The following is a 288,358-nucleotide window of genomic DNA, read 5'->3' on the forward strand; positions in this document are numbered from 1 at the left end:
TAAGATATCACATCACGGCTGTCAAAATGGCTGTCATCAATAAGTCAACAAACAAGTATTAGCAAGGATGTGTAGAAAAGGGAATACTTGTGTATTGTTGGTGGGATTGCAAATTGATGCAGCCACTATCAAAAACAGTATGGAGAGAGTGATGTCAGAAACATAGCAGAGCGAGAGATGTCCCTAGGTCTCTCCCCTTGAAACAACAATAAGCTGAATATCTAAAACTCAACAAAAAACACCCAACTGGCACACAAGCATGTCTGAGTGAGGGATCTGTGAATAAGAGTTTCCACAGGTCAGAGCCCCAGGAGTCAGGCAGTAGACTGGGAGAAATGAAGAAGCTGCCTCTCATAGCCAGTGCTCACTGCAGGAGGAGGGGAAGGGAAGATGGTGCAGCTGGTTCCCTGACCAACCCTGCCTGAGAGAGCTGTGAGCTTCATTCAACGGCAGTAGGGATCAGGGTAGAAAGCAGAAAAGTGGGGACAGCAGAGAAGCAACAGTTGGTGAATAGCAGCCATGGTTACAAAATGCCAGGCTGAGCTGCAACCCCCATTCCCTAACCCAAAGGACACCATTCCCCCACATCCTCCAATTAAACACCCTGGAGCCACAGGAAAATCTGAGCAAATACTACCGAAACTGTCCCTAAAATTGACAGGGTCTGAGACTGGTAGCAAGCATGATTGAATATTTATAAGAAAAAAAAAGGCATTTTTAAGGCTTTATAAAAAGCAGGGATCCATGAGGTTTAGACGACACCTACTGGAAACCAAAAGAAAAACGCCTTATTAGCAACAGGCTAAAGAGAGAACTTTATATAATAAATCTTCTTCCGGGAAAAAGGCAGAATAAATTTCCATTAATGCCCAGGCAGAGAAATAGTCCATTAAACACCATACACAACCAAGGCGACAAGACATGTCAGAGAAAGAAGAGAAAAATCTCCAGAAAATAAGCTTAAAGAAATGGAAATTTGCTACTTTAATGACAGAAAATTCAGGATGGTACTTCTGAAAAAACTCAATGAAATCCAAAATAATTCATACGAACAATTCCTGAAATTGAAAAAACAACTAGATCAGAAGAATGAGTTTTTTTAAAATTAAGTTTATTGGGGTAACATTGGTTAATACAATTATATAATTTTCAGGTGTACATTGTCATTCGACATCTGTATATTTTAGTGTGTGGTTACCACCGAAAGTCCAGTTTCCTTCAGCTACTATATATTTGATCCCCTTTACCCACTTGACCCTTCCCCTATTCCTCTATATTTGACTCCCTTTACCCAATCTAACTCCTCCCTCTTCCCCCACCCCACTAGTAACCACTAGTCTATAGTCCTCCGGTAACCACTAGCCTATAATCCATGTCCATGAGTCTCAGTTTGATTGTCGTGCTCATTTGTTGCTTTTAGATTTATATCCCATATATAAGTGATATCATGTGATTTTCAACTTTTTCTGTCTGGCTTATTTCACTTAGCATGATTATCTCAAGGTCCATATTGTTGCATATGATTCTATTGTATATGTGTACTACAGCTTCTGTAGCCAATCATCTATCGGTTGCTTCCATGTCCTGGCCACTGTGAATAACGCTGCTGTAAACATTGGTGTGCAAACATCTTTTTGAATATGTGTTTTCAAGTCTTTGGGGTAAATACCCAGTAGAGGGATTGCTGAATCATACAGTAGATCAATTCTTAGTTTTTTGAGGAACTTCCATACTGTTTTCCATAGCGGCTATACCAATTTGCGGTCCCACCAGCAATGAATGAGGGTTCCTTTTTCTCTGCATTCTCTCCAACATTTGTTATCACTTGTCCTGTTGATTATAGCTATTTTAACAGGTGTGAGATGGTATCTCATTGTGTTTTTTATTTGCATTTCCTTAATAGCTGGCGATGTTGAGCATCTTTTCATATATTTGTTGGCTATTTGTATGTCCTCTAAGGAGAATTGTCTGTTCAGGTCCTCTGCGCATTTTTTGACCAGATCATTTGTTTTTTGTTGTTATTGAGTTGTATGAGTTCTTTCATATTTTGGATATAAGGCCCTTAACACAGGTGTTGCTTGCAAATATATTTTTCCATTTAGATGATTCTCTTTTTACCTTGTTGCTGTTTCTTTTCCTGAGTGGAAGCGTTTTAGTTTGATGTAGTCTCATTCATTTATTTTACTTTTTATTTGCCTTGCTTTTAAGATCAAATTCATAAAATCATCTTTAAGTCCTAGGTCCTTGAGTTTAGTTCCTATGTTTTCTTCTATGCATTTTATTATTTCAGGTATTATATTTAGGTCCTTAATCAATTTTAGAGTTATTTTTGGTGTGTGGTGATAGACAACAGTCTAGTTTCATTCCCTTGCAGGTGGCTTTCCAGTTGTCACAAAACCATTTATTGAAGAGGCTTTCCTTTCTCCACTGTATGTTTTTGGCTTATTGGTCAAAAATTATTTGTCCATATAAATATGGGTTTACTTCTGGACTCTCGATTCTGTTCCACTGGTTCATGTGTCTGGTTTTTTTGCCAATATCATGCCATTTTGATTACTGTCACTTGGTAGTATAATTTGAAGTTGGGCAGAGTGATGCCTCCAGCCTTGTTCTTTTTTCTCAGGATGGCTTTGGCAATTTGAGGTCTTTTGTGCTTCCATACAAAGCTGATGACTTTTTTTTTGTTATATTTCTCTAAAAAATGCCAATGGGATTTGATGGAGATTGAGTTAAATGTGTATAATGCCTTAGACAATAGGGTCATTTTAACTATGTTGATTCTTCCAATCCAAGAACACGAAATATCTTTCCATTTCTTTGTATCTTCGTTGATTTCTTTTAATAAGGTATTGTAGTTTTCTTTATATAGGTCCTTTATACGCTTCGTTAAATTTATTCCTAGGTATTTTATTCTTTTTGTTGCAATGGCAAAAGGAATCATTTTTTCCACTTCTTTTTCTGACACTTCATTATTAGAGTATAGAACACTATGGATTTTTGAACATTGATTTTGTATCCAGAGACTTTACTGTATTTGTGTATTGTTTCTGGCAGTGTTCTTGTGATGTTTTTAGGGTTTTTTTTTCTGTATAAAGAATCATGTCATCCACAAATAGTGATAGTTTGACTTTTTAATTTCCTATTCCTTTTATATCTTTCTCTTGCCAGATTGCACTCGCTAGAACCTCCAATGTTATATTGAATAACAGTGGTGATAGTAGACAACCTTGCCTCGTTCCTGATCTTAGAGGGAAGATTTTTAGTTTTTCACTATTAAGTATAATGTTGGTTTAGGGTTTGTCATAGATGGCCTTAATCATATTAAGGTATTTTCCTTCTATACCAATTTTGTTAAGTGTTTTGATCATAAATGGATGCTGTATCTTGTCAAAGGCTTTTTCTACATCTATTGATATAATCACATGATTCTTATTTTTTAATTTGTTTATGTAGTGTATTATTACATTAATCAATTTCTATATGTCAAACCATCTTGTGCCTCTGGGATGAAGCCCACTCGATCATGGTGTATAATCTTTTTAATATGTTTCTGTATTCGGTTTGCTAGTATCTTCTTTAGGATTTTTGCATTTGTGTTCCTGAGAGAGATATTGGTCTGTTATCCTTACCAGGTTTTGGTATCAGGGTAATATTGGCCTTATAAAATGAGTTGGGAAGTATTGTCTCTTCTTTGATTTCTTGGAACAGTTTGAGCAGAATAGGTATTAAATCTTCTTTGACTGTTTGGTAGAGTCCACTAGTGAAGCCATCTGGTCCTGGACTTTTACTTTTTGGTAGGTTTTCTATGACTGTTTCAATTTCCATACTGCTGATTGGTCTATTTAGATTTTCCAGATCTTCTTGATTCAGTCTAGGAAGGTTGTATTTTTTTTTTAAAATACTGGTCCATTTCTTCTAGGTTATTCAATTTGGTGATATATACTTTTTCATAATATTCTTGTGTGATCCTTTGTATTTCTGTGGTGTCTATCATCATTTTCCTTCCTTCGTCCCTAATATTTGTGTCTTTTCTCTTTTTCCTTTAGTGAGTCTAGCCAGAGGTTTGTCAATTTTTCTTAAACTTCTCAAAGAACTGGCTCTTTGTTGCATTTACTTTTTCTATTTTTTTTCAGTTTCACTTAATTCTGCTCTAATTTTGATTATTCCTTTCCTTCTGCTGATTTTAGGCTTCATTTGTTCTTCCTTACTAGTTATTTAAGATGAAGCTTTAGGTTTTTATTTGGATTTGTTCTCGCTTTTTGAGATAGGCCTGTAATGATATGAATCTTCCTCTTATGACTGCCTTTCCCATGTCTCAAAAGTTTTGATATGTTGTATGATCATTAACATTTGTTTCTATGTATCTCTTAATCTTTCCTTTTATTTATTTTCTGACCCAATCGTTCTTCAGTAGCATGTTGTTTAATCCTCATGTATTTGTGATTCTTCCCTCTTTCTTTTTACAGTTGATTTCTAGCTTCAAAGCATTTTTATCAGCAATAGCAAATCTCTTCTTATTGTTTAAACTTATAATGTCCTGTTCGTAATAAGGGTTGCACTGCTCTGCTTCTATCTGCCTGCTGGTCACCTTACTTGTAGTTATGTATATTTTTTGTCATTTTGTTTTAGGTGAACTGACCCCTTTCAGTATTTTCTGTAATGCAGGCCTTATAGTGGAGAATTCTGTCAATTTTTGTATGTCTGGAAAGGTCTCTATTTCTCCTCCATATATAATGGAGACCTTTGCTGGATACATTATTCTAGGCTGGTAGTTCCTTTCATTTAATAGTTCAAATATCTATCTGATTCCACTCCTTTCTTGCTTGTAGAGTTGGTGCTGAGAAGTCCGATGATAATCTAATGGGTTTTTCTTTATAGGTTACTGTATTCTTTTCCCTGGCTGTCCTGAGTATTCTGTCTTCTTTCTCATTGATTTTTGATCATTTTAATACAATGTGTCTTGGTGGAGGCCTCTTTGGGTTGAAATAATTGGGTGTTCTGTTGACTTCTTGAATTCCAAGCTCCAGCTCGCTCCTTAGATTTGGGAAATTCCCGTCAGCTATTTGTCCGAAAATGCTTTCTAATCCCTGTTCCTTTTCCTCACCTTCAATAATGTCCATCATTCTTATGTTTCCTCTCCTGGTGGTATCAGCTAGTTCTTGTATTTCTCTTTCATTACGTTTCATTTTTCAGTTTCTCTCTTCTTCCTTCTGATTTATTTTTAGATTTCTGTCTTTGATATCACTATTCCTTTTCCTTATTTGGTCGACTCTATTTCCCAAGATCGCTATTTCATTTTTCAACTCTTGCAGTGTGTTCTTTATTTCCAGAAGTTCTTTTTTGGTACTTTTTGAGGGTTTCCATCTCCTTGCTAAAAAACTCATTCTGGAGATTGGCGAAAAACATGGCAGAGTGAGAGACATCCCCAGATCTCGCCCCTTGAAACAACAATAAGCTGAACATCTAAAACTCAACAAAAAACACCCCAACTGTACACCAGCACGTCTGAGCATGGGATCTGTGCATAAGGGCTACTGCAGGTCAGAACCCTGAATGTCAGGTGGTGGGCTGGGAGATAAAGAAGCTGCCTCTCGCAGCCGCTGGAGCTCCTTGCAGGAGAAGGGGAGGAGTAAAGGTGCGGTGCCTTCCCTAATCAGCCTTGCCTGGAAGTGCTGAGACTTAAATGCAGCCGGCAGCAGGGGCCAGCCATCAGGGCAGAAAGCAGAGAAGCAGGGCGGGACCACAGAGAAACAACCGTTGATTTTTACTGACTGAGGTTGCAAAACCAAAGCTGAGCCTCAGCCCCCTGCTCCCAGCCCAGAGGGCCCTTCCCTCCATACCCTTCGAGATGAAACACCACAGAGCCCCAGGAGAATCTGAGCAAATGCTACCACCAAAACTGTTGCTAATACTGTCAGGAACTGAAACTGAGGGTAGTGAGCATTATTAAATATCTATCAGAAAATAAAAACGCATTTTCAAAGCTTTATGTAAAGCAGGGATCCAAGAGGCTGAGACACCACCTTCTGGAAACCAAAAGAAAAGTGCCTTCTTTGCAACAGGCTAAAGAGAAACCTTTATATAATAAATCTTCTTTCCGATAAAAAAGCAGAATACATTTCCATTAATACCCAGGCAGAGAAATAGCCCATTAAACACCATGAACAACCAAGGTGACAAGGCATCTCAGAAAGAAAAAAAAAACTTCCAGAAAATAAGCTTACAGACATAGAAATATGCGACTTAAATAACAGAGAATTCAAGATGGTACTTCTGAAAAAACTCAATGAGATCCAAAACAACTCAAATCAATAATTTGAAGAACTGAAAAAACAACTAGATGAGCAGAGCAAAGAAATTGCAGCCTTTAAAAAGAACCAAATAGAAATTCTGGAAATAAAGAACACCCTGCAAGAGTTGAAAAATGAAATAGCAATCTTGGGAAATAGAGTCGACCAAATAAAGGAAAGGAATAGTGATATCAAAGACAGAAACCTAAAAATAAATCAGAAAGAAGAGAGAAACTAAAAAATGAAAAATAATGAAAGAGAAATACAAGAACTAGCTGATGCCACCAGGAGAGGAAACATAAGAACAATGGGCATTATCAAAGGCGAGGAAAAGGAACAGGGATTAGACAGGATTTTCAAACAAATAGCTGACAGGAATTTCCCAAATCTAAGGAATAAGCTGGAGCTCATTCCTCATTTTCAAGCAAAAGTCATTCAGAGAAAAGCGGGAGTTGCAGTACTAATATCAGATGAAATTGACTTCAAAATAAAATAGGTAAAGAAAAATACTGAGGGACCCTTCATAATCATAAAGGGAATCATGCACCAAGAAGACATAACACTTATTAATATCTGTGCTCCCAATCAGGAACCCCATAATATGTAAAGCAATTACTAACAGAACTAAAGGGAGAAACAGACCCAAACACTGTCGTGGTAGGGGACCTAAATCTCACATTGTCAGATATGGACAGATCATCCAAACAGAAAATCAATAAGGAAATAACATCCTTAAATGACACATTAGACCAACTGGACATAATTGACATATACAGAGCCTTCCATCTCTAAAGAGTTGCTTACACATTCTTCTCTAGTGCACTTGGAACATTCTCAAGAATCGGCCACATACTGGGACATAGAGATAGACTCAACAAATATAAGAGGGTTGAAATTATACCAACCATGTTCTCTGATCATAATGCTTTGAAACTAGAGATCAACTGCAGAAAAAAATAAGAAAGAACCACAAATACATGGAGATTAAACAACATGCTATTGAAGAATAACTGGGTCAGAGAAGAAATAAAAAGAGAGATCATGAAACACATAGAAATGAATGATAACGATAGTACAACATATCAAAACTTTTGAGACATGGCAAAAGCGGTCATAAGAGGAAAGTTCATATCATTACAAGCCTATCTCCAAAAACAAGAATGAACCCAAATAAACAACCTAATGCTTCATCTTAAAAAAACTAGAAAAGAAAGAACAAATGAAGTCTAAAGTCAGCAGAAGGAAAGAAACAATCAAAATTAGACCAGAAATAAATGAAATTGAAGACGAAAAACAGAAAAAAAGAGAAAAAATAGATGCAACAAAGAGCTAGTTCTTTGGGTAGGTTAATAAAATTGATAAACCTCTGGCTAGACTCACTAAAGAAAAAAGAGAAAGGACAGAAATGAACAAAATCGGGGATGAAAAAGGGGAAATTACGACTGATATGGCAGAAATACAAAGGATCATACAAGAATACTGTGAAAAAGTATATAACACCAAATTTAATAACCTAGAAGAAATGGACCAGTATTTTAAAAAAATACAATCTTCCTAGACTGAATCAAGAAGATCTGGAAAATCTAAATAGATTGATCAGCAGCATGGAAATTGAAAAAATCATCAAAAACCCACCAACAGGTAAAAGTCCGGGACCAGATGGCTTCACCAGTGAACTCTGCTAAACATTTAAAGATTTAATGCCTATTCTCCTCAAACTCTTTAAAAAAAATCAAAGAGGAGACAACACATTTTATGAGGCAAATATTACCCTGATACCAAAACCTGGTAAAGATAACACGTGCACTTGCACGCGCGTGCGCACACACACACACACACACAATTACAGATCAATATCTCTCGTGAACAGAGATGCAAAAGTTGTAAATAAGATACTAGTGAACCAAATACAGCAACATATTAAAAATATTATACACCATGACCAAGTGGGCTTTATCCCAGGGGCACAGGGATGGTTCAATATATGCAAATCGATTAATGTGATATACCACATAAATTAAAAAATAAGAATCATATGATCATATTAATAGGTGCAGGAAAAGCCTTTGACAAGATACAGCACCCATTTATGAAAAAGTTGAAAACCACATGACATCACTTATAGGTGGAATATAAACCTAAAAGCAACAAACAAACAGGAGAAACAAACAGAAACTTATGGACACGGACAATAGATAGTGGTTACCAGTGGGTAGGGGATGAGGGGGATGGAGGAGGGTAGACTGGGTAAAAGAAGTCTAATATGTGGTGACAGAAAGAAATCTAACTATGGGAGATGAACACACAATGCAATATATATATGCCTTACTGTTGAATTGTACACCTGATGCTTACTGGGTTTCATTATGTCACCATAATATAAACAAACAAACAAATAAGCAAATAAGAAAACAGTATGGAGGTTCCTCAAAAATTTAAAAATAGAACTGCCTATGATCCAGCAATTCTTCTTCTGGATATTTATCTGTAGAAATCCAGAATACTAATTCAAAAAATATATGCATGTCTATGTTCATTAGAGCATTATTTACAATAACCAAGATCTGGAAGCAACCTGACTGCCCATCAATAGATGATTGGATAAAGTAGTGGTATATATATATATATATATATATATATATATATATATATATATATATAAAATGGAATATTGTCAGTCATTAAAAAGAATGAAATCTTACCATATGTGACAATATGGATGGACCTAGAGGGTATTATGCTAAGTGAAATACGTAAGACAGAGAAAGACAAATACCATATGATCTCACTTATATGAGGAATCTAAAAAACAAAATAAATAATCAAATAAAACAGAAACAGACTCATACAGAGAAAAAACTAATGGCTCTGAATGGGAGGGAGTTAGGGGACTGGGTAAAAAAGGTGAAGGGATTATGAAGTACAAACTGGTAGTTACAAATAGTCTCAGGATATAAAGTACAGCCTGGGGAATATAATCAATAATATTGTAATAACCATGTATAATGCTAGGTGGGTACTAGACTAATGGGGGGGTTACTTTGCAAATTATATAAATGTCTAACCATTATGCCATACACCTGAAACTAATATAAAAATAATATTGAATGTCAAGTCTAATTTAAAAAATTAAAATTAAAAAAAAATACCATGTTGAAAAAAATTAACTAGAAGTGATAGGATTCAGTAGTAAATACAGTTCCCTAGTAATTTTTGCATGCAATTCCCCCTTGCATATTTTCTTGCATTTTTCTTCTGGTGTCCATTTTCCTTGACAAAGCAGAAGCAATGTATGAGTTGGTAAATGGGTTGACTGTCCTATGTATAATTTAACATCCTGCTAGCTTTCTGGTCTAGGGCCGCAAGGTGAGAGTTTTGCTACTAAGAACTTCAGTTTTTGTTTTCAAAGAAACACCTGAGTGTTGTCCCTTTCAATGCAGAGTTTTTACATGGGTTGCTTTTACACAAAATATGTAGGCATGCTTTGAGGACTACCTTAAGAGCCAATATAAGAACCTTAGTATTGTTAGATCTCTCACTTTTACAGTTTAGACTACAGTCGGCTTGGCTCCTAGTCTTTACTAACCCCTGTAAGTGGTTTATTTCATAATTTGGGCTATTCTGCATGACTTACTGTGTCGTACGATACAGTAATGGTTAACTGTGTGTTATAGTAGTTTCCTTAGCGCCTACGATTCCCAGTTTCCTCTGAAATGACAATAACCAAGATATGGAAGCAAACTGAGTGCCCATCAATAGATGATTGGCTAAAGAAGTGATACATATATAAAATGGAATATTGCTGGCCATGAAAAAGAATGAAATCTTACCATTTGTGACAATATGGAGGGACCTAGAAGTTATTATGCTAAGTGAAATAAGTAAGACTACTTAGAGTCGCCATCTGCTGATGGGACTAATTGAGGCTATGACTTTGAGCCGGAAGGTTCCGGTATTCTCCCTTGTCGGTGCTTATGCTTGTGCACTTCCGGGTGCACCTGTAGTGCCAGCTCTTCGGGAGGCTGAGGCAGGAGGATTGCTTGAGCCCAGGAGTTCTGGGCTGTAGTGCGCTATGCCAATTAGGTGTCAGCATTAAGTTCAGCATCAATATGGTGACCTCCCAGGGCGGGGACCACCAGGTTGCCTAAGGAGGGGTGAACTGGCCCGTTTCTGGAGGAAGCAGGTCAAAACTCCCGTGCGGATCAGTAGTGGGATCGCCCTGTGAATAGCCACTGCACTCCAGCCTGGGCAACATAGGGAGACCCTACCTCTTTTTAGTTTTATAGGAAGTGCTATATTTGCATTCTTGCACGACCGTTTTCCCCACTACACTGTGACGCCTCCATTTGGGGGCAATTTTATTTTTATTGTTATCCTACCTCACCATTATTTAGCGAAATACTTGAATATTTAGATTGCAAAGCTTTTTTCGGATCCTCTATTGCATACCAGGTACTACGGGGAGCCAAGGGAATATACCAAGATGCAGGTTGGATGAGAATCCCACAATACTCCACAGTATGCACCTCCGAGAGCCGGACCCATCAAAATAGGAACTCCTTTTTGAAGGATGATTGGGTTGTTGATGATAGTAATAGGGCAAATGAAATAGTTTCACTTCTTACATTTTAAAATCTACACTTGTAAGTAATCGAATGAAAAAAAGATAATTGTTCTTATACACCGAACATTAAGGCCCTTCTGGAAAATCTTCGTTTGTTCCTTGTAAATTGTTAGGACCAGCAGGGGGTCACTGTGGAGGCTGGCTTAAGTCCCGAAATATAGGGGAGCAAGGAACCAGACTAATCCATAAACTATCCAGTAAGGAATGCAATTTCAAGAGAATAATTTGTATCTATTTCGAATATATATATAATATATATATATATATATTTTGGTACAACGAAAAGCGAGTTGACAGCGACATGACAACCAAATTCTTTAGTAAAGTGACGGAAACACGTTCGCATCAAGGAATATTGGGTCCTCTGCGGGGCCGTAGATCTCCACCAAATGCGCCTGCGCGAAAGAGAGCACCGAGTCCGGCGGTCAGTGGTGAAAACCGTGGTAGCGACCCTCAAAGCTCGCCATGAAGACCCGCTTTAGCACCATTGACCTCCGCGCCGTACTCGCGGAGCTGAATGCCAGGTACTGTACGGCAGGTGACCAGGCTCACGCGGAGAGTGCAGGAGACAGAGGCTGGGGCCCCACGTTTCAAAGCAGTGGCAGCCCGATGTTTTCCCTATGCTCTGCCCTGTGCCGTTCTTCTGTGGACTCGGTTAGGCCTGGGTGGGCGAGCACATCACATCTTTCTGTGGCCTTCAGGCTACCTGGGGAAATCCCAGCAGCCGCGTGCCTCACCCTATGCTCTTGCAGGCTGCTGGTCTCGCCAGGTCATTTGTCCTGTTATGGCGGGGCTCTCGCTTTGTCCGCGTGGGTCACCTGGGTCACAGCAAACGTTTAGTAAAACACGAGACGCCGGGTGGAAGCCAGGACGCCACTCTAGACATTTGCTCTAGAGGTTTTCGGACCGGAGGCCTGGTTTCTTTGACGCTCCTCCTCGCCCCAAAGAGGGAGCATTGCCGTTTTAGCTGGAGGTAACAGATTTGGCCTAAGATCTGGATTCTAGTTTGTGGTTTGTTTGTTTGTTTGTTTACTCAGCTGTGTGAGCTTTGTCTTGTTTCCCAGGGCCTTGTTTACCTTTTTTCCCCCCTTTTGTAGTAAATGAAGTGGATTAGGCATTTCCTAAAAACTGGATCATTTCAATGACGCGAGGCATTGTATAGTGTTCCCAGGGCCGATAGACCACTTTTTTTTTCCTTAAACAACTACACTTAAGTTTTGGGTAGAATGCCTGATGGCCTTCAGACTGCTCCCTGGTTGATTCCATATCTTTAGTTTTGAAGATCCCTTTTCGCAGGCTCTGCTTCCGCCTGCAGCTTTAAATCGTGTGAAATTTTATGTTTCAAACGGTGGCATGATTTTGTTACATGTTTCCTTTCTCTTTGCAGCTTGCTAGGAATGAGAGTAAACAATGTTTATGATGTGGATAATAAGACATATCTTATTCGTCTTCAAAAGTAAGCATTTCATAAGCTTGTTTTATCTTTACTAACTAAATATGAAATTATCGATTTTTTTTTTTTTACCTACACTTTTAGTCTGTTTTAATGAATTAGCTTGGCAAATGGCCTAAAGAAAAAATTGACTTTTTTCTTCTACAGACCAGACTTTAAAGCTACACTTTTACTCGAATCTGGTATACGGATTCACACAACAGAATTTGAGTGGCCTAAGAATATGATGCCGTCTAGTTTTGCCATGAAGGTAAATTTTAAGTTATACTTGAAAGTAAATTTTAAGGCCCTGAGATTGGTCACTGACAATTGAAGTTTTTAACTGTTTGGTTTTCCTTCACTGTAACAAATAGAGTAGAGATAAAATATAGAGTCATTGGTAGATACTGGCATGAATAAAGTAGATGTTTATTGACTTCTTATTACCCTTCACACCCCATTGTGCTCCAAATCTTTCTGTACCTACAGTCAGTATTCTAGTTCAAGCTTTTCTAATGTTCAACCTTACAGTCCCTTAACTATATAGTCCACTTTTCGCTATCAGAATAATTCTGTATGAGACCAACATTAGTTTTTCTAAAGCAATATTTTCATTAGTTATCTCACATTTTATGATTCCCTAATATCGGAATATCCTATATCCTAGTATCCTCAGCTTTCTATGATCTCTCCACCCTGCCTACCCCAATCCTTTTTCCTAGTCTTACCTGCCACAGCTCACTTTTGAGCTACCACTCTTTATTTTGTTGGAATACTCAATGACATTAGTATGTTACCAATTATATCTTTTTATTTTTCCTTCTTTCTTTGCTTTTACTACTAAAACCGAGATTCTGCATTTGTGGACATGTTACCTGTTTGCTTATTGACATAACAGATACACTCAAAGTTTCATGTGGTACAGAGGAGAGACATATTAGAGTCATACACCTAACTTTGAATTAACGGTTTTGCAACCGAATAATTTTATAACTTGGAAAAATTATTTAACCTCTTGTAACTTAGTTTCTTTAAATGTAAAATGTGGATAATATCTCCCTGATGATGTTATTGGTGAGGATTAATTGAAGTAACATGTAAAGCACCTAACACAATGCCTGACACATATTAGGAATCCACATGTATTAATTTCCTTCTTCCTCTCCTCCTCACTTTCCTTCAGAAATATATTTGTTTTAGCATTGTGTTATTTCATTAGAGGCTTTACAGAGAAGAGCCTTATCCCCAGCAACTTAGAATCTGTTTTGGATTACAAGTTAGGTAAGTGCTTCCCAAATCACAAAGGCTGTCAAAAAATTATCAAATTCTTTAAAAGTTTAATTTAGTTAATAGTAAGCTTAGATGGTTCTTTTGGGGATTGTCCTTAATAGTAATGACACTTTTATATTTGTATAGCACTTTTCAAAGTGGGTAATACATATTAGATTTCAGTTGTTTAAAAACTCATTGGATATGAAGAACAAATATTATCATTTCAGTTTTACAGATTATGTAACAGGCAATAAGATATATGATACTGGGATTACGTAAACATCCCTAAATTAGGCTATACTAATAGGAGGTCAAACACTGAAAAAAGAAAAATTATGAATTAGATGTACATGTCAATCTAAATGCATAGAAAGATTCCCTCCAATGGAGCAGACAATGTTAAGTACTTTATATATAACTCTCTAAGTTATTATACATAACAGCTGTTACTGTTATATGTCATAGGCCATGTCCAGTACGTGGTAAAATAAATCACAGTATTTGTTTCTAGTTCTCATATTTGAGGATTCTAACTGTAGTTTTGTGGCACTGAAAAAAGTTGTTTTCCCCAAGCTATTAATAGGGAAATATTACATTATGTACTATGTGTCCATCCATACTCATGATAAATAATTCCTTTTTCACCAGTCCATGGTGCAGATATCTGTTCCTTTCAATGATGCCTTTTATCTTCATTTTAACTTTACCCTTTTGAATGAAAAGAATACTGGGGGACCCTGGAAGGCTTGATTATGATTTACCCTTGGGGATTTAAAGATAGCCCTATATATAGGTCACTGTTTAAATCAAAATCCATATAGGTTACTCTTAAATCAGAACTTTTGAATTTAGGAGGTGGAGGTTATTCTATGAAGTTTGAAAAGTCTTTTTATATTTGCCTGAATATATAAGTACATAAAATGAGAATTTTAGTCAATATGAACTATATGGTCTAGACAACATTTTTTGATAATGAAAGAGTTGGCATTATAAGCATGACTATATTTCTTTTTTTAAAGGTGGTTTTAGATTAACTTCTGTGAAATTTGTGTTGAATTTGAGTCTTGAAGAAAAGAGAGCATTCTTACTGGTCTTAACTATGGTCTTTCAAATTTAAAAATTATAAACAGTTGTAAGATTTTTTTTTTTTAGGGCCTGCAGAGTTGTCTTATTTCTGTTCCAGGCCATACTTAAATATTTGTACTAAAGGATGGTACACCTAATCTCAAACGGAAAGTATTTGCTATGTAATTTGTATTTGAGTTTAATATGCTAATTTTATCTTAATTGCTAATAAGAACAAGAACCTTATGACTAGGGATGTGAGAGATAGGGTTATATTTGGGTTCAAGGTAGGTTGATCAAAAGCTTCAAGACAGCAGCAAAAAAATTCTTTTTGGGTATTAATAAAGTTTGTGAAAATAGAGGGTAATTGGATGTAAGTTAGAAGGCTAACTTATAGAATACCAATAAGCTCATGCTTTGTATTTGAAATAAAAGAGTAGTAGAAACCATCAATTAGTGGTAACCACAAGCACATGAAAAGAAATTTGGAATACTTAAAAGACTGGAATAGAAAGAGACTTTAAAAAACAGATGACAGCTCTGAGTGAGGTCATCAGGGCAAGAACAAGAGATTTAGCAGTGGTATAGAGCAGCACAGTAATTTTGCTATAGGTTTATCATCGTTTACTTAAAAATTGAATTAGCAGAATTAGCAGTCAGTTGTCTGAAAGTGTTTTTCTTCTCTGCAAGCTTTTATTTTATGACTATACTGTTTTATTTACTACTTTTAAAATATTATTCCTGATGATAATAAAAAGAAGAAACTTATTTGTAGACTAGTACCAAATGATTAGGAATTCACTTGTGCTATATGAATAACCTTTTTCTTCTGTTTCTTGATAGTGCCGAAAACATTTGAAGAGTCGGAGATTAGTCAGTGCAAAACAACTTGGTGTGGATAGAATTGTAGATTTTCAATTTGGAAGTGATGAAGCTGCTTATCACTTAATCATTGAGCTCTATGATAGGGTAAGTTAAATTGGGATGTGGTAAAGGAGCATTCATTATATTGTTGATTATTCATGTAATAGTGCTGTAAAACATGGGTAGGAGACTTTTTTGTGTGTCAAAGGATTTTGGTACAGTAGGGTAATAATCAAGTGCCAAATACGTAAAATATAATTTTACAATGATGACTTTCATTTATTCTGGATATTAGAATTTAGGCAGACCTTAGCCATTTAAAATAGCATTATGAATGTAGGCAGTGAAGATCTGAGAATTGAAGAAATTATCTGGTACTTTACATTTCAATACTAGTGTGGTACAACTAGAAAACAAACAGTCAAGTATGTAGTTGTGTCATAAATAAGACAGAAGCTAACACTCATGGACAATCTATGTTTTCATAGTATGAATCATAAGAGGAAGACTACTGATGTCCTCACCCTTCTTGCCTCCTACTCCTCCCATTGGTCACCAAATTCTATACTGGAAACATTTCATGAGTTACAGCAGAATAAGTTCTATATGCATCAAAATTTAAATATACATGAGTGGAGATTTAAAATGTAGAAAGAGAAAAACAGAAGTAGCCAATGGTTAGTCATCGAAATCAATCAAGGTCTTTAAAACAAAGGCTCCTTAATGGGAAGAGATGGCCTGGCTCTTTTTCTAGTCCTATATCTGGCAATGTTTTTATTCCAGATAGCCATCTTTGAAGTGGATGTCTGCAATCAAAGCTTAATTTAAGTTAGACACTTGCATTGCAAAAAAGAGAAGGCACAACTCTCAGCTTACTCTATACCTGACCACTCTTATATTCTCTTTGTATGATGATATGAATGTTTTCAACCCCTTAGGTTGTCAGCTGAAAGACATATACTTGACATAATTTCAGAGTATTGTTTTAATTTTTGTTAATAGCTTCAGGAAAATGAGTTTTCATTTAAAGAAGATCTACTTTGTCATCCTCATATGAGATGGCAAGCAAAAATGCAAATAAGAGCTATCTATAGAAAGACTAGACCCAGTTTAGTGAAACTAGACAACACTAACGACAGAAAACAACCAGAAAAGAAGACCAGTTGCTCACGAAAGAAAGGTAGTCAACAGATTCTTTGTTAGCACATAAAGTCTGAGAGGATACTATTTAATTAAGACTGAAATTACTAAGAAGTGGATTAGTAGCATTATGGTACAAGAAAAATGTCAATTTTATATTGAGGTTTTTTTTTTTAATTTTTATGATTCGGAAAATTGGAAATGACAGATGATCAAGTACCTATGTTATAGGGCTTTCCACTGAGCCAGAGAATCGTAACGTAACCACTCTGTTTCCTGTCGCTCCAAAATTAATATTTCTTGGGGCTAGCCAACCACGCATCTTGTGAGAATAATCATATATAAAGCTTTTCATAGAAATATACATGTTCTATGGCAAGGTAGAGTTGCATTATTAATAGAGACTGTTACTAATTCAGAGTTCTAAACTCCAGCAAGCTTTTTCTGTATGTCAATGCCTAGAGGAACAACATGAATTATTCCACACCTTTGCACAACTTTGAATGAATTCGTGTTCTTAAATGCCATACGTCTGTTAACAAGGAACCATGGAACCAAGTTCTCATGCTCTTTAGCAGATGCTTTGTGTAGAATATCTCAGAAAAGTATTCAAGAAAGTTCTAATGCCTGAAGGGGTGCAGACATCAATACAGCCAAATTACCATGATTTAAAAAAAAAAAAATTTTTTTTTTTAAGGTGAAACCATAGAAGTATTAAGTGAAAATATGGATTAAGATTCATGAATTTGGGATGAAAAGGACTTGTAAGCCTAACAGCGAAAACAACTATTGATAGGCTCAAATAATACTGTTGAAATAAATTTTAAAGCCGTGTAGGGCAGAAAACACCACGAACTGTATTGGAAGATGAAAAACTACAGAAAAATATTTTAACTTGTATGGTATATAAGATGTGCATAATCCTAATGTGCAGCTTTCACAAGCTTTTATTTTCCACTTCAGTGGAAAATGGGCAAAGTGCTTGTTTAGAGAATTCAAAAAAGACTAATACATATGGTTTATATAAGCATGGATACATATCCAAATTCATGAATTACTACAAAATAAAAACAATGGTTTTCTCCTTTCTTCCTCCTTTTCTTTCTCAATCTGTACACAGTTAGAAGGTTTGACAATAACCAGTATTAGCAAGAATCTAGTGGAACAAGGGTGAACTAGAACATTATTTTGGAAGATTATTTGACATATAACATGAATTTTAAAGTTTATGTGCAGTCTACAGCCATGCCACCCTGAGTGTGCCTGATCTCATCTGATCTTGGAAGCTAAGCAAGGTCAGGCCTGGTTAGGGCTTGGATGGGAGATCACCTAGGAATACCACGTGCTATAGGCATTTAAAAAAATAAAAAAATAATAAAGTTTATGCGCATAACTTTTGACCCAGTAATTCCATTTCTAGTACTTTATCATAAGCAAATGAGACAAGTGCCCAGGAAGGGCCATAACAAAGATATTCATCACAATGTTTATAATTAAACTAGAAAAGAACCTAAATCTCTTTGAACAAGAGATTAGTTAAATAATTAAGGGAGACGCAAATAATAGAATGCAATGCAATTTTTAAAAATAATATTGTTGAGGTAAGTTTGTTTTTATTTCTTATGCATGTTTTTATAATGTGTTTGTAATTTAAGCTTTTTATTAGAGGTATGACATATACATAAGTGTACAATTCAGTGAACTATCAAAAGTAAACATACCTATATTAATTATTGACCAGGATCTGGGACAGGGGCAATGAGACCAGCTGTTGTTCCTTGCACTTGCCTGTCTTTGCCACCGAATCCTTTAACCATCTTTCTGTGCCCCCTCCCCTGCAGGCAACAGCAGCTGCTATCCACTTGGAATTGTTTTTTGTATATGGTCTCAGGTGGCAGTCAATTTTTAAAATTTGTGATACTCTTTAAAAAATTTTTAAAGCCTTTTTATTTTTGAAATGATTATAGATTCACAGGTAGTTGCAAAGATGGAACAGAGAAGTCTGGTATAACCCGCATCCAGTTTCCCTCATTTGTTACATCTTACATAATTATAGTACAATATCAAAATCAGGAAACTGATATTAGCACAATATATACTTATAGTTCTGTGCATTTTACTACATTTGTACATTCATGTAACTAGCACTGAAGTCAAGATACAGAATTCTTCCAGTTAGTGATGACTTTGGAATAGATATTAAGGATTTATATATGAGGATATGTGCTTGGGTGTTTTCAGTAGTCACTGTGATACCGAGAAATGTAGGTTGATTGATGCTTAGATATATCTTGAAGAGTGTTCTTTCCTCTCTCTCTACCACAGTTTGATCTTACGGCCTTCATATCCGGGATTATCATGTATGGTTTATCTAGAGTTCATCAGCTCTTGGGTAAAGGGGTTATTGTTACTCAAATGCATTTAAGAAAGTCAGTTTAGTAATTTGTAATAAGAATGTTCCAGTAGGAAAGACTCTGGAAAAAGTAAGATCAGAAAGTGTTTTGCTGTGTACATCAGAGTCAAGTGCAATATTTCCTAAAATATGTTACTCAGACACAACTTCCATAAGATAATAGGTATGCCTAGAAATAAGGGTCCTATAATCATAAAAGTTTAGGAACTTTGAGAATATAGTTAAAAAAAAAAAAACATTTAACTCTAGGACTTATCGATGTCTTTAATACGATGTGATATGTACATTTCCTGGAGAAGGATATGTTATATAGAATTTCCAAAACTTATTTGATCGCAGAATTTTTTTTTAATGGGAAACCTTGGTTTAAGGAAACCTTTTTAGGGAAGTAACTGCCTTACTGGAATCTTCCAAGTATTCTTGCTAACTGCATAATTTGATTCAACAAACACTCACTGAGCAACATCTGTCTGGCAAGCTCTATGGCCAGGTCTATTTTTCAAGTCACATCTTCCTGAACTAGATACTGTGGACTTCTGTTCCCAGCTCTCTACCTTCCTTCTCTGTTTAACTTTCTGTTCTTTAAGTTAAAGTGTTTAAAATTTTAAATTCATGGTTACTTTGAAATCTGAACCTTTAGCAATAGGTATGTATTATTTCAGTATCTGGTAACTTCTGGTTGTCTATATCTCTGATCAAGGTGAATGGTTGCCCCATCTACTGAAGCCATTTATCTTGCTACCAGTCATTCCTCATGAGATTGGGGCTACTCTCACCATCTGTGACCAACTTCTAAGTAGTTGCTAAGGCATTCATGACTATTTTCATGGATGCTTTTCATATTTTAATTGAACAATAACCCCCGTCTTCATTATAATAAATTTGGAAGGTTGTATTCTTTGGACAGTTTTATTTTCATTAGGTTTCCCCGTCCCCTTCTTTTTTATTGAAAAGATTATGTAACGCTATTAAATTTTTAAAAGTCTTTTTAATCCTAACTCTTTACATGTTTTCATTTTCCCGTATATTTGCCTGTCACTTTCTAGGGCAGAACTTTTTTGTCTTGTTATTTTTTACTTGACATTATAAACAGTTTCCTTTTTTTTTTTTTGCATAGTCTTCATAAGTTAACAGCTTTATTTTTTTATGGAGACATTAACAAAATCCAATAAGCTTCAACCAAGTTAACAGCTTTTAAATACATTGTTATATAATTATTTAACAGTTTCCCCAGTTTTTACATGTAGTCTATTTTCATTATTTTTCTATTGTAAATAAACTGCAGTGAATATCTTTAAGCATGCAGCTTTTGGTGTTATTGAGTTATTAGACTACATGGCCAGGTGCGGAATTACTTGGGCAAAAGGTATCACTATCTATAGTGATTTTGCCACATAATTGCTACTAAAAGACACAATGCAGGTGAAAGTATACAGGCATACCTCATTTTATGACACCAGCTTTATTGCAATTGGCTTTATTATGCTTCACAGATACTGCTTTTGCTTTACAACTTGAAGGCGGGACCTTCCACCAGCGAAAAGATTATAATTCTATTGCAGTGGTCTGGAACTGAACCTGCAATATCTCTGAAGTATGCCTGTAAATAGCTCTTTGCTTGGCTTCTGAAATATATATCTGTTCTGTTTTTCATAATAAGCCACAGTGTTTATAGATCTGCCTTATGAAAGTGCAACAGTGAGTTCAATTGGTGGTCCTCTAGGTGATATGCTTCCTATAGCTTCATTTCTGTAGCCTTGGTTAGGTTTTTAGAGACTTTGTTTTCTTAATTTTCAAGAAGTTTCAAGAATGATTTAGGAAAAGCTTTAAATTATATTTTATTCTATTACAGGGGAACATTGTTCTTACAGATTATGAGTACCTAATTTTAAATATCCTAAGGTTTCGAACTGATGAGGCAGATGATGTTAAATTTGCTGTTCGTGAACGCTATCCAGTTGATCATGCTAGAGCTGTTGAACCTTTGCTTACCTTGGAAAGGTAACGTGTTTTGTTTATAAACTCATTTCATGTGTATTAAAAAGTAAAAGATGTTATATGTCAGAATGTGAAAGAATTGTCATAAGAAAGTATTTTGTTGCATAAAATAAATTTGGACTGCTTGAACTACATAAATTTGCATGTAAGCAAGTCAGCCTTATTTGACAGTAGCAAATATATATCTTTTTCATCTAAATTTGGAGTTATTTCAGATGTTTATGATTTCTTGGTAAATTGAGGGGACTTAGCTTTTCTATGAGAATACAGGTGGATATCTTGAGCAGAGTGCAAAAGGAGGAATTCTGGTTTAACTAAGGAAGGGGAGCAGAATTGAATATGGTGCTAATTTTAGCTGTACTTTTGGCTGGTAGCCTTTACTGACTAAGACTACAGCAGTGGTTATCAAAGTTTAGCATGCATTAAAATCACCTGGAGGGCTTGATAAACAATTTCTGAATTAGATCTGTTGTAAATCCCAGAAATTTACATTTAGAAATTTACATTTCTAACATGCTGTTGATGCTGCTGATCTGGGGACTACAGTGGCCCATAGCATTGTGAGTTCTCCTTGAGTGCTTAATTAGGCAATGCCATTTCAGGTGTTAAGATAGTATAACCAGGCTCTACAAACAACATCTAACTTATTTAAAAATGTCTCTTTCACATCATGTATGGACACATTAACAACAAGCAATATGACTTAGTCGAAAAAGTATTGATTTTTCTTAGAAAACCTGTTTTCAAGTCCCAGTCTGCTGTTTAAAGAACCCAGTAACCTTGGAAAAATTTTCTTACCTACAAAATGAACTAATTCCTCATATATTTTAGACTATTGTGAAAATAAAGTGAATTGATGTTTATGAAAGTATCGTGACTATAAATATTGCTCTAAGCTTTATTAAATATGAGATAGTAAGAGGTGTGTCAATTTTGTTTCACAGATTGACTGAAGTAATAGCCAGTGCACCTAAGGGTGAACTACTGAAGAGAGTTCTTAACCCATTACTTCGTGAGTAATCCTACAAAAAGCAATGAGATGTTTGGAAGATAGTGTAGTTTTCAGGAACATATTTATATTTTTTATAGTTCTAGTAGAAAATTAGAACAACTTATCTGTGGAAAGGAATTTAAAATGATCTTTTCAGTAAGAGTATTTTTAAGAGAAATTTGTTATGCCACATTAGTTTGACCTTTATCTGTTAGATTTTATTTAAAAACAATAATTATTTAGCATTCTAGTGCTACCTGTAGTAGTCTAAGAAATATTTTTATTTCCCAACATGAATCTTCAGTTTAATAACCACTTAGCTTGTTCTTGTTTTCTTTTTATTAGTGGGTCTCAGGGCATCCCAGGATGCCAGGTACAGAAAACCAGGGTAAAGATAATCAAATAAACCTTTATGCTTGAGAAATTCATCACTTATCCTTATACTAAGTGATGAATCTGAAAAGAGTATATGGAAAGTCACATACCCTTAATTACTAAGCATTAGTGGTTACTCTTCCTCTCCTATGAAATTAGACTGCATTAAAGGGAACTTTCCAACTGTTTATATAGCATGAATATAATTTGTAAGTTTAGATTTTTTTATTTTTTCTTCTATTATTATGGTGTATTACATTAACCAGTTTTTGTATGCTAAACCAACCTTACATTCTTGGTTTATAATCTTTTTTATATGTGGCTAAATTTCATTAAATTCCTATAACTTTTGCACTGACTTCTACAATTTTATTGTAGTCCCAAATTTCTGTAAGTACTGGAATTATCATTTCTAATAACATTTCAAAAATAAATAAAATAATTGTTATTTTCACTGTCTACTGTTATCGAGTAGTAGGTCATTTATATTGGATATAAATTTGAATTTTTAAGTTAAATTTCATAGGAAAATACTAAAAATAATACCTCCTTTTCTTTATAGCCTACGGACCAGCTCTCATTGAACACTGTCTTATAGAAAATGGATTCTCTGGCAATGTCAAAGTAGATGAAAAATATGAAAGTAAAGGTATTTATGCGTGGTACAAATTTTGTCCATTTTCATTTATTCACTTTTTTAAAAACTATGAAAATTATTTCTGGGAAAGTAATAAGTGAGTAGGTAGTTCTAGACTTAAAAACATTTGACCATGTGGTACTCCTGGCTTCCTGTTTAAAGTGGTGCTTTATCCCTAGTAACATGTAGTTCAGTCTTTTATTTATTTGTTTGTTTATTTGTTTGTTTTTAGGTGAGGCAACCCTTGGTTGACCTCACAGATTGCAAGGACCTTGTCAATTTACAATCCCTTATTTTTTTATTCTTTATGCCCGTAGCACCTGGTCTTCCTAGATAGTCTCCTATCTAAGTACTAAACAGGCCTGACCCTCCTTAGCTTCTGAGATCAGATGGAATTGGGCTTGTTCAGGGTAGCCTGGCTGTAGACCAGTTCAATCTTTTGACCTACCTTACTACCTTTCGATTTTAGACTATTCTCTCTCCTTCCCCCTAAATTCTGAAGTGTGGTTACTGACCTTGAGACAGTCTTGGGTACAGACTTGTTGAATTATTCACCTTCTGACTTTGGGAGTGCTTCTAGAAATAGCATTCATGCATTTTAATTCTATGGTATGACTATATGATAAATTAGACTTTTGTAACTACTTAAGGGAGCCTAACTTAACTGCCGGATTAGGATGATTAAAAAAAAGGAGTATGAGGAAAATAGAAGATTTGGTCATTGACAAGTTTTTACCTGTAGATTCTCATGTACAATTAAAAAAATTATTCTTAATTATATTTTGGGGTTATGGATTATTTCGTAAAGTTAAGGGATAATTTTATGCTGTAAACTTTTTTGTGTTTAAAAGTACAAATTGAATGTTTTTAGTGAATGATTTCTTTCCTAAAATATACTAATTCAGTGCAATCCTAATCAAACTGCCAATAGGTAGTATTGTTTTTGCTATTGCAGTGGGTTTTTTTTTTTTTAATAAAAAGAATTTTATATTTATGTGGAATAAAAACATGCAAAAATGTTTGGGGAAACTGGTAAATAGTAGTTATGATGAAGAATAACCTTTTCACAGATTAAAATATATTATTAAGACATAGTAATTAAAATAGCAAGTGTTTGTAGAAGAAATAGATGGAATAAAAAATTTAGAAACAGGCCCAAATATATATATGGAAATTTGGAACAACAGGTTAGCGAAAACACATCCTTCTTCTTATAAACTGATAACAAACATAAAATAACTATATTTGATTTTCTTGAACACTTTCATTATTTCATAAGCACTTTTCTGTTTTCTACGTAGTTGTTTATAGTAGGGCATTAACACTTGATTAGCACTTCTTTTTTCCTTTTTTATTCTATTAGATATTGAAAAAATACTTGTTTGTCTGCAGAAAGCAGAAGACTATATAAAAACAACATCCAACTTCAGTGGAAAGGTAGTACCACATATACTTAACTGTATGTTTTTGTGGTTTTATTTATGTAGATTTTCAGAATTTAAATGTCCATTAAAAGGTTACTATATTTAAATTTTTTGTTATGGTTTGGAAATGTATCTATAATATGGTTATTCTACGGCAATTTATTTTAATTGTGGTTGGTTTGTAATTTTCTGCTTTTTGCCTTTTATAGGAAATACTAGGTTAGGTCAATATTAGAATTCCAGAAAAGTTGAAGAATTTGAAGATAGTTTTTCTTAAGTTGTTTTTAGAGAAGCACATTTTAATTTGCCAGCACTTTTCAAAAATTTGGTGATTTATATCCTAATAGTCAAACCTCCTCTGAATTACCTCATATCTTATGAGCATTTTTCTTTCTTTTTCAGAGTATACCTTTACTTACAAAAAGAGTTCATAGAAAGTTCTGATTGATTATAGCTAAATTCAGCCTAGTTCTTTAAATGAATTAAAATCTCCTATCAACAAAGTGAACCTAAGAGTTTTTCTGTTGGAAGTGCTTTTGGCTTTATTAAATTGCATAGCATCTAAAAATGGAAAGAAAAAAAGCAAAATGCATATGTATGATTCTATCAGTACTTTATGTTTTCTTTATTCCCTGTTTTATCTTGTCCATGTGAATAAACTATATTTTCTGATAATACTTTGAGTCTAAAAAACATTTTGAGATGTAATATAATCAATAAAATAAATGCAATTGGTAATGTATAACTGGAATAATTTTATAAATTAAATTACTATCAGTCATGGAAAGTAAATCTTTGTTAATTATGAATAGAAATGAGTTTAATATTGGATTTTTATAGGGGTATATCATTCAGAAAAGAGAAATAAAACCAAGCCTGGAAGTAGATAAACCAACTGAAGACATACTCACGTAAGCATGTAGGCATGGGTCAGTTTGCTTTGGATGTCTATTAATGTTCTCAAATATGATAAAAATATATATGTTTTATAGGTATGAGGAATTTCACCCTTTCTTGTTTTCTCAACATTCACAATGTCCATATATAGAATTTGAATCATTTGACAAGGTGAGTTTTCACATTGTTTTTTTACTAGTAGTATGGCATGAGTTATTAAATTAATATCAACTTGCTTTGATGAAAAATTGAAAATAATTTTGCTTTACAATGACTATGAATCTGGGGATCACAGAACAATGCAGTCATAGATACAAACTGTTGGAAGTATTTGTTGCTACAGTATTTCAAGATTAAGGATCAAAGATTTGAACTTAATTGAACTCTTGATTGTTCAGCTGCACATTTACTGAAAATCTGTTCAGGTTCTTTGAGTGGCGTTATAAACAAAATGGAGTCTAAATTCTGTATATGCAAGTTGAAGTAGAGACCATGTTTTTTTTTTTTATTAACTTAAATTTTTGTTTGTTTTAATAAGGCTGTGGATGAATTTTATTCCAAAATAGAAGGTCAGAAAATAGATTTAAAAGCCTTACAACAGGTACGATGTTATTAAAAACATTTATATTAAACCAAATAGCCTTAGTGTGGTTTGCTGGGTGGATGATGCTTTCAGATGGAAATGGGCAGCCTTTCAGAAATGTATGGGAACAGCGTTGTCTCTGTGTTTATTGTCCAGGGGAGGTATACCCTCATTTGTTCTATCAGTGTATCAGGTAGTCTCTAAAACAACAAATAGAGTGGGAATATGAGGCCTGTTTATAACCTAATATAATTTGCTTTATTACAGCAACCCAAAGCTCCTTAAACTTTGCTGTTAAGGAATACTATTCTGAGGAGATTTTAAATATTAGACCAAAAGAGAGAAAAATGTTTTCTCTCTACAAATATGTATATTTGTTTATCGTTAAACTGTTCTTTAAAAGTGGACTTTTAAACTAGGCTTTTAATATGCTTTATGTGTATCATGATTCCATAAGAAAGTTTTAATATGCTGTGTTTTCACAGCACATTTGACAATGTTTTTGGAACATTTAGCTGCAGAACAGTTTCACAAATTGGCCATGGTTACTAATCTTGATTTGAAGGGGATGTGACTTTTCAAAAATATTAATAAAGTCTAAGTAAATGTGTGCAAAATTTGAAATTATGTAAGTCTCTATATCCTCCCCCACCTCAAAAAATTGACAAAAAGCAATTTCAAAGCAGGTAGGTCAGAGAATTAAATAGTGTGATTGCCACATGGTGGCAGCACTTTAGCTAGTAAACATGTAGCAGCGACATTGAACCCGTTTTTTATGTGCATAGAGTACCCATTAATTATTTAAGTAATTTTTTTTGTTCTTTTAATAATCACTGTTCTTATAATTAAATCTTTCAATACTATATCCAGAATTCTTATAATTTAAATCTTTTAATACTACATATTGTATTCAAACATTCCTTAATTGGTAATGCTGTTACTAGTGTTAGAAAATTTGCCCCCAAATCAACAACTTTGAAAACTACATTATATGTATATGATAAAATGATATATTGAAGGTCAAATAGCTGCCACGATCCTTTGTGCTGTTAATTTAGGGGAAAGAGTAATCTAAACTACTAGAAATAATTCTAAGAAAATTAAAGGCAGCAATAAAATAGAAACTATTTCTGTAGTTTATGCTAAGAATGCATTCCCCCAAACTTTACTTTTATGCCATAGGAAAATTCTGCCAGCTTAAATAACAAAAGGGCTTTAGTAGCATATCTTACATACAAGATAGCCTGTAATCAAAATACCTTCCTATATAGAGAATGGGAGATAGTTAGATAGGAGAAGTAATTTTGGAGCATGAAACACTTTGGGGTAGGATAGACCTGGGGAAGTGGACTCAGGGGAACTTTAGCTAGCTAGGTAACGACATTGAAGGGGCAAAAAGTTGGGGAGCGGGATAGTGAGTTTCAGGAAGTAAGAGAGGGAACGTGCCAGAAGTAGGAGAAATCTAATTTTTAAAAATCTGTTTTGTCAACAAAAGGAAAAACAAGCTTTGAAGAAATTAGATAATGTCCGAAAGGATCACGAAAACAGATTAGAAGCTCTTCAACAGGCTCAGGTAATATGTTTAGTTTTTTCAGATGCTTTTTCAAAAATGGTAACTTTAACTTATATTATCGTAAATATTTTTGGTTTGTTTTTTAAGGAAATAGATAAACTTAAAGGAGAGCTCATAGAAATGAACCTACAAATAGTTGACAGAGCCATTCAGGTTGTTCGAAGTGCGTTAGCCAACCAGATAGATTGGACAGAAATTGGGTTAATTGTGAAAGAAGCCCAAGCTCAAGGAGATCCTGTTGCAAATGCAATCAAAGAATTAAAACTACAAACAAATCATGTTACAATGCTCCTAAGGTAGGTTTGATTCTTAAGCAGTTAGTGTTTGTTTTTACTTTGCTATTTAATTGTTTGCTGTATTCATTTAAACATTTTCTTTCTTGTTTGGAAATTTATCCTCAGTACAGAAAAAATTACAGTAAAACAATACAACTAAGTACTGTAAACCATTTATGATTTCACTGAGGAAAAAACTGAAAATTAAAAAATGATGTCATTGACATTAGTGAAATACTATTGAATATTTTTAATAGAAATCCATACTTGTTATCAGAGGAGGAAGATGATGATGTTGATGGTGACATCAATGTTGAGAAAATTGAAACTGAAGCACCAAAAGGAAAAAAGAAAAAGCAAAAGAATAAACAACTGCAGAAGCCTCAGAAAAATAGGCCATTACTTGTTGATGTTGATCTCAGCTTATCAGCATATGCCAATGCCAAAAAGTAAGTCTTAAACTTAAGTATAAATTTTAGGTAAAATATTATCTGCAATAAGTCAGGGCAATTAGGATAAGGTGAATTATTATTGGCCTGTATATACTTTGGGGTGAAAATTATTTTTTTAGTGTTTTTTAAAATTATCGCTTAAAATAATAATTTTAATGGAAACTTCAAATAGCAAATTCTTTTTTAAATTTTGCTTTGTGCATTCTACAACTTCATCATGCGATGTAGAAAACAAAGTTGCATAATGTGTATAATTTGTTCTGTCTGATTTGAGAGGCTATAAAATTAGAAATAAATAGAAAACTAAAAAATAAAAATTTTACTTAAAATTTAAGAGAATTATGTTTTTCTAGATATTATGATCACAAGAGATATGCTGCTAAGAAAACACAGAAGACAGTTGAAGCTGCTGAGAAGGTACACAGTATTTCTGAGAGTGACTTAACTGTTTTTCTCTTAATTTAATGGCATTAATTATTTCTTTTGTTTAAATGAGCTTTTCTAATTCAGAAATCTCTTTCAAACTTAATTTTGCTTTAAATGTATTTCCAGTATTTATTTTTTCCCCTAAACTCCTTCTTGGTCTTCCCAAATACCTCAGTAAATAGCGCCTCCATTTTTCACTTTGCTTAGATTAAAAATATTAGAGTCATCCTGGACTCTTCTGTCAAAAACATATCCAATCCATCAGCAAATCCTTTTGGCTCTTTCTTTAAAATAGAACCAGAATCTGGCCACTTCTCATTAGTCCAGGTCTCCATCATCTGTGTCCTCATGGACTGACTATAACAGTAGCTTCTTACTGGGTCTCCCTCCTACCTATTCCCTGCTATAGTCTCTTCTTTACACAACAGTCATAGAGATCCATTTAAATTAAAAGTGAAGTCATTTCTCTATGTTCAAAATCTTCTAGTAGCTTCCCATGTTACTCAAGACATTTCAAAGCCCTTCTGGTCTGGAAGGTCCTATGTAATCTGCTCCCCTCTGATCTCATCACCTTTGCTCCTCCTGTTACATACACTTTCCAGCTACACTAGGATATTAGCTGTTCTTGCAGTAGTGGTCTATGCTGCCTTCTCATGTACTTGCTACTCTTTATTTACCAAGCATGCTCTACTTCAGAATTTCCATGGTTTGATCCCTCCTTTCTTGACTACTTACTAAAAATAGTAGTACCCGCAATCACTCCCTCTTTGATATGCTTTGTTTTTCTTCTTAAAAAACACCCCTCCCAACATGTTTATAAGCCTTTTCTCTAGAATGTAGATTGCATGAAAATAAGATGTTTGTCTTGTTTTGTTCGTTGCTATGTCACAGCTCCTAGAATATTGTCTAGAACGTAGTCACATTAATATCTGTTAAATGAGTGGCCCTCATGACTTAGCCCTCTGTCTACCCCTCTACCTTCATTTCTTGACATTTTACCCTGTGGTAAAGCTGGTCAAGCTGGCCTTTTCTTTTTGCTTATAGGTGCTCTCCTTTTTATTCTTCACCTTGATAATTCCATTAATCCTTCAGGCTTCGACCTATGTGCCAATAATTGATTATGATCAAAAATGTTGTCTTTGATCATAATCAATTATAAATTAGGCTCCCTTTTTATACTCTCATAGCATCCTTAGAAACATCATATGTTTATTTGAATAATCATGCTTTACATTTGTCCCTTCTAGACCCCAGTGGGGTGGAAACTTTTTCTGTCTTATTCACTGTTGCATCCCCAGCATGTAGCCCAGAAACTGTTATATGGTAGGCATTTAGTATCTGGTAACCGAATGATAACTTTTTGTAATTCATAGGCTTAAGCAGATATTTGTATACAGTAAATCTTTGACTTAAGTTATTTTAATATTTAAGGCAAAAATCATTTCATGATTATTTTCATGTGTATATAGTATGTGTATGAATGTAGATAATGTCATTTTGTGATATTTAAAAAATTATTTCTTACCCTATCATTTACTTGATGTTATTTAAATAAATTCTCAACAAGTTGTTTAAAACTCTTTTCTTATAAATAGGCATTCAAATCAGCAGAAAAGAAAACAAAGCAAACCTTAAAAGAAGTCCAAACGGTTACCTCTATTCAAAAAGCAAGAAAAGTATATTGGTAAGCATTCTACCTTTTTATTTGTAAGTATTTATTTATTTTTAATAATTTTTATATTTTTCAACTATAGTTGACAAAATTATATGAGTTTCAAGGGCACAAACCGAGTGATTAGACATTTATACAACTTATGAAGTAATCACCCCAATAAATCTAGTTCCCATCTAACACCGACATAATTATTACAATATTATTGACTGTATTCCTTATGCTATACTTTATACCCCCATGACTATTTTGTAACTACCAATTTATACTTCTTCATCCCTTCCTCTTTTTCAACCATTCCCCCAACCCTGCTCCTGTCTGGCAACTGTCGAAATGTTCTCTGTATCTGTGAGTTTGTTTTTATTTTGTTTGTTTATTTTGTTCTTTATATTCCACATGTAAGTGAAATCATATGGCATTTGTCCTCTGTCTGACTTACTCTACTCAGCACAATATCCTCTAGTACCATCCATGTTTTTTTAGATGGAAAGAGTTCATTTTTTTTATGGCCAAGTAATATTCCATTGTATATATGTGCTGCCTCTTCTTTCTTCTTTGATCCATTGATGGTATGCCCAGGTTGCTTCCACATCTTGGCCATTGTAAATAATACAGCACTGAATATATGGATGCACGTGTCCCTTCATAGTAGTATTTTGTATTTCTTTGGATAACTACCCAGAAGTGGTATAACTGTGCCCTTTGTCTCTTTTTTATAGCCTTTGATTTAAAGTCTGCTTAGTCTGGTATAAATATTGCGACCTCAGCTTTGTTTGCATTTTCATGAAATACCTTCTTTTCACCTCTTCACTTTCAGTCTGTGTATGTCTTTTGATGGGAAGGGAGTGTCTAGGCAGCATATGTAAGGGTCTCGTTTCTTATCCGTTCAGCCACCCTATGTCTTTTGATTGGAGCATTTAATCCACTTAAGTTTAAAGTTGATAGATAAGTAGTTATTTCCATTTTATTATTTACATCTTTGATCTTTGATCTTAAAAAAGTCTCTTTAATATATAGTAATACTGGTTTGGTGATGATGAACTCCATTAGCATTTTCTTATCTGGGAAGCTCTTTATCTCTCTTTTAATTCTGAATGATAGCTTTGCTGGGTAGCATAATCTTGGTTGTAGGTCCTTGTTTTTCATCACTGAGAATATTTTGTGCCAGTCCCTTCTGGCTTGCAAAATTTTTATTGAGAAATCAGCTGACAGTCTTATGTAAGCTCCCTTGTAAGTAACTAATTACTTTCCTCTTGTTGCTTTCAAGATTCTCCTTTGTTTTTAAACTTCGCTATTTTAATTATGATGTGTCTTGGTGTGGGCCTCTTTGGATTCATCTTGTTTAGGACCCTCTATGCTTCCAGGCTTATATTGTTGTCTTTTCTTCTCCAGATCAGGGGAGTTTTCTGTCATTTCTTCAAAAAGATTTTCAATCCCTTGTTCTCTCTCTTCTCCTTCTGGTACCTTTATGATGCGAATGTTGATAGGCTTGATATTGTCCCAGAGGCCTCTTAAGCTATCCTCATTTTTTTAGATTCTTTTTCCTACTTGATGTTATACTTGACTGTTTTCCTGCTACCTTATCTTCTAAATCACTGATTCAATTCTCTGCTTCATCTAACCTACCATTGATTCCCTCTACTGTATTCTTTCATTTCTATCTCTGTTGAAGTTCTCACTGAGATCATTGAGCATCCTTATAAACGTTATTTTGAATTCTGCATCTGGTAGATTGCTTGCCTCCATTTTGTTTATCTCTTTTTCTGAAACTTTGTTCTATTCTTTCATTTGAGACATGTTTCTCTGTCTCCCCATTTTGGCTGCCTCTCTGTGATTGTTTCTGTGTATTAGGAAGAGCTGTTTTTCTCCCAGTCTTAGTAGAGAGGACTTATTAAGTAGGTGTTTGTGGAGCCCAGTGGCACAGTCTCCCTGGTTCCTGAGCTGGGTGCTCCATGAGTGTCCTTTGTTTGAGTCGTGTGTACCCTCCTGTTGTAGTTAAGCCTTGATTTCCTTGGGCACATCAGGGGATAGGGTTGACCCCTCTGGCTGATTGGTGGTGAGGACTGGCTGTGACTACAGTAGGGGAACTGTCGTGCAGGGGCTGACCCTATGGAGCAGGATTTGCTTTAGGAGAGCTCTGGTGCCTCCCCAGTCTGCCCTTTGGGTATATCATCCTTAGAGGTGGCCGGGTGGTACTCTGGCTCAGTCTGAAGCGGGCCACCAGGCACCTCCTGGTTGGGGCCCTGCTGCAGGCCAAGTTTAGCTACAGCCTATGCCCTGCTTAGGGCCACTGGGCGTAAGCCAGAAAGCAGTCCACAAATAGGTCCTACCCATGCTGGACTTGGAGTTGACTTGAGGGGCCAAACAGCGAACTGAGGCCAGTTACTATTAGTTCCAGGCTTGGGGCTGCTCAGCAGGAGGTACGGGGCATGCTGAGGCTAGATGCTGCTTGTTTAGGTTTTGTAAACCTTTGAGAGGTTTTAGGAAAGTCCAAAGCATGAGCCAGTACAACTCATTTTTATGGAAAAGCCACCTGAAATGCGTTAGTTAGGTCCACAAGTTGTTGGGTAGGGTCCTAGGAATCACCAGGGTGGGGGGACAGTGTTAGCCAGGTTGATGGAGACTCAGATAGGGCAGCTTGCTGTGTCTGCACACTGGTAGTGAGGAGTAAACTGGGTTCCAACAAAGAAACTGGATTCCGCCAGCAATTTTGTTTCAGAGAAAGCTACCTCTCCACCCTGAAGCCAGACAGTTTAGTTCTTCTCCACATGTTCCCAGTGCTCTTTGTGCTGCTGCCCAGTGTGGAGCTCAGAGTGAGTCCTGAGTCCATCAGCAAGTAAGTCTGTATGTGGGCCTTTTAAGAGCAATGCCTGGGACTCCAGCCACCCTCTGTCTCACTCAGCCACAATCTCCACTGGTTTTCATAGCCAGAAATTGTGGAAATTTCTCTTCCTAGCGCTGGAACCCTAGGCTGGGGGGGTGGGGCAGGGACCCCTCTCTCCTCAGGGGTGACCACCACAGCCGAGATATCCCCACTGATTTTATCTTCCATACATGGGTATGGGACCAACCCTTTCCATGTTTCCACTCCTCCTACAAGTCTTGATGTGTTTTTTCTGTATATCCTTAGTTGACTTTAGGACTTCTGTTCAGCTAGACTTAAGGCGGTTCTCGATAGTTGTTCTGAAGTATGGTTGTAATTTTGATGTGGTCATGAGAGGAAACAAGCATAGCATTTACCTGTTCCTGTATTTTTGCTGGAAATCAGTGTTCTACCTTTTTATAATTTAGTTTTTGTTTTTATCAAAATTACACATGCATATTGTTTAGAAAAATCAAGCAGTTCTACAAAACTAGTTACAAAAATCATAGTCCTGCAGTTTTTTACCCCTGCTTTTATTGCCTCCTCTTCCAAAGAGACTACTTTTATACTTTTAGCTCTTAGCTGGTTCTTTTGGTATGTACTTCCTTTTCTTATATTACTGCTTCTTAATTTTTCTTTTCTACACTTTTTTAATGGCATCCCACTATGGAAAATGAATATTTTATTCTTTTCACTTGTGCTCCTTACATACACACGCACTACCCAGCCTTCCAGTATAGTAATAATAATGATAAATGACATTTATTATTAACATTTTTATGAATATTTAAATTGTAGTCACAGCTGAGTCATGTATTAGTATTAATGTTTTTCTTCCCTGGTCTACTTTTTGTCTTATCTGAAGTAATTCTTGTTTCATTTGTTGTCTTTTTCTTTTTGTTTTTATGATTAATTCACCTCCATTCTTTCAAGTGTGCTCAAACACATTGGAATTCTATTAGTATCATCTTCTTGCAGAAGTTTTTCCTGGAGCTTTTTGACTTTTATTCTAGATTGGTTACTCTAAGCATCGTAAGATCTTCACTTGTTGTTATCCTGAAAGTTCTCTTTATCTCTCTCTCTGTTAGATTCTCTGTTCTGTTTTTCATACTTCCTTTGTCTTTATTAGAGTTATGTTGCACTAGAAGCTTAATGTGAAGTGTGTATAGTAGGTAAAGTTTTTGAGATATCTAAACTGTAAAAACATGAGTTTACTCTTGTACTTAATAGCTTGGCCGGGTATAGAATTCTAGTTTGAAAATGTTTTCCTCAGATTTCTAAAGGTATTGTCCATGTTATCAACTTCCACATTTAATCTTAAGAAGTTTGGTGTCATTTTGATAGTTGATATATAGGAAACTTGTTTTTGCCTTTGTGTGCTTGTGGATATTTTTCCTCCCTCTAAGTTGTCCAGAATTTAGCAATGATGTAGATCGGTAGGGATATTTTTATCCATTATGCTGGATACTTTGGATACTTTGGGGGCTTTTTCATTTGTAAACTTTTAGTACTGAGAAATTTTCTTAAAACATTTCTTTGGAAACTGCTCTCTGTTTTTTGTTTTCTTTTTCTTTCTTTTTTGTGCTTTCTCTCTGAAAGTCTTATTTTTTAAATAAGGAGTCCCTGGACAGTCCTACAGTTTTATTGCATTTTCTGTTTTTTAACTCTTTATCTTTTTGTTTTATATTCTGAAGGGTTTCCTCAACTTTATCTTTCCACCGATTTTTTTAAATTTTTTAATTTTTATATCACGTTTTTAATTTTCGGCTGTTTTTGGTTCTTCGAATGTTCCTGCTCTAGTTTTTTTATACTAATTATATAAGAATAATTTGGGTATATTAAATTTTATTTAGTATCCCTTTCCTGCCTGTCTCTGTCTTTTCCTAGCTTTTTTGGTTTTGTCTCCAGTTTTCATGTTAGAGACTTTGCTAATGTCCAGTGGTTCTTTTTTCTTTCTTTCTTTCTTTTTTTTTTAATTTTTAATTAAGTTTATCAGGGTAACATTGGTTAATACAATTATATAATTTTCAGGTGTACATTATCATTTTACATCTGTATATATAGTGAGTGTACCACCCAAAGTCCAGTTTCCTTCAGCTACCGTATATTTGATCCCCTTTACCTACTTCACCCTCCCCTTAAACCGTATATTTTACCCTCTTTACCCCACCTCACTAGTAACCACTAGTCTATAGTCTTTTGGTAACCGTTAGTCTATATTCTATGTCCATGAGTCTCTGTTTTTCCTGCTCATTTGTTGCTGTTAGATTTATATCCCACATATAAGATATGTGATTTTCAACTTTTTCTGTCTGGCTTATTTCGCTTAGCATGATTATCTCGAGGTCCATCCATGTTGTCGCAAATGGCAGTATTTCATCTCTTCTTATGGCTGAGTAATATTCCCTTATATAAAGGTACCACAGCTTCTATAGCCATTATCTGTTGTAGGACACTTCGGTTGCTTTCATGTCCTGGCCACCGTGAATAATGCTGCTATGAACATCAGTGTGCAAATATCTTTTTGGATATAGGTTCTCAAGTCTTTGGGGTAAATACTCAGTAGAGGGATTGCTGGATCATATGGTAGGTCAATTCTTAGTTTTTGAGGAATGTCCATACTGTTTTCCATAGTGGCTGTACCAAATTGCAGTCCCACTAGCAGTGTATAAGGGTTCCTTTTTCTCTGCATCCTCTCCAACATTTATTACTTGTCCTGTTGATTATAGCTATTCTAACAAGTGTGAGGTGGTATCTCATTGTGGTTTTGATTTGCATTTCCCTAATAGCTAGTGATGTTGAGCATCTTTTCATATATTTGTTAGCCATTTGTATGTCCTCTAGAGAAAAGTGTTCAGGTCCTCTGCTCATTTTTATTGGATCATTTGTATTTTTGTTGTTATTGAGTCATATGCGTTCTTTGTATGTTTTGGATATTAGGCCCTTGTTGGAGGTATTGCTTGCAAATATATTTTCCCATTCGATGGTTCTCTCTTTACCTTGTTGACGATTTCTTCCAGTGATTCTTGATTGTCTTCTCACATTTTATAATAGAGTATTAACAGCTGATTGGGAGTTCTCTGAGTATTTGGGCTTGTGAAATGATCTGTGCTGGCCATTTTGTTTGGAACTCTCAGTGTCTTTACCTTTTTTCCTCTTCAGCTTATCTCTTTCTAGAAAAGAGTTTTTTCTCTCCAGCTTATAAAGTGAAGACCTGGTTGTCTGCATTATGGGAGTCCAGTGGAAATAACAGACTAGGGAGTCTCAGTGTGCAGTATTTCATACATTTATTTAACTGCTCTGTTTACATATGTTACCCTTACTTAAAGCTGTGTCAAATTTTCCGTAGTCCCTACATCTTTGTACCCTTTCTAGAGAATTAACTTCTGGCCTTCTCTTAGTATATGGAAGGAGCAGTTCCCACCATGCTCAGAGTCGGAAAGAAGATCTGGGGAGGTAATTGCTTTTTGATCAGACTTTTAGTCAGTCCTTCTGTTTTTAACCCCATCTTAAACCCTATTTCTAGCAGTACCTTACACTGTTATCTTTTAGCTTTTTATGGGCTACATAATTTGAATTGATTTATTTCTTGGCTTTTCCACTGTCAGCTCAGGATTCTGCTTCTTGAGTCTGATCACTCATCCATTTATTTTCCAGCTTTCAGAATTTCCTTCTCCTCCCCACCCCATCTCTGACATCTCTATTAATGAATAGGCTTGACCTGTAATTTTTATTTCTCATAATGTTTATGTTTGGTATTGGTATCAAAGTTATATTACCTCATAAAAGAAATTGGAAAGAGTTCCTTTATCAGTTGTTCTTAAAGATTTGATGGAATTCACCTGTGAAGCTGCATACTCCTGGAGTTTTCTTTATAGGAAAGTTTTTTTTTTTTTTATTACATTCAAATTCTTTAGTAAATATAAGGACTACTCAGTTTTTAGTTTTGGTTAACAATGTTTTTCTAAGATTTTGTCTATTTTGTCTCAGGTTTGAAATATACTATGAAGTGTTTATAATATTCCACTTACCTTGTTATATCCCCTAAGAGGTTTAGTGACATCTCCTTTTCATTCATGGTAGTTGTTATTTGTGCCTCCTTTTGTTTTTATAGGTCTGACCGGAGGATTTTCATTGTATTAATATCTTTAAGGAACCTATTTTCGACTACCGTTTTCTATTGTATATGTGGTTTCCATTTTATTGTGTTTTTTTATCCTTCTACTTTTCTTTGGGATTCATTTGCAGTTCCCTTTCTGATTTTTTGAGATAGAAGCTTAGTACATTTTTTTTTCTCCATTCTCTTTTAAGGCAATAAGTTTCCCTCTAAGCTTGACTTTGACTGCAACAAAAGTTTATTATGTACTATTTTAATTATCTTTCATATCAAAATATATTCTCATTTCCATTTTTATTTCTTCACCCATGCATTATTTAGAAGTATATTTATTAATTTCCAAATATATGGGGCTTTTTTGTTTATTTTTGGTTACTGATTTCTAGCTTAATTTGCATAATGGTCATAGATAGTATTCTGAATTATCTCAATCCTTTGATATCTGTTGTTTAAACTTGCTTTATGGCTCACCATATTTATAGTCAGCTTCATTTATAAATGTTTCATATATAGTTGAAGAGTGTCTTTTCTACAGTTGTTGAGTGCATTTTTCTATCAGCTAGGTCATATTTATTAACCGTGTTCAAATCTTTGAACAAGTTTACTATTTTTTTATGATTGTTTTTTCAGTTATTGAGAGAAAACAATCATTAAATTATCACGTAATTGTGGATTTATCTGTTTCTTTTCTTCTGGCAGTTTTCGCTTTATATATATGAGGCTATGTAATTAGATGATACAAATATAGAACTGTTCTATCTTCCTAGTGAATTGAGCCTTTTATTAACTTTAATGAAATATCCTTTTAAATTATTTTTTCTTTCTGTGTGAGATATTAAAACTATATCAGCTTTCTTTTGGTTACTATTTCCATGGTCTATCTTTTTCCATTATTACATTTCAGCTTTTTATATTCTTATATTTTAAAGGAATTTTTATATATCATTGTTATTTTCCAGTTTGACAGTCTTTGCATTTTAACGAAAGAATTGACTACATTTATACTTAATGTAATTGCTGATATATATGGGTTTAAATTTACCCATCTTACTATTTGCTTTATATTTGCCCCATTTGTTCTGTGTTCTTTCTTGTTTTCCTTATTGCTTTTTTCTGATTTTGAGGGGGAAGTGGGCCTGTTAGTTGTGCATTCTTTTACTAGAATGATTACAAAATATGTCCTTGATTTATCTGTCTTATTTTTTTGTCCATGTGAATTTTACTCACCTCTTTACTATCAATAGTAAAGTGGTTAAATAAGCATAGTACATCCATTCAGCAATGAGAAAATTATATGTTTAAGTGATAAAAGAAAGCAATATGCAAAACAGTGTGTGTTGTGTCAAAAAAAAAAAAAAGGTTTAGAGTAAGCATTTATTTTAGCTTTTGTATGTATAAAAAAACCTCTGAGGAGAGATACACAGGAAACTAATCATAATTGGCTCCCTTTTTGATGGTGGCGGTAGAAACCAGAGGGATTCAGGATCTCTCACTATACCTTTTTATATAATTTAAAAATTTTTATTTTGAACCATGTATATGTATTAGTTAGTCAAAAATCAGATTATAAATTAGGGATCAAATCTTTTCGCCGTTATATTTTGGGGGATATGAGGGTGTTTGGTTTAATGCCTGCGTTCAACCTATCATCTTTAACCAGAAGTTTTTAAATTTCAGATTAAATGATAAAAAATTATTTTGGTAATCGTATATAATATAGGAAAAATTTGTTTATTGCTATTACATGTCATTTTCTAAATGTTATACAGATATACACTTATTATTCTTTGTTGTGATGGTATGTATTAATCATATTTTGTTTTCTTTGTTGAAAGGTTTGAATTTAAACAGCTATAAAGGAGATGATAACTTTTTTCTTTCAATTTGATAGGTTTGAGAAATTTTTGTGGTTCATTAGCTCAGAGAACTATCTAATTATAGGTGGACGAGATCAGCAACAGAATGAAATAATTGTAAAAAGATATTTGACACCAGGTAAGTAAGATTTAAAATCTAAAGAATTTTCTCTTAAGTAATTATATCAGTTATCTCAATATTAAGTATACATTTTCATCTTAAACTTCTTTGTTGACAGATTTAATTGGTAGAAAGTTTGATGCTTGATAGTTTACAGTTTGACAGTTCTCGTTTTAAGTGAATATTTCTAATGAAGTAATACTGAGCTAATCCACAGTTTTGGGCTTTTGATTCTCTACTACTTTGACAAAATAGCTTTAAATCCTCCAAAATATTGTAGATCAAAATTTTTAAAGCTTAATTTTTCAGTGCCAGACATTTTTTGCGACCTTTTTTCATATTTAGAAATAGGACTTAAGCCTTGTGGAATAAGGCCTCGTATTTATTTTTGTTTGCCGATCACCACCTCACAGTGGCTAAACCCTCAGTGGTGGGTATCAGAAATTAATAATCAATATCAGAGCTAATCTGATGTCCACTGAGGGTCCTGAACCAGGAGAGAAAACAACAGGGATCACGTTACATAGTGCTCAGGTTTTGCAGTGACTGCTCATTTTACGTATTAAGAACCATGAACTTTCCTTTTCTGATTGACCATTCACTCCTACATTCAGCTTTTACTCTTTGGTTCATTCATTGCTATAACATACTTAGAATAAAACTGGAAGTTCTCATCATGGCTTACAAGACTCCTAGCTGCTTCTCTAGCCTCATTTCTTACCACTCTCCCCTCAGCCTGGCCTCCTGACTTCTCTCCATGAATGTAAAACATCTGTAGTCCTCAGGACCTTTCTATTTTCTAGGATGACCTATGCTCCCATATATCTCTCACCCTCCAGCTGGCTAGCCTAGGCTTGCTTACATGATAACTTAGCACATTCCTAAGAGAGGGGAAGCACACAGGCCATTCCAGGCCTAAGCTGGGAACTGGCACTTGGTCACATCTGCCACATTCTACTGGCCAGGACAGGTCGCAAGACAGGACCAGATTCAAGGGATGGGGAAGTGGACTCCACCTCTTCATGGGAGAAATTTCACAGTCACAGAGCAAAGAGGTGCGGGTAGAAACAGAAAGGAATTGTGACCATTTTTGTAATCTGCCATATTAGCATTGCTGTCCTATTATAAGGAGGCCTATGAAAAATCTCTTAGTGGTAGGAGATGGATTTTTATTTATATGCCTTCTTATCCCTTTTATAGATTTTGAACCCTTAATAAATAAATAAATAAATAGATAGATAGATAATTTTAACTAAAAAGAAACAGGACTTAAAATATTATTTCTTGTTTTTAAGGGGACATATATGTACATGCTGATCTTCATGGAGCTACCAGCTGTGTAATTAAAAATCCAACAGGTAATATATTTTTGTTATTCAAAACTTTAGTTCCTTTCTTTAAAATAATTTTAGTATAAGACAAAGTTTGTCAGTAAAGACAGTACCTAACTTTAAGTCATGGATAGAAAACCCGATACAAGGTCAACAAGGAAATAGAAGATTTGAACAATACTATATGTTAATTAAGTCTAATACATATCTCTACTACACTCTACCTAACAACAGTAGATTCTCATTCTTTTCAAATGCTTCTGGAATGTTCTCCAGGATAGACCACATGATAGTCTATAAGTAAAGTCTCAATAAATTTAAAACTACTAAGTTCACACAAAGTAAGTTTTCTGACCATAGTGGAGTGAAATTAGAAACCACTAATAGAAAATTTGAAAAAGTTCACAAATGTATGGAAGTTAAACACCACACTCATAAATAATAGGTCAAAGAGAAAATCACAGGAGGTTTTAGAAAATACTTTGAGGTGAAAGAAACGAAAACTATCAAAACAGTAGATGTACCAAGAGCAGTGCTTAGAGAGGATTTTATACCTGTAATGCTTATAATAAAAAAGAGGAAAGATCTCAAATCAATAATAAATTTGTACACATTAAGATCTAGAAAAAGAAAATCAAGTAACCCATAGCAGGGAAAGGAAGGATATAATAGAGTGGACATAAATGAAACAGAATAGAAAAAACAATAGAGAAAATCAGCAGAACCAAAGTTGGTTCTTTGAAAAGATCAATAAAATTGATAAACCTGTGGCTAGACTGACCAAAAAAATAAGAGGAAAGATTGTTGTATAGCAACAAATTAGATAATGCAGATGAAATAGATAAATTCCTAGAAAGACACAAACTGCCAAAACTGACCCAGGGTGAAATAGAAAATCGAAACAAACCAATAATAAGTAGAATTTGAATTAGTAATAAGAAAAATCAACTCAAAAGAATTCTTGGGTTCATATGGCTTCACTGATTATTTCCACCAAACTTTTAAAGAAGATTGAACAGCAAACCTTCACAAACTCTTCCAAAAAATAGAAAAGATGGGAACATTTTTTTAACTCTATTATGAGGCTGTTTTACCCTAATAACACCACCAGACAAAAACATCACAAGAAAAGAAAACTATAGACCAATGTCACTAATGAATATAGATACAAAAATATTTAACAAAATAGAAGGAAACTGAATCTAGCAGTATATTAAAAGGATTATACACCATTACAAAGTGGGATTTATCCCAGGAATGCAAGGTTGGTTTTAAGATATAAAAATCAGTATAGTACAGTATATTAATAGAATAAAGGACAAAATCACATGATCATCTCAGTTGATGAAGAAAAAGCCTTTGGCAATAATTCAACATCCATTCGTGATAGAAGCACTCAACAAACTAGGAATAGAAGGGACTTTCTCAACTTTTTAAAGAACACATATGAAAAGCCCACCGCTAACAGTTGTACTTAGTGGTGAAAGACTAAAAGCTTTCCCCCTAAGATCAGGAACAGAATAAGCATATCTGTTCTTGTTGCTTCTGTTCAACGTCATATGGAGATTTTATGCAGGCCAGCAAGCAATAAAAAGTATCCAGATTAGTGAGGAGCAAATAAAACTATCTCTGTTTTCAGATGACTTACACATTTAAAACCAACTATGTGCATAATAAACAAACTCAGCAATGTCCAGGATACAAGATCATTACAAAGGTCAGTTCTATTTCTGTACATTAGCAATGAACAGTAGTAGAAAGTTAATAAAACGTCCACTTATAATAACATTAAAGAGAACAAAATGCTGAGGAGTAAATTTATCAAAAAATGTAAAACATACACCCCAAACTATAAAAAATCATTGAAAAAAATTAAGACCTAAATAATTGGAAAGAAGTGTTCATGGATTGGAAATATCAATATTGTTCCAATGGCAATACTTCCCACATTAATCTACAGATTCAGCGTGATCCCTCCCAAAATTCCAGCTCCCATTTTTTTGCAGATGGGCAAGCTGATCCTGAAAATTCATGTGGAAATGCAAAGAACCCAGATTAGCCAAATCATTCTGGATGATGAAGTATAAAATTGGATGACTCACACTCGCTGATTTCAAAACCTCCTACATAACAACAGTAATCAAAACTGTGGTATTGGAATGAGGATGAGCAAGCAGATAGGTCAATGAAGAGAATTGAGATGCCTCATTTTTGGTCAGTTGATTTTCAACAAGGGTGCCAAGGCCAATGGGATAGGCCAATCTTACAATAGATGAGCTGGGACAACTGATACCCATGTGCAAGAGAATGAATTTAGATCCTCTACTGCATACCATTTACAAAAATTAATTTTGATGCATCAAAGACCTAAACTTAAGAGCTAAAACTATAAATTCATTAAAAGAAAATAAGACAGAACTCTTTATAATCTTGCATCTGAAGTTATTGCTTAGATATGACACCAAAAGTATAAAGCAACCAAAGGGGAAAAAAACACATATATTGGACCTAACCAAAAATGTTAAATTTAAAGGACACTATTAAAAAAGTGAAAAAGACAACCCACAGAATGGGAGAAAATACTTGTAAATCATTTATCTGATAAAAGACCAAAGAACTCTTTAAGATTCGATAATAGAAAACCCAGTTTAAAAATAAGCAACAGATTCTGTAGACATTTCTCCAAAGATAATGTAAATGGCTAAAAAGCATGTAAAATGCACAGCATCATTCATCATTAGGGAAATGCAAATCAAAACCACATTGAGATGCTACTTCATGTCCACTAGAATGGTTACAATAAAAAAACACAGTAAGTTTTCAGTGAGGTTGGGACCCTCATACGCTGCTAGTGGGAATGGAAAATAATGCAACTGCTATAGCAAATAGTTTGACAGTTTCCCAAAAAGTTAAACAGAATTTACCAATTCCACTCCTAGGTATATAACCAAGACAATTGAAAATATATGTCTACTTAAAACATATTTGCAAAAATTCCTAGAAGCATTATTTATAATAGCCAAAAAATGGAAACAGCCCATATATCCATCAACTGATAAAATGTGGTGTCCATACAGTGGAATATTAATCATATTTAAAAGGAAAGTGCTGAAACATGCTCTAACATGGAAGAACCTTAAAAACATTAGGCTAAGTGAAAGAAGCCAGACACATATGGTTCCATTTACAGCAGGTGTTAGGGGCATCAGACAACCACTGCCCCCGACAATGTAGTTGGAAAATCTGTGTATAACTTTTGACTCCACAAAACTTCACTATTAGTAGCCTACTGTTGACCTGAAGCCTTACAGTAACAAACCATAATTAACACCTATTTTGTATGCTATATGTATTATATGTTATATCCTTACAATAAAGTATACTAGAGAAAAAATATTACTAAAAGTCATTAGAAAATACATGTACCGTATTTATAGAAAAGAAACCCGTGTCTAAGTGGACTCATGTACTTCAAACCCATGCTCAAGGGTCTAGTGTATATGAAATTCTAAAGATAAATCCATAGAGAAAGAAAGTAGATTAGTGATTGCCACAAGCTGGGAAAATGGAAAGTGACTATTATCAATGGGAATAAGATTTCCTCTGGGGAATATGAAAATTCTGGAATTAATGGTAATGGTTACATAGCTTTATGAATGTGCTAAAACCACTGAATTGTATACTTTTTAAACTGGTGAATTTTGTGGTATGTGAATTATGTTTCGATTTAAAAACATTTGAAATCTAGCTAGGGACATATTATTAATACGCTCTTTATTTTGATGATGTAGGCAATGTATCGTAATTCCGGAAGTCTTCACAGTTTAAATAGGTGTTTTAAATTATCCTTTTTGTAGTGAAGTTAGAATTATTGGTATAAGTGAGAAGATATTTCTTCTCCAACTTGTTTTATTTACTTAAACCATCTAAAAGCCTGCTATGTAAATACATTTTTAATATAAATTGTAACTTCTTGTAACATTGAAATAAAACTGTGGTATTAATATTTAAAATACAAGAAGATTGAACCTGCCACGCATGTGAGTTTCAAATGGTGCTCTGTAGAAAAAAGATACTTTGGTACTGAAGCATTGTAGCATTGTTATTTCAGGAGAACCAATTCCTCCTCGGACCTTGACTGAAGCTGGCACAATGGCACTTTGCTACAGTGCTGCTTGGGATGCCCGAGTTATCACTAGTGCTTGGTGGGTGTACCATCATCAGGTAATAAGGGCTGTGGTCCTTTTTCTTAATTTATTAAGAGCTACTGTGGGTATAGATGTCAACAAGGCTAAGTACCTTGGAGGTGACATTTTGGTGGTGGAAAAAAATACATAGTGTCAGGTAGCAGTAAGGGGATAGAAAGTGATAGGGGCTACCATTTTGAATAAAGTGTCAGGGAAGGCCTTTCTGTCAAAATATGATTTGAGCAGCAGCTACCTCAATGAAGAGAGAGTGATCGTGCAATTATATGGAATAAAGAGTGTTCCAGTTACAACTGGCATACTCACCTAAAAGGCCTTTCTCCTATTCATCTTTCTTGGAATTTTCTGAATTCTCTTTGGCTTTTCCAGAAAAGTAAATATATTTAGTGGTTTTATATTTACTTTGTTTTAGTAATTGTCCTTCTTTGTGGTTAATTTTATTTTTTTGATGATACTTCATTACATATTTGACTTAACACTGCTTTTGATACCACATTTTCAAGAATTATAATCAATAATGACATACTTTTACAAGGTCCTAAAGCTGTACAGCAAGATAAAAAAGAGTTCACTACCAATATCCTTCCTTAGATATAGTTTCATTTTATATCTATTTAAATTATCTTCTCCTGTGCTGTAATACTGCATTTTAGGAAATTAATATCACTTCTGGAATTAGATTTTTCTGCTTTAGTCATTATGAAAGTGGCTTTAATTCTTTTATAAATAAGTTTTGGAAGTTTCACAGTTGTACAAAATTTTTAAAAATTGTGGAATTATATTGCTTACTCCTATTTTGACAGGTTAGAATATTATTTTTAAAAATCTGGTATCTTTAGTTCCTAAAATGAAAGGTTATTTTTTTTACCAACAATTTTCTCAGAAAAGGATTTTAATAAATATAGTTTTATTTTAGTAAATGTAGGTTTATGATAAGTTTATTAAACTTTTATTGTTCTCAGTCACATTAGAGGAATAGTGTGGACCAGTTCTGACTATAATCCAAGGCATTTGAAAATTATCGATGTGGTGTATCCTTCTTCATTTCCTTTCTTTGTTACTACCTAAGGTATATCTATCATTGAAGAGAGAGATCTGTCCTTTCTGTGTTGAGAATTTTTGCTAAATTAACAAACTTTTCAGGATATAACGCTCTTTTACTTGAATATAACTTTACTCTCTTTAGTGAAAATTTTTTTAAAAAGCATTTCTTAAGAGTATAATGTGTGTATTATTGTGTTCCTCAGGTGTCTAAAACAGCACCAACTGGAGAATATTTGACAACAGGAAGCTTCATGATAAGAGGTAATGACTTGTCAGTGTATTATGGAGACAGATTTGAGAACCATCTACTAATATTCTCAGAACAGATACTAATTATTTTGATTTCATACATATGAAATGTTACGAAATAAGGAAAATAGCCCTAGTGTGGCAGATTTAGCATTTGTCATGTCATCTCCATATATTTTTTTTTATTGATGAGAGTGTACTTTTACATAGTTTAAAAGTTATAAGGGTAAGAAAGTATAGCATGACCTTTTTTCTAACAATGAATTATTCAGAGTCTGACTAACCCAAAAGATGGGAGCAAGCAGTCATATTTTTTTCTTTCCTAATTCCTGTTCCTCTCATAATGCCAAATTCTGTAAATGGGAAATGTTCCTTCATGACAAAAGAAAGACAAAACATGTGACTATAGGTGTCAGATATCTTGCATGCATAAAATAAAGAAAACAGATTTTTTAATTGTTTATGCACATTATCTTTTATAGGAAAAAAGAATTTCCTTCCTCCCTCATATCTAATGATGGGGTTTAGCTTCCTCTTTAAGGTACTCTTCATCTTTGTTATTTTTTTTTCTGATTTTCATTAGTCTCACCTAAAGTTCCATCAATGAAAAAGAACTATTTCCATAGGTAGATGAGTCTTGTGTTTGGAGACATCGAAGTGAACGAAAAGTCAGAGTGCAGGATGAAGACATGGAGACACTGGCGAGTTGTGCAAGTGAACTCATATCAGAAGAAATGGAACAACTAGGTAGTTTACAGATTTTAATAAAGTAGCTTATAATGTTTTTGGAAATGTTAAGTATAATTCTAGTGATAAAGTATTGGATCCATAACTAATATACTTGGGTATATGTTTACATAATAAAACTTCCGCACTTAATGGATAATACATAATGTGTTTAACAAAGATAGACTCAGGTACCTATGAATGAGCATTTACTTTTGGGTTCAGGGATTAGAAGTGATACAAAGATGAATTTATAACAAGTGCTATTTCCTTTATGAGAATTTGGCTTGATTTAATAATGTTTTTGCTTCCAGTAGAGAACAACTATAGTTACTGGAATAAATTTACCTACCTACCTAAAGGAACTAAGGAAAATAATGCCCTCTAATTTATTTTTATAGTTGTTTTTTCTCCTATGGTCATTCTTTCTTAGGAGTAATATTGCATCATTTTGTTTACATCTGTTGTTGTACTTCAAGATTTCCGTTTTTTGGATTTTCGCCATGTTCCTGAAACTGTTAAAGTGCTTTATTTACATTATTTTTTACTGAATTCTCATGGTCATTCTTGTCAGATGGATGGTGGCATCTCATTTTATAGGTGAAGCACCTAGACCATGTAACTGTAGGCAGTGTTCCTTTTGCAAAAGTGTGAACACCTACTAACTACGTGCCAATTATATAACATGTATTACCTCATTTCAGTTCTCATGTGCAGATATCAGAATTTACAGAACTGCTTCTTTTGTCCTTTTTAGAAAAGACAAAGTTATAGTTTTTATTGTAGAAATGGTTGCAGTGTCCAAGAAATTTATTGTAGATTGTAGTAATGGATCTTGGAGATCATGTATTTCAACCAGTTCATAATATAGATAGTATCCTTTTGTCTAAGTCAGAGTATCTTTTGGGGATGCTCTGGCCTTTTTCTGGTTATCTGTTGGAGAACAGGGGCATTAGTAGAATATTTTTATGAAGTGTTCAAGGAAATCACCTAGCTTTATTGTGGTTGTAGGACTCTGACTTTTCCTTATGGTAATTCTACAGATGGAGGTGACAGTAGCAGTGAAGAAGATAAAGAAGAATTACATGAAACTCCTGTGGAAGTGGAACTCATGACTCAGGTTGACCAGGAGGGTATTACTATTCAAAGTGGCGGAGATGAGCTAAGTGAAGAACTCATTCAGGAAGAAAGCTCTGAAGATGAAGGAGAATCTGAAGAGGTGGTCAAAGATCAGGAACCTCTTGGTGAAATGAAAGATGAAGGGGAAGAGACATTAAATTATCCTGATACTACCATTGACTTGTCTCACCTTCAATCCCAAAGGTAATTGAAAAACCATAATTTTGTTTTATTTTGTAAGCTGGGAATGATGAAGAGTTAATCCTTACAAAGATAGTACCAAAATTGGCCTTCGTACTTTAACCCTTCGTTTTCCTAAGGTCTTATCTTTTCACCATTTGATTGAGGGGTAGATCTCTCTAAAGAAGTTACCAGGACCTAAAGTAGAAAAATACAGTATATATGAAAGTGGCAAAATTAGGTCAAAATAGAAATGAGTAAATGGTTATAAATACTAATAATATAGCAAAGGTAATTCCATCCATAAAATAAGTGTTTTAGTGTTTAATGCCTTACTGTTCACCAAGTAAACGATACCACAGTTATAAAAGCATCATCATTGAAGTAGTTAAGACTGGTTTAGGAGTCAGACAGAACAGAATTGAGTCTTAGTGTGTATCCTTTGGCAAGTTACTTTATGTCTAAGCTTCAGTTTCCTTTTTGGTGAAAATGGAATGTTATCCCATTCCCTGGGTTTTGGCGAAGATTATATATGCATGTAAAGCATCTAGCAATGTCTGGCACATAGTAAATGTTCAATACATGTCAGCTATTAAAGAATGTATTTAAAAGTATGAGAAAATGAGTAATTTTATTTTTTCTAATTTTACCAAGTTTGAAAATTTGTAGGAATGCCAATAATTAAGACTTTGTAAATGAATGCTTTCTACAGGCTAGTGTACTCTGTTTTCATAGGTCCCTCCAGAAATTAGTTTCAAAAGAGGAATCTTCTAATATGGTAAGCTGTTTTCAAAATTTTATGTAGAACATCATGTCCTCAATGAAGAGAGTAATTTTCTACTTTTTAATTGTAATATTAGTGATGTTATTGTTTGTGTTTGTTTTTTCTTTAATTTTAATAGAGTGACAGTAAATTACAGAGCCGAAGACATTTGTCAGCCAAGGAAAGAAGGTAAACATACTTGTGTTATCTAACTGAAAAGCATGTCATTTTTTTTTTTATTAACAATTCAGTTATGACAGATCACTTGGCTGTTGTAAAGACCTCCCTTATTAAAATTACCAAGATTTAGCATAAATCTCGTTTGGTTTTTAATATTCAACTCTAATAGGTTTTTCTATTTTAGGGCCCTAATCTGTCGCTGTAATCAGTGAGATAGGTCAAGTAACACGAGACAAACCTTTTATTACATACATATTGTACAATAGGGTTTGCAGTGTATTAAATAGATCGGTTTTAGGATAATATTGACAGGAATAAATAGGAATTAATACTTGAAATTAGAAAAGTTTTATATATGAGACTTGTTTTTTTGTTTGTTTTTTTGTTTTCAAATACAGTAGGACTCAGGAGGAGAATAGAAAGGTGCAGGCTGAGGGAAAGGAACAACTGAGACAACTGCTCTGGGTGAAAAAGACTAAAACCGGTGAAAGATAATTGTGAAACTGTTATAGAGAATTCTCTGAGGACATGGCACTATGCTAGATAGCAAGTATACAGTGAGGTAAAATATAAAATTTGTGCCATGAAGTTTTTACGTCCTGGATTCAGGAAATAGCCGTAAACCTATTGGTACATTTAACCCTTGAACAACACAGGGATTAGGGGCACCGATCCCCATGCAGTTGAAAATCTGCATATATCTATAGTCTGGTATCTGGATTGAAAACAGTTGAGCTTTGAACAACACTGGTTTGAGCTGTGCGGGCCCACTACTTCGGGGCATGTAAGTGCAGCCCATATTGTTCAAGGGTCAACTGTGGTGTTATCTGAAAGTGATACATACAGTGGTTGAGGAGTAAGAAATTTCCCTGAGTTCAAGTGTTTGGGGAAATACCATCAGAAGTATACTTCAAAGATATATTAGGACTTAGGTAAAGGAAGATAAGGTTGAACACGAAGACTCCATGAAGAATTAGCATGAACAGAGTGAGGCAGTGCTTTCAGGAAATGAGAAGTAGACTGAGGAGAAAGGGAGCAGAGTTCGTATTTGTGAACTGGTAGATAAGACTGGCCAAGAATGGACCACAAGTGGAGAACTTAGAATGGCAAGCTGCATATTTTGGATTTTATCCTGAAAGTGATGTGAAGGGGACTTTTGTAAGCTTTTGAATTGGGGATGTGACATAGGTAAACAATTACCTATGTAGAACATATTGTGGGGGAAATCACTGGAGGAAGTCTGAGTAGGAAGTGACGATGACCTAGACTGAATCAGTGGCATTCATAATAGAAGAGATTGCACGTGAAAACTATCACAGTAATAATAGAATTTCCTTTTCTTCCTTAATTTGGCTTGTTTTTGTATCCATTTATTCAGCTAACCAACAAATATTTTATTGAATACCTAAGATCTGCCAAGCCATATTGATAGAAAGATTACAAATCCCAGGGCCTGGTCGTCAAAGTGTCAAGGGACTGTTATGTGGCTGCTGAGTAAGGATTAGTCAAGGATGACAGTGTGTCATCTGGATGACAAAAACAATGGTGAATCCATGAGAAAAATTTTCAGCTTTTTCCTGTGTGATGATTTGCTGTTCTTTGTATACTGTAGCCTGATGATTATCAATTTAAGCAAAAGCCATGATCTCTTATATATTTCATATTCCCTTCTCCATGTATTTTTAGGGCACTAAGATTATGAAATTCTAAGAATAAGTTGTTTCCATTTCATTTATATTTAGGGAAATGAAGAAAAAAAAGCTTCCAGGTGATTCCGGGGATTTAGAAGTGATAGAGGGAAAGGACAAAGAAAAAGAAAATACTCTACATATTGAAACTCATCAGAACACAAGCAAAAATGCCCCAGCTGTGCAGCCAATGAAGCGAGGACAAAAGGTAATAAAATTTTAGGGTGAATTGTTAAGGTCAATACAGTATGGTTCGCAAAGGAAGTTGTGAGGTTCCTCTTAATTTTTTAAAGTTTGAACAGATGATGTAAGCAAAAAAATAATCCTACGTGACATCCTTTGACTAAAAATTAGTTGAATAGATAGTGTTTGGGGAACGTAGAGATCACTGTTTTATATTTCTTTAAGATCATCTGGACAGAAGACCTCATTTTATGTAGAAGAGGAATGGGAGATTGTGATTTGCCAGAGACACTCAGCTAGTAAAGTGGCAGTACTGGTCTTTTATTGATAATTTAGCTTAGTAATTTCTTTTTCAATTATTAGTGTGATTTTGGTTAGAGTTCTTATCTGTTTTATTAAAGGTGGGTGATGAAGGAAGAGGTAGTGGATATAGAATATACTTTTTAAAAATGCTGTAGCAGTGTAAAAAAAAAGAAGGGATTGTGAACCAGTATATCACTGTATCTTTTTTAAAAAATTTCTTTGAAATCTTAATAAAGATGTTTCATGATCTTTCCTCTGACCAGAATTTCCTGTGGGTTTTTTTTTTTTTTTTTTTTTTTTTTTAATCACTGGGCCTCAAGTAAATGAAGGAACATACTACACATATGGAAAGGAAGAATATCAGTTCTTCCCATATTAATACGTAAATTCACCATGACTTTAATTAGAATTGAGATTTTAATTGATAAAGTAATTGTGAAGTTCATTTAAAAGAGAGACTAGAGAATAGCTAAAGAAGTCTTAAAACCTCTAAGGTTGGAATTATTAAAACAGTATGATATTAACAGAACAGGGAGATGGAAAAGTGAAACAAATGTAGACACAGGACCATTAATTCTACCTTTAAACAATTAATATATGATAAAATAATACTACAGATTGGGAAGGTAGGAAATATTAAAAATTAGTGGCTAGTCATGTTAAAATACCAAAGTAAATTCCAGCTGTAGAAAAGAACTATTAATAAAACTGAAAGACAAATAGCAAATCTGAAAAAGTGATAAAAGAAATGCTAATGTAAACAAGGACAATTGTTTTCACCCATCAAATTAAGAGATAATGTGTATTAATCTCATTCAGTAAATGTTTGCGTGCATACCATGGGAATTCTCAGTGAGAGTCCTAATACCACCTTTGCTCTTTGACTCAGCAATTCCACTTTTAGGAATTTATCCTAAAAAAAATCCATGTATGTACTAAGGATATTCATCAAGTTGATATTTATAATAGCAAGAAAACAAAATAAATGTCCAAAAATATAAAATAACAATAAATAATAGGGTGCATCTTTACCACATTGAGTCTTCCTGTCCATGAATATGAACTGTAATGATGTAAGAATATTTTATAGTCTTCAATAAAGATATATTTTCCCCTAGTCTTACCCATCTTACCTATTCCTACTTATAATTTTTCTTAATTTTTTTAAGCAGTGTATTTTTAAAACTTTCACTTCATAGTCATTAATTGCTGGTATGTGGGAAGACAATTTTTATGTTCTAGTAATAGACAATCTTATTGAATATTTTATATTTCATGTATAGGTAGTAATTTTGCTTTTCTTCTTTTATAATCCTAATATCTATTATTACTTATATTTTTTGCACTAGCTCAAACATCAGTAGTGCTGCAGAGAAGTAATAATAGTGTGCATCTTTGTTAATTACATTAATGGGGCTGTTTCTGAGATTTTCATCATTGTTGGATATTTCCTATGGGTTGTTGGTAGATATCCTTTATGAACAGTTATTTTAATAATGAGTTAAGTTTTGTTGAATGCTTTTTCTGTATCTATTATTTTTCTCCTATAATTAATAAATGTGGTAAATTACTTGAGAAGAACTGTTAAATTGGCCTCTAGTTTCTCAAATTGTCCTTACCTGGTTTTGGTATCTAGGTTATACCATTTCCTGTTTTTCTGCTCTCTGGAAGTTTATATAAAGTGGAGGTTGTTGGTTCCTTGAAATTTGATAGCATTTGCTTATAAAATTGTACCTGGTGTCTATAGTTTTGCTGGTAGGTTTTTAAGAAATAATTAAATTTCTTTGGTGATTATAGTCCATTCGAGTTTCCTGTTTTTTTCAAGTTAGCACTTCTAAGTTATATTTTCCAAGAAACTATGTTCTTTTCATTTGACTCAATTTATTGGTAATATCGTTCATTTTATTATGAAAGATTTTTTAAAGGTATAATGCACATATAGTAAAGCACAAATCTTAAGTGTTTAACTCAATGAATTTTTATTCATGCACATATCAAGACACTTGAACATTTTCAGTCCTCCAGAAGGCTCACTCTTGCTCCTTTCTAAGTAGTATCCCCACCAAAAAAAATTGTTCTTACTTTAATTATTGTAGATTATTTTGCCTGCTTTTGAACTTTATATAAAAGGAAAGATATGGTATATACTCCGGCACGTTTCACTCAACATTCTGAGTGTCATCCATGTTGTTGTTTATAACATAGTTCATTTACATTGCTAAATAACATTCTGTTGTATGAGTCTGCCACAGTTTGTCTGCAGTGTTGTTGATAGACATATATGTCTTTTAGGTCTACAAGTATATGTTTCCGTTGTGTAGTTAGGAGTGGAATTGCTGGGTTATAGTGTATACATATTGTATTTGCCTTTAGTAGATATTACCAGTTTTCCAGAGTACTTATACCAATTTCCTACCAAGTAATGTATCAGAATTCCAGTTGTTCCATATCCTCATTAACATTTGATGTTGTCAGGGTGTTTTGGTTTTTTTGGTGTTTTTTTGTTTTTGTTTTTGTTTGTTTGTTTTGGTCATCCAAGTGTGTATATACTACAGTGTTTTCTTGGCTTTAATTTGCATGTCCCTGATGGCTAATGATATTGAGCACTTTTTCATGTTTATTAGACCTTTGAATTTCCTCTTTCTGAAGTGCCCATTTTAAAAACTGGGCTGCCCAGCTTTCTCATTGATATATATGATTTCTTTGAAATCCTGAATTACGAAGCTTTTATTGGGTAAATGTATTACAGATACTTTTCACATTTTGAGGCTTGATTTTTTTCACTTTTATAATAGTATTTTTTTGATGAACAGCATTTGCTAATCTTAATGAAGTTCACCTCATCAATCTTTTATGGTTAGTGTGTGTGTGTGTGTGTGTGTGTGTGTGTGTGTGTGTGTGTGTGTCCTGTTTAAAGAATTCTTCAAAATTTTAGAGATATTTTTATTTGGGCCCCAGCTAAGATTAATCAAAATGAAAATCTTTGGAGGTGAGGCCTAGATGTCTATAATTTTAAAAACCATTAGGGTGATGTGAATGTGTAGCCTAAGAATCACTAGTTTAAGTTGATGAAATTCAGTCTTATGAGCCTCTGCAGTAAGTACCTAGCCTAGCTTTGCTGCCTTATTTCTTGTTCTTCCTCTGTATATATAGCCTGATCCAACTAAATGTGATGACTTGATATTACTACTATGTCCTGTCTTTACCTTATAAGCCTTTTCCTATGTTCCAAGATAATATAAAATTTACTTCCTTTAAGACTAACTTACAAGTTTGCTTTATTTCTTCTCCACAATTCTTGTTCAAGCTGAATGTTTCCTTTCTCAAAATTATCTTAGAAATGTTTGTACCTTTTATTTAGATTGTCTTGCATTAATTCATCCTTACTCTTATATGTATCTTTTTTACCACCAGATGGTAAATTCCTTGAGGATGAGGACTGTGGTTTATCTGTCTTCATAATGGTGCCTCACCCAATAAGCATTTTGACATATAACTAAAGGAGAACCTTTTCTTTACAAACATTTGTCGTCAGTTTTTAACTGTGGAGTTTTTCCAACCAAAATCTTTTTGATTTTGTAGAGTAAAATGAAAAAAATGAAGGAAAAATATAAAGACCAAGATGAAGAAGACCGTGAACTCATCATGAAATTGCTGGGGGTAAGTAACATCTAAAAACATTTTCTTCCTTTGCTTTCCAAAGGGCATCCAGACCACTGCCTATCTAATATGCTAGGCATTCAATCCATTTTTTTGTTAAAATATTGACAGTATTGAAAATACTGACATCAGCTGTTTTTCCTCTGTGAATTAAAGTCTGCGGGGTCAAACAAAGAAGAAAAAGGAAAGAAGGGGAAGAAAGGAAAAACAAAGGATGAACCAGTGAAGAAACAGCCCCAGAAACCTAGAGGTGGAGTAAGGGTCTCAGACAGCATAAAGAAAGAAACTCCATCCCTTGAGGTTATAACTCATGAGATACAAGATTTGGCTGTAGATGATACACATGATGACAAGGTAAGGCTACCACACACATATGGGCTTTCACATCTTACTTAGGGTTACCAGGACATGGCACTTTACAGTGCTAAAACCAGAATGAGTGATAACCCAATTCTTAATGGAAAGTCACCTTAGAAATACAACCTGTGAGACTAAAATTGAAGAACATAAATATAAAAGTGGTAGTGTTGATAGCTGACAAAAAGTTTATCACAAGTCTTTAGAAAATAATCAGTTTTATAAAGAGGATTTACTTGATTTTGGTGGGAACTGAATTAAAATAAGAAATAATTGGAATTGTCTGGAAGATAAATGGAAAATAAAGTTGTACTTCTCTAGGTTTTTCTATAGGATTACATGCAGTATTGCCTTACATAATGTTGACAGTGGTTACATAGTTAAAATGCCAAGTGCCCTAGTTGGAAAACCAGTAAGAAGCTGTTTTCCAGTTAAGATGGTTGCCTAATTGTTCCATCAACTGAATATAAAAGCCCAGCGTTAAGCATATTTTCTTGCATGAATATGTACATCTTGAAATTCTGAGCAAAACATTTGTTCTATAAACTTGTAAAAAAAAATTTATTCAACTTCTATTTTTATTTATGGCGGTTAAAGCTTTGGTTATAGTTGTGTGTTCCGTTCAGTGCAGGTAATGCTTATGGGGACTCTAAATGTATTACTGTTTTCTTTTTTTCCTGCTTAACAGTATTATTGTTTAGTAATATTAAAACTCATTTTGATCCTCAAATTTTTACACCATTATCTTCATATTTTATTCTGTAAACCCTGGACTCACAAGTATTCTTTTATTTATTTACTCATTTATTATGGTTAGATGCCACGAAGTAGGGGGCAATGCCTTAACCATATGTATGTTGTCAGGCCCAAGGGCTTCTTCCATCCTAGTCAAAGGAAATGCTAATCTTCTTTTCTTTTATCCAGCACTATCCTTCAATTAAAATTTTCCTTTTATGTACTGCTTTAGCACATACTCTATGAAAGTTTCATCTCTGAACTTTCAAACTTCAGAGAACAGTCCTTTTTCTCTTTGAATGGCATTTCTTTCTGAAATATTTAGACACACAAATTAATTCACTCAGTTTCAGGGCACTGAAGAACACAATCCTGGAGTCCTTATCCTGTGGGTCAGATGTGACAGTCTTGTTATTTCACTATTTCTCCTGATAGTTTTTAATGGTGTGGAATTTCAATTTACGTTATAACTGACTTTTTAAATTGTGTTTGTTTGGAACAGGAAGAGCAAGAGCTGGATCAACAGGGAAATGAGGTATGATTTTTGGTTGGAGTCTCTACTACAGCACTCTGGCTGTAGTCCAGTTCCCAGAACATTTTACACACAACTCCTAATTAAAACTGAAAAGGCTAAGACAAAACTGCAGGCTCTGGAGTCAGACATTCTGGTTTTGAATCCCAACATTGCCACATAGAACTATAACCTTGGAAACATTTTGTGCCTTGGTCTCCTTATCTGAAGAATGGGGATAATTTTCCCTACTAAGAGACAATTGTTTTGAGAACTATACATAATACATATGAAGAATTTAGACAAGTTTATAGTACACTACCTGAGTACCAAGCATTTTGTCTCTAAATTTACTTGTTTTTAAATTATGGGCAGTCTTATAGACAGCCCATCAAATGGGAACTCTAAGAAGCCCTAGGGTTTCTCCTTAAGAACAAGCAAGAGAAGAAGGCTGTTCTGGCCCTGAGTTTCTCACCTTCACCACTGTGAACATTTGGGAATGGATAATTCCTTGTCGTGGGTAGCTGTCCCATCCTTGGCCTCTACCCACCAGATGCCAGTAGCACTGTGCCCTCTCCCACCCCACTCCCTGCCCTCCTGCATTTTCTCCCCAAGTTGTGACAACTAAAAACATAGTCCAGTGTCTTTTGGGGGGCAAAACGCTATGGTTGAGAACTGCTGGTCTATCCAAAGCATCAGTCCCATTTCCTTGTAATGGATTTAAATCTATTCGTGATCATTATTGTGCTGCTTCTTAATCCATAGTAGTTTTCTGCAACTTGAGTTATATCCAACAAGTTTTTTCTCCCTCTCTCTTAAATGTATTACAGGTGCTATTTTGAATATCACTGTTGTCATTTCTCATTATGCTAGAGAAAATTATAAAAGTAGTAAAGAATATGTTTAAACACCATTGGTCTGAAACACTTTGGAGCTGTATATGTTTAAACACCATTGGTCTGAAACACTTTGGAGCTGTAGAGCTTAAAACTGTATCAGAAAAGGATAAAAATATGTTGACATGTCAATTTGACAGGTTTATTAGAGTTTTCCTTTGTTAGAACTGATGCAAATTACTTTAGTAATTATTTTTGTTTTCCCTTTTTAGGAAAACCTGTTTGATTCTTTGACAGGGCAGCCACATCCTGAAGATGTACTACTGTTTGCCATTCCAGTATGTGCCCCTTACACCACCATGACAAACTATAAGTAAGTCATCACCAGTTTACTCAAAACAGTTGGGACAATAATGATTGATAAGTTGTTTTATAATCTCTTTAGTAACACACGCAATTCCTTTTTAAAGATACAAAGTGAAACTTACTCCTGGGGTTCAGAAAAAAGGAAAAGGTATTTAAAATTTTTTTTGAATTATGATTTTAAATATTTCTTGACTGAACAAAAAGTAGATTCTTCTGTTTTCTATTTACAGCTGCAAAAACAGCCTTGAATAGTTTCATGCATTCTAAAGAAGCAACAGCAAGAGAAAAAGATTTATTCCGCAGTGTTAAGGTAAAGTATTTCTCCAGAACTTTCTGGAGATTGCTGTTGCAACCAAAAATGGCAGCAGTTATAATTTGTTGTTTTTGTTCTTGCTTCATTTAGTAGTTGCAAGTTGCGGCTATTAGTTTGATAGAAAATGCTGTCTTACTTGATAAGCAGTATAAAATAAGTAAAATTTCAGGTGAAAATTTGGAAATCCCTTTCTTTTGACAGCAGAGGATACATAATTGTCTTAAGAAATATGATTGACCATATAGAACTTGAAGATATTCAGTAATTCTCTTTTTTTAGGACACGGATTTATCAAGAAACATTCCTGGCAAAGTGAAAGTGTCTGCACCCAATCTTCTGAATGTAAAAAGGAAATAGCTGAAATGAAATCTTAAAAATTTTTGAGAGGAGCCGTTTTATAGCCTTTTGGAAGTTGAGATGAAAACACCACATAACGACTTCTGCATTTAAAAATGAACTAAACATTGCCTTGCTGTATTCGCTAAAAGGACTTAATTTTCTTCCAGTTTTATATAGAGGAGACATTGTCTATGATAGGATTTCATAAAATATTTGTGGACAGATAAATGGTAATTATATACTTCTATAGTTAATTCTCCTACATTTCCTTGAAATTGGGAGGTTAATAGTAAGTATACATTTCATGTAAAGAAACTGCATAGAGAAATGGCTCAATTGCTTAGACTATTGACTTGGTAGTCTGCTAATATATACCTGACTCACAGGACATTCACAAGTTTTTTTTTTTTTTTTTTTCTGGTGGTGATGGTGGGGACTGGGGGCAGTTAAACATTTAAGATTAAGTACTGAAGGAGTAAATTTCTTTCTGCTTTTACCTGTACTTATCAAAAGTATATTAGGCCAGATTTAAAATACAGATAATTCCCATGATTCAGTATAAGAAACAGCACCAAGAAGAAAATGATCATTTCAATTGCATTCATACGCCTTCACTTTTTGTCTTCTTTCTTGTAAACTCATTCAGTTTTGTACCATTTTATTTTCCACCCCTAGTAACTTATCAGTAGCATGTTACAGAATATCTTAACCTGTAATATAAGAAGTGCACTTTTAGGCTTACCAATGAAGACTCCTGACTGAGCTTTCTTCTTCTGACAGAATGGAGAATAGTCATACCTTATTTCCATTCTTTTATGAGCTACAAAAGTTACTTTTTAAATGATCAGAGAACAGCTGTCTATAGTCAACATGACCACTTGCCCCAGCCCCTATACCAAAGTATTAAGGTCAAAGTACTAAACGGCTGTTGGTCTTTCTAAAAATTTCTTTTACCAGCTTATTAGTCCTACTATTTTTCCAGCTTGAAATGTTTAAAAAAAAAAAAAATTAATGTAATTATGTAGCCTAGTGTTGAATGCACAATAGACTACCCTCACCATGAAAAAAATCTAAAATTTTTTAAAAAGTATGTTTCTACAGATATATATCTTGACATTATCAAAAAGGAAATATAATAACCATTCATTGGGGTAAAAAGCCCTAGTATTTTCTTTTGTTTTAATATAAGAGCGATACTGGTGTTAAATACATTTATTGTAAACTTTTAGACACAAAAATAGGTTCTCTAGGCCATTCACATGCACATTAAAACCAAAAAGCTGCAAAACTACAACAGTGCATATAATTATACAAACAATGCCACTCTGATGTTTACAGGATTGCTGTCCATGCAAGGTGATCAGAGGTGTTATCTCTGAAGCCTTAAGATCCAGAAGTGTTGTTACTACCAAACCTCTGATTAACACTGTGAAGTAAGTGTTTTGGAAGGCAGTTCCATGAGCTGGCTAACATTTCTTTAAAGCAAATGACTGCTTCTAGGCTTAGCCTGAAAATGAACAAGGAAAGAGAAAAATAATTTCACTTTACTGTTTAGAAGTATATTCACTTAAAAAACTATTAAACATTTCTTTAAAGATTTTCATAAGAACTGGTTAGTTATATCAATGAAAACTTGTTATTGCCCTTAACTTATCCATAAACCAGGTTTTCCAAGAGTACTACTTGAAAGTGTTAAGTGTAATTTTAAATAGTCTAAACACCAAGTAAAAAGTTCTTTACCTTACAAGAGATTTTGGTTGAACTGAAAATATGAGTACTTCATTACTGTGTGCCTGAAAAATAGATAAGAATGCATTAAAAAGCAAGTACTCTACAAATAAATTTCAGCATTATGAACTGTCCTTTAACATAGGGTAGTATACTTACAGCTCTGTGATGGACAAGGAGGTTATTGGCACACCCACCAAAAACAATTACTTCTCCTTCGTCACTGGCACAAGCTGTATGCCATAATCTACATTTAAAACAAAAACTTGAGTTTGAAGTCACCCCAAACACCAAAATTGATGATTTACACTACAGAACAGAAATGATGAAATAAAGACTAGCGATCTTTAGTTCAAAATATGAAAGCGAGAAACAATTATCCTAAGGAAACATAGCTAAAGTTAGAAAAATGTCTGTTTTATCTGGATGTTATCATTTTCTCTAATCCAGTCCTAATTCATGCAATGAGGGGTCTGAACGAATGGACTGTTCTCTACATCTTTGTTAGCAATAAAAAATTTATGGGAGATGAGTGGTATATGGCCTCTTCGTCCTCTTTTCATAGGTAAGGCCAACTGGCCTTACACAAAACATCTGAGAGATGCCAAATCTTCATGAGTAAACTAAAGTATCTGAAGGGCTGGTAATTCTAAAGAAAGAATATTTGTGCCAAATGAAGTCTTAGTGGCATGACAGTACTTAGGTAAGAGGCTTAGAAAAAAAAACGGAAGCTGACAAATCTAAAGGTGCTTTGAACACCAATTCTGACTATCTCATTTCCTTTTCTGTTTAGAAGTCTCTGTAAAAGTTCTTTGAGATTAACAACAAAAATATCAGTGTTTAATAGGCTCTTCTTTTTTTGATTGTTTGACTTCTTAATCTTTATTGTTACACAGGGCTACTCTGCAAATCTAATTGAAAAGTTCTTTTTTTCCATATACATTAAGGTTTTGAAGTTCTAGTTTGTTTTTTTTTTAATGATAGACCTAGATGCAGTTCAACTCACGTAAAGAGCTTGATTATAAATTTTAACTATCAGTAATTTTATGATAAAGGAAGAAGTAAAAATCAAATTTCAGCCCTATTTTTCATACAGAGATGACCAAAAAGAGAGTAGTTGATACTAGGATAACATTAGTTTTCTCTCAAAAGTTATGATGTTAAAACTTACTGAATGCTAAGATATTTATTTATTAGAAGAATGTTAGATGTAATGCAGCCAAAATTTCCTCAATCATTCAGTCTTATACACCTCTGTGAACCTCAGTGTAAGAATTACCTTTTTAAATAGTTCATACCTTGGTTTGTCAATATAGGGATGATTAAACTGTATCCATTCATTTTTACTGATGCAGTAAGTCCAGGCATCACCTGATTAAAACAGAAAAAAGAGCTATGAAGTATTTTATTCTGTCAATGTGACATTGACATTTAAAGGGCACAGCTTTAGCAAGAAAGGTAATAAGTCAGATTATAATAGATACAGAAAATATATTTCCTTTTTTTCTCTCTGCAATTAACCAATTAAGCCCTTTGCATAGCTTAGCCCTTCAGTGGGGTTTTCAAGTGCTCCAAGTCATTTCTTTACAAAATGAATATGTCATAATATGAAAACAATTACAGGTACATGTGATAGGATCAAAATTAATAGCAAGCATTCTGACCAACTCTAGCCCTGATATCTAAAAGAGACTATTTTTTTCCAACTATTTATATATTATATGTGAATAATATATAATGATTTCTTATTTTCCAAGGACTTACTTAGTGGCTGTTTATCAGTGGTAAATCCTCCAAAGAGAAAGAGATGATCTGAAGAAACTGGAGTTAGTGAGTGCCAGGATCGGCCAACTGGGCATATGCCTTGTGGAATTCTGAAAATAATAGCTAAGTTAAAATATCGATGTTTAAAAGCAGTTACTGTATTTACTGCAGAGGAATAATGAAGTTTTCTTTTAAAATTTATAGCAAATTAAGAAAAATTTTAAATTTAAAATCTTGGTATTAACTGCATGCTTTAGAATGAACTATTTTCTTTGAAGGTGGAGTCACCTTTTCTTTTTAACAAACACTGAGCACATGCTATGTGCCGGGCACATAGTTATGGGAAATGGAAATAAATTCTTCCTTTAAGGCTCTAGTGATCATGTTTATTTAAATTCAGTTACAGAAAATTTAAACAAGTACGTTATATACTAATAATAGAGAATAAGAAAAAAGCCGCTGAAATTTTGAACTTTTCTAAGTAATTATCTAAAGTGATACCTACAATTCATTCCACTCCCATGTATCCAGATTGAGATAGTGAAGATCATTCATTCTAGCATCCTAAAAAAGGATAATTAGTTATCATTTTGAATAATTCAAAAGCAAGTCTATACACTGTCTCTCTGTGTACTATATATAAACTGTCTACATACTCACTCGATATCTGCCTCCAAACACAAAGCCTTTGTTTCCAACAGTTGCACAGGCATGGGCAGCACGAGGTGAAGGTGCTTTACCCTATTAAAGTCATATAAGCAATTTAATAAATACATGAACTTTTTATAATTACTAGAAAGTTTTCTCTGGATGTGGGATAAGAATATACAAGACATTGAGCTTTTAAGCAGAAGTGCAGACTTCTAGTCGATAGCAATACTAAAGGCTGTCTACCAAAACTGGAAATTTGTGTTTTATATTTTTGAGGTGTATTACTGAATGAGTTTAATAAATGGAATGCTTTCTTTAGTTTTATCTTTTACAATAAAAGCTGGCATATTATATGGTATCTGTATCAGAGAAGAAATCTGATTTTAAGTAACTTAAATTGCAATATAATGCTAGGTCATTTATTTAATTACGAACAATACCATTTAGCATCTATTAGATAATAGATGCTGGATTAGTCTCTACTATGTTTATTAAACTTATTCTGAGTTCTAGATTCTTTGGAGAATATGAAAGCTATGGCTCTTCTCTCTCCAGAAGAGAAGAATGAACTATCGATTTCATACCACCTCCCAAATTCCCTTCTCTAAGTAGCACTGCTTTAATAATCAATTACTCTTCAGTAACTCACAGTAGTTATAGGCTGGCTCCAGATAAATGTTTCAGTGTCTAAAATATGTACATGATCATTCCATCCTCTTGGATGACTTGAATTCTACAGGAAATAAGAATCTCTGAGTTATTTCGCAAATATTACAAAATTATATACCCTTTATCTGATTAATAAGGTAAAATGAACAAAACCACTAGCAAATAAAATGTATTCTTTCAATATCCTAAGTAGGTCATATGCAAATATGAAACTTCACTCACCCAAAAAGATGTTTCATCAAATTCAAAAGTTCCCAATACTTTATCTTCAGGTAAATATCCATACCCTCCAAAAAATATTAACCTGTTTTATTTAAAAAAAAAAAAAAAAAACTGAAAATTCAAATATCCACAGGTTAGGATACAAGAGATTTTTTCTTACTCTGTCATATCCTATGAATTGAGAAGTCACACTTGAGTATACAAAAATACTTATTCAAATAATAATGGCTAATATGGTTCACAGTTATATCTGAGGTGCTGTTAAGTGCTTAGATGTATTAACTAAATCCTCGTATGGGCCCTAGAAGATATGTTCTATGGCTATAACAGTTATTGGCTAAGGATACTTGAATGCAAAACCACTTTCCACATAAAAACCCAAACCTGTAATGCTGCTAACTCACTTGTTTTTATATACCCAGACACCAAGTTTGTCCTTTGATGATGGAGGAATTCCTTGGCAATCAATTCTTTCCCACTGTAATACTCTGTCTGTAGACCTTGAATCCAGCATATAAAACTGTCAGAAGCAATAATTTCAGTTAGAGTTGGTTATGTGAAAGAAATTCAACTTTAGCATTTAATTTTATTGTGATTTATGATAATAAGAATGTCATCTAATTCAGTGCTACTAAACCTGTGACCATGGACTGACTGGCTGGCTACCAGTCTACAAACTATTACTGGTCTGAATATAGATAAGGACCTTGTGCCAGAACATAAATTACCTAAGTCACTAAGCATCCTGTTTAATTCAGCTAATCTTTTTTTCCATAGCCACACTTTTTTAATGAAGGAATAGAAGTGTATTGATTTACATTCTGTGCTTTGGATAGGCATTTTGAGTTGTACTGATCTAATTTAAGGGTATTAGGAGTGTATTACCAAAAAAATCAGACTTAGCAATTTCACCTTCACATTCGATTTAACCAACACACCTGAAGTGCCTACTTAACTACTCTAGGAGCTACTGTTTCCCTGACCACAACCTAAAGCCACAGCTTCCCTGACCACCACCTAAAGCCACAGCTTCTCTCCTTCCCAAAGTTATTCTTCTCTCCCATGGCCCTGAAAAGATACATGGCTCAACTACAGCCTATAGCACTGCCTCACCAAATATTTTAGGCAGTCTTTTCTTCAAACAGAACCTTAAAAGCCTTGTAAAAACAAACAGAGCTACACTTATTAAAATGGAGGAGGAAAGGACAGTCTGGAGCCCACCTAACACTGTTATGCTCCTCCCACAGGTGTCCCAAGGTATCTCAAATCTTTACAGTTCCTAGGATTGCAGTTTGAAACCACCTCAATCATATGCCATCTATACTGAACCACTTGGCATTTCCATGAACAAGACATATCTGTTTATACCACTGCATCTTAATACCTCCATCCTGGCTACCCCTTCGAGTTGTAGTATATAAGCATCACCACTTGGGTGAAGACTACTTTTTCTGTTCATCCTACCAATAAAATGTCAAGGATTCTACAATATTTACTGAGTTATTACTATGAGCCAGGCTCTGTGTATCTTCATCATATGCTACTGAAATCATTTACTTATGTGTCCCTTCTCGAATGTGAGCTCCAGGAGGCGCGGACTGTATCATTCATCCATCTGTGTCTCCAATGTCTAACCAAATGGCTCAGCTGCTTAGTAACATCCAAATAAATGAATTTATAAGAGTCTACCTATATCATATGCACCTTTCTGACTTCATTTGTCTCTCCCTGGCCTGAGAGAACAACTGATTTCTTTTTCCTGTTTGGAAAAAATATGGACAAAGTCTGAACAAGAGTATGTTATGGTGTCATATCATAGGAATGTTAGTATATAAAACTCTGTCAGTGTTCATTTATCTTTATGGCTTTCAGAGTGATGGAGTGTTAATTTTTACCCTGTTCCCATTGCATCTTGTTTTCATCTACTTTACAACTATTCATCTAACACTTCAAGTTTCTAAGAGGATAAGCAGTTGCAAACAAAATACAAAGAGAAACAACCTAGGAAGTTACTGCACACAGATTACCAACCAAAGTTGATTTTACAAAAGGCCTAGGTAAATACAGACTGGTAGACAAAAAACTAAAGTGCACAGTCTTATCACAATCAAGTATAACTGGGACAGGAATAAGTATGGGCTAACCTTAGAAGTCTAAAGTCTGAAAAAGAATGATATTGCCTTGAACCATAATCCTTAGAAAGACTAACCTTATTTGTATTGCCTCTTGAATGGTGTCCTCCAAACAAGTACAGCACCCTGTCTACGCACACAGCACAGCTTCCTGACATAGAAGGAGGAACATCACCTTCAGTGTTTATTTTTTTCCTGAGGGGGTGAAACTAAATGTAAATAAGCTTCCCAAATGGAAAGAAATACAAAAATCTATTTTCTTCTATCTATATTCCCACAATAGGGGATGGGGGTGGCGGGGGGGGGGGAGCGGGATAAAAGGAACAGGCTGACTTGATAATGTCTAGGGTCTCGTCTAGGTCTAAAATTAATTCAAAGAATGAACTCTCTTCCTTCTTTACTATTCCACAGACTGCCAACTGGTCCTACACACAGGCACAGTTCTAAAAGCCTCAACGTCATATTTTATTCTAGGAGCATACCACTTTATGTTTTCAAACTAAAATTGTTTGCTTTTTATTTACATGGCCATAAGTGGTTTTGTTTTTGTTTTTGAGTGGGCCAGGAACCCAAAGGAAATTTCCTGGTCCTGAAAGATTAATAGGTGTTTTATTCAGTCACTTTTAGCCATTCAAATGAATCTGATTCAGATTCAGACTTATGTAATACTATAGACACTTAGGTAGTGCCTCTGAGTGCTTTGCATGTTTGAACTCATTCTGAATCTAAAAAAGAATCTATATCAAAACAAATTATGAAATCTAAGATTTGGAATATTAATAGGACACTCAAGGTTTGCTCACAATATCACTTTATGCTAAGGTTTTAAGTTTTGGCAGGCTATGAAAAATTATGAGGAATTTTTTTTAAATGAAAAAATTTTTTCAAATGAAAAATTCCCCATTAAAACTATTATAAATTTCCAATTCTTTAGAAAAAGATTAGTAAACAGATTAACACTGATTTTCTATGTGTGGAAATAATCTTTATTTTTTGTTGAACTCTTAAAACCAAGTGGGAATACTGTTCTAGTTGTGAGACCTGTAATATGTAGCATATGTAAAGCATGAAGTTCTCAAAAGGCGAACCATGGGGGAAGATTAAAAATCCTCAAACATGGCTAACCCAGCCTTTTGAGAATCACATTAATTCTGCCAAGGATATACTCTTGAGTACCACTGTTGAGAGAATATCCTGTTTGTATGGAAGGCAAATTTAAGTTTTGTTTTTCAAATAAAACATACTATTTCAAAGATATCTGCATAGAAATTTTAATGTTAGAGCTCAGTAAAATACCACCTTTATTTCTAGCAGATACAATCCTGAATTTTTTTTCTTCATTCAAGGTACAGAAGATATAATATCTTAAAAAAATATATAAAAGAATGGAACTTTTATTATATTTCCATTCCAGGATCTGAAGCCTCTACCTATTTTAATAATTACTGAACTACTTCTGAAGAGATGCTAAAGTATCTAAGCTTAGCAGCTAAGCTAAACTAGCAGAATATTCCTTACAGAACATATAGACAGTTTAGCATCTTTAATTAAAATATTTTTATTCATTAGATTGGGTTTTACAGAGTATTTTTTTTAGTCCCCCTTATAATATCCATAGTTACCATCTTCCAGTCTCCATGTTGTAGATCCACAGTTCTTCTCTAGGCAGGTAAAAGTCATATAATCCTCTGACTTGGTTACTCTAAAAAGAACCAAAAAAATAAAAAAATCAAATATAAAAATAACTGATATTGTACGGAGGCACTATTGTGATTTTTCATATTTAATATACTGTTATGAAAAATAGGACTTAGAATTATATCGAATGCACAATCCTCCCCACCCCATGCCACATACTCAAGATAATGCTTAATATAGACAACTCCTAATTCAAATTTTTGATAGAGCAGTTGCCACAGTGCAGGTGCAGTGGTACAGGAAATGAAGATATCACTGGGAAATCTCTAAAGCAACTGCAAATATGCAAATATTAAGTCCTTACGCAAAATTTAAAGTTCCTTGTTCTGCTCCATTTCCTTTCAGGTAATAACATTACGAAAAAAAAAAAAAGTTTTTTTAGAGAGGTTCATAATTTGCCCAAGGTTACTTGGCAAATAATAGTGGTACCAGGGTTTCAGCCTCCTTCAACCAATGACTGACCTCTATAGCCTTTGAACCTCCCTTTCTGAACAATGTCAACATACAATAAACAACTACAGGTAACTGAGAATGGGTGTCAGTCTAATAAGCCTGAGTATTATACAGGAATAAAGCAGTTTACCCTGTAAACATTTTGCTTTCCACTCCACCATATCTGAAGGGAAAGGCTAGAAGACACAGCAGGCTGACCTGGAGTATATCAGCCTGGCCTAGGGAGAAAAATGGACTACTGTGCTGGAAGCTAAGGTTTATTGCCTTCAAAACAATCTCCAGGGGTTTCCAGTGCCTACTCTCATGGTTAGAGCCAAAATGCGGGAGATAGCTTGTTTTGGACCCTCAAAAACACCATCAGAAATCTTCCACTGTGACAAATTTCCTCCCCACAACCAAAGAAAAGTCCCATTCTCTCAATGCTGATTTTTACATAGAGAAATTTGAATCAAAGTAGTTTAAGATAAATTATGACTGACCAAGAGGTTTACTTTTCTCCAAAGGAATTATTTACTTTTTAATAAAGGTCACCATATACCTACCCCCTTCCGCTTAACTAAGTACCCACTAAACATTCACTGGGGGCTACAGAAAACATTTAAGATGAATTAGGGCTAGCCAAAAAGGGTGTGCGTGTACACTTTTGTGATTAAACAAAATTAAGTAGTCAAGACAGCCACAGCAGTTTCTCCCATCTATCTTTTCAGAGTCATCTCAGGTCAACTATAATCAGGTCAACTGCACCATAAGCTGACATCTACTGTCAGAGTCACAAAGCAAGTCATGGACTAGATTTCAGGCAATTGAGAGAAGATCATTTTTAGGACCAAAGGGACTAAGAATAGTTTTGGTAGAAATGGATAGAGCCACTCCAGCAAATGAAATGAAACAATTCTATAATGTGAAGTGTCAATGAGAAGTTCTAAAAGCAAGAGAACTAGTGAGCAAGGTTTAGGAGGCGGGTAGGAGTCCCCAGTCAGAGGTAGAGAAAAAAATGCAATAGGCTCTGAACTGGTAACTAATTACACTGTTTATGACTGGGGTCAAGAAACTGCACCCTACAGTTACAATTTTTATTTATTTTAGTTACTAGTTGAGTTTTTCCAATTCATTTTCTTACTAGGCATTTCTTCTGAAAATTTCAGCCCTTTCTCAGCTGAAACCAAAAGGAAAATAGCCCTGAAATGTTCACATCTGCACAGCTGTAGCTGGGACTCCGCAACAGGCGGAAAGGTTGCTTAAGGCAATTTCTGCCACCTCTCAGAATTCCAGGGGTTTTCCTAGACCTCCGTCGCCCGTAAGTGGGCAACGGTATCGGTGAGGAAGTTTACCCCAGCTCCAGAGGGCAAAGTGCCCTAGCTTGGCCCGAAAACAGGTAAGAGTGACAGCACACACCGTCAACTCTTTTACACACACCCCAACACTTTTAAACCAAAATATGTCTCGCAGACAAGCACCGCCCAGCGCACCCTCCCATTAAATAACGCTCGGGGCCGCACGGAGCAACGCGCGTAGGGGTGGACGGAGGAAAGCAGGCTGAGAAGGTTTAAGTGACAACCACCCAGCAGCCTTGGGACGGGTCGGGGGACTCGTGGGAAGATGACCACACGCAAAAAAAAAAAAAAGAAAAGAAAAAGGAACCAACGGGCAGGGTCGCGACGTGGGGATGCGGGAGGCGGCGGGGGATGCGGGTGGCGGCCGCTCAGGCCTGCCTGCCTGGCCCACCGACCTGGTCCCTGGTCACAGCTGAGAGATGCCTGTCGCGGGCCGGCCAAACACTGACCTTGTAGCCGCCCCAGACGAACATGTGGCGCCCGTCGCTGACGGCTACGTGGCCGCTGCGCTCGGCGGGGCAGGCGAGCTCCATGGACTCATAGCTCTCGTAGGCTGGCCCCGGCAATTCGTCCGCCCGCACATCTTCGTTGCCATCAGCCATCTTGAGGCTGCACTTTTCTTCAACAATCCCCACGCCCGTGAGGGGGGAAAAGACAAAGGCGAAGGGAGAAATGCACGGCGGCGACAGGGAAGGCGCTGAGGCAGCTCCCTCAGCCCTCGCACCCACCCGCGCCCCCTCGGCGAGGGGTGTCTCTCGGCTGCCGGGGCAGCAGGGTGGCCGCGGGGGCCGGCGACGAGGGCACGGGGCGGGGAGGGGGTCCGCCGGGGGCCGGTACCAGCTTCCAGCCCGACCGCCCCGCCTCCAGCTCCAGGTCGCTTCTAGCGGCCGACAGCCCTTGTTTACGCTGAGGCCCGAACCGCCCGTTCCGCTGACGCCACCTGCCGCCTCCGGAAGTGCGTCCCGCGCGCAGCGCCCCCAGCGCCGGGTCCTCGCGTCGCCGCCCCAGAGGCCGGCGCGCCTCGCTGCTCCGCCCCAGGCCGGGGCCCTGAAGCACTATGACTCCGGGAGATCCAAACCTGCTCCGAGCCTTCTTTTGCCGCGGGCACTACAAGAACATGCTGGATTTTAGCCTGTTTTTCTCCAAAAAATGATTTTCCCTTGTTTGATTGAGGAATGTCCTCAAAGGGTTTACCGCGTGGGAAGGGGTAGCGAAATTGCCCAACTGGTATGTTTCTAGTCTCAGCTTCTCTAAAAGATAACTAATGCCCTCTGGACACGAGGACTAGCGCCAAGCCCCTCCCTGTCCGGCCGGAGGGCTCCGCGGCCTCCCGGGTGAAGGCCCGAGGGAGCGACTGTGGCACCTGGACTTCGTGCGACCACTCCTCACCCCATCCCCCGCCCACCCCCGCCGCGCTTGAAAAATTGCTAAAAAATCGTTTCAAAACCCATCACTGCCCAGCCTTTCAGGGAGGATAGTGAATCTTGTTCACTGACGCTGTTTTGTATTTTATATGATACATTTCAAGTTGGTCAAGGGAAAATTAAGAATTACTATAACCTAAACTTGATTTTTCACCTGTAAAATAGGACGGAACTAAAATACACCTTAAATCTCTAATGGAATAGTACTTGGATGTGTTTGGTTAGGGGACTGTGCTTTATGATCTCTGCCCATCTTCACACTGGGATGAATACCTAGAATGAATACTTTGGAAAACAATGAAAGGCCTTCCTCACTGAAATTACCATAGCCCGAATCCCTTTCCCTAGCCACTTCCTGTATGTTTACGACTTACCAAAATTTGTAATATGGGGGACAGCAGGATTTCAGTACAGAACTTTTGGAGGAACAAACATTCCATCCATAATAGGGTGATTTAAAAATCGTTCCTGCTGTTGTACAGCAAAGGAAATCATCAACGAAAAGACAAATGACTGATTGGGAGAAGATATTTGCTAATGATATATCTGATAAGGGGTTAATATCCAAAAGATATAAAGAACTCATACAACTCAAAAGCAACAAGAGCAAAAACAAACCAATTAAAAAATGGGCTGAAGACCTAAATGGAAACTTCTTCAAAGAGGAAATACAGATGGCCAATAGACATATGAACAGATGCTAAAGGTCACTAATCAGATAAATGCAAATTAAAACCACAATGAGATATCACCTCACACCTATCAGAATGGCTATCATCAATAATCAAAGACCAATAAGTGTTGGCAGGGATGTGGAGAAAAGGGAACCCTCATACATTGTTGGTGGGATTGCAAATTGGCACAGCTGCTATGGAAAACAGTCTAGAGGTTTCTCAAAAAATAAAAATGACTATACCTTTTGACAGCAATTGCACTTTGGTTTTATCCAAAGAAAACCAAAACAATAATTCGTAAAGATATATGCACCCCAGTATTCATGGCAGCACAATTTACAGGAGCCAAGATATGGAAGCAACCTAAATACTCAACAGACAATTGGATTAAGAAGTTATGGTTTGAGACAATGCTTGGCACCCATGCCGAAATCCTGCAGCCAGAATTGGGGCTAAACAGAGGTAGAAGGCGGGGAGGGGGGGAGGAATGGCCTAGACGATAGAGGCTCTGTTCATCCCTCTGGCGACAAAATCAAAGTTGTGACAGAAACAAGGAGCAGCAACAAGGAAAAATCACCTGTGACCTAGAGGAACAAGCCATACAACTTGGGAGAAATCCAAGAAAGCACCTTGCCATGGCGGAAGGTAGGACGAGGCAAGGACGCGGGGCTGCCGGGTCTCGAGTGGCTGAGTAAGATGGAGGCTGCGGAGGCCATGTCTGCGAGCAGATTTTCGCAGTGATCGACTTGCTCTGAGCACCAGTGCCGATTAGGCTGTGCGCAGGAGGCACCAGGGACTTACAGGGAAATGACGTCGGAGGGCCGAAGCAAGGCTCACTCTACAGAAGTGCCGGTGGTATCCATTGTTCCCTGCTGAGCCATTTCCAGTGTGCTAGACCAGCGCCGCCATAGCCTAGACGTCATCAAACTGGATAACAGCGGTTGCTCCACCCAGAGGATTCCCTGAAGCCCTGCCTACCCCAACTTGTGGCCCCACCCAAGCCACATCTGGGTATATCCTCAGCAAATCAGATGCTCCTTGCTGAGCAGCACCTTGGTTTCCAGTATGGCCTTTTGAGGCAACTAATACACACAGCATCTGTGGATTGCTTGCTGAATCTTAACAGGTAGCCCTGGAAGGGCAGAGGCTTGGGCTAAATTTGGCCTACAGCTGAACCCCTCTCACAACTGTGCCAATAGATACCTACTTCACAAATCCATACTAATAAGACTGGGAGATTTAGGAGCTTTGCTTAGTACATAGAAACAGACACAAAAAGGCAGCCAAAATGGGAAGACAAAGTAGAAACCATATGAGAACAGAACAGTGATCTAGATATAATGGAATCAAGCAATCTAACAGATGCGGGGTTCAAAGAACTGGTTATAAAGATGCTCAATGAACTTTTGGAAAGTGTAGATAAATTCAGTGAGAACTTCATAAAAAACATAAAAATAGAAATGGAAATTATGAAAGAGAACAAATCTGAAATGAAAACATTATCTGAGATGAAAAGTATATTAAATGAAATAAACAAAGGAATAAACAAAGTGAATAAAGAAAAGGATCAAATGTCCTATCTATAGGACAGGAAAGCCAAGGACACAATCAGAATGGCATGACATGAGATGCCAAGACTATAAAAGTAATTTAAGGAGCATATGGGACATAACTAAGGGTCCAAATAACCATCTGAGTGGCATAACTGAAGAAAATACATAAGGTGTCGAACAGCTGTTTGAAGAAATAATGATGGAAAACTTTCCTAACCTGGGCAAGGAAATGGACATAAAACCCCAGAAAGCTCAGAAATCCCAAAAATCAGGGATCCAAAGAGGCCCACACCAAGATACATCATAATCAAAAAGCTAAAGGTTAAATACGAAGAAAGAATATTAAAAGCAGCAAGAGAAAAACAGGTAGTTACTTATAAGGGACAATCCATAAGACTGGCAACTGACTTCTCAAAGGAAACTATACAGGACAGAATGGCTTGGCAAAAAAAAAATATTCAACAGGATGAAGACCCAGGATTTACAACCAAGAATAATTTATCTAGCAAAGCTATCATTTAGAGTTGAAGGAGAGAGAGTTTCCCAGACAAAAATAAGCTAAAGGAATTTATCACCACCAAGCCAGTATTACAGGAAATGTTGGAGGGACTTCTTTAAGAAGAAAAAACATGTATCAAAAATAGGAATAAAGAATGATAATGACTACATTCCTATCAATAAATATCTCAAATGGAAAAGAATTAAGTTCTCCAACTACAAGACAGAATTGATGAGTAGAAAGGAAAACAAGACCCCTACATGTTGCCTCTAAGAGACTCACTTCAGATTAAAAGACACACACAGACTAAAAGGAAGGGTATGGAAAAAATATTGCTTTGATGGACCTAGAAGGTATTTTAAGTCACACAAAGAAAGACAAACACTATATGATTTCACTTATATGCAGAATCTAAGGAATAAAAAGAACAAACTAATCAAAAACAGACTCACAAATATAGTGAACAATTTGGCGACAAACAGAGGGGAGGGGTGTTTTGGAGGTTGGGAGAAAGGGGTGAAGGGTTAAAGAAGTACAAATTAGTAGCTGATGGATGGTCAAGAGGATGGGGAGCATAGCACAGGGAATGCAATTAGCATTAATACACTGGCCAGGAGGTGGGGTCGGAGGAGAGAGGGAGCAATTGGGTGGATCGTTTTATGAACTATATTGATGTCTAAGCAATTCACTGTATACTTGAAATCAATTAAAATAAAGAAAAAGAAGTTATGGTTCATATGTACAATGGAATGTTAATCAGCTATTAAAAAAAAAAGAAATCCTACCATTTTCAATGACATGGATGGACCTAGAGGTTATTATGCTGAGTGAAATAAGACAAAGAAAGATAAATACCACATGATTTCACTTATATGTGGAATCTAAGGAACAAAAAAACTAATCAAAAACAGACTTACAAACATAGTGGACAATTTGGTGACAGCCAGAGATGAGGGGTTGGGAGAATGGGGTAAAGTGTAAAAGTACAAATTAGTAGTTGATAGATGGTGACGGGTATGGGGACCATGGCATAGGGAATGTAATTAGCATTAATATATTGGCTAGGTGGAAAACCAGAGGAGAGAAGGAGCACTTAGGGAGATCATTTCATAAACTATATTAATGTCAACCAATGCACTATATACATGAAACTAATTAAAATAACTTTTTAAAAATTGTTCCTGCTATACCCACATGCTATACAGTAACTGCATGAAACTGGAAATTCCAATAGAACTGTGTTAATACAATGGAAAAACAGGCACACACACAAAAACAGGTGCACAGGGGGCATTATTTGTTTCTTAAAACTGCTTTCCCATCAAACTGTTCTGAAATCAGAATTTTAATTTGTCAGACAGTATGTACTACCCTGAAAATTATTTACTTAGTTTATTTTATATTATTTCTCTCTCACACATACATACATACATACATATAAACAATGTATTGGTGAAAACATTTTGTGCCTGGGCTGACAATATAAAGTTCTAAAAAAATAGTTAAAGCTTATATCAAGAGCTAATAATTTTTTAACGCATTTCCCATTTAAAAAAAAAAAGTGTAGCTCACTGCCAGTGTTAATTTAATTTTACATAAACATGCTCTTTGAGGCTGAAGCAAATTTGACTGGTTTTCATGTGAAAATAAACTAGGAAAACTTTTCTTGGAGTTATTTCTAAGCAGAACTTGTCTCTAATCCTAATGTAACAGCAATGTATACATAAATCGGATTCACCAAATGAATCTTTGGCTAACAATTGAGAACAATTGTTAGCATCACTCTTAGGAATGCTTCTTCTCTATAATTTGATATTTTCCGCAATCGAGAATTACTATATTCTGTAAATGGAAATACCACTACTAAAAACAGAATGCTATAAATAGGATGATGCCATTTGTTTCCAAAAATTATTGATATACTAGAGCAATGTGAAAATAATAATAAAAGCAAGATATTTTGTGGCAAACTTTGAGGGTAAGGTTAGGACTGTAATCCGTGAGTTGTCTTGGGGTAAACACTGCAGCTACAAGCGCCGATGGGGATTATTCTCAGGGCAAATACGAAATATGTTAAAAATGTTTGTGCGAATATACTATTTGGAAAAAACGTACACTAATTTTGATATGCTATTTACTATATCATACTAAAAATGATCATCCTTCCTGACAACTGGAGGACTATGCCGAGACATGATAAAAATGGCATCGGAATCAATATCATCTATCACTATCCAGTAAGTTTTGTTATTTTTTTCCTTAAATATAAAATGCTGATCCTGAAGTTCATAGTAATAAAATCATTACTTCTAAGATGCATATTACTGTGAAATTAATTTTCTAAATCTGTTATTCAACCTAAAAATAGTAAGAAAAAAGGAAAACTTCCACTGAAATATTGCTTGTACAATCAATTCTAATAACTGGTTCACACTAACAAAACCAGGAAAATATTAAGTCTACATAGTCTGTATAATAAATGTGAACACAAAATATTTCAATACATAAATAAAACTTTACACATCCAAAATACAATACATATAAAAAATATATCTCTAAAATTTAATGGTACTACAAACTACTATAATTTCATTATAAATTATACATATTTCAATAGAAATATATTTTCTCTAACATTTTAAATTTCCCTTGCATGGTGGTATTGTGAAGAGTGATTTTATATACCAAGCTTTTTAGTTGTACATTGTTATTAGTAATTCAGTGTAAGGGTATGACTGTGATAAGATGAACAACTTCTTAATTATGGCAGAAGTACTATTTTATGGAATGTAAAGATAAATATAGGGTTCTGTTTCTGTATTGGTAGTTAATACTTAAAATAAATGGGGAGATAACATATTTTCAATATCCTTGAACATCAACTCTGTAGAATGGTTTGGGGCAAACTGAAGGGTTTCTATAGAGGCAAATTATTAGGTTACCATCCCATTTCATTATTTATGAAAATTACTTTAGAAGCACTCTTCAAAGCAAAAATGTATTTTAATGTGTCTCAAAAGTTAATATGCTACTTTTCAATATTTCAAAGTGTGTTTGATAAATCACTTTAGACACTTTAAAATATAGTCTTTATGCACAATCACATAAAACTGGACAAAATAATAACTTAAGGGTAATGGAAAGCAATTGAAGACATTTATTCCCTACTGAAAGGTTAGAGGAAAAATTCATGAAAAGAAAAAGGCAACGTTACAATGATCTTTATGATGATGTTTAAGAATACTTTACTAGATGAGGGCTAAAAGGTGTTCAATATTTAATACCATACCAGTGTTTGCCTATTTTATAATTTTGCCCAGCTATATTAATTATTTAAGGAAATGTTATTTAAGTAACTCAGCTATTTAATAAGAAGCTTTAGATAATTTTAAAGTGACTTGAGAAAATCTATTCTTTCTGAAAGTTGCTATGTAGTGTTTTTATCTATTACTAGGTTGGGGGATTTCTAAAGTCCTTGTGTAATTTCTTATTCTCTTCAAATTTGTATAATCTCTCCAGTAATGAGTATATAGTGAGTTAAAATCTCTTACAATTGTATTTACTTTCAGAAAGTATATTTTTTCTGCAGCTAATAAGGAAATTATTTTACAAATATAAATATAAATTAATCTGCCATTAACATCTCATACCCATATATCCCACACCATGTAATCACTTAAACAAAGCATTTTGGTTTCAAAATTTATGTTCTAAATAAAGCCTCTGATTTCGAGGGTAAATATACAGTCTGATTAGAATGTTTAAACATATTAAATATGTACAGTATATAACAACTTAATTGCTACTGATCCTCTGACACTTATTTTCTATTTCTTCTTTTTGGGCTCTTTGTTCTTCTCGGTGGTTAGCTGCAGTCCAAAATGTTATTTTTTTGAGGACTTGTTGCAGAAGTTTAGGAGGTAATAAAGATATCTGACTTTCTAAAATTATAGCATTTTTACCAATACAGTCAAGGCATGACCTGTAAAAAATAACAGAATTAGATTTTAAGTTGTAATATAAAATATATACAGGTAAGTATTCTTAAAAATAAAAATCATTATAAAATTTTTACATGATAATATAGTTCCTTTGTATTGTTTGGAACATGATAGGATATATGCTCTTTCCAGAGCATTACAATAATTGTCTATTTTTATAGCACAGAGACTGTATCTGACCCAAATCGAAGGGAAACAGAAATTACAACTTACCATGATAATGTTCTTTAAGTAAAAAAGATTCAGACTTAGTTTCAAAGCATGTTAGTCAGCAGCATACCCTTTTTCACATATCCTTGCAGCCTAATAACCATTCAGTCTTCTCTGAGAACTGTCTTTTCATTTCATCACTCCAAGATGAAGCGTCTGACATTCATTTTTACATCACATGACCCGGTCCTCCCCATACTCTCTTTATCAGTGACTGCACTGGGTTGCACACTTGACTCAAGTTGACCCAGAGAGAGGAGGTCTGAAGAGAGGAATGGAGCAGTGATACAGAAAACGCCAACAAAGAACTAACTACCTGAGGTTCCTGCTTCTGGGGGCCTGGTCTTCATTTTTTTCTCTTTGATTCCACTAGAAAGCAGTGTCCTTTGAAATACAATTCCTTTTATCTTAAGCTACCTTGAAGAGGGTTTTGTATTTCAAAAACAAAAGAAACTTAAGACAAGACCTATCAAAAAAGCACCTATTTCAACTGATAAACTTTAATTCAAAAAGGTAAGTAAATCTTTTTTAAAAGTTTTAAAAATAGATGCATTAGATTCTGCTGTGGTTAACCTCAGTAGTCATTTTTACAAGGATTTATGCTCTAGACATTTATATCTTCTTTCATACTTTCATGAAGCCTTTTCTCTCTGCTCTGTGAAAACTCTAAATAAGAAGACTGAAAATGTTCCACGCAGATACAGAAGGAGTACAAGAAAATGAAATGAATCTTACATCTGGTGCAGATTTAACTGCTGCTATGGAGACACAGTAGCACCTGTGCCCGCTTCCACAAAACGGGAAGGGAAGAGTCACACAAAGAGATGGACTCTGTCATTACCTTTCATTCATTGATTGAACAAATATTTATTAGTGTTCACTGCAAGTTAGGTACTAGCTTAGGAGTAGGAAAATCAACATTGAGAAAAACAATTTCAACCTTTGAGATTACAATTTAGTAAAGAAGATAAATAATTAACAACAAAGTGTTATAAATGTTGTGACTGGGTGATATGAAATTCCCACAATAGTTATAGGGTTCTGTGGGAATCAGATAATAAGAATAATGAAGACAAATTTAGCAAACCAGGAAGTTTCCGGTGATCCAAGCTGAGACCCTGAGATACTCAACAAATTAAATATACCAAGGTGTTCCGGATAAAGGAACCACACCTACAAAGCCCTAGAGATGAGAAATAAGATTTATTACAGTAACTGCAATTCAGTGGTTCAAATGTAACTCAAGGGCAGATTGTTAGAGCGGGGACAGGGCGAGAAATGAAGTAGAGAGATAAGTGGAGGCCCTGAACACCATGGTAAGGAATGTGCAGTTTGTCTAGGACAGCGGGAGCCACTGAAGAGTCATCACAATACAGAATGTGCATACGCTTTGATCCATCAATATTTCTTCTATATGTAAATTTTCCAAAGGAATATATGAGAATATTACATACATAATATTTACAATAACCAAGAATTGTAGATATACTAAATATATATAAATGAACTGTACTTCCATGAAATAGAACACTATATAGCCATGACAAACATAAATATAGATCTATTACACTGAAAGACTGCATATTTACATGAAAGACAACCATAATGAGTTTTAAAATCAGATTATAAAGCAGCATGCATGCATAATTTTTATACACCAATGATGAACTTTCAGAAAGAGAAATTAAGAAAACAATCCCATTTACAATTGTGTCAAAAACTATAAAACACCTGAGAATCAAATTAACCAGAAAGGTAAAAGATCTGTTTCCAAAAAATTATAAGTAATTGAAAAAAGAAATTGAAGAAGATACAAATAAATGAAAGCATATACCATGTTCATGGGTAAGAAGAATTAACATCGTTAAAATGGCCATACTACCCAAATCAATCTATAGATTCAATGCAATCCTTATGAAAATACCAATGGCATTTTTCAGAGAGCTAGAACAAATAATCCTAAAATTTATATGGAGCCATAAAAAAACCTCAAATAACCAAGGTAATCAGGGGAAAGGAGAACAAAGTTGGAGGTGTCACACTACCTGATATCAAACTCTACTATAAGGCTGCAGTAATCAAGACAGCATGGCAGTGGCATAAAAACAGACACACTGATCAATGGAACAGACCAGGGCGCCCAGAAAGAAATCCACGCCCATATGCTCACTTAATATATGACAAAGGAAGTAAGAATATACATTGGGGTAAAGACAGTCTCTTAAAAAAATGCTCATTATGGGTTCATAGGTGATTTTTTTTTTACCACAGACTTTATATTGAAAGAATTTTCTTGGTAAATATAACTTATTTTTATAAGAATAATAGAGCTATTTAAAAAACATATATCCATGATCCCACAAGTACATTAGATCATGTAAGTTCTTTACAAAGAAGAACCATGTCCTATTTATCTTTGTTTTTTCCCCAGTAAGTGCTAAATGCCTTCTGACTTCAAATTTAAAATAAAATAATTACGCTGATTGCACTGTGGACAACTAGTTGTGGTGAATGTGCTTAACACAACAAATACTATTAAATTTCTGCTTTACTCAAGTTTCAGTGTATTAAAATATGCTCAGTACCAAAAGGGCCTATATCCATTCACAAAAGCACTGTACTAGGTGCAAAGGGTGATGTCGAGAAGCCAAACTGATGGTCACCGTTAGTTCCAGCTTTAAATACAAGCCCACCCAGTCTGCCCCTTTGCTTTCTCTGATTACTATGCAGGTTCATCTTCCTCATCATTGTTTATCTCTGTGGAGGAGAGACTGTTCCAAGACATCACTGCTGCCCAACCAGTGACCTAGATCCAGGCCAGAATGGGGAGACTGCTTCACACAAAACCCCCTTGGAGACTAACTGATCCTGACTGACGTTGGCTATGACATAAACCAGTACCCTTCCCCTGCCTTACACTACATGCTGGTCCCTAGAACCAGCTGGACAATATGTAATTTCCCATACTTGGTAGCATTCATGTAATAGTACCTATGTCTATGCATTCCTCGCCCTGCTCTTAACATAAGTAATAATTTGGTGCTTGCCAAGAGCTGCGGGGACCCATGTCATCTTGCAGCCGCCCAAGATGCACCTCCTACATAACTTTCCCTTAATAAACTCTATTAATTACCAGATTGGAGTGGCCTGTCTCTTTCTTCAGTCTTTCCCTGCCCTCTGTTTACAGAGGTAGACCTTCAGTCCTGGGACCTTTCCCTGGGTCTGTGTGTACTAACAATATTCCCTTCCAATCCTACCCTTCCTGCTGTTTGGAATACCTGTTGTGTCTACAAATACCCCTACTTCCTCTGACTTTCTGTCTTAGCTTTAATTGAAATCTAAAAAAATTGTTTTGTGCACAGCCTTCTTGAGATAAGAGTACAAACCTTCCCTCATTTCCGCTTTCACAGTCAAAGAGCCAATATTAGTACTTCCTCGCTCCTCATTGCTGCTTGCAGCCTTTCATTTTACCTTCAGCTGTTGCCATCTATCAACCTCCTCCTCATACCCCCACCTCATCTCAACCGTCCCGCATTGCAGACTTTGGCCCTGGCTCACCATAATCTTGTCCCTTGACTGATTTTAGCATCTATGTGGAAAACTCTTTTTATTCTTTATAACCTCCGTCAGCAGAGTTCCTCCTCTGAAATCTTAAACTTCCATATCCTCCTCTTAGACCGTTAAGTCTTGCGTCCTTTTAATTCTTACACTCCCTTACTCCTTTGTCTCTTCCGGGTTCACCAAATAATAACACCCCTCCAGTTTTAACTTTCTTTCCTATCTAGCATAGTCTATATGCACTTCGTTCTCTTGTTAGTAATTTTAATGCCCCTCGCCGTCTCTTGGTTACACCATCCTGGCTAAATTCCGACCATGGATAAATTCAGCCAACCATCTCCTTTCTGCAACTGCAATTAAGTTGCTCAGTGCTGTTGGAGAAAACCACGTTTCCACTGACAGCCCGCTCCATATTGATTCTGTTCTATCACAGCTGAGCCCTCCTAAGTGCTCAGCGCTACTGTTATGTATCCCAAGTCAGTATCTTCTCACAGTCACTTCAGCAGCTATTTCAGCTCTTCATCACTCTTTTTAAGTTTATAGCCTCACCTCTTCTTTCTTATCAGATGACCTCACGATCAGCTAAACCTTTTTCAGAGCCCTGCCCCCAACAAAGAAATTCATCTGTCTTTATATCAATACTTCCTCCTTTCCTCACTATTTTCAAAGAAAAGTATTCTTCCTCCAGTCAAGGGACAATTCAATTACCTGTTCCCTAAAATCCACCTCCTCACGACCATGCTCTGCCTATTTTACCTTCACCTCTTGTGTCTCCAACAACTTAATCCCATTGGCTTCTTCCCCTCAGCATATGGACAAATTTGCCTACTCCTTCCTTGGGCTTGGTGCTCACCCATGGAAGTCATACTGGCCTGCATTGTTACCTTTACAACTTCCTAGCATTGCTAAACTCCACAGCACTTTTCAATACAGATATTCTGTGACCTCTTGATAGTACACTAAGTAGTCTCTCCATCTTCAGTTCTCTTCTCCCTCTGGTTTTGTGTTCCCATTATCTTCTGGTTCACCTTTAATGTCTCTGGTCATTCTCTTGAGGCTTCTCTTCCTTACCTGCTCCTCAAATGTTATGAGCTTTTAATGCTCAATTGTTGGCTTTATCCTTAGTCTCAAAACTCTTCCTGGGCAGAGCTAACCTGTACCCATTTACACTTCAACAATTCTTCAATCATTGTGTCTAGCCCAGACCTCTCTTCATATATTTAACCACTTACTGGTTATCTCCACTAGAGGTTCCATAGGCACCTCAAGCTGAATATCTTCGAAACTGAATTTATCATTTCTATTCCATTCCACCTTCAAACTCACTGTCTTATCCATTTTCCCTCTATCACTAATTCTTCTCTCCCCTTTCCCTTGGTATCCGTTCAACTACCAAGCCCAATCTACCTTCTAAATATCTCTATTTTCCCCATGACGTTCTAAAGTGCTGACAAGTGTAGGAAACCTCGTGCTAACAGAAAGAGTAGTTAAGAATGAGTTGAGGAAAGTCCAGTCTGAGCTAGTCCAGTGGTTTTTCAAGTGGTTCAACCTGCAGAACGTTCAGAAGCTATAGTACACTACTTGCCACACAGCATGTCATCTTTTCTCTCTGTCTCTTTCTCTCTCACATGCCTTCACCCATGTTATTCCTGCTGCATAAAATACCCATGCCTCTCCACCGGGCAACTTCTACTTCACTCAAATCCCACTCTCACAGGGAGAACCAGGGGCTTCTTCCACAATCCTCCCACTAAACATAGAATATGCTCCTTTTAAAGTAAGAGTATAACAGCTAAAACATGATAAGTAACACCACAAATTTAATAACAGTTTTAGGGTTATAAAAAAGAAGTTATACCAAATTAAATGTATATATGTGTGTTTATTATATCAGACACACTGATTTCAGAAAAGTTAAAATATGAAAAAAGTCAGGCTTAGAGTCAAGAAAATACAATATATTTAATATTCCCATATGAACTAAATGCAATTTCACAAACATAACAAAAATGTGATTATATTGTGTATTTTAATTTTAAAAAATCACATTGGTATATGGTTGGTTCACTATTATGAATTTGATTGTACTTTTAGGAGGGTATAAACATTTCCTTAAATTCAAGTCATAAACTTGAATTGACAAATATTACAACACTTCTCAAGGTGAAAGAAAGAAATTATCATATATTAAGAGCATATATATATAACATAATGAATTTTCTTACCTGAGTAGTGAATAAGGCTGTGTTTGAAAGATCAATAAATCATTACAGTGACCCTAATCAACATAAAAAAAAGTTATCAAGAGTTTTGATAAAAATAATGCATTAATTGAAATTTTTATTTTTAAAATGTAAAAGGAATTATGTAACGCAGTAAATAAATCTTTCTAGCTATTGACACACACATGCACTCACAGAGATATACATACATACACATATCTAGTACCCAAACTTTTGATACATGGTTAAAATTTTTTCAAGTGAAATTGAGAAAATTTTGACCTAACCACAGCCTATATATAATTACAAAATTAAAAATCAGAAACATGTTTTTCTCTTAGGACAATGAGTTCAAACTAAGAATTGTGATGGTTTTCAAGCTTTTTTGTTTTTTAAGCAGGACTCTTTTTCTTCCAAATGACTCTTATTTTAAAATCTTCTCTTTATCCTATCTCCTTTTTCCAGATGATCCCAGGATTCTCTGGGAATTCTTAACTTGAAAATCACAGATCCAGATTTTCTGAATATAGTTCTCTCATCTAAAAGTTAATGTGCAAGAGTTAGCAGAAAATTTCTCTCTAATCCTTTCAAATAGGTCTTTAGAATTTCATAATTTATGATCAGGATTTTAATCAGAGTTCCTAATTAATGGTAAACTTTGTATACTAAATAAAGATTTCTAGTGCCCAGAAGAAGATAAATGACAAAATTTGCTTTTTTAATTAAATGCAAAGTTATGGTTTTAATCTTTTATTAGAGCGCTGAATTCTCAGCCAAGAAATATTCTGAAACTTTCGATATACATAATATTTAAATTGGAGGCCTCGGAATTATGAAATAAACCAAATTCCCTGGAGAGAAACCACCTTATTTCGTGGTTAACCACTCCGTAGGAGCTATGCCTGAAGAGATGAAAGGGAGCTGGTGCCCTCTCGGCTGGACTCTGGCTCGTTGCCCCCATCCGTGATGGCTCAGTCCTGCTATTCCTAAGTGTTCTATTAAAACCAGAGCAACCAGTCCTGAACCTGTCCCATCATATACAGAGGCTCAGCCACCCTGCTCTGAATTTCCCAAGGTACTAGGATAATACTCTCCAAGGTGAAAGGGCAATACTCTCCAAATGCTACTCATTTATTCTTTTGATGTTAGTTTTGTCAGATTTTAAATGCTGGAATGCTTTAAATGCAAATGTACAAGAAGGATGAAGCAGTGGCAATAGATGCATAAAATAAAAAGAAAGTTCACTTTAAGCATTACAAAGTAGTTCCCTCTTCAGGGGAGAAGCTAGCATTGATGATGCTCTAATTATTGTTAGGTAGCAAATTTCATGAGTTCTCACTATTACACTCAGTAATTTACATATTACATATATCCTTTTTATGTATCAAATATTACTTACAAATATTTTAATTCAATAGAATTATAAACACTCATACTATGGGGAAGCTCAAAGAGAAAAGGAAAAATTATCCTTTAAAAGATGTTCTTAATAATTTGACTAATAAAGTTAATAAACCTATTTGATTTGTAAACCCAAGATACCCTGAAATTCTTCACAAAAGCCACTTGTTCTGAAGATTAATCACACCACAGAGTAACATTTTATGCCCTTCCATATTTTGCAATGTGGAAATATCAACAATCATACTGAATAGTCACTGTAGGCTGAATAACACAACTACTTAAAGGAAATACTTAGATAAGAAATTTTCTTACTGTATCCAAGGAAAGTAAATCATCTTTACTCCCACCAAATACCATTATTTCATTTTCTTTTCCCAAACAAGCTGTGTGCCATAACCTATGATTGAAAATTATAAACAGAGTGAAATACTATCAAGAAACTATATAACACATATAAATCAATTTTAAATTACACGCTCTAAAATTTAATCATTTCAGAAGAGGCATGATTGAACTTGAACCTTTGGCATATCCTCAAGAAGACAGATTTTAAAGATTCCTCTAGAATCATCAGAGCATTTGATTCTAGAGTTAATTAAATCATATCATTTCAATTAAGGGCATGACTCCCAATAACTCTTTCCTATTATATCCCCCAATCTTTTTCTAATCTCTTATCTCATAGATATTGAAATAATTGAGTCATGAAATAAAATAATTTTAAAAGGAATGGATCGGCTTATTGGAGAAATAGACGCTTTTCCCATTTTTTAAATTACAATCTGCCATCTTACTATTCTCATCATGTTTTATTTTCTTTCTTGTTCTCTGTTCCCCATCACCTGACAAATCCAATTAAGCATTTTCTTTACATTGACATTGTCACACTATTTGTCACTCAGTATAGAATATTATAACATCCCCCCCCCACATTTTTTTTCTGAATTGTCTCTATCCCAGCTACATATAGCTGATAAATATTATTTTTCAAATATAGTTTTTAACCGTGGACATTTCCTGATCAGGAAGCATCTTTACCACTTTTCTTATCTTCGTATTTATGACCAATGGCTATTCCTTTTTCCCATAAAATTTAATTCTTGCATCTTTCCAAATAAACCCTCTACTTGAGCCAATTCATTTATTTGCATCTCGTAAGAGAAAATCTTATATCTGCCTTTAGGCTTTTGTTCACCTTGTTTCCTAGGCTTAGAATGAGAAGTTATTCTCTCAAAAAAAAAAAAAAAAAAAAAAAGGGGGGCTCAAAATCCCCAGGCAGTGATCCAAATGCCACCCAAACTGACTCTGTTGCCCTCTCTGTTCAGCACTTTTCAATATATACGTGTTCATTTTATAATCTTCTAACTTACATTTGAAGATAAACTGCTCTATGTACTTCTTTAATAGTTTGATGTGAATGTCTTGAGAACCCTACAAGAAGTACAAGTTCTTTATGGTCAAAAATTGCTGCAGTGGTGTGTTGGAGCCAGTTTATGAGCTAGTTAAAGCCAATTGTGCATATCTCCCTTCAACACCACATTGGTAGCTTGAAATTGGCCATAGTGGAAATCAACAAATCCTACAAATGAGGGGTTTTTTCTTGTTTTATTTATCCTGGAGAGCAGTGTTAACTATTTACCGGCATACCACTGGAACTTGGGTAATTTAATTTTATGCTTCTTAAAAATGCCTAATTTTCAAGGCATGTTCTGTATCCAGTAGGTGATCCAAAACTTTTGATTAACAAAAGTAAACACAAGATGCCAGCAAAATTTTTCAGTGGTTTAATAAAGAATTTTATAAATGATTTAAGAATTGGATGTTCTTTTGGAAATGGTCTGATTTTATAGCTCATATTCATCTTCAGTTTCATGTTATTTATCAAGAATGCTTTTATGGTTTTAAAAAGTTCAATATTTCTTAGGGCTCTAACTCTCAGAAAAAAGTACACATAAATTTTTCAGTTTTAAAAGGTAAATTAATGGTTTTACAAAAGCATTGCTTTGACTCTGAGAATACTTTGATTACTTTTCTTAATAGATCAAAGTGCTGAAGCAAAACCTTCCCCAATTACATGTTATCACTTATTTTATTACCATGTAACTTATTTTGAATACATTAATCCTTTTTACTTATCTTCCCCAAGTGCAAACAGTGGAATTATGCACAATTTGTTAAATTGAATACTTTCCTCAAATAATCATGACATATTCAATGACAAATGCACTTGGGACCCAGGATAGAACTGGGTCATTAGAAACTTTGGGAAATACTCTGCCCAATTCTCCAACTTGTATGTTACACCATAAATTGATAAAAATTTTTGACAATATCCAGATTATGTTGTGGGGTTGGAGATGGAGATTGGAGGAGGCGTTGAGTGAAGGAGATAGAATACGATGTATGTCCTTATATATGGGAAGGAATAGCTTTAATTTCCTGGAGAGAAGATCATATGTAACCTTGGCAAAACTCATGGGCTACAACAGTACCTAAAGCTCTACAGACCAATACCATACTGGCATCTTTTACAGTTATGTAAGAAAGGGTCCTTGCTGACACTCACCTATACAAATGATCAGATATTGCTAGTTAGATGGTTTTTCAGCTAAGCATAGTTTTGTCTAAAGTGAGACCTGGAGAAGAGAGTGCTATACTGTAAAACAGTGGTTCTCAACTAGGGACGATTTTGTCCTTAAGAGGACATTTGACAATATCTGGAGATATTTTTGATTGTCACACTCCAGGTGTGTATGTGGTGAGGCAGATGGGGGGAGGGGGGGCGGCAGGGGAGGTAGTACTACTGGTATCTAATGTGTAAAGGCCAGAGATGTTGCTAAACATCCTACAATGCACAGGATGCCCCACAACAAATAATTTGGTCCAAAATGTCAATAGTGCTGAGATTGAAAAACCTGTTGTAGAATTATGAGAATTGGGCAGTTACATTTCAAATTATAACTTGGAAAAGTTTGCACAGAATACATTTAAATGCTAAGTAATTCTCATTTTCTTAACAATTAGTATATACACACACATATATGTTCTCCTTACGCTAAACTGTATCCCACCTGTTCTCCTCCTCACCTCATACCTGAAGATAGATCTGCCTCTGTCTTATCTGCCTTAGGGAAACTCTGGCCTGGACTTCATCATCGAAGAACACTGGAAAGCCTTTCCTGCCTTGATTTTGGTGACATCTAGCTTGGAATCTGATGATTTTTTCTACAGACTGATAGTTTATGTCCTCTCACAGCTTCTCTAAACTTACCACCTAAACATTCTAATAAAGCATATGATTTACATGACATATCAGCTGAATTAAAAAAAAAAATCTTTACATAGCTCAGTTCTAACTAGTATATTATTACTATATATTGATTAGTGTGTTGCTCTAGTTACTCATTAAGGATTGAAACGTAACATAACAACTTAAAAATTAAACATATTCTTACTGCCATTTTGGTCTATAATTAATAAATTCATACAATCAAATAACTGGAATAGCTCATCTAGTCCAAATCTCTCATTTCACGCATGAAGAACTTGATACTTAGTTTCATAAATGACTTTCCCAAAGCCAAAATACTAAGTAGCAGCTGAGCAAGGACTAGAACTCAGCTCCTGTAACTCTATATAAAACTCTTTAAATTAAAAAATGTATTTCAAAAGATCCAGAATTGCTAATATATCCCAATGAATCTTCATACATGAAAAATTAAGAATCATATAGGTACTTATGATAAACTCTAAATGTATTGTGCATATTAATATAGATGTATTATATTAATATATATCATCATGAGATATATGAAAATATTTTCGGGATTTTTTCTCAAGCAAGTTACTTGTCATTTATTAAATTACTGAAATGCATATCATTAAGTTGACTTTACATTAGTATACATAATTTATAGTTTAAAAATTCTGAAACACATGGCATGAAAAAGAATAAAATCTATTATTAACTACAATAATTATAATGTGCTGAATTTGAATTTCCTTTGAATATATCTTTATTATACTACTCAACTCAGAAAAATAAGAATTACAGCACTAATGTGGTTGTCTTTGTAACTGTATACTGTTTCTACAATTTCTATAGAAAATTGTACTCTATATATACCACAAATAACTAACATTTTCTTTTATTAAAAAATCACATTACTAAATATATAGTTAATAAAGAAATAGTCTGCCATCTATTTGATCAACATGAAAGTAATTTCCCATTAAATTGCTCTAAAACTCTTCCAAAAACAAATTACTACAAATTATAAAGCCAATCCCACTCCTATTTATTAAAAATACTAACATTATGGGATATTTTCAATTTCTTAGCCCTTTCATATTTATTAGGCAAGACTATGTGTTACCTAAAAGAATAATATTTTAAAATATGAAAATATGGGTAGAAATTGAATAGATCATTTCTAACAGACATAATTAAAATGGCAATTAAATATTGAGATAACGTTAAGCTTATTTGAAAGATAGCCTTCCTGATCATTTATGGTTTTAATGGCAAACACTATAAATTCAGTGCTGTATTTTAATACTTTAAAAATTCTTAACTATTTTACTATTTGTACACTTCTAGACTTACCTGGGTCTTGTTTTAGGTAAATGGGTAAGCTGTTTCCAACAATTTGTTATGACATTATGAATCCAACCATCACCTACAATATTATGACAGTTCAGAAATTTAGATTAGGTTTTTGGGATGAATTTTTAATTATTTTTAAATTTATCATGCTACATGTAGATAACTATCTTTTGTGTGTGTACATATTTTCTCATAAAACTTTTCAGAGATTTACAAAAGTAGAATGAACATGAAAATGAACCCTCACACATCCCAGATTCAACAACTATCAAGATTTTTGTCACATGTATTCTATCTTGTTACTTTTTGTTATTGTTGCTGAATTATTCTAAAGTAAATCTTAAATCTCCTATATTGGAAATTCTCTCCATACTTACTGAAGTATGCACTGTTAAAAAAAAAGGGGGACACATTTTTTACATAACCACAACACCATTGTCACATAACTACGATGCCGTTATCATAGCCAACAAAACTAAAAATTATTTTTTAGTATCATCTAAAACACATATGACCATATCTTAAGCTGAATCTGTATGGGAGAAAACTGACTGGACTAAGGATATTTGCAGATGGGTACTATACTTATCGGGGTGATCACTTCATAAGGTATATAACCACTTTGTTGTACACCTGAAACTAATAAAACATTGTATAAAAACTGTAATTGGAAAATAAACTTAATTTTTTTTAACTTTGAAAAAGAGCAAAGACCAGAGGTTAATGACCAAAACCAAAAATAAGAATTAAAAACATTAGAGCTCACGAAGATATTAAAGAACTCTTAGTAAAATGGTTAAATGATAGTTTCTTTTTATTAGATTCCAAATCTCTTTTAGTAAAATCCCCAGAAACTAAGGAAACATGATACTCTGTAATAACTAACATCCCCTACTAGGAACTGCTGTTTCTCCAACCAGCCTCTGGAGTTTGTTTGTTGGCCAGTAGACTGGCAGCATAGTTGTTTCTATATGATATAAAATTATAGAGATGGTTTAATGGTATATAAGGTCTCTTAATAAAAATATCTCTAGCCATAGAAAACTTTTGAGTTGAGAAAATATAGAACATTTAATATGTCAAACTAAGAAGTAGATATTCTTGATCATTTGTCTATCTTAATGGCACAATTTTACTGCTGAAAGAAAAACTGAATTACAAACCAAAGCGGTTGGGATCAGTAGTGACAGGGGTTAAAATTTTTTAGCTAAGCACTTTCTTTTATAGTTCTGGAACAAAAGAGAAGCAACAATCCTTCCCACCTTTCATTTCCAGAGCATTCTGGGAAAGGCTGCTCTTCTAATCCCCCCATTCCGGCCTACAGTACAAGCATCTGGGTCAAAAATCAGGAGGATATAGAGTCACAGAATATTATTGTTGAAAGGGGCTTTAATTCACCTAGGTTCAACCACCCTTCCTTTTCTCTATACCTAGAAAACAGGAGAACATGGAGAGCCAACAGTACAGAAGCAAAGGAGTCTTCTACTTCTAATTATCAATGCAAGCATACAGTTGAGGATAAAGATAAACCAGAATATTAGAAAAAAATGAAGATATCGTAAGTATCAAATACAATTAAGGAAAAAGGGTGAAATAATTGAAGTAACTTACTTAATGGAATATTGTCTGCACTTAGTCCACCAAACAGGAAAAGTTTATCATCAGCTATTGGTGTCAAAGTATGCCATGACCGATGTTTTGGGTTTTCACCATTAATAGGAACTCTGTGACAATAGAAAAAAATATAAAAACCTAAGTATCGTTTTAGTTAAAATAAAAAAGTTTTAATCATCTTAGATCTTAAAGGGAAAAATCGCACTCACTACTTTAAAAACATTGATTTTACTAATCTTACCTACATAAAAATATTAAAACATTCTTAAATTTTTAGATGAATTTAAACAATCTTTCCACTTAGCATCTATTCTACCTGGTCATAGAACACAGATTGAAAATTAATTCCCAGTAAATTCACAGTGCATACTCAGCATCGTTCTTGTTGGTTAATAAACTTCTTGAAGTTTTCAACATAATTATTTTCATGTCTATAATTTTTAACTGTGGCTTCATGTTCAATTCCATGTTTTCAACAGATTTCCTCAATGATATTAGGGGATTTTGTTGTTCTTGTTTTAACTTTGGTCTATTTGTTGTAGAATTTCCTGAAGTGCTATCTTCACCTGAAAATGCTACCTACTCTAGCTTTAAAACAAAAGTATGCAAACCATTCCAGATCCAGGATAAACCGCTAAGGAATTCAAACAAATAATGTTCTATTCCTTAAAAAAATAAAAGCAGAAATAAAAATAAAATCACAAAAGTTTAACTAATTTAGAAGGTGCTATTTAAGTAGAAGACATCATTTAACTTTATCAAGAAGACACTAGTTAAGAAACTTCAGCATTCTGGAATGCTCCAGAATAACATGGGCCATTTTAAAAAGATGTAATTTGTTTTTTCAAAATTGGAAATATTTTTATTGTTTTTGTTGACTATAAAAAACATTTTGGTTAGAAAATATTCAACAAACACAAAAATGTTTTTTAATGAGAGTTCTATAATCCTGTCCTCCAGTAATAAGAAATCATAATTTGGTATATCTCTTTCCAGACTTTAATGCATATGTAAGTATTTATTAAAATATATAAATGGGATCATATATTCCATTCTGTAACTTTTTTTCACTCAATTATATGCTGTATAATATTTCCATGAAGTATAGTTTCCTTTGGTAACGGGTGCATGGCAGCCCTTTGGGCAAATGTACCATAATTTTAAAAATCTCTACTTGTAGACGAAGGGTGATCTCAAGTTTTTATTTTTATAAGTAATGTAATAAACATCTTTGTGTATGCACACACACATAAATACACTTGTCCAATTACTGTCTTCAGAGAAATTCTAGATTAAAGTGAAATTCCATTTTATATTTCGAACTTAGTACCAGAATACCGTCCAGAAGAATGGTACCAATCTGCACTACCACTACTTATGTTGTTATACAACCTAGCATAGTTTTAGAGACCGAAATTTGTGCACGTGCGTGTGCACGCATGCACACACACACACATACATCCACACAAATGCCTATAGAGCAAAACAAACTTAAATTTCAAACTTACCTTCCAGACCAAGTCCATGTATCTAAGTTTAGATAGTGCAAATCATTCATCCTAGTTTGCTAAAATAAAAGTGTGTTAAATTGGTCAGTGTTTTACATCTTTCATGAGCTAAAATTTTGGTTTTAACCCATTTCCCGCTTAGGAAAAAAGTGCAACTTGCTGCCAGTGTTAATTTAATTTTACATTTTACTTGCTCTTTGAGGCTGAAGCAAATCTGACTGGTTTTCATGTAAAAATAAAATAGGAAAATTGTTCTTGGAGTTATTTCTAAACAGAACTTGTCTCTAATCCTAATGTAACAGAAAGGTATACATAAATCGGATTCACCAAATGAATCTTTGGCTAACAACTGTTTGAGAACGATGTTAGCATCACTCTTAGGAATGCTACGTTTTCTAGGATTTGACATTTTCAGCGATTGAGAATTACTATATTCTATAAATGGAAATACCACTACTAAAAACAGAATGCTATAAATAGAATGATATCATTTGTTTCCAAAGACTATCGATATACTAGAGTGATGCGAAAATAATAATAAAAGCAAGATACTTTGTGGCAAACTTAGGGGATAAGGTTAGGACTATAATCCACGAATTATGTTGGGCTAAACACTGCAGCTATAAGTGCATCTGGCGAGTATTCTTGGGGCAAATGGAAAATGGGTTAAAATAAGTTCATATTAAAATCAGATTATTGTAGTTAACATCAGAAGTTTATATATGGGGAACAATGTTAACCATTAATAAAATTAACACAGAGCTACCAAATTAATGTGTCAAAGGAAAAAATGAGTTTAAACTAATAATATTTAGATGATAAGAAATTAGATTTTTCTGATAATACACTAAAGGATTCTCATTAAAATATGATTTATAATTATCTATGATTATGTATGGTCTGTTTGGAAATAGAGATAAAAGTTATTAAATGGCATTTTAATCTCTAGATTATCTGAATGTCCCGTTGTTCTATAAAATCAGAGGATGAATTTTTATAAGCAACATCACATGTAAAAAGATTATTTCCATTAAAAATACTAACCAAAACACGTCCGCCAAAGATATAGCCCTTATTTCCAAGAACTGCACATGTATGTGCAGCTCGTGGCTGGGGTGGAACTCCACCCTGCAAACAGAGATAAGAGTACAAAGACTTGAAACATGTAATGATATCACATTCTTATGCTTAGTATGAAAATATTTGACCACTAAATTAACATCATCTATGTAATTCAATTAAAAGGCCTAATGTAAAATTTCAATCTAAATAGTAATAATTATAGGCAAATACCACAGGCATACTTCAATTTATTCCATTGCACTTTATTGTGCTTTGCAGATACTATATTTCTAACGGACTGAAAGTTTTTGGCAATGCTGCGTCAAGCAAGTCTATGAGCTCCATTTTTCCAACAGCATTCGCTCTCTTGTGTCTCTGTCATATTTTGGTAATTCTTGCAATATTTCAAACTTTTTCATTATTATTTTATTTGCTATGATGATCTGTGGCCAGTGACCTTTGATGTTATTACTGTAATTATTTTGGGGGCACCATGAACCTGACCCATGTAAGATGGCAAACTTAATTGATAAATGTGTGTGTTCTGACTGCTCCACTGACTGGCTACTCCCCCATCTTTCTCCCTCTCCTCGTGCCTCCATATTCTCTGAGACATAATAACATTAAAATTATGCCAGTTAATAACCCTAAAATAGCCTCTAAGTGTTCAAGTGAAAGGAAGGGCCATATATCTCTCACTTTAAATAAAAAATTAGATATGATTAAACTTAGTGAGGAAGGCATGTTGAAAGCTAAGATAAGTCAATAGCAGAGATAAGCTGAAAGCTAGGCCTCTTGCACCAAACAGTCAAGATATGAATGCAAAGGAAAAGTTCTTGAAGGAAATTAAAAGTGCTACTCCAGTGAACACACCAATGATAAGAAAGTCAAACATTCTTATTACTGAAATGAAGGAAGTTTTAGTGGTCTGAGCTGAAGATCAATCCAGATTGAACATCCCTTAAATCAAAGGCTAATCCAGAGCAAAGCCCTAACTCTCTTCAGTTCTATGAAGGCTGAGAGAGGTGAAGAAGCTGCAGAAGAAAAGTCTGAAGCAAGCAAAAGTTGGTTAATGAGATTTAAGGAAAGAAGTCATCTCTGTAACATGAAAGTGCAAGGTAAAGCAGCAAGTGCTGATGTAGAAACTGCAGCAAGTTACCTAGATCCAAGATAATTAATGAAGGTGGCTACACCAAACAACAGATTTTCAGTGTCGACAAAACAGCCTTAATTGGAAGAACACACCATCTAAGACTTTCCTAGTTGGAAAGGAGAAATCAATGCCTGCCTTCAAAGAACAGGTTAACTTTCTTATTAGTGGCTAATGCAACTGATGACTTTAAGTTGAAACCAATGCTCATTTACCATTCTGAAAATTCTAGGCCCTTAAGAATTATGCTAAATCTACTCTATCTGCGCTCTGTAAATGGAACAACAAAGCCTGGATGACAGCACATCTGTTTACAACATGGTTTACTGAATATTTTGAGTCCAATTTTATTGCTGAGACCTACTACTCTGAAAAAAAACATCCTTTCGAAATATTACTGCTCATTGACAATGCACCTGGTCAAGCAGGTGCTCTGACGGAGAAGTACAATGAAATTCATGTTTTCATGCCTGCTGACACAACATCTGTTCTGCAGCCCACAGATCAAGGAATAATTTTGACTTTCAAGTCTTATCATTTAAGAAATACATTTCATAAGGCGATAGCTGCCATAAATAGTAATACTTCTGATGGACCTAGGCAAGTAAACTGAAACCTTCTGGAAAAGATTCACCATCCTAGATGCCATTTAGAATATTTGTGATCCATGAGAAGAGATCAAAATGTCAACATTAACAGGAGTTTAGAAGAAGTTGATTCTAACCCTCATAGATGACTTTGAGGGATTCAAGACTTCAGTGGAAGAAGCAACTGGAGATGTGGTGGAAATAGCAAGAGAATCAGAATTAGAAGTGGAGCCTGAAGATGTGACTGAATTGTTGCAATCTCGTTATAAAACTTTAATGGATAAGGAGTTCCTTGTTAAGGATGAACAAAGTGCTTTCTTGACATGAAATCTACTCCTGGTGAAGATGCTATGAAGACTGTTGAAATGACAACAACGGATTTAGAATATGACATAAACTTAGTTGGTAAAGGAGCAGTAGAGTTTGACAGGATTGGCTCCAATTCTGAAAGAAATTCTATTGTGGGCAAAATACTATCAATCAGCATCACATGCTACAGAGAAACAGTTCATGAAAGGAAGAGCCAGTCAATGTAGCAAACCTCACTGTTACCTTCTTTTAAGAAACTGCCACATCCATCTATCCCCAACCTTCAGCAACCACCACCCTGTTTAGTCACCAGCCATCAACAACCAGGTAAGATCCTCCGCCAGCAAAAAGATTACAACTCATTGAAAACTCAAATAATGGTTAGCATTTTTTTAATAATAAACTATTTTTTACTTAAAGTATTAAACACAATGTAATTGCACACTTAATAGAGTATAGCATAGTGTAAAAATAACCTTTATATGCACTGGGAAACAAAAAACTTCATGTGACTCACTTTATTGCAATATTCACTTCATTGCAGTGGTCTGGAACCGAACCTGCAATATCTGTGAGGTGTACCCATATTCTTCAAGAGTGAAATTTATTCACCCTGATCTTTACTTTTTAAAGCATTTTTTAAAATGCCTGACACTATTTAGCAAAATAAGATTTCATATAAATTTTAGCTTAAAATATAAGGATTTAAAAATCAAATTTTAAAAGATTCTCTTTTTTCCCTGTCCCATACAGTTAATATAAGTGAGCAGTACACGGTGTGATGATCTCAGAGAACCTAAAAAATTAAATCTGTCCCACAAAACTCTTGATGCTTAAAAGTCTACAATAAGAACTTCAGTTTTGGCTTAAGCCAAACAGTGTATTTTTATCTCTTACTAAAACCATTCACATTAACTGATAATACTTCTCTATGCTTTCAATAAATATAGCAGATTTTTTCCTACATTGTATCTGAAAGTTTTTCTGACATGACTGTACTTGGAATCCATTCTCTTTATTTTTTAGAGACATTCTAAAGAAAAGAGAGTGTAGTAAGTAGATGAATGAATAATATTTGAAGGAAGAATTTTCGGCATAATTTCCATGTTTTCATGGTGGGTGCCTTGAATACATATTTCATTGCAAGTTCTGAAAAAAACCAAATTTTCAGCTCATTGGCTACTGAATATAGGTATAGGAAATTTAAGCTCTACATCCAATATCATAACTCTCTAGATTTATCAGCCTTACTTGAATAACCACGGAAGTCAGCACAGTAATTTAGATACTACTTAAGTAACAAATAAATGAGAGAGAACCTTTTGAGTTGTGGTTCCCAGCCTATCCAGCAAAACAAAATTTTTATTATTATACTTTACTGATCTGAAAATTTGGAAAAATTCTTCTACTATAAAGGCATTTATTATGAAATAAATATCGAATTTCTTCTTTTTAATTTATCAAACAGATTTAATAGTTAACCAAAGCTTCTGAATAAACTGGGTTCATACAATTTCAAACAAAAACAAAGAAATGGCATTTGTCTTGGTCTGTGTGCTTAACCACATAAATAATGCACAATGCTTATTAGGTTGTTTGAAATACTAAAAACAACACGAAGGTTCCTATTATTACTATATTGCTCTTATAGATGTAAAAATTCCATGTAGGAAAACATGTTCAACCTATTTTACAGATGACACACTAAATGACTTATCTAAAGCACACAGGGCTTTCATGACACAATTAGAATGAAAATCCAGTTTTTTCGACTTTGACACCAATAATTGTTACACTCTAACATATTGCCTTGTTTTTTGATACAGATATTTGGAAATAATGAATTTAAGAATGTCTCTAAAAAATAAAGAGAATGGATTCCAAATATAACCATGTTAGAAAAACTTTCAGATACAATGTAAACAATGTAAGAATTTGTTTGACGATATTATCAGGAAAACTGGAGTGAATATATTGTTAAGCTTAACTAAAATCAGGTCAGTCATCTGCAGATGCCATATGCAGAAGTCATGTGCTTCTGCTGGAGCAGAAGGAAGGGAGGGATACAAATCAAGGTAAGGAGAGAGAAAGAGAAAGACCTGAAGTCTAAAAAACTGATTATAGGCTACCTCAGCTGCCTTATCTGCAGGTGCACATTCTAAAAATAAGCCTTTGGTAGTTCCAGACCCTTATTTAAGGAAATAGAGGGTTAAGAAAGAAACCTAGAATTAGTTTCAGTAGAGCCAGTTCCAATAATAACTCTCTACCTGCTTGCTGACATGAAATTATTTTAACAGCAATAAAATGCTTTTATTTCATTAATAATAAAAGACACAAATCTTAAAATTCAATGCTGACTGAAGAAAAATTCAGTCAACAAGTATAAATGACTGATAACTGATCAGTTCCAAAATTAGAAATGGAATGAAGAGAATAGAAGAGCACTGGAAATCTGAAATTCATTGCCTGGAAAAGAGGATATTGAGAAGGATTAAACCTCATACCACTTACTATTTTGCATAGACCCTCCTATTACTTCCATCAGCAGAAGTTGGACTGCAAAGAATTTTGGTCATGTATGCATATTAGTGGAAAATTTTGTTTTTGCCTTTTGAACCATGAACATCATTCATTATGCCATCCCCAGAATTTCATTCTGCACAGTTCTGGTGAGTTTAACAATCAATACCCTGCTGCCCCAGCAGTGGGCCTGGCCACTCATTCCCTTGGAAATGAAGACTGATGTAAAGAGTGGAAACATGCCCAGGAAGAGCCAGGGGCCTTTCCTAGGGCAAATATACTGACACTGAGAGAATATAGCACCAGTAGAAAGAACTGCTTATGTAGCCAGGGCCGTATTCCTCCTAAGTGAGCCAGCCAGTATGCAGTAGACAGAATGAAGCTAGTGCACAGAGAAATAGGAGAAGCCAACAAAGAGAGATGGAAAGTATTGTGATGATGTTGAATAAGTTGCTCCAATTCCTGAGGTTCTGGTCCCTACAGCTCTTCCTTCCACTATGTGAGCGCTTCCAAAATATACTTTCCAGTTATGCTTAAGTGAATTTAAATTTGTTTGCTCACTAGCACATTAAAGAGTATTAATAATATATTTTCATCATGCTACAATTGCACATAGCTCTGGTTTCAAGGGTTTACAAAACATGGGCTTTTTAAAATCATGGACTTTGTTATAAAAAGACTTTGCAGAAGAGCCTTCATTAAATCAGGGCATCACACTTGTGAGTAATGAAATAGTACCTCTTTACAAGATTTTTCTAGAAAATTTAGCTAACCTAGAGAAAAATATGTAATTTAAAAAATAGTATTAGTGACTACCCATGAGAAGCCTTTTGTATGTGATTTTAAACTCAATTATTAAAATCCAAATAACTTAGTAAAAAATATATTCTAAAAGTTTCAAAGAATATATAAATGGAAAAGTAAGTTTTTTTTACAATACTTACTTTAATTTCTGGTTGAAACCAACTCTGTGTTTTTGTGTCAAATACATGAACATCATTATGCCATCCCCAGAATATCTGCTCTTCCTAAAATGGAAATTTTAAAAATATTTAAAAGATTTCATAACTTTCAGGAGATTGTTATAGTTTCATTGTGTATTTACTGGTAAATTAATAGACACCTTTGTAAAAATAGAGTCACGTGTTACATTAGTCATAAAGCTAATGCACAAGTCAGTGGCTCACAAGGTGCGGTCCCTGGACCAACATCAGCATCACCTCGTGGCAACTTTTCTTCTCATAGCACTGCTTGCAGTGTACCATAATTTTACTTATTAACAACCTTCCAATTCCTTCAAAAGACTGTCTCTTTTAAAATTGCAGAAGACATAATATTTATATTTGAAATCTGTTTTTTTAAAGTACATTCTCAGATTCCCTAATCTTTGCTATTAAAAACTTTAGGGAAACGTTTTCCCAAAAGTTCCAATTACTTCTACCTAAACAAGTAATTTGTTCTTATAGGTTATATTTCTGCTCACTCTTTTTGTCTTCTAAGAGACCAAACTGTCGGGAAGACAAAGATTTAGCAGTTATATTGTATTTTGCATCTTCCAGATTGCTGAAGTCCTCCTCTATTGCTATTCTAGCTTGCCTCTGTTCCAGTTTTATATTTTATATCAGAAACACATCATTCTTTTTGTCAAATAAACTTAATAGTCTTGTCAAATAAACTAAACAATATACTTAGTTTAGAATCTAAGCAAAAAAATCCACTGTACACCAAAAACTTCAGAACATCCTCATTAGCCTAACTGTACTAGGGGAGAAAAAAAGTGAGAGTGGTCACTGATGATTAAAAATAGATTATAAACATAGGAAGTTATATTTCTGAAAATTATTATTAATATTGTAAATAGCAAAGCTTTAAAAATATTTCCTTTGAAAAACTAAAAAACCATGCAATTACATGGAGAATTTAAAAAATACCCATATACAAAAAGATATACACAAAATGTACTATACATTAATAATGCACAATAATAATGTATGGTAATAGAAGGTAAAACTAAAGAGCTTGGTGGTGGGATCGATGGTTTTTAAAGTTCTCTTTCAAAAATTTACATTTTTATAAGTCATGACTTCTTTAATAATAGTTTATTCTTGAACCAGTAAGGATAAGTAGGAAAGGTAATATCACCACCAATTTACCCTTGTGTAAGCCTGTTTGAGCTATGACAGGTTCTAGTGGACGTATCTAAAAGCAGGTATATGTCAGCAATAGCCCTCTGGTTACCTATGAAAGAAGTTTTTCCAAGTTATATTAAAGTCTCCACTTGTCTAATAGAAGCAGGTATAAGTGATTAATGATGTAAGAAAAGAAATTACTCTGCCAGTAGCCTACTCCAATTGAATCTAAGACCAAAAGAGAGAAAACACATTTTTTTTTCATAGCATTAATTATGGTAAATTAAACTGAGAATTATTGGGTTCATTATTTCTAAAGAATTCAAGGTAATATTCAATTAAAGGAAAATGTAAGCAGTGATTACTCTCTTACCCAAGATGCATCATGAACATCAAAACAGTCTTGGAGTTCATTGTGTCTCCTACACCCATAGCCACCGAAATATATTAATCTGAAAAACAAATACAAAAGGACACACTTTATAAGTTTTACTTCCAATCTGTTCATAGAAAGTTGAAAAAGATCAACTTTCTCACCCTAACAACCTAAACAAGCCAGATACAGCCATGTGCTGCATAAAGACTTTTCAATCAAAGACAGACCACATACATGACAGTGGTTCCATAACATTATAATAGAACTGAAAAATTCCTATAGTCTAGTGAGACTGTAGTTGTCATATGTTGTAGTACAACATATTACTCACGTTTATAGTGATGCTGGTATAGACAAACCTATTACACTGCCAGTTGAACAAAAGTACAGCACATACAATTATGTACAGTACATAATACTTGATAATGACCATAAATGACTGTTACTGGTTTATGTATTTACTATACTATACATTTTATCATGAGAGTACTTTCTACTTATTAAAAAAAGTAGCATGCTGGAAAACAGTACGCTGTAAAACAGTATGCTGTTACTCAAGCAGCAGCCTCATGTCATGTGTTTACCTCATCTCTTGATTGCATCATTTTTTTCTTCTCTTGTGCTTGATTTAATCTCATGTTGTTTTGTACAGTTACAGGCAGTACAGGCTGGTAGCCTAGGAGCAACAGGCTATACCATATAGGCTAGGTGTTAGTAAGGTATAACACTAGGTTAGTCTAAGTACACTCTATGATGTTTGCATAACGATGAAACAGCTTAATGACACATTTCTCAGAATGTATTCCCATCATTAAGCGATGTAAGACTAAACCACAAAACCATAGTTTTTAAAAAATCCAAGTTCTAAGAAAACAAATAGACCTAAATGAATTAATTCCAGAAAGTAATGAGCTCTCAATAAGAGAGAAAAAACTCATGGCTGCTTTCACCTCTGATGTAATAGCCAGAGGAGGAAGAATCGAGAATGTATATGGTTTGTAACAAAACCACCCCAAATTTTAACAGCCACATGTAGGCTGGCATGGCATATTACAATCCTAAGAATATCGGGCATGCTCAACAGGCAAATTTAGGAACCAACTCAACAACCCTTTCACTTAGGCTTCAGAGAGAGCCCAGGGTTAGTCATCAACAGCTGGAAGCAGAGGAAAGCTGAGCATACCTTTCTGAAGCAATATGAGCTTTCGGCTACTAAAATTTGGGATTTGGACAGATCTGAAAGAAACCTTAGTAGCATGCGAGGCCATTATAGTATATAGGGCAGCTGCCCTCAAAAGTCTGAAGGACGAGGTGCAAGACTGAAAGAGATCTCTCAAAGTACAGAAAACATAAGGTGGGATTGGGAAGCAAAGAGAACTCCTTACCAACCCAAAGACCTACCAGGTAGGCTATAAAACAGGGAGAGATCTCCCACAGTTCTGGAGGTGGGAACTCAGCTGTAAAGCTCAGATGAAAACCTCTAGATAATCTCTAGTGCTTAAAAATGGGCCCTAGCAAACGTCTTAGTCCTGCCTCAAAACATTTGAAGCTAATGGTAAAATTCAATCCAACTAAAGCTACAACAAAGCACCAAAATAGGTCAAGTACATATTATACAGACTCGGCTCCCACTCTAGCCGCCTGAAAAAAGAAAGTCCACATCTTTTTCTGGAGATAAATATTATTTATTTCAGCATTTACTATTCTTTCATAGATAATGTCTGGTATATGATGAAACAATTTAAAGATAGATGAAAAAACAAAAAAGGTGACCCATGGTCAAGAGAGGAAAGAGTCAATATAAGCTGACCCCAAAGTGGCCCAGATATTGGAATCAGTCATGGCCTTTAAAATACCTATGATAACAAGGCTAACAGACCTAGTTTGTAAAAAGTGAACAACATGCAGGAAGAACTCAGTCAATCCTCCTGTCTAGGGCAGCTACTGTTAACAGTTTCTTGTATACACAAAGGCCAAAATATTTTATAGGGCTGGGGTCAATGAAGTTCTGGAAAAACAAAAGTAGAAAAGCCTAATGGCTCACAGAAACATATTTTATTGCTCCTTATTGTTCACAGAGATATTCTCTTTATGCAGCCCTACCCAAAGCTCAGAGATATAGTTCAGTTCTGTTTTAAGCTCCAGTCCTTATAATGCTACTTCCAAACTGATATGGCAAAAAAAAAAAAAAAAAAAAATTAAGGCCTAACCAAAAACAAATTGATAGTTATCCATTACTCCTCCTTAAAAAATCAGTATATGTCTGCAAATAGAATTCAACAGTATGTTGAAATATCTGTTACTACCAAGTAAGATTTACATCTGAAATATAAATATATAAAAAATACAAATACAAATATACACAAATTAGAAAATATATCACAAGAGTATTTAAATTTGGGGGAAAATCTGATCACCTTAGAAGAGAGGAAAAAGTAATTAATAAAAAAAAATGATATTCCTTGCTCATAAACATCCATGTTTAAAAATGTAGGAATAGAATAACATGGCTTCCTCAAATATACACATGCAAAATAAGTGTATATTAACATGATATTTCTAATCACTTTGAAAAAGTTAACAATTTAATAAATAATGATAAAACAATTAATAATTGAACTGGAGAATATTTATAGTTAAAATATTTATACATATACATTTCTGTATATGTATAAATATGTTTCAAAGGAAGTAAAAAAATGTAGCGTAAAAAAATCAAAACTTCTGACTTTGAGACAATGTGATTACAAAAACAAAATTTAAATTTAAACAAAATTAAACAAATCTTAAAAATAAAAAGTAAAATAAAAAAAGAATCTATGTGTCAAACTGGCAGCATAATTACACTAATGAGAACTTTCTAAAGTGACTATAAAACACGAGATATGACTGTACATTTCTAATGGTATAGAACATAAAAATAAAAGAACTTTAAGAAAATAGAAATTTTTTAGTAATCATATTTTTTATGATATTATTGGTATTGTGTGAATTACAGAATAAAGCTAATGAATAATCATGTTAATGACACTGAGAACCAGGATTTTCAAAACAGGAGAAAGGATATACTATCATTTCAAGTCAGTGAAGTTGGGTTAGAAACTTACTAGTTCTGATTGTGAAATGAAGTATCTATATGAATGCATTTTGTGTTTTATCTTTAAAACTTTTTTATCTCCTGTCTCCGGCTGCTGAAAAAGTATAGAAATAATAACTCAGCCATGCACCGAGACTGAAATTTCTAAATACCACTTGCCATTAAACAGAATCAGAATTCCTTGGAAAAATGTCTAATTACTGGTCTAGGATAGAAAATATCTAAGATGAGCCTGGAACACCTCGTCACATTGAAAAGCGTACAAATTATGAAACTGGTAGGGTCTTGTCAAAAGGATTTAGGAGCCACCTAAAAGAGATAATCTGAGTTTCATAGATTAAAACAAGTAAAATATTTTGAATTCATGATTTCATGACAATTTAAAACTTACTGATCGCTTTAGAGGATGCTAGAGAAATGAATATTTGTTGAATACTGATAAACAAAGGGAAAGAATTAACCCTTTGTATCCCTTTGTGCATAAGTGGATCTAGGCAATAATCATCAATGTTTACTAACAAAGAGAGACAATCAGATATCATGTGCTCACTAATGGAAATACTTACCTATGAATAGTTTTGCCCTCCCTCCAAAACTACCAACCAACAAAAAAAAAATAGGAATCTGATCTGAGCTCCTACAGCTAAAGTTCCAACTTACAGAAAACCCAAGGTATAGATGAACATGTTAAAAGATACCACAGGGATATAATCAACATAGTGCAGACTGTTGGAAACCCTATAGTCAAATGACCCTGTTTCTTCATCTAATAAATTTCAAAACCAAAACAATAACAAAAATCAAAACGGAATCTTTAGAATAAAAGTACCTTAAGAGACATATGTAGAAACAAAGTGTTTCTACAAATGTATGAGACAAATAGGGAAATCTGAATACTAAGTATTAAATGCTACATATTTTAAAGCAAAAAAAAAAAAGTCAATGAAAGAAAACTTTAAAGCAAATATAAGAACTCTGACAACAGAGTTGATTACCAGAAAATATAAAGAGGTGAAAAAGAATTGGTAGAAGTTAGAAAGGAAATAGAAGGGGGAAAAACCCATTTCAGAAATGAAAATCAAGTTACAAAGAGAAATGAGGACATAGAGGATAGAAATAAGAAAAGCCATCTAAAAAATTAAAAAGAATTTGTGAAAAAATGATAAACGGGTAGAGGACAGCTTAAATATTCATATCTGAAGTTGGAACAAAAGATTAAGAAACATAATTAACAAAAATGTGTTGAATGAAAGGGAGGGGTAGAGGGAAGAAGAGGGTACAATCTCATTTTATTGATACTTAGAACAACCAGAGACATTGCTTTTAAAAAAAGAAAAGCTAAAGTCAATATATTAAAGTATAAATACAAGCACTAGAACTACTGAAGGTCCTACACAATTCAATAAGGCCCCCAAAAAGTATAAAGATTCGAAGGAAAGAAAAAAATGACATTATTCACAGGTATTCTAATTATGTAGAAAATCCAAAAAAATCTATTGCTAAATTATTAGAACAAATAAAAGAATATATAGTAAAGGTGCTGAATACAAGCTCAATATACACAAAATCGATTCTGTTTCTATATACTAGCTAGGAACAGAAAATGAACACATCTAAAAGATGTCATTTAAAAGAGCATCAAGAAGAATCAAATATCTAGGAAAAAATCTTATGAAATGTGTATATGACTTTTCCACGGACACTGTAAAACATTATTAAAAGAAAGGGAAAAGGGTCTAAATAAATAGAAGGATATAAAAGATACAGTCTCACTACTGTAAATACATCAGTTCTCAACTTGAACTCTAGATTCAAAGCAATTCCAGTTAAAATTCTAGTAGGCTTTGTGGAAATTAACAAACTAAAATTCAAAGTTTGTATGGAAATGCAAAGTGCTTAGAAGAGCCAAGACATATTTACAGTAGAAGAACAAATTCAGAACAAATACAATAACTTTACTGACGCTCTAGGCTTATTATAAAAGTATAGAAGTTAAGACAATATAGTACTGGTGCAAAGACAGACAAATTATTCAACAGGATAGCAAACAGACTTCAGAAACAGACTCTTCCATATATGGACACTTAATTTGTGGCAAAAGTGGCACTTCAGAGCAATAGAAAAAGTATGATCTTTGCAATCAATACTGTTGGATCAACTGGTTATCCAGTTGGTTATCCAAATGGAAAAATGAAAGGTGACTATTACCTCATATCACACACAAAAACCAATTCCAGGTGGATTGCGTATTAGAATGTGAAAAATAAAATAATAATAAAGCTTTTAAAAGATAACTTAGAGGAATATCTTCATGACTTTGGGGAATGAAAAGATTCTAGGATACAAAAGCATTAAGTGTAAGGAAAAGATTAATTAATTATTAGACTATATTAAAATCAGATTACACCAATAAGAGAATGAAGAGATATATACCCAACAGAAATGTTTGTTATGTACCAAAATACATAGAAGAATGTTCATATTCTATTATTCCAAAGAGTCAAAAATGGAAATGACCCAAATGTCTGTCAACCGTAGAATGAGTAAATACACTGTAGTATTTTATTTCATAGACTAACATACAGGAAATAAAACAAACTATAGGTAGACACAATATCATGGGTGAATCTCAAAAATGTAATTTGAGTAAAAGAATAAATTCTATGGGATTCCATATATAATACAAAAAATAAAAAAAGAATAAATAATTTAGGGTGCTAGAATCAGGATAATGGTTTTCTTTAGAAAAGAGTCTGAGGATATTGGTTAGAAATGAATATAACGAGGGTTTCTGGAGTGTCAATAATGTTTTTTTCTTTATTTGGGTGATTGTTACATAAGTGTGTTCGCTTTGTGATCATTATTGAAGATGTACACTTATCATTCATACTAGTCCTATAAAAATGTTTTAAAAAGCTTCAATATCTTAATGCATGTACTGGTGCATTAAGAGAAAGTCAATTAAATAGAATAAAACCCAGAAATAAATCCAAATACCAATGAAAATTTAGTAAATACATGATAAAGGTAGCATCTGAAATAACTGAGTTTGACGGGTAGTCATCCAAAAAAAGATAAACCTGGATCCATATCTCATACCATTCACAGGATAAGTCCCAAATGAATCAATGACCTAAATGTAAATATTAAATGACAAAGGTAGAAGAAGATGGGGGAGAAATTAGGTCATGAGCTTGAAGTAGAGAAAGCCTTTGCAATCAAACTCAAAATCAAGTGGCACAAAATAAATTTTTGATAAATTTATCTAAATAAGTTTTAAAAAGCTGTTTGATGCATACAGAATACACTTTAAGCAAAGTCTGTGGGTAATGCAAACAGCAACTTATATAGAGGGAAAACTGAGTTGAATTGCGCCCTCCCAAAATTCATGTGTTGATGTCCTGATCCCCAGGATCTCAGAATGTGACCTTGTTTGAAAATAGGGTCTTTACAGAGGCAATTAAGTTAAAATGAGACCCCTAGGGTAGGCCCTGGGGACAGATGAGCACACACAGAGAGAATGCTATGTGAAGTTGAAAGCAGAGATCAGAGCAATGCTTCTACATGCCAAGGAATGCTAAAGATTGCTACAAATCTCCAGAAGTTATGGGAGAGGCATGGAATAGTTTCTTCCTCAAAACTCAGGAGCAATCAACCCTGCTGAAACCTTGATCTCAGACTTCTAGCCTCCAGAACTGTGAAACAATACATTTCTCTCGTTTAGGCCACCCAGTTTATGAGATTTGTTACAGCAGCCCTAGTTACCTTACCTTTTGATCCAGCCATCTAATTCTGGAATTTTATCCAACAGATAGATCTGCAATTACATGTGCGCGCACACACACACACACACACACACACACGCAAGCATAATTTGCAATAGTTTCAGCAAAAGAACTGAAACGATCTAAGGGTACAGGTTAAATGAACAATGGTATATTCATAGAGGAGAATATTATGCAGCTATAAAAAAAAACAAGAACAAGCTTTCTAACTAGGGATACAGAAAGATGTACAATCTCCATGGTATACTGCTAACTAAAAGAAGTGGCAGGGTGCTGAACAATGTACAGAGTATGTTAATATTTGTGTAAGGAGGAGAAGGAAAAGAAAATTACACACATACATATATACATACATTTGTACATATCTGCTTCTATTTGCATAACATAACACTAATGGCAGTGGTTTCCAAACTTGTCTACATCTTGGAATCATCTGAGAAACTTCAAAAACTCATACCCCCAGAAACTATAATTAGTCTGGGTATCACCTGGGCTTTGGAATTTTTAAAAGAACCCCAGGTGATTCCAATGGCAGACAAGTTTGGGAACCACTGCTGTAAGAAAACAAAAGTTAGAAGTAGCTATTTGTGCTTGGGGAAGCAGGGACAGAAATGAAAGACAAAGCTTTCATTGTAATTTTTTTTAATATGGTTTTAATTTTGAACCATATGATTGTATTAGCTATTCAGAAAATTAAATACAATAATTTTTTTAAAAAATAGTTGCTTCCACGTGTTTATTTTTATGACTTAGCTCTTATCCAGGGTTTAGAATGGCAGTTACCATCAGCATCAAAACAAGTTCGTTATGATATATCAAAAAAATTTAGAGTCTCGTTTTCTCTATTTTGGCCACAAGCTATACTCCTTACTTAAGTCTAAGTTAATGAGATGATTTTGCTGTTATTACCTGTCTTTATATACCCAGCAAGAAAGTTTATCACGTGGTGTGGGTGGTTTTCCTTCAAAGTTGGTGATTTTTTCCCAAATGTAGTTTCCATCTCTTGTTCGCAAATTAACAAAATAAAGCTTTTAAAAGAGGAAAACACCATTAACAGAGAGGACATTTGAAAATTAAATTTATACCTGAGGGATATGTGATACTAAAATTAATAATACTACTTTTTATTTTCTAAAAGGTAAAAATTTTAATTGCAGAATTAATGAAAATTAGACTATGTCTTAGAAGCAAAAATTATATATAAAACATACTGAAATAGATCTTTTCCCATCATGCTCTTGTGCCCTATGGGTATCAACTAAATATGTAGTTAATTTTGTAGAAGACATGGAAGAAGAGAAAAGCACAACTACTGTATTTTCACTCTAAAACTTTATAATCATAAATAAAAGAATTTCTACATATATCTTCTTTTAAAAATATGTTAACCTGTGAAATAAAATGACACATTAAATATTACATTTTGCTGCACTCCTGAATTGAAAGAAAATATTACTCGATTGCTGTATCCTTTGTCATCATATCCTCCAAAAACGTACAGCTTTCCATTAATGCATGCACCACAACTTCCTGACATGGAGGTCGGGAGTTCTCCTTCCATGAGGTGCATTGTCCTGCAGCAGGAACGACATGGGATTTCATAACTATCCAGAAAGGCAAATTTAAATTCCCTTTGAACTCCATGAGCCCTTTTTAAATGAAAATTGTCACTGACAATTACAATGTAATGGTAGCCAATACTGCAAAAACACTAAGATCCAGAGTAAAGATTTTTCAACCTACTGGGAAAAAATTACAAAATCTTCACATGTCACCAAAACTGAGAATTGATTAGCAGAACAAAGTCTTCTGAGATAGCCTTAGTCTTGAGAGGAACAGTAAAGGACAAAGGGTGGAGAGTGGACATGAGTAGGGGAAAGGGTCAGAGAGAATAAAACATTCTAAGAAAGGGAGACAATAAGTATTGCAGTATGTTCTAAATATGGACTTAAATTCCCTGTAGTCTATGAAAACATTTATAACACATATTAAGATTGGACATTCTGCAATTTAAACTTACTTACCACAACCCACTATCAATATCATAGGTCCAAATTTCATCATTAGGCAAATATACTTCATTGTCTTCAATAGACTAAAAACATAGAATACATAAAATTATGTTTATCAATTACATAATAACAATTAAATAGCTCCTTAGGATGGGAAAACTGCAATTAAAATACTGCAAAACACAAAATCATTAACAAGCTCAAAGATGTTTTTTCAATATAAACTAAGATCGAAAGAGAAAAGGAAAAAAGACATTTTTTAAGAGAAAGTGGGCAAATAATAAAGGTTTAGAATACAAAAGAGCAAGTATGTTAATCTCAAAAAAAAAGACTCAAGAACAATTAAACCTTTAAAGGAAACTTTCATTAAGGGAAAGTAATAACATTCAGAGTAGAATATTGAAGACAATAAAGCCAAGAAGAAAATAAATATCAAACAAGGGCAATGTGTTTTGTGTAAAGGGAAGGAATTAAGGAAGGAAATTTTTATAAGGTGTAATTAAGAGCACTGTATCAGAAACTTTGATTCGCGGAACATATTTTTGAGTGCCCACTATGTGCAAGGCATAGTGTTAGGTGTTAATTAAATATAGAATATAAGGATCAAGATAAATATAACTAGTCATAAATTTAACTAGTCAAAATATAGCATCTAAGGATCAAGATTAATTTAACTCAGAATCTGAATAATCTTTAAAGAAGCTGATAACAAATGGACTAGCACATTCTGATATGATGAAAAGACAAATAAGAATAGAATAATAACCTTATTTATATCAAGTTAAAAACTTATGGGTTAAGACAAATCCTTACATAAATTCGTCATAGTTTCTTAGAATAATTCAAAATAGCCAATTTTGGTTATACTAGATACCAAATACAGAAAAATAAGACAGCAAAAGTTGAATCACGATAGTTCACAAGATAGAAACTATCTAGTTTTCTTTGCAATGAAAGACATTAAAACCTGACTACTTTCCATTTTCCTGCCCTTCCTTTTTTGAGAAAATTCACCCTCAACTGACGTCCCATGGTTATGGTATTGCTCCATCCCCAATGGTCCACTGTTTCAAAGAGATGGCATTGATACTACGACTTCCTAGGAATGAGCCTTCCTAGCATTGTGAGACCATATTATCCAGACAAAAGGTTGATCATCAATGCATTCTTCAGATTGATTTATAACCAAAAGGGAGAACTGTGGATGAAAAAAGAGGCGCTATGGAAAGTAACCTTATTACATGATCTGATCATAAATTCCTAACTGGGCAAGTCATGGTGGGTGGTCACATCTCAGGCATAAAACTTCTTTCCTAAAAGACTTATCTTTGCCTTAAGCAAGCCCTGTCCATTGTTTCTATGCACCTAGGTTAACATACCTTGGAAATGTTCCCATCTAATACGTGACCACCCTTTCAGACCCCTCCTCAAACTTGACCACCCTGAAGAGCGGACAGCATAATCTTAACTAATCTGTAATCCAATCCCTGCCTTGCTTTCTTCCACTTTCATGTAATCTTCCTTAGTTTTGTTCTTTAATTCCAAATGCATAAGAGAAACAGCAAACTTTTCTCCAGAGCATGTGAGATCTTGCTCCCTGGCATATGTCACCAGTTTGACTCACATTAACTCATAAAAATTCCAAAAAAAAAAAAAAAAAGCCAATTTTAAATGATAACAGTTTGAGATTTTCTAAGACTGCATCATGCATAAATTATTAATATATTAAGTAGATTTAGCTAATTTTCTCATTACTATGTTTGTTAAATTTTAAAAATAGTATCTTCACTACCAGGTATCTCCCCACCCCATCTCTCTCTCTCTCTCTCTCTCTCTCTCTCTCTCACACACACACACACACACACACACACACACAGCTGAAAACCACTCTATTAATTCCAAGAGAACACCTAATCACATCTGACTGAGGAAGCCATACATAAGGGCTAAGTAAATAAATAATTTAAAAAATGGGAATTTGATTCTAAAGTTTAATGGCATCAGGCTCCAGTAGCCTCATGTGTATACCTTTATAATAGAAATATTATAAAAATGGATTCTGTCATTACCCTGCTTAAAGTTCCTTCACCGCTTCTCTATTGCTCTCAGGATAGTCTAAAATTCTTATGATTCTGTACTATTTAGTACTTGCTATCTGTCCAAAGTTTATCTTGCCATTTACTTATGCTCTAGTCTTCTTTCAGTTCCCAAATCTCTGCAAAATTCCTTGCTGCAATGGTGCCTTCAACTATGATTTTCTCTCTTCTTTGAATGCTCTCCCAGAATTTGCCTGGCTAACTCATTCTTTGAGAATCGGCTTGAATGTCATTTCTCTAATATCTCAGAATAAGGTTAAGAGATTACACACCCTCTTAAATGCTCTCATACAGTCCTGTACTTCCTCTTCAAAGTCCTTTGTCTGTATCATGCTCACCTACCACCACCACTAATCTATAAACTTCAGGAGTGCACGCATGATGCTTACATTGTTATAATTCAGTTCCCAGAGCCAAATACAGTATCTGACACACAAAAGGCAAATGGAATGTTTGTTGATTGAGTGAATGGGTAAGTGAATAATACCTGTTAAACTAACTGCATGCTCACCTCAACCTGATTAAAAAGTCCCTTTCACTAATCTTTAAAAAGAGTGGTACAAAAGCAAAAATGAAGCTCAGAATTGAAAAATTTGAACTAGTTCCTTCTCATTTTCTCAGAGATTTTGCTCCAAAATTATCCCTTCTTTTCTACATCATCATTTTCCTTCTCCACTAGATCATTCCTAATGGATATCCAAACATGCTTAATATCACATATCTTTAAAAATATATATATCTCCCTTAACTCCTATGTCTCTGTTCCTTTCCATACTTAGATAACCATAGTGAATGTCTCCATTGTTTGACCTCTCATTCTTTCATCACTTCAGATTAATTGGGATTCTGAACCCATCATCCCATTAAAATTGCTCTTGTCAAGGTCTGCCTAAAATAGAGAATTAGTTAGCTGATTTATCCAGAGAGATAGCCTGGAGAGACGGAATATATATATGTTAAGAAACATGGAGAAAGAGAATAACTAAGTCTAATCAGAATTACATTAGGATAACAGAGAGAATAGGAAGAGGCAATATTTGAAGTAAGGCTGAGAGTTTCAGAAAGTTGCTGAAAGTCATCATCCTGGAAATCTATGAATGCCTAACAACTTCTAAGCAGGAGAAATAGAAATCCAAGAGACACATCATAGTAAAACTACAGAACACCAAAGAAAAAAATATTCTTTAAAACTGCCAGAGAAAAGACAAATCACCTTCAAATGAATGGCAACTAATGAGTGACTGAATTCTCATTAGCAATAACATTAGATTAATATTAACAATTGTGTTTAATGAAAGTAACTGTCAACCTAGAATTCTACACCCAATGAAAAGACCTTTTTTAAAAAAAAAAAAAGATTGTAGTTTATTTATTTTTTTCCCCTCTTTAATTCCTCCCCCCACTTCCACCCCTGGCCTATGGATGTTGCCATTTCTCCTTAAGAACTGGATCTCTGACGGCGAGGCTTCTCCTTCCACATGCTCACGGCATGCAACCCGGGCCTGCGCACTCGGGGGACCTGGCATATCTGGGGTATGGTCCATGGCTCCACCTGGGGTGTGAACTCAGGACCTTCTGCATGTAAAGCAGACATGCTAACCACTACACTATGAATCCACCCAAAAATATCTTTTAAAAACCAAGGTAAAATAAAGAAATTTTCAGACAAAAACTGAAACAATTAGCCAATAGTTGACCCCTTTTTAAAGAAAGCCTAATGGCTGTGCTACTTCATGCAAAAGGAAAAAGAATCTAAAGTTAAATATCTGAAATGCAACAAAGGATAGTATGACAAGACATTGGTAAATGTGTGAGTAAATTTAAACAGAATTTTGAGTAAATTTAAACAAAACAAAAAGGGGCTCAGCTTTTTTTGATGTTTATTTGGTGGGTAGAACAGAGTAAGACTAACTAGGGAAAGGAGTGACCAGACTGAAAACTTTCTAAAGTACTGGAACCCTATGAGAAAAAGGAAAATTATTAACTTTCAACTTTGTGAAGTTCATGTTGAAATAAATAGAGTAACTATTAGATGGCTATAAATAAATCATAAGATTTATACATAAGCAGAGAAAAATGGGAAAATTTAAAAAATGCCTCAGGGTGACTCCACAGTGTACTGGTTAGCACGTCTGCTTTGCACACAGAAGGTCCTGAGTTCACACCCCAGGTGGAGCCATGGACCATGCCCAGGGTGCGCCAGGCCCCTGGTGTGCCCCCCCATCCCCGCCTGTGGTCGCAGTGCATCAGACCCCTGGTACATGCTGCGAGCATGTGGGAGAACACTCTCCTTCAGAAATCCAATTCTTAAGAGGAAATGGCAACATTAAAGAGGGAAGAAAAAGAAAATGCCTCAAATAGTCCTCAAAATCAGGAGGAGAAATAAAGAAGGGCAAATATAAAGCTCACCCAGTGGAAAAAAAAACTATATCAAAATTACATTAAATGAAAATAGGCTAAACTCTCCATAAAATACACTTGTCGGACTAGATAAAAATAAGATCCGGGTTACAAGACATACATCTAAACTATAAAAATATGCAAAGTTTCCATCAGAAGATAGAAAAAGACATGCCATGCAAATATTAATCAAAAGAAAGATGGTGTAGCTGTATTAGTAATTGCAAAATAGATTTTAAGGCAAATAACATAACTACAGATAAAGAGGATCATTACTAAATAATAAAGGTTCAATTAACCAGAAAGATAGAACAGTCTAAATTCATATATACCCAAAAAGGTAGCCTAAAAATACATATAAAGTAAAAACTGACAGGATCACAGGGAGACACTAACAAATCTATGTCAGAGTAAGAGTTTTTAATACCTGTTACAGAAATTGACAGAATGGGAAATAAAATAATCAAACAAGATATAGGAGATTTAAACAACACAATTACCAAGGTTGATAAAGTGGACATATATAAAACACTCCACCTGGTAAAGAGAACAAAGGGTATGTTTATGAAAATTAATCACACACTAGTCCTTAAAGCAAACCTATTTAACATATTCCAAAAGACTGGTATCAGACAGATAAAAAGCATTCTCTAAGTACAACACAATTAAGTTAAAAATTAGTAACAGAAGGCTAACTATAAAAATAGCCTATGTTTAGAACTTTAAAATATTTGCCTAAACTACTTATGGGTCAAATAAGAAATAATAATGGAAAATATAAAATATCAATTGTAAAATGACAAAATACTGCTTATCAAATCTTGAAGAATACAATGAAAGACATAGTTGGAAGAAATTTATAGCCTTACACACTTAAAAAATCTTAGTCTTAAAAAAAAACGAGTTGAGCATCCAACTTGAGAAGTTTAAGAAAAAACAGCATAATAAACCCCCAGAAAGTAGGAGGAAATAAGGAGTAGATATTAATAAAATAAAATAAATACAACAGATAAGTAAACCAAAAGTTGGTGTTTCAGAAGGCTGATCTATCACTGGCAAGAATATTCAAGGGGGGGGGGGAGGAAGGAACCATTATAATTTTAGATATGGAAAAGAGAACATACCTATAACTTAAAGAGATTAAATAGAGGGTATTATGAACAATTTAAGTTTATGCCAATAAATTTAAAAACTTAAATGAAATGGATGGATTCCTGGGGGATATATTCCTTATCAAGTCTGACTCAAAAAAAAAAAAAAAAAAAAAGGAAAATCTAAATAGTCCTACAGCTTTAAAAAGATTGAATCAGAGATTTAAAACCCCACAAAGTAAAAGACCCAAATGGCAAAAAATGAAAAATTCAATCTTATAAAAACTAATATAAAGGAAAGTACATTAGTCAATCCACTTATAAACACAGATATAAAAATCCTTAAAAAAATAATTACCAAACAGGATTTGGTAATGAATTACACTAATTTGTGTTTAGTCCAAGAAATGCGACATTAATTAACTATTCCAAAACTATTAGTATTAATCATCACATTAAGAGATTAAAGGAGGAAAAATACACTATCTCAGTGTAATACAGAAAAATTACTCTCCGAAATTCAGTATTCATTGAAACTCAGAAGGGAAATTTCTTAATTTGGAAAGGCCATCTACAAACAAACAAAACCCTAAAGTAAATATCAAACTCAACACTTACTAGTAAAAAACAATCCCTCTGAGATTAGGAACAAGAAAAAAATGGCTTCTATTAAACATTATACTTCAAGTCCACCAATGCAGTAAAGAAAGGAAAATAAAAAAGAATAAAGATTGGAATAGAAGAAACAAAACTGTTATCACTTGCAGATTATATGACTATGTACATAGAAAATAAAGAGATTAACAGATGAATTATGAGAATGTTAATTGAGAAAGTCTTCACAGAATCAAAAGTATTCAAAAGTCAATTGTATTTTAAAACAATAGCAATTGGGATAGTTCGTTTTTTAAAAATTAGCAATAGAAATATAAAATATTAACAAGAATAAACCCAACAAAAGATGTACAAGATCCCTATAAAGACACTATAAAATTTAATCAAAATATATCAGAAAGACCTGACTAGAGAGATATACTATGTAATTGTATTAGAAGGCTCAATATCAAAATAGGTCTACCACCCTCAAATGATCTAAAGATTAAATAAAGGAACCTAAAATGCAATAGGGTACTTTATTTGACAATCTCTCCCGTTGAAACAACAATAAGCTGAACATCTAAAATTCAACAAAAAACACCCAAACTGCACACCAGCATGCCTGAGTGCAGGATCTGCGCATAAGAGCTACCACAGGTCAGACCCCTAGGTGTAGGGTGGTGGACTAGAAGAAACAAAGAAGCTGCCTCTCACAGCCACCGGAGCTCACTCTAGGAGGAAGGGGAGGTGAGAAGGCACGGCGAGTTCCCTGAACAGCCCTGCCTGAGAGTGCAGTGAGCTCTACACAGGTGGCAGCAATGCCCAGTCAGCAGAGAAGCCGGGACAGCAGAAAAGCGGGGATGGCAGAGAAACAACAGTTGCAAAACCTAGGCTGAGCCACAGCCCCCAACCCTCAACCCAGAGGGCCCTCCACCCATACCCTCCGAGGCCTATCACTGCACAGCCCCAGGGGAATCTGAGCAAACGCTAAAAACACATTCTTTGCAACAGGCTAGGAACTGTTATATAAATCTTTCTGGGAAAAAAAAAAAAAAGCAGAACACATTTCCATTAATGCCCAGGCAGAGAAATAGTCCATTAAAAACTATGAACAACTAAGGGAACAAGTCATCTTAGAAAGAAAGAGGAAAATCTCCATAAAATAAGCTTACAGACATAGAAATATACAACTTAAATGACCGAGAATTCAGGATGGTACTTCTGAAAAACCTCAATGAGATCCGAAACGAATCATACCAACAATTTCAAGAACTGAAAAAACAACTAGATGAGTAGAATGAATTCTTCAGCAAGGAGACTGAAACTCTTGAAAAGAAACAAATAGACCTTCTGAAGATAAAGAACACGCTCCAAGAGCTGAAAAATGAAATAACAAGTTTGGGAAATAGTCGACCAAATGGAGGAAACTATCAGTGATATCAAAGACACAAATCTAGAAATAAATCAGAAGGAAGAAGGGAGAATCCAAAGAATGAAAAATAATGAAAGGGAAATAAAAGAACTAGCTGACATTACCAGGAGAGGACACATAGAATAATGGGCATTATCAAAGGGGAGAAAAAGGGACAGGGATGAGAAAGCATTTTCAGACAAATAGTTGATGAGAATATCCCAAATCTAAGGAATGAGTTGGAGCTTGGAATTCAAAAAGTCAACAGAATACTCAATTATCTCAACCCCAAAAGGCCTTCATCAAGACACACTGTATTAAAATTATCAAAAATCAACGACAAAGGCAGAATTCTCAGGGCAGCCAGGGGAAAGATGTTAGCTTATAAAGGAAAACCCAGTAGATTATCATTGGACTTCTCAGCACAAAACTTACAATCCAGAAAAAAGTGGAATCAAATATTCAAATTATTAAGTGAAAGGAAATACCAGCCTAGAATAATGTATCCAACTAAGCTCTCCTTTAGATATAAAGCAGAAAAAAAGAACGTTCCAGACATGCAAAAATTGAGGGAATACTCCACTATGAGGCCTACACTACAGGAAATACTGAAAGGGGTCAGCTGACCTAAAACAAAATGACAAAAAAAATACATAATTAGGAATAAGGTGACTAGCAGACGGATAAAAGCAGAGGAGTGCAATCCTTACTAGTAACTGGGCATTTTAAGCTTAAAATAAGAAAAACTTTGTTATAGCAAGATATTAATGAACGTTCAGCATATATAGGGACAAACTGAGAAAACAATGACTGAAAAGGGGAAGATTCAAAGATCCAAATTTGCAAAGGGGAATGGAGATAAAGCATGTGAAGAAGGAAAAGGATGACTCTATACACACACACACACACACACACATACATATATATATATATGGTAGGTTTTGAGTTTTGATCCAATCTGCAACTCTGTGCCTTTTTATTGGTGAGTTCGGTCCATTTACATTTAGAGTGATTATTGAAATTTGAAGTCTTATAGACATTTTATCTTTTGCTTTCTGGTAGCTCAATGTTTCCGTTGCTTCTTTGTCCTTGTGTTTCTGTTTTCTTTATTTTGGTTGGCTTTTGTAGGTTTTCCCTCTGGTTCTTCTTGTTTTATGTTATTCTGAATCTTTGATGTGTGGTTACCATTATAAATATGTAAAGGATAGTTTTTATACACATACACACACACATACATACATACATATACAATCGAATATATACATATATACATATATATACAACCAAAATAAAGAAAACAGAAACACAAGGACAAAGAAGCAATGGAAACATTGAGCTACCAGAAAGCAAAAGATAAAATGGCTATAAGACTTCAAATTTCAATAATCACTCTAAATGTAAATGGACTGAACTCACCAATAAAAAGGCACAGAGTTGCAGATTGGATCAAAAATCAAAACCCACCGTATGCTGCCTCTAGGAGAGGCATCTCAGTACCAAAGACAAATACAGACTCAAACTGAAAGGGTGAAAAGTGATATTCCAAGCAAATGGCATTCAGAGAAAAGAGGGAGTAGTGGAACTAACATCTGACGATATAGATTTCAAAATAAAAATGTAAAGAAAAATGCTGAGGGACACTTCGTAATGATAAAGGGAATCATGCACCAAGAAGACTAATACTTATTAATATCTACGCTCCCAATCAGAAAGCCCCAAAATATATAAAGCAATTACTAACAGAACTAAAGGAAGAAATGGACCAAAACACTGTTATAGTAGGGGACCTAAATACCCCACTGTCGGCTGTTGACAGATCATACAAACAGAAAATCAATAAGGAAATCATATCCTTAGATGACACATTAGACCAACTGGATGTAACGGACATTTACAGAGTCTTCAATCCCAAAACAGCTGCTTTACATTCTTCTCTAGTGCACATGGAACATTCTCAAGAATTGAACACATACTGAGACACAGAGATAGCCTCAACAAATAGAAGAGGGTTGAAATCATACCAACCATATTCTCTTATTATAATACTTTGAAACTTGCGATCAACTGCAAAAAGAAAGTGGAAAGAACCACAAATACATGGAGATTAAACAACATACTACTGAAGAATAACTGGGTTAGAAAAGAAATAAAAAGAGAAATCAAGAAATACATAGAAACAAATTGTAATGACAGTACAACATATCAAAACTTTTGAGACATGGCAAAAGCCATCATAAGAGGAAAGTTCATATCATTACAGTTCATACCCCTACATCCAAAAACAAGAACAAGCTCAAACAACCTAATGCTTCATCTTAAAAAACTAGAAAAGAACAAATGAAGCCTAAAGTCAGAAGGAAAGAAATAATCAAAATTAGAGCAGAAATAAATGAAATTGAAAACAAACAAACAAACAAAAACAATAGAAAAAATAAATGCAACAAAGAGTTGGTTCTTTAAGAAGGTTAACAAAATTGACAAACCCTTGGCTAGAAGCATTAAAGAAAAAAGAGAAAGGACACAAATAAACAAAATCAGGGATGAAAGAGGGGAAATTATGACACTGCAGAAATACAAAGGATCATACAAGAATGCTATGAAAAGTATATAACACCAAAGTTAATAACCCTAAGAGGTGGACCAGTACTTAGAAAAATACAATCTTCATAGAGTGAATCAAGAAGAACTGGAAAATCTAAATAGACCGATAGCAATATGGAAATTGAAACAATTACCAAAAACCTACCAAAAAGTAAAAGTCCAGGACCAGATGGCTTCTCCGGTGACTTCTACCAAACATTCAAAGAAGATTTAATACCTATTCTCCTCAAACTCTTTCAAGAAATCAAGAAGAAGCAATACTTCCCAATGCATTTTGTGAGGCCAATATTACCCTGATACCAAAACCTGGTAAAGATAACACAAAACAAAGAAAACTATAGCCCAATAACTCTCATGAACACAGATGCAAAAAATCCTAGATAGGATACTAGTGAACTAAATACAACAACATATTAAAAAGATTATACATCATAATCAAGTAGGCTTCATCCCAGGGGCAAAAAGATGGTGCAACATACCCAAATCAATTAATGTGATAGATCACATAAACAAATTAAAAAATAAGTATCATATGCTCACATCAACAGATGCAGAAAAATCCTTCAACAAGATACAGCACCCATTTATATCAAAACACTTAACAAAATCAGTATAGAAGGAAAGAACCTTAACATGATAAAGGCCATCTATGACAAACCCTCAGCCAATATTATACTTAATGGTGAAAAACGAAAAACCTTCCCTCTAAGATTAGGAACAAGGCAAAGCTGTCCACTATCACCACTGTTACTCAATATAACACTGGAGGTCCTAGCGAGTGCAATCAGGTAAGAGAAAGATATAAAGGCATCTAAATAGAAAATAAAGAAGTCAAACTGTCACTATTTGCAGATGACATGATTCTCTATATAGAAAACCCTAAAGACTCCACAAGAACACTGCTAGAAACAATAAACAAATACGGAAAAGTATCTGGATACAAAATCAATGTTCAAAAATCCATAGCGTTCCTATACTCTAATAACAAAGTGTCAGAAAAAGAAGTGGAAAAAATAATTCCTTTTGCAATTCCAACAACAACAAAATACCTAGGAATAAATCTAACAAAACAGGTGAAGGACCTGTATAATGAAAACTACAAGATCTTATTAAAAGAAATTGAAGAAGATACAAAGAAATGGAAAGATATTCTGTGTTTGTGGATTGGAAGAATCAAGAATTAAAATGACCTTATTACCTAAAGCATTATACAGATTTAATGCAATCCCTATCAAAATCCCATTGGCATGTCTTAGAGAAATGGAATAAAAATCATTAGATTTGTATGAAAGCACAAAAGACTCTGAATTGCCAAAGCCATCCTGAGAAAAAAGAATGAGCCTGGAGGCATCACTCTGCCTGACTTCAAATTATACTACAAAGCGACAGTCATCAAAATAGCATGGTTTTAGCAGAAAAACAGACACATGATTAAGTGGAACAGAATCAAGAATCCAGAAATAAACCCATATTTATATGGACAAATAATTTTTGACCAATAAGCCAAAAATATACAGTGGAGAAAGGAAAGCCTCTTCAATAAATGGTGCTGGGAAAACTGGAAAGCCACTTGCAAAAGAATGAAACTTGACTGTTGTCTATCACAGTACACCAAAATTAACTAAAAAATAGATTAAGGACCTGATAATAAGACCTGAAACAATAAAATGTATAGAAGAAACACAGGCTACAGCCATGCTACCCTGAACAAGCCCGATCCTGTCTCATCTCGGAAGCTAAACAGAGTCGGACCTGGTTAGTACTTGGATGGGAGACCACCTAGGAAGACCAGGTGCTGTTGGCGTAAAAAATAAAAAATCAGGAATTGTAAGCTGACAAGGTCTTACAATCTGTGAGGTCAACTAAGGGTTGCCTCACCTAAAACAAACAAGCAAGCAAACAAAGGAACAAACATAGGAACTAAACTCAAGGACCTTGCACTTAAAGATTTTATGAATTTGACCTCAAAGGCAAGGGAAGTAAAAGCTAAAATAAATAATGGGACTACATCAAACTAAAAAGCTTCTGCTCAGCAAAAGAAATCGTCAACAAGGTAAAGATACGACCATACAAATGGGAAAATATATTTGCAAGCAACGCCTCTGATAAGGGCCTAACATCCAAAATATTAAAAGGACTCAACAACAACAAAAAACAAATGATCCAATCGAAAATGGGCAGAGGACCTCAATAGACACTTCTCCCTCTAGGACATACAAATGGCCAACAAATATATGAAAAAATCCTCAACATCTCTAGTTATTAGGAAAATGAAAATCAAAACCACAATGAGATACCATCTCACAATGAGATACCATCTCACATCCGTTAGAATAGCTATAATCAACAGGACAAGTAATTACAAATGTTGGAGAGGACGTGAAATAATAGGAACCCTCATACATTGCTGGTGGGACTGAAAATTGGTACAGCCACTATGGAAAATAATGTGGAGTTTCCTCAAAAAACTAAGAATTGATCTATGATATGATCCAGCAATCCCTCTACTGGATATTTACCCCAAAGACTTGAAAACTCATATCCGAAAAGATATTTGCACACCAATGTTCATTGCTGCATTAGGCACAGTGGCCAGGTGTCCTACGATAGATGATTGGCTAAAGAAGCTGTGGTACATATATACAATGGAATATTACTCAGCCGTAAGAAGAGATGAAATACTTGCATTTGCAACAACATGGCTGGACCTTAAGATAATCATGCTAAGCGAAATAAGCCAGACAGGAAGAGTTGACGATCACATGATATCATTTATATGTGGGATATAAACCTAGAAGTAATAAATGAACCAGGCAAACAGAGACTCGTAGACATGGACAATGGACTAATGGTTACCAGAGGGGGATGGGGAAGGGGAAAAATGAAAGTCAAAACAATAAATAAGGCCGTTTAAAAAAAAAAGCCACATAAATTTCTACTCCTTTACAGTATATGAGTAATTCATTACCTTATGCTCTTCTCAAAAACCTAATTTTTCAAATTGGAGGGAAGAAATCTCATTATTTTCAGCTGAATTTCTTTGATTCACATTACATTTGTATTTCTTCTTTTGTAAGTTGCTTGTGCATATCCATTTTTATAGGAACTTTGCTTATCATGTATGTTGCAAATACTTTCCAAGTTTGTCATTTGCCTTCTCACTTTATATTGAGAGTTACTACATTAAAAAGTTATTGTTTAAAAAGCACAGTAAATTCTTTTTAGGTGATCTGACAATCCTTTTCCTTTTTGGTTTTTCCTGATTGTTCTTCTTTTCCCATATCAAGGTTTTTACAGGAGTCACATATTTTCTTCTGGTTTGGTATAGCTTAATTTTTCTACATTTAACTCTTCAATCCTAGGTTCCACTGTCATTTCCCTCCAGCTGTTCCTGGACTATTTACTGTTTTTCCAGAATTGAAATACTACCTTTTAAATACAAAATAGTCTGTATGCTTGGTTGCTTGAGTAAATTTCTTTCCTATTCCATCATGCTATCTCAACTTGCACCAGGGCCACTAATTTATAGTATTATAGTATTGCGATGTTTTAGTAGCTGATACTGTAAGCCTCCCACTTTCATTCTTTTTGAATGTTTTCTAAATTGATTCTTTCCTCCCTTTAAATCCATATCCAAAACAGACATATGTGGTTCACCATATTTATGCAGATATTTTCTGTAAAGTTTAAGGCAAAATATATTAACATCAATTGTAATATGGAAATAAAATTGTTCAAATGGTTAAGCCCTAAGAGGAAAGCATATCATCTGCAAACATGCCCACTGTGCTTTTCCTCCAAAATTTGGGAAAAACAAGACAATTTTTAAATGTTCCTAGTAGCAACACTAAAGTTTGTATGAATTTCAGTAATGTGGGACGGATATGGAAGAACTAGTTGAAAAGACTAATTAAAATTCACCACTTTTTTCGGCATTGCCATCCTCACCTCTTAACAGTAGCGCTGTTTTCAAATACTGTATCCTTCAGGATATGTCTGACAATAGGGTAATAAGTAATTTAGACAAATATCTGTGTTTTAGTATAAATTTTAGTATAAATGTTTGCCAATTTTAACAAACATGGAAAATTGTGATTGGAGCTTACAATCTGGAATCATCTCATTATTAACTACTGGCTACTGGATGACTTCCAGATTCCACAAGGCCTTTTAGCTATCTTCTATTTAGAAGGATCTAAATAAAACGATTGTTGGAAGAATTCTATTTTTTCTCACGTCAGGTCTTTTATGTTTCCTTATCTCCCTTTCCTTCTATTTATGCCCTAGACATATTTTTAACTGCTGATAATTTCTATTATTTAAAAAATAGTATACAGGATCTAAATCTGTGTGATACTTTGCATGGTGGTTCTTACAACATACTACTCATTGGATCAGTAAGTAGTAGGAAAAGAAATATTTTTAATCACTGACTGCCACAGAAGACCTGGAATCTTATCAATTACACAATTTTGAAGATTAAAATGATATAAAAAAAATTCAGGCATTTCATTTATGGGCCCAAAAGAAATCTATGCTGTACCAGATACATTACTGATTACTATTTTAAGTGAAATCTTTTTTTTTTTTTTTTTTTGCTTAACTTTCACAATATTAAGAAACAAAATAGCAAATAAACTTTGAGATCTCTACATCCCCAAGTGGCAGAACTCAAAAACATTCAAAATTTCTTCTGCATAAAACCATCATTATATCTAGACTACTTTTTCATCAAATGGTGAAAATATTGGACATTAAGAAAATATAGTCACCTCACCCGTTCACTTATAGAAAAAACCACCTTTGGAAAGCCAATCTGATGCCCCTGAGGTCAAATGGCCATTCAAGTCATTCATTCTCACTGACTCATAGTTTTTATTTTTAAAATGGAGTCTTACTTACCTTTCAAGGTGTGGTAAGGATTATATAAGGAATATGAGAGTTCTTAACACATGCCAGGTATAGTAGGCACTCAAAGGTTAGTAATTTTCCCATCCTGATACTGCACCAAATTAAACACACAAACAAAACAAGATCAACTTGGATCTGAGAATCATTTAACATAGATAGTATGTACTTTATTTCAGTGAATGATTCAGTCATGTTACATCTGTCACATAATAGTATCGAGTCACTCAGAAAATGCAGGTTCTACTTCCAGCAGAACTTCCAAATGGTTCACGTTCTTTTTTAATCTGTGAAATAAAGTGGTTGACATATATATTCCTGAACTGTTTTCCAGACTTAGAATCTTTGGTTCTAAATCTTATGATTATGGAAATAAAACAAATACATATTCAAACTTCCATTGTAAAAAGAAATTGTAGGCATAATACTCTAGAATATTGTTGTTAATGAGTCTATTTTGACACTTGAAAAAAACATTTCATAATTACCCATTTGGCAAGTGACATTTCCAATTTAGAGATGTGTGTCCCAAGTAACCCAGAACTTCATCGCTTGATGTATGCCCTAGAGTATACATGCCCTTGGTAATGTAATGAAACTAAAACTTATTTAGAAATATTTAAATGTTTCAGTGATTTTGATATTTTATTTCCAATTGCGTCGTGGCGATAAGGAAATATTTACAAAACAATACAGCACGACGTTCTCGGTGTACTTTTAGGTCTCCGCAAGCATTTAAAGATAATCACGCAGATACTGACTTAGTGTTGGGCAAGTTAGGGTTACTGGACAGCTGCGGGGGTGGGGAGAAGGGACCCCGCACAGCGTTGGAAGGCTTTCATAGTGGGCGCAACCGCGGCGTGGCGTCAAGCCCTTGCACGGCTGGGAGAGCGGCCGACAGCGGAGGGGCGGGCGCGGCGCGGGTTGCGCTCAGCCTGGGCCGCAGACCGGCCCCCCTTCAAGGCCGGGTGTGGGCGGGCGCTCGGCGTCCGCTCGGTCCGATACTCCGGGCGGGCTCCCGACGCGAGTCTGCCCCGTCCCGCCTCTTCCCCTTACCACGTAGCCCCCCCAAACGTAGAGGAAGTTTCCATCCACCACCGCGCAGTGGCCGCTTCGCTCCTCGGCCACGCAGAACAGCTGCGAGTCCTCCATCCGCGCCGTCGCTAGGCCGAGCCGCTCGGCGAGCCGCAGCCTCGGCCCACAGAGCGGCTTCTCCTCCCGCCGCCTCCTCCACGCACGAACGGAACGCGTCGAGGGTCGAGATTGGTGCGAAGGCGGAACCAGTGCGTCTGCGCTGTCCCGCGACCCGCCCGGGAAGCCGAGCCGAGAGCGATGTTGCTAGCTAAGGATGGATACCTTGGGTCTGAGTAGTGAGGGAGGTGCCCTGGCGTCTCCGGAACCCTGCCACCGCCTATTTCGTGTCACTTGGGACTGTGTTCTCTTGGCGGTACAACCTAACTCTGTATCTTATTCACTGGATAAATGGACTTCTGATCTATGGGGGTTGAAACAGTGGTCCATAAATCAACATAGTAATACTTTGTGAGAGTGCCTTTCCATTGAACCTCCAGCAGATGGTTGGTTATCCACAAGGACAGGGAGGAGAGTGTAATAGAACTACACATTTTTTAAATTTTCTAAAACCTGCTAGCAAACTAGAGCCTGGAGGCCAAATCCTGAATGCCACCTGTTTCTGTAGGACCCATAAGCTAAGGACGTTTTACATTTTTAATGGATGAAAAAAATCAAAAGAATTATATTTTGTAACTCATGAAAAAATATTCAAATTTCAGCATCCGTACATAAAGTTTTATTGGCACACAGCCACCCTAATTTGCTTAAATATTGTCTATGGACACTCTAACACCACAACCACTAAATTAAGTTGGCAGAGCTGAGTAGTTGTAATAAACACCATTTAGTCTACACTGCTGAAAATATTTCTACCTAGCCCTCTACAGAGAAAGTTGGCTAACCCTTGTTATAAAATGGTGTTACTGAAGTAAAACTAAGGCCAGGAATGAAGATAATAATTCTATCAGTGTCTGTAAATGTACTTGGCCAGAGTCACCCTTGGAAGAGGTTGTGGCTGCCCACCATTTAGAACAAGTTAATTCATGCACTTATTCAGTATATATTTATTAAGTGCTTGCTGTAGATAGTTGGTTCTAAGGCTCTATTAGACTGGAATATTTGTTGACTAAATGAATGAATAAACAAAGTAAATTTTATGAAGAATAAGACATTGTTCTACCACAGGGGCTTCAACATCCAGTTAGAGGGAAAGAAATTCATGCAATGCGATATAAGAAGTGTTAAAGCAGAAATGTGGACAATACAGCAGAAAAAAATGGGAAGGAAAGAGATGTATTGGGGAAGGGGGTTCACAATGGGTGACACTAGAGATTTTCTTACATTGGTTCAGTATGACTGCAGAATGACTGTGGGTTGCAACTAAAGATAAAGTTGAAATGGGCAATCACACAGCTTTATTTTTCATGCTGAGTCTAAATTTTAAGTGTAAGGCCAAAAGGATCTTAAGCAGGGAATGAATGATGTAACTTGATAATTAGAATATTTACTTTGATGGGGGGGCGGCCAATCAGAATCGAAAGCACTTAAGTGCTCAGTAAATGGATGTAGCATTAGTAGTAGTCATTCTTGTTATTAATATATGTAACCTGGTGGTCCTTTGACCCTGGAATCCCCTTTCCACCTACAGTAGAATTCCAAAGCCCTTGCCAAGATGTCTGTGAAATTTTCAAAGGCTTATAATCTCGTAGCCTCCTTTGGCTTTAAACTCTTACTGCTACTGGAATAATTCCATTCACAGATGTATGGATCTTCTCCCCATAAAGCATGCCATTTCTCTTCTCTGATGCATCACCCTAGATGTGTAATTCAGAGGACCCCTAACTCAGATTTGGGAGAGTCAGAGTATGTTCTCCAGAGAAAGTAAAGTCTAAGCTAATAATTGAAGGATGAATGGAAGTTAACCAGGCAAATGGAGGTGAAGAGAGAGGGAGATATTCCTGGCGAATAGAACAGGAGAGGAAGAGAGAGATGACGTGTTCACTTTATCCTAATATGAGGAGACTTGGAAGCATTTTACGTAGGGAAAGGACATAATAAGAATTATGTTTTAGAAAGTTTATTTTGATGGCTAGATTGGAGGCAAAGAGACCAGTGAGCAGGTCAGTTACTGCTGACTAGAGAGGCTAATGTCCTAGTAAGAGCCCTAGCCATGGAGATAGAAGTGGTCAGGTTTGAGAGATACTTAAAAAGTATTTCCTTAAACCAGAAGTTAAAGACTTATTAAACTGAGATTAACCCTTTTGGCAAGAATACCTCAGAAGTGATGTTGTATATGTCATACTGCGTTATAACAGCAAAAATGTCAAATTAGCGCACTATTTGTGATGCAAGTTTGATACTTGGTTAAGGTGGTAACCTCTGAAGATCCATTTTAAAAGTAAGCTTTGCCTTTGTATTATTAGCCAGTAATCTGTAGGGTGATACTTTGGGGCCGTTTAACGATTTTAGCATTTTATATTTTTATTTCCTCCACTTTCCTGTTCATAACAACCATGTTTCTTATTTATCCTTCTAGTGGGTTAAGTAGATATACTCAATCTTCATTATTTGTGCATTCTATATTTGAGAATTTACCCAGTCACTAAAGTTTATTTGTAACTCTCAAATCAATATTGGGGACTTTCAGTTATTTGCGAACATTCGCAGAACAGTGTAAAGTTTGATTTGAAATCACACATGTTCCCAGGTAGGTTTGAAAAAGATGACATTCTGCTTTCTTGTTTCATCTCTCATACTATAAACAAGTGTCTTTTTTTGAGGTACATTTAGTAAGTACCACATTTTCCACATTTGTGATTTCCGTTGGTGATTTTGCTCTTTAATATGGCCTCCAAGCATAGTGCTGCACTGCTGTCTGGTGTTCCCAGGCACAGGAAGGCTGTGATGTGCCTTATGGAGAAACAAACATGCGTTAAATAAACTGCCTTTGGGCATGAATTATATATATAGTGCTGTTGGCCCTGATTTCAATGTTAATGAATCACAGAAAACAGAAACAGAAACAAAGAAAACAACATTATATATTGATCATTTGATGAAAATGCGATGAGAAGCTCACAGGAACCTAACCCTGGTTTTCCCCTAGGAGCAACAATTGAGTATTCACTAAATCAACGTTGGCAGGAACTATATAAAATATAACTACCTCAAATAATGACCGTAAGTTTATTTTTATTTATTTATTTAAAGTTCACATTTTCTGTTTTGTCTTTAGAGTATATGTCACTGAAAATAGAAAAGTGTGTTCAAAAATCACTTTTCTCTGTGATGTGTTACCAATTTAAAATAGGTATGTTGATTTTGGTATGCTTTCAATTTTAATTTTTTCTTTTCTGGTTTTTTTTTTTTTTTGGATATGTAAAACATGGATTGGACAGTTAAAACTCTAACCACAAAGAAAGTTCTCACTTCCATCCTTATCCCTTTCTCCCCTTTATAGTCAACTATTTTTTAGTGTCTAGTGTATTATCTGCCAAGTTTTTTTTTTAAAAAGCATGTGTATTTCCCCTCCTTTACCATACTTAGCTTGTTTGTTTTTTTTTTTTTTAATTTAACCATATACCCGGAAGGTCACCATACATCAGTATCTCAAAGTTGTCCTCATGTTTTGTAAGGTTGCAGGGTCACCTATAAACACTCTGTGGTTTTGTTCAACTAATTGGAGCAATCCTTTCGAAGAGTGGAAGATTAGCAGTCCACCTGCTGGAAAGAGATTGAGTTCAAATCCTGGCTCCACCAGTTACTGAACGTTTCATTTTGAGCGAGCCATTTACCATCCTTTTGCCTGTTTTCTCATGTGAAAAATGAGGATGTTCAAATAGTAGCACACAGCTCATTCGACTTTATGAGCAATACAGCAATTTATGTATTTAAACTGCTCATGACAGTGTATGGCGTATAGATACACCACGCCCCCCCCCCCTTGCAACACACACACACACACACAAACTTTTAAATAAAAAGCGGGGGTGGGGGGAGGGAGTGACGGTGATTTTTAGCAGTTTCGAGTTAGTTCGGGGGAAAGCAAGCGGCGACATAGAGTATTTCCAGGGTCTGTGTTAAGTAGAAAGCATAAGCACACAAGGACCCCAGACACGGGGTAAGCCTGACCGGAGGAGTCACAGAAGGTCGATGGCGGCGATGACAGAGTGGCTCAATGATGGCTTGGGACAAGGGAAGCACATTCCCAGCCAGAAACCAGGGAAGGATGCTCTCTTCCTTCCGTTTCCGAGCAACAAAGGAGTGCAGCGCGGTCTCCACCTTCAGCCTACCTTGTCCGGGGTTGCAGCCCACCAGGTATCAGGAGCCGCAGAGCTGGACGCTCACCGGAGCAAGGGCGGAGACAGATCCCCAAAGTCCCCAGCCGGGGCGGGGGCGGGGCGTTCCTAGGAAGAGGCGGAGCCGCGGCCGTGGCGCCAAAACGCGAACATGGCGCCGGAGCGGTTACGGCGCCGTGCGCTCTCCGCTTTCAAGCTGCGGGGCTTGCTGCTCCGCGGGTGAGTCGGCCCCAGCAGTTTGCGGGGCGGGAGGGGAGCGTCAAGGCCAGATTGCCGCGCAGGATAGCGGGACGCGCCGCGCACCGGGAGGGGGTTTGGCCTTAAATGACAGAGACCCTTAAAACGCTCTAAGAAGCAAAAAGTTTTCTTGGCACGGTGATCTTCTTAGGTTTCCCTTACGTTCGCGCAAAGTTGAAGTTTCTCCCTGGCGGGAAGAGGCTCTCGTCCTGCAGATGCCAAACCGAGCGGAGAAGGGACGGTCTATGTCGCAGCAGTAGTTTATTAGCACTGTGACTCGGGCAGCTCTTAGCCCGGCGATATCTTTGCCTTCGCAAAATGGGAAGCATAGCAGCGTTCCTTGACGTAGTTACTGAGACCTCAAATGAGAGACCCGGGAAAGCCCTATATGCTGTCAGTAGCTGTCAATTTATATGTTACAGAAATTGTAGGCCCTTCCAGCCTTCCTAATTTTGGATCAGGTATTATTCCAGAGAGAGTTCCTGGAAAGTTAAAAAGTGAGTAGGTTTGAAGCAAGTTCCTAGGTCTCTTTCTGGGTCCTTTCCCCGCCCCCCACAAAGATTTCCTTTAGAACTTCTCTGATAGGTTTCCTGGCCCTATCCTTGTTTTCTAGGACCTACAGAATGAAGCTTTCCAAGATTTTTCTCATTAAATCTTTTTTTTTTTTTTAAGGAAGATGGTATTTACATATTTGAATACTTGCCAGATGAAATATGCTTTTGTATACTAGGTTTTGATTACTCATTTTGTGTGTGGAGAGTTTTTTTGTTTTTGTAATGATGAGTTTTATAGGACTTTTAACTTTGCTTTTGGGTTATTGGTGAACAAGGCAAGAGTGGATATGCTCTGGGAGAAAATAATGAATTTTGTTCAGTTGATCCCTGACATTTTGAAAATATGAGCCTTTGATTGATTACTTTTCCTTTCTTTTCACTTAGAATTTGACCTAATATTAACCATTAACTAATTCAGTCAGAAACACACAAATCTGTTAGCTGCAAAGCATGGGGCTGGGGCTAGGGCAAGGTGGTAGGAGAGAATAAGATACTGTGGAGCTTGGGGGGCAAATAGTGTTTTAGTTACTTATTGTTGCAAAACAAGCTACCTCAAATCTTAGAGTTTTAAAACAGCACATCTCACATTTTCTGTGGGTCAGTACAGGCAGGCTTAGCTAGGTGGTCAGCTTCAGGTCTCTCACAAGGCTGAAGTCAAGATGGGGTCATCTCAGATGTCAATTGGGTAGGATTTGCTTCCACGCTAATTCAGTGTTTGGCAGTATTCCGTTCCAATAGAATTGGTGGACTGAGAGCCTCTGTCCTTGCTGGCTATTGATTAGAGGCCACCCTTCAGTACCTTGCCATTTGGGCCTCCCCAACATGGCAGCTTACTTCATCAAACCTAGCAAGAAGGAGTCTGCTAGCAAGATGGAAGTCTTTTGTAACCTAATCATGGAAGTGACATCTTGTCACATAAAATTTACTTGTAAAATTACAATACAGTAAAATATTCCATTACTTTTGCTATATTCTGTTGTTAAAAGTAAGTCACTAGGTCAAGCCCACACTCAATGGGAGGAGGTCGCACACGGGTTTGAATACCAGGAGTCATGAATTATTAGGGGCTGTCTTTGAAGTCTGTAAATAATTCACAATTATTTAAGTTCTATCGTGAAAAGTATTCCAGGAAAGAAGTGCTATAATAGTGTTTAAGCAAGTGTATAAATGGCTCTAGAGTCAAGGAAGAGCTTTACTGAAGAAGTGGTTTGAGTTGAGTGTTAAAAGAGGAGCAGGACTTGACTAGATGAAGATAAGAGTTGTGGGGAGGGACCCTGAGGCAGGAGAGCAGCAGGAAAACCAGAGACACTGAATAAGCCTGATAAGATTTGACAGGGCCTATATCCTGCATGGCTTTATGGGTTTTGGTTTATCCTAAAGCTGTCCCAAGATTCACCTAAAGTGCATGTGATTTTTAGGGACTCCATCATTAAATGTTTGTGGACCACCTTCAGTGTGCTTAGCACTCTCGGGGAGCATCATCTGTAATAAATTGGGGAGATGCAACACCCACACATAAAACAATCAATAAGCAACCCAAGCTATAGAACAATTAGTGTGATGACTATAACAATAGGATTGGCATAAAATGAAAAGTGGTGTGTTACAAATACAGAATGGCATGTAATTAGCTAATTGTTTAAGTAGACGATATTCATTCTGAGCACAATTGGTTTTTAAATAATTAAAAAAATTTTTTTTTAATTTGGGGATTCATTTAATTTTAAAATTTCAGCTTTATTGAGTTTTTATTTTTGGTTGGAAATATTCATGTGATTTTAATATGCTTCTATGACTATATTCAAATATCAGTTTTTTCTAGCCTAGTTTTTTTCTAACTTTACAATTGAAAACAGTGATGAAATTATTGGAATGGACTTTAACTGCATTGTCAAATTAATACTGTTATGCTCAGACACTGAAGCATATAGACTCCTGCCTTAAATATAAGGTAATAAATAATACAAGGCTACTATAATGTATCAGATCTAAGGAATATATAAGTGAGATTTTTAACAATTTCACAAGGAAGGGAAGATTACAGCAGGTAGGGCTGGCCTAGGCTTCTTAAAAGAAGAATGTGATTTGGGGCTTTAAGAGCAGTTATGTTGGCAGGGGACAGAAGGAAGAATTTGTTCAGAAAGTGCAAGGAGAAGTGAGTGAATCTTTAGTTTCAATGCCAGGTTGATGAGTGTTTGCCATAAAACTTTTAGCCTTGATTACCAATGACCTGCCTCATCTTTTCTTTCCCATTCCTTTCAGTGAAGCTGTTAAGTACCTCACAGAAGCCCTTCAGTCTATCAGTGAAGTAGAGCTTGAAGATGCATTGGAAAAGATCATTGATGCAGTTGAAAAGCAACCCTGTAAGTAACATTTTCTGATAGCTCTTATATTGTTAATATACTCCTACATCCCCAACTAAATTTATAGATTTAAGTGGAAGTTGAAGACTCAGTATTAAGTTTCCCCAGCATTATGAGACACCCCTGGAAACCGCTATTCCCAAGGGGTAAGCTCTAGTTCCATTGGAACCTCAATACATTCCCCAGAGACTCTTTTATAGTTCTTTCCCCTCTTGGAACTGTCACTGCCATCTTTTCTGCACTTGACTTCTCATTTTGACATGGTCCTTTATGGTTACTTTTGTCTCTCTGTGTGCCTATTACTTTTTCTTACTTAAGTTGGGTACTCCTAAATGTTTGGGGAGAAAAAGTAAGTGAACAGGACTAACTCCCTTCTTGCTTCAGCCTTAGGGATCTTTTTGATAAGTACTTAACCTATTGTCACAAGTATGGACCCACAAAGGAGAATTTTTCTTCTCCTATAAAAACAAAATGTCTAGTGTTTCTAGAGCACTAAAGGAGAGAAATAGGTGTGACCTGCTCTCATGTTGGATGGATGCCAGCTCCTTCAATTATATAGGAAGAAACATGTTCTGTGATATAGAAGACATAACTGTCATATCTCATTTTCACTTCTAAAGGCAGAATTTTAAATGTACCTTTGCTTTAAAGAATTCCTTTAGAGTTGAAAATTTAGGGAATGATTAAATTTAGAAAACTAGTGTTAGTGAAATTAAGATGGTACCTAGTTTTTTGCTTGAGAACATACCAGAGTGGTTAAGGACTCCCAGTCTAGGATCAGGTTTGGGTTTGTGTTGCTCTTTACTCCTTCAAGCTATGTTCATAGGCAGGTTATTCAACCTCTCAAAGTCCCACTTTCCCCATCTATAAAATATGGGCACATGAACATCAACCTCATAAAACAACTCTAATAGAAGAATGATTGTAAAGTACTGAGCCTGGTGCCATACATTTATTAAGGGCTTAATAAGTGTTAGCTGTTATTGCTACTCTCATAGCTACTAAAACATAGCACTTATGACAAAAAGTTATATTAATAAAATCTTATTGAGGAGCTTACAAAACTGTTTTTATAGCTGAATTTATATTACGAAACAGTAAGGTATTTGTGTATTAAGGCACTACAAGTGTATTTGAGTGTAGAAAATTAAGGTATTTGAGGTATGGTTTTTGTTAATGTTCTGATCTAATACTTTTTTCCTCCTAAAAAGCTATGTAATGAAAATCTCCAGGTTTAGTGTCTATAGATTATTTGCAGGAAAAAAAGCTATGTGTGGAAAAAACTAATTTTTATGCCTATTTTTAAATTTTGACTTTGAAATTCTCTTTTCAGTGTCATCCAACATGATTGAACGATCTGTAGTGGAAGCAGCGGTCCAGGAGTGCAGTCAGTCAGTAGATGAAACTATGTATGTGGAAAAAAATGAAAATTTTCCCTACATTGGAGATGTAATTGAGTGTTTATTTTAAATTATTTTCTTTGGGAAATTAATTAGTAGTCAACATTTCTACAGTGGTTATTTCCTACTGTTTCCTTTTAAGTGATAGCCTGCATTAAAGCCTTATTAAATGACTCATCTTTACAGTTTTTTCATAAAATTTCAGAATATTGTGTTGTTTGTACCATGACTATGTTTGCCTCTTACCCAACTTTATATTCTGTAGGTTATGAATGAATTGAATTGAATATCCAGAAGTATAATTGACTTTTGCTCTTAGGAAAGTGTTGAGCCCAGAGAAGTTATGTGGCTTGACTGGGGTCACATCACCATGGCAAATGAGGATAGAACCTCAGTTTTATGACTCTTTCCCTTGTCTCATTAGAACTTAAGAATTTATATGGCAATAATTTTTCTGGATTTTATTTCCCTGAGTGCTCTCTTGCTTTTCTCCTTTTGAATATGATACTTCTTTCCAAATTCAGAGGGTTTAACTGAGAGGAAAACATCTTTGGAAATGGAGAGAAAGTTTTAACTTTAACAATTATTCTCCTACTTAGGGCAGTGGAGATAACTGAAGGGAATCATTGCTCTTATTTTGGGTTTTATTTCCCTGTCAGAAATTAGAGCTGCTAAAACAATAGAGAAATTGAGGAATTTTAACTCTATCTTGGGAACTCATTATTTAAGATACTAGAGTACAGTGATGTCCCTCTGAAGCCATCAATAGAAATTCAAAATGATTGTATTGAAGTGTAAGGATTATAATCATAAATTTACCAGTTGTTTCTGTCTAGCTGTTTATATGCTCCAGTCAGTCAGTCACTGTAGAGGTCCAGTGGGGGCCAAATGGTAAACGGTCTTTGCAACTTCAGTTGTCAGAAAGTCATTATATTATAGCACAAGAGTGAGGTTCTCATTTTCATAGATAAAGAAGTGTCACAGTGAGTTCAATAACTTGCCAAGATTGATCCACTAGAAAATGGTGGAGCTATACATAGATTCTAGGTTTTCTTCTAAGTCTAGGATTCTCTGCTGCTCTATACTTAGTGCTACCACCATCGTAGCATGAATGTTTTTTGACCATTTTCAGTTTTGGACATAAAGATACAATTTTAGGGAAGATTTTGTTGGTTGGAATATTTATACAATAGTACTTTTAATTTAACAGTATCTGAAAGTTAAATTATTTTGTTGATTTTCCTTCTCAAACACTGTAAGTGTCAAGGATGTGGCCAGAATTTGGGGGGTTCTTTATCTATTTTACATCTTTTTTTGGATACTTTTGCATAATACTTTGAAATAAAAAATTGTTGGAAATGAGTCATATCCTTTAATAATATTATAGTTCATAAAAGTAGTACATATGGGGAGAGATTTCTTTCAGATGTGACTGTTTTATACGTAAATGTTCTTTTCCAATACAATACATTCTTAATTAGAAGTTAACTTGACTAAATTTTTTTGTTTGCTTGAGAGTATTGGCAATGCTTTCTTGTATCTAGAAAAGAAAACGTACAAACTAAAAATTTGACCCCATGTTATTTTTGACACTATTAAGAAATTGTGTATATGACCTGTAAGAAGTATGTATATATGTCAGACATAAAATGATAATGCAAGTTTCCATATTCATTCTTAAGAATACTTACGTTTAAGTAAATCAAGTTTATGTTTATGTTTTTGTGGGATGTTTTTCAGAGAACATATTTTCAATATCATAGGAGCATTTGATATTCCACGCTTTATCTACAATTCAGAAAGAAAAAAATTTCTTCCGTAAGTATTTCATCATTGTTTTTAAGCTAATTTCAAATGTACATTTTTTTCAGAAGGTATATAGCCTCATATTTCATTTTTGTCCTACCTTTGTGTATTATGAGGTCATAAATAGGCATTTTTTTTTTCTAGTCTATTAATGACCAGCCACCCTGCACCAAATTTATTTGGAACAGCAAGAGATAAAGCAGAGCTGTTTCGTGAACGATACACCATTTTGCACCAGGTAAGTTGTGGGAATAAAAGAGACTTTCAGCTTAGGTAGGACTCAAGGATAATTAAAGGTTGGAATTTTGTAGTCTGAAGTTTGTCATTTGGTAGACTGTTATTTGGGCTTTCTATTTTAAGACCACTAAGGATACAGAAATAAAAAAAGATACTTAGCAATCATGATGATGATAAAATTGGTAGCTAACACTTATTATACACTTTTGATATACCAGACACCATTTGTCACTTTACGGACACTGTTTACCTCATTTAATCATCACAACATCAATGTATGTATAAACGCTATTATTCCTAATTTACAGATGAGGAAACTGAGACCTAGAGAAGTTTGGTAACTTACCCAAAGATAACACACATCTAGTGAATAGAGACAGGGTTTTAATCCAGTCCGTCTGACTCTGGAGCCCAGTCTTTGCCTACTATACTATACTGCCTTCAAGCAGCTTACAGTCTATGAAGTTAAAGACATTTGCATAAATAAAATATAAAGTAGAATTTTATACATGCTATAAAAGAGATTGCATTCGATGAAGAAATCAGAAAAGGCTTCAAGGAAACTATGGCATTTAACATGGGCTTTTATTTGATCTTGTAACAGTGGGGAAAAGGCAGTCATAACAGTGTGAACAGAGATACAACAAAAGGAAAAATGGACTCTGTCCAGCAAATAATGAACAGTCAGTTCACTTTGTGTTGAGGAAGGCTTATGAAGAGGAGTTGAATGGGAAAGGCAAGTGGGAGCCAACTCGTGGAGTGCCTTGGATACCACTCTTAGGAGTTGAAACTCTGTTATTCCTGATACAAGGAGCCTTGAATTACCAGACAGACTCAATCAGAATTGATTTTTTTGAACATTTCCTCTTCCAGCAGATATTAGGATGAATTGGAGTGTGAGAGAAGATTTACAGGAGTCTGTGGTATTAGTTCTGGCATAAATGATAGCCAAGATGAAGGAAGTGGCAAGTGGAGTAAACAGAGGGGACAGCACTGGAGCAGTGGAAGCCATAATTCATGGTGACTAGTTCGATGTGAAGGAGAAGAGAGAGAGTGAAGACTCAAAGATGATTAAGGTTTTGAGTCTGAGAGAGTATAACAGTAGAATAATGGTAACAGAGAGTATAACAATAGAATAATGGTAACATGTTAACAAATGGGAACAAGAGAATGTTTGAGGAAGATTGTGGCAGTTTCTGTTTTAAACATTTGAGTTAAGGTTACTAGTAGGATTGTGTAAAATGTACATCTGAAGCTAAAGAAATTGATCTGGGTAGAGAGAAAGTTAGGGGACATCTACCTACAGTACTAGATGGAGCTGCAGGGATGAGATCATAAGACGGAGAGGCAATAGAAAAGGGAAGAGGAGAGAATTTGGGAGCAAGGCCAGGGTGGTGGTATATGGCAGAAGCACAAGAAGGTTTCAGGAAGGAGAGGATGTTCAGTAGGAGTAAACAGTGATTGAAGAGAATGAACACTGAGGATGTCTATTCTTTCCTGCTTCTGTCGCCTACAGTCTTCCTGAAATATAGCTCTGATCATGTCATGATTTTGCACAGAAGTCTTTCAAGGAATTCTACTGTCCATTGGATACAAATTTTACTTAATATTTGAGATCTGTCACACAGTTTTGGCCTAATCTCTGCTTTTCCTCTAACTATACTGTGCTGGATCCAAAACTGAAGTATGGAATTTTCGGTGACTTTGCTTATACTATTCACTCTCTAGACTACTTTTTCCTCATCTCTATTGTTGAAACCCTCTTAATTCTGGAAGGCTCTTCTCAAATTCCTCTTCTTTTTTGAGGTTCTTCTTGATCTCCAGTTTGTTGCAGTCTCTTCCTGCTCTAAACCACTTACTACTCAGTAGGTCCCCTACGTCACTTACTAGAATTGGCTCTGGCTTGTATTTGAGGTGCTTATCCCTGTTATCAAACTGAAAACTCCTTGTTTATTTCCTATGCTACAGACAGACGAAATGCTCAGTAAATCCCACATTTCTCTCTCTCTCTTTTTTTTAAATTATGTTTTAAAGCCTACTATATTATTTTAGGTGTGTCACTTAATCCTACTTGAGCCTCATTTTTATCATTCTACTTCAAAATCTTTGTTTTCCATTGTCGCTAAGATAAACTTCTTGGTTTGGCATACAAAGTCTGTATTGTCAGGGCTCTTTTATTGGAGGGTACAGAAACTCAGATCGACCAAAACAGAAAAATAATTTTATTGGCTTGTATTATGGAGAAGTCTAGTGGTCCACCTGTTTTAAATATGGCTGGATCCAGATGGTCACACAGTGCCATGAGATATCTAGCTCTTTCCAGCAATTTTTAAAAATTGATTTTACTTTCAAACAAGTTCTCCCTATGAGGTGACAGAGTTGGCCACTAATAGTAGCCTTAGCAACTCTTGGAAAGAGTTCTTTTCCAACATTTCTAGCAACAGTCTTTTATTGGCCCAGTTTAAGGCACTTGGTCAATCTTGAACCATTTACTGGCCAAGCAGGTGGAGTACTTTGATTCACTCGCCTTGGAGGCTGTCTATAGAAGGGGGAAAGGGCACCAGCTCTACCTGAACTGCATGGGCCAACAACAGTGGGAAAGAGGCTCTTTTCCAAATAGAGGCTCCAACTAATCTCTTGCCTTTTCTGACATCGTACCTGATGTACATCATTCTAACTGTACTAAACTTTGCAACAGTTCTGGAATACTCCTTTGCTCTGATAACTCTTTCTTGTGACACATGTTTTGTTAGGGTACTAGTTTAATGAATCTTAGTTTTAAATGTTTGCATCAGTAATTCACATGAATCTTTCTTTTTTTTAGCGGACCCATAGACATGAGTTATTCACTCCTCCGGTAATAGGTTCTCACCCTGATGAAAGCGGAAGCAAATTCCAGGTTAGAATATTATTCTAGTTATTTAAGGGTTGTAAGTATACAAGTTTAATATTTATTGCTTATTCTAATTTATTTACTTAAGAAAAATGAACCACTAATAACTGTTAGACTAGCTAACTAACCTGTGCACTCCCGCTATTTGATAAAGTCCATGCCTCGTGTCCTGGGTCCTACAAATCTCTAATAGAAGCAACTACTTTCTTCTATGGGGCAGGTCCTGAGACTCTGGTAGCCCTCAGATAGTCTCTGGCCACCAACACAGACCTCTAGTCCTCCTGGTCCATTTCCCTATGCTACACTGGCTTTCTGACCAACTCCCAACACTGCCATTCCTGCCCTCACTCATACTCCAAAATACATGTCCTGGCCCAGCCCAGCCCTCCAGTGACCACCACTCACTCCTTTAGCTAGCTAAAACACACCGTATCAGGGAGAATGAAAACTACTTAAGATGCTAAGGAAACAATATTTATGCAGTGAAAGAGCACAGACAGGCCACAAGGCTGTTGGGATCCAATTAGCAGAAGTGAGAGGGAGACTGTTTGCTTTCATGTGTGCTCCTTCCACTTTTATATTCGTATGCCTTGGAAAGTAATTACCAAACAGCACTCTCACTTTTGTTCCAGCAACACACCTAGGCACTGTCAGTCTCTCTGGCTTTTTGCTCCCCTCCCTGGCACGCAGAACCCTGCTGGGGGCAGGGGATGAGGGCGGTAATCCTTAGCTACCTCTGTATAGGCCCCACCATTTCTTCAAGGTTCCAAATGGGTTCTGAAGAGGCCCAGCCTCTTGTAAGGTTTATCAAATTCTCTATTATGTTAGATCAGAATTCATGATGTTAAGCAGTCTGATAATACCAGATAATGCTCAAATTCATGTTCAATGACAGCAGCGTAAGATATTTATAGTGTTTCACAGTTTCCGCTTTTAGCTTTTATTAAAAGAAAAAAATTGTACTAAGTTTTGGAAATCGACATTACTTATATTTCCCTAATAAAGCGCATCTATGTGTTTTCATAGATAGATTAGATAGATAGATAGATAGATAGATAGATAGATATAGATATAGAAATATAGATATATATGAATAAAATTTCCTATGGCAACTTTGATGCCCATAGCCCAGAAGCACTATTTCTCCTCTCTTCTTTGCCAAAGTCACTTTAAGGCTTAACTAAACAATTTATTGTTTTTTTCCATCTTTCCCTGGTGGTACATAGCCTATTTGAATTACCATTTATAGTACCTGTGTAGTGATCTCCCTTTACAGACTGCAAAAATGGTGCCCTTGGGAATTTTTTCTTACAGCTCTGTACTCCTGTGTTGGTTGCTTGCTTGCTTACTTGATTGATTTTATGTGAATTTCAATATTTTTCCTAGTCTGTAAATTGTCTTTTTATTCTCTTAGCTGTCTTTCCGAAGAACATAAGTTCTTAATTCTGTTGAAGTACAACTAACAATTTTTTAATGGTCATATTTTTGGCATTGTTTTCTGAGAAATCTTTACCTAACCCAGTTATTAGGATAAAAGTCTTTCCTATCTTTTTCTTCAGATTTCTCCCTAAATATTTCATTTTTAAAAAACTATTTTAAATATACATTCACTTGAAACCTATTTGATTTTATTAACCAATGTCACCTCAGTAATTTTAATCAAAAATAAAATTAAATACTTGACCCACCAAAAAAAATAAAAATAAAAACTATTTTAAATGTACATTTTACTCCTATGCTGCTTTAGGTTCATGTTAAGCAGAATTCCAATATCAAATGTTAACGGTAATCATTATGGGATAAAGGGATTACATATGCCTTTATTCTCTATATTAAATTTTTTTTCTGTAGTAAACATGTATTCTTTGTAGTAAAAACCATTATGTGGTAAAGATAAAAGGAGCTCTACATGATAATTCCTATAAAAGGAAAAATTATATACCCTTCATCCATCAATTCTGTATAGCTTTTTTGTAGGATAAAATTATATTTTCTAAGTTTTAACTTTTTACTGTGAAATAGGTATAAATACTGATATGTGTACTCTAAATTTACTTATTTATAAAAAGATTGGTTTCTTAAAAGAACACATTTTTATTAGTCTTTAACAACTTATTTTGTTTTATTTTAGCTTAAAACAATAGAAACCCTCTTGGGCAGCACAACCAAAATCGGAGATGTGATTGTTCTTGGAATGATAACGCAGTTAAAAGAGGTCAGTTAAACTTAATAAGCATCAAACTTTTATTTGCCAGTCACATACGCATGTCTACGGAGGGCACAAGAACATAGTCCTCATTGAAGGCTCTTAACTCAGTCACCAAGTACCCTTTTTATTTGCGTATGGTTTCCTGAGTAGACATCAGAAAGAAGCATCTTATACCAGCCACCAGTTTGCATAGTCTGAAATTAGTTCCCCCATGACCTCTGGTTGAACTGACAGTACAGAGTTTCTGAACAAGTAAAGCTGCAGACCACATCTGGTCCCTTGGAATTGCTGTTGACTCTCTTAGGTGAAGCCACCTGGTGATGCCCTTATGGCAGCCAGCAAGTGTCCTTCTTGCCATCTCTTGATCCTCAGTGGTCATTCTTCAGGTAACTGGGAGTCTGAGTCTCAATTAAATGATTAGTCTAAGGTTACTAGACTAGTAAATGGAAAAATTTACAGTAGGAATTATTGATTTTTTAAATGCACTCACTGTATGTACTCTCTACTGTATTCTATTGTCAAAATTGTCAGTGTTTAAATTATTTTGGCATACTATTATTCACTTTTACATAAATGTGAGCATATTTCTTTTGTTTTCAGGGAAAATTTTTTCTGGAAGATCCTACGGGAACAGTACAACTGGATCTTAGTAAAGCTATATCCTTCACTTTTATTTTTTTAAATAATCTATGAGTTAGGGAAATTGATTATATATCATTCTCAAATTTAGCAATTTGGGTTCCCCGGGTAACTTTGATATGGTGGTGTAGGAATTTAGAGACAGAATCCTAAATAGTGACAAAAAAACTAATTCCTTCTTATTTGGATAATCCAGACAAATCACTGAGGAAGTTTTTAACATGCTAAGTATGGTCTTTATCACCAGGCTATATTTTAGAATCAATCATGGGGACATTTAAACCTAAAATATTTAAAGCTATGATCTAGTCAGTTTCAAAGGTGACATTTTTGATTTATTATTTAGAAGTACTGTTGGGCCCAGAATGTATATAGACTTTATCACTACCTCAAACATAGGAATAAAATTATTTTCCTCAACTGTTTTTACCAGTTCCATAGTGGTTTATACACAGAGTCATGCTTTGTCTTAGCAGAAGGTAAGTCAGTATCCTTTTTTTCCTGTCTTCCTCTTCATTCTACAGTAAAACCATTTCTAACATTGGTTAAAATATATTAATGTGGTATAATTTGGGAGAACATTGATTACGAGAGCATACTTTTGACATTAGATAACTCTCAGACCGCTAATAGGCATAGGTTTCTTTTTGGAGTCATGAAAATATTCTGAAAGTAATGGTGATGGTCGTACAACTTGTGAATATACTAAAAATCACTGAATTATATACTTTTAAAGGGTAAATTGTATGATATATGTATTAGATCTCAATGACATTTTAAAAACTCAGATTTTACATAGGGTCATAAAAAAGAAACATTTCCTAATTTGCGTACCTTATCTCTATAATGAAACATGTATGGTGAAATAAAAAAGTGAAAAGCTTTATTTCTGAATGTATTCCTGTTTCATGAGTTTTTTTGTTTTGTTTTGTATTGTTTTGTTTTCTTAGATAGAACTGAGACTGTCTCTGGATCTGTTGTTGTTATGTAGCTTAGTGGGACTGGCAGCTTCTGTAGTTAGTTGATAGGGGTTGAGATGATAGCCTAGCATTATTGCTTTGTGTTCTATAGTTTTGTCCTTTCAAACAAGCAGGAGAACTGCACAAATGAAAGTGATTTGTTAATTGTTTTTTTCAGGTTGGTTTGAAGATCAGGTGTTTCATGTCAATGCCTTTGGATTTCCACCCACTGAACCCTCTAATACTACTAGGTATAAAAATGTTTGACTTTAACACTGTAGGAATTTTGTAATAATGGCAATAATGAATATAAGATATATCATATCTCAATTATTACAAGGCCTCAGGCTCTGTGTCAGAATGCAAAGCAATGGAAAACAGGAGTCAGAAGACAGCATTATATGTAACTGAAAACTAGTGGATTGACTACAGATTAGTTCTGATAACATCACTGTACTTTGGCTTTAACTGGGAAAGATTTCCAATTTACCTGTTTTACTTGTCTACATGGGGTTGATGAGAAGTTCAACTGAGGTAACAGATAAGAAAACACTTAGAAGAATATAATTCTCATGTTAATATACAGTCCTTATTTTTGTATTTTAATGAGTAAAAGTTACAAGAGGCAGATTCTATAGCTTTTAACGTAAGTGAAAGAATCATAACATTAGAGCTATTATAAAAGGACCTGTTCTGAGAGGAATGAGTTCCCTGTCTTGAGGTATTTGAGCAGAGACTGAATGATGCTATAAAGTTGTAGCTGGTGGGTTGTAGGTTAAATGTAGTTTATAGACTTTTCTTTCCCCTTTGAGGTAGTCAAACACATTGTCAGTTAGTTTTCAACATTTAACATAGATTTCATAAAAGTCTAGATTTCTGAGTTCTCTTGAACCATCAGATCTGACAACATAGTGCCTGAATTCTGACCTGGCTACTCTACTACAATGCTGGCCCCGTTTGGGCAGAGCGTGTGTGTACCCTAGCTCATACCTAGTCAGCCTCAGCTGGCTGCTTTTTTGATATCTAGTGTTTCCTTCTTGAATCCTAAGCATTTCAGTTTGCTACCTCTGGAGGAATTAAAAGTTGCCTTTTGATCAGAAGATTCTATGATAATGGCGAAGATTTCAAGAAGTGTAAGGATTAAGATTTTAGTCTTAGATACCTATATTATTCAGGTGCAGAGGCCATTTTTCCTGGCTGAGAGTCACTGGCAGGGCCACCTTTGCATCAGCTCCTCTTCCTGTTGAAGTAATATAGGGGAAAGTACTGGTCACACTAAGAACACAAGCCTTTGAAGATCATACCTTTGAAACTGCCAAGTATAATTGGTGGCAACAATAACAACTACCATGTCTGAGTGCTCTCAATGTGCTAAGCCCTCTACCCTAAGGGCTAGCTGCAGTATACCTCCAAATTTTCACAATTTGGGGATGTAGGTTAGCCCTTGTAAACATCCTTAATTCCTTAGAAAAAAGTACTAGAAGTGAAATTGTTTGGTTAAAATGGTTAGCACTTTTTTTTGAGCACTCTTATTAGATATTGTTCAAATTGAGTACCCATTCTTCTTTCAGCTACATAGGAATTATTTATTTGAATATTTGCTTTAGTCGATTTTAAAAGGCACAGTTATAGCCTATTAAGAATTTTATCTACTACTTCTTACTGTATTCTTTTCTCATTTATTTATTTGTTTGTTTGTTTGTTTTACACCTACAGCACCTGGTCTTTCTTGGTGGTCTTCCATCCAAGTACTAACCAGGCCCAACCCCGCTTAGCTTCTGAGATCAGACGGGATTGGGCTTGTTCAGGGTGGCATGGCCGTAGACTGTTCTTTTCTCATTTTAGAACATTTAAATAAATTCATTTGCTACAAATACTACATTTTCAATGGTACTATTTTACATTGATGGGAAAATAAGCTCATTAGATAGAAACTTAAATTTTTAAAATTATTAGAAAACTATCTCCAACAGGATACAGAAGATGATAATTATGTTATAATTACCTAGGGCATACTATGGAAATATTAATTTTTTTGGAGGGCCGTCTAATACATCTGTGAAGACTTCTGCAAAACTAAAACAACTGGAAGATGAGAATAAGGATGCCATGTTTGTGTTTATATCTGATGTTTGGTTGGACCAAGTAGAAGTGTTAGAAAAACTTCACACCATGTTTTCCGGTAGGTTTCATATTTTTCCTGTCCTTTTTTGAGCTCTTACAAGGGGTCATGTTTTAAAACTCAGTTCTTTAAAATATATATATATATATCTTTCTGAGTAGTCTCTTTTTTAAAAAACTTTGATTCAGCAATGAGATATTTTAATTGAGTTTATCTTAAATACACATTTACATTTGAAAAGTAACTGTGTATAAGTGTGTGTGTGTATTCATGATGAATAAAAATTAGTCCTAAGTATAGTATAAGAGTAGAGGGCTTTGGAGTCTGACAAAACTGGGTTTAAGTTACAGCCCAGTATCTGGGGCAGGTTACATAATCTCTCTCAGCTTCTAGGGATATTGCAGGGCCTGGCACATAATAAGTGTTCAGTAAATGGAACTGTTATTACTATTACTTTTAAGTAATAAGTTATTAAAATATTTTTATTAACAACTTATGGTGTTTTTAACCTGATTTCTAGACTAGAAAAGTAATATTCATTTATTCTCTTATTTTTAGGTTATGCACCAGTACCTCCAACCTGCTTTATTCTGTGTGGCAATTTTTCATCTGCACCATATGGAACAAATCAAGTTCAAGCTTTGAAAGGTATTGAGGGTCTATTCAATAAGTGTTTCTATATTTATATAAACCAACAAGAAATCTATATTTTAATTTCATTCAAAAGATGCAGGGTGGTATCTAATCAAATGTAATTTGACTTTTATGTACATTATATACAAATTAAACGTAATATGCCTTTAAAATTCTAGATTCCCTAAAAACTTTGGCAGACATAATATGTGAATATCCAAGTATTCACCAAAGGTAATGATTTCTACTACTATATTTTTTATTTAAACAATTTTGTCTATAAAACAAAAAATGAATGTTACATTTGATATCAGTGATTAAGAAATGAAAGAAAAATTTGAGAAAATTAATACTGCTAAGATATAAAATTATCCTCACATCATGATAATGTATATTACTGTACTAAAGATTTATAGTAAAATTTTAAAAGGGTAAGTGATAACTGCAACCACATTTTGAATTTCTTAGTGATACTATTCTTAAGTGTCTAGAGTTGCACTCTGTAATATGATAGTCACTGGCCACATGTGTCTCTTTAAATTTAAAGTTAAATAAAATTTAAAATTTAGTAGCACTAAACAGTTCAAGCGCTCAGTCTTTGGACAGTGCAGATACAGAATATTTCTGTGTCCATCATGTCCATCATTGCAGAAGGGCTAGTGAATGGTGTTTGGAGACTTTTAGTAGTTCATTTATTAAAAAGCATGAAAATTTAAAGACCTTTTAAATTTATTATATTTAATTAAAGGCAGTAACTCGTTTTTAGAAAATGGGATAGTGTTGTAATATTTTTTAAAAAGTGAATTATGTTGATTTTATCTACAGTAGTCGTTTTGTGTTTGTACCTGGTCCAGAGGATCCTGGATTTGGTTCCATCTTACCAAGGTAAGTTCTATTCAGATTTTTGTAATGAAAATTTTATAAAATTTAAAAATACATCACATAAATTGTTTTTATAGGCCACCACTTGCTGAAAGCATCACTAATGAATTCAAACAAAGAATACCGTTTTCAGTTTTTACTACTAATCCTTGCAGGTAAGTATTAGAATTTTGTATTATGCTTTTTTCCTTTCATTTAAAAATTAATTCTTAAAATGTCTCAATTTTAACTGTTAACGGGATAAACATAAAATTTCTCTTTAAGTTTCTCAAATCTTCGAAAATATTTTAACTATATTTAAATAATTCACTAATGATGCATTTAGAAGCTTGAATAATGGATGGAGATTTAAAAATAGATTGTAATCACACATCCTTTAATAAAAGTGAGAATTGAAGAATGAAAAGATTATATACACGTTTACTGTATGTGCCACTCACTGTGATCACAGGCTCTTCTGATGGAACACCCTTAGTCCCTTGGTTCTCCTCTTTTCTGCCTACAGTCACCCCTTTAGTCACCTTATCCAGTCCTATGGCTTTAAATACCAGCTCAAACCTTCTCCCAAACTCTTGCTCACATATCTGGTTGCCTACCGATCATTTCCCCTTGGATGTCTGTCTAATGGACAACTTCAGACTGAACTTCTGATCTTCCTCCTCCCCTGTCAGCTCCCAACCTGTTCTGCAGCCTTCCTCATCATAGTTCATGGGACCTTTATCTTTCCAGTCACTCAGACCAAAAACTTCAGTGTTTCTCTCATATGCAGTTTTTCAGGAGGTCCTTCTAAAATCTGAAGGAAGTCTTCAAAATATATCCAGAATCTGCTGCCTCTCTACACCTCCACCTCTATAACCCTCTATCTTTATCCTGGATTACTAGAGTAGCCTCCTAGTTGGTGCCTAGCTTCTACCCCTATCCTTGTATAGTCTATTCTTAACACTGTGTAGAGTTATCCTTTAAAACATAAGGACTCTAACTGATGCTGAAAGATGAAGCCCCTCATGTCATTCAGTAACAGCTGATATCCTTGCAGTAGGGCCCTGCATGATCTGCCTCCTATTTCCTTTGCTACATCTCCTCATTTATTCCAGTCACTATAGCTTCCTTTCTGTTTCTCAGGTATGCTCCATCTTAGTGCTTCTGCTATACATGTTCCCTCTGCCTGCAGTGTTCTTCCTCTATCTGCCTAACTCTCTTACTTCCATCAAGTCTGTGCGCAAATCGAACTTCATTATGACCCCTTCCTGTTCTAATCATCTTAATACTCCAGCGTTCTAGACCATCTCTACCCACAGATGATCCCAGTTAGCCTTTTTCTTCTTCTCGTACATATAATCATCTTCCAACATACTACAGAATTATCATGTTTATAGTTTTTCTCTGACAATCCTCATTAGAATGTAAACTGCATGAGGGCTGGGATCTTTTTGTTTTGTTCACTCATTCCTAAAATAGTACCATACACATATTAAGAGCTTAATAAATTACTGTTGACTGGATGAGTAGATAAATTCCTGTTGAATTTTTGCTGTGGTAAACAATGGGAAGTGGGAATGGCTTTGTACTCTGAAGTGTTTTGCCTTCTAAATTACCTCACATTTTTTCCTGATGAAGTAAAATTCAACTATTTTCATTTCAGAATTCAGTTTTGTACACAAGAAATTATTGTCTTTCGTGAAGACTTAGTGAATAAAATGTGCAGAAACTGTGTTCGTTTTCCTAGTAGCAATTTGGATATTCCTAATCATGTAAGTTGCATGTTGCATTACATACAATTTTGTTAAGTCCCTTAATTTGCCCTTTTGTTTATTTATGGTTCAAAATAATTTGAACATAAGTTTGTCAGTACATTAATTTTTGTTACTTAGTCAATTTCTCAGCTTTCTCACTAAAATATCCCAGAATGAGCAGGAAATTTCTTTGATGCTTCCTATTTTGCTTTTAAAACTCACAAATTTTAACATTGTACTTTAATATATATTTTTTTAATAAAGTGGTCATTTATCATGTTTATTAAATGTTTCCTGTGATATGTCCACATCAGAGGATATGTAGTATTTATCTTATAGCTTCAAGGCTCTCTGACATATAATTATCAATATCTGCTTACATGTACCCCCCTTTGAGAAGTATGGAAGTAGATCATACAGAGCATTTATGTATTTTATATTTAAAGCTTATGTAGGATAAAGTTCTATTCTTGGCATTACTCTAGATATGGAATTATTTTTAGGTGAGCAGAATTAGTAAATGAATTTATTACACAGATATAAGTTCAATTGTTCCAATATGACTATCAGCGGAGCAGCTTTTATGGTATATGGTATTAAATGAAAACTCTTAGATTTTTACTTAATATAGGATAGTTTATTTCTTTTCATAACCATGTTTCCCAAAGCTCTATGATTTAAAGTTCTAATTATTTCTGAAAATTTTTAAGTACTTTGCATAATCAATATTTAATTTGAAATTGTTAGCTGTTTTAACTTTAACAAGTGAACTAAAATTTATTTTGTATCATTCTTTTTAGTTTGTAAAGACTATCTTATCCCAAGGACACCTGACTCCTCTACCCCTGTATGTCTCCCCAGTATATTGGGCATATGACTATGCTTTGAGAGTGTACCCTGTGCCTGATCTACTTGTCATCGCAGATAAATATGATCCTTTCACTTTGACCAATACGGAATGCCTCTGCATAAATCCTGTAAGAATGTAGTTAATATATAGTTGTAGCTTCTCAAGATTAGAGTGTTATTTCTTTAAATTTAAGTTTTGTATTTAATTACTGTTGGAATAAAAATATACTATTAATGAAACATTGAATTAATTTGGTATATACAGAAAGTCCCCAAACTTTCAGTATAGCATGTGACTATAAAGTATTGTGACTTTTTCTTAAAAAACAAACAAAAAACACCAAAGCTTATAAATTCAGACGAGTATTTTCCCTTCAAAGTAACCTACTTTGAGATTCCTTTCTGGGACTTGCTTTCAGAGCCTGTATCTCATTCTCTTTAAACATATTAATGGTACTTGTCCTTTGAGAATTTTGAGTTTTGGAAATTGCCCAAGTCCCAAAAATTTACACCTGATGAATGTGAAAATTCTTATTGGCACAATTTTTTTTGTTTTTATGCTAAACTTTGAAATCGCTTCAGAATCTTGAAGTTACTTCAGAATTTCTACAGAATATGATTGACTTTTTAAATTGGGGGAATAAATATCACATAAATGTTGTTGATGTCAAACAAAATATCTTAGCTAGGGATTTTATGCTGTTTGCCTCCTTGATTTTTATGCATTTTAGACCTTAGCACTTTGTTTTATCTAGGTCATTTCTAAAACCATTGTGCCTTACTGTTGATTACTGCTTTTCTCAAACACACATTTATTATGTCCAACTTCCTCTAAGACAAGGTTTGTCAGCCACAGAACTATTAACAATATGGACTAAATAATTCTTTGTTGCGGAGCACTGTCCTGTGCATTGTAGGATGTTCAGCAGCCCCTGCCTTCCATCCACTAGATGCCAGTAGCAATCAAAAATGTCACAGGATGTTTGCCAAATGTCCCGTAGGGGCCAAGATTGTCCTTGGTTGAGAACTACTCTGAGGATGAGCATAGTCAACTGATACGGTTTTATTGTTTGAAATTTGTGGACTGATTTTCATAGACTCTTTATTCACATTCAAATATTCTTTCATAGTGAGGCTATTTCCTTATTTAAATTTAACAGTTTGGGTGTTCTCATAGTTAATGCTTTATTTGAAAACATCTTATTTCCAAATGTTTCCACCTTTTCATCCTGTAGGTTGAGTAAACCACCTCCTATTACCATCATTATATCTTTCTTACCTTATTTATACCTTTTGGGCAAGCCCAAAACTTGTCTTTAACATTGCTTCATCTTTTCTTGATATTTATATTAATGAATGCCTGCGATAGGCAAGACATTGAGTTAGTGCCATGGACACAAAAACTGATAAGATATAGTCTCTGCTCTAGAGTTGAATAGTGGACAGTTGTATGTATGATTACTGCTTGGTTGCTTTGGGGGCACATTGGTGGAGCAGGATTTTTCACTGAGCAGAGGTACAGGAAAGATTTCTTGAACATGTTTGTCTTATATGCATATTTAGCATCACACAATACTGTTTATTTATTAAACTTAGAGCCACTCCTAAGCATTTCTAATCATATGTTAGCATAAGACAATCTAGCCAATTTAAATTTAAATGAATTTTTCCTTCAAGCTGAGATATTTTATAGTATTACCTTCTCTCTGTAAAGATCAGGCAAAACCTGTCTCACCACTTTATAGTCACACCTTGTAACTTTATAAAGTCATGACCAAGGAATTTGATTTTAAAAATAAGGATTCTTTTATAAAAGTTGAATATTCACTCACAGGCATTTTTCTCCCCAAAGGGCTCTTTTCCAAGAAGTGGATTTTCATTCAAAGTTTTTTATCCCTCCAATAAGACAGTAGAAGATAGGTAAGTGTACCCTCAGAAACAGCTAGAAGGAGCTGTCTCTGGTGTTACATTACTAAAAATCAGATGTTCTGTAGGTGTGTTGAGGTTTTTAAAAATGTCTGCAGTTACCCATTGGAAATGTTCTAGGCTGAACTTATTTTGGTCATGCCGTGTGACATAGAATTGTACGTACTTATGGCACATTTGTGATGAAATAGATCAAGAACTGTTTTCTGAGGGAAATCTCAGACCAGCTGTGAGGCTGGGGTAGTTCCCTTATAGGCTGACTCCTGATAATGTTCTTATTATTCTGAGAGGTCAGTCCTACCCTCCACCTGGTTGATTCTCAAAACTTCGGTAACCTGCTTCAAATTGGCAGCAAAAAGTTGGGGAGAGCTGGGTGTGAGTGTGGTGACAATGAGGGGTTGGAATTGAGGAGAAGTCTTGGAGGAAAAAGAAAGAAGAATCACCTGTTAGGTAGCAGTTTTCAAAAGGTAATCTATAGACCACCTGCTTCAGAAGCCTCTGGGTCCTTGTTAAAAATGTTAAGTTACAGGATTCCACCCTTCATTCACAAATGGCTCTCTAGTTGTAGGGCCCATGAATATGCATTCTGATGCTATTTCCCTTGGATTTAGACATTCTTACATGAAAGCCTGTCATTTAATGAAACATATTTTGAAAAAGTTCCTACTTCCTGTTAAGAACAAGTAACCAAATTACTGCCCCCGGTTTCTTTTTAGAGAATATAATCTTGAACACACAGCCCATTTGTCTTTATTTTTTTTTTTTTTGGTAATTAACATATTTATTCAATTAAAAGTCAACACAATTACATGACAAATTTCAAACAAGCTTAAAAGTACAAACCTGAAAAACGCTCTGCTTCCTAACCCTAAACCTATGATTAAGTTTCTTATATGTATTTCTTTTAAAAAATTAAACATTATTCTTGCTGCTCAATACTCATAGAAGATTGAAGTTTATTCACTTTATGAGATATTCTAAGTTGTACTCTTGGATTCACTCATTTGACATATATTCAGTTCTCACTGTATTCCAGGCACCGCTTAGTTTTTAGAATATAAACAGACGCTCTCATAAAGGTCACAGATATTCTTCTAGTCTCTATTCCATAAGTCTGACACATATCTGACTTTACCTAGCCCACACTGAATCCTAAAAATAATAAAATAATTTATTTGGAATGCCTTTAGGTAAGGGCAGACACTTTCTTCCAGTTTCACCACACACTTTTGTCAACACTTAGATACCTCTGAGGACATTTGATTTTGTGACCCCTGAATTGAATGACCTCTGCCCAGAGCATATTTTATCCACCTTCTGATTGACTTTTACTGAACTGAGATTTGGTATACAACTTACCCTGCTATGAAAATCAGTACTAGGAGCTTTAAGCAGGTCTCAGGACAAAAGAAATCCGTCCCAAGCAACTGTTTATGTTTATTTTAGGGAGACTGTAAATCTAATAGACACCCTTCCATTTAGTTGCTAGGAAGCACAGCCAAATGTGCAGCCCATCTCTAGCTGCAGAATCTATCCCTGCAAACCATTTTATATTTTTTTAATGAGCTGGAATATAAGTAAATAAACCACAATAGGAAATTAACTGATTTTTTATGATAGCACAAGACACTTCAGTTATACTTCTTGTAATGTTCCCTAATTGCCATGCAGAATTGTTTTGTATTTTAAGCACTTAATACAGATTTCTATGATAATCCTTAATACTCTGTATTAGAAGTCACTTATGTGTCTGTCCCTCTAAAAAGTTTCTGGCACAACAGTACCTGATTTGCAGTTGATACTGTTTGTTGAATCGATATAGTGTTCTCCTTTATCTTCTGTGGACTGAGATGTTGAAAAGCCTTTGCAAAATTTCCAAACTATAATTTAGTATGGATAATTTGAGGAATCTTGTCAGTGATTAATCAAACAAGTTGGTGCATGCTTTTTTTTTTTTTGAGAACAAAAAATTTTCAAGATATAGTGGAATAATTTGGTCTTCCTGTTTAGTTTCTAAGATATATTTTGTTAGAATACTTGTGAAATCATATTGTAGATTTAATCACAGAAATGTAGTCAAAGTAGATAAAGTTAACACTGTTTCAACATGTACTCTCAATTACAGCTGTTTAATTTAAAATTACTGTATTGGTGATGTAGTGAAGAAAAATACCCATTCTCACACATAGCTGGTCAATAAAAAATGGTAAAAACCTTTATGGAGGGCAATTTGACAAGATTTCTTAAGAGACCTACCTAAACTGCATATACCAGCAATTCCATTTCTAGGAATTTATCCTACAGGTGTACTTGGGCTTATACACAAATGTAGGTACAGCCATTTTTATTGTAGTTTTTGTAATAACAAAACAATTTAAATGTATATCCATTTAAATGTATATACTTATTCAGAACTTCCTTAATTTACTTAAATTTTAAAGCTTTAAAGGAAAGGATTAGTTAGAAAAATTATATTTATTACTAATTGAAAAAAGGTATAGAATAGTGTTCATAGTATTCTGCCATTTGTGTATGTGTTTTTATACATGCATATATATATATATATATGCATGCATATATATGACTTGACTATCTTAATAAAGATATACAGTTGTTTCTGGGGAGTAGAAATAGAGTGTGAGACCAACTTATTTTTATCTGTGTCACCTTTCCAATTTGGAACAAGATGCATGTGTTGACCTATTTTTTAAATTAACTAAAACTAAGTATTAAGAAATGTATAATAACTTAAGATTTCCAAATGTTTAATTGTATGAATATTTTCTATTTTCAGCAAACTTCAAGGTTTTTGAGATTCTTAAAGACCATCTGAAGAAACAAAATTCCGTTTTATGCTTAATTTTATATTTTATGTAATTTTGATATTAAGTTACAATAAAATTATGGTAAACTCGAGAATGTTCTTTTTAAATTTGTATTTTATGAAATTTTTATATTAAGTTATAAACGTGGTAGTGTACTTTACAAAGTTTTATAGGAAAAATATTTTCTGTAGTCTTTTAAGAAAAATATATAAAGCTATAATCTAATTATACATTTGTGCTTAAAAATTGAAGTTTCGTTATTTCTATACTTGTCATTTGCTGAAGTTAATTTAAAAAAAAAACATTTAAAATATTTGAATCATTGTTTTAGTCTAATTTACGTTTTTAACATGAATCTTAACAGTATATTCAACAATTTTCAAACTGTTTAAATTTCAAATCACAGAATCTATTCTGATAGTGAAGACCTTTGTTTCAGGATATTATTGTGATACTCAGTACTAGGCATTAGGCATTGAAAAACACAGTCTCCAGTTTTTACATTTGGAAGACATGTTTGTTTATATTTTTATTTTATTTTTTTAAGCCTACAGCATCTGGTATTCCTAAGTTGTCTTCCATCCAAGCACTAACCAGGCCTGACCCTGCTTAGCTTCTGGGATCAGATGAGATCAGGCATGTTCAGGGTAACATGTTTATTTTGAAGCAACATGTTTTGTTATTTTAGGTGTAGTCACTCAATACCATTCCCTTACTTTTAGTTTATGGCTAGCAACAACAGACCAGAAATGAATCTGAATGACAGGAAGTTGTTAGAGGTACAAAGTATATTTCAAATGTAGGTGTAACCTTAATATTGCAAAGAGCCTAGAATGGAAGATATTTCTTTTAATGAAAATTAGCTTTTTGGGGAAAAGATGCCGATAAAAAATAAATGACATATCGAAGGGGAAATTTTTCAAGAAACTTCTTGTGAATGTAGTAATAGGTGATTAGCAGATAAGGATGCAGTGGCAACTTAAGATGAGTTTAAGGTGGAAAATTTGAGGAGAATATTAGAAGAAGCTCGATGTTAGAAGAGCAAAATGTAATTTTAATTGCAAGAATAGCCTGGGAAAACTGAAGATGATATCAAGACATAAGTCCAAAAGCTAGTGGATCGTTTGGGAATATTTACCATTTGGACCTTGAAAGTGGCAGTGAAATAAAACATGGCAAAGTTGTTGGTCCAATTATGAGAACCATAGAGCTAAATATGAAAGATGATGAGTAGAAAGTTATAAATGGAAATTGGATACGAGGTGGCCTATCATTCATTAACTCATTCATTTAACAAATAATTGCTTCCATAAGATGAGCTTTTGCAGACCTTAGGAACACAGATAATGGCTAGAAAGATAGGGTGCATTTAGGGGTTAGCAAGGTGAAGTGAGATGAAGCAAGGCATTTAAAAGTGGATAAGAGGCCAGACCAGGCAATAAGTATTGGAATAAGATAAGATAGGAACTAGAACCAGGTGGGGATCAGCACTGTCTGTAAATGAAAAGTAGCACTGCAAGGGTATCCTGGGCTTCTGCTTTGGGTAAAAACAGAGAGGTGGTATGCTCCATGATTGTTGTTTAATCTGATGAAGCATTGCTGACCTCACCACAGAAATCTGAGTATGAGGTAGATCACACAAAATGGATGTGGGTAAGATTTCTCTACCATGAGAAAAGCGACACTTGGTCTCCCTGTTGGGAAACCACAGGAAGTCCCAGAAATTGCAGAATGGAGAACCCACTTAAGTCAGTAGGTCTCAGACCATCTTTGAATCTCTACTTCCCAATAGAGCTGTGTCCTTTTCTTTGGAAAGATAAGATAGTTTGCACTAAAGAGTTAATAACTGATAAAGGCTTTAATACTCAGTCCTCCTTCAAAAGGCATTCATAATTTAATAAGGATATCCTTTCCTCAAGGAATGAATTTTAGGCAAGAGATCATTTGTTTGGGGCATGGGAGCTTTTATACTAGTCCATACTCTTTTCCCAAAGAGCTGAATTCATCTTTATGCCTCAGCCATTCCAGATGTAAATCTAAGCCCTAAATGATAGGATGTTTTTAAACTTGTTATTAAACAAGTTCATGGTAGAAAAATTAGGAAATACCAATAATCATAGAGAAAAATGTTTTAATGCACTGCAATTCCATCACCAGAAATAATCTGTTAATATATATCCTTCCAGATTATCCTCTGCATATTTTTTTCCCTATAAGAACATTTTGGGATCATACCATAACACTAAACTTGCTTTTTTCTTAAATGTACTATATCCACTCATTATCTGAGTGCCTAATATTCTAGGTACTGGGGAATCCAGTGGTAAACCAGAAAGCCAAGGTCCTCACTTTCATAATGCTTACCTTCAAATGGGGCAAGCCATACCCAAGAAAATACCAAATACGAAACATGGTGAAAATAAAAATGATGTGGGCAACTTTAGATGGGGTGTCGGAGGTGGGAGAAGCATGTTACGGAGAGTCACTGAATTTAAGTTCCTGAGATTCAAAGACCTGCGTACAGGCTACACAAGAGCTATCGTGTTCTGCCATTGAGGCTGAAGTATCCAGCTTTGCTGCCAAGAGAGCATAAATGACGCCAGAAGCTGGGAAAGGAGTGGAGTCAGGCATTTCAAGCCTATTTTTGGTCATTTCAAGCCTGAAGGGCTTAAGCATTAAATCATTCAAATGGAGACCCTAAATGGGCAACTGGATATAGGAGTCTGGAGTTTAGAATCTGATACATAAGTCTGGTATTTGTGAGTGTAAATTTATTTGTGGAGAGAGTAAACGGAGAAAAGATGGGGTCCCAACCTTGAGGCATTTCTACTTAGAAGCTGAAGAGAGGTGAAAAACTGTAAAGCTGACTATGTAGTGTCAAGTGTCTGATGAGGTAGGAAAGAAGCCTAGAAATGTCTTGTCACTGAGGTAATGCCAACATCAATTGTTAAATGTTGGTGAGTTTCAACAGAATGAGAACAGAAAAATAATCACTGGATTTAACAACTACTAATTAATAACCACCTTAGTCAATAAATATTCTAAGCATCACTTTTTTTTAAGTTAAGTTTATTGGCATAATATTGGTTAATACAATCATATAATTTTCAGGAGTATGTTATCATTTGACATTTGTATATTCTGTTGTGTGTTCACCACCCAAAGTAGTTTCCTTCAGCTACCATATATTTGATTATTGCATCACTTTGAATGGCTGCAGAGAATTCCATTGTATAGCTGTACCAAAATCTGCTCAACCAGTCCCACTGTTGAATTCTTAGATTTGCAAACCTTTAGAATCAATCATAAAGCTGTCTTGAGTTGGAATTGCTGGATTTAAAGGCTTCTTGTACAGCTACCAACTACTCTCTAAAAAGGTTTTACTAAATTCTACCGCTCCAAGGAAATACAGTAATTGTAAAACAAACAAACAAACAAACAAAAAAAAACCTGCCATATCGATGGGTGATGTGTGGTATTTCATATTTGCAACTTGCATTTTTATTAATGAAGTTTACATGTTGATCGTTTGTTATTAATAGCCATATCTCTTGCTCCAAATGAATTGTTACAGAGCAAACTGTGTAGTAAAATATCCAGAAGATTGAAATACTGGTTTAGTGAAGTGAAAAAAACAGATAAACATAGGTATGAATCACAGTTGTGACTACACTAGTTGTGTGACCCTGGTCAGGTAACTTCTCAGGTCCCATTTTGTCTGTGAAATAGGGATCAGTTCTACCTTTAAGTGTTGTGAACAATGAAAGAGATAACAAACATGCTGGAAATTATGCCAGTTATGATGATACTTGCCCTAACGCAGAAGTAACCACACCACTGCACAGGAATCTAAAAAACAGACTGTAGGGTAGTTGGTTTTTAGAAACTAAGATGCTATTTCTGGCATTTCCACTATCCCATTCCAATTCCTGCCCCTCCTTCCGGCTGTTACTAGTGTCACCATGGCAACGAGCACGCGCTGCCCAAGGCAATTCTCTGGCGGTTACCGATCTCCGCCGCTTCCCTCTCCGCAGACCAGCGACTTCACGGCGCGTCCCACCCACCTGGTATCGGACTGATCGCCCTCGGCCTGAGGGCTAGGGGCCAAGGGGCAGCATGGCTAAGGCGGAAACCTCTTCGCCGCTGGAAGACTTGGATCTGAGCGGAGAGGAGGTTCAGCGGCTCACCTCCGCCTTTCAGGACCCGAAGTTCCGGCGAATGTTCTCGGAGTACGCCGAGGAGCTCACCAACCCCGAGAACCGGCGGCGCTACGAGGAGGAGATCACTGCGCTGGAGCGCGAGCGCGGAGTGGAGGTGCGCTTCGTGCACCCGGAGCCGGGCTATGTGCTGCGCACCAGCCTGGACGGGGCGCGGCGCTGCTTCGTGAACGTGTGCAGCAACGCTCTGGTGGGCGCACCCACCAGTCAGCCATGCTCCGGGAGTGCGCCCGCCGGCAGCCAGTGGTCCCTGCCCTACAGCCTGGCGCCCGGCCGCGAGTATGCGGGGGCGCGGAGCACCCGCTACACGGTCTACGACGTGGTCTTCCACCCAGACGCGCTCGAGTTGGCCCGGCGCCACGAGCGCTTCCGCCAGATGCTGGACGCCATGGCCCTGGAAGCCGTCGAGAAGCAGTTCGGCGTGAAGTTAGACCACAGAAATGCCAAGACCCTGAAGATCAAGTATAAGGGGACTCCGGAGGCCGCCGTGCTGCGAACGCCCCTGCCTGGGGGCGTCCCGACTCGGCCCGAGGGGGAACTGGAGAGCCCTCTTCCCGATTTTCCCTACCCCTACCGGTGCCCAGCGGCCGCTGGGAACTCTGTGGGTCCCGGGCCCCCGGCGTCCTCCACTCCTGAGGCGGTCACACAGCCCGCCCCCACCGAGCCTCGCTACAGCGTGGTGCAGCGCCACCACGTGGACCTCCAGGATTACCGCTACTCCCGGGACTCGGCCCCCAGCACGGTGCCCCAGGAGCTGGTGGTCACCATCGAGCTGCCGCTGTTGCGCTCGGCAGAGCAGGCGGCGCTGGAGGTGACGGGAAAGCTACTGTGCCTCGACTCGAGAAAACCCGACTACCGGCTGCGGCTCTCGCTCCCGTACCTGGTGGACGACAGCCGCGGCAAGGCGCATTTCAACAAGGCCCGGCGACAGCTGGTGGTCACGCTACCCGTGGCTCTGTCCGCGGTGCGCCGGGAGCCCCACGTGGCACCGGAAGAGTCGGCCGACCGGTCCGGAACTGACGGCGCGGCCTGCGCTTCCGCTTGCGAGGGGGAGGCGGGCCCGGAGGGGGTTCGTGCAGGAGACGGAGGCTCGGGTCCCAGCCGAACTGGGGCTGCGGACGCCGGGATCACCACCCTGGGCGCCACCGGGGAGGAGCTCGTCTTCGTACTGGAACAGCGGGACTTAGGCGGGCAAGCGGTGTCGACAGCGGGCATCGGGGAGAAACCGCTTCCCGGATCAGGGAGCTCACCTGGGGACAGTGGCGGAGGCTCCCCTTGTACTTCATCCAGGGACCTTGACAGAGGGTCTTCTGCAGCAAGAGGGAGTGCGCGCAGAGATCTCAGCGTTGAGACTCGCGTGGCCGGGGAAGGCACGGGCATCGAGCCTTCTAATCCAGACATGGGTGATCTCGGGACCCACAACAGGGAACCCTTGTGCCCTCCTTTGCAGTGTAATCAGGATGAAATATGCTTGACGTTGCTAATTCAAGTGCCTCGGATCCAGCCACAAAGTCTTCAAGGGCATTTGACTCCCTTCTGGTACAAATTGTGCTTTTCCACCGAAGACTTAGTTTATTATTCCTTCTTTTTGCAGTTTGGTTCAGAGAATAAATTGAGTACCAAAGAACCAGTGGTTAGCATTTCTTCAAACAATGCAGTGATAGAACTGGCCAAATCTGCAGAATGCTATGGACATTGGAGAGAGTGGTATTATGGTTTAAACAACGATTCTTTGGAGGTAACAGTTCTTTTTAGATCCTTAATATTTGAAATATTCCATCCTGCTTTTTACATCTGCTATTACAGGCATCCTCTCACCTTATCCAAAACAAAGCATTTTCCATTATATAACTTTTCTCGAAATTGATACACGTGATGCAAAATGTCAGTGCGCGTTAAACGCGTATTGGGAAGAAAATAACACGCATCCCCTCTGATGGATGTTTTTAAAGTCTTCAAAATTGCTTTTAATGCAGTTGTTTCCCTGGAATCCATTGACTCTGAAGGAAGACATGTATGGATTCCCAGGATCCACAGACCTCTAAACCTATGAAAAAAGTTGAGGGTGCTTTCTGCTAAGAAGGTCTATAACTTTAGTGATATTCTCAAAGGGGTTTATAACTCACATAGGGTTAAGAGGCACTCTGTTAATAGCCATATATTTTAAGTTGGCAAATAACTTTGTCCTACCGTAGAAAGTAATTTACTTGCGGAAAGCAAAAGTATCTTAGCCAGTGCCACAGTTCTTGTGTAGGAAAACAAACTCAAAACCAGTTGTGAAAAAATCCCTCCCCCTTTGGTCCATATAGTGCTGCTTAATTTTAGTCACTGATTGTTGGTGGGGTTATCTTTAGGTGAGCATTATATTACATTAAAATTACCTCTTTTTGCGTGTTTTAATCATCTTTAGGTCCCTGCTAGTATTTGGCACAATGGCTGACATTTAACAGTGTAATATAAACATTTATCAAACTGTACTGCTTCTATGTCTGTTACACCTCTTCTGGACAAATACTCTAGAACTGAGGGTTACCTAATTTACTTAGGCTATAATTTTGATGAATAATTCAGTATGTATTATTGTAGTTGCTACTATATTTTTTAGGTGTTTGAGGTTCTTGAATTTCAGATTCATACTGCAGTACAATTGGTAAATACTGAAAAAACTTAAAATTTGAAGTTCTAAGAACTTCTTAAACTTGTAAATAAACAGTTAATTAGTGGTTTTGATTAAGGTTTGTATCAGTGTTACACGTAATTTTTAAAAGCCCTTTCAATATATTCAAGGGTTAATTCCCAGAAGAACACTACTTGCACAGATGCACAGATTATATAATAAAAAGTAATTTTTAATTTAAAAATTTGGGACTTTAACCTGCTATAAATGTTCACTTCTCATTATTTTTCTAGAAATTAGCTAATAAGTGACATTTATATTTTATGAGCAATATCTTCTGTGAGAAGTGGTTAATTTGAAACCCTCCAAAAGTGGTAAAATAAGTAGCCAGGGCTAGGTAAAATACTTTGTGAGAAAATAGAATAGGAAATTGACTTTCTGTTTATGTCATTAGAAGGGGGAAATTTAGGAAAGGGCTGTCGTTTTCCTGTAATTGTTTTAATAAATGTGAAAATAACTCAAAATAAAGGAATAAAGCTTTGTGGACAAGCAGTTGAGAGAATACTAAAGAATATATTTTAATCAGGTTTTCTAGTATGCTAACATCATTTCAGCAAAGAAACTAGACCAAAATGAGATTATGGCCATTGTGTTTTATATCTTTGAATCCTGAGATCTATAATTTCTTTGTTAATCGTCACATTTGGTAAGGCTGATAGAACCATAATCAGTTTTTTTTTCTTTACATTTCACTGTCACTGGATCAGGCTCAGTATTAAAGTAAAATTTTTTAAAAATCACAAGAGTAGTGGGTGAGTAGATAATATATCATAATTATATCATACATTATATGAAAACCATTATAATGTAAAAAGGCGGATTTATAACTGTCAAGGTCAGAATTGTTACTTTACTCATAAACAAATACAAAATATACTTATATAAGCCTTAAATAACCTCTAAGAATTTTCCTAAAGCCTTGGTACCACTGAATTCGGTATCTTTTATAGTAAAGTCAGTCATTAGAATGTGAAGACAGTGTTAGGCAAATCGTTTATGTTTTAATCATAACCATTTCCATTATAAATATATATTTTTCCTTGGGTTAACTAAAGACTAAACTATTTGGTGTATTTTTTGCAATTAATGTGTAAGTCTTTTCCAGAGACATGAAACTTAGAAATGCTTTTGATGGGAATGTTTCTATAATACAGTGTTATTCTGGACCTTCAAATAATAGCAAGGCTAAGTACTCCAAAAGTAAAATTTTTCTGTTCCCAAAATTCGTTTTTGTTTAGTTGTTCTCAAGTTCAAATACTTTTAATAGAAGAAAACTTGAAAATTCTCTTTCTGATTTCCTCCTCTATTTAGACCAAATAATGAACTGTTTTTATTTATAATTATAAAATTTATTTATATGAAAGCACAGAAGAAAATACTTTTATTTTGGACAACAATGGATTTTATGAATTTTAAATATGGATATTTCTTCAATACCCTAACTATATATCTATACTCACTTGATGTGAATTTAAACAAATTGCTTTGGGATTTTTGTGAAAGTAATTTTGCTTTTCCTAATAGTTTGGAAATCTACCTCATTCTTATAAATAGCTATATGCTAGTGTCACACTGCATTATCTCATTGCTTAAAAATAGAATATACTTCTCTTAAATATTATTCTTGGCTCTTACCTAGCCAAGAACTAAAAGGCAAACCAGTCACACAAAATTTGAGTAGATCCTGTCATGTATATGTCTTAGCTGACTCATTAAGAAGTGTTCTAAAATTGAATTACATTTTATAGCTGGCACTGCATTATAGCCCTAGAGGTGATGTTTTCTTATAAAATATTAAGAGAGAGAGAAAAAAAGGAAAATACCATTTGTAAGATTATCTAGGAGAGGAAACATACCTCAGATTTAATAGAGATCTAGAAAAGGAACTAAGACATTATAGGGTCTTTTCCCATATGCGTATGTACTCTTGCTGTTCTTATCGCTGTGTCCAATACTGTTTTCTCTGGCCAAGAAAGCGTAGGAATAACATTAAAATAAACCTTTGAGGAGTATAATCTTGAACCGTGTAAGAACTTTTATGAGCTGTTTTTAGATAGCAAGTATGTCAAAGACGACCTATAAAGCAGAGTATTTATTTCTCTTTTTATTTTAGGAAAGGTTGTTTGTAAATGAAGAAAATGTTAATGAGTTTCTTGCTGAGGTCCTGAACTCTCCATTCAAACAGACCCCACCCTTAGCCCCACCATTAATTGAAGTTCTTCATGTCACTGATAATAAGATTCAAATTCATGCAAAGGTAAGGATTTTGGTGGATTTAATAAAATAGTAACTTTAGGACCAGGTTAAAGCTTAATAAATAACTTAAATCTTGATATCATAACTGTAAACTAAACGTACATAAAAGCTGGGGAGAGTGATGTTAAGAGGAATAAAGATGTTTTTACATGTATTTTACTATGTGCTAAACACTGTGTAGTTCATTTTCACACGTTATCTCATTAAATCCCAAAACTGTCCAATGAAAAAAAGAGAGAAACTAACATTTGGGATGTTAATCTAGGGACAAACAAGTCTTTTTGACTCTCAAACCATGGGAACTATGTCAAAGTTTGTTCATTCTTTCTAGTTGAATCTTAAGCTTGGTTATTTTTATAGTCTTCAGTATCAGACACAAATAATTTAGTCACTAGCAAATTTGACATATATGAATTGGGAGAGTGGCTCTGAAGGAATGCAGAAGTTCAAGAAAATTCAAGAAATTTAAGAATGCCTTTGTAAAAATGACTGCTAAAGGGTTTGTAGGCCGGGATTATTTTATCCTGAGGGAGATGAGTCATCGAAAGGGTTTAATCAGAGAATTATTACCAGGTTTACATCGTCAATAATGTAATAACTGACAGGATGTGGAAGATGACTTTTAGGAAGAAGAAACCTGTCTGCAGTTCTGCAAGGGTTATTCCCTTATGACTTTTTTAAAAAAAAATTCCAGAGAATACTATGATTTAATTTTCTATTTGTTTCAAAGAATTATTAATTTGTTGTTTTTCTTGGGCATAGTTGCAAGAATGTAGTAACTCTGAGCAGCTTCATGAAAAGGAAGAAGGAATCAATGAAGGAAGTCATCTAACTGAAAAAGAAAATACAGAACATCTTACCACCTCAACAACTGATTCTGATTCATCTGTAGCAGTTCTAGTAGAAACAGATAGTTGTGGTTCAGTTGCACACTTGCAACAAGAGTCTCTTGATGTTTCTCAAATGCTATGTGGAAAGTCTCAGCACCCTGAGTCAAAAATGGAATCTGTTCACTCAAGCGAGGAAAAAGATAATTTAAAAGAACCAGTAATAACTGAAGAGAAAGAAGTAGATGGAAATCACCTATCTTCCTTATCAATTCACAGTATACATGGTTTTGACCACATAAAAGAAACCAACATGCAGGATGGTAGTGTGCAGATTATTAAAGATCATGCGACTCATTGCACATTCACTTTTCAGAATTCTTTGCTATATGACTTAGATTAATTCTATAATTTTAGAATCTAAGAGTAAAAAATCTGGGGACTTAAAATAGATTCTATTTCTGATAACTACTATCTTAAACTGAAAGTATTCAAGAAATTGAAATTTGCAATTTTGATTCTAATGGGGAAACGTATTTGTTTTTGCATATACAGTTTATATACAGTTTCCTAAATTATAGATATGTTTTGTGATTTCTCTGATGTGTATTTTTTCTAATTAAACATTTAGTTTTAATACAACCTGTATATATTTACTTCTGTGTTTTTGGCCTCTCGTTTACCATTACTTTAATAAAATTTCGAAATATTTAAGTTGTGTCACAAAAATTCTCAAGCATACAGTTAACTAGAAATATGAGTGTGGGAGGTAGGTGGAATTTCAAAACTGTTTAGAAGTCTCACTAAATAGGACATATTTATTCTTGAAACAGAGATCTTCAGAACTTTACTAACCAAAATTAATGATTCAAACAATTACAGGACAAATACTCAATGATATTCAGTATTTTTGCTTCAACTCTATTTTACCATTCATGTCTGTCACAGAAAATAAATGTGTGTGTATATGATACAAGTTATTTAGTACTTTGAAAATTTGGTTTTTTTTAACCAGTTTTTTGGAAGTTACTATTACAGTATTAAAACACCTCTTGGTCTTATAAAGTACATTTATGAATTTTAAAACAGGACAATTAAAAAACCTGGAAATATGCTCCAACAGGAAAATTGTCAAGATTTTTCTAATCAATTTGTTTTATAATAACTAAAAGAGGACAGCAAATAATGTACCTGTGGCTATTATTTTGTGGAATGCTATTTTTGAGGCCAGAAGAAAATCCTAATAGATTTCTCACAAATTTTTTTTAGGATAGCATGAAAGAAAATGTAAAAGGAAAGTCTGTTGCCCTAATCCCTGGCCCCAAAGGCCATGAGCTGATCTATATGTTCCAGAAACAACTACCAATTTAAACCTCTGGCCTTAACTTAGTCCTGGAAATTACCTAATTATCTTTAGTTCTTTTAACTGGGAGGTCAGATTAGAGTACCAAAAACTGGTACAAATTCTGGCAGTTCATCTTGATTTACATTTATTATCCTGATAAAATGTGAAACCAGACTGGGCTGAGGGCAGTATAAATGTAGTTCATAAAACAAGAGAACTATTTGCCCCAACTTAAATGACCATATCCATTTTTTGACCATATCCATTTTTTAACCATAATATGAATCTTAATTTGATGCAATAATAATTTTGAAACTGTCCAATTAAGTTTTCTTAAATTGAAATGACTAATTGTAATAGCTACACAGATATTACTCTGAGTAATTTTTGGTTGAATGCAATTGTATGCTATTAAGGGAAACCTACATTAAATGTAGAGTAAATTTTAAGTCTGTTTCCTATTATTTACTGTCTGTCCTTTTTAAAAAGTGTGATTTTGGTTAAATAAAGGTACTAGAACGTTTCATTTTGCCATGACTAAACTTTGTGTTATTTCTGGCTATATTTCACTCACACAGCAGATTTTATTGTTCATTGTATCTGCCTTGTTAATTTGTAAGCTAGTTTCTTCTAAAGGGAGTAAATGCATTGTCAAGGACTGGGTTTTAGTTCCAATTCAGTTCTATAATGTACAGATAGTAAATATGAAAAGGAAATGCTAACTTTAAAATATCAAAAATGTCTTTTCTGAATTTTGGTGTAAAGAGTAAACAAAATTTATTCTGCAAAATGATTAGGAACTTTTTTATGCAAAAAATGAGTATTTTATTTTGGCAGCACTAAAAGAAAAAAGAAAACCACTGTATTTCTACATTGAGGTGAAAACAGTGTTTAAACGTTCTTAATCAAATACATTCCAAAAGAAAGTGTGTTCTATGAATGTTCCAAAGCACAGGCAAATCCTAACACAATAATACAGGAATCTGTAATACTGAAAATGACTGTTTTTTGACAGGGTGTTTAACAAATTTGAATTATAAAACCAGTGAAGCAATCCCTTCCTAATAACTGTCCAAAGTGAAACTGGGCTTGTTCCATTAATACTGTAACATTTCATTGTAATACTTTTTACTGCCATGACAATTTTAAATAAATTTTGCTGTACTTAAAATAAGTTTTGAAAGTGGAAAAGTGTACAAAGTTCCAGATAAAAAGAGTGATAGATGCAATTTAAATTCCACCTCTTCTCTCACAATAACTATGACCTTTAGCAGACACAGATTGAGCTTTAAAACCCAACTCCCAAAATGAAAACTTGTGTTTTAAATCTTAATCAGACATAAAAGGAAAAGATTACTATATTTGGACACCTTTTACAAGATTTTTTTGTTTGTATTAAAGCAGAAACCAGTCCCTAAACTCTTATTCAACTGTCTATCTTGTTTGGGCAAATATCAAAAATAGAAGACCGTCACTTTTGCTTTTGTAATTGTGATTTTTCACTGCAGTCTTCTATAACTTTTACAGAGTTCATGGTCCCTAATATCTCCCCACCCTCCATTTTTCCTAGGTGGGGAAACGGCTGCCATAAACTTCTCACTGATCATTAGAGTTTCTGGAAACAAGTACTGTTTGTTATTATTTAAGAGTGACTCAATTTGGGCACTCTGGGTGAATGGTCTACAGGTTTTCTTGTGGTGCATACCACAGTCTCCAGCATGAAAAATCCTAGGTACTTGAGGAACCAGCACTTTCCAGAATTTGGGAAGACAAGATACAGTCAAATATTGAAGAGTCCAGTCCCAGTTATAATCATCATAAGTACAGAAAGTGTCTGTGCATTCAATCAGTTTCTTATATGCGTCCGGAGTCAGGGCTAGACCCATATTGTGCTCTGTGGATTTCCAAGTTTTCACATCTACTTTGTCGGCAATGCCATAGAAACTGCGACTAGCAGTATAGGTCCCCAGGGAGAGAACATCACACTCAGGACACTCTTGCTGCTTTAATATCCACATCTTTTTGAAGACGTGGTAAAAGTCTGGGGCTAAGTAGTGGTCCTCCTCTAGGAAAAGTATGAGGCCAGCATAGTCTCGAAGAACTTTGACCCTTTCCCATACAAAATGCAGCTTCCACCACCAATGGTGTTTGGTTTGGGAGAACTTAGCCTCTCTATAATGGCCAAAGGAATCAGGATACTCAGCATTAATGCATCCCATCTTCAAAGCTGCATTCTTCTCCAGATCTCTCGGGCAATCTCTGGGGTCACTGCCAGGAAACTCGTTGGGGTACAACTGAATGCTAAAAGGAAAGAACACCTGCAGAACGGGACAGAAATCGACCCCAGCGATCAGGTGATTGATCTCTGTTGACCAGAAGTCATGACTAAAGATAACGAGGACGTTGTCGATGCCCTGGGCTTTTCGAAGTGAGTCCAGCAGCAGTTTGAGGTAATCCGGCCGGTTATGCACCTGAACCACCAGCACTAGCTCTCGGGGAGTCCAGGAGCCGGCCTTATCTACATTCCTCAGCGTCTGGTCAAAGTTCAGCTGGTACACCAGGGACCGGTACCGCAGCGTCAGGTTGTCCGCCTCGGGCTGCGGGGCCGCCGCGACCAAAGAAGCCGCCGACTCATTGGAGACCCGGCGGATGCCTACAGACACGGCGGGATGGTCCCCGCCCCGGCCACCTGCACCCCGCGCTGGCTCAGCGTCCAGCAGTGGCGGGGCGAGGGCCTCGTTCTTCCTTTGTCGCCCACTGCTGCTCCAGAGGACGAAGCCGCAGGCGGCTACAACGAGCGTGAGGATCAGCACCTTCCGCTTGTAGATGCGGAACCTCATGGTCTCCAGGGCCGAGAGCGCAGGCAGGCGGTTGCGGAAAGGAGCTAGCGGCTTCTGCAAAGAAGGGGCGGGCCGGCGGCGGTCGTCGCCTTGGCCTGCAGCAGTCGGAATTGGCCCTCGCGGCTGCCCTCGCTAACTCATCCCTGGCCCCAGGAGTACTGGGGCCCGAAGGCGCTCAGCTTCCCTGCGCTGCCCGGGATCCACACATCCTCGCCTGGCAGCTGCAGCTCCAGCAGCGGCTCTGCCGCTAGGAGCCGCGGCTCAGTGTCGCCTCGGTCCTCTCCATTCAGCACGAGTCCCGGAAGCAGCCCCGTCGCGGCCCCACTGCACCCCAGCTTCGTTACCTGCGCCTCCAGCGGCCCTGCGTCCTCTGCGCCCTCATCCTTACGCGGGCCCCTGATGGCCGAGATCGAGCGACGCAGCCTTGCCCGCCTCTGGCGGGTACCCTTCTGACAACCCACCACCGGCTCACCGAGCGCCGAGGCCCTCGGGCCCACACCCCTCTGGCCCGCCCCTTGGGCGATTGGTTGGCGCTTCCCCGACGCGTGCCCAGGTGCCCGGCCGTCGCTGCCTGCTGCCTATTGGTCCGTGGCCCTGTCGCTCAAGGCTCAGTTCCTATTTCCGCTTCCTTCCTCCTTTTCCTGTTAGCCACGAGCGGAGCAGGACAAGTAACGTGGACGCTGAGTTAACCGGTAAGCTAACATCGAGACTGTAGAGGTTCCCACGGGAACTTCCAGTGTTCAGAATTCGGGGAGTGACTAGGCACTTGTAGGAAAAGGAGAGCGAGACCTACTGCCTTACCTGGGTAGAGTTCAAGAACTGGTTTCTCCTTTCGGGAAAGGGGTTTTAAGCATGGCGGCTGCTAGGCCGCGAGGCACTTGTTTAAGGACACGTCAGCCTTCAGGGCGGCTGAGAGGTGATGGTTCTCCGGAGGGGAAAAGTGAAACCAGACTCCTGTGGTTCTCAGAGAAGGAATGAGGCGGGTTGTGGCAGTAGCTACTCCATCGCATACTGAACAAGGTTTACCCAGGGGCTGTAACATGGAGGAGGAGGAGGGTACGAGGAAGAGCCGAAAAGAAACTCTAGCCTTAGCTCTCTCTTTATGCGGAAGAAAATTAAACACCACTACACTTTTCTTTATGCTCAGTCACAGTAAAGTAATTCCCAGACCACGCTGTACTGGAACCCTATGCGGCTGCTTTTGATTTTTTTTAGTATCATCCTATAAAGGCTCCAATGACTTAAGTATTCCAAAAAGGCGTTCGTTAGCTTGGATGTGGATTAACGCACATGGAAAATGAGTTCTTGGTGGATTTATAAATTACCGATTGATGTATTTTTCTATATTTGTAAATCATTTTTACTTTTCAAAGTGTTTAACGCCTGCTGTATTTTAAATATTACCAGTGTTCATCGCGTAGACGACAGCTCTACCGCAAAGATGGTCAATGTGCCTAAAACCCGAAGGACTTTCTGTAAGAAGTGTGGAAAGCATCAGCCTCACAAAGTGACCCAGTATAAGAAGGGCAAGGATTCCCTGTATGCCCAGGGAAAGAGGCGCTATGATCGGAAGCAGAGTGGCTATGGTGGGCAGACAAAGCCGATTTTCCGGAAGAAGGCCAAAACCACAAAGAAGATTGTCCTGAGACTTGAGTGTGTTGAGCCTAACTGCAGATCCAAGAGGATGCTGGCCATTAAGAGATGCAAGCATTTTGAACTGGGAGGAGATAAGAAGAGAAAGGGCCAAGTGATCCAGTTCTAAGCTTTGGGGTTCTTTTGAGAGAAAAATGTTGAAACTATATAACAGTTAACCTGTATGAAAATAAATACAGATATTCTTACTCATATCTTGTTTTCTAAATTAAAAAATGACAGTAAATTATAAATGAAGATTAGTCTTCTCAAATATTTAGTTCCACAAGAATTGGAATTTTGTATATAATATAAAGAGGAAAGGAGTCCTACCTTGAACTTTACAACTAGGTTACAGGGATAAGTCATAGGGAAAATATTGGTATTTTACTTTTTCTGGTCAGTTTCAAATATATATGTTCGATGAATTCATAATCGTGATTAAGCTGTTGGGAAAGGTCTCAAGATTTTGAAAAGTAAAGAGGGCAAGCTAAACTTGGGTATATCAGACCAAACAGGGCAGAAGATCCAAGTTGGGGGATAAAAAAAGCTGACTTAATGCTCCAGTAGGTACTTCTAGCCACATACAGGTATTTAAAAAGCAGTTCCTCCGTTATACAAGGTGTATGTAGTGCTCAACAGCCACATATAGCTAGTGGTTATACTAATGGACAACATTTCCATCATTTTTGGACAGCAGTGTTATAGAATGTCTTGAGTGTAAGGCAGGAGTTAAAAATTGACTTCTAACTACATAAAGCTGTGAAGCTAGTACAGAACCATCCATGACAGCATGAACTTTTTTTTATTCCTTAATAAAAGTGAGGTGACTGATAACCAAGATGGCTGCTGATGGGCAGGTAGTGTATACAGTATGGATGATTCACATTTCAAGCAGGATGGAGATTTCATGACACTAAGAATGGCCCACAATTTAAAATTTCTGAATTATTTCTGGAGTTTTTAATGTTTTCAAATCCCGGCTAACCAAGGGCAACTAAAATCACAGATAAGGGGGGACTATGTATTCTGGGAAGTACGTGTAACAATTGTTGGGAGGGTTTTAGGATGTAAAGTTACAATTGAAAATAGAACAGAAGGTTTAAACTCACGCCTGGTCACTACCTATAAAAGGTAAAGTATCAAGTGAAAGGAAAAACTGGGAAAGTGTATGGGGGTATGGGTTACAGCAAGCAATGTGTTTTGTATATGAATTTTAAGTAAGCTATTTACATGGGGTGGCTTGTAGATGAGAAAGAAATGCAAAGGCAAAAAGCTGGGGTGTAGGAGTAACAGATGGATAACACTTATTCCCAACATAGACTTATATCTGCATGTTAATGAAAAAATTTTCTGCAAGAACATGTAAAAATGAGATATGCACAAGTTATAATTTAAATATGCCACAAAATAATTTCAAAAAACCATGTTTTAATATGGTTTTGTAATTATGGGTCCTCCCTCACCCATTTGAGTTAAGATAATTCTAAGATGTTTTAGTTACTTAAAAAAATTCTTGGTTTTAGAGACAAGTGAATTTTAGAAGGTGGTAGGTATATAAAGCCTGGCCTTAAAATCTCTGATTTCAGTTCATGGTACTTCCTTCTCAGAGTGATTTGTGAGGTTTAAAATATGTACATAAAACAGCTGGAGCAATGCAGGCACCACATAAATTACAACTTTTTATTTAAGGCACATATATGTTTATATATAATATTTATTTTTTAATGAAAAACTTGAATATGGAAGTTTTGTAGGAAGACTAACTGATCATGAGCAATAAAAATTAAAGTTGCCCAAAGGATTACTCCTCTGGACCAATGCCTTGTCTCTCAAAGAATCAACTCTGAGAAACTGTTTTGGAGATCATATACATAAAGTTTCAATAAAAATTTAAAACAGTATTATCTCAGGAATATTTGTACTTTCAGGAAAAAAATAAATTTAGGAAGACAAAGGAGATAGATGTTACCTAATCCATAAGAAATAGCCTTACACAGGTTCCATTTCTAACTCAAAGCCCAAAACAGCAATGATATGCAAACATCAATGTGAGTTTTCTCCAGTAAATTTTACTTTTAACCCTCCTTTGTTCCCAGAAACCAGTTATGAGACTTGCAATTAGGAGAGGCTGATTTGAAGGGCAGTGGAAATGAACAGAATGGAACGGTTCTATGGATTCCATTATCCCTGAGTGTTTCAAATTGGTTCCTTTGCTGTGCCGTCTGCCATAGTTCAAATATTCATCAGCCTTTAGCTGGTGTATTGCCACCACTTTTTAAAGTTAAAAAAAAAGCAAGTAACTCAAATAATAAAAAGAATCCTCAAATAATACAGAACATTGTCAAAAAGTGGCAATTTTCTGCTCCCATCCAACCTCAAAAACATGTCACCCTAATTAATAAAAATTAAAACTTAGAAATACAACAAAGATTATGTGATTAACATAAAACTTATAAAAGCTGAAGTCTACCCAAAAGCAACTCCTACTTTCTACTTGGTGAACATAAAATTTCATATGTAGACTATACTTGAAAAACACAAAAAGTGGTATGCTTAAAAGCATGCAGTTTCATACCAAACAAGTTTTCACTATAATTTAGACCATATTAGTCCTCCAAGGTATGTTTTCTTTCTTTGAAATGTAAGAAGAAAATTAAAATACTATGACAGAGTGATTGGGCTCAGTATCTGTTAAACATCAAAAGGTAATCTCACTAGGCTGAAATTAACATGAGTGCAATAAACTGATAAAAGTTAAGCCTACAATAAATTGTTCTAATTAAATTAAGATTATACAAATAATTGAAAAGGTTAGAATAACACACATTCTCCTCAAGCATGTATACAAGAAAACTTCCCTTTCTCCTATATGACACTGTTAAACCACTAATGAATCCCAAACAGATCTGATCTGTAACTAAATGAAATTTCCTTTTGTGGTACCACCTATTACTTTAATGTATCACAAGAATTTATGTAACAGCCTAGAGAACAGAAGTAAGAAAGAACAGGTGCTTCAGTACCACCCATATTATCTACTAAGACCACAGTGTGAGCAACAGAGTGTAGATTCATGGTGGTAGTTCCTTGAATAAAACAGCTGAGACAGTATCTTCCACAAACACAGGTTTTTGCGGTATCCAAATCTTGGCAAAGATGGAAAGGAATGATATTAGAGCCATATGGAATCCTAATGGGAAAAAAAATATGTTTAAAATATTTTTTAATGTTACTCGATTCAGAACTTCATGTATTAGGACATGAATGATTGGACACTAAATCATAACCATGAAAAATACAATTATTAAATGACTCAGTATATTGTTTTATCTTCCAAACTGGGAAATGGGGAAAATATAAAGCAAAAAGGATCTATAGCACCCCATAAAGTATCTTTTAGCATTGCCACTTAATAGCATAAAACATTGAATGCAATGAATTATCTGTCCTTTATATAACTGCTGTATGGCCAGTGTAACATGTTAACTTAAATGTATAGCTCTGTCATTCAATTCTCATAATGGTAGTGGGAGAATTGCTGAGTTCTATCTACTTGTGAATAAACATTTATTTAAATAAATCCATATACTCTACTACACATCAATTATTCAGAAGAGAAATTTAAGTTGTGTGAAAGAAGTTCAAAACACATGTTGTTTGGAGCATTAGTTTTACTGACTGAGCAAGTAAAGCTGACCTCACCTTGCTTAAATCATTCACCTTCCTGCTTAAAACTTTAGTGGTGCCCAATGCAATTAAAATCAAGTCAAAGTCTTTGCCCTATCTATAAGACACTAAGAGAGGCAGTCTCTTGAGACTGCCTACCCACTGCTCAACTCTTTCTAAACACAACCATCCTTCAGGCACTTAGCCCCCATACAGTCTTTTCTTTGTTGTCTCTATAGTTCCTAGCCTAGGCTGGCACATAACAGGTGTTCAAATGTTTTTCAACAAATAAAACCTACTCTTCTAATTTAAACTGGAGCTTAAAACTCTTTTAGAAAAGTCTGAAAAGATACACATCAAAAATAGTGATTTACTTTTCCTAAGAGACTTGTAATGGCCTTGTTTGCAATTTTCATTTTTTTGTGTGTACTAATTTGTTGCTTGTATAAAGAACTGTGCCAGGAAGTGTCTACATGTTTATATTAATCTCTTTCATGCTATTGGTTATAGTCTAACAAACCAGGTAACAGTTAAAAATTCTATTATCTATCAAACATAATTTTAAGTTCCTACACATATTTCTAATAGACTATAACTTTATGTTTGTAACCAGCAATTAGGTAAATTTGCCAATAGCTAGAAAACAGGTATTACTCTGTTGGCTTTGGATCTATATTCTTTTTAAAACAGAGCTGAAAACATGTAAAATTACATTTTAGTAAAGGTTCGGGTCACTTTACAAGACTCTGTTAATAGAGGTCAAGTTCTAAAAACAATATAAATACCACAATCTAAATCATTAAGCACTAACAAATTATTCTTCAGCCATACCTATTATGTCATATTTTACTCATTTATTTTTTCCCTTCCAACTCTGCACTTTTCCATGTTGGATGTCAATCTGTTCTTTTTTTAAAATCATTTAGCCAATTGATATGATCTTTTCAAATCACTGGAAACCATTTATAATAGTCCTCATTTGGGCATAACTTTCAAATTTAAATACATATAATAAATTATATGTAGTCTCAGAGAAAGCCTAGAACAAGAGCTTGAGAGAAATTCATTACCAAAAGACTTCATTCAGAGTTCCCTCAAATCAGTGATCTTAACCCTGAATCATCAGTATCATTTCCAGAGATTTAAAAAATATATAACATATAATGGGGGCCCATTTCTGGCGATTCTGAATTATTTGTTCTGAAGTAGAATCTAAGCGTATATATTTTTCTTCTATATTATTTAAAAGCTCCTCCACAGCTAATGATAACATTGATTTTTAATTGCCAGATTGAGAAATTACATGTATTTATACATCCAATAGATATTGAGACCTATTATGAGCCAGGCACTGTTCTAGGTAATCATATGTATTGTTATTTAGCAGGTAATTTTTAACTCCTAGTTAAGAGTTAGTGACTTAAACCAATGGTTTTCAAAGTTTAGTCCATGACCAGCAGCATTAGCATCTCCTAAGAACTTGTTAGAGATGCAATTTCTTCATCCCAACTCCACATTAACTGAATCAGAATCTCTTGAGGGTGCGGTCCAGCGACCTGCTTTAATAAGCAGTTTCAATAAGCATGTCTGACACACTCTCAAATTTGGAGGATCACTGTCTTAAAACCAGTAATTAAGTCCTCAGTTACTTTTAGAGACTTAGTATTCAAAGTATAATTCATGGACTAGAAGCCTCAGACTCACCAGGAAGCTTGTTTGAAATGCAGGATCCCCACCCCAGATCGGTGAAACAGAGTCCGCTAAACAAAGCCCAGGTGATTTAAATGTACATTAAAGTTTGAGAAGCACTGATGTAAAGTGGTTCTTAATCCTAGCTAGACTCACCTGGGGACACCTGGGGATTAAAAAAACTGCGTCCTACTCTGACATTCTGATTTAACAAGTCTAACGTGGGAACTAAACAGCAGAAATTTTAAAAGCTCCTCAGATGATTCCAAATGTGAAGTAACGTTTGAGAACCACTGCTTTAGAATAAGAGCTGTTAAGCTAGTGATGGTGAGAAAGTTTCAGTGGGGTCCATAAACATTATTAAGTTGTATGCAAAATTCTGTGTGTACTCATGTGTGCATTTTCCTAGGCCTGTAACTTTTGTCAGTTGTTTATTTTTAAAGAGCCTCTCACCCACTAAGAAAAAAAAGTTAAGAATCTCTTCTTTGAAATATGGTCTTCCTACTATTATATAGGTACTCAATAATAATTTGGTTCATATTAGCTTCCACTCTTATGTGAAAGAAGCATGAACAAAAATACCTGGAGTTTGCTATCTCTTGAAATCAACTATAGTTAGTGATCAAAGACAAGGAGAAGAGAACCAATAGCTATGGAGTTTTGGCATTACATTTGCACATTCATCTTCACAACTCTGTAAAGGGGTATTACTGTTCCTGTTTCATAGATGAAAAAATTGAATAAAAGAGGTTAAATAACTCGATAAAGCAATACTAAGAAGTGAAGCCAGGAATCCAACCCAGTCTGACCTCAAAGATCCCACTTTACCACTAAGCCAGTTTGGAGTTCTCAAACTTTAGGGTGCATTATAACTACTCAGAGAATTTTAAGACAGATAGCTGTTCTCTACCCCTCAGAGTTTGATTCAGTAGGTCTGGAGTGGAGTTCAGGGACCCACATCTCACCTTCTGCCATGCTACCCTGAACAAGCCCAATCCTATCTGATCTCGGAAGCTAAGCCTGGTTTTAGTACTTGGATGGGAGACCACCTAGGAAGACCAGGTGCTGTAGGTGTAAAAAATAAAATTAAAAAATGAGGGATTAAAAGCTGACAAGGTCCTTGAAATTTGTGAGGTCAACCAAGGGTTGCCTTGCCTAAAAATAAATTTAAAAAAAAAAATAATAATAACTTGCATCTCTAACAAGTTCCTAGGTGACGCTGATGCTGCTGGTCAGGGGACCATAGTTTGAGAAACAGTGTCATTCATTCATTTAATTTATATTTATTAATATAAATTATTATAAAATAAAATAAATTAGTATTTATTAAGTGCCTAATGTATGACAGTGTATCACATCTAGACCCTAGGGAAATAGTGGAGAATAAGACAAAATCCATGCCCTCATGGATTTTACATTCTGTTTTGGAAAATTGAAAGAAAACAAGTGTTAAAAAATATGTAATGCCAGGTAATAACTCCTATGACCCAAAATAATCAAGCAATATAACAGGGTAGGGGATAAAATTTAAGATAGAGTGGTCAGGAAAGACTTTTCTGGGGTGCCATTTGGGCAGAGAATTAAATGAGGTGAGAAAGTGAGCTATGATACTTTCTGAAGGAAAAGCATTACAACCAGAGGTTAAGGAGCAGAAAGCAGGCAACCATAGCAAGATTGTGCACAGCACTCATAAACTATGTTAAAGACTTTATTACTCTGAAGATAACACCAGGATGCTATCAAAGGTACCACATTTTACAACTATTAAAGTCTTACCTATTATATAATATGGTTCGTGCAGAAGATTCCAATAAAGTTAACGGTGTTTGCAGCATTATAACTGGAAGAACTTTTGGTTGTTCAAAAGTATTTCCAAAAAGATCCAAGTACTCAAGGAATAAATTTTTAAATTCACTAGGCAAAAATGGAAGCTTATTTCGAGCTGCTGACAAGAATCGCAGGTTTGTCAATTGTCCTATCTTAAAAGGAAATCGAATCAATTCATTATCATCCAGTTTTAAATCTGTAAGTTCTCGGAGCTGGCAAAACTGCACTGGAAGTGCCTTAATTTTGTTCTTGCTGAGATCCAAACTCCGAAGTGACTTCTTGAGTGTAGATTGACACAAGGCTACACTAAATGACTCCAAGTGATTGTCACTCAGGTTAAGTTCTTGAAGGTGGATAAGGTCTCCAATTGTAGCTGGAAGCTTTTTTATGTGGTTGTGACTCAAGTCTAATTTCCTAAGGTTTTTTAAGCAAAGCATACGCAAATCAACTCGGACAAGCCCACAATAAGAAGTCTGAAGGTGTTCCAGAGAATGTGGAAAGTTCTTACTTAGAGGATAGTCCTTTTTGGAAGTGATTACCATTTTAGTTTTAAATTTTTCAAATTCTGAAGTCTTCACTGGTATGGGGTTTGAGAGTGGTGCATCAATATCACAGCCTCTATAAGCCAGTTTCACAGCTGAAAGGAAACCCTTTAAACTGCTGGAATTGGCCTAAATAAATAAAAATAAGTGTATGATTAAAAATTCCATTTTAGATAATGTATGCATGCTAATTCATCCTATAACAAATTCTGTAGTTATATATGCAAATTATTCAATTATCAAAATACCTGTAAAAAATAAATTTTTTAGTATTGTATTTCAATATAGATTAAAAAAACTTTAAAAGTTCTTTTTTTAATTGAGAGACACACTCTAAATAAAACTGTTCAAAGGGGGGGACTATAAGAACATAAAATAAGACAGGAAAGCATGAAAAGATGTCACTTAAGATTTGGGTTTAAGATGAACTGACCCAAACCTCCAGTGCCCCTTGAGATAGGCTGAGACAGTGCTGTCTGTGCACTGCAGAATGCCCAGGGGTGCCATTTTGCTTTTGATGTTTTCTAGCACTGTTGACAGGGCCATTGTGAAAAGCAGTGGCCCTGTGAAAAGCAATGGCCCTGTCAACAGTGCTAGAAAACATCAAAAGCAAAAGAGATTGCTTCTAGCTGGACATAGAAATCACTAATAAAGTGATATATGAACTAAGTCATCAAGAAACCTAATGCTTGGCAGGACAGTTTAGAAGTTTCCTAAAGCTTATATTTGAAGAAATAGCGAATTTTCAGCAGTTTGGGAATCGAACTACATAATCTGTTTGGTATACAAGAGCTTTATAGAGGAGTAAAAGCTTAGAAATATAGTATGGGGATGGATTATAAATGAGCTTTATGTCAAGGTAAGTGGAATGATCAGGCTGTGGGAAATCGCTTAAGATTTTTGAACATGATAATTACATAAGACATAAGTATTATTTTGGCAGTAGTACACAGTGCAGTGGAGTGAAGAAAGTCTAGAGACCTAGGTCAAGTAGGTCCAGAGGGTACCGGCTTAGACTTAAGAGTTACACAAAATAAAGGCTGAGCTATAAGTATGGCAGAGAACTGGCAGAGGACGGGAATAAAGCCTTTATTTGGAAGATAAAAAAATGGTTCACAGAGACAGGAGACAAGAGTGGCTGAGAAAACTGAGGGTAAACCAGAATAGTGCCCTGTCACAGTGCCCTGTCAAGAAAGTTTTATTAAGGGAGTGGTCATTAGTGTCAAATTCTACAGGGCTCAAAAAGGATAAGAAATATTGGCAATGTGATTGGTAAATAGGAAGGAGATCCTGATCTTTGAGACAGTATTTTGAATAAACCAATGAAAGGTCAAAACAGATAGTAAGAAAGTGGAGGCAACACATTTAGCCTTGTTTTTCTATCAATTTGTTTATTCTGTTTTTCTAATTGGTAAGACCCTAGCTTAGTAGGATTGGCTTAATATCAAAAGATGAAAAACCACAAGAACAGGAGGTAGTACAAAATTATTCCATTCAATACAAATGCCTTAAATAGTTATTAAACTTTTAATGTTTGCAAAGCATTTTACTTGGGGTTAAGGCTAATGCAAGGCTGAACAAGACATTGCTCTTACACTCTGAGAAGGAGGAAGAAAAAAAGTAGAGATAGGGCAAAGAAATGTTTTGTTTTGTTTTTTTTATCCTAATGGTTTATAGTAAATAAAATACCCAAAAAGGGTTCTAATTGTACTTTATCCTTTTTTACCCTTTAAATTTGTAACCTCATCTGGCAAAATGTAGACCTGTGCCACTTGCCTTAAAAAGTTCCAGTCTAAGAACATTGAAAGGCTCCATTTTGGGCACAGAACCAAGCCCAGTTTTCCTTCCCACCCTGGGCAGCCTTACTACGGCTGACTCTGCACTTTTAAAGCTATACATGCATGCCTGGGAAGCCGCCATCACTTTTGCAAACACATCTGCAGGAGTCCGTCCCTATTTATCTATGTGATAGCAGGATGTTCAAACAGCCTCTTATTTAAAGAAAATACAGCCAGCCAACCTAACCATTAATGTTTTTAATATCATACCTTACTCAGACAGATATCCACAGGAGGCTCTTTTAACCGAACAGTGGCTTTCCCCTCATCCACGAATTTAGTGAAGAACTGATCAATGTTCTCCTTTAGCTGCTTAAAACCAATGGGGAAAAAAAACAAAACCAGGTATTGTTATTTACTAATATTTATTACAACTAGAATGTGCCAATCACTTTGGTTTGGCTTTTAGTCCTTAAGTCTGAGTGTTTTGTGGTTTTAAATTTTAAAGGTTTTCTGTTTGGTTAGGTTTGTTTTTAGCAGTTGGGTAGTTACATTCCTCCTCTAGCTTCTGTTAGATATTAGTTCTGTTCAGTTAACTCTCCTCTTCTGAGAACAGAATCCCCTGTTTTGGGGAGAATGCTCCCTTTCTCCCATTCCAGTTATGTGGCTATAGTGAGTTGCCAATAGTAGTTACTTGCCTTCTTAACTGCGGTCCATTAGTCTGGGATGGGCATGCCTCCCACAAGATTAAAAACTCCATGAAAGTAGGAATCTTGTCTCCTTTGTTCATTATTGTATCCTCAGAGCTAGAACAGTGACTGACACATAACATGCGCTCAAAAATTTTTAATAACAAATGTTGCTTCTACTTTAAACCTCAATAACAATTTATCAAGAAGCCATTATGTACCATTAATTATGATAGGGGGCTTGGAACAACAGTGAATAAGATCAGCATGGTAATTGTACTTATAAAGTTGCCATATGATGAAACAATTATTAAACAAGTAATTATAGACACAGCAAGTATTAAGACAAGGGAAATACTGGGCTGTATAAGACCTTATATAGCAAAGAAATCTTAAATGGTCTTGGGGTATGAAGGTGACTTTAAAGGCGAGAGCTAAAGGATTAAATGTTGGGCAAGTGAAGAAACTGAGGGAAGAGAGAGTAGATAGCATACCAGTAAAAGAAAACAATGTGTTCAAAGCCTTGAAAGCAAGAGAGCTTGGCAGCTGTGAGAAGCTGAAAGAAGTTCAGTATGGCTGAAAGATCCAGTGAAAAGAGGCAGGAGAGTCTGAAGAGGTACAGAGATTAGAAGTTGAAAGATTTTGTAAACTATATTAGCAATGCTGGATTTTATCCTAAGAACAATGATATCCACTGAATGCCTTTAAGCTGAGAACATGGTTAGATCTGCATTTTTACAGTTCTCTTTAATCTCAGTGTAATAATGAACCTTGGGGGAGGGGAGAGTGAGATGGGGGAAAGACAATGGTAGAAGTAGAGACATCCTTTAAGAGACTAACTAGGTAAGGGATAATGATGGTTTCGCTAGGATAAAAGAAGGTACAAAAATCTAAAAGATACCTAGGAGGTAGAATTGAAAGGATTCAATAATAATTGTATTTGGGGAAGCAAAGGCTTTAAGGTTTCTGGATGGGGCAGAACACTCCTTAATGAGGTATATAACACTGTCAGAAAAGCAAGTTCAAGGGTGACGAGGGCAATGAATTTTTAGGCATTTTGAGTTTGAAGGGCTGCAACACATCCAAGTGAAGATTTCCAGTAGAAAACAGATTTAAGTCAGAAGTCAAGGAAGAGGACTGGCTAAAAATACAGATTTGGAAATCACAATTGGATTGTAGCTGAAGTCATGGAACAGAAAACTAGGTGTAAGAGTTCTAAGGTACTTCCAACACTTAGCACTAATACCTACTCTTCAAGGCCCTGGACCAACACATTAATTCATCCAACAAATGTTTACTGAGCACCTACCATTTCCCAAGCCCTGTGGTACCACTTCTTTTCCAAAACCTTCTAAAGCCCCTGTAATCAAAATTCATTTCATTTTTAGTACTATACTACTTTGCTTTTACCTTTATTATAGCACTTATCATAGCCCACCTTGTATTCTAAGTGGTGGTTTCTGTTCCTCCCTTACTTTTCGCAGGACAGTGACTAAATTAAGTTTATTTCCTACAGTACCTAGCACTGTACCCTGCACACAGCCTCTTCAATTAGTGGTTTAGAATAAAATTTTGATTAGGATTACCACTTGCAATTGACTATTAGTGCAGTAGAAATTTTAAGAGAGAGATCATTACAGACTTTTAAATAGGCAGTACCTGAGTTGGGTACTGAAAGAGATAGATAGGTTTAGGGGGAAGACAAGAGAGGGAGAAAAGGGAGACCCAATTTTATCAATGAGTTTGCTTCTGTCACCTAATAGTTTTGTAACCTATAAAATGTTGGGCGATTTCTAAAGTCCTTTCAATTTGAAAAATTTTATGAGTTGATTTCAGTGGAAAATTATTTAGACTTTCAACTACTTACTTCAAACACTACATGTCTCTGAATAAGACTGTAACGCCTTTCTTTATTCACCTAAGTGTTTACTGAGGATTACAATATTGTAAGAGAAATAATCCCAGAAATTGTATAAAATCCAGTCAAGAGTCAGATGCAACGGTAAGTGATGCATTGTCCCCTCGATTTTATTTATAGTAGATACAAGGATATTCCAAATCATTTGCCTAGTAATGAAGGAAAAAGATTTTATAAAATCTATGCTTTAAAAATTCTTTTTCAAATTCCAACTACTTCTAAAGAGTTACTACTGCTCTGCAGATAAGAAAAAGCCCTGGACCTAAAAAATCAGGTCTTAGATGCAGTAAACAAACAACTTTCATAAAAATATCAAGATGCAACCCAAAGTACTGCTGCTTTACTACTGTACTAATCTGGTCTAGTGGCTTTAGATACTATTGATCATTCCTTAAAGCCTTAAAAAAATAAAAGCTAACGAAAATCCTGTGTGAGAAACAGAATCTATTGAACGAAAGTGCGGTTACTCTATTGTTCGCCCGAAATGGATTGATGCTTTATTAGAGTTTAGTTTCATGCAAGCCGAATTTTCACAGGCTTTAAAAGGGTGGAGTTACTATCCACTACTAAATAGCAACACTGTCAAATCAAAGTCGCATAAATAGGCAAGAAAAATGACGAGAAGGTGTACTCTCGGCAGCTTTCCTCCTTTGGGTTCATGGGTGAAGCCCAGGACCTGGGAACAGGTGTGGTGGTGGGGCCCAGGGGCCAGGCACTCACGAACCCCTAAGACGGACTCCAGCCTCGGAGATGGCTCGCCTCTCCGCCGAGCGGAAGAGATCGTGGCTGACTGCCCCCTCCCCCCGCCCCCCGCAGGGTCTGCTCTCACCACGCACCTCATAGCGGGTCCCGCGCTTGTCCTTCAGGGTGGAGATGAGTAGGTAGGCGGGGTGCGGGCCGCCCCGCTCGCCCCCGGCCTGAGGCCGCGGTTGACTTTTGGGAGTCTGCTGACAGAGGGTCAACACCGCTCGGACGCCCTTGCCCCGGTTCCTCAACCCCAAGGCCGGCAAGTGCCGACTGACCACCTCGACCTCACAGTGCAGCTTCATCTCACCAGAGCCGCAGCACCAAGACGCACAGAACCAAGACCCACAACTCGGCTTTGAAATTTCTCCCTTCCCGCCAGGCAGCGCCGCTGCCGGGGTCCTCGGCCGCGCGGGCTGTCCGCGGAGCCGCCTGTCTGCTTTCTGTGCCGACATCTTGGACTTTCTCGATACAGTGGCTCTATGACTCTTGCGAGCACTGACGGCGTCCCCTCTCCTTCGCTGGACCGAATCCTCACTGAGGCTGCGGGCCGGCAGAGCGCGGACACCGACAGCCTGAGGACCCGGCTCGCACCTTCCTTAACCGGCGTTGGGCGAGGACGTAACGTCATTGACCCCGGGGGCGCGCGTGCACCTAGCGGTGGTGGTTGTTATTGTTTTGGAGGCCGTCTTTGTTTCCGGTGTTGACACCTAACTTAGTACTTACACACTGAATTTCCCCAGGAAAGGCCTGTATCCCAGGGAAAGTCTACTTACATAGCTTCCGCACTTGGGACATTACCAAGTTGTGCAATGCCAGCTAGAGGGCGGCATTTCCTGGCGCTGATGGGCTGATGGTTTGGGTGGCTCTCTTCACTCGGGAGGTAACACCTGTCACTTAAGAACGGAACTTGTACTAACAGTATTTGACTTGGCAATTTCTATTGAAAGAATTGTCGCTTTGTAACTGAGACAGAATTCAATGCTGTGAATGGTTTACTTGTGACACTTGGAAAGACCGTCCAGACCCCAAATGCCCTTTGGCCTCCTTATTCCATATATTAAAGAAGGGCCGGGCCCTGGGTAAGGCGAGGGAGGTGCCTGGGGCGCACATGTTAAGGAGACACTCTCAGGGTCTTTGTCTTGCCACCTTAAATTGTGTGCCTTAGGTTCCTTCCTCGCCACACCCTGTTCCCGGCCTCCTATTAAATATTACATCTCATCTGAACTGTATTTTTATAAATGGTGTCAAGAAATACCGATTTTCAATTAAACTATGACGGTATAATGTAACCTTAAATGAACGGTCCTGTTAACCTGACGTGGTACTTGTTAATAAAATTCTGAAAAACGTAGCTGATTCATAAAAGATGTAATTGAAATGGAAATTTACAAAAGTAAATTTTCTATTCAGTATTCTTGCATGTAGAGTATGAAAACACTACTCAAACATTTAGCAACAGTTAATCTCATGGCAAGAGAGAAAATTAACAGTTTTCAGAGACTAGTAGGCTTTATAGAAATTACCCATTTTGTTCTTTGGGTAATAATATGGAATAAAATAATAAAACACAGCCCTAAAGCATTATAAATATGTAAAATATACTCCGAACCTCCAGGGACTGTTGGGAGCTGGGGAAATCTTAAACGTTGTTCAAACCACTGTAATTTAAATTAATGTACAAAATTAAGAATACAAAAAAAAAATCCCCCAATCTTTTATTTGATGTTACATGGGTTGTTGAGGCATAGATTCAGTAGTTAATGTTAAATAATCTAAATATATGAAAGTTACTTAACAGCTCCAAGATGAGTTTATGATAGAACAATGTACTGACAAAAACTTACCTTCCTAATTGGCAGTCTCAAAAAAGACTTGACTCCGCAAGTAAGATAATACATATAAGACTGAAAGCAAAATAAATATCAGTTTTCAAGATCTCATCCCCTTTCCCCCATCTTCCTCTCAGCCGATTTTTAAGGCTGAAATACTTTGATTTGACATTTATTTTGGTCTTAGTGAACTCTATGAAACAAGGGATTCTTTGAACACCTATCCACACTTCTTTTGTGGATGGAAAAGGGGCCACTTGCTAAACCCGACAAGCTCAGGGAAGGGCAGCATGGTAGGCCCTGCAAAGTCAGAGACCAAAAGTAACCGCATAGGATGGTCTGAATATGAAAATTTCTAACTAAAAGCAGGTCATGGCAGGTAGTCATATCCTAGGCCTGTAGCTTTCTTGACAAAGGTCAATCTTTACCTTAAGTAAACCTGTCTATTGTTTTTTTGCATCTAAGATAACATGCTCTTGGAATGTCAGAGTAATCTCTTTTTTCCAGACCCCTCAGGGGAAAACCTACTGTGCCAGAGCACAAGACCAGAGCACCCTTCATGGTTATCTTGTCTCCTGCACATTATTTCTAAGTGCTATGAATGTTCATTATTCGCTATCCTGTACCCACTATTGTAAATGAAGTGTGTGTCTCTCCATGTTACTTTTTATTCAAGCCTGGAGATTTCCTTGCTGTACTTTCGCTCACTCCCTTAAATCTATCTCCAATGATTTCATGTAACCTTCCTTGCATTTCCTCCTTTGCTTCTAATGTATAAAATAAGCTGCGAAACTGCCATTCTTTGGAGAATTTATTTTATTTTATTTTTTTATTTTCTTAGGCGAGACAACCCTTGGTTGACCTCACAGATTGCAAGGACCTTGTCATCTTGAAATCCTATTTTATTTTTTATGCCTACAGCACCCGATCTTCCTAGGTGATCTCCCATCCAAGTACTAACCAGGCTTGACCCTATTAGATTCTGAGATCAGATGGGATTGGGCTTGTTCAGGGTAGCATGGCCATTGACTGGAGAATTTTTTTAATTCATTGATATTTTGCTTCCTCATAATTGTCGTCAGTTTGGCTCAAATAAACTCATCAGAATTCTCTACAGGTTCGGACATTTCTTACATTGACACTCTTGTTAAGGGTGGAAAATTTTCAAATGGCCAACTTCTACTTCTATAATCGGCTTGCTTGTTTAATGTTTAACCAGGGTGTAGTTCTAGGAGATATTCTGTGCAAAGATATGCTAATGACCAACTTCTGCTTGTTTGTTTGATGTGGTTTTAGGCTTTATAAACTACCTCTTCTGGAAGCTCGGGGATGATCTCCTTTAACCCTGCATGGTAGAGAGTCAATTGCCGGCCACAACACTCTTTACCATAATTCAAATAAAGTCTGCCCATTGACCTCCCCTACCCTCAATTATCTCAAGCTGGTTTGCATTGCAGACTGACTAGATATGGAAATACACAAGGAATGTTAAATTGGGTTACAGATTTTGACCAAAGGAACGAAAGAAATAACATCTAGATTTTTTTTTTCCCTGTCAAGTTGGTTCTTATTCTCTTTTCTCTGTTTTGTTCATACTAATTAATTCTATTAATCTTTCAAAACCCTGTTCAGTTTCCAAGAACCTTTCTTTAACATCTTGATCTTCCTTTTTGGAGTGAGGAAATCCACTTCAATAACCTTTCATTCCTTTTATTCCCTAGGTTTCTGGCGTATACCAGGCAATCAACAGATACTTAACTCTGACTTTTCCCTTCATTCATGGTCATAGGACACTTTCTTCCCTTAGGTTTGTAGCTCACTTGTGTTTGTTAACCAATGGTTGTTGGCACTAATTTAACACCATCAGAAATCCCCAATTTGAGGTGGGGTGATGAAGGAAACTTTACTCAGCACAAATAGCTCAATTGTGATGCAGCAAGGCTATGAGAACAGCTAAATAGTGCTACAACTTTAAGAGGCAGAAAAGCTGTGAAGCAACCCTCCCCCACCATGGTCGAGGGTAGGTGTTTCAGCTCTAGCCAAGAAAACCCAACCTCCACTAGAAAGGGTAAACGCTCTCTTGGAGCCACAGGGAGCTGACTTATATAGAGAGAAACCCCTGCCCCAGTCCCTGATTGGTCTGTCCTCGCATAAAGGAGGACTATTAAATCCTCAAAGTTTGCTTGGTCAGAAAAGCACTGTCCTGATTGGTTCGAATAGACCTGCTCTGATTGGTCAGTGAAGATGCTAATTGGGCTATGGCTGCACAGCTCGGATTGGATGGGGAAAGCCTCAATCCTCCTATTAGTTGAAATACAATTTCAGGACTCTTTTATTAAAGCTGGCTCAGATGACAGAAACAAAGTGCAGGCAGACAGTTCAGTGCAGACTACACCCTGAAGTTCAGTTTGAGTGAGAGTGCCTTGTGTTAGAAACAGCTGTTAGGCTCTGCTTTTAAATTTGAGCCCAGCTAGCCCTTTTTAATACGTATCTTCTTTAGGAATAGAATCATACTTTTTCTCTAAACTTAAAAAAAAAAATCTATTTTGCCATAAACAAGGTTTAAGATACATATTTTACATGTTTAGTTATTGCAATCGCATGTGCACTTCAGTTTCATCAGCGATGTCTTTCCAGGTGGTCATTTCAGCCAGGGTCGGTAGGTTCAAGCTAGTAAAAACACAGTCACGTTATTCTTATAGTGCGAGATCACAATTGACACAATATGTAGTTGACTTGTCCGCCCTAGCACATTGGGACCACATCTTGGAGTTTGTTTTGTTTTTGTTTTTGTTTTTAATGGTAAACTACATCTAAACTAAATAAAGTGAAAATAGTTAACAAATATACACTTAAGCTTTAGACCTCTATAGTGGTGCCTTTTGCGTGTTGACATTCTTTGATCATGTTTTATAGGTTGTGCTTCCACTATGATTTCCTAATTAATACCTACCTTTTCATTCTTAGTACTGCTATGTCAATTAAAAGCTGCATTACTTACCTTCAGAACTATTCCTGACCTTACAGTTCTTACTTCAAGTGCATTTATTCATTCATTCAATATTTATGGTGTTCTTGCTTTGTGCCAGCACCTATGCTAAATGTTTAGATGGCAAAGATAAGATGACAGTGTTTTAGAGACAAATAAACCAACAATTATACTACAATGGGGTTGAATGTTAAATGAGGACATTAAAGTAGTATAAAGTAGCCAGGTAATGAAAATAATTTGTTTGCTAAACCTAGGCCTTTGAATTTTAGCCTGAAAGTTCTGGAAAACCACTGAAAATTTTCAAGGAGATAAATTCAGACCTGTTTAGGAAAGTTTGCTGTGGTCAGTAAAGAGATCACTTTGGAGGTGGAGCAAGCCTAGAGGCAGGGATCAGGAGCAAATGCAATAATCCGTCATCTACATTGCTGCTGAATTAAATTTCTAAACTTTTGGAGCTGAAACATAGTTTACAGATATTCCAATTCAACCCTCTCAGTTTACACAAAGGGAATAAAGGGTGGCAACAGTTAAGGGATTTGCTCACGACCTCATAGATAGTGTTAGAATAAGTAATAGTAGAACTCAAGTGCTCACATGCTGCACTTAATTCTCCAGGGGTTTCTGCCCTTTGTAATTTAATTAAAAACACTTGCCCAAAGGCTTGTCTCTTATTCCTTTGGTATCCAGTTCCTATTACCTAGACAGACAAATCCTCCCAGAGCAGCCTCTGTGGTTTTTAGTTTGTACTTAGCACCTGCTCTTTGGGATCCCCTGGAGGTCAACTCTACGTTTTCAAACAGATAATATTTCATCTAGTACTTCTGGGTGTTCAGAGCAAAAGGAACTTAGGTAATCTTGTCCAAAATATTGCTATACGATTACTTATTTAATGCCTGTCTGCACCTCTGGACTACAAGTTTCCTGGGGACAGGTTCTGAGTCACTACTGTTATATTCAAGGTCTAGCATAGTGTTTACATAGAGTAGGTACTCAATGTACATTTGCAGAAAGAATGAGTGAATGAATATATGCTATTCATTTATTCATTTAACAAATGTTTATGAGACCTGTATTGTGCTAGAAGAGAACAAGCTTACACACTAGCAGGTATTCAATTAATCCTTGTGTATTAGTAAGTAGCTAGCCATTTGGAGAGAAGGGAAGCTAGAGTTCTCCCTCACTCCTGGAGACAGTGAAATAAATTTAGGTAGATTCTAGATTTAAAAGAAAAACTGAAAATGTAAAAATTCTACAAGAAACAAAAGTTTTAAAGAATTTTGACACACAAAACCTAAAAGACGTAATTTAACGAGTTGATAAATTTTAATACATAAAATTTAAACTTTTTACATGGAGGAATATACCAGAAACAAATTTAAGAAATAAGAATCTGGGGTTGTGGTGACTAAAACAACTTTGCAACCCATATGAAGGTCAAAGAGCTTATTTTTATGCATGTAAGTATTTACGAATATAAGTATTTACATATCGGCAACACATTAAGAAAGTGGGCTGTAGCTCAAAAGAGAAAATCCTAGATAGAGATAAATGGCTGGATTATAAACATAGGAAAACATGATCTGTGTCATCAATATTCAAAATAAAACTAAACAGCTACCATTTTTAGAATATTAAAAGGACAAATATAATAAAAGCTTGCTAATTTACACTCTTGGGAGATTGTGAAAAAAACATACTTTCCATGGGTATGAGTTTGGATTGTTATAATTTCTATGGAGGAAAAATTGGTAATATCTAAAAAATTTTAAAACTCATATGCTTAGGACTGGCAATCCCATTTCCAGATTTTTATTTTATTTTATAGACATACTTTATTTTATGATATACTATATAAATATAGATGTAAGTATGCAAAAAAAAAAGGTTTACCCAAGGATGTTTCATCTTCATGCCCTATTTTTGCTATATCTTCCTCCATAGCTTTTATATACTTCTAAGATGCTTTATGATCTCTTCATTTGTAAAAATAGTGAGTATAGCATGCTTCTGTTAGGGCAAATGAAGAGAGATATAAAAATGTATATAAATACAAACATGCATGTGGACGCATTTATACATCTATGTGTCCATATATGTACATATAGATACACATATATATAGTTTACTGATATTCTAATTTAATTCATTTTACACAAGAGGAACAGAGGCTGAAAAGAGTAAAGGGATTTGCCTACATACATGTGTGAGTACATAGAAAGATAGATATTTCTTTAAGGATCTCCACCAAAAACTGACAATATGTTGTTATTCTGGATGGGAAGACTGAAGAAATAGGCGTGTGGGTTGAAGAAAGCCTTACTTAAAAAAAACTTTTATTTTATGTGTGTACGTTTTACTTTAGAACACATAGTTAATTAAAATATCAATATTTACTGAAATGTATATACATCAGACTATTAAACATTGGGCTTTAAATCATTAATGACTTAATTTTGACCAGCTGGAAAGACATGGATGATGGAAATAAAGTATATATATCATTGCAATAGCTAAACAAGCAAAACATGTATCTTAAGCCTTGTTTATGGCAAAATAGAGTTTTTCAACTATAAAGTATTGTTGTAGCCACCAGGCCCCAAAAGACACACGGACCACCAGAACTCAGTGAGTTATAGAAAACACACTCTTTATTCAGCCAGCTGGGTCTGCAAGGGGTACACAGACCCCAAATTAAGCAGCCCCGAAATGTAGAGGTACAGGGTTTTTAAGCCCAAAATTCCATTCTTCATTCGTCTAAACACAAAGGTCTATTTTTCTTCTAGTCACTACCTGTCAACTCACAGGTCAGGTGTGTAAGTGGGGTCACAGAAGCAGAAAGCTTGTTTAGAATGTTATATGTTCCTATAATCAAAGGCCTATGTTCCCATAGTGATAGTCAAACAGTAATTTCCAGTAAGTCATTTTTTTAGCTACTACAGTATGATTCTACTCCTAAAGGTTCTGAAAGTGAAGGTAATTCAAGTGAAATGAAGTTCTTTAAACTATGAAATTCTAGGTATACAATCCCAGATAATTGGGAAATTTGGGATGAAAATAGGAGTTTTCTTGAATAATAGTGTCTTAACATGCAGATAGATGTTAAGCACATGCAGATCATTCCAATGTGTTTAAATTAAAAAATAATGTCTATATTCAGTAGTTAGGATATTTCAGTGTTATGTATATTTTTTTCCAAAAAAAAAAAAAAATATATATATATATATGTAGATAGATAGATAGGAGTTATCTGGGCAAGGAGATAATGACACACTTTTTATTTTCCTTGAGTTTCATTGTATTGGAAAAAAGGAAACCAAACTCATTAGGTATTATATTAGGGGAAAATGTGTCTTAAAAAAAATATTTAAAAGCCAAATACAAAAGAGCTCGAGGAACCTGTAAGAAGAGTACAGTGTTAAACTAAAAGCTCTTTATAAACACTGGGTAAAAATGGACTTTTAAAGCTGTATTCTAAGCTTTCTTATTAAAGAAGAAATTGATAATTTCATTGGTTGAGATAGATGGTGCTGTATTACCCTAAAACTGAGAGGCAATACAACTTCTCAACTGCAATTCTGTAATATCTCAAGAAAACTTTCAAGACCAGAATAAACATTAAAAACAACTTGAATATCAAACTAGTGAACAGCTTTTTCAAGTAACTAATTTCTTTTTTGTGCTTTTTGTTTTTGCTTTTAAATGAGTTCATGTCTTTGGGTCCAAAGGCTTATATATTAGAGTGTTGAAAATATTTATGGATTTGATCTCAGAACCACTTTCATTGAGACCACCTAGGAAAGACCAACTAGGAAAGGCCTGAGAAGGGTATAGGCGTGGGCAAATGTTAGATTAGCTTTTGAGAGGCATACGGATTTTAACCAGATATCAATGACTGATATAAGTTCCAGGAAAACTGAAGAAGCTTGATACTGGACCCTCTACAGTCCGGATTTAAAATTAATTACCTTTTAAATCTTATCTATCACTATGCTTTTTAAATTTGTTTAAATTTGTTTATCCTCCACTCTAGTTACACAAGGTTATTCACCTTCCCCAAGTCTTTTCCAACTCCATTCTTTGGTTTCAACTCTTCCTCTCACTAGGAATTCCCTTCACCAACTTGTGCCTGTAGAAATTCCACTCTTCGAGGTTTACCTCTAAGGCCCCGGAAATGCATCAAGCTGTAATTAATTTCTCTTTTCTTTGCTCCTCTTGAATTCCATGAGCACATTCATTATTGAATACAGAGTGTTCTACTTAGCAGTACACAGGTCACAGAGTCACAAAGTAGTAAATGGAAGGAAGGGCTTTAAAATAATCCTGTGTTTCCTCACTACGTTTGCAAATTGTAAGGGCGGGAACCAAGTTACATTTGGTTTTTGAATCTCTGACTTGCTTACTTCCTTCATATGTAATGAAGTGCCTAATTTAATGATTGGGAAGGGCATATCACCAGAATACTGAAGAAATGCAATCTTTACGAAGTGTTATATTTTAGTTCTAATATTGAAAGTTCATGTGTAAAAGTTTCCTAGATTATTGCACGGTTACATTTTACAGGTAAAGCTTTGATTTTAGAGCCATGTACAGGTTCATTTATCTAGACACATTATAAATGACCATGTGGAATTTAGACATCTTTCAGCAGATTCTGAGAAGGCATTTGGTTTTTAGTAGCTGTCTTGTCATGAAATCACCTGGTCAAAGATGCATACATTGCATATTTACTTGTTTTTCACTTTAAACTCTACTAGCTACGTTTAAATATTAACTACACTAAGTCACGCATTAGTCATCTGGAATGGTGTAGGTGTATTTCTAGGACTGTGTCAATTAAAAAAAAAAATCTTAAAAACGTATTCTGTTTAACAAAATAGAAACTCCTACCGTTGACTCCTATCATTACAGCTGATTTTAAGTTATTTTGTAAATTTATCCCAGTAGGTGTCAGTGCTGAGGTTGAGGCAAAGTCTTTTTTTCCAAGAGTTGAATTTCAGTTAAAAGAATGTAAAGGGTTCAGGCAATGAAGGGGCAGTAGTATCGTAAGATCATTCATTTTGAGAGTTCAAAATTCATTCTTGAAGATTCATTCAAAAGAGACGGGGTCTCGCTATGTTGCCCAGGCTGGAGTGCAGTGGCTATTCACAGGCGCGATCCCACTACTGATCAGCACGGGAGTTTTGACCTGCTCCGTTTCCGACCTGGGCCGGTTCACCCCTCCTTAGGCAACCTGGTGGTCCCCCGCTCCCGGGAGGTCACCATATTGATGCCGAACTTAGTGCGGACACCCGATCGGCATAGCGCACTACAGCCCAGAACTCCTGGGCTCAAGCGATCCTCCTGCCTCAGCCTCCCGAGTAGCTGGGACTACAGGCGCGCGCCACCGCGCCCGGCGGCAGGCGGAGGCGCGAGATCGCACTAGAGGTTGAGCTGTGGTGATGTCATCAGCTAGGCTGGCCTGGAACTCTTCCAAACCTTCGCTGTACTCCGGCGAAACAGCATAACTACACTGCGCACGCGTCGTTTGTCAGCACTGCATGCTGGGTAAACTGTCCCCAAAACTTCAAGAACGCATGCGTCAGCTAAGTCCTTCCTTTTGCCTCGTTGCCTCCGAGAGAGCAAGATGGGTCATCAGCAACTCTACTGGAGCCACCCGAGAAAGTTCGGCCAGGGGTCTCGTTCTTGGTGAGAAACACTGTGGTTTCAGGCAAGGGTTGCTTGGGGCGCGACGGTTCTTGAAATCTAAAGTAAAGGAGCTTGCAGGCGACGTGTGGGGGGAAGACCGAATTGGAGCCCTGACTGTCGCCATTACAGGCCTCTGATGGGTTCCTGAAAGCCAGCGGTGCGGTTGGTGGAACTCCTCTCCCCTTTCCCCCTGTACGGAATCCTGTAATTTCTGCCATCTGTCGTAATGCCATCTCTCTTTACAGCCGCGTCTGCTCAAACCGGCACGGTCTGATCCGGAAATACGGCCTCAATATGTGCCGCCAGTGTTTCCGTCAGTACGCGAAGGATATAGGCTTCATTAAGGTACGCGTGCGCAGACGCCATACTCTCTTGTTTCTGTGGGCTGCGTGTGTGCGGGTAGTTACTTACTGTGAGCAGTTGGCTAATACCGCTCTCTGTTTTAGTTTAAGTCTAGTCCTTGGTAGCAGGTGACAGTGCTGAGAGTTTTGGCAGATTAATAGAATAGAGGAGTGAAGACCTTAAAAATAGTCTTTTTAAGACCTTTTTACCCAGCTCTGCCAGTTTTAGGTGCCATAAAATTAAATTATAGATGCTTTTAATCGTGCCTAGACATTTCCCAGCCAAATATTTGTGTTGACCACTGCCCTGAAGTGTCGGATAGTGTCATATACTGGAATGAACTTGAAGTTTAGAGTTAGACCTTGTGAAGACTCAGACAAGTCAAGTCACTTAAAGCTGTTTCTGCCTGTGAACTACGAATGGAACGGTTGCTAGAAAAATTACTGTTCTTGTGAAACTTCTATTAGCTCCTAAGAATCAGTTTTTTAGGGTGAAAACGAATTCTTTATTGGCTCTTTGAGCTACATGCATTGGTCTGATTAATAGTTATTTCGTTTAGGATAGCAAGTAGTACCTAAAACCTGCCTGTTAAAAATAGATGTTTTTGTGTTGATGGATTAGACCGGATATAGATCTCTGTGGCAGACAAAATAGCTTAAGTTTAGACTTTACCAAAACATAAGTATATGCTTGGTGTTACAATGTAGAAGATTAAGTAACTCAGTGGGGAGGTCCTGAATCTCAAATGAGAGAGCTCAGGCCTACTCCCTAGTTTTATGGTTCTGGATTTCTCAGAAGCTAAACCGAATGAGCTAATTTGTGACTATTTCTTAGAATAATGTCTGGCACACATTGAGTGCCAAAGTATTAGCTGTGTAATTAGTTAATGACCATCTTGAGTTTTTGGTAAAGATCATTTTAAATAATAGAGATTCTCTTTGGGGAAATTTCTTTGAGAGGGGAAGAGAATATCAATACTAAAATTCACAGGCTAAATTGTAATTGTTGAGGTTTGTGGAACAGCTTTTATAGTAGGCATTCAGTAAATACTTAAAACTATTGAGATCTTGATAATAGTTTGGGTAGGTTGGATGTCCAGTTTAAACCATTTTTCTATAATGAGCCAGTTTGTGAGTAAATGACTATTTAAAGCATTTGAATTAATTCATTTTCTATCTGCTCTTTTTTTTTTTTTTCAGTTGGACTAAGTGAACTTCCATGAATGGGTCATTCCAGACATCTGCAGAAACAGTGGAAGCAGTGCTAGCTTTTTGTATATAAAATAAAAACTTCAATTATGAGTGTTTTTTTGATTGTGAGTGGAAGTCACATGATCATAGAAATCTTAAAATTTTGCTGTTAGTGGATTTACCTTCAATATTTGTGGCTTTACCTCTGGTTATATAAAAGTATTCATGTTGAACTCCTGGTAAATACCAGTTTTGTTTTTATGTTTCAAGACATTTTTGGTTATGTAAACTACTGTAGTAGCATCCGGCATATAACCTGAGACAAACTGTCATTGGTAATTGAGTCATAGTGAGCTGAGGCAGTGGCAATAAAACTGTTGATAAATGCTTTTGAGAAAGGGGCTATCACAAATCTTTGGACATTTGTGTAGAGGTGGCAGTCCTAGCTTTTGGGATAATTAATGCATGAAATCTTGTAAATTGCTGAATTGTATGTGGAAGGGAGCAGTGATTTATATGTGTGTCAGATGTGTGATTGCTGAGAAAAGCAGAAATTTCTTAGCATTTGGAGGGGTGAGAGTGGAGGTTGTATAAATTGTGATCTTAAAAACCTTGCTGAGAAGCCATGCCTAGATGGGGTTTAGGTGGTTACTAGGTGAGCAAAGATCTTTTGGCGGAGAGAACTTTTGGAGCCTTCTAGGAAGAGTAAAGTTGTGATTGGAGCCGAGTAGTGAAAAGTTGAAAGGTAGGATCTATGTTGTTGAGATAAGCTTCCATTTGGAGAACAGTGCCATGAAATGGGTTTTTTTTTTTTGAAACATTCACTAGATCTTGTGGGTAAAATAGATTTTAGTGGGGCAAGATTGGAAACGGAAACAAGGCTATTGGAATAGACTAGGCAAGTGATCTTCACTTGGACTAGGTTAAAATTTGTTGAGATCATCAATAATGACTTAAGGTGTAAAAGACAGGATTTGTTGAAGGATCGGATGTGAGAGAAGTAAAAGGTGCCTCCAAGGGTTTGACTTGAGTATCTAGAAGGCTAGAATTGCTATTGAGTTAGAACTGAAAATTTGGTTTGGGGAAGAGTAATAGTTGAGGTATATTAAGTTCAAAATGTTAAGATGTCTGGTGGAGCTCTCAAATGGGCATTTATATAAGTTCATCTGAAAACCATGGGAGCTTGAGACTGGATACATAACTTTGTCTTCTCTTTGAATAGTATCTGGTATTTTGGGATCTCATTCTCATGACTGGATGAGATCTAAGCCCTAAAGTCTAGGAAATAAATACACAAAAAAGGTTGTGCAGAGTTAGCTGGAGGAACAGGTGGGATTCAGCAAAGTAGACTGAAGGAGGACCAAGAAAGTGGCATACTAGAAGTTAAGCAGGAAGTGATAAACTATATCATATGCCTCTGATAGAATTTATCACTGCAATGTCACTTGTCAAGAGGAAAAATAAGGGAAAGCTGGAGTGGAAAAAATATTGTTAAGCCATGTGAAATTTTTAAAAACTTATGAATACATTGCTAGTGTGCTTCCCAGGACCTTAGAAGGAACTCAAGAAAGTTAAGGACACTGAAGCTTAAGTTTGAAGAGCTTTGTTGAAACTTGCCACTTCTAACCCCAAGTCCTGGGAGTAGGTGATGGTAAACCTCAGTCACTAGAGAAGTATCTTCAGGAAAGAGTCAGGGTTCAATCAGGGTAACCAGGTGGAAGGAATATTGGGAGAAGTTGAGGATGTAGGAAAATTTCTGATACTGGAGTGGACTTGAGATTGCATGCAGAAGAAAGATTCTCAGGGTTATACAGGTAAATGGGGACATGAGATGTATTTGATTTTGGTATGAGACTCTTGGATGAGCTGGTCTAGGATGGCCCTGTGTTAAAGTTCTTGTAAATTGTGAATTGCCTTCAGCAACGTGTGGAAGGGAACACTCCCTAGCCTGATCTGGCCTGTGTGTATGTAGTGGAGGTGGGTGAGAAGACTGGTGTGAATAGGTGGCCTGGTTTCTCTGCTAGGGGTTGAATGATTGCTCATAAAGATTCTGTATTAAAATGTATGTGCCAGACTGTGTGCAAAGTGCTTTATGTGTATTATCTTTTTCAAGTCTCAGTGTTTCCGTAGATATCTTTATTATATATATATATACCTGAGGAAACAGGCTTAGAGATTATTTTCTTGGTCTCTTCAAGTTATAAAGGGATCGAACCGCCCTGCAACTTGAATCTGTCTGCTCTTAACTTGTAAACACATTATAAAGTTAAAACATTTGTCCCTAAAGATCAATCAATTATATGAAAAAAAGAACTATTACCTCTCTCTCCATATTTACTACAGCACATAGCATGATGCCTTCAGTTGTTGAGTTGAATTAAATTACCTAGTAAAGGTTCGATAATGGCAAAAAATGGTAGATCCTATGAGACAGGGCCAAACATTAGAGCATAGAGCATTGAAACATTAGGTTTGGATTTCTTGAATTACTTAATTGGGGCTAAATGGGACTTGTTCAAGGATCCATCCTGTCAAAAGATTTAACTAATGAAACCACTAAGGTGTTTCAATCTTCTTAAATAAGGGGTTTCAATCTTTTTAAAGGAGAATTCAAAGGATCACAATAGGTGTATCAAGGATGTTGAAATTAATTTACAAGCTAATGCAAAACTGGCTCTTTCTACAGGGGAGGGAAGTCAATAACTTCACCCAGACAGAATTCATGTGTGTGTGGACAAGTATGATTTATGTAAACTTTCAGAGTAAAATAGCTCAAACCCAAAGGATCAGAGTCTCACCCACCCCGAGTGCTAGACAAAGCATTTTCCATAAATGCCCAGTAATCTATTTTAAAGGCACAATTTTTTCTCCACAGATTTTTAGGCTTTTACCTATATTGGTAAAGTTTGAGTTTATGCTATATATTAGGCACTATCATTACTGCTTTAGCTTTAATACTACTTTGTCAGGTACAACCCCCACTTTACAAATGAGGCACCTGAGGTACAAAGAATAAGTTAACTATCCTAGGACAGCACAGTAAGATTTAGACCAGGTAGTGTGTCTTGAGAGCTACTCTTTTCACTAAACTGTAAATGTACAATAATTAGGGAAATCTTTGGTAAATACTGGTAGTCTGTAAAATACTATAGAGAAATGATTTTCAATGAAAAGTAGAAGGTTGTATAGTACAATTTCACTTAAATGCGCAAGAAAACGCTAGTCTATTAGCAGTGATTGCCTTTAGGTAATTTGAATTGAAGCAGATTTAGGAGTGTGATGATTCCGTAGGATATAGTGCCCCAGGTACCAATGTTGCTAATTAGGCTTCTGCTCTTCCCTGAACAGCTCATTCTCAGATTTCTCTGATAGGAGGTTCATTCTTAGCATTGTAAGGATTTCCTTCAATTGGTTTCCACCCATTGGTACTCTTTGTGGTCCTGTACCAGACAGGTCTCATATTTTTTACGGAAGAAAAACGTTAAATATGTGGGCATGAGGACCTCATGTTCTCCCAGAATCTTATTTCAGGCTAAGCATTCCTGATTATTTCAACTGTTTCTCATAGGACATAATTTAGAGCCACCTTTGGTTCTCCGAATTCTGCTACGTCTAGATCCTGAAAGTACCTGACAGTACGTCTCACAGGGTGGACATGCAGTAAAAATTTGTTGAATAAATGAGCAGATTTGGTCATGACCGATTTGCCTGGTCTTCAGTGCTGCTGCACTTTTTATGGGCCCTCTTTCACCATTAACAAATACTAGGGATGCTGGCCTTTGACAGCTAGCTACATACATGGCTAATGCTCTTGATAATTTTAAAGTTTTTTTTTTACTGAAAATTCTTTAGTGAAATTTAGCCTATTTATGTGGACATTAGAGATCGGATCTTCTGACCTATAAATTCTGGGTTCCCTGACAGATGTGTTGAAGGCCCTAGAGCGCAGTGCCCTCATCCCTTCAGCGCCCTTCCGACCACCACCACAACCATTCTTTCTGTTACTCTCATCACCACCTGGGTGTCTTTCTGCTTACAAAGAGATCTCTGCCTGCCTATGTAGTTTGAGAGCCACTGATTCTGGGGCAAGGACTGAAACATCTCTGGCTCTAGGAAGTGTCTGGGGTAGACTTCAAGTGGACTCCTTCCCAAGAGTCTGAAGGACACATTTCAGAAAGCTCTGTTGTGGGTCAAAATGACCAACATTCTCTTAACCTTTGATGTATACCACCTGGTTACTCCTGGACTCCTTTTCCTCTGTGGGTGACTCCTGACCAGGGTTATTGATATCTTTGGTTAGTTTACGATCAGCCCAGCGGGCTGCCACCAAGCTGTTTTATTGTAATCTTTATTCTGATAACCTAAAAATGTTAACAGCATTAACAAATGAAAGTGAATTTCCATGGACAGAGTCTGGAAAGGAGGAGAGTGAAGTATCTGGAGAAGAGGAGAGAGAGGCTAGTGTTAAGAGGAGAATCATGCCTTTTTTGTTGTGTATTACTGTGGTTTTCAGGCCAGTTAGGCAGGATCTCCTTGAACTCTGAACACATTTTAGGACAGCTCCATATTCAGGAGCTGCCTTTGTAACTTCTTACTGTGTATAACTCAAATTTTAGAATACATTCACTGTGGGTGCGTTTATGGTTTTAGATGTTGCAGCAATGAAAGGAAAGAACAGCTTCGTTCAATAAAGTTGTAAGAGTAAGTACCAGTAGCCTGGTACACATTATACAACCTGATAATTCTGCTGATCATGTAAACAGCTCCCCTGTGTAGACTAGCTGAGCCTCCATCGCCCAACAAGATATTAACAGCAGGCACTGGAAAAATCAATAAGCCTTTACCCCGAGAACCAGGTATGTAGGTTACTATAACAATTGCCCATAAAGAAAAATATATTAATGCTAAAAAGTTTTGTTTTATTTCTTAAATAATATAAAAGGACTAGTTGATAGAATGATAAAACATTCATAGCAGCACAGATAAATCCATACAAACACAAAATAAGAAATGGGACGTGTTTCTTGGTAATCTAGTTAGTTTAATTTCATAGACTGAGTCTAGTTTACCTTCCATTCTCTTCACATACCCACAAATCCAATTTTATTCCTTTGATGCTAATTAACTCCTGCCATTCATGAAGACTAAGTGTGGACACATCCAGCACGACAGGAAAGGGTTTATGAAAATGAATTTATATTTTGAACTTTTTGGGGAGTATTTTTGGTTGGTAATCTCCTTAAACACAATTTCCTTTAAAGTTTTCTATATGGTCAGGAGTCTATTATCTGATTCCTGCGTTATTCTAGCTTCTTTTATTACCAAGGGAGCAAATCATGACTATATCTGCTCCTCACCTGGGTTTTTCATTACAGATTTTTAAAAATAATCTAACCCCTTGTTAATGACTAATTTGTTCCTGAAAACCCTGCCACTCAAGTAGTTTTCACAAATAGAAGAGTATACTAATTAAGCAGTGTGTGGGGGGGGAAGCTTATAAAAATAATTTGAACGTATTCTACTGGTGTACTGCAATTCAGTTCTGTCGATAACTACTGGAGTTAGCACAAATGCCACATATTAAAGGACATGCACAACAAGGCTGCCTTTACATCAGATTCTAGTCACATTCGGGAGTCCTTGCCACTTGCAGGATGTTTATTTCCTACTTTTTTTAATGTTACACTCTGCAAAAATGAGCCAATGCCTAAAATTTCTTGAGAGAAATTGGCCCTTATGTGCAGCCTCTGCCTCTTTATAATTGCATAGGGCACTAGGTTTTGAGGCTTTGCCTAAGCCAAATTGCACCGTGATGATGCTTGAGCTAAGAGAGGAATCTTCGGGGCTGCCTGGATTCCTCCGATTGGGTGAGGCTAAGGCTAACTCTTCAGAACATGAGGGAGAAGGGAGGTAGAGATGGAAAGAGGTGAAGATAAAGCAGTGGGGAGGTACAACTGATAAGGCTCATTTCTGGAGAGTCTATAAAGTAGGATAGATAAGCATCTAATCCAGCTGTGGCAACCTCTGGGCAAAAACATTTCTCAAAATCTCTTCTTGCTTAGTACTGGAGGTTCAACAACTTCATATTTATGTGAATAGCTACTTTACACCGGTATCTATCTAATCACCCAAAATAACCCTTACTATCCTAGTGAAAAATTCTCACATTTAAGCATACTAGTTGGATAATTGTTTTCATAATAAAATGTGGGTCATTTTAGAAGACAATAACCTCATCTATAAAATAAGCATAATGATTACATCTACCTCACTGAAGTGTTGCAAGTATAAAATGTCTAAAAGTGCACAGATAGGTGGATGCTGCAGGGGCTTGCAGGCTGGGGACTTGGCGCAAGACTCATCCTCCAGGCATCTGAGGACCCAAGAAGCAGCTGGACATGCTAGGAGGACACATTTCACTTTTGTGGGTCTGTCAGACAGTCACCCAGAGTTGGAATGACCCTGGCTTCAGGGGCCTGAAGGGTGTATTTGCCTTTTGGGCATTGCTATTCCTAGGAGCACATTCTTAAAGCACTGAAATGAGTGTCTTGGACACCCCAAGGGGTTGAACTTTTTATGGACACCAGCGCCCTATTTTCATTGCTCCTGTCCCTGCTCAAGTGGTCCTTGCAACATCCAGGCCCTTGATCCAGGAGCATCAGGGACACAAATAGCATTTCTTAGATTAAAATACTGAGATGACTGACCACTCAATCTTGGGACAGCACACTGAGGAAAAGCAAAAGTGAATAAAACAAAACTGTCAAGGGGTCAGAGTTGAAAACATTATTCATAGAATTTTTGACAAAAATGTTGTGTATTTGTCATGTATTACCTTTTTTTTGCCATGTATTACCTTTTGTTGCCATTTATCCTTCCATTCTTAATTTTTTTTAATTGAGATATAATCAACATATAATATGTGAGTTTAAGGTGTACAATGTGTTGATTTGATATATTTATATAATGATTACTGCCATTGAACATTAGCTAACACTCCTAGCAGTTCACATAATTATTGTTTCATTTTGTGGTGAGAACATTTACAATCTAGTTTCTTAGCAATTTCGAAGTATATAATATAGTATTGTTGACTACAATCTCAATGCTGTGCATCAGGTCCTCATAACTTGTTCATCTTCTAACTGTAAGTGTGTACCCTTTGACCAGAATCTCTCCAATTCCTCCATCCCCCAGCCACTGGTAATCATTCTACCCTGTTTCTATGAATTTAGCTTCTTAGTTTTGTGGGGGCAGAAAAATAATTTTCCTGTATATCTTTCTAAGTTCATTTGACTGGTCTGATAATCAGATAACATGAAACAGAGCAACAGGAGAAATGTCCAAATTTATAATGTGTATATGTACATATGGGGTTCCCTAAGAATATGCGGCCCAAGGAGCTAAGGAGATGGAGGGGGGGGCAAGGGGCAGCTTGTGGTTTGAGATGTTAAAGGGGAGGAAAGCAATTCACATAGAGCTGGAAAAGCAGCTGTTTCGTTAGTAAATATTTGCTGTGCCACTTGTAACAATGAGACACAGAGAAGATTTTGATCAAGTGGGCCTTGGTAGATTCCTCCCTGTCGATCACATACTAGTTCATATTAAACCATAGTTGTCTATGATGGCAGCTCTCTTTCTGGAGCAAATTCTTTTAGGCAGTTAGCGAGAAGGTCAAAGATTTTTCCTGAGTCTTTTGTTTCTTATAATCAACCAATATCCCAAAAAAGACATATTTTTTGTTTCCCCCCTTTCCACATGTAAGTTACAGCATACAAAATTTGTCTTTTTCTGTCTGACTTATCTCACTTAAGATAAAACCCTCAATGTCCATCCATGTTGTTGCGAATAGCAAGGTGCCTAGAAGGACAACAGGTGAAGAGAAAAAGCTGGTTCATCTTCATGGCCCTGAGAGAATGCTTCTTTGGGAACCTGGAGGCTGACAGAATTCTGTACAATCCAAGCCTTTGTCTCCTCGTTACCATTTTTGGCATAAAGTTTATTTAGTCTGATGTAGGTATAGATACCCCTGCTCTCTTTTGGATTCTACTTGCATGGAATATCTTTTTCTATTTCTTACTTTGAGCCTGTGTGTGCCCTTACAGCTGAAGTGAGTATCTTACAGGCAGCATATAGTTGGGTCTTGCTTTTTTCAATCCAGTTAGCCACTGTATGTCTTTTATAGGAGAATTTAATTCATTTACATTTAGAGTAATTATTGATAAATAAGGACTTACTAATGCCGCCTTAATTGTTTTCTGCCTGTTTTGTAGTCCCTTTGTTCCTCTCATCCTGTCTTGCTGTCTTCCTTTGTGTGCTGATGGTTTTCCATAGTGGTATGCTTTGATTCTCTTCTCTATCTTTTGTGAATTTACTGTAGGTTTTTGCTTTATGATTACTGTAAGGCATAGATAAAACATGGTATAGATATCACAATACATTTTAGCTGATAACTCAAATGCAACTCCATACAAAAATTTTACCCTTTTACTACTCTTTTTTATGTTTCGATGTCACGATTTACCTCTTTTTATATCGTGTATTTATTAACAAATTATTTTAGCTATGGTTATTTTAAATACCCTTGTCCTTTAACTTTTATACTAAAGTTAAGTGGTTAACACACCACCATGTTACAGTATGGTATAATCTAATAGGTATACAAAAGCATCAAGGCTGGTGAGGGTCCACCCATTTTTCCTCAGCTCCTTATCTATGCAGTACTTTTTTGTGCCACCTGATTCTAATTCTGGGGTTGCCAGCATCCCAGTCTGAGTCAATCCTGATTACACAGAGGCATGCATGGAATATCCCAAGACAGGAGGGAAAAGCAGAAATACAACTTGAAAGGAATCAGAATATGCCTCTTTGGCATAAAGATTATTTTGAGCTGCTTATCTTGAGAAACAAGGACATAGGAGAAGCTCTGAAAAGAGCATTTTTCTTTTTGTAAGGGAAATTTACATTTATAAAGGAAATTCCTAATTGTACCGTGTCTTCCTTTTCCATACCAATAAGGAGGAGGAAGACTCCTAACAACTTATGGAGAAGGCGCAGACTTAAATCTGCATAACAAATGACAAGAGAAAAATTCTGAGATATGCTACATTAAATTACAGCGGGCTTGGGAGTGAAAGAGATAAGAGTAATTAACCAGTTCATAGCTGGGGGCCAACGAACAAAAGACTTCTAACATTCCTGAATGTATGTATGTTGGAGCTTTGAATCAACTTCAGGTAGCCATCTAAAAATAAATAGCCCACCACCAGATGCCACCACTTCCTGCTTATGCATGAACTTTCTGCACTCTTTCCCGCAATCAATCAAAAGTAGTACGTACTTCTTCCTTATGGACTGTGCACCTATTCTAGAACTGATCCTGCTTCACCTTTTCCTGTAGCCAGTGTAAATTCTTTCTAAACAACATCTTTCTTTCCTGAAACATAATGTGTAAGAGAGAACATCAATTCCAGGATGGCAGACATTTTTGTCTTCTCCATCTAGCCATGTTGCTGGTGGTTTAGAGCACATGTCCCAGGACCTGGTTCTTTTTCTGGCTAGCACATGACTCAATAAAACCTTTCTTTCAGAAAAGCTTTCGACCATGAAAACTTTTTTGTTCAACACAAACCTCACTAAAAAACATTGTTTAGCATACATTTCCTGGTAATTTTCCCATAACTTACCCTCTTACCTCCTGCCAAGCTGAAACATGCCTTTTCTTTTGTCTAGCTGAAGATGGTATGCAAGCCCCCAAATTTTGGCCACCTCCGTGAGCCACATATTTCTTTGTGAACTTGTGTGTATGTACATAATTAAATCTTTTTTTCCCTCTTGTTAATAACATCTTTTATCAGTTCGAATTGCAGGCCACAGTCCTTGAACTTGGGAGTGAAGAGGAAGAGTTCTTTCTCCCTTTTCGTATACGCCCCAGTGGCTCTCTATATTCTCTCTACAGCTGAATAAGACTACTTCCTTTCTCTGAATAAAATGTCTCCTCCCATCTCCCCACCCACTGTTCAAAGCATCCTTCCATCTATTACCCAACTGAAAGGGGGTTTATTTGCCTGCATGCATCAAAGCCAAATAAGGGGTTTGCAGGGGGAAAAAAAAAAAAAAGTACAGGCTTATTTAAGGAAATGACACTGAGCCCAGAGACACAGGTGAGCTAGTGTTCAGAGACCTGGCTCCCTGATAGTATGTAGGTTATAGATTATACAGGGCAAGATCACAAGACACTCCGTGTTAGGGGTTAAGGTTGTACTCCGTGCTGATTGGTCAGAGGTATGGTAAGGGTAATGAATCATTTTTTCAGATTTAAAGGACAACTCAGGTCTGCTCTGGTGTCCCTCTGTCCAATCTCATGAGAAAGAAGCCAGGGGGTCATTCCACCTTAGGGCTCATGAGCTGAAGCATAACTTAGGTCAAAATGTTATCTTTAGCCTGCCACAGGTCCAGACCATATGGCCATTTGTCAGGTCTTGGCTACTGTCTTCTGCTGCTTCAGGGACTGCTGATTATCTGGTGGGGGCAGGAGGTGGGAGAAGAGAGAGAGTGAGAGATAGTATCTAGAGCTACGATTTAAAACTGAATTTAATCAAGTCATAAGGACCCTTGGTTTCACATTTCCCCAAGAGTTTCTCAAAATATTATCTATAGTTCCCTTTATAGTTCCTCCAGAATTGATCTGGGAGCCAGAAGTCCTCATATGTTCAGTATCTTGATGGGAAATGGAGCTGGAACTCTGGCATTCTTAGTCTGTTCTTTCTATGGTGAACATAAAGTTGCAATGCTCTTGGGTATACCAACAATAAATAAGTGGTCCTTAGATCTTGGAGGAGACTTTGGGAATGGGGTCAGGGTAGGTCTCAAATGTAATAAAAGGTGGTTTTCCTTTTTTGTTTATATCGCCATGTCTTCAGGCTCAATTCTTAGTCTGTTTATTATTGTAAGATATTATGTTTTATATAAAAGAAATGTAGAAAATAATAATAATGATAATAACAATATCATTTGTTAAGGGTTTAGTACCCTTCTGTCTCTGCCAGAAACTTTGAAATGCACACAAAAGCTCAGAGAGAATAGTTTATTTTTTCATTTTACACATAAGGAAATTGTAGACCCAGAGAAGTTGAATTAATTGCTTAGAGGTAGAGTTGGGGTTTGAATACAGACTGTCTGACTTCAAAGTTTAAGATCTTAAATTGCACTGCCCTGCAGGCAAAGCACAAAGGGATATTAAATAAATTGAGATGTTTTTTCCCCTCAAAGTTGTCTTAGTTTTAGGGAAACTCTAGAAATTGTTTGGTTGTATAAATTCCCATGTCTATGTTATGAAAGAGTATTTTTTTGGAATATTTTTATTTAAGGACAAGAGAAGTAATCATCGTGCTTAGCAATTTGTCTATAATGTGGTGTCTGAGTTTGCTGCCCATGCTGGAAAAAGGCACAATTCATCAAAGCTAGTTCAATCAGGGAACTAGGAGATCAAAGGGATCCCTGGGCCTATGCCATCCCTTCAGTGACACTCAGGCTATGTGGCTCAGAGCTGGGGCTGAAGCCCTGGCGGGATAACTGTGTTGCTTCTCTTTTAGACTGAGTCTGGGAAGTTCAGAGAAATCCCAAGGGAAATATAGCCTTTTTTTTTTTTTTCTCTTGGTACCTGATTTCCACTCTTTTCCTAAACTTTCTGGAATGAAAATAAGTTCTCTTAGAGGATAATTTTTTAAAAAGTGATTTATAACTTTCTTATGGATATAGCTAATTAATTATTGAGAGAATAAGTAAGATATCATAATCAGTTCAAAATGGACAGAGCAGAGGCAAACTTGGGCCATACAATAAATTTACTAATAGATACAAACAGGCTTTTTCTCTGGGAAGGAGTGGAATGAGAAGTGTGCTTTGTTCACTCTACTCATTCTAAACTGAAAATGTTTTAGAACTAGATGCCTCAATAGAAATAAATATATTTAAGTGTGTGTTTATGTGTGTATGTGTGTGTGTGGAGGGGGGTAGGAACACTCTGGCAAAACATAGCAGAACATCAGGACTGTGGTACAAATCCATTAATCACAAAGGAACAAATTTATAGGAATAGATTCAGGTCCCCTTCTGTGCGAGAATAGGCTATCTCTACACAACTACTCATGTGTTCATACTCTGCTCATAACAGGGTCCTCTAGCCTGAAGGAAATGAGGATGTTTGTTTTCTGAGACTGGTGACTTTACTAAAGAACACCATTTTTCCCCCAGTTCTCTCAAACATTTATTTTTTAAAAAAATTACTTGAATGACAAAATAATTTGTGAAGCCAGGCTGAATTATGCAAAACCTTAAGAAAAGTCAGAAAGACAATTTTGTAACGCTTTGTATCCAGTATAGTTCGATGAGTCCTAGATCATGCAAGACCATTATTATCATTACAACACTTATGTAAAGAACAACATTTTAATATGATCTTGAGCCCAGGTTCAGTCCAAATCAGATTTCCTCTCATTTCCTGAGGTGTATGTCACCATTTTCTAGGGACAATAACCTTTCTGTAGTAGATAATATTCTTGGTAACCTGGGAGTAGCAAAGTTAAAGAAATTGCTGTTATAGAACATAAACTGACTATTAGAAAAAGCTTTCTTTTTTCAATTAAATGTATATGGTTTACTAAAATAAAAGATTTAGTCACACAAGAGTGTTTTGTCTTTTGGCCTTCATGTTAACCTAATTTACCTTAAATCTAAAATCTGCATTCCAGATTCTTGAAAACATAAAATCTTTTTCTTTTCTTTCTTTCTTTCTTTCTTTCTTTCTTTCTTTCTTTCTTTCTTTCTTTCTTTCTTCTGGAGGTCGGGTCGGTCGGGGGGTAGGGAGGGAGTGTATGTCTTGGCCGTGGGCGGATTACTCATTTCTTCTAATTACTGCTTTTTTCTTTCATTCACGTATTTCTTTTGTTCTTCCTTTCCTCCTCTCCCTCCTTCCTTCCTTCCTTCCTTCCTTCCTTCCTTCCTTCCTCCTTCCTTCCTCCTTCCCTCCCTCCCTCCCTCCCTCTCTCCCTCCCTCCTTCCTTCCTTCCTTCTTTCTTTTCAACAAGCAGAAATCTCAACTGACTCGGGTCTCACAATATTGTTGACTGACATTTCAAATAAGGACTTCTTTCTGTTAAGGAGGAGATATCATGCTTCTTGTTTTTGCCGTGTGTGTGTGTGTGTGTGTGTGTGTGTGTGTGTGTGTGTGTGTGTAGCATCATTGAACATTTGTTAAGTGATCTAAAACAATACATTTTAAATCAGAGCCGTGCTTCGCCTAATATGTCCCAGGAGAGTCTCATGAATAGCTATATAAGTTCAGGAAGCTAGATGGCAGAGTAATCACACAGTTAAAAGGCTTTATATGGAGGTGCAGAAAGAAGCGAAGCCCATATTCAATTAAAAAATAAAAATAAAATTCTTGCTTAGCTGTCTGAATGGTAGAAAAGAGGAAATTTAATGTGATGGTTTAAGAGAAACGATTTTTTGCAGCTTTGTGGAGATAATAATTGCCATATAACATTGTATATGTTTAAAGTTTTCAACACCTTTGATTTGATATATTTATATATTGCAAAAGGATTATCACCATAATGTTACCTAGCACCTCCACGTAGTTACCATTTCTTTTTTTGTGGTGAGAACTTAAGATCTACTCTTTTAGTAACAATTCGAGTATGTGATACTGCATTATTAGCTATAATCACCATGCTGTACATTAGTTCCCCAGAACTTAATTTTATAACTGAAATTTGTACCCCTTGCCCAATATCTCTCCCATTTCCCAGACCCCAACCCCCAACCACCATTCTACTCTCTGTTTCTAAGAGGAATAATTTTTAAGGTTTAAAAAAATTCAAGAAACTTTCCCCTATGGTTTCATCATTGTAACCAACTCCATGCATTAAGGTTTTTAAAAGAATAATGGGGCATATTAGAGACATGGACTGGACAGCAGCCTGGGTGAGGAGTGTCTTCCAAGCCCTTCTAATGATTATCCTGTCATTTAAACTTCTTTTTTCTGTATTTCTTTCTCTTTTTCACAGCTGTCATCTATAAAGTGTGCATCAAGTCTTTTAAGTTATGATACTAAGTAACAAATGAAAATGATTTGAAAGTACCTAAGATAATTGATTAAAAGACTATGCCACCATGAGAGAATGTAATAGAGTAATAATAGGTGCCTAGAACTCTGGAATCACCAAGCCTCAAAGTTGGCCTATGTGTATAGCATCTTTAAGCCTTGCTTTTCTTATTAGTAAAGATGGAGATTATAATAGTACCCACATCGCAGAGTTGCTATGGTTCTGGTTATTGTGAGGATTGACCATAGTCCTTGATACATGGCAAATAGTTCATACATGATAGTTATTATTACTACCACCTTTTAGTTACATAGCTTTATATTTAAATATACATATTTCTTTAAATCCTTACAACATTGCAAGGCAGGCATTATTGTCTCTATTTACCTGCAGTGTAGACTGGGCCAGATGGGGGTCATCGATTTGAAGTGGGAGCCTGGAACCAACCCAGACTTGACTCTCTGTTCAGGGCTCTTCCCAGTCACCATTTCTGCTCTCTAAAATAAAACCAGCTGCAAAAGAGAAAGCTTGGGATCTTTTTGAAAGATAGGCAAATCTAAATCTAAACCCTCCTAGAGATAAAAACATTGTAAGCCTAGGCAAGATGGAAAAGTGGCCCATGCCCAATCCACCCAGAGAACTGGGGGCCAACAGGATTAAGGCATACCCAGAGTTCAGGTATGGGGTCTGCATCTCCCTGAGGAGTCAGGCAGAGTGAGACTTGGAAGTGGGCAGCTGCTTCTGGGCCCTCAGTGCTGGGGCTTGGTGAGCCCGTTGTGCGATGCTTGAAGGCAGACATCTTCTTTGTCTTTGTACCCTATATCCTAGTATGTATGGTGGATGCCCAGTAAGTGTTTGTTGAACCTTATGTACTAATACTTTAGGACAAAATTCTTTCAATTATAATGAATGTGTTTGGATGGGAAAAAAATTACTAATATGAAAATAATTGTGGACTTCCCAACCCCCACCCAGGACCCATCAAAAGAAATCTGTGGCCAGTCTGCATTCTTTATCCTCCTCTCTACTGGGAGATGTTTGCGTGTATGTGTGTGCATGTGTTGATTATAAATTAGACCCTGTATTAGTCTGCTTGAGCTGCCATAACAGAATACTACACATTGGGTGGCTTAAATAACAGAAATTAATTCTTCACAGTCTGGAGCCTGAAGTTCCCAGTTCAAGGTGCCAGCAGGGCTGGTTTCTGGTGAGGCTTCTCTTTTTGGCTTGTAGACAGCTGCTTTCTCACTGTCCTCACATGGCTTTTTTTCTGCTCATGTGTGCACCCCTGGTGTTTCTTCCTCTTCTTATGAGGACACCAGTCCTATCGGATTGGGGCCCCATCCTTATGATTACATTTAATTTTAATGACCTCCTAAAGCCCGTATTTCCAAATACAGTCACATCGAGAGTTAGGGCTTTGACATAAGAATTTTGAACGGGACACAATTCAGTCCATAACAACTCTTTTCAATACTAGCTGAGGAATGTAGAGAAAATCTATTTAAAATCATTTTTACTATTAAATGATATACTTCTTTGACAGAGATACAGTAGTTCCAGGGCTGGCCCACGTGGGTCCATAACTTTGCCAGAGTCACAAAGTATTTTAACTAGCAGAGCTGCCTATAAACATGGCATAGCTGGAGGAAGCTATCCTGAACACAATTTCTCTTCGGTTTTGTTTGAACTTCAAAGTTGACTCACTCCTGGGGTCTCATCTTTCACTGGCCTTTTTGATTCCTCCCTATCCAATAAACCCAGAAAGTGTGGCTTAGCACTATTTGCATTTGTGGATCGTTCAGTCAATGTGTGGAGCCGCATTCACATTTTAAGCCTCAATCTCTAATTACAGAAGAAAAGACTAAAGGAATCAGTAAATTAGTGGGGAGAGATTTCTTTGGGTAGGACCCTTGAAGTCACCCTAGGGCTCCTTTTAATATTGGCCTTGAGAATATTCCTTATTTAGTCTCTTTGGACAGCGCCAGAAAGAAAGGCAAAGGGATGTGTTTCCCCTCTAGAGGGCACCCCCTGTTTGCGAGAGCTGATGGAAACCCATTCCTGGCTCATGGGGAGCCCTGCCCTGGCACAGATTATGTGGTGGGGCCTGTCCTTCTCTCCTGGCTGGCACTCTTTGCTGTCTTTTTTGACTTCACCAAACTTACCCCAGCCCTTCTCTGTTTTTAAAAATCAAGACTCCCATGTGTACATTTTGCAATTTCCAGCCAGTTGACCTTACCTTAATTAGAATCTAATGACTTCAATTACTTTTTCTTTCTGAATCCTCTAACCCCTTTTTAGAACACAAGTCTGTCTCTTATGATATTTCCTTTTCTGATAATTTTACTGATAAGGCTGTGTTGGAACTATACCTCTTCATTAGCAGGAACATCTCTGGCAAGTACAAAGGGAACTAACTAGCTGCAAGGAAAATGAGGCTTGCTTTTGGACCCTAAAAGTGGCTAACATTTCTCTTTTCCATGTTATTCATCGGTATCTACTTATATTGATTTTAAAATTTAGCATCCACATTACTAGGCCTGAAAGTATGTTTATTTGGTAAAAAGTTTATAATAAATCACAATGTCAGTGAATAAGGCCTGCTTGGGCTAAATGACACCACACACAGAGATAATGAACTACACAAGGAAGAATAGGACAACTTCTCAGTGAGTGAGAGAGACAAGGGCTGTGAGGATTTTAAAGGGGAAGACTGCACTGTAGGCTAGTGTAGCAAGAATGGCTGTAGGGGGCTGTCGGGATTGGCAGGAAGGAAGGAAATGGGAGGAGAGGAAGGGAATGTAGGGGCAGGTAGCTTCAGCGAGAAATTGAAACCTTGTGAAAAGAGTTACAGCTTACCACTTTACATTTATGGAGCCCTTCTCTGGGGCTGGCACGTTTTAAAGCACTGTATATTTAAATTAAGATGTTCATGTACATTATCCTCATAAGAAATGAAGCGGTTAGGTCACTTACTCACGTGACCCAACTGGTTCTGAAGCCCATGTTATGAACCACCAACAATCTCTCTGTGGAAAAAGGGTGTAGGCCAGGTTGGTGGAAGATAAGATATCCTGGAATTTAGAACACTGGGGAATTCAGTGCCTTAGGAAAAAGAGAGGGTGTTGTTTACGATTTAAGCATCTTTGGTCCACAGGTAGTCTGGGGCTGCACTGGTCCAGGTAATTCCAAGCCGACATTTAGGGCTACAGTACAATGGAGAATGAGCCCTCACTCAGCAGGCAGCTCTTCCCTGGAAAACGAGAACAGAATGACTTCTCTGCAGTTGCCTCAATAACAGGGCTGAAGCATTTACTAGAGAGAAATACCTCCTAGGAACGGGAAGGTAGGAAGTAATAAAAGGAAACTCAGAGAGCAGCCTCAGAGAAGGCAGAAATAATAATGGGAACCACAGGCAAGGAAGGGAGGTAGGCCTGTGTGTTGAAACCACAGCGATATTGTCATTGTTTTAATCAAAGAGAGAGAAAATGTTGGTGAGAAGCATTTCCTACTAGTAGCGAAAGGTCTGGAATAACTGAGGAGTAGATAGTTGCTGAGAGGCAGTCTTCTTTGAAAAACATGGCTGCTAAAGGAATTCCTCTTTTCTTTTTACAGTTTGCCAAGTGTCTTTTCATCTGTAATCTACTTTGACATCAGTGCTGTGAAATATGGTGTTATCAACACCGTGTAACAAATAAGAAAGTAAGTTTCAAAAGGGGACTCTCTTATTTGAGGTCCCTGACTGGTTATGTAGGGCTGAGGCCAGACTTGTCTTTGCCCTGCTAAACTTTGGCCTCATCATAAGGTCACAAGGATAACAGGGTCTTCATGAAGTAATGAAAACTTTGAGAAAGAAGCTACAGAGCTGCCTTGGAAAATCTGAACTCCATGGAAAATTTCCGGGGACTCTATTCATATATAATGAATTTGGAAAGTTTCTCGAAATCCTCCCAGTTAAGACTAAATTCATTGGAACATCTTACTAATTTAAATTCAGGAGATCAGAAAAAGCAACTGTGAGTACAAAGAGTTTATTATCTGATACCCCTTGTTCTAGTAGCAGAAGAGTAAAGCACTCATTCTTGATTTTAAAATGAGCCTGATTATTTGCCCTGTTCTCTTTCCCAAAGGAAAAGACTTTCTGTTTTCACTCTCTGCTTAATAATAGTGCTTTCAATTTGTTTAAAGTGACTAAGCTTCTACTGGTAGGGCTCCTCAGTGAACTTAGGGATTCTGTTTCACTACTGGGTTGGTTGTAGTTCTTAATACCTATTTCTGCTCTTTCCATATCGGCATGCTGACATTTGCATTCTCCAATTTGCTTCTCCTCATGCTGTTCACATAACAGATAACTCCACTTCCAGTCCTGCTTGCTTTATTCACAGCCTTGGTGTTTCTCCCTTGCTCTTCAACTGAACCACTGATTTGGGAATTTTATTGTCTTTCCACATTGTTCATTGCGGTGTGACACATTACCCTAGGATTGGCAGCTTAAAACAACCAACATTCATTATCTCATAGTTTCTGTGGGTCAGGAATCCAGACACTGGCTCAGGGTCTCTCATGAGTTTGCAGTAAAGTGGTTGGCCAGGGCCGTAGGTAACTAAAGGACTGGAGGGTCCACTTCCAAGATCTTTCACGGGGCTGTTGGCAGGAGGCTTCAGTTCCTTGTCCTGTAAGCCTGTTCGTAGGGCTTCCCCTAGGCAATCTAGGAAAAAGAGTGGGAGTGAGAACGCCCCAGATGGAAACGCTAATCTTTTTATAGTTTACTCGTGAAAGTGATATCCAATAACTTCTGCCTCATTGTGTGAAATTGATGTGATTCAGTAAGTCAACACTCAGAGGAAAATTAAACTCTACCTCTTAAGGGGAGGACTATCAAAGAATTTATGGATATAGCTTGAAAATCATCACACTAAATAATCATTGATGGTATTATAACTATGTGCTGGACACTGTAATTGGCATAAAGCTTTACTAGGATCCCTGACCTCATGACAATTTTAGTCTAGAGTCCAAGCTATTTTCCTCTATTTCCTTTCTATTCCCTTTTGTCCAAGAATACATGCACCACTGAGACCCAATCTCAAAAACTTGCCTCTTCTCTAATTCTCTGCTAATGGCAGCTGGTAGCCTGACATAGTTGCTGATATTTTTCATTCAATCAAGAGCACAGGGCATGGAGGAAAATTGAAATTTTTTTTTTTAAAAATCAGGAGTCTGTGTAAGGTTCTTGGAAAGCCAGGGGTTTTATAGTTGTCTCATAGTTCTTGGATATTCTGTTCTGTTTTGTTGTCTTTTTTTCTCTTTGCTTTTTCAGTTTTGGAAGTTGCTATTGACATGCTCTCAAGTGCAGAGATTGTTTCTTCAGCTGTGTCCAATCTAATAACGAGCCCATCAAAGGCAGACTTCATTTCTGTTAGTGTTTTTTGATGTCTGATATTTCTTTTGGTGTTTTCTTAGAATTTCCGTTTCTCTGCTCACATCGCACATATTTTCCTTCAAGCTGTCTACTTTTTTCCTTTAGGGCCCTTAACATATTAATCATAATTGTTTAATTGTTTTACATTCCTGGTTTGAAAATTCCAACACCTTTGCTGTATCTAAGACTGGTTCTGATGCTTGCTCTGTCTCTTCAAAACGTTTTTTTTTTTTTTTGCCTTTTAGCATGTTGTAATACTTTGTTGAAAGCTGGACATGATGTTCAGGGTAAAAGGAACTCTGGTAAAAAGGCCTTAGGTGATGTGATGATAAGGCATTGATGGGAGGAGAAAAGCAGGTGTTCTATAGTCCTGTGATTAGGTGCCAGTCTTTTAGTGAGCTTGTGTCCCTGGAATGTGAACTTCGCAAGTGCTTCTCAGCACCACCCGACTCCTCACCTCTTCCCACCACCTTAGGAGGAACGAGATGGCTAGAAGGGACTGGAGTTGGACATTTCTCTTCTGCTGGATCAGTTAGTCTCTGATGATACCCTGCAGGTTAGGCTTTGGTTAACTAGTTTCCCCTGAGGGCAGGCCTTGTAAAGAAGAACAGACAGCTCTGCTGTTATTTCAAAATGGCTACTTTCCCCCTCTCTCTGCTGGAAGCACCAGGGATTTCCTCCAATCTTCACTGTGAGAACCTGGTAGAGTTTCTAGAGGCAAAACTCACAAAATTGCTGCTCCCACTCCCACCCCCTGTGATGACTTGGGCCCGTTGGAGTTTTTATCTCTCTTGGCCATGGGGAGCCTCCAGTAGTTCATCAGTTACAGTTCAGGTTTTCCTACCCAGCTCTGGTTTCCACAGAGGCATGTAGGTTTCTGTTCTGATAAGTTGTAGTTTCTGTACCTGCCTGTTGTCTTTCCAGTTTGGGGGGCAGCACTCTGTGATCTCACTTTTCTGACAGACTTAAGAAAAGTTTTTGGTTTTTCAGTTTGTTCTACTTTTTATTGTTGGGATGGAGGGCTGACTTCCAATCTCCTTATATGTTAACCACAAGCCAGGGGTTTTGTAATATCATGAAAATCATCTAACCGCTTTTTTTTTTTTTTTTCGGCCCATTATCTGTGAGTCTTATTGAGCAATTACTATATGCCAGGAACTGTTCCAAATGCTCTACTTTTATTATCAACAACCCTGTGTGAGTAGTACTGACTTAATTTGGGTTCCCTCTAAGCAGAGCCTGAGACAGTGATCTGTGTGCATGAGACTTATTAAGAGAACGCTTTTAGGAAAACTGATAAGGGAGGAAGGGAAGCAGAATCAGGAAAGAAAAAGTGCTATACACAAGGATGGTATTTTAGATGTCTTGGTAGGAAAGGGAGCAAGGCTTTGGTACTTCTTCCCCAGCCATAGTAGGATATTCCTACTCTTTCTCTTTTATAGGAAATAAGGCATGAAGAAGTTGAATAATTTGCTCAAATTCACATGACCAGAAAGTAGTGGGATTAGGTTGGACTCCAGGTATTCTGGATCTATAGATATATTTTTTAAATGCAGTTTATAAGGAACACTCAGCTACTTATCTCATTTCATCTTCCAAAAACTTTGTGAAGTACTTGGGGCACCAGTGATTATTCTAATTTTCAGATGAGGAAATTGAAGGTCAGATCTATATTTTTAAAAGAGAAATCAGGTCTTGGTCTTGCTCTGTCTCCCAGTAATGTTCTGCTCTCTTGAATAAGCTGGAGTTTGCTTCATTGACCATGTGGTTAAAACAGAAATCATCTCATTTAGGAGCATGTGTACTTGAGGAGTATAGAGCATCTATATTCTTGACTATTCTGCTGATTGAAATGGGAAACCTTATCCTGTCAATAGGGAAGCAGCCCCAGTGTTTACTTAGATGTTATTGTAAATCACTGGCTGGCCAGCTCTCAAATGAATGGATTTACTGCTTTGGGGTTGCAAAGTTTTAACAAGAACAGCGTCCTACTGTTGAATTCAGAAGCATTAAAAAAGAAAAGGAATTATAAATTATACGTTAATGAAGAGGCTACAAATTTCAGCAGAAAAGAAGGAAGGAAAAACTTGGGAAAAAGCTATTCCATCTGGGGAAAAAATAACTTGAAATGGATCTTTTTAACAATTGGTTTTTTGGAATTAGTTTCCAAAAATCTTAGAAATAGAAGGATGCAAACAAAACAAAAGTTGCCCTGAAGCACCGAAACAGTACGAATGACTGAAATGTGTGGTTTATATGTTCTGCTTCTATTTCTTATTCCTCAATTCCTTTTGAATCCTCCAAAACCTGGTTTCCACCTAATTATTTGTGGTTGCTCCCAGATTTGTTCTTTACTCTTTACCCTTTTCTGTCTGAGTAGGTTTGGTCAATGGAAGAGCTGGCAGAAGATTCGGCTGGTTTCTCTGACAGTGGCTCAGTCTCCTCTGTCCTTTCAGGTTCTGTAGACCATGCCCTTTTCCTGTAGTTCTAGCTCGTGGTAGGCAGCCTCTGTCCTGTTCCCACTGGAGTCCTGGCTTCTGGGCTCTGGTATCGCCACCTACTTCTTGTGTTCCATCAGCCCTAGGGGTGGCAAAAACATTCCCCTAATCCATGGGGAATATGTTCCAAGGCCTTCAGTGGATGTCTGAACCTGAGGATAGTACCAAACTCTGTATATATTATGTTATTATGTTTTTCCCTAGGCATACATACCTATGATAAAGTTTAATTTCTAAATTAGATGCAACAAGAGAGTAACAGCAACTAATAAAAAAAAGCAATTATAACAATATGTCATAATAAAATTATATGAATGTTGTCTCTCTGTCCCTCTCTTAAAAGATCTTTTACTATACTCAACTTTTCACTTAAAGGAAGCACTTTACAGCTTCTCTCTGGTGTATCTGAATTGCCAGCATCAGTACTCTTGTACTTTGGATCCATTATGAAATAAAATAAGGGTTACTTGAATACAAGCACTGAAATTCTATGACAGTCAATCTAACTAAAATGGATGCTAAGTGACTAATGAGTGGGTAGTTTATATAGTGTGGATACATTGGACAAAGCAGTGATTCACGTCCCGACGGGATGGGATGGTGAGAGATTTTATGACACCACTCGGAATAGCATATGATTTAAAACCTATGAATTGTTTATTTCTGGAATTTTCCATTTAATATTGGAACCATGGTTGGCCGCAGGTAACTGAAACTGTAGAAAGTGAAACCACAGATAAGGTCTGACTACTATATTGTTAATCTCTATGTTGCCTCATTGCCCATTTAGCTTCTCAACACTCCATCACTTGGGTAACCAATTCTATGTACTAATTCTCTCTATTGAATTGACTATCTTCGGTTTTTAATTATCTGTACCTCTTAGAGCTGTGTCTTTGCCTTCTGTACTTTTCTCTCTACACTTCTTTAATTAAATGAACTCATGATTCCCATGCCTGTGACCATACCTCTGCCTTTACATGTCCTTGTCTCTAGTACCAATTTCTACATACCTAGAGGATGTCCGTACTTGGCTGTGCTGCAAAAACTTTGAGATCTAGATGCTCCAAGTTACTTAGACGACAAAGGTAATGGCGGGGAGCTCCTTGGCTCAGAGGTATTTGGAGACTACACCAGGGGATACAATAAGTATATAGAATACTGTGGGTAAGTGACATGAAATAGGTGATTTTTCTGTTTTCTACCTGTATGGCTCTAGCTGCAACGCCTACAGAGTTTCATGTAGGTAACATAATTGAGTGAAATGGGCTGGGTAAAAAAAAAAAAGTTGTATCTTGATTTATGTTCTTTTGATACAGAAATGCTTTGTACATATAAGGAAAATATTCTCTTCTATTTTGCAAGAAAAAATTTTCCCTTGGTCATCTTTTTTTCCCACTTTGGTGGAGACAAATACAGAAAACTATTTTTCTACTGTAAGAAGTACTTTTCTGCCTCTGCAAACCTGATGCTGATTGACAACTTCAAGGTGAAGACTCACCTTTGACCTTTGTATTAGGCACATAAGAGAAGGTGGTTGGGCCTGAGGAAAATCGGAGAATGTGTGGCCTGTCTAAAGGGGCTGCCGTCACTTACCTCCAGCTGAGTGTTGCCCCACAGGAAATGCATCTGGTGTTGCTAGATCTTCCAATTTTTAAAGAAAAGCCAGAAATCTGTTTTTATGTGATGCCTCCAGATTTAAAAACACTTGGAAACATGTGCTATCTTTGATTTGACAACATATATACACATATGTTCTGTGGGCCAAACAAAAGCTGTCTACATGCTGAATTTCCTGTGGGTTTGTTTTGTGGTTTTTGATCTAGACACAGTCTGCATGCCGAGTCTCACATATTTCTTTAAACCAGTGTCTTTGAGCTAAAGACACATCCTGGGGGCTCAGTACAGCTTTTCTTAATCCTTGTTAACTCTGCTGGATAGTTGTTGCTTACTCCTCCAGATCCACTCTTCCCCTTTCTCCTTCCTAATTTCTGTCCTGGGAGGCTGAGTGGTATGCCCTGCATCTGTGGCCTTTCGATCTGGCTTCTTACTGGGGTTAGCCAATGGGAGTCACAGGTGAGAGATGGGAGGAATGCAGCAGAGTGAGGTCTCAAAGCAGATTACGCTCACAGCTGGGCAGTGATGATCACTGCTCTCTAAACATGACTTTGGCTGTTACTGAGGAAATTATCAACTGAGTAATGTTTCAATGTGCTGTAAAAAAATCTAGATCCACACCTCTGCCCCCACAGCCCTTGGCCAGTCTTGGTATAGAATATTCGGGTTGCAATTATTGTCAGAAGCAGGAGTTTGCTTCTCATTGATCTGTCTTCCTCAGATTGTCACATCAGAAGCAGGACCTTATTTCTCACTGCCTCTAGCTTTTTAGACAAGAATGCCTGTATCTGGCATTTCTTTCAGTTAGTGGTTTTAGATAAAGTTGCTTTTACTTTTTATAAGTAGTATTTTTTAGTTCATAAACACACTTGCCCTTTACTCCCATCCCTCATTTCCTTCATCAGGGTTATTCTACTTAGAACACTTTGGTGATATCCCATATTATGAAAACATGAGATATTCACTTTTACATTTCTTTTAATAAGGATTCAAAGTCCCTCCTGCTTTCTCTTTGTGATAATCTTCAGTTTCTCGCTCCCTTATTCTTCTCTCAAGTCTGTCAGCCCCTTCATTTCTTTACCATTCCAGATGAAATTTCATGGTGTTTTATTTTTTATTCTCTCTCTCACTAGCTCCCTTAATCCCTTTGTCCCCATGCCAATCTGCTACACCTGTTCTGCAAGCTCCCAACTTATATCTTCTTCAAATCTGAGGTGCTCCTTCTTTAAAACTTGAGATATGTTGGAAGCTGTCACACAACATACCTTGATGCAGGTTTGTAGCATCCAATGTCAGGGAGTATGCTATGCTTTAACATTTCCTTTAACCCTCTCCCACTCTTCCCAGGCTTCCATCTCCACTCTACTTTCCTCATTTTCTAGGGATAATCTTATTTAATGTTTTCCGGGAAAAAGACAGATGGTAATAGCTTCCATGTACTCATTTGTCTATATTAGCACCAGCCTTTGCCTCTCATTGTCGTGCTTCGATGATAGGTCCCTTCTAGGCAAGGCTCACCTGTGAGCTGAAGACCTCTCCAGTATGCTCCATGAACTTGCTCTGTCAAATTTCCCTTCCATTTTCTATCTTTTTATTGTCTTTCTCTCCATTGGCTTCTTCCTGGCAGATACACTTTCAAATCTTTCCCATTAGAAAACAATGGCACCAAAAAAACATCTGCTGACAACCTGGTTCCTCTCCTCCAAATCCCCCTCTCCACCCTTCAGTCAGGTCTCACAAAGGGGCTGTCTACACTGCCTTACCTTCATTTACTCTTCAACTCTCAGTAATCTGCTTTCTGGCCCCTTTTTGAAAAGGTTACCAATAATTCGCAGTTGTTAAATCCAATAGATATGTTTCAGTTGACATTTTACTTGAACTTTATGGGACATTTAACCTTTTGGACCACTTCATTCTTGAAAATTTCCCTTAATTTCCTTGACATTATTCTCCTGATTAATCTAGCTGTCTTGTTTCTTCTCAGCCTCCTCTGTTTTGTTCTTAAATATTGGTTTCTCTGATGGTCTTTCTCTCAGCCTCTTGTATTGTTATTCTATATCTTCTTTTTGGGCAGTCTCATCTATGCTCGCGACTTCGGTCATCGCTTATTTCCTATTATTTTCAACATCTCTTCCAAACTCCAGGCTTATATATTCAATGTATTTTTGTTGTATATTCCAAAGGTACACAAAAATAACTCTTCCAAAGCGGAACTTATTAACTCCCCTTCCAGCAACACCTATTTGCATCTCACCTTTCGGGAATTCCCACCATTCCTTATTGCAGAGACATGCACTTTTGAAGCCCAAGTTCTCTGGGTAAGAAATCTAGGCAGCATTTTAATTTCCTCCTTTTACTTTGCTTCTACACTTCCAATTAATTAGTCTTGTCTATTTTTTAAAAGTGTCTGGTGTTTCTCACCTCCTCTCCATACCTACTGCCACACCTCTCTAGGTTTAGGCCATTTGCTTTCTCCTTTAGAAGGAGATTCTAAAGCTCCATGATCTGCCTCAGTCTCTGCTCAAAGCTCCAGGACTTCTGTCTGGGCAGTCACATATCTGCCAAAGCATAGCATTCAAAGCTACCAAGAAACCAGCCATGAAAGGCTTCCTATATGAGGAAAAATTTTTTGCTTGACTTATTCAGAAATCATAGAGGCCAACACAGCTGTAGATCAGAGAAGAAATTCTAGCTGCATGCTATTAAAACCCATTCAACGACTGAGGCTCCTTCAGCTTCCCACAGGGTGATTTTACTGTTTTCCTAGAAGTAGAAATACCTGGAGCCTGTCTGTCTGTGTACGTCTGGATTTTCACATTTCATTGTTTACCTCTATCTTGTCAGTGGAGAAAAAAGCTTGGAATTTAGGTTCATAAATACAACTTTCCCCCTCCTTCTTCTTAAATGATCTGAAATTCACTCCATTATCTATGCCATGAGTACCACACTTATTCAGGATTCCTGTTTACTTTCATTAGGTATTGAGTAGATTTTTTTCTTAAACACTATTTATTTCAGTGATTATGCCAGGTGCTGACTGGTTGTCAGGTTATACTCCAGATATTTTAAATTTGGAATTCAGGGATACACCTAGAGAGTCCTATGGATGGTCTTTAAAAGTCTGTCAACCCTCTGAAATATTATGCAAAATTTTCAGAGAATAAGAGCCTGTGCTTCCCTCGCTGGTCTTTTTGCCTCCAAACTCTTCTCATCCCAACATATGTGTACCTGGACTGTGGTCCTCTCCTGAGACACTTTTCTCATCATGGCCTCCAGTTCAGAGACACTTGTCTGACCCCTTTCAAAGCCTTCCTTGATTTGGCCCCATCTTACTTTTCCAACCTAATTTTACACTCTTTCTTGTCTTGAACCCTTTGTTTTAGGCAGCCTGCTGTCTTCTGCCATACTCTTGACTTTCCTCCTTCTCTTGGCAAGGATTCTGGACACTGGGGAGAGGTGAGGGGATTGTCTCTAGAACACTCACGGAGCACAGCAGAGGGTGGTGTAGAGGTTGGAGGAAGCTGGGCACATGGTATTAAATGTACACAATAGATCCTTGTTGTCTGACCCTAGAGAGGTGGAGTTTTAGAGCAGGGGAATCATGGAATGTGTATTCTGAAGAAGAGCCCTCAGAGATTTAATGATTTCATTTAATCAGCAAAGAAGATGGAAAAAGAGTAGTGTCTGGCTTATATTTTGGACCTATTGCTCAAGGAGGATGATGGGAGGGCTCATAGGTAAGCAGCGAGCAAGCAGCCAGCGACTGAGTGTGGATGGAAAGGGCACATGGAACATTATTTCAGGTCAGCATCAAGGAGATCAGCAGAAAGTAGCTGGCCAATCAACCAATAGTCATTGAATGGCTCCTTCATATCTGGCAGAACTCTAGCCGTGACTCTGGATTTCAGGAGCTAGATATTAGTCACAAGAAGGAGGCTAAGAGATATGGAGTTGGTGGTAGGGAGATTGGACATTGGGCAGATTACCAAGGCAGGAACACAGTTATAGGGTTCTAAGGTAGGAACCTCACTCCTCACAGAATAATGCAGGAATACAAGTGGACTTCTTAACCTGGAAACAGGCATAGAATAGAATTATAGCAAGGCTAGATTACCTTCCTTAATCTCAAGGAATAAGTCTTCAATCATGGAATTTGGGGTACCATGGGAGGTAATAGATAATAGTTCTTATTTACTGAGCACTTACTATGTGCTAGGTACTGTTCAAAGCATTTCATGTGTATTACTTAATTTAATCCTCACGACAACGCTGTGAAGTTAGAAATATGAGCATCCTCATTTTTTAGATGAGGAAATAGAGTAGTGGAATGGTTAAGAAATAATTTGTTTAAGGTCACAGTTAGTTAGTGATGGAACTGGGATTTGAACCCAGGTTAGTCATGTTTGAGCAGGTTCTCAGATCTAGCCCATGAGGGTTTCCAGCTCTACAGATGTGACTCTAGGATGTCCTTCAGCCCTCAGAGCACAGTGAATACCCAGTGAGTATTGTTGCCTTACTGACGATGTTATTCATCTCTATTGACTGCTCTCTCTCTTGCTTCTGTTGTGCCCTACCTCCTAACCTGTGGATGGCTCTGACATTAAGTATTGGAAAGGCAGAGACAGAGTGGGAAAGGTCCAGAGAAAAGCAGCAAAAATGATTCAGTAAACAAAGGGATTGATGTATGTGAAAAGATAAAAAGAGATATTTATCTGACTGGGCCGGGTGATAGCTAAGAATGGATATGAACACCCAAGACGGCAGAGAATGGGCTAGATCTGTCTCTTTTAGGTACTTTACAGCTCCAGCATCAATACATACTTCTCCCTCTGTGGTCTCATGCTGAAATTCAACAAGGATTTATTGAGTGTAGGAGTTTTGCTTTTAGATTCAATTTGTTTCCAGAGGCTGCGTCTTAAGCGGATCAGTTGTAAAGTAAAAACCTGAGGGCATCTGTGTTAGTACCTTCATCTGAGCTGATGTATTTTGGTATCATTGTTGGAAGTCATCAAATGAATGGAATAAGATAGCAAGATATGATTTTTATACCTGAAAGAGACCTTAAAGATGATCTAATTTTCATTTTATAGTTGTGAAGATGGAAGCTCCAAGCAGTTAAATAATCTGCCCAAAGTCATATGGTGAAATTGGTGACAGGGGATGCAGGGAGGCATTCTGATAGGAAAGAATAGCTTGGAGTAAAGCTGTGAAAAAAAGCCAGGTCAACTCCAATGCAGATATATTGAGGGACTTCTTTGTACCAGGCCCATTTCTAATCTCTGAAATCCAGCAATAAATTAGACAGGCCAGGTCCTTGCCCTCACGGTCCTGACATTCTCATACGAATTATAGGTGTTGGTAAAATCCATGTTAAACAAGCTGTTCTCCCTCCGGGATCTGTAACCATGCAGCCAAAAGTCAGTGGAAAAAATCATACAACTCTGCCTACTGGGCTCTCTTTAATTCATGGCTGCTTATCTCAGATGAGCACTCTACACAGTCCTGAAATCTTATTCATTAATATTTTTGTTTTTCCACTTATAATGGTTGAGAAGCATCTCTGCAAACCCTTTGACACTTCTCCCATTAAGAAGTAGAGTCTATGTCCCCTTCTCTTGAATCTGGGTGGAACTTTGTGACTGCTTCCATGACGAGAACACAGCAGAAGGGATATCATATGACTTCTGAGGCCAGGTTTGAAAATTCTGTCAGTTTCTCTTGGGACACTGGGAATTTCCAGCTGCTACCTGAAAAGTCCAGTTATCCTGAGGCCACCATGTAGAAAGACCACACAGATAGACTGTCAATTTGTATATTATATTATATTATATTATTTTACACTGAATAACATTGTTTTATACAGCTGTCATTTTTTTATTGTGTTGTTTATATCGATTGGCCTATGGTAAAATTGGTTTTGTTATAGGTTGTTTTGCTTAAAGTTGCAGAACCTATTGACTGTGTGAAGTGAGGATTTACTGTATGTACTTATGCATATATATATATATAACCACCATCTGCAGTTTTATGAGGGACCCTGAGTGAGAACTACCTGGCTGGGCACACTCAACCCCCAGATTCATGAACAAAATAAATGATTGTTATTCCTGTAAGACAAGTCATTGTTTTGGGGTGGTTTATTAGGTAGCAGTTAATAACTGTAACACCGCTTTCCAAAGGCACTATTTCACAGCTTTTCTTTTTTCTTCTTAGATTTTCCTGTTTTCATGGAGTTTATATTTGTGGGGCCTGTGGTGGCCTTCATGAGGCTCTTCAAAAGTACTCCTTTTTCTTGCTTGAGTTCTAATCAACTTGAAATATAAAAAGAGATTGATGTTTATGGTCATCGACCAGAGTTCATTTACCTCTGTTGTTTCTGAAGGATATAGGACAGTGAGCAAACCACATGGACTTCCTAATGCCAATGTCCAGAATTGGGCAGCTATACGCCCTCAGTCATAGGGCTGATCTGGAGTAGGCTTCCTCATGCGGAGGGACTGTCTGGTAAGACACTGAGGAGGAACAGGAGAGAGCTTGTGTTCCCTGTTATATGCAGTGATTCTCCCCAAATTTACCAGTTGCATGAGTTGCTCTAACCACCCTTGGGTTGAGTTCATAAGTGGGCCGAGAGAGGTCAGCAGTGTATTACTGACAGGGGCTCTCTCCATGTGGAAGGAAACTCAGAATGACATGTAATTTAAAACTTATGAATTGTTTATTACTGGAATTTTCCATTTAATATTTTCAGAACATGGCTGACCATAGGTAACTGAAATCATGAAGAAAGACAATAATAATTGGGTAATCAAACACACAAAGGTAACATTCCCATTGTGACAAGTTCTACAAGTATAAATAATATACTTAATTGTTTTTTGATGGACATTTCAGTTGTTTCCTTATTTTGTTCTTACAAGAATGCAGCAGCGAACATCCTAGGACATAGATCTATAACATCTGGGACATACATATATTCGTGAACTAGCTGTGATAAATAAATCTTCAAGAGTAGAGTTATAGAATTAAAGGAAATGTGCATTTCAAATTTTGATTGTTATTGCCAAATTGCTCTCCAAGACTGTTGCACCAATTTGCATTCTTGACAGTGTATGAAAGTTGTTACAGGCTAAAAGAATGAATGTGCAAAGTCAATTTTAAATGATTCAGATAGAATGTTCAATTTAAACAAAATCATATAAAGTGATAGCAGTTAAGTTTGTAGAGTTTGCTAGGCACTTTACTTATTTACATGATTCCTCTTAGGAGGGTATTATGATTTCCATTTCAAAAATGATGATATTGAGGCAAGATGAAACTGCCCAAGGTCACAGAGTTGTAAATGGCAAAGATAGTTCAAATGCAGGCAGTCTGGTCCCTGTGGTTGTACTAATAGCCTTGGATATCACAGTGCCACCACCAGCTATGTGACACACGGTGCTCTGCAAAGAAGAAAAGATTGTAATAAAATGGTGATGCTGAAAAAAATGAATTCTTTTAAGAAAAGGTGCTGCTTTCATGCAAATGCTCCTGATAATAAAGAGTATGAAAGAATCGTCAACATGTGTGATGTATATAAGAACTGTTAAATAAAATGTTTTCCCAAGATTTGCATGAAATATCAGCTGGTTTTAGATGCTTGCTGGTTGTTTAAAATGTTTATTCATGTTGAACAGTGTTTATTTATTGAAAGTACCATCTATTCAAATCAAATTATCTCCATAACTGAATATTTATATGGATGCTTTATTGAATATTCTTAAACATTTGCCCAAACCACAAACGATTTATTCACAGTTATAAATGTTTACTTCTTTAGACTAAAAAATTGCTTAAAAGGAACTTAAAAGCAAATTGACATTTTTGTAGTTTGTGAACATCTGCAATGCTTTCTGCACATTTGCTGCTAGATATTTCTGCCTTAAAATGGTTAGATATTCTAATTATTTATGTTCAATAAAATATTTAAAATTTACACAGCATTTCTTTTATTGTGTCATATAACAGCAGCAGCTTTTGGCTCTGGGACAGGCTGGTAATAGATGGATTTTGAGATTTTTTCAAACACCTCAGCTTTGCGCCAGCATTTAATTAGCTGAAACCCCATTTATTTCACTGTACACTCCAGTGCCATGAACATTAGGCCTTAAATAATCCTGGGCTGAACAGATGCCAGTATGAGCTGTGAAAAAAGCAATAAACAAATGATATAGTGCCTCACAGTTTTATTCACTGTACTGAAGGTTCCAAGGGACTGGATTTGGAAATTTCACTGATATCTATAAAGGCTCATTGACCCCCTGATGGATGGACGTGACTATGCACTTATCTGGCTTAGGGGAAGATGAGCACTGCAGAGTTCTAAAGACCTAGGTGGTAAGTTTTGATGTTCTTACCTGTAAAGTGAGGTGCCAGGGCAGGATGGAGCACTGGATGATAACCTCTAGGCCCTCTTGGGCTCTCTCACCTCTGATTCCATGATTTTGATCATTGAATTCCAAGGCTGAGAGGGACTTTTGATGTTCCCTCTCTTTCTGGGTGTGTCAATTACTTTATTACTATTGTCTTAATGAGCACTATTGTTTTTGAATCAGGTGGGAGTACCAATTTTCCAGGTTACGCTTTATACCCTCCCTCCCAAAACACATGCTCCCATTTGTGTCAACCCTGAAAGTGCCCCCCTCTTGGGCTGTACTATTGAAGCAGTTAGAGAACATGTTGGGAAGACAGACAGTGAACCAGTCTGGAGCAAAAAGACACACATTTGCCAGGAAGGTGGCTGGAAAGGCTGATTCTAGATGTTCTATCTCTCCTCTTGTTTCCAACTGTATTTTATGAGCCACAAATTCTTGGGAGTAAGGGACTCATTGCCTCAAGGCAAGGTCTGTCATAATGGGAAAATAAATCGGCACACAGGAAGAGGCTCACCTGAACCTGTCAATCTCACAACTCTTCTCTGCACCATCCTTTTCCTCTTTCTCTTCTTTTCAAGGTGCAAGAACATCACGGGAGAAAACGAGGGGAAAAAAAATCAGAGACAAAGAGGAAGAAGAAATAAATTAGGAGATTTGGATTATAGCCAGCCAGGAATGCAAATGGTGTAGGCGGAGGATGAAACAAAGTGGGGAGAGTTGTGTGGGTTCTATCCAATTTTTTTCATTCTCTTCTTATTTGATTTTAAACCACTTGTTATGCTTCTCTTCCAGGGGACAACTGTGAGATCCTTGTAAGGACAAATAAATCATCACATGCCCCTTCATGCTTTGGTGCAAGTGGAAGTGGCAGGAGTGATCACGAATGCGAATTGAGGCCAGGATCTGCCATTATTCTCTTCTCGTCAGCTTGGCTTTCTCTGCTTCTGTCCACAGTTCATAACTGTTGTAAACTAAAAGTCCTGCAATCTAAGCTCTTCTCTGCTCTGCCTGTCCGTGCCAGGTTAAGGTGGCTGACGCCAGAGGTCAAGGGGTCTCTCCCATAGCTTTGCTTGGGGGTGCTGCTTTAATCACCACTGACTCCCATTTCTGGGTCCGAGTAGTTAAAGTTTGGACGACAGGTTGACTAGCTCTTTTAAGAGGAAACTGTAATCAAATGTTGCTTAGACATTTGTTTTATTCTTGGCTATAAGGGAGTTATTGACTGTATGCCCAGAGAGGAAATGTTTTGACTTAGGACGGAGGGTTAGAGAGTCAGGTTAATTAGAAAAAGTCACCTATTGGATATACATATCTTGATTTTAACTTAGGTTTTTCTTTGTTGTTGTTTTACTTGTAAGTGCTCATAAAAGATCATAATATACAAAGTATGTCTAGTAAAAAGTAAAGGTTCACCCCTTCTCTGTCACCTCTTCATAGTTTGAAACCTTGTTCTACAGTTTTTGGAATATACTTTGCCTTATTAGCATTTCGATAATTTAAAAAGTAATTTTAACAAAATGATGGTGTCCAATCCATTACTACTCACCCAGAGAGTGTGAAACTGATAGTAGCTCAAGAATAATAAATGACACTGAGACAGAATTAATAAATCAAAGTTATTCTTTTATAACAGTTTGATGTTAATCAGAGACAAACTTTACTTACTTTTGTCTTACAACATTGGACTGATTTTTGATTGTATGCCTATTGTTCCCCAAATTTCCATTTTTAAATTTGCTTAGTAAACATAGTAGCCTTTGTAGTCTTGTTGATACTCTGGTTAAACAAGGCAAAAATGACTTAATACAGCTGATTTTCATCACAGAATTTCAAGAACTTTCAGGGAGGACCAAAGGTCTTTTAAATTTTTTTTTTTTTTTTAACATATGTCCTGTGATTGTTGCCTTGTAGTTCCTCCTTGAGAGCCAAGATACTATCTTACCCAGGTGCATAGAAAAGTGGCTTCCACTAAAAAAGTTTGGTTGAATAAATAAATGAGTTCTGGAAGGTTTTAGAGAGTAATAAACATACCTTATATATACCTATATAGAGATTTCCATTGTTACAAAGAACTTTTATATTCTTCATCTCATTTGCTCCTCCAAACAGTCCTATTTGTTGGGTACAGAACCTCTCTTGTTCCTATTGCATATGCAGTCAAACACAGTCCTAACAGAGTCAACTCTTAGCTACTGAACACATAACTCAGCCCCAGTGAGTGAGTTATCTAAAGAATTCCTATCTTTAACTTTCAAAATTGTGTGTTCTATGTCAAAGACTAAGGGTTTTTATCTAAGAAAGTATTCTTATTTATTGCCTTTTTATTGGCACTTATTAGTCTTTAATGTAATTATTTTTGAACCATTATGCAAATATCTTGAGGATTAGGACAAAAATTTCTGCTTGCTTAGTAGATCTTTTCTTGTTCTTTGTCTTTGACATTGCCTGTCTGTTTGATGAGAACCTGAATTTAAAACTTCTTCTAAGTGGAGCACCTTTTTCTGAGGAGCCCAGGAGGAAGACAGTGTCATATCAAGCACTGTTGTCATTCGAACATATAGAGTCAATTATTTCCTCCTGTTGCCAGGTTTGAAGGGGGGTCTGTTAAACAGCAATAATGTTGTGTTGTTGTTTTTATTAAACAACTATTTCATTAAAGTAAAAGCATGTGGGAGAAACATCTTTTTTACCTTGTTGATAGGTTGAGTTTGTTTTCTCAAAAAAAAGAAAGTTCTTGATAGTGTGCTGTAAGGGGGTTAATCCGTTGGCGCCATTCCTTTCCTGAGTCATCGAGAGACAGGTGTGAGTGTGTCAGGGTGGGTGAGAATTACTGGAGCATGATGTGGGAGTTAAAATGAACGTGTCTGCTTCTCTCAAGAAGACATATAAATGGCCAACAAACATGAAAAAGATACTCCTCATCGTTAGCTATTAGGGAAATACAAATCAAAACCACAATGAGATACCATCTCACACCTGTTAGAATAGCTATCATCAACAGGACAAGTAATAACAAATGTTGGAGAGGATGTGGAGAAAAAGGAACCCTCATGCACTTTTGGTGGGACTGCAAATTGGTACAGCCACTATGGAAACAGTATGGAGGTTCCTCAAAAGATTAAGAATTGATCTACCATAAGATCCAGCAATCCCTCTACTGGGTATTTACCCTAAAGACTTGAAAATCCATATCCAAAAAGATATTTTCACACTGATGTTCATAGCAGCATTATTCACAGTGGCCAGGACATGGAAGCAACCAAAGTGTCCTACGATAGATGATTGGCTAAAGAAGCTGTGGTACATATATACAATGGAATATTACTCAGCCATAAGAAGAGATGAAATAATGCCATTTGCCACAACACGGATGGACCTCGAGATAATATGCTAAGTGAAATAAGCCAGACAGGAAAAGTTGAAAATCACATAGTATCACTTATAAACCTAAAAGCAACAAGTAAACAGGAAAAACAGAGACTCAGGGACATGGACAAAAGGCTAGTGGTTATCAGAGGGTAGCAGGGAGGGGGAGGGGTGGGGGAGGGGGTAGGTAGATGGGGTAAAAGGGGTCAAATATGTGGTAACAGAAAGAAATCTAACTGTGGGAGGGGAACACACAATGCAATATATATATACCTTACTGTTAAATTGTACACATGAAACTTACTAGATTTCATTAACCAATATCACCAAAAAATAAAATTAAATAAAAAAAAAAGAATGTGTCTGAAAAGTTTGGCATATAATATATGTTTGGAAAGATAGGGTGTGTTAGTTTCCTAGGGCTGCTGTAACAGACCAGGTGGCTTAAAACAATAGACATTTATTATCTCACAGTTCTGGAGGCCAGATGTCCAAAACCAAGGTTGTGCCCTGCTAATACCGTCAGGGGAATCCTTCCTTGCCTGTTTCTGGCTTCTGGTGATTTCCTTGCAATCTTTGGCATTCCTTGTCTTGTAAATGTGTCACTCCGTCTTAATGTAACATTATCCCTGTGTGTCTTCACAATGTCTTCACTTTGTGCACATCAGTCCCTGTGTCCAAATTCACCTTTTTATGACACTGGTTGTATTGGAGTAGTGCCCATCTGTGATGATCTAATTTTGACTTGATTACCTCTGCAATTATATTAGGTGACATTTACAGGTTCCAGGAATTAGAACCTAATATCTTGGATGTTATTTTTCAGGCCACTGCAGGTGGTGTGTGTGGCAGACATGTATCCAAATCCAGGCACCAGTGTACCTGTCTACACTGGGCTGCCTGTCTTTTGGATAGGTCTTTGTCCCAGCTAGCGGATCTTTCTTCTCTTTGATATTATGAAGACTCTCAGCACTCTCCCTTGCCACCAATATGTTAGTAGGGAGAATTGTAGAGATCGGTCTTCGTATTGCCTAAGTGCTCTGCCCACAACCTTAGCAATAAGCAATAGACCAAAGAACCTGAGTTAACTACCTCAATTCACAGAGATGCACTGAGGGTTGTGTGTGTTCATTGTGTTCCCATCAGAGAGCACTCTCCCCTGACCGTTGGACTTGACTTTTGGTCTGGACTCAGGGACAGTATAGCTCTATTTATTTGCAAAGAGGCTTGTGACAACTTCATCCTAACTGCAAAATCCTTCCTACCTCTCAATAATGGGTTCATCAGAACCTCTCCTCCAGGTTCCGGAGCCCCACTACCTAGAGGGAAGAGGGAGGAGGGAAGAGGAAGGAAGGAGCCAAGGATGGCTCAGGATTCTTGCTCTAGCTCAAGGAGTAACAGTTCAGTGCTGGTCTTTGTAAGGCATTGAGGAAGGTTTAACTTTGAAACCTCTCTTGAGGCTCGTTATGGCTTGTTGAAAGCCTCTTGGGATGTGTTTTCCTACCATTTGATTCTTAGAATTTGGCTATGCTGTTTACTATTGATAAAGTTTTGGGAAATGGTGTAATTTAACATAGGTTATTAGTTTTATTCTCCTGGTGCTTCTTTAATTAGGCTGCTGACACCAAGCAAGGCAGGGTTTTGACATTCAGAACAAGGGTTAGAACTGTAGTTAGATCCAAACTTTGAGTCACTAAGGACCTAGGTAACTTTCCTGTACCCAATTAGCATTTAAATTGACTTCATCAATTTGGCTCCATATGCAGAATATTCCCTTCCTTTACTTTGTCCAAACAGGAACCACTGGCATTCAGGGTTATCAGAATATTAATGAAAAATATAGTTACTAATAAAATACAACCCCCTTTTTTTTCTTGTGTTAGTTCTTATTCTTCATATATATTTTTCTAAGTCTAGGCATTCTCCAACTTTTCTCAATCCCAGGAAAGTCACTTAATCCCTTCACATAGTCTATATTTATGATGTAGCTAACACCTTTTGATTCATTATGCAGAGGACAGATATATTGTCTTCTAAGGATGGCTACATGTGCCCTGGTGTATCCCTTTGGGTTAATCATAGTCATTGCCTAACCGCATTCTGGAGGCAGTTTCCATTGTGGAAATGTAACTAACGAAGATGTTGGAAATGGTAAATGAAAACTGGCTGCTCTCAGGCTGCTGTGGAACAATGATGCTTCACCTCTGACAAAGGGCAACAGCAACATAAATAAAAGAATGGAGAAAATTATCTCTGATTTAAGTTTTCCCCTAAATAGCTTAAATTATTGGCTTCTACTATTGCAAGCAAACTTGAGCATGTAGAAAATGACTGACCAAGGAGCATGTAAATGTTACTGGGGAGACTCCGAGACTGCTGATCTGGCTTAAGTTATTTTTTCTGTGGACTCAGGGACTCATAGTTGTAATGTTGCTAAGTTGCAAACTCCTGCTATAATATAACATGATCCTTTTTTTTTTCCTGTTAATACAAATGTTCCTAAGCTGTGCGATGGAGTAACTACATTTTATGGTGTCAAAAGAAAGGGATTTAATTGACTGAAATAAAGCTGGAAGGCTTTACTCAGCTGATGTACATCAGGCAGCATCAGCAGATCAGGTGAGTCCTCCCTTCCGCAAGGTCAGGGCTTTGATGAGGCAGGCGGGGAAAGCTTGGAAGGGGGGGTGGCGCGGGGGGTCGGGGGGAGAGGGGGGTTGTTCTTGTTTTCATGCCCTTCTTTGGGGTCCAGATAACCATTACAACAGTACAGTATTATCTGAGGACTGTTCATGTAAGCCTGGCAGTTTCTTGACTCGTTGACGTGCGCGTACGTGCGTGTGTGTGTGTGAGCCCGAGGGGGGGGGGGAGTAGTTACCAAAAAAGAAAGAAAAAGAGACAAAAATAGAAGATATGGCAGAAACTAAAGACCCTTTATCATGTTTGTCTTAGTCCTTTACATGTGTTACAAAGAGCACCAGAGCTTCCAGTCTTTTCCTATCTTAGTGTTTTGAGAATTACTAGGATAAGTGATTGGCTTCAAGTGAACTCTATTTGTAAAAAGCTGTAAATCATCTATACAAATATAGATAAATATATATTCATGATTAAAATATTATATAACACATATCTTTTATATAAAACATAAATATATAAAAATAAAGTATATGTAAATATGTATTTTAAATATAAACACATAACATAGAATACATATTATATAAAAAGAATTTATATTACATTAAAAAGATATAAATAAATGTTATATTTTTTCAATAAAATATATCATGTTCTAAAGAGACAATGTAAAATGTATTATATTATAACATGTAAATAAATATATATGATATAAACAAATATTATGTTATATAAATATAAATTATATCAAAATAAATTCTATACAAACAGAGAATTTGTGAAATTCAACTGTTAAACTTTAGTAATTTGGTAATCTTAGATGTAACCTCTCTCTCTTTTTGGTATATTGCTGGTTTGTTATAAAGGATATTAAAGAATACAAATTAAGAGGCAAACGAAGAGATACATAGAGCAAGTTCCCAAACAAAGGAGCTTCTGTCCCTGTGGAGTTTGGGGCCTGGCACAGTGGCATGTAGAAGCATTCTGGTTCCCCAACACAGTATTTCCTTGAACCCTCTCCTTTTGGATTTCTTGGAGACTTCATTACACAGACATGATGGATTAACACACTGGCCATTGGTGATTGATTCAACCTCCACTTGCCCTCTCCCCTCCTGGAAATCGGGGGATGAGACTGAAGGTTCCATCTCTCTATTCATCACTGGTTCCCCTGGCAACCAGCCCTCATCCTTAGGCACTTTCCAAAATTCATCTTATTAACAAAAACCCAGTTGTGGGGGAAATGGGTTTATTGTCACTAACAAGAAACTCATTTTAACTTTATGGCTTTGAAGTGATTTCAGGAACTGAGGCAAGATACCAAATATTATAATAAAAGATGCTCGCATTTCTCTTATCACTTGGGAAATTCTAAGAGTTCTGGGTGCTGTGAGCCAGGAACCACAGATGAAGACATAATACAATGAGAAATGTATTTTGGTCACCTGAATGACCTCATATCCTAAAGTTATAACACTCTTATGTGAATTTATACCAGCTTAATTTCAAGAACATATAAAAACTCGACTCTTTCACAGCTCTAACCCACCCAATTAGTTATCAATGTCACAAAATTACATCTTTATGCATGACGTGTTCTAAAACATATACTAATAATTGTTTTTAAAAAATACACTAGTTTCTTAAATCAAGTAGAAAACAAAAAATAGAGCCACAAACCCAAACTTCTGTCAGTGCAGTGGCAGCCCCACATTCTCCAGAAGCTGTGGGGCACCTCTCTGGCCAGACATTGTCTCTCAATAACAGAGCTGATAATTCCAGCTCTGCACAGGTGAGAGGAAAGTTAATAATAGTAGCTACCATTTATTGAGAACTTTTTTTATGCTGGGCACTTCACGAATATCTTAAAAATGACTTATATGCACAAAGTAAAAAGGCTTTTTTTTTTTAAAAAAAAAAAAAACAAAAACAAAAACAAATAATCTACTCAGGAGTAGATGAAAAAAATTGTCCGGAGTGGTTGTAAATGATAGTTTTTTTCCTCAAGATGGGACTCATGCTGCTCATGGTCCTTGCTGTGTTAAGTAAAAATTTAAAGTACCCTATAAATTATCTCACATTCTATGGAGTTATTTCCATATAGACTTGGCAGTTCTACTATGTATCTTACAGTTCCAAAAATTTTTGCCCCCTTCTGAGCTTGCAGGATATTACTTTGTAGGTGGGCTGGGGAGTAAGTTGAAAGCCCCAATTCTCTTTTTTTATATCCTGTACCCCTGATGTTATGTGTTTACTAGAAATCATCTATCCAAGCAATTGTCTTCTTGAGAGATCCATATAGAATCAGTGGTACACATTTATTGCACTGTTGTTGCCTAAAACATAATAGAAATTCTTATTCTGCCTTCATAACTAATATTATGAGCCACACACATTTAAAAATTCATTCTCAGTGTCTTATGGTCATTTCGGATAAAAAAGAAATTGTAACAAGCACAATCTCCAAATTAGCAACTTTAGCTATGGATTTTATTTAGCTGTTCCGAGATGGGACATCACTTGTATAACTCTTACTCTTTTAGCAGGAAATGAAATGGGACATCTTTTGCAGAGTTAATCTTTTAGTAAACCTAGTTATGTTTTCTTCCCTCCTTTCTTTGGAAAAAAGGCCCTCTCCCTCAAATCCTGATAATTGCCCCCAAAACTGGTGACTCAGATCTTATGGCTATTGATAAGGCCCGTTGTTAGCAGAAATGGTATTAAGCCAGACAGAGCTCTGAGAGTCTGAAAAGGGAGGGGACTTTAGGCCAAAGGTCTTTTTAACTCTTTAAGAAATGTATTAGCCAAGCTTGTTTCCCTTTACTTGCCTAATAGGCAAATCAATAATAGAAATTAATAGATTTTTGATTTAAATAATAAGTTTGGATCTTCTTTTCCTTGTCTAGGGACTGAGGTGGCACTTTAGCAGGAAACCCAAGACCCCACTCTGACTGAGGCAGAAGGGAAAAGAGCTCCATGAAACCCTTGTAGGCAGAGACTACAGCCATTCTCAGCAGGAAGCAGATAATGAAGAAGAGACCTTCCATCCCTCAACATCCATACTAGTAAGGGTGTTCATGACTCTTAGAAAAGAGTTAGGCAGGGGGTTTTGGGTCTGTCTGCAAAGTTAGTTAGGGGGTTTTGGGTCTGTCTGCAAAGACACTGAGCTCATCCTATCTTAGAAGGGGTCCGCCCTAACCCGCCCACCATTAAGCAAGCCAGAAGGCATTTTTTTAAACTCACACAAAGAAACGTAGGGAGAGATTTAGGTACCAGTTGAAGCCAGTCACTCATACCTGCGCAATGAAGAGCCCAACGACCTTCAACTCACCTGAGCCTCATTATACCATCATTATAATATAATGCATATGCCCAGAAGTTTATTAATATCATATAACAGACTGAATTCTGGGAACAAGCATGCACAGAAAGTTAAATGATGAATCACTGAGTCCAGTCAATCTTAGTTGTCAATCAATTCTTTGTTTGAGACAATAAATGTGTCTTTTTTTAAGCTACCAAGTTAGTGGTAATTTGTTATAGCACCAGTAGGAAACTAATATACCAGGAGACAAGGAAAACAGGCCAGAGGCTGATACAAGTCGACATGAAGTAAGATTTAAGGCCAGGATGGTGACTGTGAAACAGATGGCCAAATTGATCCATCCAGTGACCATACCCAATGTCTTTTAAAGGGAAAGCTAGGATGTATTAGAGATTTGTCAGAGGTATTTTATAAGGAATATGTAATACCTTGATATTTCACCTCTTTCTATATACTCCAAGCCAAGTGAGGGGAGCGCCAGAAGAACCGCGTGGGAAGGCCAAGGTGGGAACCAGCATCGTATGCATAACTGGATGCTTCTTAATCTCCTGAACCAAGGACTGAGGGCCTGAAGGGATTGGAGGAAAATATGGTGAGAAAGTTCATGGGAGAGTTTGACTAAATGTCCCTGGAGTTTGGGAGGCCTGGAAGCTATACCTGACTCTTTCCTGAAGAGGTCTTGAAGTTAAGAGGCTGGCTGGGGCAAGGAGAGCGGCAGGAATGGGAACCGGCCTCAGAAGAAATCAATCCTGCCAGCACCTGGATCTTGGACTTCTAACTTTCAGAATTATGAGAAAAAACTTCTGTTGGTTAATCCATCAAGTTTGTGGTACTTTTTTTCTAGTAAATGTGTAATTTTAAAAGATTTGCTATATTTTAAAGTGTGATCTTTATAATATTTCAGAGACCATTTCAGTGTGAATATATGTTTAAAATACACACAAATCAATGTAAATATGATTTAATTTGCAAAAACACGTCTACACGTATACTTTAGAATTGCATAAAGAAAGTCTCTTCTGTACCACAACACAAATTATGTCCTTAAATGTAAGGAAAAATTTGGTGCAGTTCCACAGATAGACACCAGGCGGCACTCTTGTAAGGCAAACTCGGGCTTCCCTACTAAAAATGAGTCTGGGTTTTACTGGTAAAGTGTAGTCATTCTAAGTTGATTCCCTCATTTAGAAGTAAGATATTCAACCTGCTAAGCATGAGAAAGGGAGAAGAAATGATTTATTCAGATACTCTAAAAGAGACGATACAAGAAACAGTCTTAAAAACCCTATGAATATGGGACTTAACGAGGTACCATATTTTGTGGCGTGGGCCCAGTATACACAAAATCACCAAGCACTTTGGAGGAAGTGGGTAATAATCCTATTTGAATATTTTCAGATCTGACTTATTTGGTCCTAGAGTGCTGGCTATGTTAGGATATCATGTAGTATGGGAGATACTTTGGGGAATCCTTAGTTATAGGTATTTTGATATTGAATTGAATTTGTCTTGGTGGTAGGAGGTCATGTGCTATTCTGTCTCCTCATGTTCTCTCCACAGCCTGTGTGGTCTGCTCAGGATGCTGTTTTTACCCTCCATGTTTGTTTTCCATCCATCCATCCATCCATCCATCCATCCATTCATCCATCCATCCTTCCATCCATTCATTCATCTATCCATCCTTCATCTACCTCCCTCACATTGGCTTCTTTCTCTCAGTTGGTAAATATGCCTCAGTGTACCTTATACAACTAGTGTTCCAGGTGAGATCTTTCTGTATCAAAGAACGATTTTCTGCCTTTCTTACTTCAGCTCTATACTTTCTGACTAAGTATTACAGTCTCTTCCTCACCAAGTTAACCACTAAAAGACATATAATATTCACCTTTCCAGAACCAAAAGAAAAAGAATAGCAGAAAATATAGATGTGTGTATCACAAAGGATAATTTCAGAATTTGCAAAATTAGCATTGGGATCCATTGGCCAAATTTCTGCTTCTTTCTAGCTGGAGAGGATTGAAGGGATCATGGGTACATTTATTGCCTCCGTGCTTCTGTCATCCTGTGCTAGCTTTGAGTCTTTGGGGGAGTTTCCATGCTTTCTAAGAAGTGTGACTTGGAAGACAAGATGTGGATTAGACTAAATGGGGTTGTTTCACTGCTTCTGGCCGTTGCTTCCAAAATGCACCTACTCCACCTACTCTTTGCTCTTGAAGCTTTAACTGAAAAATTCAATGAAGTTTTACTGTTCTTTAGTTACTAAGAGGAGATGAAGATCTACAGTAATGTTCAGGTGACATAAAGACGTGCCCCAGCTTCATGCCTAGTCAGTGAGTTTTGGTTATAGCGGGCAACTATGCCAGTTCTCTCTCCTCTTAGTCTGGGTAGGAGCTTGAGCTACAGTTTATGGTTCAGGCATTGATTCTGGAAGACCCTGTTAATGTGCAAATATCTAACCGAAGAAAGTTATCTTTATTATCACCTTTTAACAGGTTAGCTGATCAGAAAAAACCGCTTATGGAGAGCAAGCTCCTGGAGAAATATAGAGACTACATTCTGATAGAGATGGGGGAAACTTCTGGGCTTGGGGACTTGCTTAGGCAGAAGACAGTCTCAGAAGAAAACTGCACAAACACACCGAGGGTCTGGGACATGGGGAGGGTAAAGTAAACGCTTAAATGCTTACAGGGAGATAGATGGGATCAAAGACAGATCCTATCTGCCACACAGGCTGGCTCGTTTGATTTCAGAGATGCCCAAGCCAGGCTTAATGCCAGGGCCTGGCCCCACAAGTACGCAGCCCACCGCACAGACCTTTGGGTTCTGCCGGAGCCAGCCGGCTAAATCAGTACCTGAAAGAGGGGGGTGAAGCCTAAGAAAAAAAGAAGATAGAAAGCGCTTAGGGAGGGCATACAGTCACTACTGCAGCCCCGAGTTTATTTAGCACAGCCTTTATATAAGTTTTTGGATACAATAGCAAAGTACGATAGCAAAGCACAGAGTACAATGGCAAAGCACAATGTACATCACCATAGGAATGCTGACATTTACATAAGTTCCTATATATCCTTCCCTCAGGGTACAAACATCCTTTTCTGGGCTGTAAAACATTCTACTATCTTAAAAGGATTTCTTTAGGAGGCAAACCTCCCCTCCAGGGTCAGTAATGTTTAACTCCACACCCTGCTTCCTAGAACCATTGTTTAAGCAGTCTCAGTAGCTGCTCCATGGCTATCAGCTACGTGACTTCTTCAGTGCCTCAAAATGGTTCCCGACAGGGATCTCTTTCTGGCCCATGTTCCCCATAAACCTCATACTCATTTTGGTTGCTCCCTTGAATTCCTGCAGTAACAGTGTTCATCGGTACTTTCAACTGTTTTTGTGTACACCAGCTCATGATTTCAATGCTGGATCAGAGCTGAGGCTGGGCAGGCAGCCACCAGGACTGCAGAGGTGCCCTTGGGCATGTGTACCTCTCTCACAGGAGACCTGCTCAGCCTCATCCCCGGCTTTCTACCTGGAGGCAGTTTGTATGCGATTTCCTCCAAGGAGGAAAATCACGCTGTGATTTTTCTTTGCAATTCTACCTCTCACAGCTGTGAGATTCATTTTGTCCTGGGGCTCTTGACTGGCCAGGACTTCTCCCAGGAGGTAAAGGAGAGTTTAATTAGAAATGATCCTCTTGCCTATGGTGGCGATTATCATACTTTATCAAGGGGTGCAGTCTTGACTCCAGTCTGCTCCCCATTTTCAGCGCTTGGCCGGAGAAGCCAGTAATCTAATTCCGGTTGTTGATAGTGGTGTACTTACTGCTCTCCCATGGTTTGAAAGGGAAAAGCACCTCTCTCCCCACCTCCACCCCTTGAGCTAAACTAAATGGTTCTGTGAAAAGGCTTTGCACAGGGCTTTAAAACCACTCCACAGTGCTTCAGGTAAGGTCAGAGAGAGAGTTTTTAGTGAGGATTTTATTAGCCCAAACTTTGAGGCTTTCATTACATTTACCAGGAAATGGGGCCCTGGAAGCACATCCTCTCCAGGTGCTTTTAAGGTCACCGCTGCGGAGTGCATGGAGCCAGGGGCTTAGAATTCCTTCTGAATAAATGTGGCTTGCTGAATGCTACACATTTTTAAAAGATGTAGCTTGTATGTTTAAAGAGCAAGGTTGGGCTGAGCAGGATAGAGTGTGGGGGATGTGGGTCGGGGAACTGGCAGTCACAGGTCTTGCCTCAGTCTTGCTTTTGTGACTTAGAGACCATATGCTATGGCTTTGACTCTTTTAAAAAATGTTTTGGATCATGGACATTATTGTTGCAAAGAAACTTCCTGGCTGTCTATTGGCTCAAGCTGATGCTGAATTCCACGAAAGATAGCTTAATATTCAGAGATGTATTCTCCCTATAGCAGAGGTAGAAGAGCGACCCACAGGGCAATCAGGGATCCCTAGGGGTGGCCCCCAGTGGGCCAGGGGTCACTAAGACAGCTCTTGTATCCCACAAGCTGCACAGACACAGCCCACCAACAGGTCTCCATGTTTAGCGTACCCGCCCCCGTAGTAGTCCTGTGTTACCTTAACATATAACCCTCTTCAAAAAGTGAGAAGTGGTTGGGGACGTGTGTGCAAGATATGATTTGTTCTAAGTTTCTTAATGTTCTAGATATTTGGGTATCAGGACAAGGCCTTCAATTAAAGTAAAAATTCAAAATTTCTGCCATATGCTGTAATTAGGGTCTCCCTTTTCAAAGAAAGAATTGGCAGTCATCGATGTAGCACATTTTCGGAAGAGGCTCCCTGACTAAAAATATCTAAGCATATTTGCTTATCCTCCTTCCCACTATAGAATCTTTCATGTGGGTAAAGGAATTGCTCACTCCAGATACTCTTTTTAAAAATTCTAAAACTTTGGAGAGGTAAGAGACTTGTGGCTATTCATTAACCCAGTAGCCTGAATTAGTTTGACTAATAACTTTCTAACAGTATCTGGGTGAGGGCTTATAGAGAGAGGAGAAGTTGTAGATTGGTGTGTGTGTGTATGTGTGTGTGTGTGTGTGTGTGTGTGTGTGTGTGTGTTGAAGGAGTGGAAAAGATGAGGAGGGTCCTAAGTACCTGGGCTGGAGTGAGTTCCCAAAGACAATTCCTTTCTCTGTTGTGCTTTTCCTCAGAGCACTATTTCTGCAACATCCCCACCCACCAGAGGGACACAGGCCATTGTGGTCTCCCTGTCTTTAATGCTAACCCAAGTATTGAGTAATATAGGCAAGTAATTAGAGAGAGCCTAATCGGAAACATTTCATTGCTGCACCTACTCTCTCTCCCTACTTTAAAATGACCTTGGGATTTACTAATTGTATTGTCTTCTTACGGCTTTTAATCTTTTTTGCGTGTAAACGAATTAGTTACTATTGTTTGGAGCTTTTCTTGGTGGGGGGGGGGCGATAGAAAAAAAAATCTCGCTTTAACTTTTTTTCTTAATCTTTTCCTTGGAGTGGTATCTTAATGCAGAAATCCAGGCTGTACATGGGCTGTTAATAGCTAGTGCTCAACAGCATGGCCCTATCAGTTGTTAAAATGTTTCAAGTTTTATTATTGTTGTTGTTGTTATTATTATTATTATTTATGCCTACAGCACCTGGTCTTCCTAGGTTGTTTCCCATCCAAGCACTAACCAGGCCCAACCCTGCTTAGCTTCCGAGATAAGCTATCCGACTTGTTCAGGGTGGCATGGCCATAGACCATGGACAGTAGCTCCACTGGGCTGTGAACCCAGGACTTTCTGTGTGTAAAGCAGATGTGCTAACTGCTACACTATGGAACCACATCCGTTGTTAAAATTGTGGTAAACTTTTTCTGCTGGTTGAAGTTTACTGCTCCCTGAAACTCCCAACAACCCTTCCGGCCCTTAATCTGGAAGTCTCCTCTCCCACATTCAGTCATGAAAGAGTTGACACCTGGCCCCAGAGGAGGCTTCCCAGCAGGCCTCAGCTGCGCTGCTAGCAGAAACAGAACACGTCTTGTGGAAGCTCCCTCACCCTTTCCTTGCCAAGCACTATTTTTTAAGTGCCGGTCACATCATAATCCAGGGGTCTGAAAATCTTGCCTGTGAGGCAACTCTAGCCACCTTCCTATTTTTGTAAAAAAGTTTTCTAGGTCAGAGCCATGCTCACTCATTTACATAGTGTTATGGTTGCCTTCATGCTGTAAAGGCAGAGTTAGGTGGTCGCAGTAGATTCTCCATCACCCACAAAACTTAAAATATTTATTATCTGACCCTTGGCAGAAAAAATTTGCCAACCTCTGTTTATCCATTCTTCAGAGTAGAAGCAGGTCTGAGGCATTTGCTTGCTGACCATTCTGTAGACCACCGTCTGGCCAAGGAACCTCTTGTTTTCCTGACATTGTTTTCTCCCTTGCCCTCTCTCACCAGCATCCTATATCACTCCCCTACTGTTAATCAATGAAAAAGATAATGCAGAAAGGGGAGCTGGTAATTGTTTTTTGTTTTTTAAACAAATGTCAAAAAACCCTATGAGTATTTCTGACATTTCAAAAAAAAATATTGGTGGTTCTCTATTTGCATGGAGTTTTATGTGGTTCAGAAAGCCCATCTGTAATCCATTTGAGTTAAAGTCCTATTTGTCACTGCTGTCAGGATGGTAAAATATATTTGAAGCCTTTTTGCTTTAAGGAAAATAGAAGGCTTCGCTGCACTTGACATTGAACTGAAGACTTTGCCACTCTCAGGGAAATGTCAGTTTTCTGAGAAAGACTTGTGCAAAATGAGAGTTGGACAAAATAATTATCCTTGTAAGAGAGTTTTGCTTTTTGCTTAAATAGAACTCATTTTTCCATACTCCACAGGTTCCTAAGACAATAAGAAACCTTGAGAGGGTTAGGGTTGGGGTCACCATCACAAGTAGACTTGACTTCACTTATCCACTCAATGGAAGGATCAGTAACATGAACCATCCAAATGGCAGAGAACCCAAGCAGCAGTTCCATTTCTCTTTGGGATGTGTTTTGTACTCCTTTTTAGAATAAAGATTTTATTTATTTAAGTAAAAATTGTAAGTCACTATAAAAAACTCAATCTAGAAGAGTACAATGAAGAAACTTAAAGAGAATTCTAAATCCCTGTTTTCACTTTGGGAAGAGTGTGTTTGATGTTCTTGTGTTTCCTTAAATTGGAGCCCTTTTGAAGATCTAAATTAGGAGGAGCAGGAAATCTGGCTGCTTTAGCCGAGGCCTCTTTGGTACCAGGCACTACTTGGCTGCGTTCTTCCATTCTGAGGAATGACTGAATTACTGTCACAGAAGTTACCTCATCAGAAAAGCTGCATCCCTTTATGCTCTTGATTTTTCTGGAGCAAAGGAGTGATTGCTTTGGTTGCAAAGGTAATCTTCAGCCTTTCTCCTCAATCAATCAAGAAAAGATCCTGTTAGGTCCATCCATAGGGTAGTTGCTAAGATCAGAAGGCAATTAAGAGTTACTCATAGGAGTTGCAAGACCCAGGCTTGGGGACACAACTTTACCGGAAAAGATGAGACCATTGTGAGGCCACATTTCCCACAGGGTCTACAGTGGTGGCCACCTTGGGCTGTTCAGTCTCAAAGGCCAAGTTGACAGGACTTCTGGCAAATGTGCTTTCAGTTTGCAGGTAATCTCACTGTGCCTGAAGACTATAAAGGCTCTTGGCAACTTTCATGTTATTTCATAATCACTTCTCTAATGTTTTGTGTCATTTTCTTTTCCCGCTCGCTCCCATCTACCTGCTCTTTTTTACTCAGATTTTCTACATATATGATAGAAAGAGTCAGGAAGAAAGAAAATCACTAAAAGAAAGGTGGAAGAAATGGGGGATTGGAAGGGTAATAGAATGGTAGTGATTATTCTCTTAGTATAGAGGATGTGTGTTCTTTCCCCCCACCCCCCTATTTCTACCTAGAGATCCATTCTGCTTGCTTTCTGTTTTCCTTCCTTCCTTCTTTCCTTCCTTCCTTCCTTCTTTCCTCTGTCTGTTCGTCTCTCTCTCTCTTTCTCTCTCTCTCTCTCTCTCTCTCTCTCTCTCTCTCTCTCTCTCTCTCTCCCTTAACACATGTCTGAGAGCAGACTGGCTCAGATATCATATCTGTAGGCCAAGTAAGACTTTTTATTGGATACATATAAAGCAAATGTTCCTATTTAGAAGAGATGCATAAAAAGGAATTGGCACTCTCCTTTTGATGAGAAGCCAGGAATAAGCCTCGAGCACATAACCAGCAGCTGTGGAAAAAATTGTTTTTAGGCATCTGAGTGTGAGAAGAAAGCAAAGATTAGGTCACGAGTTTTGAGTTTAGTTTAATTATACATTTAACACTCCTCAGGGTCTTGTTATTTTTGCTTGTCAGCTCATGTTCCCCTGGGCCTCCGTTCTCTGGTGAAGGGAAGAGGCAGGGCCAGGTCTCCGTCCAGGTGAGTCCTGGAGAGTGGCCCAGACTTTGCAGGGCCACTATGCACCACTCCTATTTGCTGTTTCTATACCAGAAAACTCTCTTTGAACCCTTAGGAAGAAATGGCCTAGGAAGGAAGCGGTCTCCTTTGTATATGATTTGCCATCTTGGTGTTGTTTGGCAGGGGTCATGGGTGGATGGGCGAAGGATTGAGGGGTAAATGCTTGAGGCAGCTCATTACCTGTTTTCATTACACATGGAGACAATGTTAATTTGTTTTTAGAAACTGTTATAAACCATTGCTAAAACTTCTCCGTGATCTCTTTGAAAATTATGCTCTTCCATAGTGCCAGCTTTAGGCTAAGTGGAAACTTACTTTTCTGGTTGAAAACATGGTACCTTACAAAATGAGGAGCGTAGAAGAGGCTAAGGAACTGTATCAGCTAAAAATGTGTTTGGTTCAAGGCAAAAACAAACAAACCTGGTTTACAGTGGCTTAAACAAACAAGAGTTTATTTTTTTTCGCATAAGAAATTTGGAGGTTGATGCTAGCCACTCTGGATTCATGGGCTCAGTGATGTCAGGGCTGGCATCTCGCAGAGTCTCTTAGCCTCTCCTTTGTTCTACTGCTTCTTGGGAGCAAGGCTGGTGGCCCCAATTTCAGAAATTGTGTTGGCAGTCAAGGTGGAAAAAGTAGAACAGGGTCGTGCCAGCTACAGGTGTCTTTATTAGGGGAATGAAAACTTTTCCAGAAACTCCAATTAGATTTCTACCTGTATCTAATTGACTATAACTGTATTACATGGCTATCTCTAACTATAAAAGGGATTTATAAAAAAGGCAGAGGCAGATGTCAAAGTATAATTTTCAAAAAAATTAACACTCGACTCTCATACAGATAAAGAAAGAGTATGTGCCAAACCTTTATTTAATTTATTAATGAAGCAATCAGAAGAATAAGTAAAAGTGTAGTTCAAAGGAGAATCTGAGGAATAATTTGGTGAAGTAAGTTTGCTAGGTTAGAGGCAAAACTCGTTAATGAAAAATGAACCATAACCTTCAGTGTTATTTTCTTGAATGGACAAAATCATTGGCATTTTTTCTGTGTAAAAATATATGCGATTAACATGTAACATTGCAGGATGTGGGCCCTAATCAGTAATATAGTAAGTTAGTAAAAATATAGTCCCCCAGAAAATTAATCTGTTTGCGGACCTGTTAGACAAGGTTCCAGTTATGACATTGAAAGGACATGCAGTCACTTCTTCACCTTATTTCCAAGTTTTGGAAAAGTCTTCTTAAGAATGGATGTCTGCTACAGGAATATGTGTGGACGTGGCATGGTGAAGATTCTTATTAGGATGTTATGGTTAATTGTGGGTCATGAAAGGCTTTCGACAAGACAGGACAAATATTTCAATTTCTATATATAAGTGTGCCCCACTTTTGGAAAACTGAGCACCAAAATCCAAATTTAAAACCATTAAATGAAAGGTATATTTTTTAATTAGAAATGACTCTTGCACTTCACAGAAGGATTTGCCATCTTCACACGGGATTATATCTATTAATAACCACTTTTCTGAATTTATTTAAAATACTCAATGTATAAAAATTTGATTTACTGCAGTTTTCCAGAAATATATCTCTTGCACGGAGTATGCTTGCAATCCAAATTTTTGTCCTGTGTGAGGATATCTTTCATTTTGTTATAATTATAGAATGCTTTCTTGAAATTGTATTTGTACAGCTTACTTGAAAACCTCCCCAAATCTCCCAACTATAAAGATTTTACTGAAAAGTTTTCCCAGAGAAAGAAAAAAAAGTATATTCATCTGATGTCCACTGGACGTTTCATGTTGTTAAAATTCAGCCAGAATTAGAAAGGTCTCCTCACATCCAGAGGGAATAAAATAAATTGATTTATGGTTTTTAACAAGCATGACTGAGTAAGGAATCATGCTTATATAATTTCAAAGTCATGAAAAGATATTCATCATAATTAAATTTCCTCTCAGAAGACATTTGAAACAGAGATCAGATGCCAGGCTAATTGATTACACAACTATAAGACAGTCACCCTGATGGTGGACAGTTTAGACTCACTGTCTAAATATTTAATATCTGGTGGGAAGTAGGGAATTGGAACAAAGGCTGTAATGAGGAATAATAGAAATCAGCTAGAAGGGCAATGGACACGTCCCTATTGATTATGTAGTTTGTAAAGAGAAAAAGTGATTAATAGAAACAAGAGAATGAGAAACAGGAATGCCATTTTTTTTTAGCTGCAGACAAAAACCACACAAAAACCACAGTAAAGGTCATGTCCAGCCATTTAGAAATAAAATATCCATCTTAAAGAAAAGTGATGTTGCTTTAAAGAAAATGCAGAGACCTTATGTTCTGCCAGATCTCTGATTTCTTGCATCCCTTGTAGTTATAAAATCATGTAGTTTTCAGCCAGCAAAACCTTTCAGTATAAAATCAGTGGACCAAACAGTTTTTCGTAGATCTAGCTCAGAATTAAAAAGAACAATGATTTTTGTTTCCTGGATTCTTATATTTTAAGTCTCTTTCTTCTTGTGTAGGAATTAAATGTCCAACAGGCTGGCAAAAAAGAGACTAAAGAAGGTGTTCTTCAGTTGGTGAGATGTCTGGAATGGTCCGTAATGGGTAGCTGCACAACTGAGAATTAACACTGATTTACCTGAAGCTGCCTAAAGTACTTTTTCCCTTATGTAATAGTCTCCATGTGCCACCCACGAGGTTGTCATTTCCTTTTTAATCTTTGCCCCACGACATTGCACACAGCATTATAAACGTGGCAGGAAGGACAGGGGAGAGACTGTGCTGGCAGAACCATCTGTTCTTGTTTCACAATCCACCCATTTCTGCTGCTCACAAACACAGCCTTCGTCTTTGGTCGTGACCTCTCTTGCACTCTATTACCAGCTTGTGTTTAAAAGCTCTGGTACCTTCGATGGATGTTCCTGGAGAGATACGCTTCTTAAACTATCTCCCAGGGAGGGACTTTTGCTCCTGCCCAGTGTCCTTTTTCACTTTCTCATTTACTTTTTCTCTTGCCTTTTTCTCTCTGGAGCTCACAGTACATTTTTTTCCTAAGGGCTTAATTATACTGTCTTGTACTCCATGACTGCTCTATAGGTGGCTGTTGATTGTAGGACACCCCATTTGTCTTGAGAGGCTCTCTTTTCGGTAGGCACAGAGGCTGCTATTATTCGCTCCATTACAGCCTAGGATGCTGAAATGCAGGAAAGGACACTTGCCTGAAGTTGTGTGGAAAGTTGAAGCCTGAAACTCACCCGGAACTTAAGTCTTTTGAATTGGTTGACTGCTCTTGTGTTTGTATGGCTTCAGCACATACACACACACACACACACACACACACACACACACACACATTGGTAATGCCACTCTTCTACTAACCTCTTCACCTCTCCGTAAAAACAAGCTCCAAAGACAAATCAGGTGCTCTGTGTGGATATAGGCATGGCTCCTTCCTGTGTTAGGAAGGAATCACTGAGAAAACACAGCAATCGTGTATGTAAAGCTTGCTAGTGAGGCACACAGTAGGTGGGATTGTGGTTTATAATTTGGTATTTTAAAATGTAGGTGTGTCTGTGAGTCTTTGCAAATGGAGGAGTGTACTGTACACACATCGGAATCACTGCAAGTACATGTTGCCTCTCCTAGGTGATGGATTTAAAGATTTATGAATCTTTAGCATTGAAAGAATTTTAAATATGAACTGACTGGTGTGGAATATGCTGAAAGCATCTTTACTCAAGCACTCTACAGCAGTTACTACATTTTAAATTGTAAGCTTTTAAACATCTTTAAAAATTAAATTTATTGGGGTGACATTGGTTAATAGAATTACATAGTTTCAAGTGTACAATTCTAGAATACATCATCTGTATATTGCATTGTGAGTTCACCACCCAGAGTCAGATCTCCTTTCGTCACCATGTATTTGATCCCCTTCACCCTTATCAACCTCCCTCCCTTGCCCTCTGGTAACCGCTAAACTGTTTGTTGTCTATGAGTTTTTGTTTGTTTGTCTTGTTCATTTGTTGCTTTCAGTTTTATATCCCACATATGAGTAAAATCATACAGGTCTCGACTTTTTCTATCTGACTTATTTCACTTAGCATGATAATCTCAAGATCTATCCATGTGTCACAAATGGCAGTATTTCATTTTTTTTTTTATGTCTGAGGAACATTCCATTGTATACATGTACCACATCTTCTTTATCCAATCATCTATCGAAGGACACTTTGGTTGTTTCCATGTCTTGACCACCATGAATAATGCTGCAATGCACCTAAGGATACATACATCTTTATGAATAAATGTTTTCAAATTTTGGGGGTAAATAACACAGATGAGGGGTTACTGAGTCATATAAAATTTTTAAACCTACAAGCTGCACTTACATATCCTTATTACATTTCAATTTTTCTTAACAGTCAAGATAATTTTGAATTCTTATTTTATCATCTATCAAAAAACTCTTGGTTATTTTTGGATCTTTAATTCTTCTCACACCTCACTCCATTTCATATGCAAAGTTTGTCACCTTGGCCTTTAAAATGTATTGAACAGAGTTATTTCTTATGCATTTGCCATTATCACTGTAGTCTAAACTACTGTCATCTCTTACCTGCACTAAGGCATTAGCCCCTACCAGGCCTCTTTGTTTCTACCCTTATTTTCCTAGTCTGTCCTGCTCCACTGTTAAAGGTTACATTACTCTCCATCTGAGGAAAGGGTACAGACCATAGATCAGCAGCCTCAGTCATGAGTTAAAAGTAAATACAAAGCCCAATTTGTTGAGTATCAGCAACAACTCATCAATCGGTTGCAGCAGCTTCAGGTAAAGAAGAGGAGGGACAGGATTCATGTTAAAGGTGCCCTCATTGTGCTATTCCTTGATCCAGGCATGACTCACCATTTTCGAGGTGGGGGGAGCACAGAACTTTTATTTTGAGTGATTTGAGCTCATTGTTGAAAAGCCAAACAACATGAAAGTTTTACTGACAGTTGGAAATAAGATGTGTAATCAGTGGCTCAAGATGTGACATCAGTGAGTTCTCAGCCGTGTGGTTGGCATTACCCAATGACTGACTATAGTTTCATGACCTAGTAGCTAAGAGACAGGTGTTCAAATGGCAAGACATATCAGAATTTCTCAAGACAATGGATAAAAATATCTGCAGATGCTGGTATTGTAAAGTCAGGGATAAACATGTTTACTCTTGAGTTAGCAATTTTTGAGAAAGAGCTCAAGATCTCTCTCTCTCTCTCTTTTTTTTTTTTTTTTTGAGGACTAAGGTTAGGCAGGATATTCCTGTTTTTAAAATATATCTCAGGGTATAAAGTGCTTCCTTCCCCCACCCATGTGGTGTATCGGTCACTGGTGGCAGGACAAGGTGTTAGTTTTTCTTATTCATTATATGCATTAGTTTGTCTGTTGAATGTTTGTCTTTTGCCTTTAGAATATTAACACTATGAAAGAAAAGACCTTGTATTTTATGTTCTTTGCTATTTCTCGATACCTAGGATAGTGTCCTGGCATATAGTGGGAAAGTTGCATAATAAATATTTGCTGAATAGATTTGAGGTAGTAGGTTTTCATTTAAGCTTTGGGCTAACTACAAGTGTGAGAAACTTACTTTTTGTGTTTTCAAAGTAATTGTTGATATGACATTGAATATTAAGGGCAGAGCCTTTGTGCAGATTGACGTTAATCCACTAATGGATAACTCTTGGGGACAGTTAATGGAATGATTTTTTTTAATACTGATGTACCCATGTTCTCTGAGTATCAAAACCTTCAGCAGATGAGTTGGTAGAGGAGATTTCACTTAGGGCTGTGAGTGGGACAATACAGGACAGTACTCACCTGCACTGCAACCCCCCCGACAAGGCAAGAATTGTTTCTTTCTTCTTCATGGTATGGCTCAGTCTAGATACCATTCTTGATTGTATTGACTATTATCACTACCTTATTAGAAAGCCAGTTTTGTGGAATTAAAGTTTTTTTCAGAAATAGCATTTATTTTTACTATTAAAATTAATTTTGTTATTAATTAACTGCCTATTAGTGATAAGTTATTAGGCTGGATGTTAGATATTTAAAAATAAAGGGTATATGGTTTTTGCCTTGAAAGAACTAAAAGTCCTGTGAGAAGAGCACTGTACAGATAATTATAATCTTGAGTTGAAGGTATTTACAATGTGCCACAGGAGTACTGGGCAAGACTGGAGGCTGGGCAACGAGGAAGGCCTCTGTTTAAATCATCCAGGCCAGCTGTGACAAGGGCTGTCATGAAGGCAGCGATAGTCAGTATGAAAAAAAGGGGATAGAAAAGAGAGGTGTCAAAGTACTCAGTATTATCTACCTAATGCTTATGGAGCATCTCCTATATGACTAGGTTAAGTACTTAATTACGGAGATGAATGAAACATAATCTCAACTTCTTTGAGGAACTGGAGTCTTCTGGGGTAGATGGACACAGAAATAAGTGCTACCATAGAGGTATACATAATATTCTATGAGCTCGAAAAGGGAGGAATGATTATTGGGATGGTATGGAGCTGAGTCTTAGCATGAATTTCCCAGATAGACCAGGTAGGGGAAGCATCCCAGGAAAAAGGACAGAATGTGCTTTAGGCAAAGGAGGCTCTGGAAAATTTCTCATCACTACTTAATACAAAAAGGACGGTAATAAGCATAGGAGAAGATTTAAATAAATTTATCATTTAACTTTTGCTATGAAACAAACTACCCCCAAAACTAGTAGCTTAAACCAACGACTGTTTATCTCATGATTCTGTGGACCAGCAATTTGGGCTGGGCTCAGATGGATGGTTCTCTGGTCTTTGTGGGGCCCACTCATGTATCTGCCATTGCTCCCAGGGTGGCTGGGAGATGGATAATCTAGGATGACCTTGGATGGAATGACTCATCTCTACTCCATGTGGTATCCTATCCTTCAGTAGGCTAGCCAAGTGAGTGAGCAGAGTGTACTCAATTTTGCTAAGGTCTAAGATCAGAGCTTGCACAACAGTATCACTTCTGCTTTAGTTTATTGGACAAATCACAAGATTAGTCCAGATTTATGAGGTAGGGAAATGGACTCCACCTCTTGATGGAAGGAGCTCAAAATTCACCATTGCATGGGGTGTGGCTACAGGGAGGTGTGAACAGCTGTGATCCTTTTTACTACTTACTACAATACATTTGAAAATGGAAAAGAAAGATGCCAATGGGTTCTCTTCTCTGAAAACGAGGATTGGAGTTGAAAGCTTGAGGAAAATGATAAATGTTGGAAATATCAGGCTATAATGAATAGAATATGAACATTATTGGCATGAATGGCTTACTGAGTGAGGTGCAGGGTCAACTGAGAATGGAAACTGTGTGTTGGAAACCAATCATGTTCAGGCTGTTTTCCTCCTCTGCCAAAGATTTATCTGCTTTATCACTGTGACTCTAGTGGTTTTTCTCATGACACACTTGTAGAATGCCAGCAAAGACCAGAGTTGACTCTTGTAGTATTATTTGCTGGTTAATGTAAATACTGACTTGGTGGCAGATTTTTAGTTAAATTTAAGTCATTTTATTTCTAAGTGTCACAGCAACACTTTTCACTTTTATGCATTCATTCAGTAAATATTTACTGCATATTTACTTTGTACCAGGTACTGTTCTAAGGGTGGGAAATACATTAGAGATTCAAATAGAAAAGAGAGCTTTCATGGAGTTTCTATTTTAGTGAGAGGAGACAGAAAGTAAACAAGATAAATTATAAAACATAAAATATGTTAATGAGAAGTGTTAAAGATTAAAAGAGGGACTTGAGGACTTAAAAAAATTTTAAAAAGTTGTTTCAGTTTTAGATCAGATGGCCAGGGGTGGCCTCATTGAGAAGGTGTCATTTGAGTGACGATGGAAGAAAAAATGGAGTGGTAGGGGTACAGGTGGGGGCATATTATTAGATCTTTAGTCAATGTAGGGACTTGGTGAATTGCAGAGTCCTTTGGAAAGTTTTGAGCAGAAGGGAGAGGTGATCTGACAATATTTTGGAAGGGTCAAGTGGCAGCCATCTTGAAATGAGAACTTCCCTTGCGGGGCAAGGACAGAAGCAAGGTGGTCAGTTAGGCTGTTGCAGTTGTGCAGGAGAGAAGGGCTGGTGGTAGCAATAAAGTTGGTGAGAATGGTTAGATTCTGGATATATTTTGATGACAAAGCTTATAGTCTTCATCTCCTCTAGGGGGCTTTTAATGTTTTGATCAAAATTATTTTCAGGGTTATTACATAAACGATAACATTTTTATCCTTTGTTCTCTGAAGGAATTTTCTTTGTATGCTTTCTAGTGGAGTATCTTGAACAATCTCTGGTCTATGAGTGATCTTTGAAATTTACACTTGATAAACAAGAATATAAGGAAGGGAGTGAAATGAGAATTAAATGCAGAGTCAAAAGGGAAAGAAGGACATGATTAAGGGTTTGGTTTGAGCCACGGCTGGTTCTCTTGCCAAAAGTATTGCTTTTATTTTCAGCTTATTTGGTTTTATCTTGGAGAAAGAAACAGGAGTGGTTTGGCAGGCTCTATTGTAAGATGTTGATAATTAGACCAGGAAAGTGGGCCATGGCATTCATTGACTAATATTTGTTGAGTACCTACTATGTGCCAGGTACACTGTAGATGCTGGGGGATAGCACAATAAGGCACATTAACAGCCCTCAAGATGTTTGCAGTCTTGTGGATTCTACAGATGAGCACACGGACAATTTAAATATAGGATGATGGGGCACATGGAAGGAACATCTAGCTTAGCTTTATAGTGTTAGAGAGGACTTTCTGGAGAAAGATGAGTAGGAATTACTTAGGCAAAAGTGAAGTGGTAGGAAGATAGTATTTCAGGTCGAGAGAACAGAACGTACAAAAGAGGGCAAATGAGAAAGAGATAAATTCAGAGTGCCTTAAGTGAAGGATGCTGGGAAGCTTATAAATGATGAGACCCGAGTATATAAATTGGCCCTCGTAAGTCACAAGACTTCTACAATATAAGACTTCCATCACGTTTCTGTCCATTGGCATGTTTTGCTTTATTTTGTTTGAGCTGCTTGTATTTTCCTTTTTATTTTTTTTATTAACGGGGGTATTAGAAATGAATCAAGGATGAATTTGGATTCACAGCAAATTTATTACTGATTTTAACAACTTCTGCTTTTACCTTAGCCTACTTTAATGTTTGCTCCTATTGTTTATTCTCCATGAGCTCGTAAAAATATCAGAAACAGAGGCTCTGCCACTTGCAGATTCCAACTTGTAGTAGATAATATGAAAACAAGACACATTTACATGTTGGTGAGTCTATTTTAATTCTGGTCTTCTATCTCTATCCTTTTATTCTTGTTTTATTGGAGTCACCCTCTTCTGATGACCAGGGCAGGAACTGTGCCACATGTGGCCTCCGGAAATACATAATATCTGTTTATAAATACTCAATAAAAAGAATCCAAGTAAAGGGAAAATGCAAACTTGAGTCCAGTGAAAACTGCCAGAAAAGAGGGATACTTTATAAAAACAACAACTACAATGACAATGACAATAATACATTTTCTATTCCCTCTCCCAGAGATCCTCCAGTTTGTACAGAGTCAGCCTCATCTTGTACTTCTAATTTACCCTTTTGGTACCCTGCAGTGAGAGTAGAAGTTAAATTAGTCATTTATTGCTTAGGAGACTTTATATCTAGAATCAAGTTTAGAGATTATCTGGATTATTGTTCCACACCGCACCCGAAACCCCATCTATTAATAAGGAAACAGTCTCGGAGAGGTCAAGGATTTGCATAAGTGTACATGCCCACTGCGTAGCCCAGATGAGGACTCAGGCTGAAATCTAGGTCTTCTAACTCAGAGTTGAGGGTCTGTTTCCTTCATCTGTTGACTCTCACCAAAGTCAGAAATCAAAACAAATGAGGAATAATTGCAGTCTCAAGATCCTAAGGGTTTTCATTTGACAAGACTACTCATTCAAAAAAATTAGGCAGTTGGATGCTTTTAATAAAGCTATTGGATCTCTAGACATTTATGCAGAGTTATAATATAGAGAAAATGGTATAAATTCTAAGATTAATAAGGAATGTTGGAAGATGTTTAGTCATTATGCAAAGTATTTTACTGTAGGTACTCTTTTAATTTACTAGTAAAAATATATATTCACACATATAAACATGTAAACTATTTCAGAAATTTAAGTATATCAACACATCTCTAGCAATATATCCAAATATGGATATCTATCTATCTATCTCTCTGTTTATGTGCAACTTTTCCAGGTACCCATTGCATCAAGTGAAGGCTGTTCTTAGATTAGACTTTTGTAACCCTCTCCAGCTGTGTTAAAAGGATCAGTGAAAGTTTTTGATTTTTATGCGGAACTCTGCAGCAATTTATAGCAGGTCAATTATGGTTTATCCTATATAGTTCCAGCTGAGTGTGTGACTTAGCCAGCAAACATGGGACTTGGGTGGGATAGGAAATGGTTCTGTTTTTGTGAGGTGAGGGTAGATATGACTTATCCTGCCTTTGTAGTACTCTGGTGAGCTTTTCTTATGAAAGGTTACTTTGAATCTTTAGGCTGGGACCTCTTATTCTGTGATCATTACAACTTGTCAAGTCCTGATAGCTACTAATCTCTTTAGTAGGCTCCTATGTGTTTTAGATTTTAACTCTTTATGATGCCGTGATAAGTAGGCAAGCAGTGGGAAGCCACATAACTATTTCTTCCTGGAGAGTCAAAAAGATAAAGGGTCTTAACCAGACAACTTAGAACTGTGTTAACAGGAATGGCTAATCTTAATGTCTAACTGACATTAAATGTTTATACTTAAAATTTATTAAATGTCTTGCAATTTCTCAAGCCTATAAAAGCCACGTGATGTTTAAAAATTATGTTTTAATAGTATTTATCATTAAAGAAAAAGAAATCCCTTAAAAATTAGAATAAATAAAATGAGAGTCAACTACTTACTGAAGAGTAAGATTACAGCGATACAATCAACCATATTTGCTTTTTTTCTGATATTTGAAAGTTGAGTTGATAATCTCGATTCTGTGAGATTAGTGAGATGAATCTGTCTGCTGCATTAACTCATTTTTTTTTTATAACTCATCCCATTATTATGTCAGGATAAGCTAGATAAAGATACAGTAACAAACGACTGTTAAATTTTAGTAGTTTAATATAAGAAGAGTTTACTTTTTGCCCAGGCCACATAACCGATGAGAACTGGCAGTAGAGCTTTGCTTTTCATAGTCACTCAGGAACTCAGGCTGATGGGGATTCTAACTCAGTCTGTGCTCCCTCGATGCCTAGGAGTTGTGAATGGAGTTCTGCAGAATTTCACCCTGGTAATTAAATACTTTTCCTGGAAGAGACATATACCACTTTTATTCACACTTTATTGTGCAAAGCAAGTCACATACCCACACCAGTTCAAGAGGACAGAGAAACACAGTCCCAGCAAGGGTCTGTAAATTGGAAAATGACCAATGATACAATTATACTATAGGAGCCATTGAAGCAGTAACCTATCATCTGTAATACTTTCCTGTCTTCTTTGCATTTTCAATAAATGAAACAACGAATGATATTTCTAGTGATAAATCATTGATTTTTATTAAAAGGCCAAGTAGATTATTTAAAAAACACCCTCCTTTACTGCTTCTATGTAGTTAAAGTGTGCGGCCGGCCTATGAGCTCATAACCATTTAATTCATTTATGTCATGCCAAGAAAACATCCTTAAATATTAAATTGAATTGTTAGTTTTATAATTTCTAGAGTATGAATTATTCTTTGCCTATTAGGCTTCTTCTCGAAAATTTTTTATTTGTTCAATTACCTATAAGCCTCTTACAGAAAATAAAACACTTGTATACAATAAGACAATGAGAACCTTAAGTCTAAAGACTTTAACTTATTGAACACATATTCAGTGAGGGGATCATTGCTAGATACTTAAATTATCTCTTTTACTCCCCCCAATAATTCTATGAGATAGTCATCACGAGCTCTGTTTTACACATGTGGAAACAGAGACTCATAATAGTTAATCAGCTAATCCAGTGACACACAATTTATGGGACTTGGATTTGATCCAAGTCAATTTGACTATACATCCAAGTCTCTGTCCACTATAACTTACAGCTCTCATGTCCCCATATTAATTCTGTAGCAAAACAATGGTTATCATCTATCTGGGCCTATAGTGTCATGTGTATGATGCTTAGGGCAGTGCCTAGAATAGAGCAGGGTTTGTACGATTGTTTTACATAAATAAAATTTGTGGCTCTTGGTCACGAGGACACATAGTTTATGCTGTGGTTCTCTTGGTTAATGGTGAAGTTCAATGTGGCTACAAATACATGTGAATTTGTTTGCCCTAGAGTGGAGAAATGGTTCTCAGAGGAGTCATATGGGTTCTTTGGGACCGTGGAGAGAAGGCGTGGCATGCAGTCCAGGCCATTTCTCTTGAAGAGCTTGAGTTATGGTTTGGGGGCTTCTTCACTTTTCTTTTTTCTTTTTTTTTTTTTTTGACAGTAAACTGTGCAGAATTAAGGGGAATGGGAAGGAGGCTTTCTTTTGCTGGATGGCCTGCAATGTAGGTGCTGCTAGAGCAGTGGGTGCTATTGTGTCAGTGTTCTTCCACAAGCCCTTGGACGCTGCTGCTGACTCTTGCCTTTGAGGGTTGACTGCATGGAGATAAGAATATAGAGAGGGTATGAACTTGTCTTATGCCAACCTATAATTCTAGAAACAGTGAGTTCTGGGCTGATTTTGATTCCAGAGCATGGGACTTTTGGAAGCTGGATTACAGTTCAGGCCAAGCTGCTAATAGCTTTGCATCCCCAGGGAAAGACACTCACATTTATGAAATGCCTACTTTGAGCTCGACATTGTGTTGAATTTATATACATTATCTTTAAAAAAAATCACAGCAATCCTGTGAAATATGCTTATTTCCCCATTTTTTAGATACAGAAACTGAGACTTGCAATGGTTAAATGACGAGTTCATCAAGGTCACCTACTTTGTAAAGAGAACAGGATATGGTGTGAGTTGTTCACTCTTTCAACAGGGGAAAGTGGAATTGAATGCAGAGGAGTCTGCTCAACCATTTCTATAAGGAATTTGAAAGTTGAAAACTCCTTTGGGCTTAAGAGTGTGAGTAAGGTGGAGGTGGAGGTGGCGGGGCAGTTGTTACATTTATTTTTTAACCAAAATGTTAGAAAAAGTGAATATGCTTGTCATTTAAAACAATTTGAAACACTGAACAACAAAGAATTCTGAAGAAGGTAGGGAAGAAAAACAGGAGTACCTCTTTTAGGCAGGTGGAAGCTATTCAGTTTTTGACAAGAATGGAATAAAACTTTATCCTCAATTATATTTTGTAGGAGAAGGTTTAGAGCAATCTGTGGTAAGGCTCTATCTGATTTTCAGGTGGTTGTCTGGTCTTTCCCTCACTCATTTTCTTAGATAACTATACTCCAGAGCAGGGGTCCTCAATCTCTGGGCCTTGGAGCGGTATTGCTCCATGGCCTGTTAGGAACTGGGTGGCACAGCAGGAGGTGAGTGGTGGGCCAGAGAGTGAAGTTTCATTTGTATCTGCAGCCACTCCTCAGCACTATCATCACCGCCTCAGCTTCATCTCAGATTATCAGGCCTTAGATTCTCATAGGAGCAAAAATGTTGCCAAACATGTTGGGGACTGTTGCTCCAAAACATGTGTTATTGAGTTACTTAATTAAAACAGGAGATCACTTACCCAATTTAGGCACTGAGGGAGGATGCTTCATTACTTAGAAGAAGGTCAGGGATGAGTTCGAGGGCAGGAACTCTTTGGGTCTCACCCCCTTCTCACAGTGTCTTCTATGTTGCAGGTTCTTAATGACTATTTGAAACTCAAGTGGACCATAATAATGGTTCTTGGTAATTTCTCTAGATAAAATAGAATAAAACTTTATGTTTAAATTCGCATGTTTTCTCTTTTTTAAAAATTATGTACAGGATAGATATTAAGTAAAACTCATGGGCAAGGATATGTAGTTGTGCAATTTGAAAGGAAATTTATTATTTAACAGAAATATTCTAATTTGTTTTTATCATTTTTATAGTATCGCCGAGGTACTTTCTCTTATATTTGATGTATATTTGGTATATTTGGAGTTTTTCTTCATATGATGACCACCTGGATCTGTGCTATTTTACTATAGTGATTGAAACTGAAATGTGATCACCGTTAAGTTATATTACTAAAATTAACAGCAGTAACACAGCCATGTTTCCTTCTTGACTGTTCTGCTTGTGTATGAACAGAAACATAACATTTATTTAAAAATTTTTAGGTTGGGAATAGCATTTCAGGATAATGGATGAAATTTAAAGTCAGTCACTAGATAATAAACTCCTTCCTTTGTATATTTTATTTTATTTTTCCAATTCTGAATTTAAGCTTTATACTTATTGGATGTGGTGCTTTTATTCTGTTAACTTTTAAAAATTAAAAAATTGTGGTAACATATATAAAATTTATCATTGTAACCATTTTTAAGTGCACCGTTTAGTAGTGTGTATACATTTACATGTTGTGCAAATGATCTGCAAAACTCTTTTCATCTTGCAAAGCTGAAACTCTACCCATTAAACAAGTACTCCCCATTCCCTCCCCACCCCCATCCAGCCCCTGGCAACCACCATTCTACTTTGTCTCTATGAATTTCGCTACTCTGGGTACCTCATATAAATAAAATCATATAGTATATGTCTTTGCGATCGGCTTAAATCATGTAGCATAATGTCTTCAAGGTTCATCTATGTTGTAGCATGTTAGACTTTTCTTCCTTTTGAAGTTTGAATAGTATTCCATTGTATGAATGTACCATATTTTGTTTATCCATTCATCCATTGATGGACACTTGCATTGTTTCTACCTTTCAACTATTGAAAATAAGGCTGCTATGAACCTGGGTATACAAATATCTCTCTGAGACTCTGCTTCAATTCTTTTGGGTAAATGGCCAGAAGTGGGATTGATGGATTGCATGATAATCCCATTTTTAAATTTTTCGAGGAAGCACCATACTGTTTTCTAGTTTTTACTTATTCATGTTAAATTAATTTTTACTTTCATCAAAGTAACATGTTCGCATAAACAATTAGGTAGCACTGAAAGGATTTAGCTACTCCACCAAGTTCTCCAAAGTATTTATGTCACAAAGTTTTGTTAAATAATCAGTGTTTACATTATTATGACTATATTAAAATATTTTACATTGCTGAGCCAATATGAGCCAAACATAATATAATAGGTTTCCTTTCTTGTACTAATTTTTTTTTCATGTTCACTATAATATTCTAGGATAATCAGTAAAATTTAAAGTCAATAATTAAATGAGGAGGCCCCCTCTATGTTTCTTTTTATTATTCCTGGAATTGTAATATCTCATTCTTTATTGACTTTGTCTCTGTACCTATTGTTATTTTCCTCAAATTCTTTAATGGAGCTGTGATTGTCTACTACTAGTTTTCCCCCACATGCTCAAGCATGTCATTAATCCTGTTGATTCCATTGTTTCCCTCTGCAGCCTTTCTCCTGCAGCCCTGCCCTCCTGCTCCAGTCTGGCCAGGTTGAGTTCTAGCTCTGAAACACAGCTGATGGTCACCCATTTTGTGTGTTGGATGCTCTGTTTCTTAGTTCTCCCATCTTAAGCTTGCTCTTGCCTTACTCTGCCTTCCTTTCTTCTTTCTGGAAACATTTACAATCTTTATTCCTGGTTTGAGTCTTCATTCATTGTGCTTGGAACATGGTGGTCCTTTTGGTATTAAATCTTTGACAGTTACTTTCCTCTGTTTTTCTGTGTTCTCTCTTAATGGAACATGTATTATTTCAGTAATATATATTTAAACTAATTCTCTAATTTTCCTACTCATGTTCTACTTTGGAGATCTCCTTGAGATCACATTCCAACCTTTACTGAGTTTTTCTTTTTGGTTTTATATCTCTCTTAAAATTTTCAATAACGTCCTTATGCCCTCATTGCTATTAAAAAATAGCTTCTTGTTTTTGTTTCATGAATGTACTACATTCTTTTCACTGACTAAAGGCATTTAATATGGATTTTTAAAAGTTTCTTTTTTCCTTTGCAGTTTATTTCCTATTTGTTTTAATGTTATCTCTCTTTCATACTGCCATCTTTCAGCCAATTTCTAATGATTGTTGGTTGTCTACTCCCATTTAAATGTAAGGCACAAAAGCACTGGTAGAAAACTGTAAACATAAGATGGGCTTCTCTATAGGGTAATCAGGTTATCAGCAGCCTTTGTTTTCAGGGAAGGCTTAGAGATCAGGAACTTTGTCTATTTTTTTTTTTTTTTTAAATTCTGGGTCATTCAATTTCTCCCCAGAAGAATTCTGCTGACTCCTGCCAAGAGGGGTGCCTGGCTGTTAGCAACTTGGACATAGAATGGAGTGTCTAATAAGAAGGCTTTCCTTTAGCCTGGTTTTAGTTTGGCATCTCATTCTTGCCCTCTTTTGTCAGTGCGTCTGAGCCTGGTGATTATAACGCTGATTGAATTGGCTTTCTAAAGTTATAAGTTGATATTTATCAGTTCTATTATAATTTGTCTTACTGGTGATATTTGTGGTTCTATGACTGATAAGTTAATAGAATTTAAAAAATCAAACACATTTAACATTCTGGAAAGATAGCAAATGCTTTTTAAAAGTTACATGCAAAGAAAAAAATTAGTCACAGAAAGAAGAGGAAAAATGTTCTCTAGGCAAAGATGTTTTTTAGAGATTTATTTTTAATCCAATAAATATAACTGATGAAAATAGGAAAGACAAATTACTAACCTGCTCTTATATATGATCCGGCAGTGATCTAAGGCATGGTTCAACTTACTTACGGGCAGCCATGATGAAGATAGAATTAGTTGTTGGAAACAGACAGAAGATGAAGTGCACAAAAACTCACAGACGCAGCCTTGGAACCTAGAGGCCAGGAAGGGCCAGCAGGAGACAGCAGAAAGTCTTTCCTAAGGCCAAGAGCAGATGTAATTGCAAAGGAGAGAAAAGCTGTAGCACAGAGTGTGATACGGTAAATGTAAAAGTAGGAGTCTTAGAAGCTGAGACCAAGAAGTGCCAAGTGACCACAATGGTTTCAATTGATGACCATGAACGATGACCTATTTGCTTAGGAAACAGTGAGTCAACCCTGTCCTGAGACTTCTAAACTACATTCTAAACTATAGTCTTGTGAGGCCTAGTGGTAGGACGGTTTTGTGGTTCCTTGGGTCTGGCCGTGTGGCTGATTCAGGTCTTCCTCATGTCCATAGTGGAATGAACCTTTCTTAGCTATTAAGGACAAACACAAGCCCTCTATAACTAGAGTGCTGGACAACATTTCTACCCTTCTGGATGTTAGCACTCCCACAGGCCGGCTCTTATTTTGTGACTTATCAGTTGCTTTGTAGCTCTCCCAAAGTATTCCTCTTCCATTCGCTTGTGCAAATTTAGCCTTTTACTCTCTCCTCCTTTATGGTTTTGTTATCACAAATTATCCCTGAGTTCATTTCCAAATTTCTGTAGCTATTGTCTTATTCTTTTTAAAAAACGTTTTTACCTCCTTTATCTTTTATGTTATCTTTAAGTGTTTTATACCCTATTCTGAACAAGAGTTGAAGCTTCCTGGATCTGTCAGTAATCTTGTTCACAGTTTTATATCTTTGTCTTTTTGTTTCAGGTAGAAGAACAGGTAGTATTTCTTGTAATGCGGATCTTGTGGTGATAAATTCCCTCAGCTTCTGTATGTCCGGAAAAGTCTTCGTTTCTCTTTCATATCTAAAGGATAACTTTGCTGGGTATATTATCCTTGGCCATTGATTTCTCTCTTTCAATAATTTGAATATTTGATTCCACTCTCTCTAAGCTTGCAAGGATTCTGCTTAAAAATTTGATGATAGTGTAATGGGATTTCTTTTATACGTTACTATCTTCTTTATCTGGGATGCCTTGAGAGTTCTTTCTTTGTTGTTAATTTTTGACAGTTTTAATATAACGTGCCTTGAAGGAGGCCTTTTTTGGATTGAGATAATAAAATGTTTCTTTAGCTTCCTGTATCTGAAAATTCAGTTCTTTCAAAAGGTTTGGGACTTTTTCATCACTTATTTGTTTAAATAGGCTCTCTGTTCCCTTCTCCCACTCTTCACCTTCTGGTATACCCATTATTATATTGTTCTTTCTAATGGAGTAAGATATTTTTTATAGAGTTCTTTTAAATTTTTTTTTTTACTCTTGATTCTCTCTTTTCTTCCACCCGAGTTATTTCTAGATTTCTGTCTTCCATGCCACTAAATATGGTCTGCTCTATTTCCTAAACTTGCTAGTTTGTTCTTCATCTCTTTTATTGAGTTCTTCAGCTCCAGAATTTTTGTTGGTTATTTTTATAGTTTCAGTCTCTTTGGCGAAGTACTCCTTTTGTTTGTTGATTTTATTTCTGAGTTCATTGAATTGCTTTTCTGAGTTTTCTTGTATATTGAGTTTTTCCAACTGCAATCTTGAATTCTTTTTCATTTAAGTCACATATTTCCATGTCTTTAAGTTTATTTTTTGGAGATTTTTCATTTTCTTTCTGAATTCCTTTGCTATTTGGTTATTCATTGTGTTTGGTGGATTATTCCTCTGCCTGGACATTTGTGGAAATGAAAGATGCTTTTTTTGTTGTTGTTGTAAGAAAAAGGAATATTTATTATTTTGTGTTCATAATATTTTTATAGTAATAATTGTTATTTTTTTTCAGTTATACTTAGCATATAATACTATATTAGTTTTAGGTATACAACATAGTGATTAAACATCTATATACCTCTCAAAGTGATCACCCGAATAAATCTAGTGCCCCTCTAGCACCATTTATAGCTATTACAATATTATTAGCTATATTTCTTATGCTATACTTTCTATCTCCATGACTATCAGTAACTACAAATTTGTATTTCTTAATTCCTTCCCCCCTTTTCACTGACTCCTCAACTCCCATCCCATCTGGTAACCCGCAAAATGTTCCATGTATCTATGAATTTGTTTCTGTTTGTTTATTTTATTCTTTAGCTTCCACATATACATTCAATCATATGGCATCTGTCTTCCTGTATGTGACTCACTTCACTCAGCACATTACCCTCTAGGTCCTTTATGAAATATGTTTTTTCATCCCATTACTTTTAGTCTGTGAGTGTCTTAATCTGAAGAAAGTCTCTTGTAGGCAGCATATGTAAGGATCTTGTTTTCTTATCCATTCAGCCACCCTTTCTATTGATTGGAGCACTTAATTCTTTTTCATCTGAAGTACTTGCTAATAGATATTTAGTTATTGCCATTCTTTATTCATATTTTGGTACATATTTTTTCTTCTTGAAGACCCTTCAACATTTCCTGTAATTCTGGCTTGGTGATGATGAACTCCTTTAGCTTTTTTCTTTTTGTTGGGGAAGCTATTTATGTCATTCTACTCTAAATGACAGCTTTGCTGGATAAAATAATCTTGGTCATAGATTCTGGGTTTTCATCATGCTGAATATTTTGCATCAAGCCCTTCTGTCCTGAAGTTTCTTTTGAGAAATCAGCTGCCAGGCTTATGGGTGCTCCCTTGTTGGTAACTAATCACTTTTCTATTACTGCTTTTAAGATTCTCTCTTTGTCTTTAACCTTTGGCATTTTAATTATAATGAGTCTTGGTGTGGTCTACTTTGGGTTCATTTTTTGGGGGTCTCTCGGAGCTTCCTGGGTTTGTATGTCTATTTCCTTCTTCAGGTTAGGAAAGTTTTCCATCATTAGTTCTTCAAATAGGTTTTCGATTTCGTGCTCTTCTCCTTCTGGTACCCCTGTAATCCTATGATGTGAATGTTGTTATGTTTGATTTTATCCCATGTGCTCCTGGATTTTTTTTTCTTTATTGCCATTCTCATTAGGTGTCCTCTGCTACCCTACGCTTTATATTGTTGATTCGATCCTCTGCTTCATCTACTCTGTTTATACCCTCTAATGTACTCTTTATCTCAGAACTGTATTCTTTGTTTCTGACTGGTTCCCTTTTATAATTTCCATCTCTATTTTTATCTCTTTGTTAAAATTTTGAATTCATCTACTCTACCTCTAAGTTCTTTGAGCTACTTTATAACCAGTGCTTTGAATTATGTATCTGGTATATTGCTTATCTCCATTTAGGCAAATTCTTTTTCTGAAGTTTTGTTCTGTTCTTTCAAGTGGGATATGTTTCTTGTCTTCCCATTCTGGCTGCCTCTCTGTGTCTGTTTGTATGTATTAGGTAGGGCTTCTAAGTCTGTCAGTCTTAGTAGAGTGACTTTATGTAGTAGGTGTGCTGTTGGGCTCCTTGGCACAGAGCTGAGAGGGGTCCAGATGCAGGGCAAGTTCAGCCATAGCCTGTGCACCTCTGGGACTACCTGGTAAGAGTCACCAAGCAATCCACATATGGCTGCCACCTGTGCTGGGTTTATAGGTGCCCTGAGAGGTCAAGTATGAAGCCAAGACCGGCTTCCACTTGTGTGGAGTTTGGGCCTGCTCAGCAAGAGGTATAGGACACACTGAGGCCAGATGCTGCACCTTTGGGTTTTGTGAGCCTTTGAGAGATTTTTATGAAAGTTTGCAGCAGGACACAAGACAGTCCATTTGTATGAAACACAATCACTAGAAGTGGCTTGGGTGGGCCCCCCAGTTGGGAAGCCGGGGTCACAGAGAATCTGCTGGATAGAGCGACCTGTGTTATTAGGTTAACGGTGCCTGCATCTGCAGGCTGGGAGGAGGGAGGGCTTAACCAAGGAACAACGGCTTCTGCCAGCACCTCTGTCTAGGATCCAGCCATCCCTCTAGCCCTTGCCCTGAAGCCCAATAGCTCATTGCCTCCCCCTATGTCCCTGGCGGACCTCAAGCAGCTGTCCCAGTGCTGGAGTTTAGAGGGAGTGAGTCCGTTAGCAAGTAAGCTTGGGCATGGGCCCTTTAAGAGGAAGGTCTCCACTTCCCACAGCCTTGTGTCTCACTCAGCTGCAACCTCTGCTGGTTTTCACAAGCAGAGGTTGTGGCGACTTCTCTTCCTGGCACTGGAACCCTGAGCTGGGGAGCCTAGTATGTGGCCAGGATCCCTCACTCCTCACGTTGAGGAGGAGACTCTGTAGCCAAGATAACCCTCCCAATTCTCCATTGCCACTTTTTGTTGTGAGACTAGGCTGTTTCACATCTCTGCCCCACCTCCCATTTTGAAGTGATCTGTTATTTGAGGTCACCTAGTTTTAGAGCTCCTATTCAGCCAGACCTCTGGCAACACTGCGTACTGATTGCCCTGTAGTTTTGTTAAAATTTTGGTATGGTTGTTAGAGGAGGTGTATACAGCCTTTACCTTCTACAACATCTTGAATCTCTTTGAAAGCTGCTTTTTATTTTATTTTATTTTATTTTATTTTATTTTTTACTTGAAATATTTTAGTGTCTATCTTTCAAAAATATAGACAGTTTCTCATATAAACGTAGTTCCATTATTCTAACAAGATTATTTAGGATTCCTCAATATTTTTTTCTCCTGTTTTTTTTTTTTAACAATTCAACAATAAGTCGTATATATTTTGCATTTTATATTCACTGCTTATAGTTAGATTTCTTTCTGTCACCACATATTTGACTTCTTTTATCCCATCTACATCTGCCCTTCCCGTCTACCCTCTGGTAACCACTAGTCTATTGTCCATGAGTCTCTGTTTGCTTGTCATGTTTGTTTGTTGCTTTTAGATTTATATCCCACATATAAATGGTATCATGTGGTTTTCAACTTTTTCTGTCTGGCATATTTCGCTGAGTATGATTACCTCAAGGTCCATCCATGTTTTTGCAAATGGCAGTATTTCATCTCTTCTTATGGCTGAGTAATATTCCATTGTATATACGTACCACAGCTTCTTTAGCCAATCATCTATCATAGGACACTTCGGTTGCTTCCATGTCCTGGCCACCGTGGATAATGCCACTATGAACATCGATGTGCAAATATCTTTTCAGAAATGGATTTTCAAGTCTTTGGGGTAAATACCCAGAAGAGGGATTGCTGGATCAAATGATAGATCAATTTTTATTTTTTTGAGGAACCTCCATACTGTTTTCCATAGTGGCTATACCAATTTGCAGTCCCACCAGCAGCATATGAGGGTTCCTTTTTCTCCGCATCCTCTCCAACATTTGTTGTTACTTGTTCTGTTGATTATAGCTATTCTAACAGGCGTGAGATGGTATCTTATTATGGTTTTGATGTGCATTTCTCTTACGAAAGCAGCTTTTTAAAATAATTTTAGTTGAGAAGTAGAGTCTTTCTTTTGTGTTCCAGTAGGTGGTGCAGAAGTTCAGGTTTTTTATTTTCTCTTTCTTGCATTGGTGGGACTTCTGGGATCTCTATGAGCTCTGTTGCCTCTGAGGTGGAAAATGCTATATATTTCCCTGGAGGTGGGTGTCCCCTCCTCAACTTGGTTACCTTTGTCTCAGGGCAGCACTCCTATGGATTGGAAGTAATGAGCTATGTATCTTCTGTGTCTTCCTGGCACTGCCTTCCTGTAGCCAGAAGCTGCCTGCAGGTCTGCTCCAAGACAATGCTGACACTAGGCTGTTCTGCAACATGTGGGCAATGGGTGGGCTGTGGAAGGGGAACAAGTTCACTTACCTGTGGTTCTGCTTTTCCTTGCGGGTTTAGCCACAATGAATACAGACCATTTAGGCTGGAAAGTGTTTTTGTTCAGCCTATTCATGATCTGCCAGAGAGGATCTTGCTGCCTGGCAGGCCACAGGGGGATGGTGGTGGGGAGGAGGGGCACAAAAGAGTCCCTGTCTGCAAAATCCTTTGTTCGGTGCTGGTGGGCTTAGGAGTACTGCAACTTTTTTTTTTTTTTTTTAGCACCATTTCTCTATTTCTATCCTTGGGCCCAAACTCAGTTTGCCTTAGCCGCCCAGGTTCTATTCCTGTTGCTGACTCTGTAGTCTGGTCTGCCCAAGAGGCCGCACCCCAGCCCTTCACTACTATTTCGTCTGCTGGGGCTGTGGTGAGCAGGGGGCCGCACGTGGCTTCTCTCTGTCCTTCTCCCGCCCTGTCCTGTCTCAGCTGGTTCCTCAGATATGCCAACTTTCAGATGTCTCTGCATAATGTCTCAGACATGTTGGTGTGTTGAGCAGGAATCCTTTGTTGAATTATAGCTGTCCAACTTGTTGTAACCTCAAGGGGAGAGACTTGGATGTCCTTTCTTGTGGCCATGCTGCTGACATCACCCTATTTGCAATATTTGTGGCTAAATGATATTATTTCTTCCTGTAGGGCTGTTGGAAGCCATCAAGAATAAAAGTTATTGCAAAGCTATTTGCATTAAGTAGGGAATAACATAAAGTCATGTTAATTAATTTTATGCCTATATGGGTCCGGTTCCAACCTGGCCTTTTCATTTGAACATACATATGTATTTATGTATTGAAGTGTGTATGAGCATGTGTAATTAGGTTTGTCAAATTATGTTAATGCCTTAAAGGCTCTTCCTAGCATAATGCTTAAAAAACTCAAAACAATTAATTAAAAAGTAGAATTGTTTTGACTATTACCATTAGGAGAGATATATTAAAACCCACAATGGCTGGAGGTATTTTGAAGAGGATTGCATTCACATCTGAAACACTGCTCTGGGTCTTTATGTGACAGAAGTTGATAGAGTATTTCGAAATGATTATGTTGGGATTTAGGGATTTATTTTTATCCCTAGTATAGAGTTCAGTTATTTTTCAGAGGGACAGAAGTCCCGAGGTAGAGTAGTCACTTCTTTTGTATGGTATTACTCCATCTTACATGGGATAATCTGTAATTTACTCACAAGATTTGGATGCCAGTTCCATGGGGAAAGAATATGGGGGATATTGCAGTTTCAAAATTGGGTCCTGGGGCAAAAAGTCAAGACCTGGAGGGAAAAAAATTTAACAAAGGTCTCTGGCCAAGGAAACACCTTAACAATCAGTAGAGACATTGGGCCCACTGTTTTCAGGATGTTCTTATATCTGATTGGTTATATAAGCAGAATGTGTGCTTTCCGAGAATGTGTCTGTTCTCTGAGTGTTTATCAAGAGACAGTCCTGCTTAAATAGGCCTGAAACATTTCATTTTTCCAGTCTCATTTCCTGCTATTCTCCCCAGTGTCCCCCCGTCTCTAGCTAAGTTGAACAATTTACTGTTCCCCAAACAAACCATTATGTTCTCTCATGTTCCTTTCTTCTTCGACCACCTGATCAAATGCCACTTATCCTTTAATGGAAGCTCTAGCACCATCCTTTTCAGGTTGTATCTCTGCTCTAGAGTGAGTGAGATGTCCATCCACAGCATGCTAACACCCTCACTCTTCATTCTCACATGAATTGTGATTTTTAGATTATTGTCTGTTCTGCTACTAGACTGGGCACTGAGGGGAGGGACTAAGCCATGTTCATGCTTATATCACCGGCTTGGCCCTGGTTCAGTAATGTTTATTCACATGACTAGAGCATATCATGCACTACTTAGGTCTGTCCTTTCTCTAGAGCATTTTGTCTTTAGGATAGGGCTACATGGGATATTGGTTTGAGTGCATGGGCTATGAAGCCAGTCTATTGAAATCATGTATCTACTACTTATTAGCTGTTTGACTTTTCCCAGTCTCAGTTTCCTCATTTTAAAAATGGGGGTAATAAGATTAAATGAGTTAATATTTGTAAAGTCATTAGAACACTGTATGGCCTATGCTGAAGGCGTATTTTAAATAAATAAGATAATTTTGGGGACTCTGAATCAACACAATAGATAGAAGGTTATGATTATGAGTCCAGTCCCCAGTTTGTACAGTGAATGACCTTTGTCGATGGGTAGCATGCAAATTTACATCCTATGTGAAGATAGTTAGAGATGACTCCAGAATAGATCTCATTGTAGGAATGAAAACTTCTTTATCATCAACCGAAAGACACCGTAGACCTTTAGCTGAGAAAAACAAAACATAATTTTAATACCCTCTTCATCCATTTATTTAACTTTTAAAATGTGCAGTTTTCATTTGATCACATACTATCCTGTTTAACATTTGAATTGCCATCCTATTACCCCCATTTTTCCAGCATGCTTCCAAGGACCAACCTGTCCTCTGCAGCCTCATCTCTTGCCACCACTTTCTTTAGTTTTTCTTTTCCAGCATGAAGTTCCACACATATATTTCTCTCTGTTCTCAAACATACAGAGCTTTTCCCTGACTTTCTAGTGCTTCTCATTCTTCTGTCTGTATAAATGTACCTCCTCCTATTGCTCTTGTTTTCAATTCAATTTAAGCATCACTTTTTCTGGATTATTTTAGGGGCCGTTGGCTGTCTGCTCCATGGGCACCTGACCGTCCCTTATACCACTTGCATTCTTATTGCTTGTCAGCCTTTCCCATTAGATGATAAGCTCCAAGAGGACAGGGACAAAGTGAGTTTTACTCACTGTTATATCCTTATTATTTTAAAAAAGACCTGGCATGCAGTAGGTATTCAATAAATCCTTACTGAATGAGTATTTAATTTAGAAGTCAGGAGCTTTTAAGTCTAATCTAACCTGCATTTCAGCTGTCTGGGTGCCCTTAGGTCCTTCAGCTTGTTGCACTGAGATTGTTAAGACTGAGTGAAATTGGCTTGTGTCTCCATCCCATTTGTGGTGGATAATCTCATCTCTGTAGATCACTGGAGTATGGTTCCATTTCCCCTAATCATTCCTGCAGGGTTTTTCCAATTTACCTCCTGTGCCTACTGGTCATTTGCTATTCTATAGCTCTCTGCCAGACACCATCCCAATTTCATTAGTACCCAAATACCTCCTCTCCAGGCTCTACGTGTCATGGAATGGTTGCTTGGCAGTGTAGCACAGCAAACATTCTAACATATCTCCTGTTTGAATGGTACTATGTCTATTCCCACCTATGATATTTTTCTTATTCATCGTTTGGACTTGGATGGACTTGGATGATTCTGAGCCCCTCTTTGAATCCTTTCTTCTCCTAAATTCCCAAATTCCTGTAAATTTCTTATGCAGAGCTGGCTTAGCTGTTTCATTGTTTGGCTTTTGCTAGTCCAGGGTCTGTCCCTAGGATTTTATTTCTGTAAGCCAACAAGTCCATAACCACAAAGAGGAGGCAGCATAGTATCATGTTAAGAGGGTGGGCTTTAGGGCCAAACAACCTGGTTCCAAATTTAGTCTCCACATTTCCTGCCTGTGTATCTTCCGCATGTTACTTAACTTCTACCTGCCTCAGGTTCTTTATCCGTAATATGGTAATGGTAATGACATAAAATGATAATTATAATGAGGATCAAATGAGTTAATACATGTAAAATACTTAGAAAAATAAATGCATAGCACATAGTAAGCACCTACTAAATCTTAACTTTTTTTTTTTATTAAGGCGTATGCATAATCAAGACAGCTTTCTCCCTGAAAGGAATTCTTCGGAAAGCTATTTAAACAACAGTGCATTTTCCTCATTACACTAATTTCTAGTCATTTGTCAATTTTCTAAAATGTCTTCTGATTATTGTCAACATATAGGACTGGCTAAGAGTGCCAGTTTGGGGTCAGAGAGGGCTTAGACCTTGGTTCCACCTGGTTTCCTTATGTAATCCTTAGAAATTAATTAAATTAGCTAAGACTTAATTTCCTCATCTATCAAATGGAGATAATACTAAAATTTGCATGTGCATGTGCATGTGAAATCAGCTCATGTATGTCAAAAATTAACAGTGTCAAGTATGTAATAAGTATTTTATAACTGTGATTATTACTCCGATATTCATTTTATTGTTACATTTTTAAACTAATAATGAAGAGCCATAGCATGTGCTTCTAGAAGGCTGAAGAATTAAGTAGCACCTCACTTCATCATACCCTGGGGTGTAAAATATCTTCTCATTTATTTTGAAGAGGCTATAAGTCTTGATGTTCAGTGGAGTTCTTACAGAAGGAGCAAGGGAAGAGGCATGAAACACATTTTGTGAAAAGAGTGATGAAACTGTCCTATATGGCATTTCCACCATTGGTGGGATTAGAAACTATTTGACAGAAAGCTTCTGTTTTCTCAAGGGGAACATAGTTCTCCAAGAGTAGAGATCTCCGCTCTTCTCTGACTGGTTAGTGCATGGATGAATGTACACTTGCTATGCAGCAGAGACTGATGGAGTGATATCTTAATGGTGCCACTGGCAAAGGATAAACTAAGATAGAAACAAAACTACATTCCAAATAATGTTCAGTGCCTTTCTTGCTACTTTGCATGATAATTCATTCCCATTAAAGGCACTTTGGACCATTTTAAAGCTATTACATTATAATTTCAGAGCTTACTGTAAATTTAAAAGAACACAAATGCACAGTATTTAACAATTCAAAGAAAAAGAAAAAAAAATGTAAGATTTGTCATCCAGAATTCAAGTTCCAAAACTAGTGAGATGTTGAAATACTGTTTTCATTTTATTTGAACTCAATAGACAACATATTTCAGAAAAAATCCAAACTTGAAATAAATAATCATATCTGTGCTGATTGTATAAACATATATATCAAAGAGAGTAGAAAATCAAAGGGCCAAAAGAAAAAAGGACTTTCAAGAATAAAGTGATCTTGAATTTAGTTTGAATCTTCAACTAAGTTGTATAAAAATGTGAACAGTTGCTTCCTTGTTCAGGTGGCAGTTAAATTATGTGACAAAACATTGGAACAGTATAAAGAACAGTACCCACTACAAAAAGCAAGTGCCTAATATGTTATTGAATGGCTGTAATTCTTCTATATCTGGGCCAGCCAAGGGAAAAAAACAAGTCTGAATTAGTCAAATGAAGGCTCTTGCCAGGAGTTGTAAGGCACAGATTTTACTAGGTAATAAAGTTTATGTGGCTGTACCACATGGACCACTTTGCAGACAATCTGTAGTTCAGGCACATTGCAGAATTTATTTTTTTCTTTTAATAAACATTCCTCACAGTCAGACTTGTTGATAGTTCTAATTAAAATAGATTCAGCTTCTAGTACTTTCTTCCTAAGTAAGTAATTACCTCAGGCAGCTTTGGACTAGAGGGGTAGGAAGTACAAGGAAGAAATTAGATCCACATTCTCCATTCTTCTGCCAGATGGTGTCTCCACTCTCTCTAAGCTAGAGGAAAGGTTTTCCTTCTCCCCATCTCAACATCAAAAGGCCCCATGATCCATTCATGACTATTTCTGGGCACAGGGCCAACTTTCCCTGACATTTGCTTTGGTCCTGGATGTAGTGCTGAATCATGTCATTGGAGGAAAGAGTGTCTGAAGCTTAAAACAAAGACAAGAACAAAAAGCTCCACAGTGATTCATAAATGTAAAGCTCTGGAAAGAATTTTAATGATTGTCTAGTCCCAATACCTCATTTTACAAATGAGAAAACTAAGGCCCAGAGAAGGGACTGACCCAAGTCACATAATGTGTTAGGGTGAAGCAAGTACTTGTGTCTTCCTACCATTTTGGAAACACATGTCCTATTGTGTTTATCTGCTTGGGTTCATCCTTTGATGAAAAGCAGCTACATTGCTTGGCATGTGATGGGCTTTATGCACTCCATATGACTGACTGACATTCTTTAGCTCTACATAGAAACACTTGAGTTTATTCATCAATACATGTGCACTTGGATGGTATTGCAGTACCATTTTTGAATACTATGAAAAATTCAGGTTATTACGTAAAAACAATTCAATTATGGGAGAGGTCTTATGCATCGAAGGGGTGAGGTCTTTAACTTCTTTTCTACGGTTGGAACACTTGTAAAATGGGCACAAGTTGGTGCTTCCCAAGTAGTAGACTGTCTTCTGAAAGGTACATAGTTCCAGCAGGCCAGGCTTTGTAGTAGGTGTGGCTTTAACGTTGTCAGTTATCTCTTTCTAAAGATGCCCCAGGAGCATTATCCCATGGAACCCTGTGGTCCTGGTGGTCCTCATATGGACTGACCCTGGGATTCTGCCCCAGACCTCGGCACCTCCTCATGTCAATTGCAGCTCAAGGATCCCTGGGATAGGTGGGCTTAGACAGTAAAGCATTATTGTTTCAGTTTCTTGGCTTTTTATCTCTCAAACAGGGAAGGTGAGTGAGTATATGTTTGCAATACCCTTTTCAGTTTTCTGTTTCTGTATTCAGCCTAATCAATGTTCAAATTTGGTTCAAATAGTAGTCACATCTCTAAGTCTTTCTAATAATCATGCATTACTGTTCTGCTTATATTCACCTTTCTGTGAATTCCTACCAGAAGCATCCCATTTTTTCTTCCCCTCATCTTGCTGGGGATCCCTTCTTATGCTAAGGGTTATTATTCAGCTCTGTTACCTAATCCTCCTTCTCACATCAATCATGTTTTACATGAACTCCATTTAATGTTTTACATTTAACTTTCCAGTATATATTAGAGGACTTGTATGATGTATTTATAACAATTCTATGAGATAGATCCTATTATCACCTCCACTCTGTAGATGAGAAACTGAGGTTTAAGAGATTAAATCATTGCTGGTAGGTGGCAGATGTGGTATTTAAACCATAAGCTTTCAACCATGCACTATACCAGTCCCACCCACCTGAAACTGGTTTCAGCATCTTGAATCTTGCTATTGAAGTTAAGCACAAAAGTCTGACATTTCTCAGTGACTATTTGTACCCAAAGCCAAGCCAGGAATAGCCAGGAAGCCAGGATTATTCCTGGATGTAAATTGCTACTTACAATTCTGTGAGTTCAGAATATAAAATCTCATACAATTTGTACTTTTCCTTTGCATTCCCCGCCCCCCCCCTTGTTTTTTTGCAAACATCTTTGGTACCGAACTATACTAGATCTTTTATTTATTTATTTATTTTTGGCTGCTCTGATTCCACTGTCTGTTGGGTACATGGTCCTTCACACAGTGGGGGATTGGGTGGGGTGGAAGCCAGCAGAAGTATGATGACCTTCATATTCCATTTCACTTTTTTTTTTCCCCTATGAGGAAAGTTTTATTGCCTCAATTTTAAGGATGACAAAATGACACTCATCCAGAGAGACCAGGTAGCTAACTCAAGGTCACCTAGCCACTGAGGAGCAGAGATGCCACAAGGATGACTATCCCTTGAAAGACCCAGTTAAATATACAAAAGCCAGGCAGGGTTGCAAACTCTATGCCTACAGGGGCCAGGCAGGTAACACCATGTAGCGAGGGGGCCAGGTAGGAGAAAACAGGAGCAAGGGGAGGAGCCTGTATATCATGGAAAGGTGAGGATGAATTTCTTCTGCTTAACACTCATCCTCTTTTTCATTCAGCTTTCAGAAGCGAACAAGCTCAACTAGAGAACTGGTTGATTAGGGGTGGGAGGGACCCAAGGGCTTTGTTGTTGGGTAAGAAATGAAGTCACTATTTCAAGGAGTCCATCTCTGTCAGGAGGGCAGCTGCCTTCACCAATGTTTCTTGAGCCAGGGAGAGGACCCTGCTGTGGAATGTGACAAGTATTGGGGAGCAAATAGGGTGCCCCAGCTGGCCCATAGATTTTGGTGGGATAGACTTTTTATTCAAATTATTAAACTTAAGAGAGAGACCCAAAGAAGGATACCAGTTATTCACCCAGGCACACAAACTTTAAATCACTCGCTGGGCGCTTCAGCTTCCTCTGCTGGAAATGGGGTTAATTACCCCTCCCAGCCTGCAGATCTCACAGGACTGCTGCCAGAGTCAGAAATGGGCAGAAAGTGCTGGGGTTAGGACAGGGGACTAAACAGGCATGCATTTGCTCATGAAGTGAAGAGTCTTCAGGGCTGCAGGCAGCCCGGAGCCTAATGTGGACAGAGAGTATAGGCTGTGGGTCCGAAGTGGCAGAAAATGGCCAGAATCAAATCCGAGGGCCCACGGATTCTGGCACCGGGAACTCACCCGCCCCATTTTACTTTTGGCTATCTTCGTATATCATGGAGAACTTCATATATTCAGGTTTCAGTAACAATCTAGGAAGAAGAAAGGTTTGCTTTACTATCTTTTGAAAACTCTTAAATGGATTTTGTGTAATTTGAGAATAGTCTTTGCAGCACAAAAGTAGAGAATTTGTTGCATTTGTATCTATTGTTTTACTTTTTAGGGAAACTGCGTATTGTATAGATCATCTTTGATTCGAAAATCTGTCTTGAAGGGGTTTCATACACTGAAGACAAGTTGATGAGGAATGTGGTAACACTTCTTCAGTAAAAATATCAGCTTCTGTAGTAAGACTTTTGTGTTGTTTTGAGTGTGTAGAGTGTGCAGTAGATATTTTTAGATATAGAACTATCATAATTAGGGGGACATTTTATTGGCTTTGGAGATTGTAAAATGGAAAGTTGGGAACTTGGAATGGTCCCTGAGTATCTGAGTATTGTGATAGTGATAATCAGAGAATTTTCTTTCAATCTGATTTGAGAGATATCAGATGGACTGAGCAGAAGTTTCCTTTGACTTTAGTATCCTAACAAAAAAATCAGCTTACTGAGATAATGCAAGCACCACCAAACTACTATTTTATCTTATAAAAATTATGCAATCAAACAATACTGGCGCTGAAATCTCCAGATGTACATATGGTCTGATTTCTCTGGTTCATGTTCTGATTATACTTAGTCAAAACTCCCCAAAGCTTCCTTTCTGTTTTGCTCACATTTAACGAGAATGCTTGGCTGTACTTGTTGAGGGAAGACTCAGGGCAGGAATGTATTAATTTTCTTTGAATCGCATTTGGGGAGATCTATCACTATTATCATTACAGGCTCTGTCATCTGTCAATTTGCCAAACATGAAAAAATGAACTAAACTGTGAATGCTGCGCAGTCACTAATGGAAAAAATTAAATTTTCCTTAAATCTGTAACATTTTTATCTGTATTATAAAACCTCAGGGGGAGATGTTACTTGCAGTTCTGTGAGTTTAGTTGGTTTTTTGAGGAGAACAAATGCAACCAGGAATTGTCCCACTACACAGCCAATTACAAAGAAACTTCACTGAATCTGAAATCTCACTGTGGTTGATTTGGTTCACTCTTCTACCACTGCCAGAACACAATTTTGGAAATTTACAATATATGCTGATACCTTGATTAAGGAATTTTCTGGAAAAGAAGCTCTATCACAACAGCAGTGTTAAAAAGAATAAACCTTAGTTCTATGTAAATTGTGCAATGGAGCTTGAGTTTGTGCCATTTTGAAGAAACAGCCTCAAACTCCAAGTGCTTCTGCCTAAGTGATGGTTAGACAATTAGGTTGGACTTCAGTAGCCTCAGCCTGTCCACTATATTTTTACTGTAGCGTTATCTCAACCAAGTATTTATATATCAGGCCTTTCCTTTTCTAGTTTGAGATATTCTCAGCCTATTTTAACCAAGTTTCTTACAAAGAATTGTGCTTAGGACTATTTTACCACAATAGACCATCAAATTGTAGTAATTATTTGATGTCTTTAGCAAAATAATGCCAGTTCATATATTGGCTTTCTAGTTATAAATATAATTACTACAAATAAAGGAATAGAGACTCTCTTTTGGGAGATTGGTTTGGCTTAATATTTCTTAATGATCATATAATTCATAACCTGTATAATTCATAAACCAGTATATTATTTTCCTATTTCCTCCAACACTTTTTGTGCATGTATATGGAATTTACGATCACTATACAGCCATCCATCCATCCATCCAGTCATTACTTTTCATTCATTCATGTTATTTTGTGCCAGCAACTGAATAGCATATACAAAAGAACTGCAGTAGTAAGCCAGGCCATTTCTAGTGGACACTCTCTAGCTTGCTAGGAGAACTTCACATTTTGATTGGCTTTGAAGTCTAAGGAATAGCTCTGAGTTTGTGTATTTTTTTTTCTATCACTGCTGTAACAAATAATCACAAACTTAGTGGACTAAACAATATGAATTTATTATCTTACGGTTCTGTTATTTAGAAGTCCAACATGGTCCTCACTGGGCGAAGTCTAAGAAATAGGGAGGGCTGCATTCCTTTCTGAATGTTCTAGGGAGAATATATTTTCTTCCCTTTTCCAGTTCTTAGAGGCTGCCTGCAATCTTCGGTGTGCGTCCCTTCCTTCATCTTCAAAGCCAGCAATGGACAGTTGAGTCCTCTGCATCTCTCTGATCCTTCTTCTGTCTTCGTACCTCCCCTCTTCTCTCTCTCCATGGCTCAGAAAATTTCTCCATTTTTAAGGACTTCTTTAATTAGATTGAGCCTATCCAAAAAATTCAGGACACTCTCCTCATCTCAAAGTCCTTAACCTTGGTGATTCCCCCCGCCCCATATATGGCACCATATTCACAGGTTCAGGGAAATAGGACGTGAAGATCTTTTGGGTCATTATTTTGCCTACCACAGTAGGGTATGGAGAGGCTACTCAACTCTTACAGTCTTTTTAAGTGCATTTAAATAAAAAAGTGCTGTTTATGAAAGATAAAACTGGATTCTTTGCTAATTTACTGAAGATCATGTTAATAGATCTATTAGTTGTAGTACTTGGCTTCTAGAGGGCAGAAAGCTTTTCCATTACTATGACAGAAACATAGTGAAAGAATGAAATATTGATAATAAAAGATTCAGTAAATGGAGAATAAAACAAGATCCACAGGCCTGCCAAATTCCAGGAAAATCTAGACTAATGTCCTGTGTTGTATATTATTTCTTACAAGAAACACAAAACCCAAATAGCTTAACTGAATACAGAGAATTTTATGTAAAGACAAGTTTCCATTTTCCAGCATGCATACATACACTTCCTCTTTTTCTAAATAATTTATTTTCTGGAAGATACTGGAATGCTTCATTATCTTGGAACAAACTGGCAGAGAAAATTTATTACAGTTTCCTAATTGGTACACAAGAAAAACCTTTAAAACAGCATCCTGTTTTGTGAGAACCTAAAGGATTTCTAGTGCTGAGATGACAATGCTGGAATGTGGAAGAAATGATATGTTGACCATGGAAAAGGGACAGGTGATGGAGCTGTAGTGTGGTGTATGTGACTGGGTATCAGGCTTTATCACAGGGCCATCAGTTCCTTTTGTTTCAAATGTAATTTCATAACACTGTCCCCCCTGTCATTGAGTATTCAGCTCAATGCTTAAAATGATGCCATTCCTGCTCGTGCAGAGATAGCCTCCCACGTGTTAAAAATATACACAGAATGAATATGTATGCATTTATTAGGCTTTTCTTCCCTACAAGAATAAAAGAAACTATGGAATCCAAATGAGCCTGTAGGATTCTGAGTTTATTTATTAATCCAACAAATGTTTATTTATTCAGTTCATATTCTATAGTAGGTGCCATTTTTGATCCTTTGAGAGACAGTGTGACTGGCACATAGTAAACATGAGATGAATGTGGGGTGAATCTGTGAAAAGCAGTAAAAGGCTTGCTTTCCAGTTTTACAAATTTCAAATCCTAGTGGGAGGAATATGTACATATATGAAACCTAAGGGAAAAATTGAATTTTTAAATGGGGCAAATACTAGAAGGGACAGATCATTGTAGATTAGCAACTCTCAACAAAATTTGCTGAATGTGGGATAAATTATGAGAAGCACTTAGAAGAAAATGTAGGAAAAAATTGAGAGTGAACAGGAGGGGACCCATCTGGGCAGAGATTTCTGGGAATGAACATGACACATCACAGGAAGAACAGAAAAAACTCTATGGAGGGACGATGTGGCAGTTCTGAAGTTGGTGGAGATCTGCTGGGGTGGAGCTATTGAAGGATATACTTCTGGGAAGGATGGCTAATGAGGAAGAGGAGTGGATGTGGTTGAACATAGGATGGGGCTGGCTCACAGATGGCCTTGATCGCCAAAGGAATGTCTTGTTCTTGATCTGACCAGTATTGGGAAGATATAGGTTTATGAAGACATTCAGTACACACTTATTAAATTGGATTGAAGACAAATTTGGAAGCAGTATATGAAATGAATTGGAAGGAGTTTAAAATCTGTAGTTTTCTCCCTAAGAATGGAAAGCTTTGCTGTTTATTAAGATGTCTTTTTTCCCTTTCAGCAGCTTTTTTTTCATTTATAATTAAAAAAATTTTTAAATTACAGGTAGAATATGATATTATATTAGTTTCAGGTATACGACATAGGGATTAGATATTATATAACTTACAAAGTGATCACTCTTATAAATCCAGTACTCATCTGACATCATACGTAGTTATAATATTATTGACCATATTCCTTACATTATGCTTTACAATCATGACTATTTTGTAACTACTGATTCTTGATCCCTTCTCCTTTTTCACCCAACACTCAACTTTTTTCCCATTTCATAACCATCAAATGTTCTCTGTACCTGTGAGTTTATTTGTTTTGTATGTTCGTTTATTTTCTTCTTTAGATTCCGCTTGTAAGTGGAATAATATGGCATTCGTCTTTCTCTGTCTGGCTTACTCCATTCTGCATAATACCCTCTAGATCCATCTATGCTGTTACAGATGGCAAAATTCCACTCTTTTTTATGGCTCAGTAATATTCCATTGTGTACATATGATGGACATCCAGGTTGCCTCCATATCTTGACTACTTTAAAAAATGCTGCAGTAAACATGGATTCACATGTCGTTTCGAAGTAGTGTTTTGTGTCCTTCGGATAAATATCCAGAAGTGGGATAACTAGGTCTTTCTTTGGCTCTTGTTATCTTTGTTCTAAAGTCTATTTTGTCTGGAATAGGCATTGCTACCACAGCTTTTTTTTGTTTATTTATTTCCATTTTCATAAAACATCTTTTTTCATCACTTTACTTTCAGTCTGGTGTGTCTTTTAATCTGAAGTGAGTCTTGTAGGCAACATTTGTGAGGGTCTTATTTTCTTATCCATTCAGCCACTGTATGTCTTTTGATTGAAGCATTCGATCCATTTATTTAAAGTAGTTTGGTATAGATATGTAGTTATTGTCATTTTATTATTCATGTTTTAGATCTTGTCTTCTTTTCTTCTTCTTCTGAAAGAAGTCCCTCCAACATTTCCTGTAGTACTGGCTTAGTGGTGATGAACTCCTTTAGCTTTTTCTTCTCTGGGAAGCTCTTTATCTGTCCTTCAATTCTAAATAATAGCTTTTCAAGGTAGAATTATCTTGGTTTTAGGTTCTTGCTTTTCATCACTTTGAATATTTCATGCTAACCCTTTTTTGCCTGTGAAGTTTCTTTGTATCGATTCCTTTCAAGATATTCTTCATTTCAGTTATTGCAGTCTTTATTTCTGATTCTTTTTATTTTCCATCTCCACTTTTATGTTTTCTATCTCTGTTAAAGTTCTCACTGACTTTATTTATACTTCCTCTAAGTTTATTGAACATTCTTAGAACCAGTGTTTTGAACTCTGCATCAGCTAAGTTGCTTGTCTCCATTTTGTTTAGTTCTTTTTTCCGGAACTTTGTTCTGTTCTTTCATTTAAGACATGTTTCCTAGTCTCCCCATTACTCTTGCCTCCTTGTGTTTATTTCTATGGATTAGGTAGGGCTGCTATGTCTCCCAGGCTTAGTAGAGTGGTCTTATGTAGTAAGTGTACTGTGTGGCCCAGTGGCACAGGCTTCCTTGGTCACTTGAGCTGGTGCTCCTGTTATGTCTCTGGTATGGGTTATATGTTCCCTCCTACTGTAGTTGAGCCTTGGTTCCTACTTGCATGTCAGTGGGAGGGATTGATCCACAGGCTGACTAATTATGATGACTGGCCATGATGAGTGGAGGAATGATTGAGCAGGGGCTGATTCTATAGAGCAGAATTCACTTTAGCAGGGCTTTGTGCCTGCCCAGTTTGTTGTCCTCAAATGTAACTCCATGTAGTGCTCTAGCTCGGACTGAAGCTGGCCACCAGGCATGCGGGCCAAAGCCTCCTGGGAGGGGCTGTGCCATAGGTCTAGTTCAGCTGTAGCCTGTGCCCTGCTCAGGGCCACCTAGAATAAGAACCAAGCAATCTGCAGATTGCCACCACTCACATTGGTCTTGGAGGTTTCTTGAGAGGCCAAGCTGCGAACCAAGGCTGGCTGCTGCTAGTGCTGGGGTTGGGGCTGCTCAGCAAGAGGTACGGGGCATGCTGAGGCCATATGCTACTTGTTTAGGTTTTGTGAACCTTTGAGAGATTTTAGGAAAGTCTGCAGCAAGAGCCAAGACAGGCCATTTGTATGGAAAATCCACTGGAAGGGGCTCTGGTGGAACTCAAGTTGGGAGTGGCGGGGGTCTCAGGAAATCATCAGGTGGGGCAACTCAGTTAGCTAGGTTGATGGAGACTCAGATATGGTGATTACCTGTGTCTACTTGTTTGGTGTGGGAGGGCTCAACAAAGGAATCATGGCTTCTGCCAGCATTTCTGTCTAGGAGAAAGCTGCTCCTCCAGCCTTCATCCTGAAGCCAGATAATTCAGTTCCTTCTTCTATGTCTCTGATGCCTCCTGAGGTGCTGCCCCAGCACTGGAGCTCAGAGTGAGTGAGTCAGTCAGTAAGTTTGTGTACCACCCCTTTACCCCTTTCCCATTTAGAAAAAAGAGTGCAGTCACTGCCAGCATTAATTTAACATCATACATAAGAATATTATGTTTTCTAGGACTTGACATTTTCAGCAATCAAGAAGTACTATATTTGTAAATGGGAATACCACTACTAAAAACAGAATGCTATAAATAGAATGATATTATTTGTTTCCAAAGACTATCAATATACTAGAGTAATACAAAAATAATAATAAAAGTGAGATATTTCATGGTAAAGTTTGGGGGTAAGGTTAGGACTGTAATCTGCGAGTTATCATGGGGTAAATACTACAGCTGCAAGCAACACCAGCAACTATTCTTGGGGCAAATTGGAAATGGGTTAAGAGGAATGTCTGCCACTCCAGATGCCCTTAGTCTCAGCCATAATCTCTGCTGGTTTTCATGGCCAGAGGTTTTGGGAACTTCTCTTTCTGGCATTGGAACCCTGGGCTGGGCACCCTGGTGTGAGGGCAGGACTCCTTGCTCCTTCGGGAGGATCGCCACAGTCAAGATATTTCTCCACTTCTCAACTGTCACATGCAGGTATAGGACCAGCTCATCTTGCCTTCCTGCCAGTCTAAATATGTCTTCTTCTGTAGGACTTCTTTTCATCTAGACTTCAGGATGACTTCCAGTGATGGCTATTCTGTAGTGTAGTTGTAATTTTGATATAGTTGTGAGAGGAGGCAAGCACAGTGTTTACCTACTCTGCCATCTTTACTAGAAGCTCGAAATCTGTAGTCCTTATTGGAAAATAAAACTCAGATATTATTACCAAGAATCAGAGGTAGCTTTTTATGGGTCCAGGTTGTGGGGGAGGAATAGCATAAGAATTAATTCTAAAAAGGTGATTCTCTGTTAAGGGTCCCTGCCCTCAGACCCCTTTCTTGATGAGGATAAGGGAGGCCAGCTAGCAGTAGGAAAATAATTAGCTTTGGGGTTCCAGAGTTTTTTGGGCCCACCATGTGGCTGTGTGAAGACCTCATGTGGCATTCATGGAGTGTGTTTTGTTAGCCTCATGGAATAATGGGGCAAACAGACTGTCTGTCAGATTTGCCCAAGACCTGGGCAGAAGCCCGCATGTCTCCTCTGGTGCAGAGAAGCTTTTGTTCTTACAAGGAGCTGTGCCCTGCATTTACTTCATCTGGTAAACCCCTAAGCCCAGTTATTACAGACCCCTGTGAGGAAGCCACTCTAAAGGCCTGTGTGGGGCCCATTAGCACCTCAGTATAGGCTCCCAGTGTGCCTGGGAACAGCAAGACATCATTTCGGTGAGTCTAGTCTATATCCACAGCATGAGAGCTATTTTAATCTTGACTTTACCTCCTCATGCTTCATTGTATTTAGAATTGAGTGTATTTTTTTTTTTTTTTTTTGCCATTATTTGGCGATTTTCTTGCAAGGAAGCCATTTTATGAAAAATGCCTGATTATTGTTGCCAGAAAAATAATATTCAACAATTTGCTTTAAATGACATAGTCTTAAAAGTTAGTGTTATTCAGACAAATGTAAATAATTTCAACAATTATTCTGCATTTAATCACCACAAAATTGAATCCTCCTCATGTCCTTTCTCTCACTCAGTATGCAATAATGGAGTGTTTTAGAGAAGTAAACACTGAACAGAGTCTTAGAGGGAAGGTATTTATCCTTTTCCAGCATGTCTTGTGAGAAGCCTTATCTATTTCAGCAGAAAGCAGTGGACTATTAGAGTGACCCTTGGCAAATGTTTATGTTGTTAGGTCCCAACAGCTGATCAAGGGACATCACATATTTCTTCTAAGTGGTGTGGCTGAGAGAGTCAAACTTTGGGATGTGATGAATTCCTAAGCAGGAGAGTCAAGCACAGAGGTAGGCTGCATTAAGGGGTCCATGGCATTGGGAGTCAAATTCTCTTTTTAAAGATGAAAAGTTCGACCATCAATGAAAGCCTTTGAATGGAAGTGAGTCTGGGAGTGAGTCATGCATTCCTATTTTGGAGGCTATTTGGTGCCTCTGAGAATGAATCTTGTGCTCACTGGGTGTGAGACATAAAAGTTCTCAACAGCTCTTCGAAGGGGCTAAATGAATGTTGCCGATCTGCTGGTATTCAGGAGAGTAAATCTTAAACTTCTCAGGTACACAGCTCAGACTCTTGTTGACATTTGTAGACAGTAATCATCACTAAGATCCAGGCGCTGTCTTCCCACCTCAACCAGCAGCAGCCAGAAATTCTCTGATAGAAGCTTAGAAAGATATTGCCTTCATACAACTTCTCTCCAAAGGAGAACTTCTGAAACCCCCTTTATAAAAAAGGCTGACTAAACTCATTATAGGGGATGGCTCTTTTAACTGCATTGTCCTGGGGAAATGGTAATCTTTGCTATGTGTTTGTTACCATGAAATTTTTGTAGTCACTGAAATGAGAATCTTAGAGTTCTGCCTTCTGCAGAGAAGATACTGTTTACTACCTTTACTGAGCACCTATACTTTCCAAGGGTAGGTCTTCCCAGGTATGTGCCATGTGTGTGTGGTTGTCCTAAATGAGGGAGAGACTATTTCTGGCCCCATCTCTTGATATAAGGGCAAATATCTTTGGATGGGATTGTAACCCCTAGGAATCACTATGGCTAAATGAGGCTTTGGATTGCTGTGTGTGCCCTATCCTCTGTGGGTATAAAGACATCTTTATCAGCAAACTGTTTAATTTCCTAGCAGCCATCCTTTTGCTTTCAACAGTTTTTTTTTTCTTTTAAAGTGTGGTCTGTAGACCACTTGCATTAGAATCACATACTTGTTAAATATGTACCTATTGATTTGGAAGCTCTGGGAGCAGGCCTGAGATTCTGTATTTGTAACAAGTACTCAGATAACTTTTATGAACACTAAAATTTGAGAACTAATGGATTAAATAACAAAATCCTAATTTCTTGGTCCAAGGTATGTGCAATTTCATCATCTGGCCCCAGCCCATCTTTCTGGCCTCCTCTCCAGGGCTCAGAACTTACCATGGTCTCCCCCCATCACTATATGGTATTGCTTCTGCTCTTCCTTCCACCTGCCAGGCTCTTTCTTTTTTCTTTACTGACCAATTTTTATTTATTCTCCAAGACCCTCTAACTGTTCTTGGGAGGTGTTCCCTGAGTCTAGGAGGAAGAGTTTCTCACTCCATCTTGTCTTCTTACATGGCTCTCGGGCTGTGAGCATCTTGGGGCTGGGCCTGGATTTCAGCACATTGGACATGGCCCTCAAATCCCATCATGGAGGGAAATACTGACTCCACGTGAGTGTGCTGGAAATATTGGTACATTGCCAATATAATTATTAAATTTTTGTGTAGGAAATTGAATTGTTTTGTTAGGTTGTTACTCGTTCCTGAAAGTACTGTGAGAATAAAGTTTCTGAGGAAAATGAGGACATGATGAGACCTGGGAATGGAAGAGTTCCATAGCAGAGTGACCATTAAAAACCACTTCCCTCCCTTCCTAATTCTTCCTACCTCCTTCCTTCTATTTGTTATAAGCAGTATAATAACTGTTCTTGAGTAGCTGAGGGGAAGCCTTAAATAAGTGCTAATTGAACAAATTAGAACCACAAGGACAACATATAATTGCAAATGCAAAACCTTAGCATAGGATCAGATTGCAAAAGGATGGGCCATAGTCTCGAGTTCTCTTGAAAATAAAAGTGATAGTACATATGTCCTGTGTCCCACCATACCTCAGGCATGATGGTTTGTGATTTATGCGCATTTTTTTTTTGCATCGTGGGCATCCGGAATCAATCCAATATGTCAATTTTATTACTAGTTTCATTTAGAACAGGGGTCTTCACAAGTGTCCAAGGGATGTACCTCAAGAAATTATACCTCGAAGGATCCCTGTACCCTTGAAATTATTTGCAAAATTTGGCATGGACTTATATACATTTTCCAGAGGAAATGTTCATTGTTTTCAAAGGGCCTATAAACCTGAGAATTTAGATGCGCAGCTCTAGAACTCCTCACCAGTGCCGCCCCATTCTTTAGCAAGAGGAGAAGGGGCTTCAGAATAGCTTCTGGATTCAAATTATGTCTTTGCTCATTTACTCACTATGTGACCTTAGGCAAATTACCTACATTCTTTGAGCCCTAGTTTCTTCAACTGTGAAATGGGTCAATAACTTTACCTACTTTAGAGAACTGTTGTGAGAATAAAACGAATTAACGCATGTGAGGCATTTAGAACAATGCCCGTGACCTAGTAAGCATTCAATAAATGTTAACTGTGTCCATGTTATAGTTGTTTTTATTGTTGTATTAGTGTCATATAGTGAACTTTGAGTCTCCGACAAGCCTTTGTACATTTACTCTCCTTGAAGATCTCTACTTCCTTTACCCCTCCAGCTCATCGTCCTATCATTTAGTCTGTGAGCTTAGGGACAGAGTAACTCTTGCCTCTTGCATTGAAATATCCAGATTGTTCTCATATTAACAAGATTCTTTAGTAGACAGCGATATTCAGATCTTTTCCTACTTTCTTACTGCTAATCAATGATGCCATGAATTCTTCAGGGATGTGCTCTGCATAAATAATATTTTGCATAATTTTCCATTTTCTGCATAATTCTATTTTGGTACATAACAATGTGTCAGTTCATTTCCCCCCTTTTTTGTGCCCTGGAAAGAAGGAAAGTTATTTGAAATGGCTGGCAATCTCACAAGCGTTTGCTCATTAACATTACATCTTTGAAACATTCCCCAGAGGTATGCTAATAGGCAACAAGCAAAACAACAATAAAAAAAATCAAGGGAGAAAAAATACATACTACTGCTAAACAGATTTGTAGCTTTCGGTGCTTACTAGTCACTCTGCTGTTCAGCCTTCAAGCTGTTAATTGTATGTAATTATGAAGTGTTGAACTATGAATGGTCTTGACTAGAAGCTGGGAACATAGAAAGAGGCTATATTCAAATGATGCATTGATCCGTGAAGAGTGATATGTTGTTTACAATCTCAATGAATTGCTTCTCCCATAGTTTTATGATTCTTCAGATAATTTTTTTGATTGTAGAGAAACTTGAAGAAAAATGCTGCAGATGAGAACATTATACACATCAGAAGTTCTGAGAATTGAATAAAAAGATGTGTTTTCATTAGGTTATACTTCAGGATAGAGGAATTGCATTTTGATATATTGGACCTAAATCTTACCATGAATATTACACAAACACTCTTTAAAGCAAAGAAGAAAGGTGCTTGGGTGCTGTAAGGGGAACCAGGGAAGAACCTAAATAATGTGAGAGGCTATGAGGTCTTAGAGGAAGAGAGGGCATTTTGAGTTGTCCTTTAAACACATCTTGAATAGTTTCTATAGTATGGAAGTTTTGAAAACAGCCGTGATGATTTCTCTTGAACTGTAGGTAACCTTGAAAGTAATTTAGAGCAAGCTAAGATTCAGGGAAAAATGATAATTGCTTTCAGTTTTATTACCTGTTTTTTATTGTACTTTGTAAGCCCTGAAGAATGTATTCTTTAGACTGAATCCACTAGAGAATCTTTCTGATTGCAAAATGCCTATAGAAACTATAGAGTCTCTAGGAGACTATGCTTTTATGTTTTTAACAAGTGCTGAAATATTGAGTTCTAGAGTCAGAAGTTCAAGCTCTACCACTCACTAACTACATAGCTTTATAGCCTTGGTCAACCTTCAGTTGCTTAAATCTGTAAAAGAAATATGATAACAATATGTTTTCTTCTCATCTCACCAAAATGTTCAGAGGATCAAATAAGATATTGCCTGTAAAAGTGGTTGGTAAACTGTGGCGTTCCATAATTATTACTTGTTACTACAGATATATTTCTCCTTCTCCTGCATGAATTTTCATCCCACCAATGTAATAACTGACATTATTTTTGGTGCCATAAATTGTTAGACACTTTCTAAGTTGATTCTTGGAATGATTCTGTGAGACAGGTATCATGATTTATCCCCTTTCCAAATGAGGAAATTGAGGGAGCAAATTAACTTATTAGAGTCACCCAGCTAGA

The 288,358-nt window shown here is 36.7% G+C and overlaps 9 protein-coding genes, 1 long non-coding RNA gene, 1 other non-coding gene and 3 pseudogenes across 18 annotated transcripts; 6 read left to right on the forward strand and 8 right to left on the reverse strand.

Annotated features, from left to right (window-relative positions):
* Positions 1-11,308: 11,308 nt before the first annotated feature.
* On the forward strand, positions 11,309-60,714 carry NEMF (nuclear export mediator factor). Its single transcript, XM_016126929.2, has 33 exons — positions 11,309-11,438; positions 12,302-12,370; positions 12,515-12,617; positions 15,527-15,652; positions 20,953-21,101; positions 22,043-22,110; positions 23,027-23,113; positions 24,465-24,538; positions 25,366-25,436; positions 25,518-25,593; positions 25,961-26,023; positions 27,501-27,578; positions 27,666-27,874; positions 28,111-28,302; positions 28,659-28,722; positions 30,327-30,415; positions 39,275-39,378; positions 40,656-40,718; positions 44,803-44,915; positions 46,144-46,201; positions 46,672-46,730; positions 46,816-46,936; positions 47,959-48,238; positions 48,950-48,992; positions 49,117-49,166; positions 50,900-51,053; positions 54,914-54,991; positions 55,148-55,345; positions 56,586-56,618; positions 57,703-57,803; positions 57,901-57,944; positions 58,027-58,106; positions 58,389-60,714. Exons 1-33 carry the CDS (start codon positions 11,380-11,382, stop codon positions 58,464-58,466), a joined length of 3,234 nt encoding a protein of 1,077 aa, XP_015982415.1. The 5' UTR covers positions 11,309-11,379; the 3' UTR covers positions 58,467-60,714.
* On the reverse strand, positions 56,150-56,275 carry LOC118601167. The gene has a single exon (XR_004950251.1). It is a non-coding gene; the product is annotated as a U6atac minor spliceosomal RNA (small nuclear RNA).
* On the reverse strand, positions 59,646-70,000 carry KLHDC2 (kelch domain containing 2). 4 transcript variants are annotated; one of them, XM_016126930.2, is made up of 13 exons: positions 69,495-70,000; positions 67,237-67,316; positions 65,692-65,809; positions 63,887-64,002; positions 63,483-63,564; positions 63,241-63,324; positions 62,601-62,681; positions 62,446-62,504; positions 61,941-62,050; positions 61,475-61,547; positions 60,336-60,423; positions 60,189-60,241; positions 59,646-59,955 (listed from the first exon to the last, which is right to left on the reverse strand). In XM_016126930.2, exons 1-13 carry the CDS (start codon positions 69,699-69,701, stop codon positions 59,832-59,834), a joined length of 1,275 nt encoding a protein of 424 aa, XP_015982416.1. In that variant the 5' UTR covers positions 69,702-70,000; the 3' UTR covers positions 59,646-59,831. The 4 variants fall into 4 exon arrangements, with proteins under 4 accessions (XP_015982416.1, XP_015982417.1, XP_015982418.1 ...); XM_016126931.2 differs by having other exon boundaries at positions 69,549-69,996; XM_016126932.2 differs by having other exon boundaries at positions 65,692-65,765; positions 69,549-69,687.
* A 5,158-nt stretch (positions 70,001-75,158) lies between these two features.
* Positions 75,159-129,967, reverse strand: KLHDC1 (kelch domain containing 1). 3 transcript variants are annotated; one of them, XM_036239577.1, is made up of 14 exons: positions 129,870-129,967; positions 125,560-128,487; positions 109,412-109,482; positions 108,808-108,961; positions 108,297-108,415; positions 100,503-100,581; positions 98,945-99,028; positions 93,417-93,500; positions 92,373-92,431; positions 90,862-90,974; positions 89,251-89,323; positions 84,957-85,041; positions 83,244-83,296; positions 75,159-77,231 (listed from the first exon to the last, which is right to left on the reverse strand). In XM_036239577.1, exons 2-14 carry the CDS (start codon positions 125,653-125,655, stop codon positions 77,045-77,047), a joined length of 1,257 nt encoding a protein of 418 aa, XP_036095470.1. In that variant the 5' UTR covers positions 125,656-128,487; positions 129,870-129,967; the 3' UTR covers positions 75,159-77,044. The 3 variants fall into 3 exon arrangements, with proteins under 3 accessions (XP_036095470.1, XP_036095469.1, XP_036095471.1); XM_036239576.1 differs by having other exon boundaries at positions 125,560-129,300; positions 129,870-129,964; XM_036239578.1 differs by lacking the exon at positions 129,870-129,967 and having other exon boundaries at positions 108,844-108,961; positions 125,560-129,680.
* Positions 121,281-121,399, forward strand: LOC118600646 (annotated as a pseudogene).
* A 37-nt stretch (positions 129,968-130,004) lies between the features above and the next one.
* POLE2 (DNA polymerase epsilon 2, accessory subunit) lies at positions 130,005-154,233 on the forward strand. Its single transcript, XM_016160931.2, has 19 exons — positions 130,005-130,094; positions 132,929-133,029; positions 134,363-134,438; positions 136,170-136,247; positions 136,380-136,473; positions 139,297-139,371; positions 141,497-141,580; positions 142,175-142,231; positions 142,644-142,692; positions 143,351-143,423; positions 145,182-145,354; positions 145,853-145,942; positions 146,107-146,161; positions 146,753-146,812; positions 146,887-146,964; positions 148,452-148,560; positions 149,343-149,519; positions 151,244-151,311; positions 154,112-154,233. The coding sequence occupies exons 1-19, from the start codon at positions 130,027-130,029 to the stop codon at positions 154,128-154,130; spliced, it is 1,584 nt and encodes a 527-aa protein (XP_016016417.1). The 5' UTR covers positions 130,005-130,026; the 3' UTR covers positions 154,131-154,233.
* Positions 143,127-145,281, reverse strand: LOC118614986. Its single transcript, XR_004956232.1, has 2 exons — positions 145,178-145,281; positions 143,127-143,419 (listed from the first exon to the last, which is right to left on the reverse strand). It is a non-coding gene; the product is annotated as an uncharacterized LOC118614986 (long non-coding RNA).
* LOC118601388 lies at positions 144,880-144,998 on the reverse strand (annotated as a pseudogene).
* Positions 154,234-157,430: 3,197 nt separating the features above from the next.
* Positions 157,431-166,001, forward strand: DNAAF2 (dynein axonemal assembly factor 2). Its single transcript, XM_016160923.2, has 3 exons — positions 157,431-160,097; positions 163,150-163,293; positions 164,055-166,001. Exons 1-3 carry the CDS (start codon positions 158,259-158,261, stop codon positions 164,520-164,522), a joined length of 2,451 nt encoding a protein of 816 aa, XP_016016409.2. The 5' UTR covers positions 157,431-158,258; the 3' UTR covers positions 164,523-166,001.
* Positions 166,002-166,257: 256 nt separating this feature from the next.
* MGAT2 (alpha-1,6-mannosyl-glycoprotein 2-beta-N-acetylglucosaminyltransferase) lies at positions 166,258-168,786 on the reverse strand. Its single transcript, XM_016160975.2, has one exon. The coding sequence runs from the start codon at positions 168,302-168,304 to the stop codon at positions 166,964-166,966; it is 1,341 nt and encodes a 446-aa protein (XP_016016461.2). The 5' UTR covers positions 168,305-168,786; the 3' UTR covers positions 166,258-166,963.
* Positions 168,787-168,882: 96 nt separating this feature from the next.
* On the forward strand, positions 168,883-170,149 carry RPL36AL (ribosomal protein L36a like). Its single transcript, XM_016161027.2, has 2 exons — positions 168,883-168,996; positions 169,712-170,149. Exon 2 carries the CDS (start codon positions 169,746-169,748, stop codon positions 170,064-170,066), a length of 321 nt encoding a protein of 106 aa, XP_016016513.1. The 5' UTR covers positions 168,883-168,996; positions 169,712-169,745; the 3' UTR covers positions 170,067-170,149.
* A 1,456-nt stretch (positions 170,150-171,605) lies between these two features.
* LRR1 (leucine rich repeat protein 1) lies at positions 171,606-183,562 on the reverse strand. Of its 3 annotated transcripts, none has more exons than XM_016160942.2 (4): positions 182,885-183,557; positions 179,712-179,813; positions 177,071-177,792; positions 171,606-173,129 (listed from the first exon to the last, which is right to left on the reverse strand). In XM_016160942.2, exons 1-4 carry the CDS (start codon positions 183,245-183,247, stop codon positions 172,889-172,891), a joined length of 1,428 nt encoding a protein of 475 aa, XP_016016428.2. In that variant the 5' UTR covers positions 183,248-183,557; the 3' UTR covers positions 171,606-172,888. The 3 variants fall into 3 exon arrangements, with proteins under 3 accessions (XP_016016428.2, XP_016016438.2, XP_016016448.2); XM_016160952.2 differs by having other exon boundaries at positions 179,712-179,810; positions 182,885-183,550; XM_016160962.2 differs by lacking the exon at positions 179,712-179,813 and having other exon boundaries at positions 182,885-183,562.
* Positions 183,563-185,536: 1,974 nt separating this feature from the next.
* On the reverse strand, positions 185,537-185,654 carry LOC118600895 (annotated as a pseudogene).
* A 7,505-nt stretch (positions 185,655-193,159) lies between these two features.
* RPS29 (ribosomal protein S29) lies at positions 193,160-195,066 on the forward strand. Its single transcript, XM_016161042.2, has 3 exons — positions 193,160-193,301; positions 193,547-193,646; positions 194,843-195,066. Exons 1-3 carry the CDS (start codon positions 193,240-193,242, stop codon positions 194,849-194,851), a joined length of 171 nt encoding a protein of 56 aa, XP_016016528.1. The 5' UTR covers positions 193,160-193,239; the 3' UTR covers positions 194,852-195,066.
* Positions 195,067-288,358: the final 93,292 nt, after the last annotated feature.

The sequence above is a fragment of the Rousettus aegyptiacus genome, unplaced genomic scaffold (assembly GCF_014176215.1).
Source record: "Rousettus aegyptiacus isolate mRouAeg1 unplaced genomic scaffold, mRouAeg1.p scaffold_m13_p_3, whole genome shotgun sequence".
Classification (NCBI taxonomy): Eukaryota; Metazoa; Chordata; class Mammalia; order Chiroptera; family Pteropodidae; genus Rousettus; species Rousettus aegyptiacus.

Excerpts from the sequence above, each read along its gene's own strand:
- RPL36AL (XM_016161027.2), top strand. The coding sequence starts at position 169,746 with ATGGTCAATGTGCCTAAAACCCGAAGGACTTTCTGTAAGAAGTGTGGA.
- RPS29 (XM_016161042.2), top strand. The coding sequence starts at position 193,240 with ATGGGTCATCAGCAACTCTACTGGAGCCACCCGAGAAAGTTCGGCCAG. Across the intron at positions 193,302-193,546 it reads GGCCAGGGGTCTCGTTCTTG|CCGCGTCTGCTCAAACCGGC; the intron begins GTGAGAAACACT and ends CTCTCTTTACAG.
- DNAAF2 (XM_016160923.2), top strand. The coding sequence starts at position 158,259 with ATGGCTAAGGCGGAAACCTCTTCGCCGCTGGAAGACTTGGATCTGAGC. Across the intron at positions 160,098-163,149 it reads TAAACAACGATTCTTTGGAG|GAAAGGTTGTTTGTAAATGA; the intron begins GTAACAGTTCTT and ends TTTTTATTTTAG. Across the intron at positions 163,294-164,054 it reads AGATTCAAATTCATGCAAAG|TTGCAAGAATGTAGTAACTC; the intron begins GTAAGGATTTTG and ends TCTTGGGCATAG.
- POLE2 (XM_016160931.2), top strand. The coding sequence starts at position 130,027 with ATGGCGCCGGAGCGGTTACGGCGCCGTGCGCTCTCCGCTTTCAAGCTG. Across the intron at positions 136,248-136,379 it reads GAAAGAAAAAAATTTCTTCC|TCTATTAATGACCAGCCACC; the intron begins GTAAGTATTTCA and ends TTTTTTTTCTAG. Across the intron at positions 145,355-145,852 it reads ACTTCACACCATGTTTTCCG|GTTATGCACCAGTACCTCCA; the intron begins GTAGGTTTCATA and ends TCTTATTTTTAG.
- MGAT2 (XM_016160975.2), bottom strand. The coding sequence starts at position 168,304 with ATGAGGTTCCGCATCTACAAGCGGAAGGTGCTGATCCTCACGCTCGTT.
- KLHDC1 (XM_036239577.1), bottom strand. The coding sequence starts at position 125,655 with ATGGAGGACTCGCAGCTGTTCTGCGTGGCCGAGGAGCGAAGCGGCCAC. Across the intron at positions 109,483-125,559 it reads ACGTTTGGGGGGGCTACGTG|TCTATTGAAGACAATGAAGT; the intron begins GTAAGGGGAAGA and ends CTATGTTTTTAG. Across the intron at positions 85,042-89,250 it reads TTACCTAAAACAAGACCCAG|GTTATGGCACACAGCTTGTT; the intron begins GTAAGTCTAGAA and ends TTTCAATCATAG.
- LRR1 (XM_016160942.2), bottom strand. The coding sequence starts at position 183,247 with ATGTCGGCACAGAAAGCAGACAGGCGGCTCCGCGGACAGCCCGCGCGG. Across the intron at positions 179,814-182,884 it reads AGCGCGGGACCCGCTATGAG|CAGCTAAAGGAGAACATTGA; the intron begins GTGCGTGGTGAG and ends ATTGGTTTTAAG. Across the intron at positions 177,793-179,711 it reads TGGATATCTGTCTGAGTAAG|GCCAATTCCAGCAGTTTAAA; the intron begins GTATGATATTAA and ends TTATTTATTTAG.
- NEMF (XM_016126929.2), top strand. The coding sequence starts at position 11,380 with ATGAAGACCCGCTTTAGCACCATTGACCTCCGCGCCGTACTCGCGGAG. Across the intron at positions 11,439-12,301 it reads CTCGCGGAGCTGAATGCCAG|CTTGCTAGGAATGAGAGTAA; the intron begins GTACTGTACGGC and ends TTCTCTTTGCAG. Across the intron at positions 24,539-25,365 it reads CATCCAACTTCAGTGGAAAG|GGGTATATCATTCAGAAAAG; the intron begins GTAGTACCACAT and ends GGATTTTTATAG.
- KLHDC2 (XM_016126930.2), bottom strand. The coding sequence starts at position 69,701 with ATGGCTGATGGCAACGAAGATGTGCGGGCGGACGAATTGCCGGGGCCA. Across the intron at positions 62,682-63,240 it reads GGAGCCAGCCTATAACTACT|GGTAAAGCACCTTCACCTCG; the intron begins GTGAGTTACTGA and ends TGACTTTAATAG. Across the intron at positions 62,051-62,445 it reads ACATGGGAGTGGAATGAATT|AATTCCACAAGGCATATGCC; the intron begins GTAGGTATCACT and ends TATTATTTTCAG.